Source organism: Dama dama, chromosome 19, assembly GCF_033118175.1.
Source record: "Dama dama isolate Ldn47 chromosome 19, ASM3311817v1, whole genome shotgun sequence".
Taxonomy (NCBI): Eukaryota; Metazoa; Chordata; class Mammalia; order Artiodactyla; family Cervidae; genus Dama; species Dama dama.
In genome coordinates this window covers 44,905,912-45,194,269 of record NC_083699.1, presented here as the reverse complement: position 1 = coordinate 45,194,269, position 288,358 = coordinate 44,905,912, and the positions used below count along the sequence as shown (strand labels likewise).

The 288,358-nt window shown below is 38.9% G+C and overlaps 2 protein-coding genes, 1 non-coding gene and 1 pseudogene across 7 annotated transcripts; 2 read left to right on the top strand and 2 right to left on the bottom strand.

Moving 5' to 3' along the window:
- Nucleotides 1-22,188: 22,188 nt before the first annotated feature.
- TRNAC-GCA (transfer RNA cysteine (anticodon GCA)) lies at nucleotides 22,189-22,260 on the bottom strand. Its single transcript has one exon. It is a non-coding gene; the product is annotated as a tRNA-Cys (tRNA).
- A 30,767-nt stretch (nucleotides 22,261-53,027) lies between these two features.
- Nucleotides 53,028-131,976, bottom strand: OPA1 (OPA1 mitochondrial dynamin like GTPase). Of its 5 annotated transcripts, none has more exons than XM_061166839.1 (31): nucleotides 131,777-131,976; nucleotides 127,653-127,971; nucleotides 126,918-127,014; nucleotides 125,179-125,286; nucleotides 124,502-124,555; nucleotides 123,754-123,821; nucleotides 114,064-114,174; nucleotides 109,145-109,198; nucleotides 106,223-106,327; nucleotides 104,118-104,204; nucleotides 103,396-103,509; nucleotides 102,602-102,682; nucleotides 102,403-102,477; nucleotides 102,023-102,094; nucleotides 101,841-101,940; nucleotides 101,144-101,274; nucleotides 98,088-98,160; nucleotides 97,927-97,999; nucleotides 96,720-96,835; nucleotides 95,770-95,834; nucleotides 94,933-95,009; nucleotides 88,826-88,991; nucleotides 86,688-86,840; nucleotides 85,324-85,432; nucleotides 84,784-84,863; nucleotides 81,426-81,566; nucleotides 79,554-79,670; nucleotides 76,949-77,042; nucleotides 76,356-76,466; nucleotides 55,424-55,498; nucleotides 53,028-53,158 (listed from the first exon to the last, which is right to left on the bottom strand). In XM_061166839.1, exons 1-30 carry the CDS (start codon nucleotides 131,806-131,808, stop codon nucleotides 55,434-55,436), a joined length of 3,048 nt encoding a protein of 1,015 aa, XP_061022822.1. In that variant the 5' UTR covers nucleotides 131,809-131,976; the 3' UTR covers nucleotides 53,028-53,158; nucleotides 55,424-55,433. The 5 variants fall into 5 exon arrangements, with proteins under 5 accessions (XP_061022822.1, XP_061022826.1, XP_061022824.1 ...); XM_061166843.1 differs by having other exon boundaries at nucleotides 131,692-131,825; XM_061166841.1 differs by lacking the exon at nucleotides 114,064-114,174.
- LOC133074076 (ribosome biogenesis protein NSA2 homolog) lies at nucleotides 131,892-152,849 on the top strand (annotated as a pseudogene).
- An 8,519-nt stretch (nucleotides 152,850-161,368) lies between these two features.
- On the top strand, nucleotides 161,369-283,430 carry ATP13A4 (ATPase 13A4). Its single transcript, XM_061168025.1, has 31 exons — nucleotides 161,369-161,467; nucleotides 168,047-168,196; nucleotides 207,161-207,334; nucleotides 217,663-217,809; nucleotides 220,424-220,494; nucleotides 220,586-220,666; nucleotides 222,876-222,945; nucleotides 224,690-224,824; nucleotides 229,027-229,096; nucleotides 232,082-232,216; nucleotides 234,876-235,046; nucleotides 235,895-236,052; nucleotides 236,659-236,847; nucleotides 239,760-239,821; nucleotides 243,302-243,452; nucleotides 245,210-245,296; nucleotides 245,526-245,679; nucleotides 246,843-246,954; nucleotides 254,036-254,160; nucleotides 255,585-255,748; nucleotides 256,565-256,687; nucleotides 258,135-258,214; nucleotides 260,136-260,178; nucleotides 260,575-260,684; nucleotides 262,537-262,633; nucleotides 263,957-264,029; nucleotides 271,885-272,056; nucleotides 272,742-272,935; nucleotides 274,243-274,331; nucleotides 277,836-277,916; nucleotides 282,843-283,430. Exons 1-31 carry the CDS (start codon nucleotides 161,369-161,371, stop codon nucleotides 283,053-283,055), a joined length of 3,780 nt encoding a protein of 1,259 aa, XP_061024008.1. The 3' UTR covers nucleotides 283,056-283,430.
- Nucleotides 283,431-288,358: the final 4,928 nt, after the last annotated feature.

Below are 288,358 nucleotides of genomic sequence, written 5' to 3'. Positions count from 1 at the left end.
CTATTTATAGGCACTTTCAGGAGTTTTATATATTGAGTGCTTTAGAGAGAAATCAGGCACCATCTCAGCAAAGAAGTTTTTCTAACTGTCGAAAAGAATAAGCCAAGGAAAAAATCCCGCTTTGTCTTGCTTCCTAATGAGTTGCTTCGTGTATCACAGAAAAGAACGGAGAAGAAACAAAGACCAAGGTCTAGAGGGTGGTCAGGGCAGACTGCTCTGTTTCCATTTTCCCCACTTACTTTCCCTGTGACCTTAGGCAAGTCATTAACCTTGCTTGCCTCTTGAGCTCCTTTCATAAAACAAGTACTTGCGGAGTATCAGATGAAATATTCCATTGTGCATGCAGAGTTTCTATCCAACACCCTTTCTACTCAACACGTGAAAGAAATTAGCTGTAATAGGTGAGGTGTCAGGTGGAGGGCATGTGAGGGTTGCCCCCTGTGACCCCAGTGTTTGGATTCCAGGACTTTGAACAACCTTATTTTAAGAAACCTTGTCAGTGGAGAGTGGATCATGGTTGACTCTTGCTTTTTCCTTTTCTTTCCTTTCTGCTCATTCTTTCCAAATACCTTAACTTCTTTTAGGCAGTGGCAAGAATTTGTACCATAATTGTTCTAATTTTCAGGAACCATAGTGTAAACTTTTTATGCCTTCTATTAAGTGAGATGCTCTTAAACACATACAAGTTAGATCATTAGAGTTTTTTCTTTTTCTAGGACCTATACTTCAAATATCTCTTATGGAATTTTAAAAATCTATTAACACAGTTAAAATGCATATTTTATACTCGTTTGAGACATAACAACTATTAATGTCACTAACATATCAATTTCTCTATTTATTTCATTAATATATAACCAATATATATTAGTTAGAATTTCTGCAAGGGTTACCAAAAAAAAGCCTGAAAAATGACTTAAAACAATTAATTAAATTTAAAAGAACAGCACTATTAAGTTCAAAACCAATGAATATAATTTTGCTTTCTCCATAAATTTTCATCTTAATTCCCTGTCCAACATTATCCCAATATAAATGCTTTAATAAACTATATTTGTTTTAAATGGCTGCTACTACATTTTACGAAATAATTATAAAATTTTGCTCTGATAATACTACTTTTTAAAACTAAATCAAACTTTTCTTCCTTTTCACTAGGTCAGGAGTCAGATTCAGCCCAGCTGAAAGAGATACTTGACCATGTGACTAAGGTCCATTCAGGATAAGCACATGTGGAAAGTTCTGTTTTTCGATCTTGGGTTTTGTTCACTGAAATGATGACAATTGTTTCCATGGGGTTTAGTGCTTTACAACCTCAGCTGTACGGGACTGAACTTGAAAAAATAATTGATTGAGCTCCTGCTTTTTTTTTTTTGCTTCTAAGGATATTTTGCATTAAGATTTAATTCATAGCACAAATGAGACTTGCTGTGTACACAGCATGCCCTCCCCTGTTTGCTGCCCTTGGAATAGGGCACCCCCAGAATTACTACTCTCCTAAGAAGCAGATGACCCAGAAAGCAGCAGACATCTACTGCTTATTCCTCAGGCCTACAAGTGAAGAGGGGGTTCTGAGTTCCGTTCCCGTCTCCCTCTGCTGCCAAGAGAAAACAGAGGGACCATCACTTTTTGAGGTCACGTCAAAGATGTCATGATGTATCTCCCACCCCCGCGATCTTCTTACAACACTTCTGAAGTTCCGGGAAATCCCTATGAACACAGAAACGATCCATTTAAAAGGAAAATCACACAGTGAAGTTAGGATCTAATGTTTAAGACATGCATTGCCACATTGCTTGCTGATTGGGTAATAACTGGGGACAAGTTCATGGATTGGTTGATTTCAACAGACATTTACCCCACTTCAGAGTGCGTAGGTGTATCTGTTGGGCATTCAACAATAGGTCTGTAATAAACCTATCTCTTAATATGTCCTTATCCAAATAACTAGGCAAGACCTTGCAGATCATACATCTCACTTTATAGATAGGAAAACTGAGGCCCAGAGGGGGTTGCGTGTTGCCCCAGTTCATTTGGCAAGTGAGGCCTGAAGCCAGGTGTGCTGGCTCTGCACCAGGTTACGTTTTGGTTTGGTGATTACCTCCATCATCTCTACCACAGGTTGTATTAGATTCCTACACCACAGTTTTCACACCGAGGGATTGTGTTAAGGATCACGGCCAATCTAAGTTCACTGAGATTTACAAAATCCATTCTTGCCCTGAGTAATAGCCTGCTGACCTAGGCAGAGAGCTGCAAGGCTCACATGAATAATGGATGAGGAAGTAACTTGTAAAGTGATAGGCAAATTACAGTTACGAGGCATTGTTCTTCCACTGCTTTTTTAGGGACCCTGGTCACAAGATTCGATAGCAGCCTCTCTCCACGCAGCTGGTGCTGCTGATTCAGCTCTACAGCCTCAGGAGCCAGACGCACAGGTCTGCTGCCTTTGAGGGGTGGGTGGGGCAAACCTATGTGGCCATTTGGAAAGCAGAGGCATTTTGATGCAGCCAAAAGAAAAAAAAAAAAGCACACATCTTTCTGTTTGTTTTCTTCTTAATTACTAAATAATATCTAGTTCAGTCATCCCCCTGACTCCCCGGGGGCCTGGGAATGGGCTGGGGGAGTTCCAGAAGTGGGTAGGGTCAGGACACGTGCTACACAAATGGCTGCAGAAGGGTGTTTGGACACTGCAACGCAGGAGCAGCTGGGCCCAGATGGCCACGAGAGCACAGGCTGTGGGCCAGGGCCCAGGGGACAAGGCAGCCCAGCTCTCTGAGCCCCTGTCTCATGGGGCCCCCAGGCACTAAGTGAGCATGTCTTCCATGTCATAAGCAGGGCGTGCTAGGATGGCTGGAGTGAGTCAGGAAATGAGGGCAGCTGCTGGGATAAAAGTGCTGTGGAGTCTTAGAGGACAGGCCAACCCCGTGGTAAGTGCCCTTGATGGAGACCTGCATCCATGGCCTGGCCTGCCACTTGAGGAAACTTGGACTCTGGTGAAAGTAGGGACAGCAGTCCTAGCTCTGCCTCGCTCAGGCAGGAGACCCCTGGGAAAGGCAATATCAGGAGCCATTAGGTGGGAGGGTATTTTTTAATTACATGCATTGACCGAGTTCTCTCTCTATGCCATGTACCTTGAGGGCACAGGGATTACCAAGATCAATAAGACACCCCCTGCCCCAGAAGAGCCCTAAGTCTGAGAAGTGACCAGCCTGGGACACGTCCTCAGAGGACAACACCTGCATGCTCTGGTATATAGGAGCTTACCTACAGAGGGGAAACTCTTTAGGGCAGAGGCTTGGGTTTCATGTTCACAGACACACAGATGGAGTGCTTGCAGAGAGAAGGGGAGCTGCTTAGACTGAATGGAGTCAAGGAGGCCTGGGGGTCGGGCGGATGGCAGGCTGGTTAATTCACCTGTGGTACTGATTTTATTTCACATCCATCTATCAGGTCATTCTAGATTTCACTCATTTGAGCCTTGAAAAGTTCGTGCTTGCTGTGTGCTAAGTCGCTTCAGTTGTGCCTGACTCTTTGCGACTCCATGGACTATAGCTTCCACGGGATTCTCCAGGCAAGAATATGAGAGTGGGTTGCCATGCCCTCCTCCAGGCAGTCTTTCCAACCCAGGGATCGAACCTGCCCAGGGATCTGAACCAGGTGTCAGAATTCAACTCAATTCTGACACCATCTACCCAGAGAGAGCATGAGAATCCATAGCTTAAGGGCTCAGTCCCACAAAGCTGCCCCCACAAGCCCAGGTTGTTACCCAGGCTTCTGACAACTTGTCAGAGGTCTATAACTCTATAAATCAGAGTCTCTCACTAACCCCCCTTCCTTGGATTCAGTTAACTTGGTAGAGTGGTTCACAGAACTCAGGAAGCCAGTTTACTCATTATATCACCAATTTGTTACAAAAAGATATGAAAATATGCAAATCAATAGCTAGAAAGGGATCCATAGATCAAGGTCACCACCAAAGCAGTATCTGTTCCGTAGAGTTGGAGGCTGGCACAGTGGCGTGGGGGAGCATTCTGGTTCACCACCCTAGAAGTTATCTGAACCCTATCCTTTCAGGTTTCATTCTATAGGCACAATTGATTGAATTGTTAGCCACTGGTGATGCAACTCAATCTCCAAATCCTCTCCCCTCTCCAGAAATCAGGAGGTGGGACTGAAAGTTCCAAGCCTCTAATCGTTTGGTTGGCTCCACTGGTGACCAGGCTTCCTTGATAGTTCAGTTGGTAAAGAAGCCGCCTGCAATGCAGGAGACCCCAATCTGATTCCTGGGTTGGGAAGATCCCCTGAAGAAGGGATAGGCTACCCACTCCAGTATTCTTGGGCTTTCCTTGTGGTTCAGCTGGTAAAGAATCTGCCTGCAATGTGGGAGAATTAGGTTCGATCCCTGGGTTGGGAAGATCCCCTGGAAAAGGGAAAGGCTACCCACTCCAGTATTCTGGCCTGGAGAATTCCAAGGACTGTTACAGTCCATCAGGTCGCAAAGAGTCAGACACAGCTGAGCGGCATTCACTTTCACTTCACTGGCAACCAGTCCCTATGTTCAGGTGCTTTCCAGATTCATCTTATTAACATAAAAAAGACACCTTTATCTCTCTCAGCACCGGGAATTCCAAGGGCTTTAGGAGCTCCAAGTATATATATTTTATAAAACACAATATCACAGCACATATGTCACCTCCAAAGACCATGAGCTACTTGAGGTCTAGGCTCAGAGCAGACTTTTGACAAACCCTGAATGATTAATAAAAGAACAGTTGCAGTAAATGCAATATTTCACGAATTTCCTTGACACCTATGTGGGAAAACCCTCTGCTCTCCATTCAACAAATCTATAAAAATGTCAAGCACTATTCTCAGTTTTAAAGGGAAACAAAGTAGGCAAAAATGCATGTCTTCATAGAACTTATAGTTTAGAAAAGAAGAACAAACAATATGAAGGAGGAAATCAACAAACAAAACAAGTAAGTATTAAAACTGAGAGATAGTAATAACTGGAGGAGAAATAAGTGATGGAGAAAAAGAAACCAGGAAAAGGAGACAGTGAGAGTTGGGATGGGGAAGGATTTGCACCAGGCTTTTCTCTGTGGAGCTCAGGGATGTTGTTATTGAGAATGTATTTACTTGAAAGATGTGAGAGAGTGAGCTATGTGGACCTCTGGAGAAGAGCCTCTGAGGCAGAGGCAACAGTAGATGCAAAGGTCCTGAGGTAGGAAGATGCTTGGCATTCTCAGGGCACATCCAGGAGTTCAGGGTAGCTGGAGCAGAATATGTGAAGGAGACAGCCGTGGAAGGTGAGCCCAGAGAGGTAATGAGGACATAGGTCACATAGGACCTGGTGGCCGTTATTTGTAAAATAGAAATTCATTGGAAAGTAGTGTTAAGAAGAACAGCATGATCCAGTTTTTGTTTTGGCAGACTACTGTGTGGAGAATAAACTGCAGTGGGTGGGAAAGTATAAAAAGCCAGGAGGCCAGTTAGGAGGGTGTTGCAATACTCTGGGTGAATATTAATGTTGAGCTGAAACAGGCTGATAGCATTGGAGATGGTATGAAGTGTGAGGATTCTGGTACAATCTAAAGACAGAGACAACTGGATGCTGAAATTAGATGAGGTACATGAGAGGAAAAAAAGAGGAATTAGGAGGGACTACAGAATTTTTCAACTAGGCAACTAGAAGGAAGGGGTTAGCATTAGCTGAGATGAGGAAGACTGTTGACCATCATGCTGGTGTTAAGAGGCCTATTATACATCCCAGCAGAGTTGCAAACTAGACAGTTGGGTAGCCCAGTGTGGAGTTAGACAGAAGTCTAGGCTGGTGTGGAACAATGGTCACATCCTAATCTCTGTAACCCATGAATGCTACTTTACAAGAGACAAGAGACATTTCTCACCTGCGATTAAGTTAAGGATCTTGAGATGGGGAGATTATCCTGGATAGTCTAGGTGTGATGTCAGTGCTTCTTATAAGAGGAACATAGAAGTAAGAGTCAGAGGAGAAGGTGGCGTGATGATGGAAGTGGAGATCAAAGTGATGTGGCCAGGGGCTTTCCTGGTGACTCAGTGGTAAAGAATCCACCTGTAGATGCAGGAGACATGGGTTGGATCCCCGATCCAGAAAGATCCCACATGACATGGAGCAACAAAGTCCATGTGCCACAACTATTGAGCCTGTACTCTAGAGCCCAGGGGCCACAATTATGGAAGCCCATGCACCTAGAACCTGTGCTCTGCTCTAAGAGAAGCCACTGCAATGAGAAGCCCATGCACCGCAACTAGAGAGTAGCCCCTGCTTGCTGTGGCTAGAGAAAAGCCTGCATAGCAATGAAGACCCAGCACAGCCAAAAGTAAATAAATAAAATTAAAAGCAAAAAAAACTTCTAATAAATAAAAATTTTTTTAAGTTTTTTTTTTTTTTTAAGTGACGTGGCCACAAAACAAGGGATACTGGCAGCATCTAGAAGTGGGAAGAAGCAAGGAACAGTTTTTTTCCAGCTGGTTTCTTTCAGAAGGAACCAGCTCAAACTGATACTTTGGTTTTAGCCCAGTAAGATTCATTTCAGGCTTCTGATGTCCAGAGGTACAAGATAACAGATTTGTGTTATTATAAGTCAAATTCTCCAAGCCAGGCTTCAACAGTACGTGAACCGAAAACTTTCAGATGTTCAAGATAGATTTAAAAAAGGCAGAGGAACCAGGTTCAAATTCCCAACATCTGTAGGATCATCAAAAAAAGCAAGAAAGTTTCAGAAAAACATCTTCTTTTGCCTTATTGACTATGCCAAAGCCTTTGACTGTGTGGATCACAACGAACTGTAGAAGATTCTTAAAGAGATGGGAATACCAGACCACCTTACCTGCCTCCTGAGAAATCTGTATGTAGGTCAAGAAGCAACAGTTAGAACTGGACATGGAACAACAGACTGGTTCCAAATTGGGACAGGAGTACATCAAGGCTGTATATTTAACTTCTATGCAGAGTACATCATGTGAAATGCTGGGCTGGATAAAGCACAAGCTGGAATCAAGATTGCCAGGAGAAACATCAATAACCTCAGATATGCAGATGAAATCACCCTTATGGCAGAAAGTGAAGAAGAACTAAAGAGCCTCTTGATGAAAGTGAAAGAGGAGAGCAAAAAAGTTGGCTTAAAACTCAACATTCAGAAAACTAAGGTCATGGTATCCAGTCCCATTGTTTCATGGCAAATAGATGGGGAAACAGTGGAAACAGTGTCAGACTTCATTTTTCGAGGCTCCAAAATCAGTGCGGATGGTGACTGCAGCCATGAAATTAAAAGATGCTTGCTCCTTGGAAGAAAAGCTATGACCAACCTAGACAGCATATTAAAAAGCAGAGACATTACTTTGCCGACAAAGGTCCGTCTAGTCAAAGCTATGGTTTTTCCAAGTAGTCGTATATGGATGTGAGAGTTGGACCATAAAGAAAGTTGAGCACCAAAGAATTGATGCTTTTGAATTGTGGTGTTGGAGAAGACTCTTGAGAGTCCCTTGGACTGCAAGGAGATCAAATCAGTCAATCCTAAAGGAAATCAGTCCTAAATATTCATTGGAAGGTCTGATGCTGAAGCTGAAACTCTGATACTTTGGCTACCTGATGTGAAGAACTGACTCATTCATTGGAAAAGACCTTGATGCTGGGAAATATTGAAGGCGGGAGGAGAAGGGGATGACAGAGGATGAGATGACTGGATGGCATCACTGACTCAATGGACATGAATTTGAGCAAGCTCAGGGAGCTGGTGATGGACAGGGAGGCCTGGCATGCTGTGGTCCATGGGGTCGCAAAGAGTCGGACACAACTGAGCGACTGAACTGAACTGAACAGTGGCAAAAGGAGACTAGTACAGTTGGATATATAAAATTGAAAGTGCATTATTTAAAGCTGTCAGAACAATGAGATTTCCAAGGGGCCAATTACAGAGAGAGAAAAGAGATCCAGACACAGAGACCTGGGCCGTGAGGAGGAAGGATCAGGAGACTCTGAGAAGAGGTCAGGGGTCCAATAGGCGGAAATCTAGAAGGTATGCTAGAGAAGAGAACCTGCTGGAAACAACTCCACCCCCTGACATGTTTTGAGAGTTAGCACACTTGGAAAAGCCCAGCTCCACCTAAGAATAACATTTCAACTTTATATACAAAAACACATCTTTTATGGTCAAGCATGACAAAAAGGCTGTCTTTTTCCATCCCCCACTCCGCACTTTTAATCACATCAAGTTGTTAGTTTCCAGTTTCCCTAATTACACCCAGAATGTTTCCCTTGCCTCTTTTCAATTCCTTCATGTCAGCCCTCTCCAGCAATCTTCTCTTCCTCTCACCCCATTTCAGGTGACATTTCATGAAGAGAGTTTCCTCTGTAAGAATGGACCATCCTTGAGGGTGCACATGGTCTTCTGTTTTTATAATTATATGCACTGTATATTTTAAGTTATGTATATTCAGCACCTCTGTGTCAGGGTTTGTTATTAAAAATGTGAGATGAATTAGGATAGTCACAGCTGACCATTTTGTGATGGTCACAACTACTTATCAGTTTCATCATGGCTCTATTGGCTATAACTGTTTCTACTTATGGGCGAGATGTTGCAAGCATCATTCTAGAACAGATTTGTGGAAATTTAAATAGACTTTATAGAAGACTATCTTTAATGGAATTTTTGAGCTGGTAACATTTTGTTCCTCTAAGCATTTTAAAGAACTTTTTTAGCTTCTTTCCTCCTCCAACACAAATCTCATTCTGGGATACACATGATAGTCATGAATGGTTTGTTTCTGTTTTTACTAAATTTGTAGATGATACCCTATCATGAAATAGAGCTGATTAGATTTTCCAGCAGGGTGGAGGAGAAACTAAAAGTAGAATCTTGATATTCTAAACCATGATGGAGTGGTTTACTCTTATCCACATTGGGATGGGGGACAGCTTTTGTGGTTATATCAGTTGTTGTAAATTTTATCCAAGATGTCCAGCATCACTTGACTTCTTGGGGCTGCAAGTTTAGGCTTCTGTATGCATAGTTTCCCAGAAGCAAGGAATCTTTTCTGTTTCTGAGAACATACAGAGAAATGGAGACTCTCTAAATATATGCAATAACAATATCCTTTTCCTTCAAGTGTACTATTTTATTGATAGAATAATATTTAAGTAAGATGGAATGGTAGAGATGATCTATTCCAGCTCCCTTATTCCACATGTGATGAAACTAAGAGGCAGAGAAGGGAAGGACTGCCCACAGCTCACGCAACAAGTCAGAAACAGCATGTGCCCAGACCTTTAAACTTCTGGGCTGTTTCCTTCTCCATCCTCCTCCATCACCACTACAACCTTTACTGATTCTAAAGTCATTGAACTTTTGACCAAGGTGTCATTGACCCGGGAGTGTGTTGCCAAAATAAAGAAGGCTTCTACTCTGACTTTCTCCAATCACTTCAGATTAGAAAGTATTGTGCTCTTACTTGGGAGCATAAATGACTCAAGCCGAAATGCAGCCTTGTATATTGGCAGGAGTGGGTGGGAAGGAGGACCGAGTTAGAATAAACGAACAGAAACAGCCTCAGCTAGAGGTTAATGTTGTCTAGAGGAGACCAGTCCTCGTGATGCTCTTTACTCACTGAGTGACCTTGGGTTCATTTTGTCCCATCTTGGTCCCTAGATCAAGTTTCAACACCCACAAGATGAGACCTTTTGATAAATAGTCCTTAGTGTTCTGTGTCTAGGGCTCCTTCAGTTAAAGAATGTTCTGCCTTTGTTCTTGGTTTCTTCTGCTACCGTAACCAAGAGAACATGTTCTCTTGGGTCACATATGGAAATTTCAGTGCCCTGGGAGTTATTAAAACCCATGCATGCTGACTCCTCCTCCCACAGAGAACAAGAAGTCTTACCCTGGCACATGCTTCTGTCAGGGAGGATCATTACATTGCGCAGCTAGGGACAAAATCCATTGTGTCTCAGAAGCCCCTGTGGAAAGAGCAGACACTCTCATGCCCACCTCTCAGTAGCAGCATCTTTTGATGGATTCTCCAGGAATGATTTCCATTTCAAATAAAACAATAGCTACTCGCAGTTATCTCTGGCTAAGAGGTCTTTGGGTCTTGAAGATTAAAAACTGCAGATATTTAGGTACTAGCCCTTTCTCTTTGAACCCTTTAAGCCTTTCTATTTGTATATTTTTTTGGTCTAATTACAAAGAGGTCTACTCAGTTGTAGAGTCATTCCTCTATTTATTCATTCAACAAACAATTCTCAGATCTTATATGCCAATAACTCTGAGACACTGGGGAGACAGGCAAAGTTTTTACCCCCATGGAGTTTATAACCTATTATATTAAATGCAAACAAAAAATTGGGAGAGGTTGAGAAGATGCATGTGTGATTACAAACTATTTTAAGGGCTCTGAAGCAAAAAAGGGAGCAAACATAATAGGTACAACTAATCACTGGACAAGAAGGAAGTGATATCTTACACTGAGATAGCTTTTTACAAGGATATTCAGTGCCTATTTTCTTCATATAGATCTCAATTTTCTATTAACCTGAAAAATGGGGATTCTAGCAGAGGGTGATAGGTATAAACAGAAACAATGGTTTCATGTGCTCTGACACCACATTTATTTCCTATGTGGAGGACAGAAAATTAGAGTAAGTCTGCTCAGAGCTGAACCTTTTCCTTTTGGGGAATTTGCAGTCAGAAAAGATTTTTTTAGCAATAAAGCAACCATTTATCTCTTTATAGTACATTTTGGCCAGTTTCTAGCTAGTGCTTATAAAACTTCTCAGTTAAATCATTCAGTCAGCCAAGCCTGAGTGACGCATGACTTCTTGCTTCGAATTAAGGGGCCTTATTCAGGAATATGTGATAATTTAAGAAGACTTGGGCCCTTTCACTCTGAAACATCAGGAGGGCTGATGCTGCAAAGAATTTAAATCCCACAGGGATTTCTGTTTCTGGCTGTGACAGAGTAACTGGTACATAACTTGTCTCCCTGCTTTAAACAGCTACAAACAGGGCCAAGACATGCAGGGCAGATATTCTCAGACACTAAACAAGAGGCAGCTGGAGACTGATTTTGAAGAGAAGTGAACTATATAAGGAGACTCGAGTGTTCTGCCCTCTGGAGGGTTCACCCCAGCGTTCTGCCCAGGGGGACTTCCCTGCAACAGTAAGGAGTGAGCCCAAGCTGAGAAGGACCCTCTCAGAGCTGAGGAGGCAGAGAACAGAGCTCCAGACTACAGGAGAGGCTGGAATTCATGAGGAAGATATCAAAGAAAGAGCTCCACAAAAAGGCAGGCCCCTGAAGTCCACACAGAGACTGACTGTGGGTCCATGGCTGAGAACTGAGCTACAAATACAAAGCAAAGAATCCACAAGGCCTAACAGAGGTCACACAGCTGGGCAGAGACACCAGAAGTCCTCTATCGCTGAGAGACTATGGGCTCCTGGCCCAAACAGAGTGGACGCCCCTTTTAAAGTACCTTGAGGACTGAGTGGAGGCCTCAAAAAGTGTATGCCTTAAGAGTAAAAGCCATGACCTAGAATTAGGGCCTAAAAGGAGGCTCAAAACAAAAACAGACTCCTGTTTCACAAAGAAGAAGAAACAGGCCTGACAGGACCAGACATATACAATCAATTGATGTTTGACAAAGGCACCAAGGCAAATTGCTGGTAAAAGTAAAGTCTTTTCAACAAATAATGTTGGAACCACTTGACATCCTTCAGGGAAAATGAACCTCAATTCCTACCTCCCACAGCTCACAAGGATTAATTACAGTTGTCCCTTTGTATCGCAGGGCATTGGTTTCAGGATGCCACCACTCCCATCAAATCTGAGGATGCTCAAGTCTATATATAAAATGGTATATTATTTCCATGGAACCTATGCATATCCTTCTGTATACTTTAAATCAGTGGTCCCCACCTTTTTGGCACTAGGGACCAGTTTAATGTAGATAATTTCTCCACTGTCAGGAGTGGTGGGGATGGGGGAGATGGTTTTGGGATGATTTAAGCTCATTACATTTATTGTGCACTTTATTTCTATTATAACATCAAATCTACCTCAGATCATCAGGCATTAGATTCCGGAGGTTGGGGACTCCTGTTTTAAATCAATTCTAGATTACTTATAATATCTAATATAGTGTAAATTTTCTGTATGTAGTTGTAAATACAGTGTAAATGATATGTAAATAGTTGCCAGCCCTTGGTAAATTCAAGATTTGCTCTTTGAAACTTTCTGGAATGTTTTTTTTCTGATATTTTTGATAGTTGTCTAAATTCATGGATTTGGAACCCACAAATAGGGAGTGCCAATTGTAATTCAAGATGGATCCTAGATCTAAACCTAAAGGCTAAAACTATAAAACTCCTAGAAAAAAGGAAAATATTTTTGAAGTTTGAGGTGTCCAAAGATTTCTTTAAGTTGACACTAAATGACTAATCATGAAATTTAAAAATCAATAAACTTGACTTTATCAAAATTAAATATTTCTACTCATTAAAAGAATTTTTTAAAAAAGGAAAACAAGTCACAGCCTGAGACAAAATATGTATAGTATAGATAGAATATGTGTAACCTGAGACAAAATACGTCTCACTAGGGGAGAAAATGGAAACCCGTGTATTGTTGGTGGGAATATAAATTGATACAGCCTCTACAAAAAACAGTATGGAGATTACTCAAAAAGATTAAACATAAAACTACCATTGTTATTCAGTTGCTAAGTCGTGTCCGACTCTTTGAGACCCCATGAACCACAGCACACCAGGCTTCCCTCTCCTAAACTGTCTCCCTGAGTTTGCTCAAGCTCATGTCCATTGAGTCAGTGATGCCATCCAACCATCTCATCCTCTGTCGCCCTCTTTTCATCTTGCCCTCTGTCTTTCCCAGCATTAGGGTCTTTTCCAATGAGTCAGCTCCTTGCATCAGGTGGCCAAGGTGATCCAGCAATTCCACCTTTACATGTTAATCCAAAGGAAACGTAAGCAGTAGCTTGAAAAGATACGTGCATCTTTGTGCAGCATTATTTATAATAGCTAAGGCTTGGAAACAATCTAAGTGTCTATTGGCAGATGAATGGATAAAGAAAAAAACATACATGTGTATAAATATATACAATGGATTATTGTTCAATCATAAATAAGAAGGAAATCCTGCTGTTTTCAACAACATGGATGAACCTTGAGGTCATTACCCTAAGTGAAATAAGACAGGTAAGTCAGGAAGAGAAAGACAAACATTGTATGATCATACTTATATATGGAATTTAAAAACAAAGGAAAAAATTAATGCACAGAGAACTGTTGGGTGGTTGCAATGGGTGAAAGGGGTCAAAAGACACAAACTTCCAGTTATAAAATGAGTAAGTTCTGGGGATGTAATGTACAGTTCTGTGAATGTAGTTAATAATAATGTATATTTCAAAATTGCTGAAAGAGTTGATCTTAAAAGTATTTGTCACAAGAAAAAAATATAACTATGTGTGGTGAGAGATGGTAACTAGACTTATTGTGGTGATTATTTCACAATATATACATATATGAAATCATTATGTTGTACAACTGAAACTAAAATGTTATATATCAATTATATTTCAATTTTTAAAAATGCCCCAAGAACTTGTATACAGAAAACATAAAGAACTTCTGCAAATCGGTATTAAAAGGCAATGGCCAACTGTCTTTTAAAATGGGCAAAAGACTTGAATAGACATTTCATAAAAAAAGATACATCAATGGCTAATGAGCACATGAAAGGAGGTTCAAAGTCTTCAGTCATCTCTGAAGTTCTCATAATTCCTCATAGTGCTTGAAGTTCTGTAAAGAAGAGAGACACTGAACAAAAAATTGAGTAAAATTTGATGAACAAAATAACATCAAAATAGCAGAAACATACGAAGGAGGTGGACATGGTGGGGACAGTCACCCCATAGTAACATAGATGGTGGGTTGTCTGTAGAAAATTTTAAAACAATAATAAAATTGACTAAAAGCTGTCTGCCTTCCATTATGTGATGACAATTTGAAACAGTATGAGTGAAAAAATATTCTTACCACTCCCACTTATCATCAGTGATAGTTAAGCCCTTGCAATATATTCATATATATTATATGTATATATAACTATTTGCATATATAATGTGTATATATATATTAGAGCCCATGTTTCCTCTTAACATTAATCTTAACATGTTTGTTTTTGTTGTTGTTTAGTCACTCAGTCATGTCAGACTCTTTTGTGACCCATGGACTGTAGCCCGCCAGGCGCCTCTGTCCAGGGGATTTCCCAAGTAAGAATACTGGAGCGGGTTGCCATTTCTTTCTCCAGGGGATCTTCCCCACCCATCATCTCCTGCGTCTGCTGCATAAGCAGGCAGATTCTTTACCACCAAGCCCACTGGCATATTCCCTCTTTAAAAGCTTCCCAAAATAGGACATTTTAATGGCTGTGTGATACTCCATGTTTTTTTAACCAATTTCCTCTTATCAAACACTAAACGTTCCCAATCTTTCACCTACAAGTAACATTGAGATAATATCTCTGTGTATAAATCTTTGATGTTTTTTCAGGTTATTTCCTTAGAAGAGAAACACCTCTTTTTGATGCTTGAAGTGTGAGGAAATTTGTGGACAGTGAATTAGCTGGAAGTGTAAAAATGAGACTGTGTGTGAGAGAACCATGGGGATGCCCCCTCCAGGGCTGAGAGAGGTGGGAAGGGCAGAGCAGCAAGTGGGAAGCAGCCTGGGAAGGACTTGTGGAGAAAGAGGTAAGCCTGGAGGACTCTACCTATTAGTAGATGGCAAGCAGAGGGAACTCCAGGCCATGCCTGCACCCAGAGCAGGGATTAGAAGCATATGGAGGTAACCACGTTTCTTGTGCCTGGCAGATTTTATCCTCTGGGACTCGGTTTCCTCATCTTTCTAAAGAACTTGGATATAGTACCTAACTCTGTGACTATCTCCCGTAGATTAAATAGGTTAACGCCTATACAGCTCCGAGAATATGATCTGGCACACGGTGAGCGCTATGTGTTTTGTAAACAAAATAAAAATAAATATGATTTCTGTGGGGAGCCTAAGTCAGTGCTCAAGAAAGAAATTTGCACATAAAACAAAGGGCACATAAAACAGACACCTTGTGTCCCTTCATGACAGAATGAGACTGGTAGCCTTGCCCCAAGTCAGCTTCCATCAGAGCAAGTGCTGTGGGGGGCCAGCCGACTTTCGTCTCTGACTCTGGCCAGTATCTCAAAGATAAGCTGTGAGAAAGAAAATACACTGAACTAGGAGATAGAAGGCACATCCTTTCCCTTCCATCAGCAGTTTGGGGGCACCGGTCACCGCTTATTAAGCAGTGTATGTCATTAAGCATCTCCCTGGGGAGCTGGAGAACTGCAGGACAGTGTAGATAATGAAGATCTATTGCATAAGCAGAAAAAGTTCAATGGATAAATACCTCCCTCTCTCACTGGGTGCCCCCACCCCAGCAGTTCTGTCTCCTTTTAACAGAGGATTCAACATGGGTTTTATTTTCTCTCTCCTTGTGGGAAAAGACATCAATTCTGGCTTAAAGGGCTTTTCTGCACCTGTTCCCTGAGGCGGAGAATTCGGTTCCCCCAGGCACAAGCTGAACTGCTCCACATGCCCGGCGAGACCTGACATGCTTCTGACCCACCTCACTTCCCTTTCTGGGCACATGAGATCACAGATTGTGTCTGCTCCCAGGCCTCCTCCAACCAAGGAGGAGGGCCCTCAAAAATATAAGTCTGCCTTGGAAAGGGAACCAGACACTTCTGTTCCCTTGTTTGGGGCTTCCCTGATGGCTCAAGCAGTAAAGAGTCAACCTGCAATGCAGGAGATCCAGGAGATATGGGTTAGATCCCTGGGTTGGGAAGATCCACTGGAGGAGGAAGTGGCAACCCACTCCAGTATTCTTGCCTGGAAAATCCCAAGGACAGAGAAGCCAGGAGGGCTGTAGTACTTGAGGTTGAAAAGAGTTGGGGTTTTGCCCTGGGGTTTGCCCTTCCTCTGTAAAACACAGGGCAAAACTGGAAAACATGAGGCGTCAGGGTCTCCTAATCTGGATGTTCTGTGCGCTGGAAAGTCACTGATGGGCCAGGCAGCCTGTGCAGACAGGCTGGGCTCAGACCTGGGTGAGGTCATGAGAGGGGAAAAGGGGTGGGACACACGGCCTGGCCCCAGGTCAGGGGAGTCTTATTTTACTCCATTCCTGGACCTCTCACTCTGATTGAGTCAGGTGTGTGTCATGTTTGAACAGAAACAGGTGAAAAGCTGCCTCTAATGTCTGGCACGCATTTCTCTGAGCCACCTTCAGGGAGCAGTTTGGAGCCTATATTTAATTTCTCCTGCCCTTTGGCCTTCTGCCTTACTTGTTTGCCTACACCCTGCATACCAGCTCATTCAAGCTCATCTGAGGTTCATGTATGCCATCTGAAACTCATATGCCCTCCAGTCCAAATATGAGACTTTTAAAATCTCTCCTCACTACATACACTCTGGTCGTGTTCACTCCATTCTTGTACTCCTTAGCCCATCTCACTCCATTCCACCTCTGGGCCCACAAAAACCAGGACCCTGTGACCATATGAGATATTGCATCATAGTCAACCCCACATTTCCTTTTACAGGAAAAGTAAGTACCTACAAGCCTCTGTGGTTTAGAACAATGGTGTGACCTGAATGATTGCCTTAAACAAAGCATTAGGAAAAGTGCCTTTATCTTAAACCTGGTAAGCTATGTAGTTCTAAGGCAGAGATCAAATTAGAAATACTTACAGCTGGAAGACAAGTCACACACCAAACCCACAAACTGTGTTAAAAATTGGAAGTGCAGAAATGAACAGCATATAGATTATTTGGTTGAAAGAAGCATACATCACCCAGTATATCAGAATCAGAGGACTGTGAAAGGCTAGTGATGTGGAATTATATTAAAACATTGGAATTGCCACTCTGGGGAATTTGTCTTTAACTCAGTGTTTCTTTCTTTTTTTTTTTTTTAACTCAGTGTTTCTTAATCTGAGCACTTTTACATTTTTGACAAATAAGTATTTGCTGTCAGAGGCTATCCTGTGCATTGTAGGGTATTTAGCAGGATTCCTGGCCTCCACCCACTGGATACCAGAAGTACCTTCTCCCAACTTTGACAACCAAAAATGTTTTCAGTGTTGGTACTGGTACCTGTGCCCCAGAGGGAAGGTGAGATTAGCCACTGGGATGAGGGAATAAAATATGAGTTTGTCTATATATCTTTATTTGATTATAACCTATAGCAGTTAAATTCCATTAACATTAATGATATCCTCATTGAAGATATGTCACTGAGATAACCAATAACTTGGACAGGTAGACAGAAAAATCCTCATTTGTTCTGACCCTCTAGTCTTATTACCAGCAGTTGCAGTTCATATGTGCATAATTAGGTGAATTTAGTAATTATTTTAAATAGCAGATGGTAACCATAAGACTCCACAGGTTATCTCATGGCAAGAGACTTAAAAATGAGGCAGTTTTTTTTTCTCTTACAAAAAGACAAATTATTCCAAATTTGCTGCCTTTTTCTGTGACAGACAGTATGCCAGCAGTATGCTACCTAGTAGATATTTTCCAGACACATACAACCCATCCTTTTAAAGAAAAGGTGATTTTTTTTTTCATTTATTTTTATTAGTTGGAGGCTAATTACTTTACAATATTGTAGTGGGTTTTGTCATACATTGACATGAATCAGCCATGGATTTACATGTGTTCCCCATCCCGATCCCTCCTCCCACCTCCCTCTCTAAACAATGAGTGAAAATATGAGTTCTTTTAGAAAGAAACTTGTGCTCTGACACTTCTGGCAATAGCTAGAGAGCTTGAAAATTTCCCCTGAAATAGAACATATTCTGTATAAAATATATATGCTTTTAGATTTAGAAGTGAGCTAACCTGAAAGTAAGGAAAATCACCAGATTTTCACTGTGGGATGCAGAACCCACAGATACTAATAGCTGAGCAGAGAACTTGAACATCTACAGATTTTGGCATCTGTAGTTGGTGCTGAAATCAATCCCCTGAGGATACTGAGATTTGACTGTACTCTAAAAAAGGCCCAGGCATTTGTGGAAGAAGACTAAATAGAATTCTAACCACAAGAAAATGTAATTATTATAATTAAAAACTAAATGGGATGAGAAAAAAAGTAGATGGACATTAAGCATGAAATTCGGCACACAGAAGAAAGAAATTAGTGAGCTGGAAGGTAGACTTAAAGGAATATGCAGAATACATGCTTTTTTGAATCAACAGGAAAATAAAGTGCCAAAAGAAAATTATTGTCAACCAAGAATTGTAAACCCAACTAAAATATTATTTAAGAAAAAGAACAAAACAAAGACATTTCCAAACAAATAAAAACTGAGAACTTTTGTTATAAACAGAATAGCTACTAAAGGAACTTCTCAAAATGAAGTAATTCAGAGGAAGAGGACAGTCTTTCCAGGAAGTGCTGAGCTTCAGGAAGAAATGATTTTCCATTTGGAACAAGAATTCCTTAATTAGTTCCTAGTTATGAAAGATTTATATACAAATTTGTGCTACCTTGACAATTTTAACTGTAGTTCAAGGATATGAAAATAAATGTTAGAAGTTTGAGATTTTATTTTGCCACTTATTCATAGTAAAATTTTAGATTTTTTTAAAAAGAGGAAAAGAAAAAAGAAAATAAAAAAGCAAGTGATATCATTTATAAGAAAATGTGTGTTTGAAAATACAAACATATAGATTGGGAAGGAAGGAAAAAATGTGTCTATTTAACAGCATTGAACAATCTGAAAATTCAATCACTTTTGCCTCAATTCAATCTCTCATCAGCCACGTGTGACTAGTGGCCATTCTCTGGGATATCCCAGACGTATAACATTCCTGTCATGTAGAAAGTGCTACTGGACAGCACCACCCTAACACAAAACAAGGGCTCTGTCTCCTCACCTCAAAAACTGGGATAGTTTCCATCTCACAGGTTGTTGGCGACTATTAAATACAATGATGTCTGGAACAGAATAGATGTTCGGTAAGTGATGGTATTGCTATGGTGGATAAAAAGGAGTCAGCAATCCTGGCTATTGGGATGCCCAGATGGTCCTCAGGCTCTCACTCACTCTCCATGTTACCTTGGCTAGTTACCTTGGACAGCTCACTTCCCCAGCCTTGGGCCTTAGCTCCCTTGTCTGGAAAACACAAGAGTTGGCCCAGATGCTGGTGATCAGTTCTGACATTCGAAGAGCCTATTAATCAAAGGATCTTTCAATGATAAATGATTAAACAATTTTTTTCACTTTATCTCCTGCAAAATAGGGCCAAATCATACAAAATGTAGAGAAAAGGAACCAGGGGATATACATTTTTTTTCTCTCATTTTTATGAAAGGTCCTAGATTTCTTGGTGAAATTTAACAATTAAAAATAAAAATGATTCGCTCTTTCAGCATAATGAAGAAGAAAGAAAGAAAAGTAAGGAGGTTGGGGGGAAGGGGAAAAGTATGTAAATTCACAGGTTGACTCAACCTGTTCCAGCTGGCAGCTGGCGTGGTGGGGCTGGGGGACATTTGACCTCCATACATGTTCTGAACAAAGTGGGAGGGAAGGGCTTCCTGCCATCCTTTGTCATCAAGCAGGCCAAGCCTGGCTAATGGGAACTGTCACCTGGGCCTTTCCAGGTCAGAAACGAAGAACAGCAATTAACTCCTCTTGGAGGCTGGCGGCCCTGAGCTGGCCCTGCCAGGCCAGGTAGCTAAATCATTAAAGACACAGTTCTTTTCAGTGATAAATTGTGCAGGCGCGTGAAACCCGCTGTTGGCCATTAATCTGGGCTAATCAGGTTGAAAGTTGGGTTGTTTTATTTAGTAATTAACGGGTTATGTGAAAAACATGATCCATGGCCTGGGGAGTGTCTATAGAGCACTGTCCTGGTGGAGAGAATGGAGGACCGCAGGGATTCTCCAGAGAGCCGCACAGCCTGATGCAATTACAGCCATTGGCAATCGCTGAAAAATGACCCTGGCTTCGTATTGACACCCAGGAAAGAAACATTTCTACCAATAGCACAGGGGAGTCCTGAAGGCCGATAATTGCCCTCGCTCCCCTGCCCCTCACTGCCACCAGCTAAGCCAGACCCCAGGTTTCACAGATGCGTGGTGATCTTTAGGCACGCGCCACTCCCTGTGACTGTGGACAGCCTGGGTTTAAAAGGGGCTGGATAGAAAGTGGGGCCCTTTGCAGAAATGCGGGTCCCAGAAGGAAGTGAGGAAGGGGAGGGTGGGAGAGATGAATAGTTCTGGCTTGACACGTTGGCCTCTGGTGCTCAGAGACGGCCAAGAAGGAAAGGCCACTTGGCGACTGGATGGGTGGGCCTGGAGCTTGGGGCTTGTGCAAGAGGTCTGGGCTGGGGCCGCGAGCCCACACGCTCACAGTCATCCGGAGTGGCTGTGTTGAGAGCAAAGCACAGAGTCCCAGCTCAGGGCCCAGGGTGTGGCCCAGTTGGGGATCCGTGCCCTCCTCCAGTCCAGTCCCCCTCACATTGTTCTGCTGCCACTCTGCCTCCTTGACTCCCTCCTCCATGTTTGCTGCACATCAAGTCTCCAGGGACCAAGCTCTACCACTTCTGCCTTCTAAATTCCCTCCCGTCTCGTGCTGCCCCACGGCCTGCCCTCTGGGGCAGGGCACCAGCGCCTCTGCTTCAGAGTCCAATGCAGTAGCTACTTTCAGGTCCATTTCCGTTCTTACCTCCTCTGACTCAGTCTCTCTCGTGCAATCAGGGTGATCTTTCTTAATTGCAGGTTGGCCTAAAACCTTTGGGAAGCTACTGAAGGATTTAAAGATAAAATTCTTAACCAGGTGGCCAAGGTCTGGCACAATATCAGGGCCTTGCTGCATATCCAGCCCCTCTGGCCAGCCTCTCTCCCCTCGCCCTCTGTGACCCAACTGCCCTATGCTTCACTTCTGCCACAAACCCACCTCCCAGATACCTTTTCCCCTCCCCACACCACGTTAGCTCCTACTGCACCTTTGCGTGTCAACTGGAACCTCTCTTCAGGGTGACCCCTCTCTCCCAGCCTGGCCCCTCAAGCTGGGTGTGGAGCTCTCCTGTGGTTCCAGCCTCGTGCTTTCATGGTGCCCACCGCTCTGCAGCCCTTGTCTGCTTCCCTCTATCTCCCTCCAAGCCCTGAGAAGGCAAGGCCCACACCCATAGTGCTGTTCGCTAGTGTACTTCCAGCAACTAAAATTTTCCTGACATAGGTGCTCAGTAAAATCTGTTGCATGAATTAGTACAAAAATTCTTTGAATCAGAAGGCTTCTTGGAAGGCTTAGCGTACAAACAAGGAAACTGACCTCGGAGAAGGCCAATGGCATACTGGGTCATGTGGCAAGTTAGTGGCAGATCTAAAAGGAACTGAGGGTCTCCTGACCACCCCAGGGGTCTCTCCAGCACTACCTTTCAATTCACATCTTCCACAGCTTTTTCTTTGGAAGATTTACTATTTCCATTCCTTGCAGAAGGCCCTTGACTTCATGATCAACTTCAGCAGTTCCTCCAGATGAGCAGCCTGTAAGTGGGAATGGCTGACATTTCCATGTAACATCAATGACCAGAAACATTTAAGGAACATTCCTGAAAGTTTATGCTAACCTCCTAGGATCTTCTGGAGGCAGTTCCATTGACAAGTAAAAGGGAGTGTTTTTGAGCCGGAAATTTAAATCTAGTTTAAGTTCTGGCCCTGCCTTCATGAGCTGTGTAATTGGGGGCAATTTATTGGAACTTTCTGTGCCTTATCCTTTTAATCTATAAAATTGGGATTTGGGAATTCCCTGATAGTCCAGTGTTAGGACTCAGTGCTCTCACTGCTGTGGCCTGGGGTTCAGTCCCTGGCTGAGGAACTAAAATCCTGCAAGTTGTAGGGTAAAGCCAAAAAACTAAACATTAACCTAATAAATTATTGCTAATATCAAGTGAAATGCTAAGAATAATGGAAAGTGAAAGTGAAGTCACTCAGTCATGTCCGACTCTTTGTGACCCCAGGCTCCTCCGTCCACGGGATTCTCCAGGTAAGAATACTGGAGTGGGTTGCCATTTCCTTCTCCAGGGGATCTTCCCTACCTAGGGATCGAACCCAGGTCTCCTGCATTGCAGGCAGACGCTTTAACCTCTGAGCCACCAGGGAAGATGGTGTTTATTAAGGGCTAGATGCTATACTAAGTGTTTTATGTGTCATATCAATCTCTAGTATATTAGTGTCTTGTATATCTTCTATCTTATCTCAACATCTATATAGAATGACATACTACTCTTATCCTCATTTCATAGATGAAAAAAAACACAGCACAGAAAGACTCTAACCACGTTTCCTGCTATGAGTAGAGGCAACACCAGAAGCAACAGTTGAAATTGCATTTTGTCAAGGACTTGGGTCATAGTAGGTGTTCAATAAATAGTAGCTGGTAGGATTGTTATTAGCCTGAAGAGTCTGTGTGTGGGAACGTGTTTCCTACTGTTTCTACCCTTTCTTTAAAAGGGACCTAGGAGCCCTTGTGAGGAAATCCCATTAGTGAAATAGGTCTCTGCAGAGCTATGGAAGGCATTCTGTCCATGAAAGGGTCAGTCCTCAAACGGTCAGGAATTCTGGCTTCCACTCAACTGCTAAGTCAAGATGTGCTAGACTCTGGCTTCATCTCCTTGCAGGTCTGAGGCTAAGTTTCATGCACACAGACCAATTGGAGTGCCCGCTCAAAATGCCCACGGCACAGCCAATGGAGCCCACACAGGACTGCAAATACCCACGGGTGTCAACTGCAGAACACACCCTGATGGCCCCCCTGCCCCTCCTGGGCCAGCCACACAACAAGGCAGACAATCCTACATTCCTACTGTCTCCTCCATCCAGAGGTAGCCTCTCACTCCTCAAAAACGGGCACCTCTTATTGGCCTTACTGCCTGGCTGAGCAAGGGAAGGGACCAGCCTTGTGGTTGGCCACTCAGTCGTGTCCAACTCTTTGTGACCCCATGGACTGTAGCTCACCAGGTGCCTCTGTTCATGGAATTTTCCAGGGAAGAATACTGGAGTGGGTTGCCATTCACTTCTCCAGGGCATCTTCCAGACCCAGGCATGGAACCTGGGTTGCCTGCATTGCTGGCAGATTCTTTACTGGCTGAGCCACCAGGGAAGCGAGTTAGGTCCAACTTCACAGGAACATCCCTGGTGCCATTCTTGGCAAAGTGGGGAGTCACTGAACCCCAGAGATAGAAGAATGCTTGCATGGAGATCTCCTGTAAAGGAAGATGTTACGGTATTAAGGTTAAGACCCTGGCCTCTGGAGGCATCCTGCCTGGGTTTGAGTCCGGGCTCTGCCGTACATCAGCTCTGTGACCTTAGGAATGTTTCCTCATTTCCCTGTGGCTCCCTGTTCTCATCTGTACTAACAGGAATAATAACAATACCTACTTCCTAGTGTTCTGTGAATACTCTGTGCAAGAACCCACCAAAAGTACAGCTGATCCTTGAACAACTGCAGGTTTGAACTGCCCAGGTCCACTTATATGTGAATATTTTTCAATTCATAAATACAATAGTACTACATGGTCCATGGCTGGTTGAATCCACAGATGCAGAGGAACTGTGTATGCAGAAGGCGACTGTAAATGACACACAGATTAACACCCACAATTGATTGTTCAAGGATCCATGGCACTTTGAATAGTGCTTGGAACATAGCAATTGCTCAGTATTCAAATTCTTTTCCCCGAATCCAGTGCAGGAATCCTCACTATGACTAATGTGCCGATTATGTCCACTTAATCACTTCTAATGATGAGAAGCTCATTGCTTTCCAAGGTACTTCTACTCTTGCTGGACATCTCTGATTATAAGGTGGCCCTTCCTTCTCTATGCAGCAATTTAAAAGTGCACATAGGAAACCTATATAAAGAAAGATATGCAAAATATATATATTCAGCTTCCCTGATAGCTCTGCTAGTAAAGAATCCACCTGCAATGCAGGAGACCCTGGTTCAATTCTTGGGTCAGGAAGATCCCCTGGAGAAGGGATAGGCTACCCACTCCTGTATTCTTGGGCTTCCCCTGTGGCTCAGCTGGTAAAGAATCCGCCTGCAATGTGGGAGACCTGGGTTCAATCCTTGGGTTGGGAAGGTTCCCTGGAGAAGGGAAATGCTACACACTCCAGTATTCTGGCCTGAAGAATTCCATGGATTGTATAGTCCATGGGGTCACAAAGAGTTGGACATTACTGAGCAACTAACTGCTAATAATACTGCTATATATATTCAATGAGAAAGATCAAGTTGCAGAGCAATACATGTATTGGAATAAAACTAGGATTTGCCCTGCTCAGCCCTAAGACAGTTCAGTGATTGACGAGAGACACTGGCCCCTCCCTCAGGGTGATTGCCCTGCCTCCCCTCATGGTTTTAGGTAGCCGGGCAGGCTGGTAGGTAATGGAGGAGAGTTTCTCTTAGGGAGATTCTGCTGATTAAATCTCCTAGCTGTCTGCTAATCCTGTCTCAAAGAGGGTCAGTCCCAGAGTTTGCCCAAACAAAACTCACAGGCCACAAGGGTGGTTTAGATCATTTTAAAAATGAAACTTGGGATCCAGACTGATGGGAGTTCTTGGATCTGTCATTTGAAAAATTCCCTGAACTCCTAAGGGTTGGCCAAACATCTCTTGTGGAAAAGCTTCATGCGTGTTGTTGGTTGTTGTTTAGTTGCTAAGTCATGTCTGACTGTTTTGCAACCCCATGGACTGTAGCCCTCCAAGCACCTCTGTCCATGGGATTTCCCAGGCAAGAATACTGGAATGAGCTGCCATTTCCTTCTCCAAGGGATCTTCCCAACCCAGGAATCGAACTTGGGTCTCTTGCATTGGCAGGCAGATTCTTTACCACTGAGCCACCAGGAAGCCCCTTAATGCATTTACATCAGGACAACCACAAGTCATCTTCTCTTTCAGGACCTTCCAGGGGTCCCACTGAGAGCCTTCTCTTATCCTCAGGTGATGGCCAAGGCCCATCCATTGCACCTGCTCCCTACCTAACCACAGAGGAATCAGATGACCTCTGTGCAACCACTACACCTGTGAAGGCTTGAAATGGTTTTATGTAACCACTTCACTGGGGCTTCCTTGGTGGCTCGGTGGGTAAAGAATCTGCCTTTGATGCAGGAGATGCAGGTTCGATCTCTGGGTCAGGAAGATCCCCTGGAGGAGGGCATGGCAAACCACTCCAGTATTCTTGCCTGGGGAATCCCAGGGACAGAGGAGCTTGGCGGGCTACAGTCCATAGGGTCGCAAAGAGTCGGACACGAATGAAGCGCCTGAGCACAGCCACTTCATTAGCAAGGAGAGATGCTCATCGTGTCTACTAGCTCCGCCTTGTAGGTCAGTGGAAGTTTGCAGGCCAGGGCCATGTGATTATGCAAACCTCCATCATATTCATCGTTGAATTCAGTTTTACAATAAACCCATACAGGAGGTCTACTTGATCCCCTTTACAGATGAAGACATTGAGGCAGAGACAGGGAAGATTAACAGAAGTGCACAGGGAGGCTTGCAACCAGGTCTCCCAGCTCCTCATTGCATGTTCTTTCTGGTCCCACTGGCCCCTTTGCAGCTTCATCCTTTCCTCCGATCCTTGTTCCTAAGCCAATTCCTCTGCCCTCTTCAATCTACCATCCTTTGCTATCATGGAAAAGAGAAGTCTTTTAGGAGAAAGGAGGTCAAAGGTCAGTATGACAGAACAGAAAACTATCGGAAGCTCAGGACACAATAACAGCAAATATAAACATGAGGCTTGTTCATCCCGTGACAGCACCAGGTTGTCAAGGCTGACGCTCAGGGTCTGATGGAGAGTAAAGACAAGGTCCCCCTGATGCTGTGAACTGGGCACTCTGCTCAAGGCTTAACAGAGGCCGGCTTTTCAGGAGGCTCCACAATGCAATTGAAGAAGAGGTTATGGAGATGGCCAGGGCCTGCCCTTGGCCCTCCATGCTCATCCCGAGGCCACACAGGAGATTTAGAACCCTTAAGCTGTACTTTGAAGACTGGCAGGAAAGCTGCCAGATAAAGGAGAAAAGCCATGGACCACCACTGCCACAGCAGCATCTCTCAGCAGCATCATTTATAATAGAGAGGGAGAGAACACCAGCCCCCAGGCAGACCCTCTGCTTGCACCTTCCTGCCCCCCTGCCCACTGCCTGACTCAGGTCCTCCGCATCTGTAGGAAAGTGAGATGAGGCTGGTCTGAGCATCCCCTCATGGCTAGCTGGGACTGTACTCTGCAGTCTCCACCTTGGGATTGCCCTGGAGGGTGCCTGCTGCCCAAGGTATACCAGATGACTTGCAGGGATTGACCTCAGCCAGCACCAATGGACCTGGGTAGGGAGGTACCCCAGAGGGTGCCATCTTACACTGTGGCTGACAGGGACTGCAAATGGGACCTGCATTTCCCCTGGAGCATTTAAGCAGCTGAAAGCACTGGACCAGCCTGAGAACAGGAAAAGTACCTGTCCAGCAGGCTAAACTTCCCAACTTAAAATATCAGCACACTGGACATCCTAAGGGTGTGAGGTGGGGCTGGAAGCTCCCCCAGGTAAACTCCTCCTGGCTGAGAAGATGAAGGAGGAGAGGTTTCCAGCCCATCTTCCTTTTCAGCAGATTTGCTCTCAGGCTTTCATTTTCACATCTGTGGAATGAGGGACTGAAGGAACTTTCCAGTCTCTCCAGCTCTGCTCATCTATGACTATAAACCCCACACCCGGACTTCCAAAAGGTTGTGTCCGTCCCCAGACCCAGTAACCCCAGGTGGACACGCATGAGATTTTATCCCAGGGAGAGGCCGCTGCTTTTCAAGGGTTTCCCAGCATCAAAAATGAGAACATACCCTGTTTTTCTGTGACAGCCTAGGATGTGTCCTTATGGCCCCCAATTCAACTGCACTCAGTTACTGTGTGATTTAATATAATAATTTAGATTAGAGTTCTTACCTCTTTCCTTTAATTCCACCAAAACTTTGTCTGGAACACCCCACAGATTCTTCCAGGTCTGAAAGCACCGATTTTAGGTTCTGGTGCCAGGTTTCTTACTGTTTCCCAGATTCCAGCAGCTGACGTATGTCTTTTTTTTTTTTAAGGGATGGTCATAAACTTTTTTCCCCTTTTTAAAAATTGAATTATAGTTAATTTGCAGTGTTATGTTTCAAGTATATGTCAAATGATTCTGTTATATACATGTAATTTAAATTACTTATATAAATATATATATAATTTTTCATATTCTTTTCCATTATAGTTTATTATAAAATATTGAGTACAGTTCCCTGTACTATACAGTAGGTTCTTGTTGGTTTTTTTTAAATCTATTTTATATATAGTAGTGTGTGTCTGTTAATTCCAAACTCCTAATTTATGAAGATAAATTAGAATCATCATAAACTTTAAAAGATACATGGGAAGATGCATATGTGAGCAAGTACACACAACCATACACATCTGTTCCGCTAATGTGCCCAGCTCCCTCAGGGCAGGCTCTGTGCTGGGTGCCAGGCCACAGCCTCATGAAGGATGTGGACAAAACCTGCAAACAGAAAACAGAAAGCGACGTCAGGACATGCCCGGTGCCTTGATCCTTGGTGCATTTGGAATCACGTTTGAACCCCAAAGACATAATGATGAAAGTAAAAAACTCATCTGCCGGTTCACAGGGCTTGGGGCAGGTCACAGAAACCTCGCTGGCAGCTGGCAGAGTCTCCCCTCCCACTGACCCGCCTGTCCCCTCGCTCACTGCTCTGATCACGTGCGGCTCCCTGGGGACCCCATTGTCTGCACGGGGTTCATTTGGGAAGCCCAGCTCTGGGAATGGAAAGGGAGACTTCAACCGTGGCGTTGGACTTTTGTGCTGATACAACTGTGTTTTGTTTGGGAGTTTTGTCTTTTTTCAAATAACACTACACAGAGAACCCTAAGAAAGTCCCCAGGCTGCAGCAGACAGACGCAGCAGTTCCTTTTATCCCATCAGTCAGGGGGAAAAAGTGAGAAAGAGGAAAGAAAGGGAAAAAAGGAGAGAGAAGCCCCCGAGAGCCCCTTCCATGTCCTTCCCATCAGCCACGTGGGTTTGCACAATTAAATCTCAATAGCTCCTTCCAGGGCTTTGTCCCCTAACTGCCCGTAGGACGGTCACTCTGGCACTCAATGACTCCCCAGCTTCTCCTTCCGGCTGCACCCAGCAGACTGACTCTGCTGGAGGAGTGTGGGGCACTCCCCACGGGAGGGGAGCCCACACCAGGCGCGGAGCAGCCCAGGTTCCAGCTGGGAGAAACTGCCAGTCCCTGGAGAATGCAGAAAGCAGGCCACTGGCGTCGCTGGCCTTTTATGTGGCTGCAAAGAGAGTTCATCCTGAGTGTAGGCTGGTTTATAGCAGAAGTAAGGAAATGGTTTGTTTGGGGATTTTTCCTATTAAGGACCCATCAGGAATCACGTGCATTCACAATCATCTAGCATTTTCTGTTTTAAAAACATCCTAAACTTTGAATTTATCTGATAATAAAATTTAAGTCATGAAACTTATTACAAGATGTATATTTTAAATCTGAAGCTATGGTTTCAAACAGGCCTTGGCCCTAGTTTGGAAAGAAAGAGAATTCAGAAGGAGTGCAGAGAGTTAGAAGGAGGAGATCAAGAGGCTTTTCCGGAATGGATTCCCCATGTCCCGCTCCACTTCCATCCATCCTCTTCCTTTCCTTTGTCCCTTCTCCTCCTTCCTTGACTCTGTGGGTCTCTCTCTCAGGTTCTCGTGAGTTCCACTGCCTGCACAGAGCATTTCGGGGTTCCGTCCCTACCCCTCCCACAGCACCTTCAGCATCACCACAGCCCTGGGTACGGTATCACGCTCCATACCCACCGATGCTGTATTATCCCTTCTCTTCTACCAGAGTGGATTTGCCTACATGGCTTAGCCATCGAGGACCAGAACTACTTGCTCCCTGAAGGCAGGGGTGGGGTCTGAAGTGCCCCTAAGGTCCCCCTATAACCAGTGGCCTGCTGCGTAATGGGTATCCGGTGTGTCTGAGTGGACCTGCAGGTGACAGAATGTGATGCTGAGTCTCTAATAGCTTGACTTGGCTGGTTGCCAGCCCAGCCTCCACAAGGATATTGGCCGAGCTGGCTGGAAGCTTCTTCTGCCAATTTGTTCAACAAACAGGTATTCATTGGTATTCATTACATAAATATCCCCAGTGAAAAATAACTCATTTAATCTTAAAGTTCACATGTGGAAGGAGGATGGACATGGAATGTGAGTTCACAGACCTTGAATTTGCTTTCAAACTCACCCATGCCACTGCGGATACTATTTGCTCATCTGTAAAATGGAGCTAGTAATAGTAACATCACCTACCCTGTTGTCTTCTCTGTTTGTGAAGAGAATGTCTGTGAAGAGCACTTTGTAAAGAACATTTACCATATAAATGGCTGCAAAGCAAGGCTCCCTGTGCTGGGAAATGTCATTCTGTAAGCCATTGTTCTCAGTATGTAGAAATAGATTTGAGAAATAACAAAATTAAAGACTTGTTTTTTAAAAAGAATCTATATATGAAATTATGATATCTCCGGTGCCAGGAGTGGGGTGGGAGGACATTAGGGAAGGGAAGTGGGTGGATATGAATGCGAAATGGTAACCAGTCTTCCTGGAGGCAAGATAATGAGCGAGGTAAATTTGGACCTGAAAGTTGGGGCCACAGGGGCTTGTGTGCATCTTAACGGAGCCCTCGAGGATCTCTGAGCACAGAAGTGGGGTGCTGTGAGCTCTGACGGGTCAGTGTGGCGGGACGTGTTGGATGGGGAACAGAGACCCTGGAGAGGGCTGACTCAGCCCCACACAGCAGGAAGGGGACTCTGATGGTCACTGCCTGGGCCAGGGGGAGGGGCAGCCCCAGGACACCAAGGCTGGGTTATCTGTCATCCCAGGGCACCCCCACCCATGCAGGGCACGGAAGCTGCCATGGCTTGTCTGTCTCCCACACTGAGCCGTACATTCCTTGAAACAGGTGTCAAGCAACATATGTGCCCAGCATCTGGCCAATGGAAGGTGCTAATAAATGATTCGTGACTTATATTTGAATGAGAGTGACTTATATTTAGTGAAGTGAGTGAAGTTGGGGTGTCTGCCTTGTGGGGGAGCTATATTTTCAATAATGTGGTCCCCTGGACCTCGCCGCCCCCTCCTCACCTTAGGATGGATAAGGCTCTGGGAAGTTTCCAATTGCCTCCCTTCAGACATTGCTTTGGCCCTTCCCATCTGACATAGGTCCCCTGGGAACACTAGACCAGGCTGAACCACAACCTGCTCTTCACTGAGAGCCATCAGGGCCAGATTTGTAGTGTCAGCTCTGTGCTAGACCCTGGGTGTATGACATACATCATCTCATTTAATTCCAGTTCATCTTTATGGCAACCTTTTAAAAGGGTTAGAACCCCATTTATTAAAGGTAGGAAGTGAGACTCAAAAAGGTCAGTAACTTGCCCAAGACCATACAATAGACCAGCGGACCCAAATTATCATGCTATGAACTCCTTAGGGTGGGATTGCCTTCTGTTCACTCTCTATCCCCCACAACTTTGCCCATACGATGCAAGTCTGAGTGTCCGTTGAATGAATGACTGAAACAAAGTTCTTCTGACTCCATAGCTCAAATGTGCTCTGAGCCTTCCTTGCCTCATTGGGAAATAACATGACACGGATGGGCTTGGTATGAGGTTAAAATGGGTCCTGGCAATATGTTTGGTAAACAGAGGGGGTATGGAAGCCATGTGCTTTCCAGAATTCCCCAGATCCCAGACTGCAGACAAGGCTCGCACATATCATTTTGAACAGGTTTGGCCTTCGGAGCCCAGCTCACTTCCCGTTAAGGCACATCTGTGGGTCCGATCTGATTCTCAAAACTGGTACCATCACCTGCCACCAGGCAAAACTTCCAGGAGAAGCTGAACAAACTCCCTTTATTTCCACAGCATCTGAAACCGGCTCCCCAGTCCAGTCCACCACCCCACCCTGACCACACCTCCCAGCTCCCCCATGGCCCTTTGTCAGGGAACTAAGAGGAAAGGTTAACCGAAAGGGGGCCGTCTTTGTTGCTAGAACAAACTGAAGGAGACTTTTGGGCCTAGAAAAGAGAACAACAGTCTCAAAGGCCCCTTGCTGAATCATCTAACTTCGGAGAAAACAAAATAGAACTTTAGTTCCACCCTGATGCTCCAGGCCGGTTGCATCTATCTGGGACTTAACAACCCCTGTCCAGAAACCTTCCACCCCCTACACCTGCCCAGAAGACTTATCGCCCCCTGTCTGGAAACTTTGCAACCCCTACACCTGCCCAGAAGACTTATCACCCCCTGCCCAACTACAAATGTCATCTCAACAAAAGAATACTCAAAATATCCCGCCTGATTAACGTGTCCCTTATCGCTTCCACAAACCTCCCTATAAGTGTGAAGCCTCCCTGATCCCTCTCAGCGCTCAGCCTGGTAGTTAGGCTGACTGTCGCCCCTCCTTGCCTGAATAAAGGTAACCTACTTCTGTTGAGGTCGTCTTTCCTTTTCTGCCTCGCCCGAACTATACCCTACACAAACTAGCAGGGGCATCACCATCTCCACCTCCCTGGCTGAAGTTTCAGCTGCTGCGGCCACACAGAGCAAGCCTTGTTCTTTCATCAAAGTTCTAGTCCCAGTTTTGCTCCAGCGTTGTGGAGACTTCAGCGGGGCCTTTGTGACCAAAGAATCCCCCTGGACAATAGGGACACCTCCTTCAAAGAGCCTGTTCCACCCTAGAGGGAGAGCCAAGGCTTCCAGGCTGCCTGGCTGCCCAGCAACGGTGGATGTGGAAAGTTCCCTGAGGCCTGGGAGAAAAGGAGGGCACGGCCTCCACGGTGTCGGGCCTTCTCTTAGGCCAAGTCACAACCCAGGGGGAATGCTGCCTCCAACCCTTGCCAACTGGGGCCAAAATCAACCGCATCCACATGGAGACAAGACAGGAGACCTAGACTCAACTGAACTGTCTCTTTAAGAAGCTGGCTTTTCCTGCCTGGTGTAGCTGGGTCCCCTCTTGATCTACAATCCCAAGAGCATTCATGACCAAACAGAGAGTTCAACAGGGAAGGTAAGGGAAGAGAAAACGTGAAACTTTATTGAGCATTTAATGAATGCCAGGTGCTATGGGAAGCACTAAAAAAAAAAAAAAAAAAAGAAAGAAAGACATAGGGACTTCCCTGTGGTTCAGTGGTTGGGAATTCGCCTTTCCACAACGAAGAGAAAAAGACGGTCAAGAATAGTTCTGCCATACAGTTTTATACACCAAGTCTTTTCTTCATCTTATTAAATTATCAACTCTATAAAAAAAGAATTCACCTTCCAATGCAGGGTATGCAGGTTCGATCCCTGGAAGGGGAACTAAGAGCCTGCATAACACAGCACAACTAAGACCAAGTGCTGCAACAAAGAACCATGCACGCTGCAATGAAGACCCAGCTTGGCCAGAAATAAATAAAGACACACCATGCCATTTATTGGAAGGTTGGAAGGCATAACATAGAAATGATGTCAAATGATCACAGATTGATAGGTATAATGCATTTTCTATCAAGACATACTAATTAATATTTATTAAGTACTTACTACATCCCAGGTATTCTGTTAAGTAATTTATCATTAAGCATTATTTATTCCGTGCTTATTACAATAAGCATTATTTCATTCCGTGTTCATCTTATAAGGAAGGGACTGTTATCATTCTTGTTTTGGAGATAGAATTTGAGGTTCAGAGAGGTTAAGCAACGTGCGTTAAGGTCCTGCAACCTGTAACTGGTGAGCTGGAATTTAAAGAATACACCTGTATTCTTTGTTTCTTTATTGAGGTATAACTGACATACAATACACTGCACATATTTTAAGTGTACAAGTGGTAAGTTTCTGCGTTTGTGAAACCATATCCAGGATGAATACAGTGAACTTACTCATGAGTCCAAAAGTCCCCTTGTGCCCTTTACTTTCATCCTGTCTCAACCACCCACTGATCTATCACTTTATGTTAGTTTGCAATTCCTAGAAGGTGGGGTTCCTAGCAATATACAGTATGTCCTCATTTATTTAAAAAATCTGGCTTCTTTCACTTAGCATCATCATTCTGAGATTCACCCATGTTGCATGTATGCCCATTCTTTTTACTTGCTGAGTAGTATTCCATTGCATGAACATACCAGAGTGTGCTTATCCATTTCTTGCTTGGTGGACATTTGGGTGATATTCCGTTTCTGGCTATTAGAAATAAAGCTGCAAAGAACATCTGTGTACAAATTTTTATTTAGACACAGGCTTTCATTTCTCTTGAGTAGACACCTAGGAATGGAATGGCTAGATCATATGGTAGGCTATGTATTTAACTTTCTAAGAAACTGCCAACTGTTTTCCAATGTAGGCTCAAGCAACTCTTCTTCCCTTTTGGGACCCAGTTTTCCTACCTGTGAAACCAAGCAGTCCTTTAGGGCCTTCCCAGGGACAGATACCCCATGTCCCCTGCCTCCTGTTTGTAAGAAAGCTTTAGCCTCCTAAGTCTGAGTTCCAAAGAATAAATTTAATCAGATGTAAAAAAAATGCCAAAACAAAGGAGAACAGTCAATCAAGACAAAATAATACTAGTTTAGTCATAAAACAAAATCAAGGGCCTTTAGTTTCGCCTCAATGACTATACAGAATATCCTTAGCCAGATCCTTGGGGTTTTCTTTGCAGATAGTAAAACCCCCAGCATGTGGGAGAAGTGAACTGTATGCTGACCACAAACATGCAGACTCTAGACCAGTTGGAACCAGAAGGTTGATGATATTGTTATTTTAATAACTTCCAGAATACCACACTGTTATCTCACCACCAACCAGTCAGAAGAAAGTCCCTGAGCTGATCATGCACCCTACAACCCTTTCCCCTACTGTTGCCTTTAAAAGCCCTTCCTGAGAGCCATCAGGGAGATCAGGTATTTCGAGCATGAGCTGCCTGTTCTCCTTGCTTGGTGTTTCGCAATAAACACTGCACTTGCCTTCACCACAACCCAGCGTCTGTAGGCTGGCTTTGCTGCACACTGGGCAGGCAGACTCAAGTTTGTTTCTTTACCTGAGAAGAAGCAGAACCCCTAGCTCTGGCACTAGCCTTTTCCACTGCCTGCCACCCCAGCCCACCACCACCACTACATACACACACAGAGGAAGGCTTTAGGAATGTAAAAGGAGTGAGATATCTGTCTCACAGCAGAGTGTATTTAAAGGCAAGTTTCCAGCCTCCCTTCTCAAGTCTCCCTGGGACAGTTTTCAGATAGGAGAATGGACCAGGTTCAGGACCAGAACACGTCAGGTGTATTCCAGTGGTGTGGAGAGAATCCTGAGCTGACCTGTCCCCTGATGTTTCTGGATGGTGGCATAGAAGGAGGAGATGTGGTTAGGCAGTGGGCAGGGCAGCCACCTCATTCTTAGAACATGTCTCCAAACCTGTGCATGGACCCGGGCTCACAGACAGTTCTCCGGTGCATAGCCCGTCTGCTTCCTTAGTGGAGCCACAGACCACACACTGGCACTGGAAGGGCCCCAAGAGACTCAGACCAACTCTATCCTTTAACAAGGCCAACCCAGATGCCAGCGTGCTGAGGGCCTTGCCCAAGCAAGGGTGGAGCTGAGATCTTTGCACGCTGCCTTGTAACCACACCCTGCTGGACAAATACATAGTACCTTGGCTTCAGATACCAAGGGAAAGTTTCAGAAGCATGAGGTTCAAAACAGGTGAAAGTAATTTGTGTTAGACTAGGATAGGTCTTCCCAGCTGTCTCCGTGGTAAAGAATCCATCTGCCAGTGCAGGAGCCGCAGGAGAAGCGGGTTCAATCCCTGGGTCGGGAAGATCCCCTAGAGGAGGAAATAGCAACCCACTCCAGGATTCTTGCCTGGGAAATCCCATGAACCGAGAAGCCTGGTGGGGTCTTCTGGGGTCGCAAGAGTCAGACATGACTTAGCAACGGAGCAAGCGAGGATAGGACAGGTTAGGTTAGAGGTCACCCTTGCAGGAGGCGATCCCGGGAGGGAGCCCAGGTGGGCTGTGGGATGCCAGAAATGTCCAGGCTCTTGACCTGCTGGGTATAGGATGTGGCAGTTCCCATCAAGCTGGACAGGTGACATGTGTCCACTACATTTCAATAAAAAAGTACTTTTAACAAACGAATGAAAAGAGACAGGAAAGGCAGTTTGTGGCCTGAACATGGTTGGGCTTCCCCATGGCACAGAGGGTAGTGTGTCTGGCCCCCCAGCTGAGCCCCTGGGAAGGGGCTGGAGGGCCGGTCGCCTGCGCTTGTTGGCAGAGCAAACACCCAGGCCTCTGAGCGCACTGTCTCCTCTGTGTACACAGGGTGTTAGGCCAGGCTCCGCTGAGCTGCACTTCAGGGCGACAAAGACAACAATGCCACCATCTCGTAACTGTCAACAGCATCTCCGTGCTCCAGGCTTTGTTCCAATATTTGTGGAGCCAGAAGGGCCAGGTCGCCTTTATGATATTGACTTAGATGCACCACTAACCAGCAAAAGAAGAGTGCCCGGGCCTGTGGGCTCACGGCTGGGGCCTTTGGGACGGGCGTGGCCTTAGGCAGATGGTGCAGGGTCCTGGAAACCCCACCCGCTGGCTGTTGTTACCATTGTTACTGTTACTATTATCTTCCTGGTGAAGCCATGAGTTTCCAGACTGTTGTGAAGACGCCCTCAAGTCCTTTGTAATCCGACCTGCCAGATTTGCAGGGAGAGCTGGAAAGATGAAGCATGAAGTTTACATCTGGAACTGAAGTTTTTGGAAAATGGCAGTGGAAAGTTTTTCATAAGGAAGTTTTCTTTTTTTATAGGAAAAAGAATTTTTCTTTTTCTCCTTAACTGGATCACACTCTATAAATGCCAAGCTTGTTAGCCTCTAGTCGAGTGTTTTACTGCCCCCAGCGATTTCTGAGTGAGACACTCTACCACTGACAAATACTGAGGCTACTTTCCAGAAACTCGTGTTGCCAGGGGAAGCCCCCGCTCCCCCTTGTGAGCCCCAGGCCTCGGGGCCGGCCGTGACCTGTGACCTCTGGCAAGGGGCCAGCCTGCGTCAGCTGGACAAGCCGGCCGGGACACACCGCCCTGGGGCTCTGCTCTCCAGGAGGGGCTGACCCCTCGCTGCAGGTGCCCTGTCCCCGGGGCGGCCTTGCTGTCCGTCAGGTGACCAGAGGCTCAGAGCCTCTCTGCGGTCTGAGAGGGTTTCTCTTCTTTCCGTCTCATCAGAAGAGCTCGCCCTCCGTGCCCTGCCCCTCCCTCGGCCTCCAGGCCCACACATTCAGTGAGGCCTTCAGTAACCATTAATTTAGCCAATTTCCTGGGCCCCACCGTTCCCCAGGGACCCCACTTTGGTGGGCAGCAGCGGAACAAGACCGCCTGCTGTTTCCCCTTCCCTTTTAATTACACGGGGACAAGCTTCCTTGGGCGGACTTTGGGAGGCAAGCCCCGGGCCAGGCTGGCTGCCCTCCATGAAACAAAGCACACATGTTCCAGAGAATTCCCTCCTCGCCTAATCCGGGCTGGGAAGAAAAGGGCTTTTCTTCTTGTTGTCAAAGGGGGTCTTCGATGCTAAGATACCATTTTGTGTCTCAAGTCATGTCACGGGACTTCTGCCTGGGCCTTGCGGCCTGCTCTTTAGAAATGAAAGACACAGTCCGTGCTTCACCTCAGGACAAGTACCACCCCCCCCAACACGCCCACCCCAAAATGCAGGGGCTCGGGGGCCAAGAGAAGCAGGGAAATCTCCCAACTCCCACTGTTCCTTTCTTATCCCAGCAATCTCGTCTTTCTGGACTATTTGCCCAAAGGATGAGTAGGGAGGGCTGGGCATCACCTGCTGATCTCAAGGGTCATGAATATTCTTATAATCCCCTGGAAAGAGGGACCCTTTCATTAACGAAGCAGATTCCTCCTGGTGGCTGGGGGGCTTGCCACTCCTTCCTACCGGCAGCCTGCCTCCTCTCTGCTCCATAGCCTCTGGGTCCCAGCTGGTTTCTCCAGATTTTCCAGAGGCCTGGCTCTGCCGCTTTCCCTCACCAATCTATGTCCCTATTTTACGAGTGAATTAAAGAAAGTAACAGCAAAGATATTACAGACATGCAACCTGATGCTTAGAAAGGAGTTGGATTCAGGCCCAGAGAAAAAGAAACTTCTTGCATCGCTGATAGTTGCACACACTTAAACGTTTACACTTTACCTCTTGCCAAACAAGGTAAAGTGTAAACGTTTAAGTGTGTGCAACTATCAGCGATGCAAGAAGCAAGAGGCTTGAAGGTAGCTTTTGGAAATACCCATGAAAATTCAGATGAAGAAATCAAAGATAACTGCAGGGGAAGTAGTAAAATGAAATCAAGGCAGAGTGAAGTCGGTTAAGACATGTAAATGTAAATTTCCATTTGTGAGCAAGGCTCAGCTGAGAATTTAGCTTCCGGCTTCCTAGCAGCCAAAGAAAAGGGAGAAGAATGGTTGACAGAAGGTCAGAGCACGCCAGGGGCTCAGGGGAAGCAGTTCTTGAAACTGAACCCTGACATGTATACACTGTTGATGCTATGTATCAAATAGATAACAAATGAGAACATGCTGTATCGCCGCACACCAAACTCTTCCAGATCCTCTGTGGTGACCTGGATGGGAAGGAGATCCACAAGGGACGGGATACACATATATGTCTGGCTAATTCATTTTGCTGGACAGTAGTAGAAACTACCAAAAATTGTAAAGCAACTACACTCAAGTAAAAAAGAATTCTAAATAAATAAAAACAATGTAATGCAAAAAGAAAAAAAAAAAAAATGAAAGAATCGAAGGCCTGAAGCTCTTTGCTCCCTACCCCATCCCCGTGAATGGTGAGATGGTGAGTCTTCAAACAAAAACACTATGTACTGCATTGAAAATGTCATCTCTGGTTTAAGTTTCCTTAAACTGTGCCTTAAAATGGTTGAATGTACAACTCACATAGCAATGATTACTTCACTCACTAGACTTCCTTCTACTCTTGCCATTGTATTTAAAATATATCCTGCATTCAGGCTAAGAAACAAACAAATAATTCTTATGGGGTCAGCATTGCTGCAGATATTTTAAACAAAGGCTCCGATCGTATCGCTAAGCCTTATAGTACAAAGCAATCATTTTCAAAGTTTTAATCTTTTAAAAAGTACTGTGCACACCAAAGTTTTTGCTGACATGGGTTTATGTCTATTGATATTTAATATTTGATATTGATATATTAGAAACTGAAACATAAAAAATTAAAATATTTACTCTAATAAATTTTTAAAAATAAAATGATTCCATGTTTTAACATAAATTATATTTCTTATGGAAAACAAAAGAATGTAGTGTCAAGAATAGCCTTCTAAAAGTTCTTTGCAATCCTTTTAAATATCCAGCTTGATAGGAGATAAATGGATTCTTCTATCTGCTTTTAGATTCAATCTGTTGCAATATGTTGTTTTGGTTGAAGGCGGTGAAGAAAACTTGGCCTCACACAGTAATGGGATGAAAAAAAAACAAGGAGAATGGGAATAGCCTTTCCAGGTAATCGTGCAGCTTCTTTGATGCGACACTAACCCTTGACAAATCAGTGAACCTAACCTCTGTGACATAAAATCCTTTGGTCCATTCCCTGCTTAGAGAGGAGCTTCCCCCCATGCCTGTTCTCGATCTGTCACACACTAGCTGATCAGAAAATACTGGTTTCCTTGGTTATGCAGATCTTCCAGCTGACACATTGCTCTTGACAATAACAAAAAAATCACATTCCTGGATACCATCCTTCATCTCATCAGAAAAATACTGAGAAGCTATCAGACTTGTAATGTTTCTCCAAATTCTCATGTTGGCTTAAATGTACAAGTTTTCCCATTAGTGACCAACACAGCAGAGGTGTTTTCCTGGAAGTGGCAGGTTTACTCTTCTTTTTGAGAAGATATCTGCTTTATGAGTCAGTTTGAATTACCACAGTCTATTAGTCATTCTTTTAAGCAAAATGATATTCTTTGAAAAAAATGACAGTTTCGGTCATAAGTCAAATAATCGCACAAGTACCTTTTGTCAATACAACCATCATATTCTGGATTGCAAACAGTTTTTTATGTGACGCTCCTAATTTTTCACAGACTATGTACTTAAGGGTTGAGATTAAATAAAGCTAAAAATCAATAAAATACATTGGTAACATAGCAATACAAATTAATAAAATGAATGATTTTTAATATTTCATCAAGTCACTCTTTAATTAAACTAGCTTGCTTATTTTTTTTTTTTTTTAAACCATGAGTGCATCTTAGTAAAGATGACACAGCACCCATTAGGACAGGTCATGCCATTGTCTTGATCATGCTAAGCAGTGTTACCCACACTGCTTTCACAGAGCCAGTGAATGTTGACATAGTGAAAAGAAGAACCAAAATACCAGTGCTATTATAACATCATGTTGACCATGTGATCACTGAAAGGGTCTTAAGGACCACACTTCTTAGCTGCTGATGTAGAAGACTTGGCATCTAAGACAGCAGTTACTCTAGAAGTGATTCCAGATACCAAAAAGGAAGAGGATTTCCCTCTGAAAGTGGTTTGTATCTTGAGCATAGCTTTGATAGCTAAAGGAATTAGCAATGTATCTTCTGTTGCAGCAATAAATACTTCAGAAATTTAGTGCTAGAATCAAGTTATTTGATTAAGGTCAGACAAATGCTTAAAATAAGCCAGTAACTGAAATGTACTCATTTCATCACAATGACTACCTTATATTTTAAAGATCAAGTGAGATAATAACTGTGAAAGCTATATCCCAATTCAGGGCAGTGTTATTTAGAAAAGGCAGTTTTATATCAAAATAGTATCACAGGTTTTTACAAATGTCAGCATTAGAAGGACCTTTAGTGAACAGCCAATCAAACCCTCATATTTTATCAATGAGGAAATTCATAAAGATGCAAAGGACATTCCAAATTATAGCAAATCCTGGTTTATGGGTGCATAAATGGTTTTTTTGCCAGCTGAAGTGAAAAGTTAATTATTTAACCAGATAGCAAATGAAAAAATAGAACACATGCATGTGCTCACAAACACATAAACTTGAGTAAACATACAGATAGCAGTAAATGTTACCATACCTTATACATAACTCAGTGTCTACATAATACATGTTTTATAGACATGAAAAAAAAAGTTCACTCATTTAAATAGTTTTTTAATATTTGTCTTGTGCCAGATGTTGTGCTAAATGCTAGGGATAAGGAGATCTGTAACACTCAACGTCTGCCCTTAAATATCTTCCAGTCCCATGAAGAAACATGTGGATGAAGCAGCAATCCCAGTGCACAATGCTATGTCAAGACAGACACACGCGTGGGGTGCTAATGGGAAAGCAGCCAATTCAGGTGGGAGTCAGGGAGGAAGGAAGGGGGCACAGAAGTCTCCCAGAGGAAGTGGTGCTGGATCAGGGTCCCCAAGGATGGGATGAGAGTTATCAGAGCAAGGAGGACATTCCATCCTGAGCAGTGTGTGTGCACCGGCGATAGCACACACTGCTGATAGAAGGCGGGCTGATGGCAGCAAAATCTGTGGTTCTCCATACAGATGTGGGCTGAGGGGGGTGACTGAACTGCTGTTAGAGAAATGGGCAGATCCCATCCCCTGAAGAACTCTGTGCTAAAGATTCTGAACTTTATTTGAAAATTATCTGGAGACAGTTTTAATCAAAAATGGTCATGTTTGCATTTTAGATTCTTCTTCCTCGCAAGAGTATAAAGGATGCTTAAGAGAATTGAGAATGAAGGCATGTGGTGGGAAGAGAGATGAGCCGTGGGGCCATCTGAGGTGTGCAGAGACAGGAGGAAAGATACTAAGGTCAAAACTGTAGACATTGATGACTAGGTCTGTTGTTTGTATCAGGAACAAGGGGAGTCCTGGGTGTCTGTCTTGGCAGCCATCACAGTGCCTGTCACCAAAACAGTGAAATCTGGAGAAGGAACAGGTTTAATGAAGAAAGGGGTGCTTGCACTTTGGACAAGTTGAGTGTAAGACGTCTAGGGTACATGCAAGTAGGGAGTTGGAGCTGGTGTTTGGTAAGGAGAGAGAGGAACAGGATGGAACTGGAGAGTTTAGAGTCACAAGCAATGTGGCTGGAAGTTGAGCAGGTAGGAGGAATGGAGACAGAAAAGGAGAGTTCCAAGGGGGCACTCCGAGAAAGGCCCACCCTTGGGAAGGTGGGTGGACAGTCCTGACAACCAGCAGCCATTTTGTCATAAGATGGAGGATGAGGATAAAGTGGGGTCACAAAAGGACAGAAGTCAAAGAAATGAGTTGACAGGGAGAGAGAGAGAACAGATGTCACAAAGTATTACCTGGCCTTAATGAGTCAAACAAAATAAGTATAGAAGCATTTGGGGGGATTAGCATGGAGGTCGCTGGGGGCCTCTGTGAGAAGCAGTGGTGGAGGCAGTGATGACATGGAGGAGGGAGGCCCAACTGGCAAAGAAAAATGCCAGCTTGGAGTGAGTTAAAGAATGAATGTGGCGGTGATCTCTCTTTCAAGGAGCTTGGCTGAGAATGAAAAGAAATATAGTGCATAGTTTACAGATATATAGGGATCACGGGAGATGATGATTTATTTCTAGATCCTGTGATTCAAGGACATTTTAAAAGTTAACTTGCTTTATTTCCAGATAACTCTACCCAAAGTATTCAGAAGACAGTAAGTTAAAGTGGTGGCATAAAATGGAGGATGAAGTGGAGGTATAAAGTGGTGGTATAAAAGTGGACGATGAAGGAAAACATGTTCAAATTAGAAAAATGTAAAAACAGCTAACTCAAGCAGGCATACTGAATACGATACCCTAAATCCAAGTTTCCTTACCCTCGCGTGATAAAGTGTGGCCTGTTAGCAGGGCCAGTAGGCAATACGGAGTCAGTCCCTTTGTGCCCCCGGGAACATGAGGATTCACACAGCTCACACTGCGCCCTCCCAGACAGCCAATTCACAGTCTTCAAAGACCTACTGGGTCCTACTTCCCTCCCATGTTCCGGTGCAAATTAAGCTCGTGCCCTTCCCTCTGGCAGGGAGGAGATCTGGGCGTGAACTGTCTCCTTGGCAGTCAGGAGATCCCAAGACTGGGCGGCCCAGTTCCCAAGGTCTCGGGTGTGGTGAGGTGCGGCAATGAGTCCTAGAAATAGAAAAATGTTCTATTTGCAAACATTCCCGAGGGAGCTGGAACTTTCTTATCTACAACTCTCAAAATGCCTGCCTTCTGAACTCACAACCTCTCAAACTTCTCTGACGCCCTTTGCCAAGAGTAGCTTCAGCCTCAGGCTTCCTGCTAAGCGATGCAGGCCATTTCTAGCGGAGAGGCAGTTTCCAGGGCAATGGTTAAGTGTACAGACACAAGAAGCCAGATATCCCAGGTGGAAATTCCCACTTTGCCACTGACGAGCTAAGCAAACTCGAACAACTTGAACAGCTCAGAGACTCCATTTCTTTTTCTTCCCCTCCTACCTATAAAAGGGGGAAAATACCAGAATCTAGCTCTCAGGGCTGTGGAAACCAACAGTGTTCATGAAGGTTAAGTGTTTACAGTAGGACCTGACACAAGATCAGCAAACGTTTCTATCATTATTTAGGAGGATTTAGGGAACACCTTGTACCCAGTTTGGAGGCAAATATGCTGCTTTCCACTGAAAAGAGAATGTAATCTGGAAAATGTCCTGTCCTGACTTAGCTGGACCAGGAGACATTTTCCTTTGGGTTTGGGAAAACATTTTTAGATGCAAAGTGTAATCAATGGCAGAAACTCATAGGCCATCTGGGCTGGAGGCCTTCGGGACCATCCCAGAGCAGAAAGGGGCTCTGATACGATCACCTATCACGTGAGCACAGAGCATAATTAGAAGCACAGCTCTCTGGCTGCATGGCCTGTTCTCTGCCTTGGCTCTCCTACAGAAAAACACACAGGTTCAAGACCTGAAAGTATGTGCTTGTCAGGGCCTTGCCCTTCTTAGTAGCTGCCTTCTTTCTGGTGGAATTTTTCCAAGTAGAATTCTTTTTCTGGAACCAGTGATGAATTCTTGATTACAAATCCAGGAAACACACACACACACACACACACACTCAGTATTCAATAGCCTTTCCTTTATGACAAAGCATGCTTTAGTGAGTGAGGTGGTTTTATTCCAGCTGTGCCACAAATTATCAATACAAAATAATTATTTAATACTAAGATTCTGGATTACCTCCTCCTCGTGCTCAGCTGTGTCCGACTCTTTTTGACCCGCCAGGCTCCTCTGTCCATGGGATTCTCCAGGCAGGAATACTGGAGTGGGTTGCCATTTCCTCCTCTAGGGGATCTTCCCGACCCAGGGATCGAATCCGAGTCTCCTGCAGTGACAGGCAGATTCTTTACCACTGGGCCACTGGGGAAGCCCAGTACCCCTTCCTCAATAAACCTTAAAATAATGTGCTCTGAATACTCAGAATTCACTGAAAATATGAAAAACTGGTATGACAAGTGCTGTTTTCCCTGACTGAAGTTCACCAGTGTGACTTTCAGAACTGAACAGTTTGATGTTTAGAACGAAACGCTTTTATGTAAGTCTGTGCATCTTGTTCAGTCGGGGTTTTCCCTGAGCGCTGACTCACCCAATCCAGGTCTCCCTTTATGAATATGCCTGCCTCTACCAGGCTGCTCACAACACGAAAAGGAACTGCCATTTCAGAAGAGTTGAGGAGGGGAGGCAAAGGGCTGTTTAGCACGTGGCCAGCCCATCTAATACCTGCACTTTGTTCAAGATTCTGTGCTGAAACCTACCTGGGATCCCAGAAAGACTTGGCCAACAAGCCGGTCTTGGGACTGCAGGTAGCTTCTCTGAGCCAGAGTTGACCTGCTGGTAACATGTTCCCTTTAGTCCAGCCTTATCATCAGAGAAGTTAGAGCTCTGTGTATCTAAATGAAGCTAAAAACCTATGCATCTCTAGGAATGACCAGAAATCATATTCTTTTCAGAAGCCCTGATAATACTGTCACTCAAATCCAGTGAGGCCAGAGGTGAGCATAAAGTTACAGTTTAAATCAGAGATTTCAAATGGTGACCCAGTAGTGTGGGTAGTGTGTTATAGAAGTTTTGGTCTGACTCACACACTAAGACTCTTAAAATCAGCTGCTAACATTTCAAAGGAAGGTTTCATAGGACTCTCAGGATCCCCAACTTCTACAAAATGATTGGCTTTGGAGGTATTACATCTGTGTCCCCTGACATAAATCATCATGGAACAGAAACGATACTTCCCTGGGGAGTCAGAAGGCAAGGGTTTCAGCTAGACCACTAATTGAACAAATTGCTTCTCTCTGGGCCTTTTTCTTCTACTTTTTTCCTTCTTTAAAACAAAACAAGAGTTATTGTTGTTCTAAAACTATAATTCATTTTCTAGATAAGCAAAGTAAATCTGAGGGTAGAAAAAAAAAAAAAAAGATACAATTCCTCTGGAAATCACACCATACTCTGTACAGTTAGCCAGGTGGTAGGAGGTTTTAAAAATGTTTCAGAATATATATAACTGTTAACACAAAAGATTATCCAAACTATAGGCGCCGGTATATAAGTCATGGTAACTCAGAAAGAAGAAACTATTTTTAAAGGATGAGGTGTTGGGTCTCATACGCTCGGGAAGATGGAAGCTGCCCGCCACCAGATGCTGAGCATGCAGACTTGCTACATATCCATCTGCCATGGAAATTTCCCTGCTTCCACATTCTCATCTTGTCGTTCTGAGGTTGAGCATGCCACGCCTCAGCCGTGGAGGCTTTCTGCTCTGGTGGCTTCAGACAAAGTTACCATTAACTCCCCAACCTGCAAGAAAATTATTTGATACAAAGGATTCCAAAATGTCCTCCTCTCCCCCTACAAGCCTGCAAACAAATGGTACAGGAATGAGGTCAGAAAGGAATCCCCCGCCTACCAGGCCCCTGAATTCATTTACCTACCTCAGAGCCCATTCAGGGGAAGGGGTGGGACTGGGAACAAGAGCCCCTTGGAGGCCAAGTGGAGTTTGGGGGTCGAGCGCTACATTACAAGATCTGACAGGCCTTTGCCAGCCTTCAGCTTCTTTGTGTCTCTCACATAATAGAGAAACACAAACTGAGCAGCACACGATCTGCAGTTACACCCTTGGACCCAGCACACTCTTTGCAAATGCTAATAGTATTGTAGCATCCTGTCACCCAGGAACACAAAAAAAGGATGTTGATTTTCACATGAACCAGAACACGCCCATTGTACACAAGTTGGTGACCAACTTGTAGTATCTGCACATCAAAAGCCCAGCCAATCACAGGGCACACAGCTGGTGAACTGCCCCGAACGGGGCTGCCTGGCCCAGAGAACAGATCCAAATGCCCTGTCCCCGCCACAGTGACAAAACACAGGACTTCTGAAGTGAATGGGCCCACAGTTTCAGGGTCCTGATTCAGTGAAGACCAGAGCAATTGGTATAACTAGCAAGAACGTCAGTGTCTCAGATATTTAAAAAGAGAAATCTGAATGTATGAAAATGGGAATGGCTTCATGCTTCTGCTGAGAGTCTTCAATACAGCAGAGGCTGCAGAGGGCAGGGATGTTCAACTAGGCATGCACACTAGTGGGTATCAGAGGAATACAGAAGCTCCCAAGAATGTTGGCAGGAAAGTATTTATTATCTATTTCTTATTCTAATAGTCCTGGGAAAGTAGAAACTTCAGGGCAAGACAATGAAAGAATATATAAGATATTCCTGAAAATAAACTTAATTAAAGATTGCAAAGGTTTCTGTTAATAGCTTTTGGAAAGTGTTTAAGGCAGTCAAAATTTGGAAAAATAAAATATTCAATCAAGGTTTTGAAAACAGGTAACATTAATTCTGTATCTTAATAGTTGGGCTAACTCAAAAAGAGAGGATCTGTAGAAGTAAAATAGGAAAATTAACATGATTAAGATGTTGAGGGAAAACTGCAGAGTATTCATTTCCACTCCTACAACTTAAGGTCTGGGGTAGCCCTGAGATTAGAACCCCCCCCCCCCTGAATCTCAGTATCACCTTGCCTTGCAGGGACCTGTAGGGAAACATACATCCCTGCAGGGCTTTCCATTCTCAAGATGCGGCAGAAACCTCATATAAGTTAGGGAAAGCCACCCTAGGGCATTTCTGTAAAGTTAGCTCTAATTGCAATTTCTAGGTATATCAGTGCCCTATATACTCAGAATTTATAAATACGTTCATTTTCCTAAAAGTATTTTTGACAGCGAGTGAGCATGCTTTGGACAGTGGCTTGTAACCAGATCTGTTTTCCAGTTTAGACTCTATTCACATGAATGACATTGGTTACTTAAAACTTTTCTGAGCCTATTTTCTCATTTATAAAATAGAAATAACCCTGCCTGCGATAATGGATGCGTAACACAAGACGTACTGGTTCCTTTGCTTTAAAGTTCTTTTCTTCAAAATTTAAAAGGAAAGTCAAAGAAGTTTCATGGGATTAATCCTTGGAAGAGACAGAAGAGTGGCCTAAAAGTGTTTCAGGGGGTTTCCAGATAGATCCCCAAAAGCTCATGGCTAATGACAGTCCACTTCCCTGCTGTCCTTTACATGGACACTAAGAGTCCTTCTGGGAGTCCTCCTCAGGGTGTGTGGCCACCCCTGCAATGCTGTAGACGGAGGTGGCTGCACACCTTCCCTCCCAAAATGCATCAAGCACCACCTCCTCCCATTAGTGTTGCCGCTGGCAGTGGGGAGGCACGTTCGCTGCGAGCTGGTATGTGCCTGTAGTCCCAGCTACGCGGGGTGCTGAGGCAGGAGAATCATCTGAGCCCAGTTCTGGGCCGTAGTGCACTATGCTGATTGTGTGTCTGCACGGAGTTTGGCATCAGTATGGTGACCTCTGGGAGTGGGGGACTACCGAGTTGCCTAAGGAGGGGTGAAATGGCGCAGCTCAGAACTCCTGTGCTGATGAGGAGTACTGGCTGCATTCCACCTGGAGCACCAAGGAGTGCAAGTGTGAGGCCTTCTGACTTAAGCCCTCTAGACAGATACAGTTCTTAATGGAGAAACAGTAAGGACGGCATTTTTGTTAATGACCCATGACTACTTCCATGTTAAGATGTATGGAAAAGAGATTAAAAATGGAACACAAACTAAGGAAGCAGAGAAATGAATAGGTTCATTCCTTAAGAGATATGTTAATTTCAATACTTCCTGGTAGCTGAGGCAAAAAGACGGGTGAAGTCTTGAGTTCTCTTTGACAGAAGGGAAGCACTGTATACAGGCTTCCCTGGTGGCTCAGGCAAAAAAGAGTCTGCCTGCAATGCAGGAGACCCGGGTTTGATCCCTGGGTCGAGAAGATGCCCTGGAGAAGGAAACAGCAACCTACTCCAGTATTCTTGCCTGAAGAAGTCCATGGATTCACAGAGAGATGGACATGACTGAGTGATAAACACTTTAGCACTATATGCCTTGGTCTGGAATGGAAAACTCGGCTGGTCCTGAACTGCCTCGTAATCCTTACTTTAAAGAACCTAACTGTTAACTGAGACATGTCATTTTACCTTTGCAAAAGGTGCTGTGCATTTTCTTCAAACAGGTGCATCATAAAATATTTGTCTGTGAAAGCAAAGGATATAATATTAGATAAATTAATAAGTGGGTAAAGATAAGTAGTTCAGGCAGTAATCCTTTCTGATTTGGCCTAATTCTTAGATAAACTTTAGCAAAACAAACAAGATGGAGTTAACCTATTCCCTACATACTTTCTCACAAATGTTAGAAGTCTCAAGCTTTTGGCAAGTATTAGATCATGTACACCATGACCATAATTTTTCACAAGTGGATAAAATTCTAATTCCTGTGTTGTTGCTATGATTTAGTTATTCCAAGAGACAGTTTCAAAATGGACATTCTTCTTTGAACTCTTAAGGAGTGAAACCTATATTCTTAACTCTACCATAAGACATACCTCTCTGGAGGCTTCCGGCAGTTTTCATTGGATCTTCAGTGGGGTCTCTGGCCTACAATTTTTTAAATGACTTTTTGCATTTTCTCAAATACTTGGATAGGAACCATGCTACACATAGGTTAATTAGTTAAAAACAAAACATACCACATAGAGTAAGGAACTGGTTTACAAAAACATTTAAAAGCTGTAGTTACTCCAGTCAATGACTTGACCCCAAATAAACCTTAACACTGATCCTGTAGAATGTGAACAAAACCCACATGAAGGCTTCACAGGGTGATCATATACACATTCTCTGTCAAGCTGGTAACTCAACTCTTATTTCAAGATACACACTTAACCCAATGCCTTATGATGTACATCTTTCCTCAGCTTATTTGATAAAAGTGCCTTTAGGCTAAGTATCACTCACGTTTAAACTCTGGACACTACTCTGCTTTTTAATCTTTGACAACTTTTATAGTGCCTGTCTTAAGTTTTCTACATCTATCAACTTAGTCTAATATGTGCAGAAATTATTTATACTTAGTTTATCGCAAGTTGAATATTGTTTAAATTTAAATAGTAATCATTATTTTAAATAACACACTTTGTAACATAATTAAATAATACATCTCTATTATTTACAGGCACATGGTAGCTGCTTCACTTTGACAAAGATGCTAATTCTTCAGCTGAAAGTATAGGCAGAAAACAGATAAATTACCCTACGAAATCTTCAGGAAGCAAACTCTTCAAACTTTCTTGATTTATGAAGTTCTTGAAGTGCACAAAGGATGAAATAATTTAAAACGCAACTACATTTGGGGTCTCACACTAGGAGTGGTCTGTTAGCACTGATAAGTGAAATAACTGTTAATATGATTGAAATATGTCCTTCCCTATAAATTTTCTCAAGGAATTTAAAGACTGTCTTAACATCTATTCACCAGAAAATATACCACACTCCAGCGACTGTGCACTACTTATGGAAGTAATCGTGACTTTACAGACGCTTCCTGGTTTTGGCTTTAGCTAACCATATGAATCAGGGAGAAGAAACACCCACACTCTGTCTTATTTTACATATCTAATGATCACCAAATCTTTAGCTCAGCTGGTAAAGAATCCACCTGCAAGGCAAGAGACCCCTGTTTGACTCCTGAGTGGGGAAGTTTCCCTGGAGAAGGGAAAGGCTACCCACTTCAGTATTCTTGGGCTTCCCTGGTGGCTCAGATGATAAATAATCCACCTGCAATGTGGGAGACCTGGGTTTGATCCCTGGGTTGGGAAGATCCCCTGGAGAAGGGCATGGCAACTCACTTCAGTATTCTTGCCTGGAGAATCCCCATGGACAGAGGAGCCTGGTGGGCCATAGCCCATATGGTTGCAAAGAGTTGGACACGACAGAGCAACTAAACACACACATGAGCAAAGTTCTGGGAAAAATTCTAAAATTAAAAAAAAAGGGAGTTCGTAATCGAGTGGTGGATGGAATGAAGTGATCTTTAAGGTTCCTTCTGGTTCTAATACTTAATGATGCCTTCTTAGCCTCATAAATGACTAAACAGGTTAGCATCATCAATGAAACTGATGGCCATGGTAGCAAAATACAATACATTTAAAAAATATATTTTACCAAATACCAAACTGTATTGACAAATATCAAGACATGAAAAAAAGCATGGTTAGATCATGCACAACTGTGCAATGTGAGGCATGTGAAAGTCAAGCATTCAAAGAAGAGCCACATATTAAGAGGCTTGTTAGACCATGAATTTGGTTATACTGGGGAGTCAATTATCATCCTGGGTGCATAAGTTTCTCTCTCTCCCCACCTCATTATAACAAAGACAACTTAAAAGATGCTCTCCAATAACATGATTTCAGTGTCTTTAATTACTCATCTACACCAATGATCTTAGATCAAGCACAGGCAAAATATAAATTGCAGTAACATCTACATATAGTGTGAACATTTTTAAAAATAATACAAAGTTCATTCATAGTGCACAAGTAAAAACAAGGCTAAGTTTTAAATATTTAAACATAAAGCCATGATTATTCAAAAGGTAAGCATATTTATAAGCACATTTCTATACTGCTGAAGTTCCTGAAACTATAGCATATACCAGCTTAGAGAACTAAAACTGAAAAAAAAACAACAAAACCCACAAAACTTTGATCCCCTTTATTGGAAAACTAAAACATATTTCTTTTAGCACATAAATACATCTAAAATAAATAAAAATAAAATTATTGACTGGTTAAGGGATTTACCTTTTAAACCTACACTCTGAATCTTAATATCATATGCAAAATTCCCAAATTATAAGGTCAGGAAATACCACTCTCTGCAACGTTCCCTACTCATTATTACACTATTCATTTGTATCTGGAGGCTCAATAATTTGTGGGAAGGAGTGTGTTGGAGTAAAGCCTGGAAAGAGGGGATAATACAGAGAAAAGAGGACATAATTAAGCAGCTAAGAAAGGCTGACTGCTCCGCTTCTAACTACAGCTCAGCTGAACTATGGTTCAACCGTGGAGCTGCAGGAACCGCTCATTTCCTATCATTCACTGCCTACATAGCTTGATTTCTTAAATTGATACCTGGATTGAGTAAATTTTAGATACAATCTATTTACAGTTGTTCAGTCTTCAGTACAGAGCTTTGTTCGTTCTATTCCTTGCAAATTCTGTGGTGAAAAACAAAATGACTCCTGGTCTCATTAGAATTTAACTTTTGTATACTGAATTTGTTTCTACTTGTTACATTTTTATACTTTTGTGTAGTGATTTGTTTGCATTTGAATAATTTGTGATTTCTGAACTACTGACACAACACAGTTTACTGCTGAGAATTTGAGAGGTTTTTTTTTTTCTTTTAAAACATCCAATTTTAAGAAATAGCTAGCTTTTGAGTGGGGAGGGAAGCATGCTTAGTGTGAGATCTACCATAAAGGAAAACAATATATAATCCATGAAAGAAGTCATATTACCAAGTAGGACAGGGAAATGTCTGGACTCTAAAAAGGGATTTTTAATAAAATTTTATTATTTATATATTTAAATCACAAATACCAATCTCAAAGAAATGGAGACATCTCCTTTAATCACCCCTTCTTAAATTTATAGAAAGAGATGCAATAAAAGCACTGACTTAACATCAGCCTTTTGCTTGGGGGAAATCTGTAGAAACACAGCTGAGCGCTTTTTTCCCTATCCATAGCTCACAGAAATAAACACGGTCCTTTTCCTTTTTTTTTTTAGAAATACATTTGTAGTTGTAAAGTTGCTGTGTTTTACAAGTGCAAAAATATTAATTACTAACTGAATGATGTCTGCTTCAGTGAGGGTATTCGCTCAATGGCCAGCAATAGTTAGAGGGAGTTAACCAGTAAGGTCACCTCTTAACTTTTGTACAGAACATCGGGGCACCCTATTCCCTCTCCATTCACCCACCCACCCACCCACCCACTGTCCCCAGGTCTGAAGGATACAGAAATGCTCTTGAAGACTCAGCTCCCAAATAAAATATATTGACACTCTCTGCTTAAAACTGCATCTACATCCTATCAAACAGTATATAACAAATAATTCCTGAATTTTCAATTTCTGAAATATTTTGTGGTATCCTTTAACCTTGCACATTGTGTCAGACCTTGATAGAGATCACAATAAAGAATGTACTGATGTTAAATTTAAAAAAATGTGGGAACTGTTACCAGAACATAATTCTAAGAAACTTAAAAATTAAGTAAACTGTAAAATAAAAACTGTCACAAAACTGGGCACTTTTATTAGAATACTAAAGGTGTAATGAAATGGCAGCAAGAAGCAGAGTTAAATGGCAAAGACATTGAAAGTAAAAAATGGCCTATTTCTTTGCTTTAAAGTCTTTTAGCCATTACAAAATATTAAAAAAAAAAAAAAAAAAAAACCACATGAAAATGGTGTGAGGATATTACCATAATTGAACTGCAATGAATTAAACTTTATATTTTTCTTTAAACATCCAGGGAAGAAGGGAATGGTCAACATAATTCTAACTGTTGAAATAATTTCCATTTAAAACACAGTTTTATGAAAGAAGGCTTTTCCTGAGGCCTCAATGAAATGTTTGACAATAGTCTAAATGAATTAGTCAACTGATTATTCTTAATCTTCCCCATCTTACGTCACAACCCAACAGCTCTGTCAACAGGTTAAAAAAAAAAACAAACCACTGTCAACAAGAAAGCCTAGCTCAAGTATAAAACATCCAAAATGAATGAATTCAAATGGATAGAGAAAGTACAAAAACATCAACTGAATCAAATAGGTAAGCTGTTACTGACTTAGCTTCTAAGGCAACTTCTAAGCTGTCAATGAAGGGTTGAAATCTTTCACTGAATGTACACAGAATTGTAATACAAATTAACCTATTTGAAGAGTTTTTCTGTTAACTCATTTTCTTTCAAGTAAATATAAACTGAGCTATCCTGGTCAAATAGCTTCTGTACACAGAACATTGCAGATACAGACAACAACTCAGCAGGTTACCATCATTTTATATACAATTGATAGCCTTTAGAAAATTGCCATAAGTTTTATTTCAAAACACCTAACATTCTTTCTCTGGAAAAGAAATTACATCAAGTAACGTTGGCTAATGAGTTAGTTGAACTCGTGCCACCAGAAATGAGACAACAAGCAGGAGTGCAAGTTTCTTATCTTCAAGGACAGCCTAATGGCCACACCACTTAAATTATCCCAGTTTCTCACTTTAATACAATAAAACAGAATGTTAATGGCATTTCCACTTTTCTTCCATTCAAAAGGCAGCTGACTGTTAAAGTGCCTCTAACACACATAAATCATTTTTATTCTGTGACTTTATTTTATGTTTAGAAAGGCAGAATAGCAGAAGAAAAAAAGGCAAGACAAAAGACTTTCGAGTTTTCTTTCTTCAGATGTATGCAGAGGTGATTATATGATGAGTAGGATGCTGTAAAAATAAACAGAATTTTCATTGGTAAATTTAGGTCTGGGGAGACAAACGTAAAATTTCTAAGTAAATTTTACTATTGTATGATCATAAAAATATTGAAGCTTAACTGCCTAAGTTGCTAGCTTCATTAAATTTAAAATATCCACTAGAACAATACAATATAGTTTTATCAAATATGATGTATGAATCAAAAAATATTGGAATTAATCTTCAGCAAGTATCAGTTATTCAAAATGATCAGGCTGAGTAACTACATGCATCTCAAAACTCACTGAGAAGAATACAAATTCCTTAAGATGCCTGGCAACTTTTATTAAATGGTCAAATGAAGCAAGGCTACAGTTTCACCAGATTTATTCTTTTACTTTTTTTCTCTAGCCTCACCTGTGGCATGTGAGATCAGTTCTCCAACCAGGGAACCTATCGAACCTAGGCTCCCTGCATTGGGAGCACAGTCTTAACCACTGGACCACCAGGGAAGTCCCAGATTTATTCTTTTAAGTGGATTTGCAGTATACAAAATAGATCATCTGTCCAACTCACAGATAAATGTAACAGTTCACAGAGCCATGAATCCCAAGGGGTGGGAAGTGCCCTAGAGAGCAGAGACAAGTAGGGAACAAAAAAAGCTGGGACTGTTTTCCGGTATACAGTCTGCCTCATAGGACTGTCTCGGCCTTCACCTGGGCCAGACACTTTGGCAGGAAAAGGCATGCTCCTGGCAGCAACAATCACTCCAGATGTCACACTGACCAGCTTAGGTAAGTGACACTGACCTGGTTGGCTCTGGGCTTCCTTATTTCATTAAAGAGATGGAAATGCACCTGATATTTTTAATTGGGCTTCTGTGAATTCCAACCCCCCAAAAAACTATATTTGTAAACAAAAGTATCAAGCAAACTCTGATGCACCTGATATTTTTAATTGGGTTTCTGTGAATTCCAACCCCCCAAAAAACTATATTTGTAAACAAAAGTATCAAGCAAACTCTGATCAAGAGAATTTCCAAATCCAGAAGATTCTCAAATGTTTCTAACATTAACTACTGATAGTAAGTAACTATGACAATGAGGAAGACATCATAACATTTCATGGTTTTAAAAGAAAATTTTCGTACACTGAAACTGTATAAAACGTTTACAAGTACAGACACTTAAAAATACTGAATTATTTTTGGCCTGTGTGAAAGACGGTTACTATTTAGTTTCTAGACACATTTTTGCATACATCCATACCTGTCTTAGCTTATGAAAGAGAAACAAACAAAGTAACAAAGAATCATTCTAAAGCTTTTTACTCCTTCCTCTCTCATGCATTGCTGGTGTACCTTTCTATGTGATATTGGTCTGAGTTGTGCTTCCTTTTTCTAGCTTGCTTTCTCAAATATATTGCCTCGACAGTACAAGAAAGTAGGCAATCTGATTTAAGGGCCTTTTCTGAACACAGTGCAGCTAGGGAGAAAAACTTTCACATTTCTACTCCGTTTACTTCTGTGTTGCAAGCTGTCTACAGAGCAAGGACTCACAAATAAAGTGAGTAATTAAATATTTTAAATAAGTGATAAGGTCTTAATTATGGCATTTTCCCTTTCTCGACTTTTTCAATAAAAGACTTCCTAATTATATTTTTTCAGCAATAATTAGCAATTAACTCTGCTATTAAGGGAAGTCTTCAAATATAATATTTTATTAGGCACTGCTTACAACGCCACACTACAGAATTAGACAAGAGCCCACACATTCAGAAGAGTCCTAAATTCTACAGCTGTCAAGTTATTTTAAATTGAAAAAGTTTATTTAAATGTTTTTAAATGCTGAAAATAAGATTAAGAACAATTATTAAAATTTTTAGTCAACCCAAAATAAAAAGCTTTGCAAGTGAACATATATGGTGATTATTCACTGAATACGGACAATGAGAAAATGAGTGCAACAGTTCAATTCTTTATAAACAGAAAACCTATGAGCCACCAGCATATCATGAAACATTTTAGCTTTGTTCATCTTTTTTCTGTTCAAAATGAGTTCTAGGGGAGATTTTTAGTTCAGCCACAAGGTGATCAAGTTATTCAAAAGAACATCATACATAAAAACTGTAGAATCTAGTTTTGGAAATTCCTACTTTTTAAATTATTTAATTACATTAAGATTATTATTAAGGAGTAAGTAGGATATAGTTAAGTAGAATGATAAACTACTAAGTTTTACATATAAATTTTGTGTTTAGTCAGTACCAATGCAGTAAAAGGTTTTTTTTACTCACTTATTGTAATTTATTTCTCCTGATGAAGAGCTTCAATAAATGCATCAAGTTTTTCTTGAATTTCTCTAACTTTTTCTGTAGATATAAAAAGATAACAAATTAATTAAAAACAAATTTATTTCTTGAAGACAATGGTTTGGGATACTTGAACTACTTAGGAAAAGGGGAAAAATCATCTTCACATGACACACCATCTGATATCCAAATGAAGTTCAAACAGATTATAGCAATAGCCCTTCTAATAATTTTTTGGAAAGGGGAAGAGTGTAGGGGACAGATCCTTTTGAGAATCTAATAAATGTTGCAGATTCTTACACAGAAAAAGGCAAATATAGATATAGGTACACATACAATTATGTGTAGAACTTTAAGGAGTTGTTAAGATTCTCTGGGGTCTAACCAAGGACTCACAGTTAGCATTATCTGGAACAGAGGAAAATATAAAATAATCAAACCAATTTTTTAACATTAGAAGAGAATACAAGTGAGTATATAACTGGCCTTCAACTAGGAAATGACTTTCTAGGTGTGAAGTAACAGGAAGAGTTACAAAGATCAACCAATATGACATTAAAATGTACACTTTATATGTCAAAATGTCCTAACACTGAAAGACAAAAAAGAAACTGTAGGAAGTACCTTCAACAAAAATGAAAAAGGCAGTAACACTTAAAAAAAAAAAAAAGTACTTTTCTTTTTGTGAATGAAGAAAGGAAAGTTTAAAAGCACCAGAGCCACTGAAGACAGATTTACATTATTTTATTTGATTTCAGGTTTTCACTTTAGGTGTTCAAATAAAATCTACAATTTCTCTCTGAAATATAAAAATTTCCTTCAAAATGTATTCACATGGCATGCCAATCCCCTAATATTAAAAGCAGAAAGAATCATGATTTATTCTACTTCACTGCTAACTTAATCATGTAGCTCCTATTTTAAAACACAGGTTAGGCATGCTATTGAACTGTGGTGCTGGAGAAGACTCCTGAGAGTCCCTTAAACAACAAGGAGATCAAACCAGTCAATCCTAAAGGAAATCAACCATGAATATTTATTAGAAGGACTGATGGCTGAAGCTGACGCTCCAATACTTTGGCCACCTAATGCGACTCATTAGCAAAGACCCTGATGCTAGGCAAGATTGAGGGCAAAAGGAGAAGGCGGTGACAAGAGGATGAGATGGTTGGATGGCATCACTGACTCAAAGGATGTCAGTTTGAGCAAACTCCAGGAGATAGTGAAGGACAGGGAAGCCTGGCGTGCTGCAGTCCATGGGGTCGCAAAGAGTCGGACATGGACATGACTTAGTGACCGAACAATAGTAAGCATAATAACAAGCACTTTTATCCTGTTAACGTAATATGTTTGTGAGAATTATCAATTAAAGTGAAATGACTGGTTCAAAGTTGGTGACCTAAAGGCAAAACTGCAAAGCCTTCTACTTTCTATTCTTACTCTTACGAAGTTTATATTTTTTCAGCTTTCCTTTTTTATTTTTTAAAAACTGAAATATAATTGATTTACAACATTTGCATCTTTTACATTTAAAAATAAATAATCTGCAATCAAAGATATAAGTATCCTTTTCTATCAATGAGACAGCATTTGTGATGAGTAGCCAATATAAAGAACTGTTCTTTTGGTAAATTCTTGTCAGCACTGTAGGAACTCAACATAGCCTACCAGAGTTGTATATAAAGAATGCAATGTCTTCATTTTCTTTTTCCAGTAATTTAGAACTTCTTAGTATTAGACTGAGATGAATACACACGAAAAAAAGCCAGGGCAGAGGGATCCCCTAATATTTTAAACAAATTATTTACTGAGAAAATATGTTAGTTAAATATAAACAAGAATTCCTTGCTTCTATCTAAAAAAATCAAACTCTTGGAAATTTAGTTTGTACTTTTTGTAGTCTGTTTTTTTTTTATGGGGGGTTTTGTTTTTTTAACTAGCAATCAAACCAGTAAACATCCTTCCTTCCACAAAATAAGGCTACATTTTTATTTTAAAAATTATTTCATATAGTTACTTAGGAACAGTTCACATATCTTCTTCACTGAACATTTACAGAGTTTCAGATACTATAGCTCAGTTGAAGACTTTCTTTAAAGGAGGTTGGGAAATAGGGGGAAAAAGTTTTCTAAATCATCTCATACAATTTTGGAATGGATGAGGTCTTTAAAAAATCATCCAGCTTAAATAGCACAAAACATGGAAATCTCAACCAAGTGTTCAGAGCCTTAACAGCTCTCTGAACACTGTACTGAGAACTACTTCTATGTGGGAAAACTGTATTAAATCACAATCTATCTGCTCCATTATCTGAGTACAATCAGGCAGCTGAAGGGCCAGCTCTATCTGTCCTTTGCCCTGTCAATGACCTCTATGCTCAGCTTGACAGTCTATCTGTGAGTGTGTGGGACAGTAGCATCACTCACAAGAGACTGTTCACAGCAAGATCTACTTGTATTGACACAGACCAAGAGCCACTCTGATGCATGTGCCTAACTGTGGAATCTGAATCAAATTCTTCTAAAATTCAAGATAAGTGATGTTTCTCATAAATTAAAGTTTTTAAAAAAACTAATTATATATAAAAACCACAGAATATAAAATTACTAATTTTCCCTTTGAAAAGTTGTTTTTTACAAAATATTTTACCACTGGAACATCAAGACACTGTACCTCTGTGCCCTGAAACCTCAAGAATAACACAAGGAACACTAGTAAGTAACTAAGAAGTTAATGGGAGGAAACGAGAGAGAAGAGGATGGAGGTAAAAGTTGAAAGAAAAAAGAATAACTGTGATAAATGTTTCTTTTTAATACTAAATTGGAAAACTCATTTCTTCATTTGTTCCTTCACTTACATAATGTACTTACTGAAGTGACATGGGGACATATGATACCCTGCCTTTAAGAATTCCTTGCTTACCTTCTACCTCTCTCTAAGTCTGTAAGTGTCTACTATGTTTTGTGTGATTTCAGATCCCACATTTCATTTGGTCCTCATATAACCCCACACATTTCACTGCCAAAGACGAGGCTATTAAGCCTGGAGAGTTAGCCTTGTCCACATTCCTCCATTTCAGAGACATATACTAGATCTACTACCATATGCAGACTCTATATGGTAACAAAACAAATGCTATTATTGCAAGTGTATTTGTCGCAAGTTTTGCCTTTTGTGAATGAAGATGTTTTGATAATAAAAATAGGGAATAAGATAGTTACTGAGCACCTCCTAAGTAATTCTGTGTCTAGGAATGTCTAAAAAATGTATATTATGCTATCATAATATGAATATTATGAATATGAATATTATGATGAGTATTATTACTTCTTCCTCTTGAGATTAAAAGGAGACCCTTGGAGAACAATATAAGAGCAGGAAACTGGACCAAAAAAGCTCAGCGTCTTCAGTGTCTATAACAATGTCTGACTTACTACACATGCTCAATAAATATTTGATAAATGAAGTTACCAAAAGTATGGCATGGAGAAATGATGGTTACAGGTTATCAAGAGGGGGGAAAGAAGCATTTAACGTGCTTCCAGGATGTTATGCCAGGATCACAAGAGCTAGAGCAAGTCTGGGAACAAGAGGCAGGGTAAACGTTGACAATGAAGAGCTGGTGGGCTCCCAACAACACAGAACAGAGAATACTCAGGTCTTAGAACACAAAAGCAATTGGTGGGGGAGGGGAGGGAGGACTTAATTATTACATCTTACTTAAGAAGGCTAAAATATGATGACTATACAAGCACACACAAGCATGATTTCAAGCTTTGCAAGAAAGTTATATTACAAATAATAAGCAACATTATTTTGCATGTTTGAATTAATTTTAAATTCTGATGTAAAGTTCCAGCAATGTCTTGTATCTGGCTGCACAGAAAACTGAGTTATGCATAAAAATCAAGTTGGAATGTTAGCAACTAACACTTACCACTTTCTGATCCTTCAAACTAATGTCTCACTATTACAGTGTTTTCAAATCCCCAAATCTGAACGGTATTTAATTTATCAACATTAGAACTTACTTTCCCATGGAAAAATGTGTATATATTAGCAAAGCTAATTATAGAGCAAACTCCTTTTTCTATTAAATATTTGCATTAAATATTTACATAGCTAGAGAATTCTTATAAATTTGTGATTTACTTGATAAACTAAACCAACTCAGGAAGGGATTAACAAACTGCTATTTCTGTACACTGAAACAGCCAATTCCACATGGAGTGAATACGGAGTCTACTTTCCATTTATCCAATATTTACTTAAAAGATGAACAATTTCAAACATCAATTCATTGTGCTTCTTGATTGAGTCATGAATATTCCCATAATCCCCAACTCATAAACCATCAGTCCCAGTGAATGAAGTTCCTTCTCTTTTTTCTTTTCTTCAGATGACTTGACACCCATTCATGTTTAGGGTCTCTTTATCTCTACATGAAATGATACCACTACTCTCATTTTCTTTTTGAGTCTTCTGATACTTGCTCTAAAAGTCTCAAAAACACACTAATCTGTAATTAGGTTTTGAATACACTGTGAATCCAAAAGGCCAAACCCGGGAGAAGGTTCACTTCAGTGGTTAATAACAGTTTAGAACAGGAACAAAGAATCACACACAAAACACTACCACATGAACCGAAATAAACCTTTTACAACTTTTGATGTTTTTAGAGAAAGCCTTAGAGAAATGAGCTGCAAACTTATGGATGCAGTGTATTTTATACAAGCACACATCCAAAGATCCAAATGTTTCTTAAGAGAACTGTTTCATAACACGCTGCGTGCACGTTTTCTACCAAGCTTGGGGACACCTTGTAGGTGAAATTTTGCTATGAAAAGCTATTCACTAAGGGACTGAAAATTAAAGGAACACTTCTTATTATGTTACATATGCTGTTCCTGAACAGGCTTGCTTTTTATTAGACAATTACACTGTAAGTGCTCTTTAGAAATTTAGTGTTTAAAGGAATCATCTAGGGAAACAAGGAAAGAAAACCAACCGAAAACAAGTGAATCGAGACCAGATTCAAGATTCTCAAAACTACAGTCAAAATCTTAGGCTTAGCACCAAAAAACATGTACACCTTTGACAGCTGAAAGGAAGAGCCAAAGAGATATAGAATCAAAGATACACATTTAAATCTAACACTTATCTTCTGAGTCTTGGCCCTCCAGTTTTTTTTTTTTTCTCTTCCCTACAAATAGGTATGACTATTTTGAAGCATACTCATTAATGAAGACAAACGGTAGACTACTGTTTGTTACAGAAGAGGGAGGCGTCATCTCCTATGTCCTGGGGAAAGCTGTTTGAGACTGGGACAGTAATTTCAAAGCTGGGTGGGGTCCAGACTTCCAGGGGTCTGTGAGGTAGAAATAGAGTTCTCTGAGTTATTTCTATTGCTTCAAAAGTTCAAATGGAAATCTTTGTTTGGGCTAGAATTACATCTACTCTTGTAACAATTATTTGTTTGGGCTGATTAAGAGATATAATTGCAATTCTATGTTTCAAATTAAAAATAAAAGTGTATTATAGACAAATCTTATAAAACATGGACTTCACAAAATGAAGTATACAAAAATAAAACGAGTGTCTGACAAAAAACAATGTTAGGGATCCCTGGTCGAATGCTCCTAATCAGCAATGGGATAGTTATTTCATATGATTTTTATAAAAATGAGACCATACTGTACTAACAGGCATATGATAATGTGATCAGGAGAACTACGTTTCTAGTCCTGGCTTTGCCTTTAACCTTACTATTGTGGACAAATCACAGTCCTAATTTCTTTATCAATAAAATGAGGGAATATGTCTTAAAAAATTCAAAGTCTATACTAATGTACTTTAAAACTTAGGACTGAAATGTACTATTCTGATGTTATTAATAACTGCACCTTTAAAACTTATTAGTGGTCTTTTGTTCTTTAGTATCTTTTTATCTGATATTAAGCTACTAGCAAAAACTGCAACCACAAATGATAATATTATTCTCATAGGATTGCAGAGTTCATTTTAGAAAAATTCATTTTATACTGTCACCCTCCCCCACCCTCTGCCCAGGAATAGGCCGGCTTATATGAATTGTTTACTTACAAAGAAGTCTGTCATTTAAAATCACTCAGCAAGTGCTACACTTGCTATGTAATAGATGCCCATGAATATTCATTCATTTGTTCATTCATTTATTGACAGGTGTGTTATCTGACTTAACCAATACTTAATCTAAACATTAAAGATGATTACTTTAGGGACTTTCCTGGTGGCCCGGTGGCTAAGACTCCATGCTCCCAATGCAGGGGACCCAGGTTCGATCCCTGGTCAGGGAACTAGATCCCATATGCTGCAACTAAGAGTTCACATGCCACAACTAGGACCCAGTGCCGCCAAATAAATAAATAAATATTAAAAAAAAAAAAAGAAGATGATTTTAAAAGTTTTAGAAGTTTATTTCAGACCCCAAAACAATACGATTTAGAAAGAAAGCTGCCATAAGAAAAGTCTGTGAAATAAATTATAATTTCTGTTCTGCTTCACTGACTACACTGAAGCCTTTGACTGTGTGGACCACAATAAACTGTGGAAAATTCTTAAAGAGATGGGAGTATCAGACCATCTCACCTGTCTCCCGAGAAACCTGTATGTGGGTCAAGAAGCAACAGTTAGAATCAGACAAGGAACAATTAACTAAGTGATTCAAAACTGGGAAAGGAGTCTGACAAGGCTGTATATTGTCCCCCTGCTTATTCAACTTACATGCAGAGTACATCATGTGAAATGCTGAGTTGGATGAAGCTCAAGCTGGAATCAATATTGCTGGGAGAAACATCAACAACTCAGATATGTAGATGATACCACTCTAATGGCAGAAAGTGAAGAGGAACTAAAGAGCCTCTTGATGAGGGTGAAAGAGAATGGAAAAAGCTGGCTTAAAACTCAACATTCAGAAAACTAAGATCATGGCATCTGGTCCCATCATTTCATGGCAAATAGAAGGGGAAAAAGTGGAAACAGTGGCAGATTTTATTTTTTTGGGCTCCAAAATCACTGTGGATGATGACCGCAGCCATGAAATTAAAAGACGCTTGTTCCTTGGAAGAAAAGCTATGACAGGCCTATACAGCGTATTAAAAAGCAGAGACATCACTTTGCCAACAGGTCTGTATAGTCAAAGCTATGGTTTTTCCAGTAGTCACGTATAGATGTGAGAGATGATCAATAAAGAAGATCGAGTAGTGAAGAATCAATGCTTTTGAATTATGGTGTTAGAGAAGACTCTTCTGAGTCTCCTGTACTGCCAGGAGATCAAACCACCAATCCTAAATGAAATCAACCCTGAATATTCATTGGGAGGACTAATGCTGAAGCTCCAATACTTTGGCCATTTGATGAGAAGAGCCAACTCACTGGAAAAGATACTGATGCCAGGAAACACAGAAGGCAGGAGGAGAAGGCAGTGGCAGAGAATGAGATGGTTAGATAGCATCAATGACTCAATGAACATGAACCTCAGCAAACTCCGGGAGACAGCTGAGGACAGAGGAGCAGGGTAAGACAGAGGAGCCTGGCGTGCTACAGTCATGGGGGTTGCAAAGAGTTGGATATGACTTAGTGATAGAACAACAACAACATTCCTTCACCACAACCCAGTGTCAGTTGATTGGCTTTGCTGTACCTAGGGCTAGGGGATCAGAGACTGGTTCAGCAACACCAGTAGGAAGCTCAAGACTAAATCAGCAGCTTGTTTATAGCAAAGTATGCAGAACCCTCGAGAGCACCAATCTCATCCTATGTTTCACATTATTTCACTTGCCTGGATTTTCTCTTCCCTTTCACCCTTTTTATTTAAGAATTCTTACCTTTTGCACAGGGTAGATCTTTATAAGCTGCATCAAATTGTTTCGGGAATAAGGTAGGAAATTAGTAAACTAACAAGCTAGTTTGTAGAAGATACACCACAGGCAGCTGATTCATACAATATACTATAATACTCTAAAAATGATCTTTTTATACCAGCAGTGCTTTTAAAATCAGTAATTTATGAACATTTTTGGGAAACAATATTATCACATTTAACCTTCCATGAACAATCTCGAAATGAGAGAAAATTATTTTCATTTCTGCTCAATTCTCAGAAAAGGCAAAGATACAAATATCTATATTTAAAGTCATTATTTTAAGCAATAGAAAAAAATCATACATTTCTATATGATTCATGATCATTTTTTAAAAAGTTAGATTCTACCATAAGATTATAAACATCTCCTGTGAGTTATTTCATTCTGTATCCAGTACATAAAATATTCCATATTCATACAACTATCAACTCAAAATTATGATGAAAAAATACTTATAAGTTATTTTATATGCTAACTCATTAACATATATTGATTTTTTTTTCTCAAAAAAGTTTAAATAAATACAGTATTTCAAAGTAAATAATTTCTTTTCTTTCCCCACAGGAAAGCCTGAAAATCAATACAATTTAACAACTATGATATAGGTAATTAACTGGGAAAGCTAAAAAAGCACTAGCCTTATGACCAGTAAAATATTCAGTCCCAAATAATTAAGAAAGCATACAAGTAATTTATCATTTCTTTCTTTCCTATTTTCTTCTTATTCTTAAAAGCGTATTTTACTCTGAATTTTGTTAGAAGAGACGTTGAAACATTTTAAGAAAAGGAAAACCACCCAGGCAGCTCTTAAAGAGACAGGACATCATTTATCACTTGCAAAGACAGATTTATAAGAAGAGGGCCCCTTCTGTTCCTTTAAGACTGCCAAACAGATGGGAAGTGAATGGACAGTCAATGGGACAAGAAAACACATGGGAGGTGCTGTTCTATGTAAGTTCCCAGCATAAGAAAGAGGTCAAGATTGTAACTGCATGACTGGATCCTGGAAAGGGTCTTTCTTCAAGCTGTTACAAAGACAAACGCTGTTCCTCATCCTGCTGTCAAACTGTTATAAATATTGGTTTGTCAAAAGACCTTCAGTTCTGAAGATTTAAAAGGGAGGAGTAACAGATGAATGAATCATGAGAATGATTCTTAAACAGTCAGCTCATTAATGTAATTTTAAAAGCAAAAGAAAATAATACAAGAAGGGAGAATGTAATTCTGATTTATGAACCAAACTAAAGATTATAGAAAGTAAAGTATGGAATTAAAAATTATAGACTTTAATAAAGTTATGAATTAAGTGAGATGAAAAACAAAAATGAAATATAATTTTATCTCTTAAATAAAACACTGCATTAGAACAAAGTATTATTAATTTTATCACAAGGAGAACTAATAGCATTTATTTTTTTTAGGCTGATTTCATAAGTTTTCAGTTACTTCTCACTATAACCCTATAAAGAGGTATCATTACTGATATTGGTTTCATAAGTCAGAATGAGGCTCAAAGACACAAAAATAACTTCAGAATTAATTTCATGCATTCACTAACTTAGAAAATCACCTTTAAATTATAATCATAATTTCTTCTACAGAAAAGGAATAATCGTAAAATTGAAAAGGCAATAAGCATGCATAGATTTATATGCTTGAGTTATCTTTTTTGAAGAATGAAATCATTACATGTCTTTAGGAGACAAACTTATTGTTCTAGAGTTAATGATTAGTTTAACTAGGAGAGCAGGGTCTGAAACCAACACATTGAAAAATAATATAAAAAACGAAGCCAAACTATATGAACTTGGTTATATACAGTCACTCACTAGCACAATCCCAGACTAAAGATGAAAAGAATCCCAAAACAAATCTAAAAAGATACTATCTCTAATACATGTTGTTAGTCCCAGCTTTGCCATAATGATTTTTGTGCTTGGCTAAACCATTTTCTAAATGAACATCAATTTTCCCATTTGAACAATGGGGATAATAACTTATAAGCCTCATATGCCTTTACAAGGCAATCCTAAGAAACTGTGTAAAGTGTAAAGCTCTGTACACATTTAAGGGATATATACAGAGTTCCAAGCAGGACTTGACTGGGATTCCAAAGTACCTAATGATGCAGCTACTCGAGAATACTTTCTTTTCCTAACGCTTGCGTGGCTCATTGCTTTCTTGATGATTGTCAGCAATCTCAGTGAGAATAAAGGTTACAAAGCCAGAAAGAGAGTGGATGGTTTAAAGTGGAGGTAGCAGCCAAACATTCAAACCGTTTCCTGTTTAAAAGAGAATCATGAATTGACCCAACAGTTTTAAGAAGCAAATGCTTCAAGCATCTTTGAAGGAAGGGGAGACATAGTGAAGGCACAAGTACGTATAGGAAGTGCCAGGGTCCTAAATACAGGTGGAGATTAACTTTAAAACAGTAATTTTTAGTACATGTTTTGTTACAAGATAGCCTCTGGAATACCTCATCTATTTAAAGTAATGAACACCATAGTTTTTATTTTTACTAATGCTCCTTATTCCTCTCAGTGAATCTTTTTGAAGTAAGTTTATATGAAGAAAAGGAAAAGAAATTTAGCCTACTGATAGATGAGAAACCAGAAATAGGAGCAATGACAACAAACTGAAGACTCAGAGTATAGGTGGAAGCTAATCCAAGATCTCTTCATGAAAAATGCATTCCAGATGTATGACACAAGTTATGGCCCTAAGATCACATTAAAAACTTTATTAAAATACAGAGCTACAGTGGTTATTTCTGGGCAGTGGCAATAGCTTAAAAAGTTTTGCCATCTATATTTTCTAATTTTACAAAATGCATGTGCACTAGTTCTGTGATTTAAAAAAAGATGAAAACAAAAACACCCAAAATTCTAACAGTTGTACTGGGTGAAAACAGGTACATATGACTCAGAACTGGCACCATGAAGTGGTGCCAATAAAAAGAGAGACTAAAAAAGACTTGAATTCCTTGACCCAGAAAAAAAGATCTAACTTAAAGCACTAAAACTAAAGGAATAGACTGAAAGAATTCTCTTCAGAGGAATTAAAATAGACCATTTCCATACACCAGCTAACGAAGAAGCAGACAAAATCTGTTCTTTAACAGGCTGCACAAGATTGAAAACTTCACTAGTTCAACAAGAAAGGTTTCAATTCATTCACAGATGACAGATCCATGAAGGAAATGAGATGAATTCAATGTGAATTCCCCACCACAAAGGATGATACATTGATGATCACTTATTATGCAGCCCCATGAAATGTCTCTTGGTGTCACAATCACCAAGAGGTTATTTGGGAAGATATTAGTCACTCTTAAGATTTATCATATCACAAACCAGCTTTATCATTTCTACGAACATGACAGTTAAGAATATGCAATTTCTAAGGTAATTCTGAATTGTGCTCATTTGGGCAAAGAGGCAGTTAAGGAATGTATAAAGTGGTAAAGAAATTAAAATTCCTTTTGCCCTTAACATCCTCCCCTAAAACTATTCTGAGAACCCTATTTCATAAAGATTACCAGTTCAGTATGCATCAATTTGTCCTTCAAGACAGTTTTTTAAAAAAATTATTCATTTCTGCTTAATTTTATTTTTTAATATACTGTTACACATGTTGATGGATTGTTTCACAGTTCGATTTAGCTTTCAATGACTAGATTCCATTTTTCTATCCATCTCAGAATGGAGAGAACAGTACAAAAGACATAATTAAAAAATAAAACAAATCAAAGTTTAATCCCAAATATAAAGATATTATTTCATTCTAAACTCTCACTGAGGGAGTGGTAACCATTAACAAGGGGGAAAACACAGCCTAATTTCTAGTTTCAAATATGAGCACTGGCTTTTAAATACATATTAATATACAAACAGATAACACAGTAATACATAAATAGAATCCACTTTAAAATGATAACCAAAATTCAATTCATAAATTACTGAAGAGTCCTTTCCTATCTTTATCCTGACTTTTATCAGTTAAAAATGTGGCTTTTAAGCAAAATGAACATACTTGCTGGTAAAGCATTGAGTACCAGTAGCCTGTACAAGATTTTAGAGAAGTAAATATCTTTTTAATCTTGTACCAATTTATCAATATCCTTCAATGTCGTCCTTAAAAGACAGACTTAGTGCATGAAAAATGTACTTGATTCTAAAAGCCCCATTTTGAGTCTAAATTTTCTCATCAATAACCTGGAAAGCACACAATTTGGACTCATCGTGTGGAATCATGCCTGTAAATAACTACTTCTCTAACACAGAGGACTCTCCCTGAGGATTACTTTATTCTTTGTGTCAACTCGCACACACACACACTCTCTTTTTTGGGCTACAATACAAAGGCAGACTCTACTTCATCTCTGCAGACTCAAGGTAAAAATAACTCTTCACTCTCTTTCTTAGCTGCTTTTCAATTTCGTTTTACTAGGAAAAATATTTCACAAAGGCAGAATTTAAAGACTCAACCACTTTTACCCTGAAAAGATGCCTGAAAGACCTCAAACACTGATAACATAACACAGGAAGCAGTTATTTATTCTGCAGTGAAGAAAAAAATTCCAATCTTTCCATTTTTCAAATATATTCACGTCTACTAACCATTCCAAAAAGTACTAAATATCAGAGAGAATAAAAATACTCCAATCGACTTAAGACTTCCTAATAAACACACACAAAAATGAAAATGCTTTGGTGAATTGGGTGGGCCAGTGATTAGGACATCACAGGTGACCTAGAAAGCAGGGTTTTTGTTAGGGATGAAAGCTAGATCATAAAATGTGAGCAAAGGAATGTGTGGATACAGAGCTGACTGCAGGAAATTTGAGCTGTTCCACAAGAGAAATGAAATGGCAGTTTCCTGGCAACACAGGGGAAAGCTTCCTTAGGATGAGAAAGTTTCCTTGGGATGAGAAAGCTTCCTTTTCCCTCTCTTTTAAGTTAAGAGAAGTGGGCTAATGAAGAGTGTGTATTAAAGCAACATGATTCAACATTCAGCAAACATATACAATGTATAATTTACAAAGGCGAATTTACGAAAGAAGCATATCACTTGGGCAGAAGAGATCATACATAACAGACATGAAAAGAACTCTTAAATTGGTTATTTTGGTTGATCTACAGTTGTCTATAGTGGGAAGCCTGCCTTATGCTCCATTAAACAACACTGGCAGTACCTCAGTAAGGTTTCCAACCACTGAAGGAAGGTAGAAAAGAAGAGAGGAGGAAAACACTAGCTCAGGACCAAGAGATAATAATGACATAGAAGAAGGAACAGTGAGAGATATTAGAAAAAGAGACAAAGGGAAAAAGACTGCTTAGAAATGTGCTAGAAGCCAGCAGAGATGAGAAACCAGTATTGAGATTCTATAATTTTGGCCAAAACTCACAATAACAGCATTTAGATATAAATGATGCCACAAGGATTGTCTAGGTACCTAGAATTCTACAACTCAATACTATCATCTTATCCTTTAAATCAAATCCCTTCAAAATTAATTTTCTTTGGTTATGTTTACAGAAACAAAATGGACATGCTACTACAAATGATAGTTCAAATAACAAATTTTCAGTAGCCACATGATTTATCACACTCTACTAAAAGAAGATACATGACATTTCACCCCAGTTACTAATTTGGCAGACTGTACTGCTGAAAACATGAAGAACTCTCCAGAGCACTGGTGTGAGGGCATGACATGAGCAGCTGCTGTGATGCATGGCAAGAATCACCTGCGGAGACTTGGCAAAATACGTGTGCCAGAGCCCTGGCTCTGGGAAAGGTAGTTTAAACATGACTTCCCTTTTCTACAGTGTTAAGTTTCAGATTCTGAGTATAATCTTTCAAGGATAATTTTTAGTCTCACACTGCCGTGTGGCTGCTATTTTCATCCACAAAGGCCCTCAAAGATTCTGTAGGTATGGCAGAAGTTTAGGAATGTGGAGGAACCAATGAAAATTAAATTCAACAGTTATCTATTTCTTTTTTCTAAATGAAGAACAACAAGATTATTCTTGCTGAAGATTTTCTCATCTTGATATTTTCTGACTACTTTTTACCCAAATTTTAACATGGTGTGAAGAAATTTAACTCTTATAAATTAGAATTATATTTCAGAGATAATGAAGGTACTTCTTAAACTGGAACAGCTAAGGAGCATTTCTCTTCCAAATTTGCTTTTAAATGTAGCACTGGATCCTTCTGCTGTTGCTCCCTTTTTATGTAATTTATAAAATTAAATTATAAAGCCACTAGTATACTAATCATGAAGAACAAAGTTTTCATTAAAAAAAATAATTTGTTACTATCTGATAGCTCAGAGAAAAAAAGAAATTTCCATCTGTCATCTATATTTCTAAGTTTTTAGCATCAAAACTGAATCTCCTGCACACTAAGATACAAAACTTGTATCTTGACTCCATTCTAATTACCAAGAGAAAGCACAGAAAGAAGGATAAGAGGAGACTGGGAAAGTGAGGAGATACAAAGACGAGCCCCACCAGCATTGTATACTCCCAAGAGAAACAAACTTTAGGATTCGAGAAACAATTGCTGGCTGTCTGGGAGATGCTCAGGCATCAAACAATAAAGAACAGTCAACAGAGGCAAGAGGCCGAGCACGCTGCTGCGACTGCTGCTCTAATCCCCAGAGCTCTGGTAAAAAGGCCAGCTGTTGCCACCTCGCGTAGGGAATCAGCAGAGCAAATTAACTAGGGAGAGAAAAGCTGCGGATATTGGAAAATTCTAATTTACCAGCCTCTTTAATCTACGCTGTTTTTAACATTAAGGGCATCAAAATTATCATTAAAATAAGCCTGTGCAATGGTAGCTCAAGTAAAAAGTTTATGACTGTTTTCATATTTCATTAGTAAATGAGATATAAATATGAAAAATTTGGCTTTGACTGAAGCCTATCTTCTCTTCATGTAAAATACAAGAAATATGAAGAAATATACTGAAGCTTATTATAAAACATCTCAACACTCCCAGATAAGCTCAACAAAAAAGTTCAATTAAGAATAACAGCCATTATGCTCAAGTAAAGATTCTGTATCTGTTACAGTTGGATCTTAAGTCTCTAAGTACAAACACACCAGACTGAAAAGCTGTGTCTAGATTTTGGGCAACTTACATACAACTTACCTACGGCGGAATCTGATCGAGTACACTTAGAGACACATCTACAAGTCATATAAAGAAAATTAACTTCCTTCAATATGTTTACTGGTGTTGTTCACACTTTAGTGTTCTCCTACCCAGATTTTCTATCAAAGGTTTCACATTGTTTGAAAGTTTAAGCTGCAATGCTTTTGTACTACAGGAAGTACATAGGATGATAGTGATCATGATCATAACTAGTATGTATATCTTTCTGACCCACTCCATAAGGAACACTGTCAACTATGGAAGTTTCCAAATATACAAGACTGTTTCATATAATTATATTGTCTAATGCCTTGGGGTTTTTTTCGTTCCTCAAAAAAAAGAGTTCAACACAGTAGTTAAAAAACCTGAGCTCAAACCTTGGCTTTACCACTATGTGGGTGTTTTTAGGACTCCATTTCTTTATTATATATAAATGAGAAAAAATGACTGTACCTATGAGAATACAAAAATGCGTTTTAAACATATAAGCTAGTATCTGGCATAGGAAATGTATTTAAATATTAATTCATTTTCACAAGCAGAATCAAATTCTGATACAAAAATGAAAAGGAATTTATTGTAAAATAAGGAGAGGAAAATCTAAATGACTGTTACTACCCCTTTAATTATTGGGTATCAGTGATTCTTTGATTATGTACACAGAAAATGAAAAGTATAACTCAGATTTTAGTGAATAACAGCTGAAAAAGAAACATAAGCTCTAAACTCCTCGCAACTGATATCAAGGTCCAAAAACTCACAATAATCTAGTCAACTGTTGATACAATATTCATAGAGCAAACAACAGAAGAATCCCATGCTGGACTGATGAAACCCAGTTCAGCAACACCACCAGCAGCTGTTACCAGTGCCCAGACACTCAGTTTCTGGGCTGGAGTGGAGAATAAACTCCGAAAAAAAACAAGGAGTTAGCAATATTATTTTATATAATGACAATCACAAAATAGATCTTATAAATCATAAACAGATTATAGAAAAATTTTGAATTGAGCTATATGTAACATGCTGATTTTTCCCTCTCCAAAGAAGGCGTTTTAAAATTGCAGTCTATTTCAATAAATAGATAGGACACACTATTAAAAATTATGCTGGGAATCCAAATGGATTTTATGTAAATTAATGCTGTAGTTAAATATCTATAAAAAAGAAATCCTAAAAAAAATTAAAAAAAAAAAAAAGAAATCCTGAGAAAATATTCACTAGAAAATCAAAAGAATTTCATCAATGTCATAGTGGATAACGGGTAGTTCTAAATATGAGCAGACATTGCAAAAAAGGGATTAAGGTGGAAAGATCAGTTATGTAAATTGTCCATGAGGTGACCCAATCTTTCAACATCTTCAGAGATGATGTTTCCAAAAGCCTCATTTTCTCTAAATTATTTTCATATGATCCCTGATCCTATATCAGGATATATCCTTTTTTATCCTTTTCTCAGACTTAGGAAACACTTTTAAGAATACCACAAAGAGCATAATTTTCCTGAATCATTTACTGTCATTATGCCTCACAAGCCCCAATTGCATTGTGTGTTAGCTACAAATAAGATTATTTCCCTAAATAATCTCAATCTAACAACCAAAGTTTAAAAATTGATAATGTTGACATATGACTACCATGTAACCCTCAGATCCCCACCAACTGTCCCATTAACATCCTTCAGAGCAAAAAGATTCAGCTCAGCATCACATACATTGTCTTTTGTTTTCCTGTTCTTGGTCTCCCTCAAGCTGGAACAGTTCCTCAGCCTTTCCTTGTCACCCATGATCTTGATACACTTAAAGAGATTACAGGCCAGCTATTTTGTAGACAGTGCTTTAACTTGGGTTTTTCTGATGTATCTTCATGATTGAATTTAAGTTATACATCTTTGGTAAGAAAATCACAGAAGTGACACTGGGTTCTTCTCACTGAATTCTCTAAGGTAGCACATAGTTCTGATCTGACCATTACTGATAATATAAATAATAACCACCTGATTAAGGTGGTTATTACCAGTCTTTTTCAACATACATTTACTCTTTTTTCCTTACACTATCCTTTTTTACTTTGATGCCCAAATTGTCCTAGTGTTGGCTAGCAGGAGCCTCTGCATGTTAGCTTCTGTATCTTGTTGACATGTCCTTATTATCCTTCAACTACTTCCTTACTTTCTACATCCTCAAGATGCCCCAGGGTCCTCCTGACCTTTCCCTGTTCCACCGATGGAATCCACTGTTTCTAGAGTCTGGGTTTCTTGTATGACTCCTCAACCGATGAGCCTCCTAGGACTAGAAGAGGAAAACTCTTCTTTCATCTTTCTAATTCTAGTTTTGTGGCTTCATTTCAATATTGAAAGTGGTACCTCTTCTTAAAATGAAAGAACATCACACTACTTTTTATGTAATCATCTTAAAGTATAATCAGTTGCTGAACCTCCAAAGTAAAGTGGTGAAATGATTTGAAAATGGGCAAGCTTAAGACTGGCAAAATACACAATGCATCAGACTTGTACCAATTTCTATAATATTTCATCCTGTATCCATTTCAAATTGTAAAAAACAAAACAAAAGCCCTATCTGCCTTCCTTTCTCTAAATTTCATTAACCAACTTAACATATTCTAATTAAATATGCTATACTAGGAACTTTGATCTGTGTAATACAGTAGTAACCATTAAACTTTGAAAGTTTTCTGGCTGAAAGTATCCATGACCATATTCCGAAGTGTTAGACTGAAGATAAACAGTAAGGAAAAGGTACTCTCAAGATTCTTTTTCAACTAATGGACAAAGTCATGTCTCATCTCCTTTAGTGTGACTGATGAGGCTGAGTCACTGGTCAAACACTTGCTTCCAAGGACATTATTTGGTACAGAAACATTATGATAATTATATATTTATACACACACACAAAAGTGGTAAGTCATTTGAAGGGAGTCATATGAGTACTTTTTCAGGAAAAACAGCAGGAAAACATAATAATTGGCTTGACAGTACACAAATTTGTGTTAGCAATACACTTTCTTTAAATAATCAAATTGGGAGTGAAAAGTGACGGGGTTACACAAGAGTCTATTAAAGGGACTTCCCTGGTGGTCCAGCAGCTAAGACTCCAAGCTCCCAATGCAGGGGCCTAGGTTACACTGGTCAGGTAACTAGATCCCACATGCACCAACTAAAAGTTTGCATGCCCCAACTAAAGAGCCCACATGCTGCAACTACGACGCAGCACAGCCAAGTAAATAAATTTTTTTTAAAAAGAAGACTATTCTAAAAGTTGAGAAAAGACACATTATTTTCTAATCACTTAAGAATGCATATTCAGGTAAACACATGGAAGTACTTCACTGTCTGAAAACTATTTCTTGAGAGACACAAAAGAAATAGATCTGTATACACTGTAAAACTGATACATCTCTTCCTGAACAGTACTAATTCAGCATAAAATTATGAACCAGGAACTTACAAATCTTTTTTGAACCAATTTTCCTAACAATCCTATAAAAAAAAAGAACTACTGTAGTACCACTCTTTCAAAGGAAGTTAAGGTTGTGGGAGATAGCCTGCCTAAGAAGGGGGAGACAGAGGATGAGACGGTTGGATGGCATCACCGACTCAATGGACATGAGTTTGAGCAAACTCCAGGAGATAGTAAAGGACAGGGAAGCCTGGCTTGCTGTAGTCCATAGGGTTGCAAAGAGTCAGATTACCACCGAGCAACTGAACAATGACAACAAAGTACATGGTAGTTCAGATTTAAGTACAGACCTGTGAGTTAGCACAAACTTAACTATTCTGCTAAAGTGGCATGAAAAACTGAAAGAAGAGCAACAGGAGATGGAAACCAAAGTTAAAGTGAGATATGTTTCAAAGAAAGATTACCTAAAGAAAAGGAAAAGGCAAGGAGAAAGAAAGAAGAAGCTGAGGTAAGCTGGGAGGAGAGAGGAGAGGACAAACAGTGGAGGACACACTGCTCCGGCACAGGGAGGAGACCGGAAAACTGCCTGGTTTTTCTTGGATGTTCTGGGGACTGTGTTGTAGTGCTACATATCAGCTCAGAAACTGTTTTCAGGTTTGAGTAACTGCTTTCTGTTGAGCATGTGCTATCTTCTGGACATCAGAAAATTCATAGATAGTAAAGCTAAGTATACATTGAAAGGAAAAACTACTGTTTCATGAAGCTGAAATAAGGGAAACTTGTTACAAGGTTAATGCAAACAGAAGCACTGATCACTAGCATTTTTATTTAATAATATAAATCTTTCACCGATTTCCTTGGATTCAGAAGTATCTAAGTAAATCTTAACATGAAATCCAAACAGCTTAAAGTGAGGAATTCACTAGCACCCAGGAAAGACCCCCGACCCCTATGCCCTGAAAACAAAGTGACAAAATGACGAATAAGGCCCAACGAGGTTGGGGGCTGAGGGTAGCGAGCCATATCGTCCTGGTGTATGTGTTAAAGCCAGACCAAGTTTAAGAGGGTATTCACGTGGGGGTGTGGTGACCTGCCCAGTAGTGAGGAAAGGATTCATGGAGGAGGGAAGGCAGGCAGTGCAAAGTGCCAAAGCACAGGCAGACAAAAATGGTATCTCTACAAAAGCATGTTCGGGATTTAGGTGAGGAAGAGTCCTTGTGTAGCTGGACAGGGAGCAGGAAGAATGAGGAGAGACGCCTGGCAGTGTCAGAGCATGACATCAGTAATAGGGACTCCATGAGGAAGGGCATCCTGGCACAGAATGTCACAGCCGAGATGAGGTGGAAAGGGTATTAACACAGGAGGAGGAACTGTGGTGATGGCCTGGACTCAGGTGAGGAGAACCTGAGCTGGGTGAGGACATTTGAGCAATGAAGGGGACAGTGACAAGTTTAGTTACATGTAAGAGGACTGATCAAAATAAGTAAATATATTGAGGACACTAAGAGCCAGAATTCTGTCAGAAAAAGGAATTATAAATATGGAAAAGGGGAGATTTCCCTGGGTGGTCCAGTGGTTAAGAATCTGCCTTCCAAGGCAGGGGATGGGGGTTTGTTCCCCGGTTGGGGAACTAAGACCTCATGTGCCGTGGGACAACTAAGCCTTCAAGGCACAACTGCTGAGCCCGCAAGCCAGAGCAAAAGGCCCTGCATGCCCGGGTGCCACAACTAAGACCTGATGCAGCCAAATAAATAAACATTTTAAACAATTATAGAAAAAGAGAAAATTAGAATGAGCTCAGTATTATTAGATTAAAATCCAAAGTACTGGTGTCAACTGATGGTTTTCAATATAGACACATATGATTAGAAATACAGATATAAATATGTGTATATGTGCACACAGACACACATGCATATTTGTTCCCTTGCTCCCCTGAGCGCGTCTGGGAAGTGTGATATTTCAGTAACAATGAATGTATCTAGTTCCCAGCTCTTGATTTCTAAAGGCTGTGCTGCGCTTAGTCGCTCAGTTGTGTCCAGCTCTTTGTGATTTCTAAATATCATTCTACAAAAAAGGGAAGCTGGGTCAGGGAAAACAAAAGATGCATATGGAGTATCTTGTGATATGGAAGGACAATATAAGGACCACAGGTGAAACTTGAATGGAGTCTAAAAATCAGATGTAGTAATTTATCCTTGTTGTTAAAATCTTGATTTTGATGGTTGCTAGGAGAAAACCCTTGTTTCTAAAAAGCACACATTAAAATATTTGGAACTGATGGAACTTTAAGACAGCAACTTTCAAGCAGTTCAAGGGAAAAAAGCTTTTTGCATACACTCTTCTGTAAGTTTAAAATGAAATGGAGAAATAAATGGACATGGGGAAGGTGAAAAGGCATTGAGATGGAGGGCAGGCAGGATTACTTACTGAGGTCTTCGGCCAGTTGAACTCGTTTGCCAGTAAGCAATTTTACCTTCTTCTCACTGTCTTCAGCAAAATCTTCCAATACCTCTTTAACATTTTTCTCTAATCGCCTGACTGTTTAAAGCAAATAAAGGAACACAAGAAGCACCATTTTTACGAACGTACAAGAATGACAAAGTCAACAATATATATGGAGAGCAAGTTCTTATTTTTCTCATCATGGTAAATCTATTATTAAGTTCAGACTTCTCAGTTATAGGGAGAATCTCTACCTGATATACAGTACTTTATATATTCTCAGAGACAGTCTTCTTCTTAAGCCCTAATACTTTCACAGAAGTACAGATTTCCCCAAATCCTAAGTGATGCCTAGCACACCTTTAATAACAGAGTTTTTGGGTAATAAAGACTCCTGGTATGTTTATTTTCCATATTTCTCAATTATGATTTTATTTTCATTAATATTTTAAAGGCAAATTATTTTTGGTTTTTTAATAAATCTAATTTTCAGGAAGTATTTTGGCATCCTTCTATTTAAAATGAATATTACTGTTATTTTTGATGTCACATTAGAAAGCGGTGCCTCTGTGGCTTACCTTCAGTGTTTGTAAGTTGCTGTCTTAAAGTATTTGCGGTGATAGCAAGCATACGCTGTATTCGCCAAAACAGGACAACATCATTGCATTCCAACTGAAATATGAGGTGATTAAGATTACCAGACGCAATTTAAAAATGAAAACCACACACACACAAAAAAAATGAAAACCACAATCACGAACCCATACAACTACTAAAGTCAGCACCTACATCTTATGATTCAATAAAAATATTCAGATTTACCTAATATACATATTCCTCTCATAGAGAGAACCTACTGATTTTTTTTCTGTATAGGATCCATGAAGTTCTGCATGATTTGGGTTTTATCTGCTGCACAGCTAAAAGTTTTGATATTAATGACAAAGCCAAGTAAACTTGGGAGGTAGAGAATGTCATTACATTCTATACAAGTAGAAGTCCACAAAATATATCCTTAATTAGCATTTTAGTTTCAACTAACAATCACATTATCTTAAATATGTCCTCAGGCTAACCTCTTTTCTTTGAATGTGCACGCAAGCCATTTTTGAAATTCACTTGCATATGAAAATAAATTAGTGATATTTTAAAAAAGAAGCTTATCCTCTGGGTGAGGAGTAAAAGAGGGATAGGGATTAAGAAGTACAAACAACTATGTATAAAATAAATAAACTACAGGAATATATTGTACAGCACAGGGAAACACAGCAGTATAACAACTTTAAACGGAACATAATCTATAAAAATACTGAATCCCTATAGTGTACCTGAAACTAATATAATCTTGTAAAATCAACTATACTTCAAAAAAAAGAGCATGCTGCTTCTCAAAAGAGGTAGAAATAAAGCTTGTTCTATACAGAGAGGTCTTTCCAACAATTGTTAGTTGTATGCGTGCTCAGTTGCTCAGTTGTATCTTGACTCTTTGTGGCCCCATGGACTGTAGCCCGCCAACCTCCTGTCCATGGATTTTCCAGGCAAGAATACTGGAGTGGGTTGTCATTTCCTCCTCTAGAGGATATTCCCAATGCAGGGATTGAACCCGCGTCTCCTAAGTCTCCTGCATTGTAGGCAGATTCTGTATCCACTAAGCCACTGGGGAAGCCACATTCCAACAATTAAAATGATGCAAAAAAAACTTGTCAATTTTTACATTGTCACATTTAAACAAAAATTTTCTTTTAAGCTGCTCAAAAGAAAAACATTTTATGGATCTCAAATAGGACTGCTGATTAACAGAGCTCTTTCAGTATACTTTGAAAAGCATTTCTGCTTGCATGAAAATGCTCAAATGCATTAGTCTACTGCCACCTAGGGGTTTTCCTAGGTCCATGGAGTTGCAGTCAGATAACTGAACAACTAACACGCTCACTGCCACCTAGGGGTTACTCTGTAAAATGTGACATTAAACTGTGCAATTGTCCATTTTAAGAACTTTATACAGTTCTTTAAAGAACTAGTTAAAGCAAAATTTTCATGATATAAAGAGAGAATTATAATATGGAGAAAAAGCATGATAAAAATGTATTACATTATTATTTCCACTATGAAATGGATGGTTATGTTATAAATCTACACACATACAACATGTGTAGAAAGAACTGACTAAAATTACTTCTAAGTAAGGGGATTATAGGCTTCCCTCATAGCTCAGTTGGTAAAGAAACTGCCTGCTATGTGGGAGACCTGGGTTTTATCCTTGGGTTGGGAAGATCCCCTGGAGAAGGGAAAGGCTACCCACTCTAATACTCTGGCCTGGAGAATTCCATGGACTGTATAGTCCATGGGGTCGCAAAGAGTGGGATACAACTGAGCAACTTTCACTTTCAAGAGGATTATAAATTACTGTTTACTTTTGCATGTTGTACATTTACTTATTCCATTTACTTTCCAAAATGGAAAAGTATATCTTTGTAACATAAAGTTAATCCTTAAAAAAAGTCTTTAAAAAGTAGCATAGTGCCTATTATATACACACAGTTTTATAAGCACTGGAATGATAGCATGTAAAATGCAATTACTACCAAAGTGGCAAATAATATGAGTTAGGCTATTCTTTCTAAGTAATGCATACATTTTTTCTCAGAAGATCAAAAGATTTTAATGCTAAACCTCAAGGTTACTTTTCCAGTGGTCATGTGTGGATGCGAGTTGGACTATAAGGAAGGCTGAGCGCCGAAGAATTGATGCTTTTGAACTGTAGTGTTGGAGAAGACTCTTGACAGTCCCTTAGACTGCGAGGAGATCCAACCAGTCCATCCTAAAGGAGATCAGTCCTGGGTGTTCACTGGAAGGACTGATGCTGAATCTGAAACTCCAATACTTTGGCCACCTGATGTGAAGAGCTGACTCATCTGAAACGACCCTGATGCAGGGGAAGATTGAGGGCAGGAGGAGAAGGGGACGACAGAGGATGAGATGGCTGGATGGCATCACCGACTTGATGGACATGGGTTTGGGTGAACTCCGGGAGCTGGTGATGGACAGGGAGGCCTGGTGTGCTGCGGTTCACGGGTCGCAAAGAGTCGGACACGACTGAGTGACTGAACTGAACAAGGTTACTTTTAAGCACTTAAACAACTATCACTAAAAAACATTTCTCCTTGCTTTTGGAAACCTTACCTCAGAATCAACAAAATGCCTCTGGTAGTAATAGAAGCCTCTTCGACAAAGGTTACAATGGTTTAGAGCTGTTTTTAAGAAATGTCTTCTATAAACTTGGTGCCAAGTATCCTTAATCTGAAATAAAAACAAAGAAAACCAAGACCAAAAAGTTACTGTATACTCTCCAGGTTGATAAAACACATTTTGAAAAGTCATATACAAAGTTTATTTATAAAAAATTAAAAACAACAGCAATGTTGTTATTCTGTCAACTGTTTATAACCATTAAAAAATTTGTTTCAAGATAAAGATTAGATTACTACTGACTCGTTAACAGTCTTTGTACTTCAAAATTTGCACTGTTTTTAACAAGCATTATTATTAATAATCTAGTAGACAGGGTGGGGGTTATCTTCCCCTAGCTAGAATCAAGGTGTCTGAGGCAAACGAGGCTGTGAGCCTTGACTGAGGTCAGGGCTAGACTAGGTAGCTGGTCTCAGACCATGGCCATCAACCCAACAAGATTTCCTTTCTCATTATTAAATTTCACTGTTACCTCAGCAATATGATCCCCATCATTTTATTACTACATAGTCTGTCAGTGTTCAAGGTTCTCTCACACCACTGTCTTCTCCTGAGCATGACAATGATAATGTGGAGAAAGTAAACAAGCGTAATCAACACCATGTGGCAGTTGAGAAGGGGCTGAGAGAGTTTATACCAACTGTTACAGGCAGTGTTACCAGGCAACGGAACGGAAATGCACCAGAACTCACATCTCCTGACATCCAGTCCATCTAGATTACAGTACTTTGTTCAGTGAACATACTTTCTCTTGGGGAGAAAACTGGTATTTTCTTACTCACAGAAAGTAATTAAGATATATAGCCAATGCATATCCTAAGATATGGACAAAGTCCCTCCTATTTATAAAGTTCAAAAGTATCCAACCAAACACAATTTATTGTTAGTGAGAGCTAGGACTAATGTGGATAAATTAAATCTATATTCAACTAATAACTGCATGTAATCACTAGCTTTAACTTCATTTTCAATTTATAAGCAATGAGATATATAACAGCTTTATCTGTTTCATCAGTTTTCTTTTCTTGTCCTGATCTCTGGTGAATTTTTTAAATAAGTATACTTTTTTCTCAAGTGCAGAAACATAAATAGCAAATACTCTTTAAAAGAATTTATGTGTGGCTCTGAAATTTCTTAAGTAATTGTTTTACCCACTAGAATTACTTTTCTAAATGGAATTCATTTAAGCTAATATTAAAATGAAGTTGATTCTTTACACCCTAACTAGGGAACATAGATCCAGAAACACAATTGCTTTTTAAAGACTTTCTCCAAATAAGCATCATGAAAGTAAGCAAAAAAGTACTTTAAACTATAATTATATAGCCTCATATTTATTTATAAAAAGGAAAAATAGATAGAACTCAAAGGCATTATCCAATTTACTCATACACATTAAGTATGATTAAGATACATATGACTGAAAAAACATACATATAAATGAACTATATTTAAGCAAAAATTTTATTTTGTTATCTGAGCCAGTGTAATGTGGTGCAGAGATCTGAATGTGTTTCATCCCCTTTTGCCAGAACTAACTGCTAAACTTGCCCAGATACTTCCCTTTTCTAGGTCTCAGGTTCCCCATTTACAAACTAAAGCATTACACTTAATAATACTGAGAATAAAATTTCAAATTTTTTCCACACTCAAAATCACTGAGTTCTTTCTGTCAGCAAAAGTACCCATGATCAAAATCAAATTAAGTACTTAAGTATCTAGGTAATATATTAGAAGTAATAACATTTTACTACAAGAAACAAAGACTCAGGAAGCAAACTCGTGCTTTTTAGAAATGTTTATTACCAAGCTTGGGTCTACTTCTACTCCTCGTGATTCAAGGTTCTTTCGGACTGTAGTTATCTCATCACTCGCAAGGTAAGCTGGGTGCTCCTCATTACACTTCAGCATCTTCTCCAGCTCATTCTTGGTTTCATTGTGAACACACTTTGAAATGTTTAAAAGAGGACTGTGTTTAGATAGTTCATGATTTGGCATAATTATAAAAACAGAGTCCCATTTTTAATAAATATATTACTTTGGCACAACTGGTGCCACATGCTCAATTACAGCAAACAAGGAAGACCAGAAGAGCATGGCTTATGAATGCAAAACAACCTGGACATGTGAAGGGCCACAGGGGTAAGGGGATTAGCCCTATTTGCTGTATTTTACCTTGGCTGAAATGTTTTACTGTCCAAATTACAGAACCAGACACCTTACTATGCACTTCCTTTCTTGACCTTGGGGTATGAGTTCAATCTAGGAAAAAGTACCCTGTATACATGGGAAGAGATAATGTTCTATGAATGCCTTAAATCTAAGAACTGGATGACTATAAGGCCCTGTGCCTATTCACACAGTCCTTTTTTGATAAATTAAATATGAAATTAATAGTTAAGTCTTTTCATTAAAAATCATTATTAGACTACTTCGGTGAGGTATCTATCATTCTTAAATTCACTTCCAGTCTCTTCTTAACAATTATATTGCTTATAATCTCTTCACCAAATGAGAAAAACACACACACTAGTGATAACTTTGAAAGCAAAACTAGCATATGGTGTCAAAGTAAATTTATATTTTCAGTTTTCCATCCTTTCCAAATTACATGGTACATGAAACTAGCTTCAAATTCACTGAATTACATGAAACAAGTTACTGCCATAGCACTTTGCCCATAAGAATAACACTTAAACACAAAGAAATGGCTTGTAAATGAAACTACTAAATAATATTCTCTGAAAACATGATACATTAAAAGACATTTAATAAAGAGAAATTTCACTGTTTTCTTAAACTTCTGCTATCTGGTCTGAGAGAGGAAGGAAATCTCTATAATCATGACATCCTCCCACTTTTCCTGCACTGTTTCACTTCCATTTGTCCACCTGTCCCCATCACACTGGGTGTCCAGGAGGCTACTACTCTCCCGTCTATCCTGACCAATTTTCCATTAGTTTAGCTCAAAGTGAGAATGCTTCCAAGGAATGGATTTTTTCCCTCCTGATTAAGGAAAAGTAACAATACAAAAGCAAAAAATAATTTTCAGAACATGGATTTCTCCTCTTCAACACAGGACAATCTTATTTCTTTTCCTAAGTCCTGCCAATTCAAAAAGAAATGAAACTGTTACAGAGCTATCTAAATTTGCAGCATGAGACTTTAGGAATATTCTCAATCTCTTCTAGAATCAGTTTCTCACTAAAACCTCCAGGTATGAAGCCTCCAGTGGTTTTCACCTGGGAGTGGGAGGGTTAGAGAGATTAGAGAAGGAGAACTTAATTCGGTGAGTCTGACATGAAGCTATGTTTTGAAAGAGAAAACAAAACATACATATACAAACACCTCCCCTGTGATTCTCCTGTCACTCCTCTCTCCAAACTATGGCCTCCATTCATCTACGGATCTTATGCATGCTGCCCTGAAACCCTAAAAGAAAGTTTCCTCTACAGATCCTTGCTTTGACCTTAAAACTTCTGGGTTGGCCAAAAGGTTTGTTCAGGTTTTTCCTGTTGTTGTTTTTTTATGGAAAAAACCTGAACGAACTTTTTGGTCAATCCAGTAATTCCCCTGCTTCTCTTTTAAGGGATTCCCTGTAAGTTCAAGTTCCTGAGAAAGTAACATACAACCAGGAACCATTCCTCTCTGAGAATGTTTGGCTAAAGCATATTTACAACTAGTTGCTGAAGTAAGTTCTGCCATCATTGGTTGTTCTAGACCTAATTAAGCCTAACTAAGCCTTAAGGGTCAGACACCATTTTCCTTGGAGTTTATCTGCCTTACACCAGTTCTTTCTAGTCAATGTCTCTTCCTGTCTCAAAGTCAGAAATCTCCGATGGATAGCCCTGAAATTCTTTTTTGAAGACTGCCTCCCCACAGCCCATCTGGAGAGCAGAGGTAACTGATGTACTCTGAACACAGGCAAGTGAGTGAAGCTGCTCAGTAGTGTTCATCTCTTTGCAACCCCATGGACTGTAGCCAGCTAGGATCCTCCATCTATGGGATATTCCAGGCAAGAATACTGGAGTGGGTTGCCATTTCCTTCTTCAGGGGAACACAGGCAAGACCCAACCCTTATTCTGTCAACTTCATCAGCTTCTCTTCAGTCTCTTCATGACTCATTTTCCCAAAAAAATCAAATTAGAAAGAAAAAGGAGGAAGACTATCCCCTCACTATTTTAAGACAACTGGGACTCAAGACAGTCAGCTTATGAAACAAGAAATGCCTAAAACCAGAAAAAATAATAGGATGCTGATCATATAATTAATATATATATATTTCTTTTAAAAATGAAAATAAAAAATAAAGAAAAAAATAGAAGTGCTATATCATTTGGTAACCTTTCATTCTCTTTATCTGCTCTTTTCAGTATTTCCACATTTGATGGTCTCATTTTGCTAATTATATGGATTCAAGAAAGGAAGAAAGGAAATGAATTGTATGCCACTTCCTTTTCTTACCCATTACTTTCTTCATCTATGTATTTTGATTCTATATTCTATTTACAATCTTTATTTAAGGAATTAACATAAGAGATAGTGGTGTAAGACTCAATGCTAATAGGAAAAGAAACCATAAAAAGGAAGGAACAAAAATGGGTAGAGGGAGGATTTTAATAACTACACATTTTCCTTCTATTTATTCACTTATAAAGTTACTTATATTTGCCTTACCATTTTGTTAAAGTGCTAATTAAATGTTTATAAAATGGATGAATTATATAATTCTACTTCCTGTCTGAGTTTTTATACTTATTTTATAAACACAGGAGCAAAAAATGCAAAAGAATAAAATAACTTGAATAAACAGAAAATTTCAGTGATAACTGAATAAAAAAGTTATCATATCTCTTATTCTAATCACATCTATTCTACATCCTCTGAAATCTTTATAATTTTTTTCTTCTGTTTAAACTTCAGTCTTTATTTTACCTCAAACAGGCACTTCAAATGAACAAAATAATCAATCACTCTTTTTAATAACACAGCTACCTCACTTTTCAAAAAATTTTCTTTTGTAGTTTATTGTTTATTCTAAAGATTTATTATATTTTAGAAAGGCTGATATAAAATATTTGAAATTATTAAGTTTGGTCTAGAGGCATTCAGAGATTATATTTTAATGCCTGAATTAAAATGCTAAAGATTTGTTTGTTTTTACCTGTTCTTGAGTTCGATTCTTCCAGTATAACCACCTCTTTTTCCAATCTGGACCTACCATATTTTCAATTGCATTTTCAGCTAGAAAAATTTTAAAAAAAATTTATCACTTACCAGGCACATAAAATATAACTATATTGCTTTCTTAACTACTTCAAAACACTGTGTCAATAAAGTCAGTTGAAATAAAGAAAAAAATTATATGATTGATATGGTGCATATAGAAGCTAAAGAATTTAATATTATATGTTTACAATCTATGAAAACTATAATTGCTTATGAAGTTTCCATAAGTATAGTAGCAAATACTAAAATGGTCTGAATTACAGCTTTTAAGAATATAATTACACATAAACATGTGTCCAATTTAACATTTTAGTAGTTACAAGCAGCTGACTGAAAAACTGCACAAATAATATTCAACTAGAGTAGTACTGACAAAGAACTTGCGATGTTAACGCTTTTTTAACCAATGTTCACTAAAGTTAGATGACTTTCTACTGAGAATACTAAGAACTTAATAATCCACATTCCTACTTACTATCCTTGAGACGAGCCTGAAGAGCCTCTTCCATAAAATAAATAGCTGCATCCCATTGCTGTTTATCAGATATGGATCGATCTTCTAAAGCATTGTGTTGAATAACCCTCTGAAATAACAAAGAAAAACAACCACTTTGATTTATGTCTTGTCATCTGAGTAACTTTTTTCTAACCAACAGCTCAGCAAATATCCAAGCTAAGAGATATATCTACAATAACATAAAAGTATGTCCCTCCCATGCAAATGCAGAGGGTCCCATTATCTGCCTGCGTCAGCATCCTGTATACTTCAAGTTACACCCTAGAATCCTGGTTCTCAGGAGCTAATGGTTCAGATTGTATCCACTGCTTCTTTTTTGCCGTATGACCTACATGTTAGCATTTTCAAAAAAAAGGAAAAGAAGAAAAAAAGCAATAAACATTATCTCACTGTTAACAGCAATGGAAAATGTAACGGAAGGAGGCTTAAAAGGCCTACACAATCCTAAGTAAATGTGAACTACTTATTTTCAAATCTTACACTTTTTAAATTAATGAATGAATGAAAATGGCACCATTCTCTCTCAGAAAACCAATCTTAGTAAGACGCTTAATAAAAATGAATATGGCTTTCAAATATGAAGACAAACATTTCTTTAAAAAAAAAAAACAACAAACCACCTTATAATTAGGATTAGCCCATAGTGAGATATGCATTTCCAGAAAACAGAGCATTCTTACCAACAGTTCCTCTCATAACTCAGCAGAACCCGTGCTTAATGAAGGTTTGACTATGGTGATGAGAATATTCTACATAATAAAAGATTTATCAGGTGATGAAGGTCAGGAGCCAGGCCTTTCTTTATAACTAAGACAGAGAGGGAGCGTGTATCCCAGCTTTGCCAGTGACAATAATAGATATGCTTAAGAATGAAATAAAGTTTATAAAATACATAGCCGAGCTTCTGGTACCATGTAAGCATCCAACATATTATGATTTTAGGAGTCTCTAAACATTTTGACTCAGTTCCACTGAAAACCAATGCATCTAATTCCTTTCGTTATCACTGAGGGTAAAATGAGAAGCATCTATAGCTCAGGCCCATGCAAATTTTGTGGAAGTTTACAGAAACCTGTTTACTGTAAGGTTTGATTTTTTTTTTTTCTGAAATGATAGCCAAGGAAGAAAGAGCAGAGGGTGATTTTAGAAGGGCAGAGAAACGTCAAAAGGCCGGTTGCATTCTATAAATCTATTTCTTCCCTTCATTATTTTCAACTCAGAACCTAATTTAAACTCATAAAAACAGTCTCCTATAAAAGAAGATCAATTTGAGAAATCATACAAAAATAGGAGACTGGCACCCTAACATACAAATGACATACCAAGCTGTCCTCTGCAAAGTCATTCCACTTGTGACGTTTAATACTTTCTTCCTTAACAGCCTCTTTGAGTTTATCAAATATGTCATCATGTTCTTTTCCTTTTGGTTCTGTCATGAAGCGGGAAAATTCTTCTTGTAAGGTCTCCCACGCTACCTAGAATGATTTAAAAGAAAAAAGCTGTATTTATATTCATACTTTCATTTAATGTGTAACAGGAACAATAAACACATGAATATAAGCCAAGTAGCTGTGATAAATCAGTGTATCAGAAATTACATTATGAAATCGCATTTTTAAAAACAGATAGCAAATATAAACTCTACCCTAAAGACCTCATACTAGTAGCTGGTGGGATAGAGTTGGCCTACTGATATGTTTTACTACAACACATATATGGCCTCCTAAATTTTAAAAAATTAGTAACCAACATTTAGAAACTGAGAGACTTCATATAAAATCTGTTGCCAATCTCACTTGAACTGTCTAGCAACACTGGGCCCACGTTCTACACACCTCTGCCCACTGGAGCAGAGAAAGCATGCAGCCCCCATCTGCCACCAGACTCAGTTCACTTACTTATTTACTTCACTCTGTACAACATCTGAGTTTGCCTGCCTCTTTCATACTGTAAAAAGTTTTAAATTTCTTAATGTTTTAGTCTTTTTCACATCTTTGCCCTTATGCAAACATATGAAGCAATGTGTCAACACTTTCAAACAAAGGTGAGTACTACTGAGTTTTGTACTATTGCCAATTCCCAATGATCTGAACAGTGAAACGACAGAACAGTGTCAAAAGCAATTAAGAACTAAACCTACTTAGGACTGCGTGGGCTAGTTACTGTTGTACTTAACATTCTGCCCTCTTCATTTTAAACATGAAGAAATTATGGCATAAAGAAGGTGATTGTCCAAGAATAGAGAGTGAGTTATTAAAATCTGTTTCCTGACCTTCAGCAGGTTCATGTCTTCCTACCACACCTAGGTGTGAAGGGAGAAAGTAGCAAAAGAGAGAGTCACTTGCCATTTTCATGACTGCTTCCACTGCTTGAACCTTAGGATATGAAAATATGCTATCATGGGACACAGCCCATGTCAGGGCCAGTTGTGAGAAGAGGCAGCAGCAGCTCTCTAATTACTTTAGGGGGAAATGTGTTGAGACCAGGGGTCAGGAACACCTGAAGGCAGAATGGCTGCAAGGGTTCTTAGAAAAAGAGACTTGAGGAAATTGAGAGCAGAGATAAAGAAGCAAAGACTGGCAGGATAGGCAAGGGTAAAATACACTTGAATAAGTAGACACTGACATTTTGTTTCTAGTAAGTATGAAAAACAAAATTATTTTTAACATGGATTCTAATTTTGTGAGCAACTTCACACAGAGGCAGAGAACACACTGACTCTGAGCTACAACAATCACTCTTCAAAGTAACGTGCATGGCAAGATCAATTTGGATGATGATGGTCATCATTGTAAAGCAGTTGGCATTTACCGAGTGGTTACCATGGACCACACATCGTCTACGTATTCTACATGTTAACTCTTGACTCCTTATAACAATGTTTTATGTAGGCCACATTTCCCCCTTATTTTAGAGATGAGAAAACAGAAACATTACTAAGCAAACAGCCCAAAGATCGCACAGTTGCTAAGTGGTAGAACCAAGGTAACACAGGTATTAGAAATGCATTCTCTAAGAGGAACATGTAACTTTCTTATATTCCTAGCCTAACCTTTTGGCAAGGTCTTAACTAAGGAAACTATTTAATTAAAATTGAACCCTGCAGAAAACAAATGAAATGTTTCATCTGTTAAACATTTTCCTTATGGCATATCTAACCACAGAAGAAGTTAAAGGTATTTCATATTCAAGCAAATTTTGCTTGTTTTGTTAAATGTCACCTTTGGAAGGAGAACCAATACCCTCACACCAACACCATAGCAATTAGCAAAATTTTTTAACAGTAGTAACGATAGCAGCATTAAAGTTAATCCCAACACAGAGATCAGGAATAAAGAATAAAAGGAGTTTAAGAACCAAAGGAACTATAGAGACTGTGATGGGAATAAATCATAAAATTCACAGCTCCTACTCTCTTCAGATAACGCTTCTTACCCATTTAATTAAATTATATCCTAACCTCGACTGCTTTATTAGGAAGCTGCTTATCAGTCCACTGTTTAAGCTTGATATCCACTGTCGTATTAAAAGTCCCAGAATTCATGGTCTGTGCAGCTGGAAGATAGATGTTTTCAATCACATGAGTTGATACTCTTTCCCACAAAGACTGCTGAAGGATTTCCTCCCTGAAATTAAAAAAAAAAAGTTCCAAGAACACCAAATTCAAACATAATATCAAGTTTTTTATAAACAGCTTCACTGAAGTATCATTAAAATTGTCATTAAGTTACAATAAGTTGCATATATTTAAAGTTTTGACATACATACACGTCTGTGCATCACAGTAATCGAGATTATGAACATATTCATCATCTGCAAAAGTTGTAACCACTAGATTTACTTTCTGTCACTACAGATTATATTTTCTACAGCTTAATGTAAATGTAATCATATACCATGTACTCTTATTTTGTCTTCTTGCATCAGCATAATTGAGATTTATCCATAACATTGTGGATAATTAGTATTTCACTTCCTTTTTTGCTGAGTAATAGATGGTTGGATGGCATCACTGACTCAATGGACATGGGTTTGGGTGGACTCCAGGAGTTGGTGATGGACAGTCGAGGCCTCGCGTGCTGCAGTTCATGGGGTTGCAAAGAGTCAGACATGATTGAGCGACTGAACTGAACTGAATATTCCATTACACGAATCTGTTTACTTATTCACCTTCTGATGAACATTTGGGTTGTTACCAGTTGTTGGCTATCACAAATGAAGCTGCTATGACCATTCATGTATCAATACAAGTTTCTGTATGACATAGGCTATTATTCCTCTCAGGCAAATAGCTAGGAGTGGAATGTCTGGATCATACAGTAATTATATACTTAACTTTATAAGATACTGTCAAACCATTTTCCAAATTGACTGAACCACTTTACATTCCCAGCAGAGGAGTATGAAAGTTCTAAATCCTCTACATCTTGCCAACATTTGGTATGATTAGTCATTTTCATTTTTGTCATTGTAATAATAGAAGTACAGTGGTATCTCAGTATGGTTTTAATTTGCATTTCCCTAATGACTAGTAATTCTAAGTATCTTTTTATGTACTCATTTACCTAATATTAACACACACTTTTATATGTGTTGACTGTGAAGCACAGTCCAAGGCTGTACACTTCTTGGTACAATTTTAATAATTTATCAGCATAGAGCACAGAGATGCTATGGTATGTTGCTAGGTAAAACTGCTCAACATTTCATGATAATATAAAGGATGAATAATCAAGCTGAAAATTGTACCTTAAAAGACATCTTACAAGAACACAGTTCTCTAAATAGAAAAAAATAAAATTATTTTAATCAAGAAAAAATTTATAATCTCTAGAAAATATCTATTCAAATTCTCCAAAATTAATCTCCACTGTAAAATAGTGCTACAACATACAAAAACACCCTGCTTATCAAGTGATCACTTTTAAAAGTAATCTCACCTTTTCGGATACAGTTACAAAGCTCAGGGTAACAGAAACAACCTCTTCTGTCCAAAAGCCAAACTGTATTTTTCTTGGTTGAGGAGAGTCAACACTCCCTACTGTGCAAGTTGACTCATATTCACTCAACATTTTGTGTAACATTAAGTCTATTGGGTCAATGAGCTTAACTGCAGGTTTTCCTTTGCTAATTTTCAGGTCTTTTTTCTATTACAACCAGAAAACAAAAGTATGCAAGGGAGGACCAAACAGTTGAAGAAGATGAAAAGGTATACACATCCAGCTGTAAAATAAATAAGTCACAGGGATATAATATACAGCATGGAGAATATGACCAATAATAATGTAATAACTTCGCATGGGGACAGATGGTTACTAGACTTAACAGTGATTGTTCCATTAGGTATGCAAATGTCAAATCACTGTGTGGTACACTGAAACTAACATAATACTCTACGTCAACTATATTTCAATAAAACAGAAGGGAGGGAGGGAGAAAGGAGACAGAAAGAGTGTGGGGAGAGGATGCACACTGAGGGTCAGAAGGACAAAGTCCATTTAGTCATGGCGACAATGACAGATAATGGGAGAATTTTAAGAGCAAGATGGAAGAAAAGAAGCTTATCAGCGTCATCTATTCCGGCAACTTTAAACACAAACTCAAGACTTCTGAAAGATGAACAAAAAATCAGGAGTCAGCCTCTGATCACGAAGGCCTTTTGCTGCTCCTGCTGCAGTCTGTGACAAGACTCTACAACCCATACACCTTTTCAAAGAGATCATAAAAAAATTCCAGACCATCAAAATCTGACAAACCTTAGGTAACTTTTTGCAAAGGACCCTGAATGATTATCTTCAAATTCTGCCTGGAAGTTCCTAATTAGCTGCATATGCTTCAGTGTTAGGAAGAGGAAGTTATGTTCTCCCAATCCCACAACTTCTCTTCCAAACCACTAGTCCTCAGCTTACAATTCCCTAGTCCTCAGCCAATTCCCCAGCGTATGTTCTAGGTAACTGAAGGCTTCTTCTCTACTCTAAGTTTTGCAATCATCCAGGGATTCAGTTCAGGTCAGTAGCTCAGTCGTGTTCAACCCTTTGCGACCCCATGTACCACTAAAACACAAAATACAGTTACCATTATAGTTCTATTTATTACCCTCTTTATCTCCCAAACTTTACCTATATATTCTTTCAATTAAAATTTTTTTTCTTTCTTCTTCTAAAGCATAGGACTTACTCCATAAAATCAATCAATACAAAAAAGAAGTCCTCCATAATTTCTCTTTCACTGAAAGGAAAAGTGTTAGTCACCCAATCATGTCTGACTCTTTGTGACCCCATGGACTGCAGCCCATCAGGCCCCACTGTCCATCGAATTCTCCAGGCAAGAATATTGGAGTGGGTTGCCATGTTCTTCTCCAGGGGCTCTTCCCAATCCAGGATTCAAACCCAGGTCTCCTGCATTGCAGGTGGATTCTTTACCATCTAAGCCACCAGATGATCACTATTCACAGCTTAATTTATCATTTAAAAAATTTAATGCCTACATTACTATTTGTGTGTTGACACAGGTGATATTACACATACTGTTTAATTAATACAATATAAAGCTATATAGTACATGGTTTTCCATGTTAAAATCCTACACTTTTCAACGGCTACAGAGCAATCCACTCTATGCATAAATCAAATATTATGTAATTCCAAATAAAAAGCTAGTTTTCAATTTTTTTACACTTATACTATCACTTCTATCCTCTAGGTAACCTCTCAAATATCTCAAAAATATACTCTCTTCTCCATCTGCACAACTACGATTCTAGTCACTAGTCTCTTTTCATCTAGACTATCTCAATAGCCAACTGTCTCCTTGCTCAGTTTTCTCCACCTGTATTCCACTACCCCTATTACAAAAATCTGTCTAAAATGCAAATCTGAAACTCTTCAGTGAAACCCTTCACTGGTTCTAACTGCTTGTAGGACAAATTCCAACCTTCTGAACATGGTATCTAAGGCCCTTAATCATCTATATTTTGTTTAAATTTACATTTATTTCATCTGCCTCTTGCTTCTTCTATGCTAAAACCATAAGTAACTGCCTTAAGTTACCCGTGTCATTTTTCTTGCTCTCATCTCTTGGCCTCTGAAATATTCTGGTCACTGGCTTACCTAGCACCTATATATTCTTTAAATCTCAGATTATAAGAATATTTTTTGATTCTTTACAACTGAGTTAGGGTGCTTAACTATGCATTCCTATTTTCCTTTCATTCTTTTAACTTCAACAAAATAAACTTAATACTTCTCACCAAAAAATGTATGCATACCATGATAACATTTTTTAAGTGTATTTCTAAAAATCCAGCCAGTTATCCTTCTAAATAAGGATAATTATCTACTGCTAGTGTCCATAATCGATTCCTAATGATCAAATAAGTATACTATGTGAAAATACTGAGAGTTTATTTCTCACTATAATGAATCATAAGTCAAATCTAAACCTCCAATAACTTTCTTAAAATATAACTGAGGTACAGTAGACAAGAAGCTTGTAAGAGTGCTTCTGGATCACCAAATACAGATCAAACAGTCCTCTGACTCAAATAATAATAAACATTATAGAGGTGTACCCTAAAATGTCACATAAGACATTAAGCAGCAAAAAGATACTACCTAATACAACATAAACTATGTCACAAAAATAAAACATTTTGGGTGCAATGCAGTTGATATCAATGTGGCACAAACAGCTAAGATTAGGACCTGCGATCAATGTTTGTGTTAATCTACAGAATCTGGGGAAAAAGAGGGGTGGTGATGAAAATATCCAGCAACTCAAAGAATAAATCTCTAGCAACCAGGTGTCCTAGTTCTCTCCTTGCTGGCTCAACAGGCAATCTGACAATATAGTTTTCTTGTCCCTTCACAACTCACTTCACCATCCAAGCGTTTATCTTCTAGGCTCACTTAAGTGTAGGTATACTTTGATTTCAAACTTCCTCTGTCCAAACAAAACTAACCATTCCATTTGATGATGCCAGAAATTTACAAAGGCACATTTCTCTCCATAAATAGCATTACAGTTATTATAGTTTTACAAATCACTTTTTTTGTACATTATCCTCAAACAATCTAGTAAGGTCAATAGTATTATTCATTCTGTATGTATGTATATGTTTACATGCAGACACACACATATCTATCTCTGGCAAACTTCAAAAGCTGGATGACTTACAGAAAAGCACTGCTGTTTAATTGCTAAGTTGTGTCTGACTCTTTTGCGACCCCATGGACCATAGCCTGCCAGGCTCTTCAGTCCATGGGATTTCCCAGGCAAGAATACTGGAGTGGGTTGCCATTTCTTCTCTAGGGGATCTTCCCAACCCAAGGATGGAACTTGCATCTCCAATAAAGATAACAAATTTGTTGTGTGTGTATATGTGTGTGTACACTTTCTTGATGGATCAGATTAATCAAAAAATATAGGTAAGATCAGAATTCTTTTTTGGACAAGGAGAAGAGATTAAAAATAGGCAAATTTTGATCAAGAGAGAAAAGAGATTTTACTTTAAAATCAAAATCAAATTTTGATTACTTTAAGAGATTACTGAGGAAGAAAGGGCATCAACATAAGGAAACCAGCACAGAATATAAACTTCAGGAATGGATACTACTGTCTGTGTTCAATTTTGATAATCTTCAACTGAGCATATAATAGTTAAAAAATATTTATAATAAACGGCAGTAAAGACAGTTCTACTCTGAGGTTAATAAATTCTTAAAATACTACTGATTTCATTATGAAGGTAATTTTTAAATGTTATTTATTAATTTTATAATACAGATTATAAAAACTTAAAGGATATTTATATATAGCTTGCTTAAGATACATGGACCCTAGTTTGGTTACAGTGCCATTACAACACATTGATATAAAACATAAATTGAAGATGACAGTTGGCCTTAAAAGCAATTTGCATGAGTATTTTTCAAGAGTACATTTACTTGCTATCTTAAAAAAACCTCAAATAGGATTCATTTTCAAATGTGATTTCCATAAAACATATTAGACACATATTATAAAAGCACCAGTGTTCTTATGTAGATGTGAGAATTTTAAAATATACTCTTCTCCTTCTACAAATCAACTTTCTCTGTAGTTTTGTTCTCTATGTGTGATCAAACAAGAACAACTTGTTTTGACAGACTGTTTGATACTTAGCTAAAGCACGATCTAACAAAACATTCATCTTAGGTTTTTCCTTACCTTATACTTAAAAAATACATGTTTTTATAGAAATCAAAATATGTATTTTTTAAGTATAAGGTAAGGAAAAACCTAAGATGAATTAAGATTTCAAAAGAGCATGGCGAAAGCTATCTTTCAGAATCTCTCTTCTCCGAGATACTTAAATAAATACCTAACTCATTATACTTAAAATATTTAATTGGTTAGACTAAAATAGTGGTTTTATTTTATAAAAAGACATTTTTATGTTCTTGTCTGTTTACTAAGTGCTTGGGGGATGAGCCAAGGCTACAATAAATCACTGCCTTATCAATCTAAATTTTAGTATTCCATTATAATTCACATAGTAAAGTCTTTGAGAAAAGGTCAAATACTCACCAATGTTTTGGGGTAACCTGGCTCAGACTGATAACTTCATCGAGGATTTCATTTTTAGCTTTTTCAAATAGTTCATTCTAGGCAACATAGATACAATTAAGTAAGATTTTCGTAAGACAGTCAATTTGCCCTGCTATGATTTTCAGAGATAACTAAAAGGAAAGCCTGTGACAGGCTACTGGCTGGGCTTAGGTTTGAAGCATCCATGACCTGCAAGTAATGCTCTTCTCTTCTAGACTCTTTTTAGGAATGCCAATAACCAGATAAGGACACAAAAACTGACACAAATGCCTACCTTATTCACTCAATTCTGAATGTAGCTTTTCATGTAACATTTGCTTAGGTAAGTTTTCCATGTAATGTTATGTGACAGCTGTCAACACATATTAATTTACTATAGTAATGACAGTATCTGATGCTATTTTACAACTGACGGCATTTTAAAATAAAGGAAAACCAATACTTAAGTCCTATTAACTTAAGAGTATAAATACTAAAAAGGTTAAAAAGCTGATGCATAATTTTTAAAAGTTTATATTATATAAACATGTTAATTTATAAGACCTTGAAAGAATAGTCTTCAACTTCTCAGAAAAAACTTTTTTAAATACTTGCTTGCATATGCTAGAATCCCTGATTTTTAGTATTATGTAATAAATGATTTAAATTATTGTAGAAGTGACAACTGTTCCTTCAAATGTATTCCTGTAACTCTAAAATTAGTAATCATGGTTAAAAACAATTTAGCTTACCAGATTTTATTCGTCAACTTAAATTTTGTTACAGGACAATATTAAATTAGATATACACAAAATTCAGAAGTCACACAAATATTACCCGGTCAAGTTCTCGCAGGCGAGGATAGTTATTCTTCCACTCAGTTTCAAGGTTAAAACGTGTTGCTGAGGAAGAAGGAAAGATGCTCAGGTTTGAGGATTCTCCTTCATTCCAGACACATTGGTTAAAGGCTATCTCACATATCTGGTATATTAACTGAATTTCTGAATGTGCACTGATAGCTCCTGAATACTCTGGGCTCTCGATATCTGCTGCTGCTGCTAAGTCGCTTCAGTCGTGTCCGACTCCGTGCGACCCCACAGATGGCAGCCCACCAGGCTCCTCTATCTCTGGGATTCTCCAGACAAGAATACTGGAGTAGTTTGCCATTTCCTTCTCCAATGCACGCATACATGCATACTAAGTTGCTTCAGTCATGTCCTACTCTGTAGGCAAGTTATAACTCTTAGGCAAGTTATTCTCTGCCTCAGTCTGCTCTTTGGTAAAATGAGAATAATACAAGATTGCTGAGGGACTAATGGGATAAATAGGTAGGATTTCCTAATGAGACAATGGAAGGAGAGTATACTCTGGCCAAATGAAACTATGGAAGCAAGCAAAGCCATGGAAAAGGAAGGCCTGGGATTGAGAAACCAGTACAATATATCTTAAAGTACACTGGCTGCTCTGCCGCCCAACACATTTCCTCTCATTCCTCTAACAAGGCGGAATCTGAGTTCTCTACAGTTTTCTAGGCTCTTTCTCCCAAACATTACTGCAAACTTTCTGTTTAAACTTTGTAATATGCTCCTAGCAATTGTTCCTCCAAAAGGAAAAATCTTGCTCTCATACAACTGAAGATTGGCATTTTTCCATTTCCCACATACTATCTTATAATAAATGAATGAAAAGCAACTGTTGAAGGAAGTCAAGAATCTGATGGATACCTAAGTCTGTCAGGTAATAAAATACATAAATTTGAGAGCTTATTTTAAAAAAACCCAACGTACCTTTGAAACTATCAGCCTGTTGTTCAACTGACTCTCGTACCATTTTCCAAAAGCAGTCTGATACAGCAAGGCTTAGATTTCTTGTAGTCACCTGGTGTGCCTTTAGCATGCTTGTCCTACAAAACAATAACCATAATTAAAGTATATTATGAGAACAGCCACTTAATTACTTTATACTAGGGCTGTCCAATGAACATTCCATGATAAATAAAGTAATCTGTATCTGTGCTGTCCGATACAGCAGCTACTAGTCACGTGGGGTTAATGACACCTTGAAATGTGTGGCTAGTGTGACTGAGAAACTCCAGTTTTCTTTAGTGTTAACTGATCTGAATTCAAACAAGCACACAGGGTTAGTGACTACTGTTAGTTAGTACCGAATAGCTTAGTTCTTGTCGCTGTTTAGTCGTTAAGTAGTGTCCAACTCTTTGAGACTTCATGTACTGGAGCCCACCAGGCTCCTCTGTCCATCGAATTCTCCAGGCAAGAATACTAGAGTGGGTTGCCATTTCCTTCTCCAGGGACTCTTCCTGACCCAGGGACTGAACCCATGTCTCCTGCTTGGCATGCAAGATTCCTTACCACCGAGCCACCAGGGAAGCCCTAGCATAGTTCTACCCCCATCCCAAAAGATAATTCTCAAGACAATGGGTGAAAAGACTACCTTGACTTACTATGCTAATGTAGAGGCAAACACATTCTTTCAGGTCAAGACTCTCTACATGTTACAATGTTTTAAAATTCAGTGGCTCTTTAGCGTCTCCTTTTTGCTTTTCTGTTATTATCTTATTTTCTGTTAATATTTGTCAGTATCTATTTAAGGATACCCCTTTGACACTGCCACCTCTCACCCCAACTTTCCCCAATACTCTAAGAGAAATCTGGACAAGTATTTAAAAATCTAAGTGTTGATTTTTTAAAAATCACCTTGTAAGTAAAACAACTTAAGAGGTGTCGGTGTTGTCTCCAGTGCCCATATGCCAAGGGGCAGTTGATTACGACACAGTTTTGTACTATGTGATAAACTGCTCCCAACTTTGTCACAGTAGTCTGAAGACTTTGCTTACTAGATACACATCACTATTTGAGAATTCATCTCTGGAAAGTCAATGTTAAACTGACAGTTATAAGACAAACTTTTAAACTGAAAACAGCTGAAGTTACTCCCTCACTATAAATTCTTTAAAGATTTCAACAAGATACTTACTTTAGGAGTTTTGAATTCTGAAAAAATTCTTCTTCATAGTCCCTTATAGCTTCAATGCTTTCAGAGCTGTTTCCTAGGGAAAGATGGTGGTAAAGTTCTCACTAAGTTCATTTTTATTACTTGAAAACAACAAAAAACTGTAATAATCCATCTTTGCATACCTTTTCCTGTTACAACAGCAAAATAACCTAGAGCTTTCATTGGGAAGAGTTTTCCTTCAATTATCTGCTGAATCTATTTTTAAAAGTGGGAAAGAAGAAACATGACATGTGAGTTTACATAATTTTAAAGCATAATATGCTATTTGGAAGGTAAATTTAACAATGCTGTATTTGTATATGTTTAGGTAAATGTATGTCTGTACAAGTGCTGAAATGTATTTCAAATGCTATTTGAGGAAAAAATAAAACACATTTAATTTTGTTATATCAAAAATGTATTATTAAAACATAAGTACCAAAATTAGAATTTGGAATGATGTACAGTGACTTAGAGTCAGGCCTTATTTTGAATTTCTGCTCTGTCACTTACTAGGTATGTGGCCTTAAGTAAGTTACTTAACTTTTCAAAATGGTAATTGAAAAGAGTATATTATATTTAACACAGTGTCAGGCATGCAGACGCAATCAGTAAACAGTAGCTACTATTATTATTTTCCCAATATCTAAATTCTAACAAAGCTGGATGATTTTTTTAAATTAACTCTGAAAAAATTTGGATGCACTGTTGTTAACTCTTTTGGGTCAAAACTCCTTTTCTAAAAGTAATAAAAACTAGACTCTGTCCCCAGAAAAATACACATTTGCAGAGATCTATCATTCACACACAATATAAAAGAATTCCTACTTCCAGCAGCTCATTCAGATAAATATTGAGGTAAGAATCCCTCCTCTAAGATAAGTAACATTCTTAAGCTAATGCTAAATCTTTAGTGTAAAAAGAAAAGTGATACAAGCTTCAACTGTATTTAAAGGAAATACAAGCTCAATACCCTAATGAAGAGAAGAAAATGAAAGAAAAGATGGGAAGTGGGAAGGAAGCACAGAAGTTTGCTTCCACCTCACTCTCCCCCTTCTCCGTATCAGGACCAATACTGCCATGGCAGGCCTTCCCCTTGAAAATAGGGCAAAGCTAAGGTCCTGGAGACTGCAGAGTTAACACAGCAGGCTTGAGACTGCTGTCCTCAGAAAGGCCTGCTTGTCCTTGGCTGGCATCTGTGAACTTAACTGGTAAACAATCCCCTACATTGATACAGAACTTTCCCTAAATAACAGTGGTTTATTGTGCAATCAATGTGGTTTATGCTGAACATCTGCTTTCCTTTGGGCGTCTGGAATGTTGGTACTTGTGGGTGCCTATGTGACCAGCCCCCAGTAAAAACCTTAGGTGCTGAGTCTCTAGTTAGTACCTCATTGCTGGCGGCTTGAGCATTTCCTGTGTGACTCTACTGGGAAAGGACTCTTGGACACTTGAGCGTGGTTTCCTTTAGACATCATCTCTTGCATCTTTTTCTTCGGTCTAAGTATGACTGTGCACTGAGTCCTATGAGTCCTTCCAGACAATCAGTGAACCTAGGGGTGGTCTCTCTTGGGAATCCTTACCACAGAGGCATAGTCCCACAAATTTTCAGATTTGTGAGAAAGAGAGAAATTCTAAACAGAAGCACAAGGGATGGCTACTTATATTTCAAGCTGTTGTTCTATGGGGGATGAAGTTATAACAATAACAATGGATGACAGCCACAATTTACGTAACACTTTCATGCTAAGCTCAACCACTTTACAACAAACATTTAACTCAATAAATCTTCATCACCTATGAGATGTGCTTGTGCTTAGCTGCACATGTGTGTCAGACTCTCTATGACCCCACGGACTGCAGCCTGCCAGGCTCCTCTGTTCATGGGATTCTCCAGGCAAGAATATTAGAGTGGGTTGCCATTCCCTTCTCCAGGGGATCATCCCAACCCAGGGATGGAACTCAGATCTGCTGTGCTGCAGAATTTTAGTACCATTAATATTTTCATTTCTAATAGCCTAAAGCACTGAAAAAGTGAAATAACTTACCCGATGTTACACAGCAACAGCAGAGCAGATGAGAAACTAAGCAATCTGGCTTAGTTTGCACAGTTTCACCCACTTTTACATTAAAGTGAAAGTGAAGTCGCTCAGTTGTGTCCGACTCTTTGCAACCCCATGGACTGTAGCCTACCAGGCTCCTCTGTCCATGGGATTTTCCAGGCAAGAATACTGGAGTGGGTTGCCATTTCCTTCACAATTAAGAGAGCATGCACTAGTAAAACTTGCACACAATGGTACCTTGAAACAAAATTCTTTCCTTGTTTAAGGGAGGAGGAGAAAATGGACACGGAACACCATGTAGAGATGTCATGTGTGTGTGTGTTTGTGTATATGCTCAGTGGCTAAGTTGTCTGACTCTTTGCAACCTCATGGACTGTAGCCCACCAGGCTCCTCTGACAATGGAATTTTCCAGGCAAGAATCCTTCTTCAGGGGATCTTCCCAACCCAGGAATTAAACCCGTGTCTCCTGCATTAGCAGGTGGATTCTTCATCACTGAGCCAACTGGGAAGCTGATATAGAAGCCACAAGGATATAAGAAATGACAGTGACCCTAGAGATAAACTAGCCTAACAGACTGGATTGTGCACTGTCTGGATGCAGAACAAATTAACAAGATTTGCCCAAGGACATGTAGCCATCTGTTGGTAGAGCATGGATAAGAATGCTGAGCTTGGACACCCCATCCAATGCCTTCTCTATTATGAAAATCTGCCACACGTTCTTTAATCAGTTAAGAAAGGTAATATTTATCTGAATAAAAAAATAAAAAAAATTAAAACAAAGAATAACATAAGTAATGTCCAAAAGGAATCTAAACTGTCACTAGTTTTACGCTAATTTATGAACACTAACTAATGTTAAAAAATACTGCAATGAGGTTCATGACTATGTCGGCCTGCAAAATTTAGAGTAAGCAACATTAGTTTTAAGAATTTGAATCAAACTATAGTTATAACTGTAGAATTAAACTTAAATCTCAATTCTGCACTTACATCATTTACTATAACTTTACAATACTTTGCTTTTTTTTAATGAAAACCAAAAAAAACCCCATCACTACTTGTACTTCACCAGGAGATGTCCCCAGTCAGTTTCTGTCAGAATTAACGCTTTGCTTAAAGAGCCTGCCCTCACCCTGCTGGGGCTGGTCACGTTCTTCTCCGCCAGGTCTACTTTGGTCAAGACGAAAATCGTCCTTCTTCCATGAGGGTCCATTTGACTGACCAAGTCTGTAACAATGCTGCGTTCAGCATCCACAGATCCATCTGAAAATACATTGAAAAATGACATAGTGATGGTTACAGAGTGGGTTTTTAAAACTTCAAGAAGCTACAACTGTGTCGTCTTGTGTCTACACTATAGTAAGATCATGTTTCCTTAATATTTTATCTTAGTTGTGAAAAGAAATTCTAGCCAATAAGAATTTCTATGATGCCTACACAGTGAAATTCATCAAACATATTACCAACTTTAATTCTACTTACTAATAAAATGAACAAGAGGACAAAATAAAACATTTATTTTATATGTTTATGTAAAGTGAAGTCACTCAGTTGCATCCGACTCTTTGTGACCCCATGGACTGTAGCCTACCAGGCTCCTCCATCCACAGGATTTTCCAGGCAAGAGAACTGGAGTGGGTTGCCATTTCCTTCTCCAGGGAATCTTCCCGACTCAGGGATCAAACCTGGGTCTTCCACATTGCAGGTAGACACTTTACCATCTAAGCCACCAGGGAAGCCCGTGTTTATGGAACACATATGTAAAACAAACCTTGATTGCTAAATAAGGAAGAATATTAGTGCAATTAAAATCTTTCAATAAGATTTACCTTGAATACATAGTATGATGGCATTAGGGTTCTGCATGTAAGCTTTGCTGATACTGAAAATAGTTTCCTTTGTGTCGGGAGCCATGCCTGATGTCACAGTCTTGAAGAAAAAGGTTTTAAAGGTCATTATAAATGTCTGCCACAACAGAATAAGATAAGATACGTGCTTTGTATACACTTACATTAATCACACCTGGTAGGTCAACAAGCACCATCCTCTGTAGTCCAGGACCTTTTACATTTAAGGATATGGTCTGTTCAGGGAAAAAAAAAAAAACCCAAAAGCCAAAAAACTTTGAGAGGCAGCTTGTTAGGAATTTTTTTGTTGACACATATCCTGAAAATTCTTTATCTCATTCATTTAGATATGTGGTTCAGAAAAAAGTTATGGGAGTAATTATTTCATAAAACTTTTTCACAAAATGATACATTCTTTGGAATATTAAAAAAAAAGACTGTGTATCTTTGAATTACTTCAATCTAAATATCAATGCTCTATGATTTCAAATCATAAAACACTGGATCTCCACAGAACACGGCTGACATGAACTGCAGCACTTACCTCTGGACTGACAGTACAGCCTTCTTTCACATTTTTCCGCATTCGGAGTTCTATTTCATGTCTTAATGCTGCAAGCTATCAATGGGAAAACAACAAAATCCTAAGAAAATTGTCAGTTAAATATACCATTTAGTTGTCTTTTATGTTTACACAGATTATAAAAAATTACACATACAAACCTCATATGAAATCTACTTACATCTTCCTCTTTAGTAAGATCAAACTCCCGAGAACTATCTTTAAATAAGGCCACATGATGAGGGCCTTCACTGAGAGTCACCTGAAATTAACAGAAAATTGAGAAGACTGTATTTACAATTTCTATTAATTCCCACAGTACTTACATGGTTCCAATTCCCAGTTAATGTTATAGAGAGTACCAAGTACAAAACCATCAATCTCAACCAAAACTTGAAAAACTAAAAGGAAATTTTGCATTTCACATCAATGGTAAAGTTAGGTAACAATTCATTTCTTTAACATCTACTTATTGAGAGTTAAATGTGTCAGAGGTTGTATGTCTTCTCCATCTCCATTCACTCCCTAGGCAATCTTAGCCATTAGGGTGTTAACTACCACTTTTAGATGTTTGATTATGACTCCTCCATTTCTGTCTCTAGTCCAGACCGCCCTCCAAACTTGCATATGCAGCTGCTGCTTTGTGAACATCCCACAGGCAAGCCCCAAACTCCTGATCTTTGTTCTTGTCTGAGGGGTGACTTCTACTAATTCCTACACTAGGAATAATTCCAAATGCTACATATCAGTTATTTTTTTGGTCAAAATTCTTCATTTCAACACAATGGACAAACTTTGTTAAAGTGATTACTTCCCTGAAGAACTTCATTTGGCCTATCTTTTTCTTTTAACCGAAGTACAGGTAACAAACAATATTATGTTAGTTTTGGTGTACCAAACAGTGATTCAACATTTAAACACATTAGAAAACGATCACCACAGTAAGTCTGTTGACCCAGAGAGCCTGTTTCTTACCTTAACTGGAGAACGTGTCATCATCTCCCCAGATCCTCGAGGGAATATTCGTGCCTGAGCAATCATTTCCAACACACTCGTTTTTCCAGCACTTTGATCTCCAACCACAACAACCTTACCACAAAATAAATACCACATATTCATATTTTTTTATATGAACTTAAATACATTTGGAATGCTGCTGAGAATTAGTCTTTAGAAACTGTCCAGTTAAATGATTTTAAAATATCCACAAAAAAAATGATAGTTTATACATGGATGTGTACTGAAAATAAACAGCAAAACATTAATTGGGTCCATTATTTATAGCCAAATTTTTATTACTAATTTAAACCACTAGTTAAAACCAAATTAACATTAATATTGCACAAATCTCTTCCACAGCTAATTTACTCTTTACAAAGACATTTTTAATTCTGTGAGGTTATATTTCTCCTATATACCTAATTTTATCTACCATTCAGGAATTTTAATATCATGGACATCATGAACATATAATGCCAAATATCTGAAAGCCCGCCTTCATTATGCATAAATATAAGTAAACTAATGGACCAAAATAGTCAAACAACATTCAATGCTTGAGACATCACCTAGAACACATGAATATTATAGAGAAAATTTTGTGTCTTTGCCTATGTATACACACACATAACTTTTTAAAAAACTAACATGCTTTTTTGCTAATGGGCAATTTCACTGTGTACTAATTTTTCACTTACCCTTGGCAGATGATCTTGTGTATTGTAACTGGCATCATAATCAGACAGAACATCAAGAACTTCAGAATACATATCAATCAAAGATTTCTATAAAATTCAAAAATCAATATTATAAAATACAGAAAACATTTTTAAAAACCCACAGATGTGTCAGGATAAAAAAGCTGATAAATTCAAGGAGTTCTCATAATTGTATTCTGAGTAAATGTAAAACAGTACAGAATAAAATTCCATACTTTCTTATCCAATCTATTTCAAAAGACACTGATTTAACACAATATGTTAATTCAGGATTTTCTAATCTTTCAATTAAACAGTAAAAGAGGGAGGTTATTGTTTAATATTGAAGACCTAGGGACTTCCCTGGTGGTCCAGTGGCTAAGACTCCCAGCTCCCAATGCTAGGTGCTCCGGTTCGATCGCTGAGCAGGGAACTAAGTCCCACATGCCCACAACTAAGAATTTGCACACTACAACTAAATATCCTTCATGTTGCAACTTAAGAGAAACTAAGGACCCCACATGCTAAAACTAAGGACCCAGAGCAGACAAATAAATAAATATTTAAAAAAAAAAAAATACTGATGAGCTAATATTAAGTGCCCAACAAAGAAAGACCATTAACACTAAAAAGGCCCAATAAGCCAGGTACCAACTGAAAGGAATGTTTGGTGTATGTGTCAGAGAGGGAGAGAGAGACTGAAGAAAGGGTAAAGTAGAGAAAGAATCACCAAAATTCCTGTTAAATCAGTAAGGAGGAGTAGTGTATACTGATAACTGGGCAGACTAAAATGTGAGAGCACCAGGAGCAGACATCCTGTACTGTTCTCTCAGTAAAACCAGGGTCAAACATGTTTTCTGGAAAATAACAAGCTTCAAGTATTTCAGGAATGACTGAACATATAAATAGGCCAGGCATTTAATAATTAAAGGTAAGTTTTAATACCAAAGTAGGAACAAAATGAGGGCCTGAAGTTCCTTTCATCTCTTTTAAAAGACACCTAAAATTAAAAGGAAAGCAACTATTATCCCTTTGACCTAAACAACAAACTTTTCAAATCTTCATTACTATTTCACTTAATGAGAGAAAATACAATTTCTCAGGTAAATTCTCCATATTTATCAACATTTGGATGTGACTTTTCCAACTGCCACATACTGGCTTATAAATAAAGTCATGCTAGTATTATGCAGTTGCAATTTGGAGTCAGAACTAGTAATACATGTTGGTTAAACCAGAACTGTATATCTTTGGACCGTGGCCACAAAATGCATGTGTCATGATTTATTGCAGTTTTTCTACATATACATTCTGTTTACTTATATGACATTTAAGTTAAAAAAAGAATTATTTCAATTTAATGTAGCACATACAGGTTGGTTTAGTGGGTAATAATAACATTGAATTTACTGATAATGGTAATTATCAATATGCCGATAACAATACCAGCATGTTTTTTCAAAAATTCTTTAAAATGCCCAAGGAACCTTCCAGAAGAAAATGTTAACTATTGTAAAACTGAAGAAAGTGGCCTCTTGATTCAGTGGCATTTACAAGTAAGGTAATAAAGATAGGACATATGTAATTTTCTATTAACTTACTGATTTTACAGTTGCAGAAATGAAGCAAACCTAGGAGTAAAGTGTTGGTCACTCAGTCCTGTCCAGTTCTTTGCGACCCCACGGACGGTAGCCTGCCAGGCTCCTCTCTCCATGGAGTTCTCCAGGCAAGAATACTGGAGTGGGTTGCCATTCCCTTCTCCAGGGGATCTTCCCCACCCAGGGATTGAACCCAGGTCTCCTGCATTGCAGGCAGATTCTTTACCATTTGAGCCACTGGGGAAGTTTCAATATTTCAGAAAAAAATAAATTGATTCATCGATTCACAAGCATGAAGAATTTATGGATCTAGTAAAAAAAACAAATGCTTGGAGACTATAATTTACGAAGTCTTAATAAAAGAGGAGACCTCCCTTTTCCCTAAGGACACAAGATTAGAAAGAAAAGGACAATAGAACCCTTTGCAGTTCCTTAAAAACTGATATTGATGAATACACAATGTGAAGTGGCAGAGTTTTGAGAAATAATAAGACACACTTAAAATACCTTAAGCTTTCTATGATGGATGCCTTTGTCATCTTTCTGTAATACTAATTTTCTCAATTCTTTGTTCTCCTTTTCTAGCCGTTCCAAGATTCTCTGGTACTTTAACTGCAACACAGTAATACAAATAACTTTTTAAGAAACCATCAGTTAAAAAATAACATTAAGTATAAATTAAAATATTCCTTGATCCTGAAGTACTTAAAATGAATTATTTCATTTAAAAGTCAACTATGAAAATGTTGAACAAAATAATGATGCATATTATCTCAAACAATGAACTTCATAGTTTTCTGTTATAATTGGCATCTTATTGGAAAATTCTTTGCTGTTTATGTTGAAGAAATTAATAAAAATACTAAAAATAAAAGGAGTTTAAAAGGCAAGCTCTTAAGTATCTCTACGAAGCACTATTTCCTGCACCAAAATTTTAAATCTTCAGTTAAGGCACATTTGACAAAAATTCAAATTTTCTTTATGCCTCTATATTATTTTATTAAAATGGTATAAAATAAAAATAGCTAACGGTACCTGACCATGAGTTACATGACAGGCCCTTTACTTAGTGCTTCACCTGTATTAGCTTCTTTAAGGCTTCACGTGAGGCAAAGGTTATACAGGTTAGGAATCAGAGGTTAGAGATGCTTAGGAGCTTATCCAAGGTCACAGAGTTTTGAATATAGGTCTGAGTTGAGGGCTCAAACTCCTCTAGGTTTTGGTAAGTTTCTATGGTCAGAGATTACACATTAATTTTTAAAATACTGACATAAGAACAATTTAAAAGACTAAAACGTTTATACAGGCTTTTTTGTCAAATTAGATGCTTGGCTACACACTATTCTCCAATAAATGTGATCCTTTTCTAACTGGTCTTCTCTGTTTATACACGATTATTTCTTCTATAAACATTAATCATGTTCAGAAAATTATTAAGAATTACTCTTTCTTACAACCAACTAGATTTTTTAAAATTTTATTTTCAATTGGAGGACAATTACTTTATAATATTGTGTTGGTTCCTGCCATTCATCAACATGAATCAGTCATGGGTATACATACATCCCCTCCCACCAACTGGATGTTTTTGTCTAATTTTACAGTAACATGTCTTTTGTTAATGGAAAGAGGGAGATGGAAAATATTTCTTGGAAAATATGTTAGGCTGTTACAATCTTCCAAGCACAAAGTAAATAACAAGAGATCATGGCTTTATCCTCAGAGAATGTCCAATTTAAGATAAATTTAAGAAATTATATAGTATGAGACAGGTAGAACTATAGGCTAGTTTATATTATAAACATATTTTTACAGAACTTGTTCATTTATATTCAGTAACAGTACATACAACAAACTTCTGGCAGTTATCTAAGAATTAGACCTATGCTGTCTAATACAGATGGCAGCCACCGGCCACATATGGATACTGAGCACTTGAAATGTGGCTAGTCTGCACTAAGGTGTGTGTTAAGAATAAAACATACATCAGATTTCTATAAAATACATAAATACCACATTAATATTTTTATACTAACTAGATATATAACTATTTTAGATCTACTTTGTTAAATATATTATTAACATGAAAATTCTACCTATTTCTTTTTACCCTTGTTTTAATGCAAAAATTTAAAAGTACACATGGCTTGCATTTTATTTCAACTGGACACTATTAATATACATAATGCCATTATTAGATCATGAATTCTCCATAAAGTACTTTCAACAATGCTTACCAGCTTCCAACAAATGGAAGGATTGATATCAACAGGTATATACAACAGTGGTAGGATTTCTACTGGTTCACTTGGTAAATACAGAATCAATTATGGGGTCTACATTTTCTGGTGCTGGAAACACTCTTTAGTATATGTCAGTCTGCAGGCTTCCTGCAGAGATGTGCTACTAGGCCATCCTGCAAAGTTCTAGGCCAGTAATTCTCAAACTTAAGAACTCAGCAGCATCACTTGAGGGTTTTTAAGAACAAAGACTGCTCAGTTCCATATCCAGAGTTTCTGATTCAGTGCATTTGGGATGGGACCAATAATCTGCATTTCCAACAAGTTCCCAAAGAGTATCACTGATGCTAATGCTCCAGAGATCACATTCTGAGGCCAGTGATTCTTAATTTCTAGCTGCAGACTGTAATCATAACAATGTTAGGGCTGCTCAGAGCACACTTGATTCTAACATACTGTTGAGTATCAGAATCAATACATAGATATGAAGAAAACCTGAGACAACATACACTGGTTCCTAATTTTATTTAAATTGCTTTGTTGTACTTTTCCCTAAAAAGAGACCCGATGAGTCTTTTTAAACTTAATTACCACATATCATTGTATCTATAGAGAATAATTAATGATAGAGTGAATAATGTGGCAATTTTTCACGAGAATGTTCCCTACTTGATTACATTGCACAGAACAATTCTTTAAAATAATAATTGTATCGTCAACTGTAAGAGAATAACTCTTTAAAGTAGTGTCAGAAATAGTAATACCTTTAGAAAGATTATTATCTGATTGGCTTTGGACATTAGAGAACTGTGAAAGAACTCCACTTCAATTTCTTTTAACTGTTACTCGAATTAGCCAATCAATGTAAAAAGGCAAGCACAGGTTTATACAAGGACAAGTCACTTTCCCCCATCTTTTCTGCCATAGTCTCCCTCTAAAATTAAAAGCATAAGATTCACTCAACAATAGGTTTTACACATAAATGAGTTAATTAAGCTTATCAAGTTCCTTCATTATTCCTTATTTCTCAATTAGCTTTTGCATTTGTGGGGACATCTATTGATGATAGTAATAAGGTTCTATCATTAAATCACTACAAACTCTGCTCAGATAAATTTCCACAGCACCAAATTTAGAGTACAAGACAAACTCTTTGGTTCTTTTTACCTAACAATTACATTAGTATTACCTGAGTATGCAGAAGCTCTTCTTGAAGCTGGTCAATTTTCTCTTTGTCTGACACCTAAATATTTAAAATAATTTTTTTTTTATTTGAGTAGAATTAGGTTTATATAGAATATACAGTAAGTTAACTTTTTAAAGAAACCATTTTTAAGAGTAAAAACTATAGACTTTATATGGATATTTAATCAAAGGAAATTTTAAATCAAATGCTTATTTAAGAAAGTAACCTTATTCATCAACAAAAACAGCTCTTGAAAAGTTTATATAAATGAAAACCTTAAAAAGAGATCATCTTCCTATTGCCGTTGTAGTCATTTCTTATGACTGGCTTGTTAGAAAAATAAGAGATCAACACATACATTTACTATGTTCTTGACAGGTTGTTTTGTACTCAAGCACAGGGACTTGGATGCCTGAGAAATAAAGCACTGAAATCCTTATAAAAATGTTTTCAAAGTCAGATGCGTTATAATGTACAGCTACTGAAAAAATTCATTGGTCATAGTGTATCTTTTAAGAAAACACTTATCCATTTCTATTCCATAAGTAGGAAAGTGTTTAATATGTGCAAAGAACAAGTGCATTTTCAGAGCTTTAAGTGGAGCCAGATGCTTGTTTTTAAATTTAGTTCCACTGCAAGACCTTCTAACCCATAATAAAGCGAATGCATCAGAGGCAATGAAGTTGAGTAAAGCAAACAAAACTGATTTGAAAATAAAACAAAAGTAGGATAAAATCCACAGGTATTGGGGAAATGACTCCTAATTATTACTAATGCTAATAGTTCTAAGATAAGATATTCAAAATAAAGAACTTTATTCTACACCAGGCTGTAAAGTAATCACAATTCTAAATATAAAACACAATAACCAATTGCAGTTAAATGATGTCACTTAGGACAAACCCACACAACTGCTGTGACTCCTTAGGGAGATGCCGAAGCTGCCATTCTCAATCTCAAAATAATTATCTAATTTCTGTACTCAAAATTTTTAAACATGATTTTATTCCACAGGAGACAAAAATCAAGTTAAAACTCATGTAAATCTTTATTCATCCTGATTTCACTGGCTACTTAAGCAGCCAAGACCTCATGGTAGCAAATACATATGAAAATATTCTAAATGATTTGCTTATTGAAGTGGACATTAATAACTCTTATCCATGCAATAAAACGTTACTTTTGAGATTTTAATTCCTATTTCCAAATGCTTTCTCAAAATTACCCCCCAAACTTCTTTTAAATAAAAATGACAATACTTGCTAGAAATAATAGGTACATAATCCATAACTGCTTTTTCCTAAAAAGCCTTTGTCTAAAAATTTCAAATTTTATTTTGTGAATTAGAAAAATGCAACATAAAACAAACTTTGTATTACTGCTTCCCACTCCTGTAGAGCAAGCAGCAGCTTCTGGACAGAAGCGTTTTTCATTTGACTGTGTTTGTGTAAAATGGAAAAGAATTATTAATCATCTCCTAAAATGTGAGAAAACAAGCGTGTTGAGGAGCCCACAACCCAAGGAACAAAATCCTGAAGGCCAATGAAGAAATAAATTCCATATTATGATCATATGGCATGATATCACACTCATAATGTGATCATACACATGATATCACACACCAATGTGATCATAAAAATTTTGTTATGTAGATTATATTCCCAATTCATCTGTAAAGTTACTCTGATTTACTCTGTTCCATTAAATATTCATCCAACTGAAGTTAAAGTAGTATGAAATGTATAAACAGTATTAGTATAGGATGTGAATATTTAATGATATCATGCAATATAATCTACGTTACAGTAGAAAATCCAACATATCTCTACAACTGCGGTAATAATTTAAAAAGCAATATAATTACATAAAACAGAATGTTTGCACAAGCCAAGGACTATAAAGGACTAACCTTGACAATGTGGTAAAATAAAACAGATACATAAAGAGTTAAAATGATATAAGGTTATTAGAATATTACAAACACAATTTTTATGCTAATATTAGTATTTAGCAACAATGACTTAGGATTTTTATAAATTTGTATTTTTTAAGTATTTAAATTTATCATGTGCCCTTCTGGTGTGACTGTTAGGAATAACTCATGCATAGTTTCACCAATACCATTCCTATCTCCTTAACGTTAAATTAAAAGATTAATACTATATTATATAAAAGACAGGTTGATGATAAGAGTCAAGAATTAAATCTAGGATTTTATAGGAAACAAGATTAAAACCTTTAGGTTCACAAAATAAATCTTAAAGATTAGTGATAAGACACTTTAACATATTTTAAGAGAATAATACATGCTATTGTTAGTCTATCATTTATCTGAGGTCTTAACTAGCAACCTGGGATATATTTTATTTTGATGCACTTTACTAGTAAAATTCAGCTACTTACAGTAAGTCCTTGTCTTGTTGTTTAATATAGTTTTAATTATGAAATTAGTTCAAAACTCACCCTGACAGAAATGGGTATCAATAGTCTTGAAACCAGAGCTTTCCTACAATTCCAGGGCTGTAAAACTGATGGAGAAAGAGTGGAACCCTCTGCAGAAATAAGCTAAAGCTGAAAGAGAAAAACCTTTACTAGCTCCTAACAAAAGCAAGCCTGATTTTTAAATTTTAAGTATTTCTTCCTACTAAGGAATTGTAAACATTCTGAAATATGGAAATGTATAAGACTTGCAAAAATTTCTATGTATGTGTACATACACATTTACAGGAGGCAAAACTACCAATGGCAGTTTTAATCTACTACCTCTGCATGAGCTCCTCTGCTTGAATAATACAGGGAAAATCTACTAGCTGCTACCAATAAGATAAAAATAGGGACTTCCCTGGAGGTCCAGTGGTTAAGATCCTTGGAGAGGGTGCGGGTTTGATCCCTGGTCAGGGAGCTAAGATCTCACATGCTGTGTAGTATTACAAAAAAAAAAAAAAAAAAAAAAACCCAGAAAGCACTAAAAAAAAAAAAAAAGAAGGCCTACTAATATTTTCAAAATGTAGTAGGAAAGAATCATCAAAAAATGACAAAAAGTAGCTGTGGTTTTGTACCTCAAGTAAACCTCAAATGCCTGGAAAGATAAAAGCCTCATCAAATTAGCACTTTGGTCATTATGACAATGTAAGGCTGAAGTCACCAGTGCATTAACTATAAGGGGAATGGAGGGAAGATACAGTAAGGAAATCATCTTTAAGGACAGTAAAAGAATGATACTATTATAGAGGTGCACAAATTGTTTTTCGTCTCATTTACTTTCACATAAGGTAAGTGGGCAGGAACAAGCCCCGTTCTATACCCTTCTAAGTACATCTTAATAAACAAAATAGACAGAGGTACAGCCCTGTCAGTAGCTCTTTCACAAATATGGAGAGTGAGGAATAAAAGGGTTATACATGGATAATCCAATAAATATTAGGAAAAGGAAGGATAACTCCAGGTCTGAAAAAAGGCCCTTGGCAGCGTAAAAATAAACAGTATTCACTATTGCTTTCATTTAAACTGTCAGATTCAATAGGATATTAATAATCTTAAACTGTATCTTAGAATCTTAAAATAGCAGATCTATGGGGCTCACTGTAAATTATTTTACCATTAATAAAAAAACAAGACCTAGTGGTCTTGAAAACAAGAGCTATATTCCTATTTCTAACTAACACACCAAAACATAACAGTTCCTTTCCCTCTTGTTCATAATGAAGCTAAGGACAGATGCTTAGCCTGAGCATCCAACTTGTTAGTATATGTAAGTGGTACTCTGAACAGCATGAGACTAGAAAATGCTAAACACCATTTATACTAAGTGCTCCTGTGATTTAACACAAGCAGGAAAATAATTTGTTTTCTATTTCCACCTATATTATTCATTTACTGAAAGCTAAATGACATATAGCAGTTGATTTCACAGCCATGGAATTGAGAAAAGCCAGAAAGCGACACTGAAAAAATAAACTACGATTAGAACTCTCAAGTACTAACCACCACCAAATGCGACAGGGTTAGCCAGCAGGATCATTTCACTAATTATCTGTAATACTGGTTGATTTCAATATCAGAATGTACAGGAAACTAATTATATGACTGGATCATTTTTTCTAAGATTTATACCTAACTGTAAAACTTTTCTAATATATGTAACTAGCCGATGTCAAGATCTTACAATAAAATTTTAAAAATCATTTTAAACACTTCATTTCACTCTAGTCTCTTTAGGACATTAACCTGGGGATCTACACTATAGGATCATCTAAAGCCAAAAGCATTATTTTTAAGGATTTTTTGGTGACACCTATAAGCAAATACTTGTACAGTGTTACACTGAGTTTTATTAGAATCTGTCCTTTAGTGACCAGAATTATATCAAATTTCCAATGTTCAATTTTTCAGTGGACAAGGTGAAAATCTGTGCTGACTTTGTTAATAAATGTCAAAAGTTTTATTACAAGTTTATCAAAGTATTTAAGAATAACTGTCCAAAAGTTAGGTCAAAATAGTTTTCTTTTGTAGGAAACAAGAATTCTCTGCTGAATCATTTTAACTAAAACAAAACCAACATGGTCATTCACAGTAACCCTTTTCATTTTAGAAGTGAAAACTTAGAGAATAGACAAGTTGGCCACAGATTTAGGGTGATTCAATAATTGGGCCAAGTAAACTGCAATTCACAATTATCTAAGTACAAGTCCATGAACCCTCACAGATCATCTAATTTTCAGAAAATAAATTACTATGTTTAATATTTTGGGTTTGTTTGCATACTCTAGCAAGTTGCATATCTGTATTATCTTTCATATTTTTATCTTATCAAAACTAATTTCTCATAACTGTAGTCCATGAATGGATTAAGGTGACATGATATTGGTAGAAACAGCTGATTAGTGTAAACAAATCAGTAGCCCCCTTAAACCATCCATCACCTTGCGCTTCTGTTGGGCATAGCTCGCGCTATACTGGCCAGCAGCTCTGCGTGCTTCCTCTTCATGCTCTTGAATTTGCTGTTGTAAGAGAATGAGCTCACCAAGCAGACCCTGCCATGAGTTTACAGCCAGGAGAAGAGGAAAATTGGGGAGGAGAACAATGTTAAACCAAAGGGCACAAGAAAGGAACAGATGTAAGTTAGGGAGGAATGGATAGCTTGTAACAAAAATGGAAACTCAGTTATGTACCTTTAGAGCCACTATATAACTGGGCTCTGTACCACATTTCCACTTTTCCCCTCAGTAAAATTATGTCTCAAATATAAAACACCATAGTCTAAAAAGTGAAAAGGAAAATGCAGTAAGTGACTGTTTGCTAAACAAAATGAGCCAGATATAATATCAACATACAGTAAAACCTAGACTAACTGGAATGCTCAAGGAAGGTGGAACTACAGTTAACTAAATGAGTAATAGGAACATTGAGAAACAAATACTTCCACTCGTATTTCTGAACTGCCAATACGAACCAGTGTATGTTCCTGACTTGATACATAGGGGGAAAAAAAAACAAAAGTGATATTTCAAGTGTTGATCTTACAGGCCTGAATCTAATTCTCAACCGTCAAGTTTCTTAAGACTAAATGGAGAATACACAATAGCTTAATTACTTATTAAATCATTATTTTTAAGTAAATTTTTTTCCTTAACATCTAATGTCTTCAATTAAAGATCCCTTAAGGGACTTAGCAGCAGCAGCAGCAAGGGACTTCCCTGTGTGGTCTAGTGGTTAAGACTCTGGCTGCTTCTATTGCAGGGGGCACGGGTTCAATCCCTAGTTTGGGAACTAAGATTCTGCATGCCATGTGGTATGGCCAAAAAGTAAATAAATCAATAAATATCCCTGAAAACTTAGTTTTGAGCATCAAGTTAATCAAAGTTTTACATTAATTCATAATTTTACATGCCTACACACATAATCTTATTTGATTAAAATTTAAGAGTTTTTTAATTAAAAAATGTTTGAGGTACTGTTTTAACTTTATACAACAACAAATAAGAAGTGTGACTGAATTTTCACTTTTTATGAGCTGTTCTGACATTCAGTAAAAATGGCCTCTGAGAATATAACCAAGGGTACATTAATTACTAAAGCACGACTTCCATTAAAGAACATAATTAAAATATGGAGATAATACAGTTGTTACAAAACAAAACAGAAACAAAACTCAGTTTGGACCTATGTACAAAGTAATCACCATTTTTATGCTTAAAATTCACTCCATTTAATAATAATGAAATGTTCATCTAAGGCAGTGCATTCACTTGTGGAATGAAACTAAAATACATGTCATTTTCTATACAGCGCTTTTAACTGATAGTCTATTAGATAATCAACCTCAAGAAATGTAGGAGAAGTAACAACTGGGAATTGACAATTCTATGAACCTTATATTTTCTCAACTAGAATCCCTAAAAAGGTAAAGTTGCGATGAAGTCACTCTTTAACCTTCATAAGAATAGTTTACCTGGGAGAACAATGGGCTCAATTTTTACCAAGTCATAAAAATAAAAAGTTAGGAAAATTAAAATTAAAAATGAAAATAAAACTTCATTAAAATAATCTAAGGAGTTTCAAATAGCCTCACAGGTTTATAACTAACTGCCAAAAATACTTTATTTTCTTTAATATAATCATAAAGCTTCTTAAAATGAAACACTAATGTTACATTTACATTATAATTAGCAGACTCACCCAGAAGCATAAGTTAGTTTATATAATCCAAAGATTTATATATATATAAAAAAGCTCACTAGAAAAGAAATAAATAAAAAAAGAAAAGCTGTGTTATAGTACAGCACTTTAAGGGAAATATTAACAATTAGGGGAATTTTCACCTTGATTCTTAGGTTTAATACATTAAGCTATACCAATATAATGAAACTGGTTGACTTACTATAAATCAAAGGATGAAACTAGTTGATATTTCTGCATGACAAGTAAGAGAACATCAAAGTGGCAAGTAACATAACTGAAATTTCGACATTTGTTTCCAGATTCAATAGTACAAAATATAAAAAACTGCAGTTATCTTTTAGATATATTCTTTAAATAAACATTTTTATGGTCATTGATAAATCTAAAAGAAATGCAATGTCAACTCACTAGCCTCATCATTCCCGTAACTTTTTATGTCCTTTTCTTTCATTTCATGTATCACTGCCTTTCATCAGGCAGAAAGAAATTACCCAGCTCATTTTTATTCAGTCATTTATCATAATAGCTTCTACTCATCCAAGTGTTTAGACTTCTCAAAATAGTTGTCTTTTAAAGAAGGCATCCCATGTTGGCTTACACATTAATGTGCCTGTGCTTTAATTAACATAATCCCCATTATTATAGTTTATAAAATGCCAAAGCAGTAAGAAAATATTCCACATTTCTAAACTGTGCTGGTCTCTTAGGCACAGGTTTCTTATTTATTGATAACTTAAACACCCCTCCCTAATCCATTCCTTACATGTATATACAAACTGTATGGTAAATACTCTAACATCTATTAAAGTACAAGAAAAACACCCTCTTTCTAGTGACACCTCACTTTCCTTCCAAGTCTGTTACTGAAGCACTGCTATGTGAAGGTAGTTGAAATTAACTGTTACCTCCTGAAAAAAGTAGGAAGAAAACAAGAATTAGACACAGAAAAAAACTATTTACACTATACTCTACAACTAAAAAAGGTTACTTTTATTTTAGGCAACACATCTCACTCTAAGCACTCCTAGGCTAGCTTTTAAAGCCAAGGCCATGCTGAATAAGGAAGAAGAAAAACGCATGTGCCTCCTGTGTAAGATACATCCTTATATAAACAAAACATTTAATAAATATTTTCCCAAGTTCAGACATTTTTCTCTCAAGAAACAGTACATTATTTTTAAATGATATATATTAAAAATGCAGTAACTGTGGTCTATAATAGTAGTTATTGTAAACAACCACATATGATACACTCTCAAAACAACTCTTGGTTACTGTCAATTTGACACTGCTGCTCTCATGGTCCCACATGGCATGTACAATGTTCTCGGATTTTTAAAAAAGCATAGTGTCAGACCAAGAAAATCAGTGATAACGCCAAAAACCAAGACATAAACTGAAAGTGCTGAAACCTCTAAGAGTTGATGGTTATTATTTTTAAAAACCTTAAAATTATGACTCATTTTTATGTGAATACATTTAAAATACTACATTTTGGTAAGTCCCTGGCTGTCCAGTAGTTAGGACTTGCAGCTGTCACTGCTATGGCCCTAGGTTTGATCCTTGGTGGTCAGAAAGCTAAGATTCTGTAAGCCAAAAGGCATGGCCAAAAAAATAAAATACTGTATTTTTAACAGTATTCTAAATATGAATAGCAGAGCAGGGTCTATACCTTGTTTGTTTTTATACCTAGCACATAGAATAAGGTCTTGACACTTAGGTATGTCATGGCCAGCACCTAGGTTAGGGCTTGGCACATGTTTGTTGCAAAAATACACAAAGTTTATAGCATAAAATCCAAATTGGGTTTCCTAAAAATTGCTTATTCTGTAAATAAGCTACACATCAACCCTACAATCCATTTTTCCCACTTATCACAATTCCCAGAACAGACTCAACAGGAAATAAGAAGAAATTCATCAAATAACATTAATATGCTGTTAACTCATGCAACAATTCAAAGTATTAGATGGTAATAATATCATTATATTAATATTTATTGAGTTTTATTATGTGCCAGATCTTCTGCTGAAGGGCTTTATGAAAAGCTCACACTAACCATTATCAGGTAGCATGCCCCCTATTACTGAAGAGGAAGCCAAAAACTTGGAGAAACTAAGGAACTTATCCAAGTTCATACACCTCAGAAAACCGGAAGGGCAGGGTCTGAATACAGGCAGTGTGACTCCAGTGTCTACACCTGATAGCATCCTGTGAGCTCTACAGTCACTATTTTCAGTGTCTTTGACCCTTCAGGCTCAACCTATACGTTAATAAGGAAAATGGTAAAACTACAACACTTCAGAGGACACATGTAAATTACTCTTTAGAGAAGGAACTGGCAAACTATCGTGGGCTGGCTGAGCCCATAGGGCTTGCAAACCTAAAATACTTCCAATCTGAACCTCTAAGAAAAAGCTTGCCAACCTCTGTTTTATTAGTTTGGGGTCCAGGAAACAACTTTGTGAAAGTAAAAACTTCTTTCCCGTTCCGCTTAAAAAATATTTCTAGGCACTAATCTACTTTTCAAAGTTTGAATAATTCTGCTATTAGCTATAAAGATCTATTTTCCTACTTTTCTCCCTCCTAGTAATATATAATTCTTCTCAAGATATTCAGAGCCAATCAAAATATGTTTAATATTAGATATCAAAAGGAAACAAGTCTTTCTACTTGAATTATTTAACTTGCCCCAATTCAGAAATACCATATCCTGTTTTACTATTTGGACAATTTCTACAAATGATAATTTTAAAAGATGAAGAAATCAGTCTATTACCAATAGTTTTTATCAAAATTACAATTTCTACCAAATCCCCTTTGTTCCAAATTATTACACCTAAAGACAGTGTTATGTACACAGTATATATTTAATGTAAAAAAACATAAAAATGCAATATGATTATTAAGGAATAAAATTTTAAGTATCTAATCACGTACAATTGCTAGTTGTTAGCTGCTCAGGAAACTTAAGCTTCCTGAATCTGTGGCTACTTGATGGTGCTGCTGTGAGAATTTCATTTTGCTATAGTTTACATCATTTGTTGCATGAGGATTTCCAGAAATGTAAATCCCACTTAAGCAATACTGCTTTGTTACAATTCAGAAATCCAAGCACATGTGCTCCTTCACATTCTTATTCTCCTCAGTAGTTGTCAAATATTGAAGGCCAAGAGAAATTCACAGGTAATCACAGCAAAATGACACATTACATAAAATATTTGGGCCCACTCTTGTTAGCATTAGTCAAATTTACTTACTTTAAATTAGCCTTTTACCGAGTTAAATCAATTGATGGATTTTTAAGAGTTCAGCAATATCCTAGGTGCTTTCAGAACAGAGATTTTGTGACAGAAGTAGCCCATTAAATACTAAGAATGGAAACCAAAGTAAACAGTGCTTCATCTGTCAATTGTCTTAAATGTTAAGAGTATAATTATTGGGACTAAAATGGTTATAGAAGGCTTCATGAAGGTAATGACTGAGCTGGACTTTGAGGATAAGGGAAAATTAGGCAGAGAAAGGGAAGAGAGAAGTGGGGAGGTACAAAATAAGTAAAGCCACACAAATAAGAATTATAGTAACATGTGGAAAGGAAGAACATTACTATTTTTAAAATGGTAACAACACTTTATGATTTGGACTTCAAATATTTTCTATTAATTATACATGTACTTATAACCTTCAGAATAATTATATTCCCTACTTCTGTGAGATGTTTATGACCAATCAGAAACATGATCGAACAAAAGCACAGATAATGTCTCATTTAACAAATTAATTTTCACTACAACACAACAATGTTACTGAATCTAAAAAGAGGAGATACACTATATGGTCCCATTTCCTAGACATACTATGACTGAATACAGAAATCTGGGGATTTACAAACCAGGTGAGTCCATAAATTCATTAAGAAGGCTTGCCACTCCAATTCTGAATTTGCCTTCAGGTCTCCAGATCTCAAAAATATTATTAAGTTCACACTAAGGGCTCTTTCCAGTATTTTTCTATAGTGGACACAAGTTTAAACTTTTCTGATTAAAAGCATTTACTAAAATGTAGTTTCAGTATTTTTCCATTTATTTATTTATCAAAAATACATACAAGAGCTTTTGATAGACATAACTACTGTCCACAAACTGAACAGATATAAATCCAGGCAAAATCAAAGAAATCTGATTGATGTTTAGTTAGCCTGTGCAGCATTATCCAGAAATATATGCTTTCTGACTTTCTGAAGACCTCAATTACAATTTTTCAGAACACCTAAAGAACACAACTCCAGACTGGGAACCACAGGTAATCTATTTTGTTTTCATTCTGTCGACTCAAGTCAATTGACTTCTATGTTCCTGGAACTCCCTGTAACTTTCACTTAAGTTGACTTACAAAGGTTCCTAACTGTTCTACTCACCAGTGTTTTCCCAGATGTTTTCTCTTATTAAAAAGAACACAATTTTCTTTTTAGTTCTATTCATAGGAATGCTTTTTATTACATTAAAAAAATCTGATTCACATTTACATTTCTAAGTAAGTCTACCTAGAAACTTTGATATAAACCAATCGATCATCAAGCTAAGCCATGACCATTATTTTAAATCTTGGGGCTCTCAGACACCACACTAAACCAATCAAAAAGCCACTACCTGAACTCTGTCTACTATGCTACCACCTCTGATGATTGCCCAATATTTTAAACTTGATGTTTTAATTTCAAAGAGGCTTCTGCTAAGGTCTCCCTTCCCATGCTGACAGTCAACCACCCATTTACAGAGAAGTCTTCTACAATCCATGTATCTGCATCTTGTCTGAGTTCATTATTTTCAAACATCACGAATACACAGTTAAGCCTTGAAATAATGCTGCATATTAATAAAATTCAAAACCACTAGTTGAGACTGACAATACTATCTCTGTATAGTAAATATTTATACTACATAAAATACTATCTGATTTAACCTATGAAAATGGCTTAATTAGAATTTGATGTAGTATTTACAACAAATAGTTGGAAATAACTGATGAGTTTTTAACGGAAAGGTAATCACCATAAATTATGGAAAAGTTAAAAAGAAATAGTCTACAGCAGTATTTATCTTCAAGCAAAGTGAATTATAAAATAAAGCAAAAAATTTGCCCTCATGTCTCATGTCTAAAACCATGTCAAGCTGGTTTTAGAAAAGGCAGAGGAGCCAGAGATCAAATTGCCAACATCCGCTGGATCATTGAAAAAGCAAGAGAGTTCCAGAAAAACATCTACTTCTGCTTTATTGACTATGCCAAAGGCTTTAATTGTGTGGATCACAATAAACTATAGAAAATTCTTTAAGAGATGGGAATACCAGACCACCTGACCTGCCTCTTGAGAAATCTGTATGCAGGTCAGGAAGCAACAGAACTGGACATGGAACAGACTGGCTCCAAATAGGAAAAGAAGTATGTCAAGGCCGTATACTGTCACCCTGCATATTTAACTCATATGCAGAGTACATCTTCAGAAACGCTGGGCTGGAGGAAGCACAAGATGGAATCAAGATTGCCAGGTGAAATATCAATAACCTCAGATAGGCAGATGACACCACCCTTATGGCAGAAAGTGAAGAAGAACTAAAGAGCCTCTTGATGAAAGTGAAAGAGGAGAGTGAAAAAGTTGGCTTAAAGTTCAACATTCAGAAAACGAAGATCATGGCATCTGGTCCCATCACTTCATGGCAAATAGATGGGGAAACAGTGGAAAACTTCATTTTTCTGGGCTCCAAAATCACTGCAGATGGTGACTGCAGCCATGAAATTAAAAGATACTTACTCCTTGGAAGGAAAGTTATGACCAACCTAGACAGCATATTAAAAAGCAGACATTACTTTGCCAACAAAGGTCCGTCTAGTCAAGGCTATGGTTTTTCCAGTGGTCATGTATGGATGTGAGAGTTGGATTATAAAGAAAGCTGAGCACAGAAGAATTGATGATTTTGAACTGTGGTGTTGGAGAAGACTCTCTTGAGAGTCCCTTGGACTGCAAGGAGATCCAACCAGTCCATCCTAAAGGAGACCAGTCCTGGGTGTTCATTGGAAGGACTGATGTTGAAGCTGAAACTCCAATACTTTGGCCACCTGATGCGAAGAGTAGACTCAGTGGAAAAGACCCTGATGCTGGGAAAGACTGAAGGCAGGAGGAGAAGGGGACGACAGAGGATGAGATGGTTGGATGGCATCACCGACTCAATGGACATGGGTTTGGGTGGACTCCGGGAGTTGGTGATGGACAGGGAGGCCTTGCGTGCTGCAGTACATGGGGTTGCAAAAAGTCAGACGTGACTGAGTGACTGAACTGAACTACTGTATAAAGTGAAATCTGTAAATATAAATAAATTTTCAGAGATTACTTCTCTTGTTTCTTCGATACTGCAAAGCTCCTGACCCCTTATCAATTACTACTACTCATTTATCACTTTAGCAGGATTATAAGGGAATTATCTGTCGTGAGATAATTATCTGTCATGAAATAATCCTGCCAAAACAGGCAGGATTCTCATGAACCAAAACAATCGTAGGCCATGTCAGAAAAGAACAGAGATGCAGGCCTCGCCTAACTGACCTAGGCAACAACAAATCTTGTCACTTCAAAATCATACTACCTCCTCTGTAACAGAGGTTCCTTCTCCTCAGATACATTCGTTTTCTCTCTGCACATTAAATCTACCTGCAGCAAGGGTCAAGTCTTTGGCTCAAAAAAAAAAGTTGATCATCATAGGCTAATTTCTATTCAGATTTTTCTTCCCAGTAGCATGCACAGTCAAGGGTGTCCCTGGTCAAAATAACGCCAAGGGTAAAGGAAAAGAAATGGAAAAGGTTATGAAAAATGATCAAGTTAAAAGACAAATACACATGCACACATACACACATCTTGAAAAATGTTTTCTCCAAAAGATCAGGTTAAAAGACAAAAGAAAAAAAAAGCTTTTGAATATAATTGACACGTGGAATATCACATAAAAAGTTCAAAGCTGAAGGATAGGAAACCAGATGGAAATCTACACAAAGCAATTATTTTCTTCCTGCTTCCCCCAAAAGCCATGAAATTATTTACCTCAATGCATTACAACCACAATAACCTTCATTATTTGTTAAATGATTGTACTTAATTTTTAAATGTTCATAGAGTATTTTCCAGATATCTATTTACCTAGGTATTATTTTGAAAAAAGCTTTCAAGGAATCACTTATATTACAATTTTGAAAAGATGAAAAAAGTGAAGACTAAGACAATATTGGGCTAACATGAATATAAATACGCAACAATGCATGTTATTCTACATCAGCAAATCTCCTAAAACTTTATATGGATTTTAAAGCATGTATGGAAATTAGCATATCCTAAATAACTCCATACATAATTTTGATGACTACCAATGTAATAGAAATCTATATCCCCCAGTAACAAACTTGCTATTTCCTTAAGATTTCCCCTAAGTGTATATCATGAAACACTGGTATCTAGAAGATATTTCATGGAAAAAAGGGTTTTGTTGGTAAATATATCTAGAAAACTCTGTACATTTTGACAAATCTCTTATAGCTTCACAATGCACATGCATACATCAAGGTCTGAGAAATCCTAGAGAAAAGAAGCCTGCTTGTTTTATTTACACCAGTTTTCTCCCACACATATTTAACAACAAAACCCTTTGTTGCCAAAACCCTGGAAACTAATATTTCTCAAACATATTTGAGGGAAACTGGCTTATCCAGTTCTATCTCCACAACTGTTGCACAAATCCCTCGCGTTTTGCACCAAGAACAATACCTCCACCGAGTAATGTTATGTTTGCTTCTCAGATGTTAACTATTTTAAAATCTTCCAGGGCAGGTAAAAACTTTAAAAAAATCTTTCAAGACTGTCTATGTGAAGAGTGCTCCTTTATACTTACCTTTCTATAACGCTTGTCACTTTCAGATCCGGGATCTGTCGCTCTAAAGGCCGTTTCTCCAGGTGAACCTTAAAGATAAATACGCAGTCTTATAAATTCTCCAGTGAAGCTCAAAGTCTAAACTAAATTCCATAATATATTTAGTCAGTTGAAAGGTAAGTGGATTTTTAGAGCAAAAATCATTTTGGAAAGCTATTCTTATTTTAAGGAACAAAGTGGTAAACTAAGAAAAAAATTTTTCAAAACCATTATAGGACCTGTTTAACTGATTTTTTAAAATGTCACTGAAAAGTACAATTAAAAAATAAGAATCTTTGATAAGGATTATTTTACAAGAGAGTACTTACAGTTCAGCCATACACTACTGCCATAACAGACCACATACAGTAAAAAAAGTAAAAATGTCAACTGTGACAGGACAGATGAAACAAACTAAAATGACTTTGTTTCAATTATGAGAAACAACCAGATCTGGTTCAAGAAAATAGTTTGGTTAAGCAAACTTTCTTTTTAACAGTTTTAATCTTATAATGTAGATACAGACTTAGGAATTTTAGTTTTATCACAAAATAATTATTTTACTATTTCCACCTAAATTTAGGATAATGAATTTGCCCAATATAATTCTGACATTTTAAAATTCAGCACAAGTAGCATTATAAATTTGGTCTGCAATTTTATTTGCAACTAGTTTATTAGAAGCATTTAAAAGACATGTTAAGATCAGCAAAAATATCTGTTTACACACCTAACAAGAGAAGTAGGTCAGAAGCTTCTATGACTTCACTAACCAATTTGTGACCTGTGAAAAATCAGCAAAAGGGGAAATAGAAATGTAAAATTTAATAGGAATGAGCAAACAAAGATGTCTGAGACCTCAGATTTATATCATGGTAGGGCAGAATTGGGCAAATACACCAGGATTGACCTTAGTAAATTCTACTCATAATGGTCCATTATAATTAAATGTTTTAAAAGTGGCTCTAATCAATTATGAAAAGCAAACACACAGGAAGTCTCATCTACTTGTCAAGAACAAGTGTCTTATTTTCCCCTCACTGACTAAAGCCAAGATGTTTAAGTTCTTGAAATTTTTCATTTTGCTGGGTCAGACAAAAATTAAAACCACGGGAACCTCCCTGGTGGTCCAGTGATAAGACTGTTTCCACTGCAGGGGGCGTGGGTTCAGTCCCTGGTTAGGGAACTAAGATCCCACATGCTGTGCAATGTGGCCAAAAAATAAATAAATTAAAAAAAATTAAAACTATGGAGCAACAAAATTTTGTTTTATCTAATAAAAAAACCTGGCTTTTATTTGTACTAAACATTTTCATTGAAAAGATGGAAAAAATGAATGTATCTTAAGTATCTTTCCTCTGTGTTTCCTGATATTTTAAATGAGATCAAACACAGGTCTTTCCTTACCTGTGGTGAAAAAGTCCTTTAGTAAGCTGAGGCTTTCAGCAATCTTGTCAAAGTCAGGTGCCAATTTTGCAAGGTCCTCTGAATTAGGAAGCGCTTTTCTAATTTTCTCTGAAGAAAAGAAAAGGTAGTCTCCATATTAAAATGTGACTACTGAACCATTCATACAATTTAAATAATCATATACAAACTTAGTTTTTCCATTTTTCTATTCCAACTATAATTGCTACATATATTAGAAACAATGTGTTATTCTGATGATATTCTATAAGCCACGAAAATTTTTTAAAAAGGCCCAAACATATGGCTTAGATATTTTTGATTCATAAGTTAAATGCCTTGAGACAGAAGCACAGTATAAATGTTAACACTGGATTGGAATCAGAAGTACTTTAAAAATCTTTCGTAGCACCTGGCCCAAATTCTAAAAAAGTAATGTCAGTTTAAACTCAAGAACAGAATTTCATTACTTCTCTTTCTCCTTTTATGTTACCATTTTGAAAAAACTGTCTATGAACCCAAGAAAAGCCTTTATTTTTGCTAGTTTTATTTGTAAAGTGACCAAGTATTTATTTTTGTTTACAAATACTCAACAACTTTGTCCAAGTTTGGTACAACTTTACAGTGTCTTTTGATTCAAGATGGGCTTTTCTAACTTTCTCTGGAGAAGACAGAACACAGAGTTTCTCAAAATAAAAATATGTATTAAGTCTTATTCTAAACGCAATAAAAGCATTAACTTGTTCCATCTTCGTGGAAACGCTACAAATCAGTTCTCATCAGCCCCATTTTACAGATCAGGAATGGAACACAGAGACATAGCAGGACCTGTGCGCCCAGCAAAGTGGGGCAGTCAGGTTTAAGACTAGGTAGCCTAGCTTCAGAACTGAGGCTCGTAGCCATTACAGTGTATTATTGGTGAATGTATCAGGTTAAAAAGCTCTCCTCATAAACGTTAGAAAAATAATTTGAAGGACTGCTTTCCTGTAAATATCTTTATCAATGCAACAATCTTTAAGAAAGTGTTGTGAACAGTGCATGCAGAGATTAAATCCATCCCTGTATACACCTAAGCTAAAGTCTAAAAAAACTCTACACAGTCTATAAAGAGAGACCTGAGGAAAATAACTTCATCAGACAATTTTTTTTTCTAAAGATCACCATGACTTACTGGCAATCACAACTGTCACATATACCTGTTTCTCACCTATCACTAGAAAAAGGAACAATGGCAGACTAATAGGAGAAATTACTCTGGCCACTAGCAGGCTTTTAAGGAATTTGGTAATAAAAAGTAGAGGTAACCAAGGTACTCAAAGAGAGCTAGTTAGGTGAAGCTGTTCTGAGTAACATACAACACTGAAAAGGATGTTCAAGAAGGCTGCTTGGCAGCGTAGAAAATGCTGACAAATGTGTTAGGTAACAAAAGACAAGATAGCAAAGTGTTTGTTCACTATGACTATACAATTTTTAAAAAGGAAAGTAAAATATTAACCACATATACAAAGAAACTACAATGGCAGCTTTAAATTAAAAGAAACTACAGTGGCAGCTGTATTTAAGTGATGGACCAGTGGATTATTTTTGTTTCTTACCAATTGTTCCTCTGCTAGTCTAATTACTTTCATTATGAAAATAAAACTGCTGCAACCTTAAATTTAGAGTTAAGGAGCTATCTCAATACAACTATTTTTCTTTCCTAAAGAGACAACCAAGAAAAGTATTCTAATGTTGATACAAACCCAAATCAATGTACTCATCAATCTCCCACACGATGTCAGGTACAATCCATTTATAGTCACTAAGGTCAGGTATCATGTCTTTCCACTGATCAAAAGTCTAAAAGATAAGAAAGTATGCCAATCAAATAATCTGAATGCCATATAAAATAAAAACTAGCTAAATTCATTTTGTTAAAACTTGCTAAGGTGGTAAGAGTAATGTATTATGTTCACAATTTTGAGAAACAAAGTGGCCTTTGCTCATCTAAAAATAAATTAACAGACAAGCATATAAAGCATGTAAATGTTTCTTTACTAAATATAGAAAATGGAAAAATTCAAAGTAAACTTTTTCAAATAGTTTTCATGATTTGACTTTAAACATGATTTGAGGAATAGAGGGAAGACAAACCAGGGATCGGGAGACCCTGCCTCTGGTCCCAGAGTTGTCACGAACTGGCTGTCACGAACTTCCCTTCCTGGGCTACTAAACGGCAGAGTTGCAAACCAAACCAAGGTAGTCTCACTCCCAGGTCACTCTCCTTCCATTAGGCCATTTTCACCTCTTATAATAACTAAGATTCTGAAAGCATTTTCCTATTAGCACCATTAAAACAGTTTAGCACATGACAGAGACACACAAATGTTTAAACAACTAATTATATTCTACTGCGCTAAAGAAAAAACGACATATGCTATGAAACCTTAAAATATTCGCTGGAGTAACTGGAAAAGCAGTAGCAAGGTGAAACTCACCTTTTTGGCTGTATAGCCACCCCCAACAGCAGATCCGAGTATGAGATACCGGAGTTTCAAGAGTCTTGCTGCTAATCTGGCTGGCCAAAAGTTCCTGTGGGGCTGGTAGCCATATTTAACCGGAGAAAGTTTCAGTTTACGTAAAGGAAGGCTAGTTAGAGAAGAGAACTGCTGCAGTGATGTCCTTAATTGGGGTCTTTGAAGCTTTAAGGTAGGATGATGTGTATGATAAATACTTCGTGAAACCAGATGTAGTTTTTGTAGTGGTAAACATCCTTTCGTTCCAGAGCTGCGTTTCACTAAAGATTGGCAGACCTCACTGAAAGAAAAGTAGGTATGGGAGAAAGATCAGACAGGAAAACAATGTAAAGAGATGATATTAAAAAAAGCAATATGCAAAAGGGAAGCCACACAGGGCACACCTGACCCATTACACTGTGTCTCAAGATAGCACCCAGGCATTAACCATTTACTGTGTGCCAGACACTGCTGCCGTGGGCGCTAACTCAGTTAACCCTGCTGACAATCCTATGACAGAAGTACCAGGATCACCCCCATTTTACCAACAAGGAAAAGGCAGACAGATATAAGTAAGTTACTGAGGTCCCCGCTGATGGGAGGAGTAATGGAGGGATTCACACCTAGACAGCGGGACTCCAGGGCCTGTCCCTTGATTTACGATATGTGTGTGGGTTATGATCATGGCCCAAAAAATCAAAACTAAAGGAAAACAGAGACTTATTTTATTAACTATTGACAACTACTTGCTGTCAGTAAATTTGAAAACAAAATATCTTTATTTAGTGACATATCTGACCTAGACTTTACCATGATGATCATTTTGAAACGGTATAGAAATACCAGATCACTATGCTGTGTAATAGGACCCAATGTAGTGTTGTAGGTCAATTATACTTCAAAACCAAACGTTCACACTTAGAAAAGAGATCAGATTTGTGGTTACTAGAGGCATGGAGGTAGAAGGGGGAATTGGATGAAGGTAGTCGAAAGGCACACATTTACAATTCTAAAATAAATACTAAGACTGTAGTGTACAACATGATAAATACAATTAGCACAGCTGTTATGCTATATATGAAAGTTAAGACAGTAAACCCTAAGAATTGTCATCACAAAAATGTTTTTTCTATTTCTTTAATTTTGAATCTATATGAGACTATAGCTGTTCACTAAATTTATTGTCATAATCACTTCATGATGTATTTAAGTTAAATCACTATACTGTTCACCTTAAACTTATACAGTGACCTGTGTCAATTATATCTCAATAAAACTGGAAAAAAAGATGTGTTATAATAGCAAAAAATAATGTTACCACTTAAATATATAATATTAAGAGCAAAAATTTATCAACTATGGCATATAAACAAAAGAGGATACTGTAGAGCCATTAAAGTGATAAATATGAAGACGATGTAGATATACCAAAAGACTTCATGTAATGTTGGGTTAAATAGTGACTTGAAAATAAATGTGGGCTTCCCTGGTGGCTCAGTGGTAAAGAACCCACCCACATATACAGGAGACACGTGTTTGATCCCTGGTCTGGAAAGATCACGCCTGCCAAGTCCAGCTCTACAACTATTGCGCCCATGTGCCCTAGAGCCCTCACTCTAGAGAGAGGCCTCACTCACTGCAGCTAGATAAAGCCCTGTGCAGCAACAAAGACCCAGCACAGACATAAATAAAATGACTAAAAATTGTTTTAAAAAGAAAGAAAATAAAAGTGAATTATGGATGCACCTATACAAAAAGGGGCACATAAACTTTTACTTTTAATCACAAAAGTTCCAGTAGCTTACAACATCTATTCTTTGCCTTCTCATGTCTCATAATCCAGAGATGGTTCAGGGATGGAAATTAAGGAAAAATAAACACCTCAGGTAACAGACTCCCCAGAAACAGAAAGAGACAAAAAAACACCCCAAAGAGAAGGATCTAAATGCACATGTTACTTTCTGAGCTCTTCTCTCTTGTTCTTCCTGGCAGCGAATGAAAGTCTCCTACCCACAAACACACACTTGATTATCTTATTCAACACACAGTCATAGTGCTTACTACTGGCCAGGCCCCATTCTAAAGAACTAAAATATTTCATTTAATTACATGGGATTAGAAATATCTTAAGAAAAAGGAATCGAGGAATACTGAAATTATGTTGTGAAGGAGGGCAGTGAGGGGCAAGGGGTATGTAACTGAAGGGCACTATGTCAGATGTTTGCACAAATGCTACTGTTAACTCGCAGAAAAACCTGGTAAGGATCCTTATTTTTCCAATTTGCTTTTTTAAACTGTGTCTCACCTAAGGTAGAATGATTAGTGAATGGTGGAAAAGAATTTGAATATATACTTCTGTATTTAGGCCAAACTAAAAATCAAATGCGATGCAAAACAAGGCTCCCCGACCCTCACTCCAGAAATCATCTATTCTCATTTATCCATCTTCTTTTAACCTACGCACTGTTTCCTAGCATGTAATTATTTTTTCAACAATTTTATGCAAATACTTATTGCACCTAAATAAATGTTTGTCAATAGTCTTCTTACATGTCTATGAGTATGTGCATATGAGTATGTACACGTCAAAGAATGTTTATTAAAGAGTAAGAATTTAAATGTACTCCTTCATAACATTCATAGGAACTACATCAAAAGACAAACTCCAGAACATGGGGCATCTGACCTTCCTCATCTCTAATTGGGCAGGCAGCTAAACTGTGCAGTCACCATAAGATATCTTAAACCGTGACTATGGAGTCAATAGTAACTTTACAAACAATTTAGCTGACAGAATCCAACTGAATAATTATCAGTTGATATCTAGTTTGTTTCTAAACTCAATTTTTAAAGTATTTCCTAAATATCTTAATCAATTCAACAAAGTACGCTATTTTCTGAAAAGTCTTTCCTCTTCTTATGTAAAGAAAACTAGATATATTTCCCCAGTAAATAGTGAGAAGTAGAAATAAAAAGGTTGTAAAGAACTTAGTTTAGTACCAAGGGCTTACTCAGAAATTAAAATTCCACGAGGTCAGAAATAACTTATTCAAGTATTCTAATTGACTAAAACTACAACTATTGTATACTTTTTTCAGTTCTAAATTTAGACTCAAGGTTAACCTACATAAAGCAAATGGATTCCATCCCTTACAAACACTATAAATTACACCACCTAAAACACTCTGAAAAAAAATACTCAAGACAGGTGTTTAGAGAGACTGAGTTAATTCAGGAAATCCAGGTTTTTCCAACTTTGCTTGATACATGTTACTTCTCATCGCATGCCTGCAACAATGAGTTAAACCTGAAGGTATTTAAGGACATCAGAACACAACTACGTGTAAAAATTAAAGCCAAATTTAATTTCATTAAAATGCACATAGCAACCCATAGACATATAAATACTTCTATCATTTTCGGTTTAGGATTAAGTCAGACCAGGTCAACAATAACACGGTGATTAGAAAAGTGGTGCTACATTCACCACCTCACATCCAAAAAGCAACTCTCCCTCCATGAACACTGAAAAGAAAGCTGCTATTAAGAGAATATCTCTAATCACCATCTCTGACACTATATGCGTCACTGCTCCAAATGTGACTCCAAATCATGTTCTTTAGCGGACTAAGGAAAGAGGCAGAGTCCTCTTTGCCCGAACAGAACAGCTCGGGTACCTGCAAAAGCAATGTAAACCTAGCGTGGAGGCATAAGAAAAAGACGCGGAAAAGGTGACACATGGATAGCACCATAGAGCCCGAAGAGAGAGGGAACAGAAACCAGAAGCCACCAGAGACAGAGATAACAGCGAGGACAGAAGGGTGAAGTGGCAGGTACAAAAGGACAACAGAGACAACAGGCCAAGACTGAAATGGGCCCAGAATCTTCCCGAGAGGAACAGAGACAGGGGCCAGTACTGGGGCCAGCATCTCAGGTAAACCCAGTCAGGGCTCCAGTCACTCTGGGACCTCAGAAATATCCCGGAACCATCCAACTGCCCTCCGCCTGGCCTGAGAGTTACCTGCACACTCTGGAGGTAGTGATGGGGCAGCCCCGTTTTCTGGACGCTCCAGAAATAACGGGGCCAGGTCGGAGCCCGGACTTACCAGGCCACGGCAGCCCGGCGAACTCGCCACATCCCGCCGGCGAGGAGGTCACACAGGCGCCGAGGCGGCCAGCGGGGAGCCCTGGTGTCAGCCCCAGTCCGGTCCTGCTCCGGGAATGACCCAGGAAGAGGCCCGCAGCAACAAGGGCACAGTGCAGCCTCTGCGGCCCTCCCAATGGCGAATGGACTTCCGTAAGAGCCTGCTCGGCACCCGTACTCGGTCCGTCGGCCAAACCTCCACCCCGCTCTTCCAGGAGGGCAGCAAAAACGGTCCGGCGGTGGACTCGCGCATGCACTCAAAGCCCCTGTAGGAACCACTTTATTTCCCCTTCCCCTCTCCCCACCCCGCCCTCTTTGTTTCCGGGGTGAAACTGGGAACTTGTGCCTCTTAAGTTAAATTCTTGAGGAGCGGAAAGGTGGAGATGCAGGGCAGGGACTGAAAGGCGTGAAATACAGGTGATAAATTCTCACTGGGTGGCTACCAATTTAAGAAAATTTAATATTGCTGGAGCATAGAGGAGGCTAGGAAATACAGAATGAGTTAATACAGGGATAGACCTATAGAATAGAGTAATGAAAACCCACTGCTGCCCTTTTGCCCTGCTTCTTTGTATGACGTCTTTGTTTAGGAAAAACTTTCATAAGCTTAGAGCAATCTCGGGAGCCTGAGAGGAGTATTGGACAGGTTAAATGCTTTAGAATCTGAAGGAGATCCAAGAGAAACTCATGAATTAGGCGAGCTTGAAACATGCATGTGCAGTTTATAAAGGCATCAAAGATAATTTTGTTCATTCACTGCTTAACTGGCAGTCATTTGGCTTTTAATTTCACTAATTTATTGATATTGCTGTTGTCAAAAGCCACCAACAATTCCATATTGCCAGTGGTTACTGGACTGCTCCATGTTCATCTCAGAATATTGGATACTCAGCACTCTCCTGGCTTTCAGAAGACCTTAAGGTCTTCTCCAGGACCTGCTACTCCTCAGTCTCCTTTGTTGTTTCCTCCTCCCAGCACTTCAATGAAGCCTTCCAGATCTTAAGAAATCCTGGACCCCATCTCTATCTATTATCTCTGCCAGTAGTCTAAGGCAGTTCTATAACTTTAAATATCTTTTTTCCCCTTACAACTCTTACCATTTTGTGTTTTATGTGGAAACGTGCCCATACGAAGGACATGGCCTGTGAAAGATAGTGAAGTCAATTAGCTGGTCAAGGCTATGGTTTTTCCAGTGGTCATGTATGGATGTGAGAGTTGGACTGTGAAGAAAGCTGAGTGCCGAAAAATTGATGCTTTTGAACTATGGTGTTGGAGAAGACTCTTGAGAGTCCCTTGGACTGCAAGGAGATCCAACCAGCCCATCCTGAAGGAGATAAGTCCTGGATATTCATTGGAAGGAGTGATGCTGAAGCTGAAATTCCAATACTTTGGCCACCTCATGCAAAGAGTTGACTCATTGGAAAAGACCCTGATGCTGGGAGGGATTGGGGGCAGGAGGAGAAGGGGACGACAGAGGATGAGATGGCTGGATGGTATCACCGACTCGATGGGCATGAGTTTGAGTAAACTCCGGGAACTGGTGATTGATAGGGAGGCCTGGCGTGCTATGGTTCATGGGGTCGCAAAGAATCAGACACGATTGAGCGACTGAACTGAAGTCAATATCTATTCCTTCAGAATGACACCAGATATAGACCCAGCCTTTGGTAGTAAACTTCCCACATGAAGGACCATGGGAATTTTCTTTATTATATTTAGTGTGGTGACTGTGTTAATGAAAACAGCAAATAGAAACTTGCTGTACTGATCTGTACAAACTATCTTTTTGTAGAACTCTGGAGTTATGCAAAAATTCCTCTGTTACTGTTAAGTCCCAGTTGTTTTAATGGGGGAAAAAATGGAAACCAAATAATGGCAACTCCTTTCCTGTATGGGTTATCTTTACATCTTACAAAACTCTTGTTTTGTGATTTTACTTCTAGGCATTTAGCCTGCTGAATCTGTTCCCCCAACAATTGGGTTCTCCTCTTGGTGAATGTTCAGCTGAAAGACACAACCAAACCAAAGCTGGGGAAAAGGGAGAGTTTATTACTTGCAGCATGTGATGAGACCACTGGGAATCTTTCCCAAAGCAGTGCATCCTTTCTTAAAAAGCTGGGGAAGTTTTTAAGCTAAGGGTACATGCATATTCATGAAGGGGCTCAGTCAGTTAACAGAGTCTAAGCTTTAGTTGATTGGAGTCACATGGGTCAGAAAAGGTCAACATCATCATCCTTTAGATTCCAGTTGATCTGATGGTTGAGGCTTCAGGCTAACCTTTACCAGTGAAGGAGATACTGGAAGTGTTTACAACTGATGCGTTGTTGCTTCTCCTGCCTGATAACAGTTTTATTTCTGCATTCTTTCATTTTGTTCCCTTTTGTTGTTATTGCTGCCTAGTTGCTCAGTCATATCTGACTCTTCAAGAGCACATGGACTGCTGCACGCCAGATCTCCCTGTCCTTCATTTTCTCCCAGAGATTGTTCAGGTTTATGTCTGTTGAATCAGTGATGCTATCTAACTATTTGCCTTCAGTCTTTTCCAACATCAGGGTCTTTTCCAGTGAGTTGGCTTTTCATATCAGGTGGCCAAAGTATTGGAGCTTCAGCTTCAGCATCAGCCCTTCCAATGAATATTCTGGATTGATTTCCTTTAGGATTGACTGGTTTGATTTCCTGGCAATCCAAGGGATTCTAAAGAGTCTTCTCCAGCATCACAATTTGAAAGCATCATTTCTTTGGCACTCAGCCTTCTTTATGGTCCAGTTCTCTGTTCCCTTAAGATCATTAATTCCTGAGACCTGAGGACAAGCTTTGTGGCCAGGCTTAGATCACAAAACAGCTTAGGCCAGAAATGACTTCTCGTGCCAAGAAAGCCATACCTGATTTTCTGTTTCCAGACCCTCTACCTTATTTGCTTACAAACTGTGCAAGATGTATGCTTGATGTTTCTTTCTGCACTGTATGAAATAGCAGAAGATTAGAATCAGCATGATTAAAGAATAAACCCTTTAAATTTTTAATGATTCAGTTTATCTTTTAATCCCGGAGATCTTCAGAAAGGGAGATGTTAATGGAAACTGAAATGTTTGCATTTATTTTTTTTAAGTTTTATATTAAAATTTTTATAATAGAAGTTTTTGTCAAGTTCTTCCTGGGAGATGCCCAAATTCCCTGACACCACACTCTTCCTCTGCAGTTTCCTGGAGAGAGAAACTAGCTAAGTCATGCATAACTGCACCATTACGGTTATCAAACTATTCCCACCCCTCAGAAAAGGATGTCATAATCCTCATCAACAAACAGTTATAAATTATTTTCTACAAATCCTCATTTGGGGATTTAAAAAAAATGATATATATTTTAAAAAAAGAGTAAAACCCAGCCCTGTTCTCAAGTGTCCATGGTCTGGCTAGGGAGACCCATACCTAAAAGGGTAGATAATATAAACAGTGTTTACAAAGATTGAGTTGAATAGACACTGAGGACCAAGTAAGGGATGGAAGTTCTACTACAGGCAGAACTGTAGCATAAGCAAGTGGGCTAAAGAAAGATAATTCTGGAGAAAACAGAAAAGGGTGAGTTTGTAAAGAGAGACAATTTTGGGAAGGCTGGATAAGAAGCTATGGAGCAATGTAAGTGTGAGAGGTCCAGCTTTAACAGTGGGATAGAAGTGAGAGATTATCTAAAGGAATATTGCTGAGTGTTTAAAGCAATGGAAAGCTGAATGCATAAATTCAGGACAGGAATCAAAGATGATTGGTATTTCAATCTGTAGTCAATGAACGGTGCTAGTGATAGTCGCAGATACTGAGAAGCTGATTTGGAGTAGAGACGATCATGCTGGTTTTGGATTGATGATTAATGCTGAGGCATTAATGAGTTATCTAGGTGGAAAAATCTATGAGACTCTTAGAAATCAAATCCTAGAATTCCAGAGGGAGGTAAAGCTTGCAATACAGATTTGAGAACTGTCTTTATAAATGTGAAACTGAATCACATTAACCTTTGTAAAACTGTGCAAGAACTTGAAATTGTTTATAAAATATTAAATCCACATTATTTTATAATTTTATATTTTATATTTAAGATATTAAAATATTTATATTTTAATATAAATATATTTATATTATTTATAAAATTTATCTTTTATATTTATATTTTAGGACTAATATTTTAGGGGTGGGAATAGTTTGATAACCGTAATGGTGCAGTTATGCATGACTTAGCTAGTTTCTCTCTCCAGGAAACTGCAGAGGAAGAGTGTGGTGTCAGGGAATTTGGGCATCTCCCAGGAAGAACTTGACAAAAACTTCTATTATAAAAATTTTAATATAAAACTTAAAAAAAATAAACGCAAACATTTCAGTTTCCATTTCAGTTTATATTTTAGGACTAAAAGTATTACATGCAGTGAAATAATGCAAGAAAAATAAATACAAGGCATAACATTTTCAATTGATTGTTTACATTGAAAACCTTAAGAAATAAAAAAAAAAAAAAAGCCAGTAGAAATATTCAATGGGTTGAGTCCCACAAAGGTAAATATAAAAAATGATTGTGTTTTTATATACTTACAAAGACACCTGTGTATATATCAGGTCTGAATTCTTGGAATTCATAAATGTTACCTTAATTGGGGAAAGGGTCTTTGCAGATGTTATAGTAAGGATCTTCATCTGAGGAGAGTATTTTAGATTATTCAGGTGGGCCCTAAATGCCATTACATGTATCCTGACAAGAGGAAGATTTCACACATACAAACAGAGGAGGAGGCAATGTGAAGAAGAAGCAGAGATCTGAGGATCTGATCAACTAGAAAGAGACCATGCTGGAACCATGATCTTGGACTTTCCAGCCTGCAGAACTGTGAAAAATGTTTCAGTTCTTTTTAAGCTACCCAGTGTATAGCATTTTATTATAGCAGCCCTAATTGATTAAGGCACAATGCAATTAAACATGGGCAAAAATTCAAACAAACACTACACAAAGGAATACACACACACACACACACACACACACACACATATACACACACACACCAAGGTGGTGGTGGTTTAGCTGCTAAGTCATGTCTGACTCTTGCAACCCCAAGGACTGTAGCCTGCCAGGCTCCTCTGTCCATGGGATTCTCCAGGCAAGAATACTGGAGTGGGTTGCCATTTCTTTCTTCAATTATTACCCTTATTTGATGTGAAATCAATGGCCATGGGTCTGGCCTTAAGTGAATGTGCTCAAAGAGTATTCCAACCAATAGCCCCGAAAGTATATGAACCAAAGGCTCAAACTGTATCTTACCGAAAGTATAAGATAAAGGATGAAGTCATTAATCCAAAAATCACAGCACACACCGCAGAATACATAAATGAAGTGCTCAGTGTTATTAGTCATCATGCTCAGTCACTTCAGTGGTGTCCAACTCTGTGAGACCCTGTGGACTGTAGCTCACCAGGCTCCTCTGTCCTTGGAATTCTCTAGGCAAGACTGCTGGAGTGGGTTGCCATGCCCTCCCCCAGTGGATCTTCCTGACCCTGGGATCAAACCCGCATCTGTTGTGTTTCCTCCACTGGAGGTGGATTCTTTGCCATTGAGCCACCAGGGAAGCCCTCTCAGTCATTGGGGTAATGCAAGTGAAAACCACAAGATACCGATTATGTTTCCACTAAAGCTGCTAAAATTAAAGACCTACAATACTGCGTTTGATGAAGATGTGCAGCAACCAGAACTCTCAGGCACTGCTGATGGGAATGTAAAGTGATATAGCTGAAATGGAGCAGGACGCTATGGTCTTTGCCCCCTCACCATGTCATCTGTCTGCCTTTTGTCTGTGGAAAACTTTAGTCAAAGAATAAGTTTAATCAGAGAAATGAGAAATGCGAAAACAAAGGACAACAGTCAAGGAGACTTAATAATAATATTGTAGTCATCAAGCATGGTCAAGGACCTTTAGTTCTTTCTCAAGGGATGTGGATAATATTCTGAGCTGTATCCTGTGAGCTGTCCTGTAGATACTGAAACGCCAGGTGGAGATGTTAACCACATGATGACTAGGCTGTACCTGGGACACGAGATGCCACAGTTATGAGAATTGGCCTCAGAGAAATGAATCAAATGGACCTTGGAACTGAAGAACAACTGTACCTAAAATAATCAAGATGACTCTGATCAGACCACCGATGATCAATTTGAAGATGACTGTCAGAGTTGCCTGTGCTGTTTCTGCATGTAGCCCCCTCCTTCTGCCTATGAAAGCTCTTGCCCCACTGGTTGCCAGTGGGATGAGTTGGCCTTTGGACAGATGGCCTCCGCCCACCGCCCTCAGTTGCCAGCATCTGAAATAAAGCAAACTTTCCTTTCCACCAACTGAGCCTGTTTATTGGCTTCTTGGACAGCGAGCCGCCGGACCCCACACGTTCTGTTGGTAACACTCTGATGCTAACTCTTCTCTCTCTTCCACATTTAGGGACCCTTGTGATTACACTGGTCCCACTCAGATAACCTACATTTATCTTCCTATTTTTAAATCAACTGATAACAACCTTAATTTCAACTGCATCCTTAATTCACCTTTCCATAGTCACAAATTCCAGGAATTAGGATGGACTTTGTGGGAGCCATTCTCCTGTCTTCTACAGAGCTCCATTTAAATTTTTTGACTGATCTCTCTCTGATACTATGGGATGTATGTGTGTATGTGTGTGTATGTGTGTGTGTCTGAAGTATCACGCTCCACCCGTTCCCCCAGCTACACCTGGGAATATCTGTAGTTTTAAATTTGTACTTCTAATCTTTGTTTACAAGTTTATCATTTTCTTATTTTTAATGTTTTTATACATTTGTCATCTTTTTTACTGCACTCCAGAAGGAAATCTCAAGTGTGTATTCCATGTCACAAATGTCATTTTCTGCAATAATACTGTTGCATTTCCTGCTTTCTAAGTCATTTTTAATATTCTTTTGCCTTGTAAATCTTGAGATATTGCCCTTACTTATCTTTATTGCTTTCTCTGCCTGTACCTTAGAGGTCAGGTTTTTTCATTATCTTAAATATGCAAAATTATGTCTAAATTTTTTTCCTTGTCCCTATAGTAAATAATCTCATAGATAATAGAATCATGGATATCATCTTCCTCTTCATTTATTATGACTGATGTGATTACTTCACCAATGGATGCTCTTTGAATGTGCTGGGCACCAAGCTCCCTCTTTACATATACTTCCTTCCATTCTTTTGTACAACATTTTTTTCACAGGCTTCACTTTTTCCTCCTTGCTTTTCTAGGCCAGCAGGTTTACTTTGTTTTCTATTGCAAAGTAGGTATTATTCAACATAGCCTTCCCTGGTGGCTTGGTGGTAAAGAATCTGCCTGCCAATGCAAGAGACGTGGGTTTGATCCCTGGGTTGGTTCAATCCCTGGAGAAGGAAATGGCAACCCATTCCAATATTCTTGCCTGGAAAATCCCATGGACAGAGGAGCCTGGTGGGCTAGAGACCATGGGGTCACAAAAGAGTCAGACATGACTTAGCGACTAAACAACAAAAACAATGAAAAAACATAATTGGAAACAGCAGATCCATCAGGTTCAAAGGCATGATGAAGATTAGGAAACTGTAGGACTCCATAAGTTATCTATGACCACTTATTGTAAAAAAAAGTTATTTTCTACACATATGGTTATTTATTATGTCTATTATTTATGTCTGATGGAAATACTATATAATAGTGTGCTACTGTGTATCTTTCCCCAACTCTTCTTTCAGTGACATCTTGCTGGTAGGTTGAAATTGGTTATATTAGTTATTATAAATCAATCAAGACTTGACTTATTGTTTTGTTGACTGCTTAGTCTTAAGTAGGTGATAGAGAAATGGCAATAATACAAGTTCAATTTAAAAGTGTGTTTTGTCTGTGACTGTTCCATTGTGAATAGCACAGAACATTGAGGAAATACCCTTCCAGTATTTAAAATCTGTTATCTGATTCAGGAAAGAAATCTTACACATCATTGTGGATGATCTAAATTCTGACATGCCTTTGTCATTTCACATTTCTCTTACTTGTTAAGGAATAGAAAATATCAGCTTATATTCATGTCGGATCTGAACTCATAGGCCAGTGATATAAGCAACTTATTTAATACCTTTAGTAATTGATAGTATGTTCTTCAGTATCAACAGTAATAAAAATAATCAAGCACTTATTCCTAGTAAAGTTTATAATGACCTTATGCATATGGATGCATGCTTTTTTGGAAGAGCTATTGCTAAACATTTCCTGGGACAACACTGGTGTACACATGTGTGCTTGGGTAACAGGCTACTCTTCTTCCACCTTTCCATCATTGAAAACTTGTGCCACTTATGGGACTTCCCCAGCTGTCCAGTGGTTAAGACTCCGTGCTTCCTCTGAAGGTGGGGCATGGGTTCAATCCCTGGTTGGGGAACTGGTATCCCACATGGTATGTGGTGTGACCAATCCCCCCTCCCCCACCCCCCACCAAACAAGCAAACAAAAAATTGTGCCATTTAGTTTTTTTTCTTTCTTTTGAGGTTTCCTGTACCTCTGGCCACTTATACAGCCATGTCCTCTTTTGGGCTAATGTCATGTCTAAAGCCTGCAGGATATTCCTTTCTCCATTCCCGGGGTTCTGAGATTTCTCCCTCCTGCTTAAAGATATTTTTTCTCTACGCTTTGAAACATTTCCTCCTTTCTTGTCTTTTAGATGAATAACATATCCCCTACCTCCCCCCGATTTCCAAGCTCAGCCGTTCAAGAAATATACTTGCCGTTAAGTAACATTGCATGGTAATCCAGGTTTTCCAGCTTTCTGGTGTCCTCAGCAGTAGTAGATTGAACTGTGTGCCTTGCAAAGGGATAAGCTCCCACATGCTTGCTATTGTCGACAGCCTCCTCATTCTCTCATGCTTTTGTTTGCCTTAACTTTCCTTCGTGGCAGGAAGGGCCAAAATGGGTGGTTGAGGCAGCAGCCTGCTACAATGCTGATCCAGTTTACAAACACCACTGGAAGAGTGAGATCCACCATCCCGTGGTCAGGAGACCCATCTTAGCAGCAATGGTGCTTGCATTTAGATAAGGCAAGCTGAATCTGTGGGCAGGTGGTTCGTTTATCAGCTTATACTGGTAGGAGAGATGATAGGAATGCAAAGCCTCCAAGAAGTTCTTAATAAGCAGAATTAGGTTTACCTGTTTGTATACACTGAACACAAATTAGAGCACTTTCTTCTTTTGTTTCCTTTACCTTACCCAGCTTGCCATTTTGTTCCCTCCTAGGGGATGGATGAGATGTAGACAAACAGAAAGGATGGGAGGAAGAAATACCATAAGGGTGTGTGTGGTGAATCTGGGAGTCAATGATCATTTTAGGTTTGTACTTCTGCACTGTTCTGAAATTCCAGTGCTTTGGCCACCTGATGCGAAGAGCTGACTCATTAGAAAAGACCTGGATGCTGGGAAAGACTGAAGGCAGGAGGAGAAGGGGATGACAGAGGATGAGATGGTTGGCATCACCGACTCAATGGACATGAGTTTGAGCAATCTCTGGGAGATGGTGAAGGACAGGAAAGCCTGGTGTGCTGCAGTCCATGGGGTCTCAAAGAGTCAGACATGACTGAGCAACTGAACAGCAACAAATCAGTCTGTTATGACATTATAGTACCTGCTGATGTGTCTATCTGAGTACAAAATGACTTAATACATATGAGGCATTTAAAGCAAAGCCTGGTACAGAGTGAGCACATAATAATTGTAGGTTGAGATGGGCTGCTCTAGAAGATAAACTTCCAAATCTCAAGAACTTAAGCCCAATAGAATTATTTCCTTGTTACATGATAGTCTGATGTGCCCTGGACAGGGAGGGTCTCCTGAAGGCGGGTAACTTGGATGCCCAAGTTGCTTCCTACTTGACCCTATACCATCTGAAACATGTGGCCTTCAAGGCCACTTTGGTGAGCATGGAGCATTGTCTGGTATCTTTAAGGGCTAGAAATGACTTCACAGTATGACCACTATGTGAGTGGTTAAGAGGGCAAAGGTCACTTCTGCTCACATTCTATTGGTCAGAACATAGTCCCTTGACCAACTTAACCACCAGGAAAGCTCAAAACTACTAAGGAGAACATGGACAGTTGTTCTGAGTGCCTATCTCTGCTAATGCTTCATGTTATAAGCATTAGCTATAATAATAACAATAATGTCATTCATTACTCTCTGAAAATGAGATATTTTCTTCTAAGTATTGCTATCTATATTTCCATTGAACCTATAGTTTTAGATTACTTTTTAACCCATGTCCTTCTGTTTCTAAAACCTACTTTTATTCTCCATAAAGAGAGAATAACCTAATTTTATTTAAAAAAAATTTTTGGTCACACTCTGCAGCATGTGGGTCCTTAGTTCCCTGAGCAGGGATTGAACCTGTGCTCCCTGCATTGAAAGGCAGAGTCTTAACCACTGACAACTGGGTAAGTCCCATAGTCTAGTTTTATTTTACTTTCTGTAACAGGACCATCATATTGAAAGTGACTGAATTTCTCAGGAACCAACTACATGAAGGCTCAGAAGTAAAATTCATTTGATTTAAATAAACACAATATTTATCACACACATGAGTTTACAGTCTGTGATTTATACCTGCTCCATTAAATACACACTTATGCAGAGAGATTTGAAAGAGACTGAAGTATTTTCAACTTTCAGAATTGTTAATAAATCCTAGTTCTTTAAAGAGCCCTAACAGAAAGGTTTTTGTGGGATGTAGATGTCTACATGCTGGGTTGCAATTTAGAGATCCATTTGATGAGAGATTGGACTTGAAAATGAATCCCACTGCATCAGCTGAAAAGACATGAGAAAGACTGTGCTCTGATGTTCACCTTCCTGTTATGTTGGACACTGGACTTAGGGCTACCAGTGAGACTGGTTAGGCCATATGATTTCCACATTCTAGTCTCCCAAGGAGCAGTGTAGACTATATGACTTCCATGTTCTATTTTTATGGGTTTAGAGAAATATGTTCATTTTCTCAAGCTCACACTTGAACTTTTTCAAGTATGGTATTAAAATATTTACAGCTCCATTTGCAAACTATTTGCCTAAAAGAGTAATGGAAGAGAAAACAGAAAAGCAGGTTCAGAGCAAAACACAACAGTGTTTTGAAGATGTCAAATTATGTTTGGGTATTTTTCTTTTGGCAAAAGGAACGTGTAATTTCTTTGTGGGGAAGCACCATGATCCGTATGATGCTCTGTGGAGGTTAATCTACCAGTGGCTGGTAATATTGGTTAAAGGTGGGAGACGAAAGCAGAGAGCCCATTTAAAAGGAAATTTTAATTATCCAATGTGTTCTGACTTGGATTAGGATTATGAGGTCAAAGGTGACAGTGAAGCTTTTAGCCTCAATGGCTGAGGGTTTTGTTTTTTTTTTAATGTTAAGGCTTAAAGATAGTTGTATGCTTTTTTTAAGTTTTTTTTTTTTTTGATGTGGACCATTGTTTAGTCTTTATTGAATTTGTTGCAATATTGCTTCTGTTTTATGTTTTGTTTTTTTGTTATGAGGCATGTGGGATCTTAGCTCCCTAACCACTCATGGAACCCACACCCCCTGCATTGGAAGGTGAAATCTTAACCACAGAAGTCCCAATATTTGTATGTTTTTGTCATAGACTTTTTTGACGTCAAGTTTCTTTTTCCTTTTCTCTTTTGAAGCATCCATTCTATCACAATTGCTAGTACATCCATACTTCCTCCTTTCATCCCAGCAGTGTCTGTGCTAGTGACGGGAGCACCACTGTCTCCATAGACCTGTTCTGCAGTATGCATTTATGACTGTTCTTTTCTGCATAGCCTCTAGGCCATATTCTCCACCTCTTCCAGAGACCCTATGAGCTACCCACTATTGCTTGATACATTCCTTTCTTGCTTAATTTTCCCAGAGTTAGTTTCAGTTACTTGCAAATTAGAACCATAACTAAATCAATTTTCTTTTTTGATGTCATAACCCAGATGTTTTTTGATGTCATAACCCAGATGTTTTTTGATGTCATAACCCAGATGTTTTTAACTAGACTAACCCTTCCCTGATAATTTAGATAAGATTGATTGCAATTCTACTCCATGGATTGCAGAGTCTAACACCTTCTCCAAGATTTCTATCAATTCTATAGGAGACTTGGATTCTCACAGACACATCTGACTCAGAAGTTTTGTATCCTCTAAATCAAGATTTCTCAACCTTGGGACTATTGATGTTTTGGACTGTACAATTCTTTATTGTGGGTGGCTGTCTAGTACACTGAAGGAATTTTTGGCAATATCCCCAGCATCTACCCACTTAATGCCAGTTTGAATGTCATGACTGCCATCTCCCCAGTTGTTACAAAAGTGTACCCAGACAATACTAAATGTTCCCTGTAGCTCATGGGGTGGTGGTGCAAAATCACCAGTATTTTAACTCAATACCGTGTAGGAACTGCCACCGGTTGTCTCTGCTCTCACCAAGTCTGTATACATGCGGCAATCAGACATTTTTCTCTATTTCCACCAAAATTTTTTAATGTAAATTTTGAAAATCTTTTTTTAATCTTTAATTTCATTTTTAATCTAATACTAATACCAAATTTTATGGAAGTTCTGGAGAAATAGATTTTCATCACAAATATGTAAACAAATCAAATTTGTTAGATGCTCATGTTTTCAAGAAATTTTTTGGTCATTTCTGCAACTCGCTTTCTAGCTTCTGGCCACATTATTTGCCCCTTTTCCCATTTATCTTCCTTTATCACTGCATTCTTCTCTCTCTCTCTCTCTCTCTTTTTTTTTTTTTTGCTTTTCCCTGTCTCCAAATTCCTGTCCATTTTCAATTCAAAGGGGTTTAGTTATATCTTTTTATTTCTCTGTACCAACTCATCCTTTTAGGGACTTATCTTGGCTTATCAAGGTAATTTCCTAAAAAGAAAAGCCCCCCATAGAAATTCTGGAACCTATTGTGAAGATAATTCTCACTACAGTTCCTCCTAGAGCTACTGTAGTATTAGGTCCCTTTTACTGAAAGGAATCTTCTAATTATCCATTGCAGCACAGATGCTACCCAAAATTTAGTGACTTAAAACAACCACCCTTTCATCCTCAGTCAGTCAGTCAGTTCAGTTGCTCATTCTTGTCTGAATCTTTGTGACCACATGGATGCCAGGCTTCCCTGTCCACCCCCAACTCCCAGAGCTTGCTCAAACTCATGTCCTTTGAATGGATGATGTCATCCAACCATCTCATCCTCTGTCATCCCCTTTTCTTCTTGCTTTGATCTTCCCTACCTCTCTCCAAATGGCATATCACATGGTTAGCTTGGGCTCCTTGCAGCAGATTATTTATTCTCAGACTAGTTCACCTTTCATGTTGTGGCTCAGGACTCCTAGAGAAAAGATTCCTTCTGACAGAGGTAGAAGCTGCCGTCTTTTAAAGTGTGACCCCTCGGTGTCATGTCTGGCATATTGGATGAAGTAGTCACAGAGCCTGTCTGCTTCAAGTAAATGTGCAGTCATCTTTATTACCATAGTACAACCTCTGGCCACAAATTTAGACAGTACTCCTTCATGCAGATTGCCCTGTTTCCCTCCAAGAACCTGCAAGTGTCTCATTTTATTACAGCAACAGACTCAGAATTGAGGTGGATAAAAGAACTAGGAAAAGAGCTAAGAGACCTTGGTGCTCTGAAAGCTGAGGAAAGGAGTGGGTTCAAGAAGAGAGTGGTCAAAGATCATGTAACACAGAGACTGAAGAGAAGGGGACTTTGGGTGAGGCCAACAGATGGCTTGGGTATCATCCTTTTCCTCCTCCACTGCGGGTGGTGATGCTGGGAGTCAGAGACTTTGTTCACTGATTTATTTTTATATACCATTTTATATACTATTTTATATACCATTTTCTTTTTCTGATGAGTTGAAACCTATTCCTTCTAGGAATTTAGGAAATGTGGGGATAAATGTATAGGTAACCATCAAAACCTTTTGTTGAATTGATTTTCCAATTTTTTATATAAATACATATGTTTAAGCATCTATATATGTTTGACTATGTGTACATATATCCACTTCTTTTTACTCCTATTCTTTCCCCATTTGCTTAATCACCAACGAGACTTTTCCATGGGCAGTCAGTGTAAGGTTACAATGGGAAAGCAAGAGAAAGAAATGAGACAATAATTAGTACTTAAGTTTTTGAAATAGACTTGAAATTTCCGAAAGATACTTTACTTAGAGAAAAAGGATTTCTGAGTCATTCCCCCCCCAATTTTTTTAAACTTTTTTTTTTTCCCTTTTTGGCCATGCTGCACAGCATACAGAATCTTAGTTCCCTGCCCTGGGATTGAACCCATGCCCCCTGCAGTGGAATCATTGAGTCTTAACCACTGGACCACCAGAGAAGTCCTTCTGTGTCTTAGAGTCTGATTTTTTTGTACAAAAGCTAAATTTTACTTTATAAATAGTAGACTTTGGAAGAACGAATGATGTAAGATCCAGTTTTGGGGTCACAGATTTGACAAACATTTCACAGCTGAGGAAGGAGAGATTTGGGAAGTCTGAGTTTCGTGCTGGTGTCAGTTCCAGAGACACACCGTACCTTGTGGGATGACAAATGACTCAGAGCAGTGGGGCTGGGCACCTCAAGCAGAGAACTGGATCCTGAGCCCTGGGGAAGTCTGAGAGGACAGTGACATTGACAGAAGTCCGGAGTTCACAGCAGAAGTGAAGACGCGAATGAGGCAGGAAAAGCCTAGCAGGGGCCCACCCCCTACATTAACGGTGGTCCAGGAGGCTTGGAAAGTGCCCTAGTGTTTCATTTGGCCTAAAGGTGTGGAGAAGGGCTGGGAGAAGGCTGAGGTACAACCCACAGTGGAGCCGCAGATGTCTCAAAAGATGCAAGCCTAGAAATGCAAATAACTGTGCACGCAAATGACGGCTCAACCTCTGGCAGTGAAGGACCAGTCTTCCCCGCCCGGGACACACACATCTGGGGAATGGAATCTGGTGGCAGCAAGCGGAAAGGGGGACATCCTTAACTGACTGTTTAAACACAAAGTGCTTGGGAGTATCCTGGGGTGACTTAGCTAACTCATAGTTGACTAGATTCATTTCCTGCCATCAGGCAAAATGAGGTAGTAAAAGAAAAAAATCAAGTTGAGATATAAAAACATAAAGTTATATTTCCTGCACACTGTGACCTAAGAAATACGTATCATTGTTTATATATGTATGTATGTGTAGGTGTGATCATCTGTGTTAGTCACTAAAGTTTTTATCACACTGTTTATGGAGTTTTACTAAACATTCTATCACAAGCAGTTTAAACATGCCATTAAATATTCTTGGGCATGTTTTTACTGACTGTGTAATAAAACTATCATGTGGGTATAGTTTCCTTTCCCCTTCCTACATTCCTTCCTTCCTTCCTCTCTTACCTCCTTCTTTACTTCCTTCCATACTTCCCTGATTGTTTGATATTTACTTTGTTTCTAATTTTTCACTGTTATATGAAGCATTTTTAAATATAGCTTAAACCTTTTACTATAACTTGTATTACTTTCTGAGGAACAATTTCCAAAAGTGAAATTATTGGGTAAAGGTATATAAATATTTTTGAAACTTTTCTATTCATATTGTCCAATGGTGTAAAGAAGGTAAAGAATCTGACTGCAATGCAGGAGACCTGGGTTCAGTCCCTGGGTCGGGAGATCCCCTGGAGAAGGGAATGACTACCCACTCCAGTATTATTGCCTGGAGATTTCCAAGGATAGAGGAGCCTGGCGGGCTATGGTCCATGGGATTGCAGAGTTGAACACCACTCTTGCCTATTCGTGCCATTTATGTTCCCATCAGCTGATTCCTTCATGTCCCTTTCTTCAGAGACCACTCAAAGGGCAAAGATCTATATATATGAATGAAGTGGAGATATGCAGCAGGAGGTCAAGGGCTCTGACTCTTGTCTAGGCTTTGAAACATCAAAATTGGAGCATGAAGGCAGTCCTTTGACACAAATTGCAGACATTATATGAAGCCACTAGAGGGCAGAGCTATCCCACTAAACTAAGGTATTATTTGTTTCTTAAACCAGTTCATACTATCACTTTAGATCTAAATCCTGACATTGCCACCAAGGTGGCTTCAATTATTTTAACAAGATGATAAAGGCTGGCTTGCTATATATTTAAAATAATCAGTTTCCAGTGACTGAAACTTTTATTCATACTACTTTTTAAAGAATGAGCTTTTAATTTTAGAATAGTTTTAGATTTACAGGAAAACTGTGAAACTTGTGTAGAGAGTTCCCATATGTTCCAAATCCAGTGTTCTCTACTTCTAACATCTGGCATTAGTATGGTACACTTATTACAATTAATGAACCAGTACTGACACATTATTACTAACCAAAGTCTGTAATTTATTGAAGTCTCCTTAATTTTAACCAAATGTTCTGTATTTGTTCCAGGATACTGCATTTCACATAATTGTCATGGCTCCTTAGGTTCCTCTTGGCTGTGACACTTTCTTGAAATTTCTTTGTTTTGATGATCTTGGAAGTTTTGAGGTATACTGGTCAAGTATTTTGTACATTGTCCCTCTGTGGGGATTTTGGCTAATTTTTTTTTCTCCTTATTAGACTTTTATTATGAATTTGAGAGAAGAATATCACAGAGGTAAAGTATCACTCTCATCTCATCTGATTAACAGTACATACCGTGAACATGATTTAGGACTTGATGTTGACCTTGATCACCTGGCTGGGCCAGTATTTGTCAAGCATCTCCACTGCTAAGTTACTCTTTGACTCCTTCCCTTACTTGCAGTTACTGTGAAAGGCAGTCACGGTGAGCGGCCCACAGTTAAGGAGCAGGAAGTTGTGTAACCCTCCTGAAGGAGGCAGTATCTACACATATTATATGAATTCTTCTGCTTCAGAGATTGGTCTCTTCTTCCCCATTTACTTATTTACTTTATCCTTTGTCTATATCAATGTGGACTCTTTGGTAGTTACTTTATACTTTGGGTTATAATCCAAATCCAATGTAAAATTTTTGTTTCTCAGATTGTTTTGGCCCTTGAACACTCTTTCACTTTCTCCAGTGCCCTTTCAATAAACCCATTGTTTTTCTTTTTGTCTTTGTTGTGTGTTTTTGTGTGAGTGCTTCATAACTTCCTGGCCGTAAATGAGGCTCCCACCTCACCTTGTATATTTGCTGCCTTAGTTCTGAAAGAGAAAGATTACGTGCTCAGTCGTGTCTGACTCTTTGCTAGAGACTGTATAACCTGCCAGGTTCCTCTGCCCACGGAATGTTCCAGGTGAGAATACTGGAGTGGGTTGCCTTTTCCTACTCTGGGGGATCTTCCCAACCCAGGGATGGAACCCATGTCTCTTGTATCTCCTGCATTGGCAGACAGATTCTTTACCACTAGAAACATCTGAGAAATCCTAGTTCTGGAATCAGCCATTTTTCTTCCCATGAAGCCCTGGTCCCTGTTGTTGGAGAACGGCATTCAAAACAAAAATCAGGGTGCTAGATTTATGTTCACTCAGCTATACATTTTGTATAATTCTATTCTGCCAACTGTGGCTTTCCTGGTGGCTCAGCTGTAAAGAATCTGCCTGCCAATGCAGGAGACACGAGTTCGATCCCTGGGTCAGGAAGTTCCCCTGGAGAAGGGTATGGAAACCCATTCCAGTATTCTTGCTTGGAAAATCCCATGGACAGAGGAGCCTGGCTGGCTACAGTCCACAGGGTTGCAAAAGAATCAGAATCAGACACAATTTAGTGACTAAACAACAACAACAACTTATAAAGTTATTAGTCTTATTTTATAGATGAGCATTGTTCACAGCCATGCAAAAGCTCCCCCTGTTTTTGTAGTAGAGCCTGGCCTCATGGCCAGATGTGAAGTGACTATAAACCCATGTTCCTTTCACTATGCCCAGAAATAATGGTTAAAGTGGAAGAGGAGTATGCATTATTCCCTGCAGTTGGATGAAAGATTTTCCCTTTACTTTTTATCCCCCCAGAGAAAGAATTTGTTTTGCAGTTAATTGTTCACTAATGCTTTCTCTGGTAGTTAAAGAAAAGTGGTATTTCTAGCACCCCCGATTTACTGAGGGCATCGTCATGGACCCAGAACCTCAGATAGGCTCTGCTGACCTGGTTTACAAGATTAGAGGGAGACGGTCTCTCTGGAAGATGCTTGTCAGGCTTTGAACAGGACCTGGGCCAGTCTGATTTGGAGAGTCAGGGGATGGCAGGAAGGAAAGAAACAAAGAATATCACTGAGAGGAAAAACCTGGAAGGAGGAAACATTCTGACTGAAAAGAGAAAGAGGTGGTAGCTAAATTTCCATTTCTCCGGGCAGTTAAGGAGATTCAGTGGCTTGTTAATGAGAATAAATTTCCAGCCAGCCACAGAGTGAGGCACACAGGTTCTTTATTTGAATATTTTCTGTGTAATTGGAATAAATTTGCATTACCTTTCCAACTCCTTATCTTTGATAATAATATTAACTTCTAGCAGATGGTCCCATCAAAGACATTGACATTGCAAAGTTCTCAATGAAGGCAAGTAAGAGACTTGCTCTAGTCTAGTAGAAGTTAAGTAGAACTTGAAGAAATTATGCTATAGCAAAAGATATTTTTAATAGCATTTACCTTTTTCTGATTATGACTTTAAGGCATGTTTGTTGTGGAAATTTAGAAGAATTTCACTTTCCCTTTTTCTCCAGAAGATGCAGACAAACAAACAAACAAACAAAAATTCTCCCATTAGAGGTATTTACTCTTAGAATTTTGCTGTGTTTCCTCTTCTTTTTTTCTTTGGCTATGCATCTGTGGATAAAAAACATGAACATGTGGTTCATGTTGCATGTAAAAATTTACATCTTGCATTTTTTAAATAGATTTTTTAATGGGGACAATTTTTAAAGTCTTTATTGAATTTGTACAATATTGCTCCTGCTTTATGGTTTAGTTTTTTGGCTGCAAGGCATGTGGGATCTTAGGTCCCTGACCAGGGATTGACCCCACGTCCTCTTCACTGGAAGGTGAAATCTTAACTAAGTTAATTCCTCAGTGAGGATGATCACTGAGGAATTCAAGTTCAGTAAAGGATACTGGGATTTAGGAAGATAGCAAAAAGAGTAGGTTAATACAACAAGGGTGGGGAGCATAGCCTCCAGGGACTCACAGTCTAAAATGCATCTGGGTTGGTGGACCGAGATTGTAAGGGTTGTGTAGGGTATTTAGGGGTGGAGTGTATGGTCAGGCCACCCAAGATGGCTGTTCTTTTGCTCTCTGTGCATCCTTTGCCCAATCAGGGCTTGCTTCACCTGCACCCTACTCACATGACTGACTTTCCTGCATACTTGACCCAGGCCCCAGCTACTGATGGCTTATAAATGCAGTGGTGAGGGGCATGCCCTTCTGCAGGTTTCCCTGGTAACTAATAAGCCTATCTGAATTCAGTTCCCCCTATAACTGGTCATCTCCCCTCTCCTCCACCCCCTTCCACCCGGGAACAAAGAGTGGTGCCATGTCCTGCCTGCCATGCCCCACACATGGTGGGGTGTTGATCCAGGACCTTGCTTCGGACGTGTAAACTGCCCCCACCCATTAAATCATTGTTGGCTCTGTTGCTGACTCTGGGCTCCTTCTTCAGTCTTGAAGCTGGGCAAGCGCAGGCCTTGAAGGTTTGTGCAGCTCAAACCCAACACGACCACTACTTACAAACTAGATAGCTAAAAAAGGACCTAATGTATAGCACAGAGAACTCTGCTCAATGCTCTGTGATGGCCTTTATGGGAAAAGAATCTAAAAAATAGTGGATATATGTATAACTGATTCACTTTGCTATACGCCTGAAACAAACACAACATTGTATTTCAACTGTACTCCAATAAAAATTAAGAAAAAAAAATAAAATGAGTCTGTGTTTCTTCTCCTGGGGGGGAAGAAAGTGCTTTGACTTGCTCCTTTCAGCAGCCACACAGGTTTGTGAACTGAGGACTTGGACACTCCCTTCTGCATGGATTTTACCTTTATTACTTCCCATGATGCTCATTCACTGTGGTCTTGTGATCTGCCCTTCATGGAGTACTTGATCCTATTCTGAGCAGTACTAAGTGCTTTACAAGATCACAAAGATGGGAAATTTGAGAACTTTGCACTGCAGAGACTGCACCTGGCGGCTTGGCAGCCGTCACCACGCCACAAAATGAATATATCCAGTTATACCACAAGCGCTATGGATATCGTTTGGATTACCATGAGAAAAAGAGAAAGAAGGAAGGTCGAGAAGCTCATGAACGTTCAAAGAAGGCAAAAAAGATGATTGGTCTGAAAGCTAAGCTCTACCATAAACAGCGCCATGCTGAGAAAATACAAATGAAAAAGACTATTAAGATGCATGAAAAGAGAAACACAAAACAGAAGAATGATGAAAAGACTCCACAAGGAGCAGTACCCGCATAGCTACTGGACCGAGAGGGACAGTCTCAAGATAAAGTACTTTCCAATATGGTTAAACAGAAACAAAAAGAGAAAGCGGGAAAATGGGAGGTCCCTCTGCCCAGAGTTCGTGCCCAGGGAGAAACAGAAGTATTAAAAGTTATTCGAACAGGAAAGAGAAAGAAGAAAGCCTGGAAGAGGATGATTACTAAAGCCTGCTTTGTTGGAGATGGCTTTACTCGAAAACCACCTAAGTATGAAAGATTCATTAGGCCAATGGGATTACGTTTCAAGAAGGCTCATGTAACACATCCTGAACTGAAATCCACCTTTTGCTTGCCAATGCTTGGTGTAAAGAAGAATCCCTCATCCCCACTGTATACAACTTTGGGTGTTATTACCAAAGGAACCGTCATTGAGGTGAACGTGAGCAAGATGGGCCTTGTAACACAAGGAGGCAGAGTTATCTGCGGAAAATATGCCCAGGTTACCAAGAATCCCGAAAGTGATGGAAGCATAAATGCAGTCTTACTGGATTGAGAGCAGTTACATACAAATAACTCCTTATAATTACTGAAAACCACACGCCAATCGGGAAACCATCACTCTGATATTTCTGAGTACTACCAATCAAGCTTACATGTTGTCTTCAGTCAAAGATAACTATTTATTCTGTTTTAAAAAAGAAAAAAGCCAACATTAAAATGATCTTGTTTTACAAAAAGAAAAAAAAAAGATCACAAGAATGAGGCAAATTGTAGCTTTCATCGAACGGATGAGGAAACTGAGGCTCACGGCAGTGAAGTGACTTGTCAAGATCAGGTAGCAAGAGAACAAGAGACAGGAAGTTAATGTGTTTCCCACCTCCTGTCCCAAATACTTAACTATTTATAGGCACTTAGTATGTGAGTTCCTGGTTGCCAGATGCCAGAAGAGTGCTGACCAAGGAAGGTGCCCTGTGCAGATGTACCAGAAATCAAGAGGAGGGGCAGGCTGGGATGCCTTATGCAGAGTGGGACGTCTAGATTGGAATTGCACCAGCCAATCCCTAGAGTTCCTTCTAATGACGAGATTATCTGACTCTGAATTCCTCTCATTTAAGAAGCTTCAAAAAGTCCCTGGAAATCCACCACTCCAAATCTGTCCCCCACTAGGCCTGGCAGGAGGCCTTCTGTGAAGTTCGAAGGAAGCTCCTAGGCAAATTTTTGCCACATTGACTCTGCACTAAGCACTTTATATGCATTATCTCACCTGTCTTCTTATCAAAATGCAAGAGGTTTATTAGAGGTTAAGGAATTTGTTTTAGATCACACTGAATCTAAGTGGCAAGGCAATAATTGGAGCCCAAGGCACTGGACATAAAAGCTCATATGCTTTTTGACTTTATTGATGTATAAATGGACTACAATACACTGAGAATATAAAAAGTATAAAATACATCAAGTGTACACCTGTGGGATGATCACCCCAATCAAGAGGACTGAAGCCCTTTCTCATCAACACTGGGTAGCAGCTTCTCTCTATTAATCCTAATTCTTCTCTTGGCTTCACTAGATCAGTGTCAGTTCCATCCTACATGACAAGCAGTCAGATGCCCAACCTGCGCTTCCTAAATCTTCTGTTCTTCTATTCCTCAAGTACCTTTGAGAGTTTTTGCAAATGCACTTCATGGGACATAACTGAGTTTCTCTTATCAGCTTGTTAACCCTCCCCAAACTGATTTTGCCCAGGTAATTGAATATTTGGATGATTCTTCAATCGCCAAAAGCCATGCAGCTGTTGTCACAGAGCAGACAGGTTGCAACCAGGCCTGTAAGTGGCAGGCTGCAGTGTCCAGAGCAAGGCCTAGTGAGGCAGGCTCAGTGGCCAGGGTTGGGATGTCTTTGACTTAACCTGGCTTGCTCCAAATGATGACATCTTTCAACCAATTGGTTTGTGTGTGTGTTTATTTTAGAAAGATTAATAAAATTATTTTATCTTATTTATTTTTATCAAAGTATGGTGGATTTACAATATTAATCTCAGATATACAGCATAGTGATTCAGTATTTTTATAGATTATACTGCCCTTAAAGTTATCACAGAATAATGGCTGAATTTTCCTATGCTGTGCAATATATCCTTGTTGCTTATCTATTTTATACACTGTAGTTTGTATCTCCTGATCACATACCCCTATCTTGCCCCTCCCTGCCAAAATAAAAGTGATTTGTCTTTTTTCCCCATTTTCTGTGTCTATGTAGAATAAATATACAAATAGTATTTATAATATGCTTTGTATTTATATGTGCTTTGTATATGTGTATATATATATATATCTGTTTCATATAAAAATATTTTTAGGGAAGAAAAAATTCCCAGGTATAGTTATCTTTAATTTCCACTAATTTTTCCTTTAAAAAATATTCTTATAATTTGTTTGACACTAGTCTGGGTATGTATACACTATCTTGCTCATCCTTACAACCACCTCATAGAGTAGAGCAGGAGTATTATTCCATTTCACAAATGAAAAAGTAAACTAATGCTCTGTAGGGTGAATGGGATATAAACAAACAGAGCAACAAAGCAGGCAGACGATAACAAGTGTCCTGGGACCAGAGGAAGACTAAAGGGGTAGTAAGCTGCTCAGGCCCCAGTGGAAGGAGAAGTTCAGGGACATTCCTGTGACAGACACGGAAAGAAAGCAATGTTTCATGGAGCCTTGCAGAGGAGGTCAGTGGCAAGACAGTGACGGCCCCCAAAAACCTCTATTAAAACAGAGATTGAGCTGGAAGCAGGCAGACTTGTTTTAAAGTTGTGTTTTCATGACAAACTCAGTTTTTCCTTAGATTATTAATCTAAGATGATTAAGTAGAGTTAGTGGAGGATCTGGGCAAGTCGAAGACCTCAGCAAGCCCCCTTTGATACCTCACAATGGAGGGACAGGTCTGAGTACTGGAAGTGCTTTAATTCCAATTTCCACTCAGTTTCTCATCAGGAAATAACACTTCCCTCACCCATTTGCTTAAGGCTTTGGAAGACAGCTGTAAGATGAACAAATACAAGCTCTGAACTTTATGAGGCTTTCATTGCAGTCTCTTCTCCCTTCCCAAATATCATTGGTTGATACACTCGAGAATCTCTTTCCTTCTGTGCAGTGTCACTTGCTGATGAATGATGAAAACCATAACTAGCAAAAGTCATCCTAAGGTGGACATAAGGGAGAATGGCAAACAAGGAGCCCCAGTAGTCACCCCCAGTTTTGCCTTTCTCTTTCCACCTCCATGGGGGAGAGCTCTGACAAAATGTGGTCTACTGGAGAAGGGAATGGCAAACCACTTTAGTATTCTTGCCTTGAGAACCCCATAAATGGTATGAAAGGGCAAAAAGATAGGACACTGAAAGAAGAACTCCCCAGGTCGGTAGGTGCCCAATATGCTACTGGAGATCAGTGGAGAAATAACTCCAGAAAGAATGAAGAGATGGAGCCAAAGCAAAAGCAACACCCAGTTGTGGATGTGACTGGTGTTGGAAGCAAGGTTTCATGCTGTAAAGATTAATACTGCATAGGAACCTGGAATGTTAGGTCTATGAATCAAGACAAATTGGAAGTGGTCCAACAGGAGATGGCAAGAGTGAACGTCAATGTTTTAGGAATCAGTGAACTAAAATGGACTGGAATGGGTGTATTTAACTCAGATGACCATTATATCTACGACTGTGGCAGGAATCCTTTAGAAGAAATAGAGTAGCCATCATAGTCAAGGAGAGTCCGAAATGCAGTACTTGGATACAATCTCAAAAACGACAGAATGATCTCTGTTCATTTCCAAGGCAAACCATTCAATATCACGGTAATCCAAGTCTATGCCCTGACCAGTAATGCTGAAGAAGCTGAAGTTGAATGAGTCTATGAAGACCTACAAGACCTTCTAGAAATAACACCCAAAAAAGATGTCCTTTTCATTATAGAGGACTGGAATGCAAAAGTAGGAAGTCAAGAAACACCTGGAGTAACAGGCAAATTTGGCCTTGGAGTACAGAATGAAGCAGGGAAAACACCAGCAAAGTTTTGCCAAGAGAATGCCCTGGTCATAGCAAACACCCTGTTCCAACAACACAAGAGAAGACTCTACACATTGACATCACCAAATGGTGAACACCAAAATCAGATTGATTATATTCTTTGCAACCAAAGGTGGAGAAGCTCTATATAGTCAGCAAAAGCAAGACCGGGAGCCGATTGTGGCTCAGATCATGAACTCTTTTTTGCCAAATTCAGACTTAAATTGAAGAAAGTAGGGAAAACCACTAGACCATTCAGGTATGACCCAAATCAAATCTCTTATGATTATACAGTGGAAGTGAGAAATAGATTTAAGGGACGAGATCTGATAGACAGAGAGCCTGAAGAACTATGGATGGAGGTTTGTGACATTGTATAGGATTCAGGGATCAAGACCATCACTGAGAAAAAGAAATGCAAAAAAAGCAAAATGACTGTCTGACAAGGCCTTACAAATAGCTGTGAAAAGAAGAGAAGCGAAAAGCAAAGGAGAAAAGGAAAGACATACCCATTTGAATGCAGAGTTCCAAAGAATAGCCAGGAGAGATAAGAATGCCTTCCTCAGTGATCAGTGCAAAAAAATAGAGGAGAACAATAGAATGGGACAGACAAGAGATCTCTTCAAGAAAATTAGAGATACCAAGGGAACATTTCATGCAAGGATGGGCACAATAAAGGGCAGAAATCGTATGGATCTAACAGAAGCAGATGATATTAAGAAGAGGTGGCAAGAATACACAGAAGATCTATACAAGAAAGATCTTCATGACCCAGATAATCACGATGGCGTGATCACTCACCTAGAGCCAGACATCCGGAATCTGAAGTCAAGTGGGCCTTAGGAAGCATCACTATGAACAAAGCTAGTTGAGGTGATGAAATTACAGGTAAGCTAACTCAAATCCTAAAAGACGATGCGTGAAAAAGCTGCACTCAATATGCCAGCAAATTTGGAAAGCTCAGCAGTGGCCACAGGACTGGAAAAGGTCAGTTTTCATTCCAATCCCAAAGAAAGGCAATGTCAAAGAATGCTCAAACTACTGCACAACTGCACTCATCTCATGTGCAAGTAACACTCAAAATTCATCAAGCCAGGCTTCAACAATATGAGAATCGTGAACTTCCAGATGTTCAATCTGGTTTTAGAAAAGTCAGAGGAACCAGAGATTAAATTACCAACATCTGTTGGATCATCAAAAAAGCAAGAGAATTTCAGAAAAATATCTATTTATGCTATATTGACTGTGTAAAATCCCTGGACTGTGCAGATCACCACAAACTGTGGAAAATTCTGAAAGAGATGGGATTACCAGACCACCTGACTTGCCTCCTGAGAAATCTGAATGCAGGTCAAGAAGCAACAGTTAAAACTGGACATGGAACAACAGACTGGTTCCAAATAGGGAAAGGAGTACACCAAGGCTGTATGTTGTCATCCTGTTTATTTAACTTATACACAGAGTACATCATAAGAAACACTGGGCTGGATGAAGCATAAGCTGGAATCAAGATTGCCAGGAGAAATATCAATAACCTCAGATATGCAGATGACAGCATCCTTATGGCAGAAAGTGAAGAAGAACTAAAGAGCCTCTTGATGAAAGTGAAAGAGGAGAGTGAAAAAGTTGGCTTAAAGCTCAACATTCAGAAAACTAAGATCATGGCATTCGGTCCCATCACTTCATGGCAAATAAATGGGATACAGTGGCTGACTTCATTTTTCTGGCCTCCAAAATCACTGCAGATGGTGACTGCAGCCATGAAATTAAAAGACTCTTGCTCCTTGGAAGAAAAGTTATGACCAACCTAGACAGTGTATTAAAAAGCAAAGACATTACTTTGCCAACAAATGTCTGTCTAGTCAAGGCTATGGTTTTTCCAGTGGTCATGTATGGATGTTAGAGTTGGACTATAAAGAAAGCAGAGGGCTGAAGAATTGATGCTTTTGAACTGTGGTATTGGAGAAGACTCTTGAGAGTCCCTTGGACAGCAAGGCGATCCAAGCAGTCCATCCTAAAGGAAATCAGTGCTGAATACTCACTGAAAGGAGTGATGTTGAAGCTGAAACTGCAATACTTTGGCCACCTGATGCAAAGAATTGACTCATTTGAAAAGATCCTGTTGTTGGGAAAGATTGAACTGTGAGGAGAAGGGGACAACAGAAAATGAGTTGGTTGGATGGCAATACCAGCTCAATGGACATGAGTTTGAGTCAACTCCAGGAGATGGTGATTGACAGGAAGGCCTGGCGTGCTGCAGTCCATGGGGTCGCAAAGAGTCAGGCATGAATGAGTGACTGAACTGAACGGAACTGAACTGAACTCCATCTCCAGCAGGGACCTGTTCTGAATTCCCACCAGGAGGCTCAGCCCTGTTCCTGGGTCATCCCACAGTGGGGGTACCAAACCCAGACCAGCCTCACTCTACACCAGGAGCTCCAAGTCACACTACCCACCAGTCTGACCAGAGGCAGTGTTCCTGATTGAGACAGAATAGGATGGTCAAATAGTTAGCTTAGAAACCCCATTAAGGAATTGTAGATAGGGAAATTTAGGGGATTGAGGAAACCACAGTAGGAATAATGATCACTCAAGAAAGTAATGAAAAAATTCTGAAACAATGTGGGCTTGCTTGACTCATAAGGCAAAACAAGTCACTTAGTATCACAGTCAGATTGGCTTGCTTAATGATAAAATCAAGGTAACTTGCTTAGAAAACAAAACCATGCAACAGAAGCAGGAGACAGAACCTAAAACAAACAAACAAACAAAAAAACTATGGTGGCATGAGACCTATATCCTCCTGTGAGCTCAGTGAGCTGGTAACACCCTAAACGTGTTTTTTGGCCCCAAGACATGTTCTTTGCACCATGCAACCAAAACAATAAAACAATAGTAGAAAATAAGGACTACGACCTGCCCTGTGGTGTCAAGTTAATGACCCCCAAAACAGGCTCTGTGTACACAAAAAATAATAACTTATGGGAAGGTGACTTTTCAAAATGAAAGACCCTCATTGCACTGAGACTTGAAAATATTTTTTCCAAAGTGCTATGACAAACCTAGCCTGACCATACAGGGAGGGACAAGCAAACTTTCCTTGCTCTACGTGGTGGAGGAACTGATGATGGAAATGTGATGTCTACTCAAAAGAGACCATGAAGACTTTCTCTTCCTTCCCTCTCTTCCTCTGATCATAAAAATGTAACTCACTGAGTACCCAGGGCAGCCAAACACTTGCCTGCCTACTTGTGAACCTTGCAAGAATCCTATTCTAATAAATCACTTCTTATCTATTACTTTGTCTCTTGCTGAATTCCTTTCTGCACTGAGACATACAGGACTGTGGGGCCAGAGCTCTTTGGAGCCCTGGAAATGACACCTAACAGTTTCATTCTGATTCTGCTAATTGGGCTTCTGTCTCATTCCCAAACGTAAGATCCCCTGTGGGTACTACTGTTCCACAGTTCCTGTTTGGCAGCCTGCCTCAAGCCCCAGATCCTTCTTAGGAGTAAGGACTAGGCTTTCTCTTGCCAGGCTCCTACCCAGAATTGGAACACTCCCTCAGGCTCAAAGTCTCTGGCTGGACTTGGCCACTAGAGAACAGACTCCTGGAGCCAGCTTCCTGTTTGGATTTCCAGGTATCACCTGCCCCATGTTCCTCACAGCTGGACTTAGCTGCTTTTTGGAAACATTTCCACTTCTGTCTTATGGCCTCCTTTCTATGGCCAACTGCTCTTCTGAGCTGTAGGCAAAGATTGCCATAAGACAATTGGCTAGATTGAGCTTCCTTTGTTAGCACCGGCAAATTCATCAGTTTGCCAAGTACAGATATCCAGTCCATTGGGTATGTTCACAATCCTTTCTATTCTGCCAAAATCAGTAATTGGATATATCCTGCAATTCTGTGATATGGTCATGGATCTATCCAGTTAGTGGATTCTGCAAATGTTCTATTTAAGTTGGACTTTCCAAATGAAATCCTCTTTTAAATATACTGGAGAGACTGTTCAAAGAATCTTATTCTGATTCCTTTGCAAAAAGTGGGTAGCATTATGGTGCAGTGTAAAGTACCTTATGGGCTTCCCTGGTGGCTCAGTGGTAAAGAACCCACCTGCAATGCAGGAGACACAGGTTAGGAGTATCTTCTGGAGAAGTGTCTTCTTGAGAAGATCATCTGGAGAAGGAAATGCCAACCCACTCCAGAATTCTTGCCTAGGAAATCCCACGGACACAGGAGCATGGCGGGCTACGGTCCCTGGGGTTGCAAAGAGTCAGACACGACTGAGTGACTGAACGATAATAACAATAACAAAGTACCTTATATAAGACTCAAGTTCTTTATTTGAGGCCCACCTCTCATAGATTGTGACCTCAGAAAATCATTATACAGTTTTCTTGGAACTTTTTCTTCATCTGAGAAAAAATGAAGGTAATTTAGTAATTTCTAAGGTCCAGTCTACTTGTAACAATCTATGGTTCTTAATAATTCTACCTTAGCATGCATGATTTTGCATATTCAAAATTTCTGGTTAGAAGTTCTCAAAAGTAAGTACACTGGCATGAAGTTTCTGCCTGGGAATTTACTCTTTTGGCTTCCATTTTTATAGACTGTCCTTAAGGACCCGGTATTGTCGTAATAGTTGCCAACTGAGATACACTTCACAGAAGAGGAGCTGCCTTACCTCCAGAGAAGAGTTTTTCATTTTTGAAAATAACAGAAAGCCAGGTGGTTGCTTCTGAAGATGGACCAATAGGCCAAGTCACCCTAAGGAAGGTCAGAACCTGATGCCAAGCAATGATATTTGAGAGCAATACTTCTGAGAAGTAGAGACAGTGGTAACCTGCTCTTTTCTACTGTAATTAATGGGGAGTCCCTGTATATTTGTATTAGACTCTTTCATCTTAGGGTTGCTAAGTGTTTCATAAATGAAATTAATTCAATTAAACTTCACAGCGCCACTTTGAGGTAGGTAATTCCTCTTTGGGACCTCATATCTTTGCTTGCTACAATGTCATGCGCAGATTATGCGGTAGTGCAGATTAGGACAACTAATAATAAGATGAGTTTAGATAAAGTTCTAGAGTTAAAGGTCTCAAGCGCTTTGCAAGTAAGCAGACTGGAGGAACGAAGACTGGAGACGAAGCTTGAGGCAGCTCATTGCCAATGATGACAAGCAGAGACATCACGCTCATTTTGAGTTCCACCTTACATTGAGGACACATGACCCTGAACTGGTCTTTGTGACCCCTTTGTGACTCAGCTCCTACAGCTCTCAAGTGGGGGCAGTAATATGACTCATCTCCTTACTTCATAGAGATGTTGCAAGGAATAATGTTCGTAATCTGCTGTGGAGTTCTCAGATGAAAGGTGGAGGTTAATACATGATGAAACATGATTACCACTTATCTTCACACCATCTAAATGGGTTAGGATGTGAAGAAGTCACAGGCCCAGAGTCCTGGCAGAAACTGGAAGTGTCATTATTTCTATTTTGCAAACATTATATACACCCAAAGAGGGTGAGAAATAGAGCAGTGGACATGTTCCTGAGATAAATGAGAGCAAACTGGGACGCCAGATCAGCAAAGAGGCAGCTATTTTTTGGTTTTCTTCTTTTTTTCTTTTCCATTCTTATTTGAAATGGAGAGGGACTGGCTGAAGCAACATCTTCTCTTGGGAATTCCTCTCAATTCTAAGTTATCAATATATAAATATATGTGTATTATTCAGATTCCTAAGAATGGGCTCACATGTATGTTTTTCAGTGGGCCTTTGCTTTCAGTCTTCTTTGTCAGTAATGATTTCTCTATCTCTCCATCTCCATTTGTCTAGGTTGGCATGGAGCTTCCTACCTCCATGAAGTCTTTTTGTTCTAACCCTACCTGAACTTTCTCTGCCACTGTTTTGTAATTAGCACTTGTTTTGGAATTCATATTTTGGTGTTTGTCTTGCTTCTTAATGACTTAGCTCTCAATGACTTAGCTCTTCCAAGGTATATTAACTCACATTCTTCATCTAGTACAAGTTGGCATAATGAAGTGAATCAAACAAGTGTTAAATAAATGAATGAATGGTCTCTGTTAGAAAAGTGTCAAGATTTGTATTCAGATCACGCCAAACCCACATCTGCTGCACTCACCATGTCACATTATGCTCTGTGAGGCACATGCAGTGGAGAAGATATTTCAAATGGGTGATATTAAGGAAAAGAGAGACTGATTTAAATAATAAAACTTTTAAATCCTTGGGTAAATTCTAGGGAGGGTAATAACTGAATTGTATGATAAGATGTTTAATTTTGTGAGAAATTCCCAAAATGTTTTCCAAAGCAACTGCACCATTTTGCATTCCCATCAGCAATGAAACCTTCTCCTGTTCCACATCCTTGCTGGTATCTGGTATTGGCAATATTCCAGATTTTGGCCATTTTAATAGGTGTATAGGGATATTTCATTGTTGCTTTAATTTACAATTCCCTGATGGCATAATCAAATGAGGTGATTTTGAAAACACAAAAGTTATTTACTTAAATTATTTCTTGGTTAATTAGTTCAGCCTTGATTATTAAATTCCTTGTTCCTAAACGTATGTCTCCACAAAAACCTGCACATGAATGTTTTTTTTTTTCCCCAAAAAGTTCCCAAAATTTTTTATTTTTTTATTTATTTTATTTTATTTTTTTTAATTTATTTTTTCAGTGGGTTTTGTCATACATTGACATGAATCAGCAATAGATTTACACGTATTCCCCATCCTGATCCCCCCTGCCATCTCCCTCTCCACCCGATTTCTCTGGGTCTTCCCAGTGCACCAGGCCCGAGCACTTGTCTCATGCATCCCACCTGGGCTGGTGACCTGTTTCACCATAGATAATATACATGCTGTTCTTTCGCAACATCCCACCCTCACCTTCTCCCACAGAGTTCAAAAGTCTGTTCTGTACTTCTGTGTCTCTTTTTCTGTTTTGCATATAGGGTTGTCGTTATCATCTTTCTAAATTCCATATATATGTGTTAGTATGCTGTAATGTTCTTTATCTTTCTGGCTTACTTCACTCTGTATAATGGGCTCCAGTTTCATCCATCTCATTAGAACTGGTTCAAATGAATTCTTTTTAACGGCTGAGTAATATTCCATGGTGTATATGTACCACAGCTTCCTTATCCGTTCATCTGCTGATGGGCATCTAGGTTGCTTCCATGTCCTGGCTATTATAAACAGTGCTGCAATGAACATTGGGGTGCACGTGTCTCTTTCAGATCTGGTTTCCTCAGTGTGTATGCCCAGAAGTGGGATTGCTGGGTCATATGGCAGTTCTATTTCCAGTTTTTTAAGGAATCTCCACACTGTTCTCCATAGCGGCTGTACTAGTTTGCATTCCCACCAACAGTGTAAGAGGGTTCCCTTTTCTCCACACCCTCTCCAGCATTTATTGCTTGTAGACTTTTAGATAGCAGCCATCCTGACTGGCGTGTAATGGTACCTCATTGTGGTTTTGATTTGCATTTCTCTGATAATGAGTGATGTTGAGCATCTTTTCATGTGTTTGTTAGCCATCTGTATGTCTTCTTTGGAGAAATGTCTGTTTAGTTCTTTGGCCCATTTTTTGATTGGGTCATTTATTTTTCTGGAATTGAGCTGCAGGAGTTGCTTGTATATTTTTGAGATTAATCCTTTGTCTGTTTCTTCATTTGCTATTATTTTCTCCCAATCTGAGGGCTGTCTTTTCACCTTACTTATAGTTTCCTTTGTTTGCACATGAATGTTGATAGCTGCCATTCTCATAGTCCAAACTTGGAAGCGACCAAGATGTCGTTTGGTAGGTGAATAGATAAATAAACTGTGGTACATCCAGACAATGGAATAATATTCAACTCTAAAAGAAATGAGCCATCAAGACAAGACCGGGAGAACTTACATATTACTAAGCAAAAGATATCAATTTGAAAAGGCAACATATTGTATGATTCCAACTATGTAACATTCTAAAAGCAACACTATGGAGACAGTAAGAAATCAGCCATTGCCTGAGGTCATTGGAAAGTTAGGGATGAATAGCGGGAGGAAGGAGAATTTTTAGGGCAATGAAACTATATGATACTATAGGGGTTAAAACTCACAGAATGGACAACGCCAAAAGTGAATTCTAGTGTAAACTGTGGACCTTGAGTAAAAATGACGTGTCAGTGCAGGTTTAATTGGTAACAAATGTACCATTCTGGTGGGGAATGCTAATGGGGTAGGTAGGATGTATATTTTCAAAAAGTATATGAAAAATCTCTGTACCTTCTGCTCAACTTTAGTACAAACCTAAAAATGCTCCAAAAAAGTTTATTGAAATTTATTTAATGTTAAAATTTATTTAATAAATAATAATTAATTTTCAAACAATGTTGTAAAAGGAAGTACATTTAACTTAGAGGGTTCAAAAAATCTTCCTATTATCTAGAAAGACTGAGTTATTTTAGAACTTGTTTCTTTAGTGATTCTTCTAATAGTCAAGTACAGGTTGATCAAGGAAAATACGCATATTTGTGATGCTAGTTTATTTTCACTGATATCATTACTTACTGTATTAAGCTCAGACTCAGGCCATTCAGGTAATGACCTTAATCTCTATTTCCTGCCCTCTCTCACGCCCTTTTTCTTTCACTCACACCTTGGTTGCAGCAAAGGTGATGGATTAATTCAGGACCAGCTTGTGTGTTTCTCCTGATGGCTCCCTTGCTTTAGATGCTCTTTCCTATGACACACTTCCAGTCTAAGCCCCAGCAACTCCATCTATTGAAGCTTTTCCTATCTGACTTCAAGGTCCTTCTCAAATACTTCCTTCCCGAAGAGGCTCTCCTGGTCATATAGATTTAATATCTTTCAGAAAGCACTTAGATTATGCCAAATGAACCTGTAGAAGTTGTATTAACCTGATAATGAGGATCGTGGATTGGGAGAGCTGCATTGCCATGTCCAAATACTTGCGCATCACTATTTATTTTCTGTGCTGGCATTTCCCAGTCTGCTAAGTGGGAAGGTCCAGAATAGTACTGACTACAGAGGTCGCTGTCAGGATTGTAAATATGTGTGTAAAATGCTCAGAATAGTGCCTGGTATGTGGAAATGTTCTGTAAATATTCTGTTTCCTTTTCATGGAATATAGCTCCGTTTCTAGGTACACTCATGCTTACAGACCAACAGTACTAGACAAGGAAGGAGGCTGCCCATGAGTCATGTGGGTTGTAGAGGCATTTGGATATTTTACCATTAGAACTTCTGGAGGGATGTGAGGAAACTCATTGGTTCAAAGTCCTCAGTTCTCCTGGACCATGTCATTGAAATGATTTTCCACAGATTCCTGGTTTTCAATAACATTTTTTTTTACATTCTTAAGGACTGATTTTGCTATTCAAGTTGGGCTTAAATATTGCTATGGCATAATCAGATCTGTTTAATGAGGTTAAGTTTGTGTGCAGTTTTTCCTGAAATTCTTAATTAATTACACACTCATCTTACACCCACAGTGGCACATGAATTGCCAAGTGTATTCAGGAACCCAGTCAGAAAGAAAAAGTGCAGGAATTGCCAATTCTAGACAACAGAATGAAACACTTGTTTCTCACTTGCCCACTAGCACTGGTATAGTTTTACCACTTCACGTACAAACATTTCTCAATCCTCATAAGTTGAGATAAAGTTTGAAGTCTCTTAAATATTTACATGACTCTTGCTAGAGCTCTAAAATATTCACTTACCCTTTTTTGAGATATAATTTTTTGTTGTTGTTGAGATATAATTCACATTTATAAAGTCTACCCTTTAAAAAGTGTACAATTTAGTGAGTTTAGTATTTTCACAAAGTTTTGATGCCATAACCACTATCTAATTCCAGAAGATTTTCATCCTCCTAAAAAGAAATCTCATACTCCTCATATTTTGATTTTGTGATAAAATGTTTTATTTATATGGTTAAGTTGCACTAATAATTTTTAGAAATTCAAAGAGCTACATGTATGTATAAATATAGTAATCAATATTATAATAGGCTATTTTTTAATGCTTAGTGATACTTTGCCATTTTTTCAATGTTTTACACACATGCACACACTTCAGTCTTTGACTTGCCAGGATTTTTCATATCAGGTTGGTGATATCAGTGCCAACATTTGTGGGTAGCTTGAAGGAGAGTGGGTGGACACATTGAAGGTAAAAACAACTCTCCTTTATTGAACACATTCTGTTTCCCAGGCATTACCCCTCACACAGGAGGTAAGTTCTATTGCTGTCATTTTTTATTCTACATGGGAGCAAATAGAGGCTTCTGGAGCTTATGAAACTTGTTATCTCCACATGGCATAACTAGGAAAGGCCAAATTTGAACCCAGGCCCTCCAAAGAGGGTGACAGAGAGTGAGACGGTTGGATGGCATCATCACTGACTCAATGGACATGAGTTTGAGCAAACTCTGGGAGATAGAGAAGGACAGGGAAACCTGGTGTGCTGCAGTTCATGGGGTCACAAAGAATCATAACTTAGTGACTGAACCTCCAAAGTCAGAACACTTGCCCTTAAACACTGCGCTCTAGTGATTGATGTTAAATTGAATGTCTAGCTTAATTATGATGACAGTCCTTGATCAGAGCTGTACAACACACTTCCCCAAGTCCCCATTCAATTCCTCCTGTTACTGGTTGAGAAGAGCCAGCTTCTGCAGGTTAAATGCTTACAGTGAGGCTAGCACAGATGAGCAGCTAGATTGCTTTTTTTTTTTCTCTTTCAGAGTAGACATGAATGTGTGTTCCTTCCACAGTACTGGGACTTCTGACAGTTATCTTAGACTTCTAGTACAGCTCTCAAAATAACTAAACATCTTTTTACCACATTTGCTTGTGTATTTGAATCCTTACATCAGTTGGAGGATAGCAAATATGACTTGATTTATATATGTCGTCTCTGTGCTCTAATAATGTGTGTTGAATGAATGTGTGAAAAAAATTAAAAAATGAGTCTAGACTCCTTATGAGTTCAACCACCAGTATTTTAGTGAGAGGAGACTGCATGGAATAGTTTGACTATATATATATATATATATATTTTTTTTTTTCCTGCAAGTTTCTCAAAAAAGTAAACTGAATTCCACATACTCATTGAGTGGAATATTTTTTTTACACACACAGAGAAATGCGATTTCAAATACCTTTTGAAGATGATTAGTCACAATTTTTACCTTTTGTGAGCAAAATGAATGAAGATCCTATTAAAAGTCGATGGATTAGGGCTTTCATGAATCAAATGAAATCTGCAGCTCTGTTAGCTTCCCTCCCACACAGCTCCTGAGCATCTGTGAAGGAATCTGCGAGTCCTTGTGCCTGTGCCCCACTCCGCGGAGAGGTCCTGCCAACTCTGCATTGTCCCGCCGGATTTGCAGTCAGATGTCTTGGGCTGGCAGGCACTGTGCAGGCAATGAGTTCTTTCCCTGTAAGTTGGGTACAAAAAGACCAGCATGGGAGCAGCCTCCTCTGGGACAGCGGCTTGGCGAGAATGCAGTTAGCCAGGAGCCGGCAGAAATTCCTCCAAGCAGAGGGTGGCTCGTGGGAGGAGTTCAGTTTGCTAAGTACTGTCATTTGCTGAGAGAAGGTGTGTGCTCCAGAGCGAGTTTTAACCTGGAGGATTGTTAACGCATTAACTCTTTCAGTCAGCTGGAGAGGGAGAGCGGCGGTGGCTGGGCTCAACCTGGACGCATCTGTTCCGGAAGGTCAGGGAGGAGTGGAATCGCTTTTCCATGGGGGACCACTTTGAGAAAGGCCAGCACGCTTTGCTCAATGAAGGAGAAGAAAATGAGATGGTAAGATTCCAGCCACATTCCACCTCTTTCCATTCCCACTGCCCAGCCTCCAACACTCACTCACACACACACACACACACACACACACACACACTCACACACACACACACACTCTCACATGATGACATGCTTATACACACTCATACACACAAACACATGTTCATACACATACTTCTCTGCGATTTGATTCTGGTACTATGTGAGAAAAGACAAGGTACAAGAAACCTTCCTTTCCCATAAATGTAACCTCTGACACCAGAAATCTGGTAGGCTTAAAAATATTGTATTCATTTTATCAAGAATGTTTTGAAGTAGAATTGAAAGGGAGCGAAGTACAATGCCACTTTATGATTTGTTTCAAGTCTCATCAGTATAGCCAGTTCTGGTCAAAACCTACTAATTTCAGCAAATCCCTGATGTTGGGAGCAGTGTATTTCCTGATAGGAGAAACTAGCACATCTTCAGTGAGGTAAGAGGGCAGTGGGGTCCTGACCTCCTTCTCTGCTCACATATCTGTGTTCACAAAGATGTCTGGGCAGAAAACACATAAAAACGTTAACAATTATCAGCCTACGTCCGTTTCTCTCTCTCTCTCTTTTTTTTTTGCTTCTCTTTACTTCTAGAATTTTACTTGTTGTTCCCTTTATACAGACTGGTTACAGAAAATTTTCTGGAGTTCAGTTTCTTTTATTTTAGGTATGTTCCCATCTGAGAAACTGTGGGAAAATCAAAGATGATTCTTATGCTCTTGCTGAAATTAAAGCTATATTTCTCAATTACAATCTAATCAGGAGAGAGTTAGAAATGTGTACTTCTGTTAAGAAGGCCGTTCTGCTAATTGTGTAAGCATAGTCTTTTATGCCAGTAATGGAGTAATTAAAATGTTAAAATGTGAAGTTCTCATTCTACAGTAGCATTTTTATTTTCCTGGAGTAAATATATAAGTAACAAACCCAAAAGATATTTACTTAAAATTGTTTTCTTGGTTAATTGCTTTAGCTCTGACTATTAAATTCTTTGTTCCTAAACTGGTCTTTCAAGTCTAATCTGCTTACCTGTTCCTATAGCAACAACATTTTTTGAAACTTCAGAAGTAGATCCCTTCTACTATCAAAGCTGAAACATTTATAAGGGAATCAAAGTCTCCCAAGTTTATGTGGCTTTCTTAATTGTCTCCTTACTTCTTTTGGATTTGACTACCAAATAACAATTGCCTTTAGGCCCTACACAAATGTCACCAGAAATGACCTTCTGATCCATGTTTTTGATCCATCCCTTTCCCTCCAAAGTGTTTTCTCTAAGTTAAGAAACTTAAGAAAATTCTATTTTTTTTTTGAAAATTCTCTATATTAAGTTGAAAATCTGATCCTCATCTTAAATATTCACAAGAAGGCAAAGTCTACTTCCCTCTAAGGGTTTTTTATTCTCCCTCAAATCCTCAGCTGGAAATATAGCTATTCTTTTCCTGTGCCCTCATTTCTTTTCTTCCACAGTTTGTCATTCCAGAGTCATGAAGAATCATCTACTTGCTGGCAGGACATTTCTAGTTCCAGGGAAACTACTCTCCCTTTTGTAGGCTACACATTCTACTGAAGCAATGCTGTCAATAGGTCACCTTCACAATGGCATCACTCAGTCAACACATTTGGGTGTCAGCTTAGTTTTGCATGCAACTGAAAGCCCGGTTAGGAGAGGGCCTTTGATGTGGAAAGCACACAGTGTTTTCTGGAGAGGAGTCATCTAGCCGCCAGTCTTGGAGGAGGTGCAGCAATTAGTATGCACTCTTGAGCTCTCTAGTCTGCTATGCCTGGAGAAACCTGGCCACCTGCCTTTTACTGTGTCTGACACTGTCCATTTTAAACACACCACCCCACTCCCTTCACCCAGAGCAGCAAGCATGAAAAATTAGCAAGATACCTTAAATATATGCCACATATTTTTAGAGTGATTTTTAGTTTACAAAATAGTTTTTTTGCCCTCTAAGTAACTTAGTTTTCACTACACCCTGTGATGCCTTCTTCAGCTGTTGCAGAGGATATAGCACTCCTTTTCTTTTTTAAGTTGTACTGCAAGGCATGTGGGGTCTTAGTTCTCTGACCAGGGATCAAATCTGCTCTCCCTACAGTGGAAACACAGAGTATTGGCTGGACCAATACCGTAGCCAGGAAAGTCCTGGATATGGTACTCTTAACAGGAGAACACACTTCCTCCCTTAACCGAACAAAGTCTAGAAGCATCTGATCTGCTTAGATTCCCCAGGATCTGTTTTTATATATGGTTTGTATTTCCTGAGTCAGTCTGTCTCCTTTGGCCTCAATGTTAGTTCCTTTTAGCAAATCAACATTGTCTAGAAATGTGTCACACCAAGTATTTATAGTTTCTGGCTTTCTAATTACTGCAAGTTCCAAGGGGAAATAACATTCTAGGGTATAGCCTTCATGTCAAATAAAGAAGAACGGAATATTTCCAGGCCTAATGATGCCTGGGACTATCTTCCACTCTAGAACTAATAAAATAAAAACTAAAGAGAGACTCTAGGTGACCTAAAATTAATATCCTCAAGTGTAAATTGAGACAGGAGCCCATGGAAGAAAGCACTTGTTAGGAGGAGAAGGCAGGAAAAGGGGAAAAGTGAACTTCAGAGATTTACCCAAACGACTGCCTCTGAGAGGCCTCAAAAAGGAGACCATCTCCCAGATAGCACCCGGGTGAGACCAGAGATCAGGCTTTCACTAGCCTTGGGCTAGCCACTTGCTTGCTCTAGCCTCAGTTATTGTGCCTGTAAAATGGGTGTAGTCCTTTTCTCACTTGTCTCACAGGGTTCTTATCTGGAAGTGTTTGAAGAAATATAAAGTTCTGGAGAATCATAAGCTGGTATCTATGTAAAGATAAAAGTCAGGGCTTCAGCAGTTAACCAGTTGAATGAATACTGCCACCTCCCTCCCTACCAAATGAGGTCGTTTCATCTCTTTAAATAACAACAAGTGAGGACTATATACTTTTATTCACAGGTTATAGAAACCATTTATAAATGGAGAGGTGCTGAGTTTCTTCATTAATAATCAGCTTTGTAGTGCTTACTTTAACCATTTATAAATGGAGAGGTGCTGAGTTTCTTCATTAATAATCAGCTTTGTAGTGCTTACTTTGGAAAAGAGCCACCAGTCTTAGGACTCAGTTTCCGTATTTGTAAAGGGAGAACATCAGATGGCCTGGGACCTCAAATTCAGATGTTACATATTTATATTTTGAAAGGTCTTAGAAACACTGAGTGCTCATTTCCTTATACCGTGACTGTACAAAGATATGATTTAATTGATTCAAAGTTTACTCACTATTATATTTAGTTACACTCTAGTGAAATCAGACTCCTTCATGGGGAAGTGCTTTATTCCAGTGAGACTTTTTTAAATAAATATTTTTGTTTGTTTATTTACTTATTTGGCTCTGCTAGGTAGGTCTTAGTTGAGGCATGTTGGATCTTCCATCTTCACTGCAGCATGTGAACTGTTTAGTTCTGATATGTGGGACCTAGTTCCCTGACCAGGAATCAAACCTGGGCCCCTTGGATTGGGAACTCAGAGTCTTAGCCACTGGATCACCAAGGAAGTCTCACACTTGTTTTAAAAATTGTGTTCCCTGATTTTTTTCTTTCCTGGATTTTAGCAATTAAGAAAGAAAAAAAAAGCCTTGAAAATTTTTTCTGATTATAAAGGCAACATACATTTATTGTAAAATATGTTGCAACGACATATAAAAGTGTAAAGAATGAAGTAAATATGATTCATGAACTTTCCAACCAGAGATGATCAATATTATTATATCGGTGACTCTCCTTCCAGACTTATAAAAAATGCATATACAAAGCTTATCACTTGCTAGCATTTCACTACATTTTATTTTTTATTTATTTTTATTTTTTTCCCAATTATTTTTATTAGTTGGAGGCTAATTACTTTATAATATTGTAGTGGTTTTTGCCATACATTGACATGAATCAGCCATGGATTTACATGTGTTCCCCATTCTGAACCCCCCTCCCACCTCCCTCCCCATCACATTTCACTACTTTTTAATGTTATCTATATTCTTGCAATTATTTTTATCTGTAGTATCTGTATCATGGAAATACTACATAATGGTATGCTACTGTGCGTCTCTTCTCAATTCTGCTTTCAGTGATGCCACATTAGTAGCTTGAAAGGAATAATGGTGGGAGTATTTATACCATAGAAATCAGTAGGTGCTGCAGAGAACTTCTGTCTGCCCCACCTGAAGGCTGGTTGTTAAATATATACCCATACACTACAGCACATATTATTTCCTCAAGACTTTTCTCCCTCCTCCATACATTCCTGAATAAAATAAGAATACTGAGATTCCCCTGGTGGTCCAGTAGCTAAGACTCCACACTTCTACAGCAGGGGCAGGGATTTAATCCCTGGTCAGGAAACTAGATCCCACATGCCACAGTGAATATTGAAGATCTTGCATGACACAACTAAGACCCGGCCCAGCCAAATAAATAAACATTTTTTAAAAATAAAATAAAATAAGTAAGAATATTGTATTTGGATATCATCCATTTATTTTCACTATTACATGCTGAATCAAAAGACAATCACAATCTACTCTTAAAAGAATATACACATATTATCATAAATACATTTTTTTAAACAAAAAAATGGAGTCATTCCACTTATACTCTTTTTTAACGCTGGCTTTTTCATTACACTTAAAATGTATTAGGGACATATTTTCCTTTTGATATTTATAGCTTCACATAACGATTTTATTGTTTAAATTATGTTTGAATGGACCACACTAAACCAAGTACATCTTTCATGTTGCACGCTTAGGTCATTTCTAAATATGTTTTGGTTGTGATGGACAATTTTGTGCATATATTTTTATATATTCACCAGAGCATTTCCTCAGGGAAAAGTCCTAGAAAAAGGCATGGCTGCTTTAAAGGGGATGTGTACTGTAAATTTTGATTAAGACATGATTTTAAAATGAAACTGCCCACCCTAACATTGTGATTGTACCAATTCATAGTCTGACTAGCAGTTTTTTTGAGAATGCTTACTTTCTCTACCATACTTGCTAATGTTGAGCACTATCAATCTTAAACTTTGTCTCATCTGGAATGTGAAAGTGATACTTTGTGACCGTATTATATTTGATTTGAAAGTTATCACACATCTATATGTTTGTCAGCATTTATTTCTACTAGATTATCATACTGTTATCACTGATGTTATATCAACCAGTAGACTGGGTAACTAAAATTTTCCAGTAGACTGATAGACTGGGTAACCCAGTAGACTGGGTAACTTCCCAGTGAATATGGAAAAGCAAGAGCAACTCTTTCTGAACTTCCAAGTCATTGGGAGCAGCAAGAAGCTAGTGCCACAGGCACATGATATGGAAGCAGGGTGGTGTATGGTCTTTGCCACATTGGAAGGCCTGTCGCGCCTTCAGCTTGAGTCAGGGGCATCTGTCCTCAGCAATTATTGGGCTCACTTTGATAGTTGATGTTGGCCTTTTCTTCCCTAACACCAGGGAGCAAAAGCACCTCCCCCACCTCAACAGCCACTTATTTATTATGCTCATTGAGCACCTCCGAGTTGGTTGCCAATGTTAACTAGCAAACCCACCGATCTCATAGTGGAGGAATTGTATTTAGACTGAGACATTTTGTCAGCTGAAATGTTAAGGAAGCCGGGCCACTGGCCAAGTCCAGTGTCTTTATTCTTGATTCATTGCTGTAGAACTCCCATGAAGTCAACTCATCTTTGATTGAAACACTCAAAGAGTAAGATTTAATGGCTTCTTAAGAATAGGGGACCTGCTTGGTTCACCTTTCTATGGCCTCCTTCTCCCCTTTCCCCAGGCCCCAGAATATAGTACAGTGCTTGGCACAAACACTCAGGGCATAGCTGATGGCACAATGCCAACTCCCTTAACCTGTAATTTTGTATTCTGAGAAGAACAGGGAGGCAGCGGGTGAGACGCTCAGTGGGTGAGACGGTTTGAATAAAGAGAAACCTAGGAAATTTATGTTGTTTATTGGGGATTGTCAGTCATCTTGTGAATTTATCAATTGACTGCTCTCTCCATCAATCATAAACAAAGCTTATTCTTCAGAGTTAATTAGCCATACTACACTATTTTCCTATGAGATACCTTATTCTACTCTTTTATCCGTTCATGTATAAATTCAACAAATATTTACCAAACCCTTCCTGTGTGCCAAGCATCCTCTGTGTTAACCAAAGAGGATTTCAAGTGAATAGCAAACAGTTTCTGTTTTCAAGGAGTTCAAAGATGAACGGGCAGGACCGAGTATGTAATTCGTGGGACCCAGTGCAAAATAAAAATGAGGTACCTTTGGCTTAACAATTATTATGAACTTCAGGATGACTCTAGCAGAGCATCCTCCCAAGAGCAGGGCCTTGTGTGACTGCACAAGCCACATGTTCGTGAAGCTGGTCCTACAATTGGGTCAAGTAGGGGTGAAATGTAATGAAATTATGTTGAAATAGGTCTTGTTAGGAGACTTATGCATACAGAGCCGTGGGAGCACAAAGAAGGAGCAACTCAGTCAAAGAGCAATCCAAGGGGAAAAGAGGGCATTCATTTTCTCTGGAGGGGTCGATTAAGGCCAGATTGCGAAGGACTTTATGAGACATCCTAATGAATGTGTATTTTGTCTTTTCCACAGATTCCCAAACATTGGTCCATGAAAAAAGTTTACCAGAATCAAGTTGGAGAGTGCATAAAAAAATAGATCCATAGGTCCCCATTCCAGACCTACTAAATTAGAATCTTTGATGATCAAGCTGGACTTACTGTGATATCAGCCTGATGGGCACAATGGGGAAGCCACTGGACAATTTGAAACAGGCAATTCGTATGGTAGGATTTTCCTTTCCAAAGGATGTTACATCAGGGGTGAGGAAGTTTGGTTGGAGGAGGAAAGTCAAGGAAGGAGTGTTTGAAACAGTCCAGGTAAGAGATTCAGGGTGGAACTACAGCTTGTTAAAGAGGATGCTGAGTGGAGAATGGATTTAAGAGATATTTAGAAATTAGAATTAAAAGGACTTCATGATCCATAGATCATGGGATAAGAGAGAAGGGGTGAGCAGGATGAGAAGTTATTAAGGAATACTTTAAAGCTCCTACTTTTCCAAAGGGAGAAAGATGGTGCTGTCAGTTAATCCCACAGGGAAAGATAGGAACAGGTTGGGAGTGAGGATGGCAATAGCTGTAGCAAATACTTACATGGTATTTGATCTGGACTGGGAACTTTACAAGGTAATGACTTCTTTAACCCTCTCAACACCCTTGGAGGAATGAGCATCTCTCTTCTACAAATGAAGAAACAGGCACAGAGAAATTAAATGACATGTCTAGGTTCATCTGGCTCAGGAACTAGTAGGCAATAGCCTGGGCTCCTGCTTTAAACATGTAGCTTACTGCCTCTGGTTTTGTTTTATTTTGGGCATACTACTTTAGTTGTTAATGGCTGCAAAACAGCAGGGCATAATTTAAAGAAACACCACATTAGGAATCTGGAGACCAGCACCGTGGTATTGGCTCAGTCATTATTAAAGTAGATCATGGTCACCTCTCTTTGATGTCACTTCATTTACAAGATGGAGATAATAATACCTTACTGATTTGAGCCAGGGACCAAAGCGGATGGTTTCTTGGGGTCCTTTCCAACACACATAAAAATATGGTTTAAAAAGTTTTAAAACAGGTGGATAAAATCTCTGTGAAGTGTCTTAAGAAATTTAAGTGATATTCTTGAGTTTTTGAAAGTACTGTGAATTGTTTTTAATCATGAAAAGAAGGACATATCTGGAGACGTTACAGTAAGTGGGAACTGGAAATTTATGGCGGCTGCTCTATGAATTACTCATGAATAAAGGAATCAAGAGTAAAACTATCAATAAATAATTAACCAAAGCTGAACTCTATAGCTTCCTCAGGCCCACAGAAGACTCATAGTGCAGGGACTTGGCCTTCCAAAGAGTCGGTGATTTGGCATTACGTCCAGAGGAAATTCACCCCTAGGCGCCAGTTTCAATACTTGGTGGCTATTTCAAAGCTTTATGAAGACTAGACAGAGTGAGACCACCTATCTAAATGGGCAGCAGGTATTTCTAGATGCCCATCATGTAAACCTTGGTGAATTGCCTGAAAATCACGGCTGGGTAGAATTGGACGGCCTGTCAGAACATCGTCTCCTCAAATCCGTCCTCAGCCTGAGGCTTTTCTTATGGACAATGAGCACAGTTATGCCCTAGCTATCCCTTCAGATAAAGAGCAGAAGGAGGCCCAAATGTGCTGGTGCTTTCCAGAGAAATGTTATGTCCCTCAGGCCAGGACACTTCATGATTTTAGTGGTTGGGCACACAGGGCTCTGGCTGAGACTATAATCACCTTAGTATTTCAATAATTTACTAGCTTCTTGGGGGGGAACCATGGCTGCAGGATTTTGAATTTCTGGATTTTTGAAACTTTGAGTCTCAAGATCAGGCTTGATCACCAAGCATGATAAGGATCTTTTAGCTTAGATGCCACATTACCCTATGCAGGTCTTTCCCTTAGTCACTTCTAAGAGACAGTTTTTTACTTTCCATTTTCTCTGATCACCTTAACATGGTCTTCTTGCTCTTCCCAGAATATTTTATATACTTTCTTTGCCAGGAAGGTGTCTTCACCCTAATATCTGGTCTTCAGAGTCCTGCCTATCCATCAGAACTCATCCCAAATCTGACTTCCTTCTTTAAGCCATCTGGGAGTCCTTGGGTCACAGTTGGTCCCTTCCTTGTCTGGAATGTGTTTGAACTCTTACTATAGCAATTTTCACTGGGTTTTGTAATAGAGTGTTTTATTATATTTTGTAATAATGTGTTTATCTTTCTTCTCCAACAGATTGTGAGTTAGTATGGGCAGGTACTGCATCTTATTTCATGTTTACATCTTACACAGAACACCAATGTTACTTAATATGTTTCTGATAAGATGAACTGAAGACTGTGCAAATATTACAAGTTTTTTTCTTCTTTCCTAACTGAATTAAGTTGTTACACCGAACTTTACAAAAGCAAGAACTGAGAATATATAATCTGTCCAAATCTGGAAGCTAAGAAGCAGTAAAAACAGATCTTAAAACTTGGCAGGTTGATTCCAAAACTCCTACTCTAACTCCAATAGTTTCCTGGATGCCGTTACTGTTACCAGCCCCACCAATACCACAGTCTCTGTTACCGCTGTCCCTAACCATGGTTATCACTACCACCGCCACAACCACTACAACTAGTAAATAAGCCCAAGGTAGTGCGTGTTAGTTTAGCTGCTATTTCACACTTAGGGTTCATTTTGAACTTGTGAGAAACAAAACCTCCAGGTCTCTTTTATAAAAGTCGTATCTTTATGATCTTTTGGGCATAGAAGTGAACAGAGGCACAGGCTCTGAAATCAGGTCACCCAGATTCCCCTGTAGTTTTCAGCCATCCGTGCCTGCCAGCATCACAGAAGTGGTGATGCTCTTGTCCCTCCACCAGTGTGGCCTCCTTGGCTTTTTACTACTTGGCTTGTTGCTAGGTTTCTAGTAGGGGCACAGAGGGTGATCCTAGCCAGTCCTTTTGTGTTTGGGCTTCAGGAAATGATGCTTTGTTAATATTCTTGTTCGTCCTTTCCATGAGAGCCACTTCTGTCTGTCATTGGCCTTAGGTGGGATTTTCTTGCTCCTCCCTTCGCAGTTGCTTGAGTGTGATTTTGTAGACCCATGCTTGGTAAGTGGTAGAGGATCTATCCAGCATCAGTGCATTTTTGCTTATGTCAGAGAGGATTTCCTACTTACAAGTAAGTGGCCTTTGTCCGTTTGGTCCTGATTGCTTTAATCTCAGACTTCGCATGGGGTTTTCTAACAACTCCAGTATTACATATCTCCAGGTACTAAGACAATGGAAAAAATAAAATTATTTCTCAATAATATGCAGAAATTTTTGCTTTTCTCAATAAAATAGAAGAGCAAAAAGACTCATATTTTCTCATTGGCTCTGATTGGATCATCTCCCTTTTTCAAACTTATTAGTGTGGACAGGAGAATATCATGGTTTTAATCACATTCCCAGTCCAGGAGTCAGGGTCAGAGGCAATTCTACATGAAGCACACTAGCAGAGGGTGGTAGGAGGAGGTTTGACAGAAGAAAATTGGAGTATTGGATGCTATTACCTGGAGTAAAATAAATGGGAATTGGGAGGTCTAGACAAAAAATGGACAAATAGAATTTCCCTTCTAGCCAATAAATAATAGTGTAGCTGAACTGAACAAATAAAGTTTAAAGTGGTTAGATCCCCTGTGATTTTTTTGCCTGAGTAAATATAAAATATAGAGCTTTTCTGAAGGTATTTTACATATCTAAGAAGAGGAGGAAAAGGACTTTAAAAATATATGTTTGTTTTTCCAATTTTATTTTTATTTTTAAAAGTTATTTAAATTGAAGAATAATTGATATGCAATATTGTATTAGCCTCAGGTGTACAGCAAAGTAATTATGTTCTCTCTCTCTGTATATGTATCTTTTCCCCAATTCTTTTCTTTATAGGCTGTTATATATGAATGTAGTTTCCTGTACTATACAGTAAATCCTTTTTATCTAACTATTTTATATATGGCCATGTGTATCTGTTAATCCTGTACTCCTAATTTATCCTCCCTTTCACATTTGGTAAGGATAAATTTGTTCTCTATGTCAGTGATTCTGTTTCTATTTTGTAAATAAGTTCATTTGTATTATTTTTTTAGATTCCATGTATAAGTGACATCATATAATATTTGTCTTTGAATTACTTCAGGTAGTATGACAATCCTTAGCTCCATCCTTATTGCTTTTTTTTTTTATTTTAAAAGTTTGTTTAATCATATTTTCCTATTTACAAAACAGAAACAGGTTCACGGACTTAGAGAATGAATTTATGGTTACCAGGGGGAAAGGTAGAGAGGAAGGGTAGAGTGGAAGTTTGGGATTGACATGCACACACTAGTATATTTAAAATAAATAACCAACAAGGACCTGCTGCATAGACCAGGGAACTCTGCTCAATATTCTCTAATAACCTAAATGGAAAAAAAATTGAAAAAGAAAAGGTATGTATATATATATGTATATATATGCATAACTGAATCACGTTGCTATACACCTGGAACTAACAACAGTGTTAGTTAACTATGTCCCAATATAAAATGAAAATTACAAATAAAATAATTTTCATTATCAAAAAGTTCATTCAATTGTATTCAATAATTAAAATGTGCACAGTATAAAAGTAAAAGAAGAATCACAATGATGCCATCACCCAAGGCAAATACCACTAGTATTTTATTTTATGCATTTATATTTCAGGCTTTTTTTGTTTGTGCTTCACCTTTTTTCAGTTAAATTTGAAACCATACTGCATAATTACGTTGTTTCTCTTCACTTAATATTATTACATGTATTTCTTCCATGTTATTAAAAATAGTTAAGCATTATTTTAATGACTACATAATATTATTTAATGATTATCTTATTCTTACATACATAGGTTACTTTCTACTGCTACTACTAATAATATTGTAGTGAATATCTCTGCATATAAATCTTCTCTGTGTTTTGTATGTTAGAGGAATATTTTTAAAGACGAGTCTTTCCTAGTTCCTAAAATTATATTTTTGGGGGGTATCTGCACATTTGGAAGGCCAGATTGGCTAACCCTTCTCAATAGTAGCGATTTAGACTCAAGTGGAGCTGCAGGAAGGGATGTGATTTTGACTCTCAGAAATGTCATTTTTGCCATTCTCCACCCCAGGAAACTATAAAGAGGAAGTGTGTGATAGAAAGTTGTGATGTTTCTATTTATCCAAAGGTTTTTCAGGCGAAAGACATCATGTGCATATGAAGGGTCAGTTCTGACCACAAGGAGTCCCATGTTGTAAGGGTGAACAGGGCTGGAGCAACAGGCTAGGGAACCTTCATATTTTATTTCAGAAAAGTTTTCTTATAGCTTCCCCCTGCTCTTTCTACCCTAGGAGGAATAAATAAAAGCTAGAATCCTTAATAACTTGGTAACAAATCCCAATCCCTTTGCCACAGCTATAGTATCTGTTCTTTAATAAATGCCTGATTATAGGGCTTTCAAACCATTGGGAGAAAAAGCCAATTATCTTCCTTCTGAAATTATACAAAGATCACAGAGCAGGGAAAAAAAATTATTTGAGTTAACATCATTGAAATAATTGCCTACAAAGGATCCGTATATAAATTAATTGGCAAATTGAAATAAAAGGATATGCAAATAAAATACTTTTTCATAATCCCAAGGAGGATATACTTTTCTGTTTAATTTCTCATAGCTTATTGATCAACTATTCACTACTGTATGTTCAATGCTTAGAAAAAACCCTGGTACATAATAACTAAACAATGTGTATTTTTGAAAGACATAAATGAATGAATGATGGATGAATGTAGCTTGTGACAGTTAAATTCCAAAATGATATAAAATAGTATACAAATTAAAAGATAAAAAATGATTAGAATTGAGAGAAATAGATGCCTGGTTTACTACATTTCACTTTACTTGTTCCACAGAATCTCAGGCCAAAATCTTCTTCAAAGTTTATCTAACCTTCTCCTGCCGCTTACTTCATTCATCCAACATTCTTTTAAGTGCCCTCAGAGAGAAGGAAACTTATAATAAGACAAATCATTTCCTTGTAAGACAGAGCTGACTATTAAAAAAACAAAAAACTCTTCCTTGTGTTGAACTGAAATATGGTTCTATTAATCTGAATTTATTAGTCTTACTTCTTATGGCTTTGGTGGCTTCCTGGAAAAAAAACAGTTTCCAGTTCTACAAGTCAGGTATTTAAAAATTGTTCTTATATTTCCCCTGCCCTACCCTTCCAGGTATCTCTTCTCCAGTCTATACAGTTTCTTCAATCATTCTTCATGTTCTTTGAAATCTACCTCAGAAAATCTTGGAATAATTAGAAGAAGCTACCTTCTCTTATGTAATTCTTTCTATGAAATCAACAGAGATTCTTGGGTAAAGGTGAATCTACCAGGAGGGACACAGAAGTGCCACTTACTGTGTCATGAAGGTTTGTTGATGGTAAGGAGTTCAGAGCAGCCTGTTCAGATCCAGACAGGTCTTAGAGCAGGCTTATTCTATTACTGAGTTCTGTTCCTCTGCTTGCCACTTGAAAAATCAATACTCAAGAGACAAGTTTGGTTGGAAAGGAAAGGTTGCTTTACTCAGGAAGTTGGCAGTTAGGGTGGAAGGTGGTTTTTGTGTCCCCAAATCAACTGAAGATTCTGCTTGTCCTGAGTAAAGGGAAAAGGGGGAAACAATCTCAGTTAATCACTAAGGGGGTCAGACTCTTTGTCATGTTTCCATTCCATGTGGATTCGCTGACTCCCCCTGAGCTTTCTTCTGATGCTATCTTACCTACAGATTAGCTAAGGGGATGAAATATATAACCAACTGAATGCCAAGTTCCAGAGACTAGCAAGGAGAGATAACAAGGTCTTCTTAAATGAACAATGCAAAGAAATAGAGAAAAACAACACAATGGGAAAGACTAGAGATCCCTTCAAGAAAACTGGAGATATCAAGGGAACATTTCATGGAAGGATGGGCACAATAAAGGACAGAAACAGTAGGGACTTATCAGAAGCAGAAGATATTAAGAAGAGGTGGAAAGAATACACCGAAAAACTCTACAAGAAAGGTCTTAATGACCCAGATAACCATGATGGTGTGATTGCTCACCAAGAGCCGGACCTCTGGACTGTGAAGTCAAGTGGGCCTTAGGAAGCATTACTAAGAGCAAAGCCAGTGGAGGGGATGGAATTTCAGCTGAACTATTTCAAATCCTAAAAGATGATGCTGTGAAAGTGCTGCACTCAATACGCCAGCAAATTTGGAAAACTCAGCAGTGGCCACCGGACTGGAAAAGGTCAGTTTCCATTTCAATCACAAAGAAAAGGCAATGCCAAAGAATATTCAAACTACCGTACAATTGCACTCATCTCACACACTAGCAAAGTAATGCTCAAAAGTCTCCAAGCTAGGCTTCAATTGTGCATGAACCGTGAACTTTCAGACGTACAAGCTGTGTTTCAAAAAGGCAGAGGAACCAGAGATCAAATTGCCAACATTCATTGGATCATAGAGAAAGAAAAGAATTCCAGAAAAACATCTACTTCTGCTTCATTGGCCACACTAAAGCCTTTGACTGTGTGGATCACAACAAACTGTGGAAAATTCTTAGAGATGGGAGTACCAGACCACCTTACCTGCCTCCTGAAAAACCTGTATGTAGGACAAGAAGCAACAGTTAGAATTGGACATGTAACAACTGACTGGTTCCAAACTGGGAAAGGAGTAAGACAAGGCTGTATATTGTCACCTTGCTTGTTTAACTTATATGCAGAGTATATCATGTGACATGCTGGGCTGGATGAATCACAAGCTGGAGTCAAGATTGCCAGGAGAAATATCAACAACCTCATATATGCCGATGATACCATTCTAACATCAGAAAGCAAAGGGGAACTAAAGAACCTCTCGATGAGGGTGAAAGAGGAGACTGAAAAAGCTGGCTTAAAACTCAGCATTCAAAAAACTAAGATCATGGCATCCAGTCCCATCTCTTCATGGCAAATAGGTGGGGAAAAAGTGGAAACAGTGACAGATTTTATATTCTTGGGATCTAAAAGCACTATGGACAGTTACTGCAGCCGTGTAATTAAAAGACACTTCCTCCTTGGAATGAAAACTCTCACAAACCTAGACAGCATATTAAAAAGCACAGATGTCACTTTGCCGACAAAGGTCCACGTAGTCAAAGCTGTGCTTTTTCCAGTAGTCACATACAGATGTGAGAGTTGGACCATAAAGAATTCTGAAAGTGTCAGTCACTCAGCCATGTCTAACTCTTTGCAACTTCATGGACTGTAGCCTCTGTCCATGAAATTCTCTAGTCAAGGATACTGGAGTGGGTAGCCATTCCCTTCTACAGGGGATCTTCCTGACCCAGGGATTGAAACCAGTTCTCCTGCACTGCAGGCAGTTCTTTACAGTCTGAACCACCAGGGAAGCTGAAGAATTGATGCTTTTGAATTGTGCTGGAGAAGACTCTTGAGAGTCTCTTGGGCTGCAAGGAGATCAAACCAATCAATTCTAAAGGAAATCAACCCTGAATATTCATTGGAAGCACTGATGCTGAAGCTGAAGCTCCAATACTTTGGCCACTTGATGGGAAGGGCTGACTCATTTGAAAAGACCCTGATGCTGGAAAACATTGAAGGTAAAAGGAGGAAGGGTCGGCAGAGGATGTGATGGTTAGATAGCATCACCTACTCAATGGACATGAATATGAGCAAATTCTGGGAAACAGTGGAGGACAGCTGAGCCTGGTGTCCATGGGGTGGCCAAGAACTGGACATGACTTAGCAACTGAACAACAACACCAATGCTGTGGTTAAAGTCACTCTTTTTTCTTTTATTTTAAACCTTTTATATTGTATTAGGTATAGCTTATTAACAAACAATGCTGTGATAGTTGCAGGTGAATAGCAAAGGAACTCAGCCATGCATTTTCATGTATCCATTCTCCCCCAAACTCCCCTCCCATTCAGACTGCCACATAGCACTGAGCAGAGTTCCACGTACTATACAAGAGGTCCTTGTTGGTTGTCCATTTTAAATATACCAGTGTGTCCATGTTCCTCCCAAGCTCCCTAATGATCCTTTACTCTCTCCTCCCCATCCTCATACCTGGCAGCTAGAAGCTCTTTCTTGAAATCTGTGAGTCTCTTTCTGTTTTGTAAGTTCACTTGTATTATTTCTTTTCAGATTCCACATGTAAATAATGTCACATGATATTTCTCCTTCTCGGTTTGAAGAATCAGTCATTCTTTAACTACTTAAGTCGCCATTCTTACTCCTTTTAATCCAGGAAAGAAATCAATAAGTTAGACAAGGCATTGTGTATATTCTGTAGAGCATAAAACATGTGTTAGGTTAAATGTTGTCTAGTGATCTCATTTTTATAATTAAAGTCTGAGGGAAATAGAAGTGGACAAATGAAAAAGGGGTAAAAAAAAAAGTACTTAAAATTCTTGCCTAATAATTGTAACAGTAGCATTTATTGACTACTTACTAGGACCTATGTCCTTTCATAAGCACTTTTTCAAGTGATACTTCATTTTGAATTTATAAAAACCCCGTTAGGTAGGTAGTGTCTCTACAGGTGCAACCATTAAGTGTTTCCGATGGTCTACTATGGCGGCTGTCTCCACACTATGGATTGTGGGTAAAATCTGGCCCACTGATTGTTTTAGAAATAGAGTTTTGTTGGAAAACAGATCCCTGCTTTTGTTTATAGATGGCCTTTAGCTGCTCTTGCCCTACTCAGCAGAACAGAGTAGTTTTGAGGGAGTTCGTATAGCCCATAAAGCTGGAAATATTTTCTGTCTGGTACTTTACAGAAGAGCTCTCTTCCTTTCTTTTCTTTTCTGGTCTTATTATTATTATTATTATTATTTTTAAGAACAACTCTTCCTTCATTGCCATAGTAAAATGTTACTTGTTAAGATTGCCCACATTTTCTTTATCCACCAATACTGGTTTCCACCAGTACTAGTTTAGTAGAGCTCTAAAAGGCCTGGGGTTGGGTGGGTTTGGACAGGCTGTCCATGTGAGCAGTAGATATTCACAAACTGTTGTAGTTGAAAGGACCTGTTTAGAAGTCCAGGATCTTTCCAATACAAATCCTTCCATTAATCATTCATTTTGTGTGAGAAATGTCCCTTGTCTGGCCTCTGCTTCTTCCATCTCTAGATAGATGTAGATGTGTAAGATCTGTCTGATTCAGTTTCATACCTGTCCTCATTGGAGGTTGCTTAGACTCTTACTAGCATGAACACAGGGCCCAGATCTATAAGATTTGCCTGCTGGATATAGTGTAGCCACTTATCGGCAAGAGCCAAATGGATCCTTAGACCCCTCAAATCATGGAATTTCAAGTGTAGAAAATTACTCAGAAATAGTGTAGTCTGACATAGTCATTTAAAGCAAATTTTTTTTTTTTTGTAAAGATAATTGTAGGTTCACATGCAGGTGTAAGAAATAATGCAGAGAGATTCTGTGTACCATTGATAATATCTTGTAAAACTTTAATACAGTCTCACAATCAGGACATTGATATGATCAAGGTACAGAACATTTCCATTACCCAAGAGATCCTTCATTTGCCTTTTTATAGCCGCAACCATTTCTTTTTTAACTGCACTCTCTCCTTATTTTCTGGCAACCACTAATCTGTTCCCTATTTCAATAATTTCATCATCTCAAGACTGTTATGTAAATGTAGTCATACAGTATATAAACGTTGAGACTGACTTTTTAATTCATTCTATTTCTCTGGAGATTGATCCAGGTTGTCCTTTGCATCAAGAGTTCATTCTTTCCTTATTGTTGATTAGTGTTCTCTAGTTTTCTGTGGTGCCATGTTTTATTTAACCATTCGTCCATTGAAGATCATCTCAGTCATTTCCAATAGTAGGCTCTTATGAATAAAGCTTTCTATAAATATTTGTGTATAGGCTTTTGTATGAAAGTAACTATTCATTTCTCAGGGATAAATGTTCAGGAGAACAATTACTGGGTTGTATATAAGTTACATGTTTCTTTTTTTTAAAACAAAAACAGCAAATTGTTTTTTAGAATGGCTGTACCACTTTACATTCCCATCAGCAATGTCTGAATGATCTAGATTCTTTACTTTCTCACCAGCATTTACTGTCGTCACTATCTTTTTTTTAACTATTCTGATAGGTATGTAGTGACACCTCACTCTGGTTTTAGTTTGCCGTTTCCCTAATGGCTATTGATTTTGAACATCTTTTTGTGTGCTTATTGTTGTTGCTCAGTCATGTCAGACTCTTTGTGACCCCATGGACTATTGCACGCCAGGCTTCCCTGTCCTTCACCATCTCCCAGAGCTTGCTCAAACTCATGTCCATTGAGTCAGTGATGCCATTCAACCATCTCATCCTCTGTTATCCCCTTCTGCCTTCAGTCTTTCTCAGCATCAGGGTCTTTTCCAATGAGCTGGATCTTGTGGCTGAAGTGGCCAAAGTATTCGAGTTTCAGCTTTAGCGTCAGTCCTTTCAATGAATAGTCAGGATTGATTTCCTTTAGGATTGACTGGTTTGATCTTGCAGTCCAAGGGATTCTCAAGAGTCTTCTCCAACACCACAGTTCAAAAACATCAGTTCTTTGGCATTCAGCCTTCTTTATGGTCCAACTCTCACATCCATACATGACTACTGGAAAAACCATAGCTTATTAGCCATCTACATCTTTAGGTCTTTTGGCTTATCTAACTGAATTGTTTGTTTTTACTGTTGAGTTTAGAGGGATCTTTATATATTCTAGCTACTAGTCCTTTGTCAGGCATGTGGCTTGCAAATATTTTCTCCAAGTCAATAGACTCTTATCCTCTTAACAGGCAAAAGTTTTCACAGAGCAAAAGTTTAAAGTTTTAATGGATTCCAATTTATCATTTTTTTTCCTTTGATGGATTGTGCTTTTGAAGTCAAGTCTAAGAATTCTTTGGGTAACTATAGGTCCTAAAATATTTTCCTACTTTTGTTCTTTAAGTTTTATGTTTTACATATAAGTGTGTAATCAATTGAGGGTTAATGTTTGTACAAGGTATGAGACTTACATTGAGGATCATTTTTGGCCTATGGATGTCCAATTTCTCCTCTTCCATTTGTTGAAAAGGCCATTTTTCTCCATTAAATCACTTTCACATACTTGTCAACAGTCAATTGGGCATATTTGTATAGGCCTATTTCTTGATTTCTATTCTGTTTCACTGAGCTATACGCCAATACCACATTCACTGTCTTGATTAAAGTAACTGTATAAGTCTTGAAATCCCACTTAATTCTTATTTTTCAAAATTGTTTTGGCTATTATAGTTTATTTGCATTTCCATATTCCAAATTTTAGAATAATTTTATTTATATCTACAAAAAATTCTTATTGAAATTTTGATAGAAATTGTATTAAATCTGTATATTAATTTGTAAAGAATTAAAATTTTCACTATTTTGAATTTTCCAAACCATCAACATGACATCTTTCAATTTATTTAGATCTTCTTTGGTTTATTTAATTACCATTTTGTAGTTTTCAGTATACGAGTCTTGTACTTATTTTGTTACACTCACACCTAAGTATTTCATTTTTTTTTGAAAGATTGCAAGTTGTCTTATATTTTTATTTTTGGTGTTCATATGTTTATTACTGGAATATAGAAATACAGGTGATTTTTGAATGTTTACCTTGTATCTTGTGAATGTGGTAAACTCATTTATCAATTCTAAGAGGTTATTTTCTTGTTGGTTTCTTGGAATTTTCTATATAGAAAATCATGCCAATTACACATAAAAATGATTTTTATTTCTGTACGCTGTTTATTTCTTTTTCTTGTCAAGTTGCAACTCTAGCACTGTGTTGAATAAGAGTGGAGATAATAGACACTTTGTCTTGTTCCTGATCTTATGGAGAAAACATTGTCTGTCATCATTAAATATATTACTGCCTATATGTTTTTAAGATGCTCTTTGTTAAATTGAGGAAATTCCCTTTCATTTTTATTTCTCTGAGAGTTTTTAATCATGAATGGGTGTGAACTTTTATCAAATATATTTTCTGCATTGATTGATCTGATTCTGTTTTTGCTTTTTTTTTCAGTCTCTTAACATGATGGATTACATTGATTGATTTATGAATGTTGAAGTAGTCTTGTAAGCCTGTAACACACCACTTGATAACATTGCATAATTCTTTTAGCATATTGCTGATTTTTCTTTGTTAATATTTCACTTAGAACCTCTATATTCCTGAGGGGTCTTGGTCTATAGTTTGATTGCTTTCCTTTTCCTTCCTTCCTCTCTTTTTAAAAATACTGTCTGTCTAGCTTTGTTATCAGGATAACATTTGCTTCATAAAATGCATTAGGGAATGTTTCATCTTTTTTTCATTTCCTGAAAGAAATTGTGAAGAATTGATGTTAATTGTTCTTTAAATGTTTAGTAAAATTTTTCAGGGAAACCACCTGGACTTAGATATTTTAGATATATATATATATATATATTTTTTATCTTCTCTCTCTTTTTATTTTTTTAAATTTATTTATTTATTTTTATTAGTTGGAGGCCAATCACTTCACAACATTTCAGTGGGTTTTGTCATACATTGATATGAATCAGCCATGGATTTACACGTATTCCCCATCCCGATCCCCGCTCCCACCTCCCTCTCCACCCGATTCCCCCGGGTCCTCCCAGTGCGCCAGGCCGGAGCACTTGTCTCATGCATCCCACCTGGGCTGGTGATCTGTTTCACCATAGTTAGTATACATGCTGTTCTTTTGAAATATCCCACCCTCACATTCTCCCACGGAGTTCAAAAGTCTGTTCTGTATTTCTGTGTCTCTTTTTCTGTTCTGCATATAGGGTTATCGTTACCATCTTTCTAAATTCCATATATATGTATTAGTATGCTGTAATGTTCTTTATCTTTCTGGCTTACTTCACTCTGTATAAGGGGCTCCAGCTTCATCCATCTCATTAGGACTGGTTCAAATGAATTCTTTTTAACGGCTGAGTAATATTCCATGGTGTATATGTACCACAGCTTCCTTATCCATTCATCAGCTGATGGGCATCTAGGTTGCTTCCATGTCCTGGCTATTATAAACAGTGCTGCGATGAACATTGGGGTGCACGTGTCTCTTTCAGATCTGGTTTACTCAGTGTGTATGCCCAGAAGTGGGATTGCTGGGTCATATGGCAATTCTATTTCCAGTTTTTTAAGAAATCTCCACACTGTTTTCCATAGCGGCTGTACTAGTTTGCATTCCCAATATTTTAGATATTTAAAAAGTATAAATTCAATTTTCTTGATAGTTCTAGGGTTATTCAGATTATCTATTATCCTTCTAATGATATGAATAATGAGATCTTTTGTCATAGTTTCACAGGTCTTATGGCTCTATTCAGCATTTTAAAGACTATTTTCTCTTTGCAGTTCAGTTTGGGGCACTTTTATTAATCTTTCATTTCACAAATTACTTCTTGTCCCTCCATTCTACTATTGAGCCCATCCTTTGAAATTTTCTGTTTTTTTAATTTCAGGCATTGTATTATTCAGTTCTAAAATTTCTATTTGGCTCTACTTTGATCTTCTACTTCTTGCTGAGATATTCTCTTTTTTCATTTGTCTTCTGTTTGACTGTAGTTGCTCCTCAAAGTATTCTTATGATGGCTTTAAAATCTTTATCAGATTATTTTAACGTCTCTGTTATCTTGGTTTGGCATCTATTAATTGTGTTTATTCATTCAGTTTGAGTTCTTATTCTTTTTGGCATGACTTTTAAAAAGTAAAACCTTAGGTATTATGTTACAAACTCTGAATCTTAATTAAAACTTATATGTTAGTCCGATTCTGTTGCCAAACTCCTCCAGCAGAGGAAGAGTAGGGCATTAACTCATTACTGCCAGTTAGTGGGAAAGTCAATAACCTACTCAACTGCCACTGACACTTGAGGAGGGGAACGCTTCTCATTATTGCTGGCTGAGAGCGAGAGTTTCAGTACCGCTAGGCTCCACTGATAACTGCCTGGCTTAGAGAATTAGAAGTGCCTCACTGCTCTTCTCCTCATGGCCTCCACTGATGCCATGGAAGGGCGTCTTACCACTGCTAGGTGATAGTAAAAAGTTTTGATTCTCATAGTCTTCATCTGACAGTACCCCAGCATGGAGGAGGAGAAGGTGAGCCTTGTTACCTGATCGGTGAGAGTGGTAGTCCAGGCTCCACATGGTTTCCGCTGATACCACAGGGAAAAGGGTGCTTGCTACTACTTGGTGGAAATGAAAGTCTTGGCTCCATTATTTAGCCTTATGTGACATCATTCCTGCTGGGGAGTTAAGGTTCCTTCTTTACACATGGAGAAGAACATTTTAGACTCAGAACTTGGCTTTTGCTGGTATAGGTGGAGTGGGGCCAGTTTTTTGTCTGTAGACTTTGGATTCTTTCCTTGCTATTTAGATAGATCAGGCTTTTGGTGTGTGTGTGTGTCTGTGTGTGTGTCTGTTTGTATGTCTTCTTCCACTGCCAGTCTCTTTTGCTCCAAGCCATAGATGAGGCAAAGAGAAAACCCAGGGAACTCACTACTGTGTCATTGGTTCTTTGGTTCCCAAGTTTTGTAGTCAGTCTGCCTTTTCTCCCTTATTCAGTCTTCTTATGTTTGTTTTCTATATAATGTTCACAGATTTTAGTTGAACTTATTGGGAAAAATAGGGAAAAGTAAGTCTACTCCATGTTTCCAGAAGTAAAAGTCTCAGTTACTTTTAAATAAAATATTATATTATGATTTTATTTTAAAATAGGCTTACCTCATAGCTCAGTTGGTAAAGAATCTGCCTGCAATGCAGCAGATCCCAGTTCAATTCCTGGTTCAGGAAGCTCTGCTGGAGAAGGGATAGGCTATTCATCCCAGTATTCTTGGGCTTCCCCTGTGGCTCAGCTGGTAAAGAATCCGCCTTCAAAGACCTTCATGTCACCCATCTTTTCTCAGACTTAGAGAATAGATAAGCAACATCAGTTGAATAAATGTAATGAATCTCAGCAGAGTGAGTGCTATCAGTTCAGTTCAGTCACTCAGTTGTGTCCGACTCTTTGCAACCCCATGGACTGCAGCATGCCAGGCCTCCCTGTTCATCACCAACTCCCAGAATTTACTCAAACTCATGTCCATTGAGTTGGTGATGCCATCCAACCATCTCATCTTCTGTCATCCCCTTCTCCTCTTGCCTTCAATCTTTCCCAGCATAAGGGTCTTTTCAAATAAGTCGGTTCTTCACATCAGGTGGCCAAAGAATTGGAGCTTTAGCTTCAGCATCAGTCCTTCCAATGAATATTCAGGATTGATTTCCTTTCGGATTGACTGTTTGGATCTCCCGGCAGTCCAAGGGACTCTCAAGAATCTTCTCCAACACCACAGTTCAAAAGCATCAATTCTTTGGTGCTCAGCTTTCCTTATAGTCCAACTCTCACATCTATACATCACTAGTGGAAAAACCATAGCCTTGACTACATTGACCATTGTTGGCAAAGTAATGTCTCTGCTTTTTAATACACTGTCTGGGTTGGTCATAACTTTTCTTCCAAGGAGTAAGTGTCTTTATTTCATGGCTGCAATCACCATCTGCAGTGATTTTGGAGCCCCCCAAAATAAAGTCTGCCACTGTTTTCACTGTTTCTCCATCTATTTGCCACGAAGTGATGGGACCGGATGCCATGATCTTTGTTTTCTGAATGTTGAGCTTTAAGCCAACTCTCCTCTTTCACTCTCCTCTTTCACTTTCATCAAGAGGCTCTTTAATTCTTCACTTTCTGCCATAAGGGTGGTGTCATCTGCATAGCTGAGGTTATTGATATTTCTCCTGGCAATCTTGATTCCAGCTTGTGCTTCATCCAGCCCAGTGTTTCTCATGATGTAATCTGCATATAAGTTAAATGAGCAGGGTGACAACATACAGCCTTGGCGTACTCCTTTCCCTATTTGGAACCAGTCTGTTGTTCCATATCCAGTTCTAACTGTTGCTTCCTGACCTGCATGCAGATTTCTCAAGAGGCAGGTCAGGTGGTCTGGTAATCCCATCTCTTGAAGAATTTGCCACAGTTTATTGTGATCCAAACAGTCAAAGGCTTTGGCATAGTCAATAAAGCAGAAATAGATATTTTTCTTGAACTCTCTTGCTTTTCTGATGATCCAGCAAATGTTAGCAATTTGATCTCTGGTTCCTTTACCTTTTCTAAAACCAGCTTGAACATCTGGAAATTCACAGACATCTGGAAGTTCATGCTATAGGGATAGATAAAGCCTTCAACAAGCTAACGCTTTAATGGAAGAGGCAAACATTTTATTCAGCTAATCCAAATATTAATTATACATAGAAGGTAAAGTGATCTAAGGAAATGCCTTTTCTTCCTTCCTTTCTTTCTTTCTTCATTCCTTCCTTCTTTACTGAGCACTTATTGTGTATGGGTCCCTGTGCTTTGTTGTCATTCAGTCGCTCAGTCATATCTGACTCTTCGCAACCGCATTGACTGCAGCATGACAGGCATCCCTGTCTGTCACCATCTTCTGGAGTTTGCTCAAACTCATGTCCATTGAGCTGGTAATGTCATCCAACCATCTCATCTTCTGTCGTCCCCTTCTCCTCTTGCCTTTAGTCTTTCCCAGCAGGAGGGTCTTTTTCAATGAGTCAGTTCTTTCATCAGGTGGTCAAAGTATTGGAGCTTCAGCTTCAGCATCAGTTCCTTCCAATGAATATTCAGGATTGATTTCCTTTTGGATTGACTGGTTGGATCTACTTGCAGTCCAAGGGACTCTCAAGAGTCTTCTCCAACACCACAGTTCAAAAGCATCAATTCTTCGGTGCTCAGCTTTCTTTATAGTCCGACTCTCACATCCATACATGACTAACGGGAAATCCATAGCTTTGACTAGATAGACCTTTGTTGGCAAAGTAATGTCTTTGCTTTTTAATATGCTGTCTAGGTTGGTCATAGTTTTTCTTCCAAGAGGCAAGAGTCTTTCAATTTCATGGCTGCAGTCACCATCTGTGGTGATTGGAACCCCAGAAAATGAAATATGTCACTGTTTCCATTGTTTCCCCATCTATTTGCCATGAAGTGATGGGACCAGATGCCATGATCTTAGTTTTTTGAATGCTGAGTTTTAAGCCAGCTTTTTCACTCTCCTTTTCTACTTTCATCAAGAAGCTCTTTAGTTCTTCTTTACTTTCTGCAATAAGGGTGGTGTCATCTGCATATCTGAGGTTATGGATATTTCTCCTGGTGATCTTGATTCCAACTTGTGCTTCATCTGGTCCAGCATTTCTCATGATGTACTCTGCATGTAAGTTAAATAAGCAGGGTGACCATACCCAGCCTTGATGTACTTCTTTCCCAATTTGGAACCAGTCTGTTGTTCCATGTCTGGTTCTAACTGTTGCTTCTTGTCCTGCATACAGATTTCTCAGGAGGCAGGTCTGGTATTCCCATCTCTTAAAGAATTTTCCACAGTTTGTTGTGATCCATGCAGTCAAAGGCTTTAGCATAATCAATAAGGCAGAAGTAGATGTTTTTCTGGAATTTTCTTGCCTTTTCTATGATCCAGTGGGTGTTGGCAAATTGCTATCTGGTTCTTCTGCCTTTTCTAAATCCAGCTTGAACATCTGGAAGCTCACAGTTCACGTACTGTTGAGTCCTAACTTGGAGAATGTTGAGCATTACTTTGCTAGTGTGTGAGATGCGTGCAATTGTATGGTAGTTTGAACATTCTTTTGCATTGCCTTTTCTTTGTGATTGGAATAAAAACTGATCTTTTCCAGTTCCGTGGCCACTGCTGAGTTTTCCAAATTTGCTGGCATATTGAGTGCAGCTCTTTCACAGCATCATCTTTTAGGATTTGAAATAGCTCAGCTGAAATTCCACCTCCACTAGCTTTGTTCGTAGGGATGTTTTCTAAGGCCCACTTGACTTCACATTCCAGGTTGTCTGGCTCTAGGTGAGTGATCACACCATTATGGTTATCTGGGTCATTAAGATCTTTTTTTGTAGAGTTCTTCTGTGTATTCTTGCCACCTCTTCTTAATATCTTCTGTTTTTGTTAGGTCTATACCATTTCTGTTGTTTTTTGTGCCCATCTTTTCATGAAATGTTCCTTTGGTTTCTCTGATTTTCTTGAAGATGTATCTAGTCTTTCCCATTCTATTGTTTTTCTCTATTCCTTTGCACTGTTCACTTAGGAAGGCTTCCTTATCTCTCCTTGCTATTCTCTGGAAGTCTGACTTCAGGTGGATATAACTTTTCCTTTTCCTTTGCCTTTCACTTCTCTTCTTTTCTCAGCTATTTGTAAGGCCTCCTCAGACAATAATTTTACCCTTTTGCATTTGTTTTTCTTGGGGATGGTTTTGATCACTGCCTCCTGTACAATGTCCTTGTGCTTGGTATTAGGGCTACAAAGAAAAGTCATAGGGCCTATGGATTTCAGTGGGCTAGTATTATTAGAGCAAGGTACTGTGGGAACATAGAGGAAGCAACAACCAACTCCTGGATGGTTTCAGTGAAAAAGTGTCAACTGAAAATAATCAAGATGGACAAAAAGGAGTTTACCAGTAAGCCCAGATAAGGTGAAGAACATTCTAAATCAAGGAGACACAATGTACAAAGGTACTGAGGTGTCAAGAGACAGAGCACATTCCATTTGGAGAACTGAATGTAGTTTGGCAAAGTTCGTGTGCCATGTATCTGCTGGAGTGGGACAGGAAGAACAGAGAGATGAGGCTGAGAAGATGGTGTGGGGAAGGTTAGGAAGGGCTTTGCTTGCCATTCTAAAAGAAATGAAGGGTTCTAAGAAGGTGACCAACCACAGTGGTTTGGCTGGACCTTCTGGTCACTAGCACTGAAAGCCCACATCCTGAAAAACCCCTCAGTCTTTGAAAAACTGGGATGGTTTGTTACTCTAGTAAGAAATTGAAAGCAGATGTCTGCTTTGGGAAGGTACAGTGTGGACAACGTTGTAGGTGCACGTTGAGCCTAAATGGGGACTCTTGTAGTGATTCTAGTGAGCATAGAGTTTGAACTAAGAGGAGAGATGTATCTGGGGTGGAGCAGAAGAAACCAATTTGAGAAAAATCTAGGAAACACAGTCCATGGTCTTTGAACTAGTTAGATGTTGAGGGAGGAGGGGGGAGAATATTCAAGGGAATCCCTAGATTTCTGAGTCATGTAACTGGTTGTGTGGTGGTGATGGTGATTCAGAAAGAGAAGAGGGTTTTAAATTTGTGATGAATTCTGATTGAAGAGACTTCATAGAGGAAGTTTTATTTGAATAAAATCTATTTATTTAAAGATTGGTAGGATTTTATTTTCCCTAGGAGAAGGAATAACAAGATAGGGGCAGACATTTGCAAAGTAAAAACAAAGAAAAATCCCGTTTGAATAAAGGCATACTGATAGGTAAGAGGGTGTTTCTAGGAATGATGTGTAGTTATAGGACATGCTCGTTTTAAATACAACTTTGCCTATTATGACTCTGATTAGACTGAGAGAAATGAGAAAAGAAGGTGTTGCTCTACTATGAATATAAGTTAAGGCAAGGCTACCAGTACTATGTCATGGATGGCACTGGGGTGCTAGAGATAGATTATAGGCATTCTTATGGGAAGGCTGAGATATTGATTCCTTCCAGCTTTAAGCAGCCTCACCTACTTATCTGATCTGCACTGTGAAAATATTTTCACTTTTCAATGGGTTTCACTATAGAAAAAAAGATTTAGAAGCACTGTGCTAAGGAAATGTCTTTTTTGGTTTGGTTTATAGTCAAATTGGAGAAGGAAGTGGCATACCACTCCAGTATCCTTGCCTGAAAAATCCCATGGACCGAGGAGCTTGGTGGACTGCAGTCCATGGGGTCACAAAGAGTCGGGCACGACTAAGCAGCTAACACACACATAGTCAAGCTAATTTAAAATCGTACCTCTATTTTTATTAAAATGCAAAATAACAAAACAAAAATTATGTTCTTTTTTTCTTTCTTGCTCATAGACAATTTTTTCCCCAGCTTTATAGATACATACTTACATATAACATTGTGTAAGTTTAAGGTGTATAATGTGATGATTTGGTATATGTATATATTGTGAAATGAGTAAGTTCTTTATAAACAAAACTTTTTTTTTTTTATCATTTCTTTGTGGGATAAATGTTATTTTTCTAAAAAAAAGTCTATTAAAATAAAATCAGCTGAAGATTAGGTCATTTTTCTGTTGTCTTTGTGTAACATCTGTTATCAGTGGAAACATAGCTGTTAACATTTGAACTCTTGCAGAAGCACTGTCTGTTTCATAAGTCATTATCATGAAATAGGGAAAGAACTAGATTAAATGAACCAGCAAAAGTACAATGGTGAACATATAAGAGTATATGACATTTTGCCTTTTCTTTTATTGTGAGATATTTTATAGTACCTACATAAAAGCACAAGAAATATTTTTATACAGCTTAATGGATAGTTGTAAGGGGTGTGTGTGTGTGTGTGTGTGTGTGTTAGTCACTCAGTTGTGTCTGACTCTTTGGCACCCCATGGACTGTAGCTTGCCAGGCTGCTTTGTCCTTGGAATTCTCCAGGCTAGAATTTTGGAGTGGGTTGCCATTTCCTTCTGCAGGGGATCTTCCTGACTCAGGGATCAAACCCAGGTCTCTTGCATTGCCGGCAGATTCTTTACCATCTGAACCACCAGGAAAGCTGAACTATAAGGTGAAAAATCTATTAATTATCATCAAGATTAAGAAATAGGATAATGCCACTCCAGTTTGGGGAAAAACCAGTTGTAGTGGACATTAGTGGAACCATTGAAAAATCTGAATATAATTTGCATTCTAGTTGAGATTAAAAACTCATAGACATGGAGAAATAGAGGCCAGTGATTGAAAAAGCAAATTATAAAAGAGTATTTATAGTACACTTTCATTTTGATAAAAGAAACATGTATGCAGTAAATTGTTAACTGTGACTCTGGGTTGTGGGGATTTAAAACTATATTTTTCTTTTCTGATTTAAAATGAACAAGTATTGCTTCTGTAATAGCAAAGGCATAAAACAAATACCTGCAATTATATCATAACTATCTGGCCCAGCTTAAGTGCACTGAATTACCCTTTAGTTGGGTGTGGCATTCCAGGATATTTCAACAAACTAGAAATTCTGGCCTCCTTTTTGTTCCACTATTCTTCTAAACTTTCCATTTTTATTGTGGTCATTCATTTCCCTATCACCCAGCCTAACTTCATCAACTGCCACTTTGGCCCATTAATTGCTTGAAATTCTCCAGCAGATTAGGAAGCCTCTTTTCTATCAGTCAAAACCAGAATCATGCCTCATGGATTGATGGTGCCATCTTACAGAATTGTGAGAAACCTTCCCTAAGGGAGTGGTCAAGTCTGAATACCAGTAATGGAAATGAATAATGTAGTTTTGTCACACTGGGGAATTACGATGTTCAGCTGATGAATAAGGCACAGTGGCCAGGAAGTCACACAATGTCACAATGGGAGTGGTGTGCCAGCTCCCATCCTTGGGGTCAGGCGTGGGGCTTCTTGCATGTGGCATGCTCCCTCTTTCAGAGAGCAGTCTGATGGTCTCAGGTAAGTGGTCTGCACAATATGTTGGCAGTAATTTGCACAAATGGTACTGTAGGAAGCACCCTCTATTTTTCCCTTAAAGGAATGTTGAAGCTTGAGTGAAGACCACATGGGCAGCTATGAAGTAGAGGCAGGCATCTCCATGGAAGGGATTTATAACCATGATGTGCATCTATGAGGGGACTGCAAGCTGGTCATATAAGTGATATTTTTGAGGTTCCTATTGTTATAAGTACTACAGACATCAAAATTTAGAGGAACTTGAGAGATCATTTAATTCCATCACCTCTGTGACAGAGTGAAAATGAGGCCCAGACTGGGGAAAGGAATTATTTAATAGAATCAAGGTTCAGACTAGAGCCCAGGATTCCCCATTTCCAAGCCAGTGCTTTCCCCCTCTGCACTGGTGTTTGCAAATCTATGACTCTCAAGTGTTATCACTATGGGTCCAAGGATTTGTATGTCCAACAAGCTTTCACAGCTTCCATAGGCAAAAGCAGAAACCAGTCATTTTAAAAGCTGTCAAATAAATGTGCAAAAAAAGTGTACAACCAATTTAATAGTAAATCAAAACTCATATGGCCATTGCATAGGTCAGAAGATAGAACACTGCTAGCATTCCAGATATTTTCCTGAGGCCCTCCCTAACCATAACTCATCTCTGTCACTCAATATAGAAATAACCTTTTGCTTTCTGTAATTCTTATTTTCTTACCTTTAAAATATTTTTTATAACCATTCCATGACAATATTTTTGAAACTTATACAATTAAATCACATTGATTATACTCTTTTGTGTTTTGCTTCTTCTGTTTATTTTTGAGATATATCCATATTATTGCATAAAATTAGAGTTTATTCATTTTCATTGTATCAGAACAGATCATTATAAGACTATACTTTAAAAATGTTGGTTTCATTGTTGATGGACATTTGGATTGCTTCCAGCTTTGATTTTTTTAATGTTCGTGTCTTCTGGTACACACATGCATACATTTCTGCAGAGAAGGTTCTTACCAGTGAAAGATATGCAGGCTGGATAGTACAGCAATGTTAAGAAAGAGCTGATTCTAAAATGATGGTAAGTAGTGATTATAGGCATGCTTTTCACCCACCTCCTCTGTATGGAAAAGATTTCAGGCCATCTCAACAAGAGAGCTTGGTAATTTTCAGGATGGTGATTTTCCAAATAATTTTTGTCTATAGAAGACCTTGTTGCAGCATGCACCTGAAACGGAAGATCAATATATTTATACTGATTTTATATTGTTTGAACAGATAGAAATGGAATTGTTCAGTTTGAGAGGAGTACCAGCTTCTGGGTTTCAGCCCACTTTCTGGTGCATGATGTAGTCATTAGTAAGGTTGTCTGAAAACAAAACAGGCTTACCCAGGAAGTAGGGTTTGCTTAATTGGAGGTCTGGATGTTTCATATTGTGAAAGTAATACAGGCTTATCTCTGATCTTTCCTTCTCTCAGAGTTCAGATACCATACTTCCCCCATCTTTCATTTATAATATCCTATGGTAAGTGGCAAACAATCATATCTGGGGATAGAGGCCAACAAGAATCCTTGGGGATACAATCTACTGTCAAGATAAATTCTCCACTGCTTGAGAGTGGAACTGTGACTTTGGAAGAAGATCATTGCTTTTTCCGATGCTTTCTGTGTGTGTGCCCTTGTTTGAGAATTCTCCTATGGTCTCAGATTTCTCCTCTTGAAAAATGATATTTGACTGGATGTTTGCTAAGATTCATCACTTGCTAACAGTCTGGCGTTGTCATTCTTGGCATCTCTGTTTAGCAGTCTGGTGATATTTAATAATGTCATCAGAGCCATTTGTTCACTCAAAAAACTATTAGAGGGCCTATTTTATTCCAGGACGTATTCTGCTGTGTACCAGGGATTCAGCAATGAACAAGACAGACAGACTCTCTGCTTCTGTGAAACTTACATCCTAGGAATCTATCATGAATAAAATAAACGAATAAAAATATATCAGATAAAAATAGGGGCTTGTAGAGATTTAAAAAGGATGATGGGAAGAGCATGATTGGATAGCTTCTTTAGACTGTGTGGTTGGGGAAGCTGAGATCTGAGTGATAATGGGGGGCGGGCAGCCACGTTAGGGCATCTCTGAGGGTTTATCAATTAACCTTAAGTCTAACTGCCCTTGTAATAAGAACAACTGCTATTTAAATTGTATGTTTGCTACTGTTATCCCATTTCTTTGTCAACAACAGTTTTGTGAGGCAGGCATTATTATTATTATTTAGGTTGGGGTAGTGACTTCCAGATGCTGACATTAGTAAGTAGCAGAAACAGGTCTTGAACTCAGAGTTTGGTCTTTACATGTGGTGTTTACCCCCTGCTCTGCTGTCTGAGTCTCTCTTCTGTGCACTGAGGAGGCTTCTCAGATGGGATGCTATCTCACATACTGATCTATCTGAGGCCTACCGGTCTTAACACTACTCAGACATCACCAGGAAGGAAAGTTTTCATTTCAGCATCGCGTGGAAATCTAGAAAACGCATCTTGCCCAATATTACCAGCCCAGAAAATGATGTTGATTGTAGAAACCACCGTCTGGTTGCTGGGTGGTGTCCCTCTGTCCTATTTCCTCTGTCTCTGCAGTTTGCAGCTTGTGAAAACCTGTTTAAGAGGAACCTAAGAACCTGTCTGGTTGGTGCATCCATTAGCTCAAATGTGAATAATTGGCAAGAATTCAAGCACTAACCCCCCCCAGATGAGACTATCAGAGGGCCGGGGCAGGAGTGTCTTCATGAGAGGTAACCCTATTGGTGGAAAGACTTTTTTCCATTGCCTACCAGCTGGGTGACTCTGAGGACTTTCCTTAACCTCCCTGAACCTTACCTTTCTTAATCTCTCCTCCAGATGATATTACCTTCTTTGTAGGGTTGTGAGGATTAAAGCAGAGTGTGAAAAAAATAGATATTTAGGGTGACTGGTACACAATGACGAGTTATTATTTATATAAACTGTATGTTTCATGAGCTTTAGCCAAGCTTGGGAGACAATTATCTACAGGGCAGGGTGTCACTAATGGGTGGAAGAAGTTGCTTTTCTGTCAACTAACTGGCCTGACACGGAGGTGTTTCCACAGCCCAGGCTGGCAGCCTCCTGGTCTGAGAAAAGGAAATCCTGATTAGGTTGAAGGACACTGAAGCCCCAAACTCGTTTGTTCTTCCTCCTTCCAGAACCAGACTGCTGCCCACCTGGAATGTCCAGCTAGGCAGAGGCCTCTGTCCCTGACTTTGTTCAAGGACCCCAGCTTTAGGATTGTCACGAGAGGCCTGCCTGCTATTTGTGAAAGGGTAGAGATGCAAGTGAGCTTTTTAGGGGTTTGGCAAACTCTCTTTGGGTCAGTGGCTTAGAGGACATATTCTAGAATCCCAAAGTCCCACCCAAAGTTGCATTCTCTGTCCATACAAGAGGTGGTTGATTGGAACACCACAATACATGGACCTGTACTACAGTAAACAGGCATTTTGTTCTTCAATGCACTCTGAGGTCCTGAGGCAGGATAGGGCTCTGTGAGTTTAAGGGAAATGTCCTGGTGGCTGGGGCAGAGTGACAGGGAGGGGGTGGTTCAGCTCTGGGAGGGATGCACGTGCAGTTCATAGGGGCATTTGACTTTCTCTCTTAACTCATATTTCCTCATCTGCTGAATGAATTGTTGTGACCACTGTTGAACTTAGTGGTCATTTGGCATTAAGTCCTTTTTGACAATAGATTTCAATGTCAAAATTTCTAATTCTCTTCTGGGTGCTGAGGATGACGTCTGAGGCACTAGGACATAGAGACCTGCTTAGATGGGGGAAGCTCAAATCCTAAAGCAGTCTTCTCAACCTCCTCACTACTTTGGGCCACATAATTTTTTGCTGTGGAGTTTTGGGGGTAGCTGTCCTCTGCATTGTAGGATGTTTAGCAGCCTTCCTTCCCTCTACCCATCAGATGTCTGTAGCACCTCTCACCCAGGTAAGAGTGACCCCAAATGTCTCCAGACATTGCCAAATGTCCCCTGAGGGTCAAGATCAGCCCTGGTTGAGAACCACTGGCCTACGGTGAGGGGTTGTATTTCCCGTGAGGAGGACCTGGATGAAATGAAAAATAGAAGCTGACATAGACCCTCAGTGCTGGGGAAAAGGGAAAGCCTGGCAGAGACCATGGGACACGAGGAGCACCTGCTCATTTCAAGGGGGGCATCTCCCACTCGCTCTGGCTGATTCTGCCTTCCTTTTTTCCTTAAGACTTCAGATCCTCACAATTAGTGGTCCATAATCTTTGGTTCATGACATACTCGTTCTCTGTCCATTCTGTATAGCATTAATTTAGTCATTTAATTAATTCCTTATAATAATATGATGACCCCACCACTCAAAATCTAGAATTTTGACAATAACCTACATCTGACAGAGTCGTCCCTCTTTCCCTATCTCACCCCAAAAGAAGTAACCCATTGTCCTGTATCTCGTGGTCATTACTCCCTTATCTTCCTTTCTATGTAGTTTTCTTTTCTCTAAGTGTATCTTAAAGGTAACCTTAAAATTTTAATTGTTTTTAACTTTATCAAAAGATGACCATGCTGATGTAAGCCTTTGCACTGACTGTTTTCATTTACTATTGTTTTACTAAAGTCATCCCTATACTTGGGTGTTGCTGGGAGCTGATTTATTTGAAGTGCCATAACAGGTCCTATTACGTCCATAACACCTCTCACCAGGTGACGGCCAGATGGTCCTATAGTGTGAACACACCGCAGAGTATCATCTTCTGTCTCACTGGGTGGTACTGGGTTAGTTCCTGGGCTATTTTGTACAAGTCTCTTTGTGCTCCTTAGTCGGTTCTTTTTAAAAAAAATATTTTTATTGAAGTAGTAGTTGATTTGCAATGTTGTATTAGTTTCAGGGTTACAGCAAAGTGATTCATATATATATGTGTCTATGTGTGTGTGTGTGTATATACATATATACACACACATATATACATATATACTTTTTCAGACTCTTTTCCCATATAGGTTATTACAAAATAGTGAGTAGAGTTCCCTGTGCTATACAATAGGTCCTTGTTGTTTATCTATTTTATATACAGTAATGTGTATATGTTAACCCCAAATTCCTCATTTATCGTTCCTCCTGCACCTTTCTCCTTTGATAACCATAAGTTTGTTCTCTGTGTCTGTGAGTCTGTTTCTGTTTTGTAAATAAGTTCATTTGTGTCATCTTTTTAGTCCCCAGTTGATTCTTACAGTGCAAGAATGTGAGTACAGGATGGTCACAATTTCTCATTTAATTTTAAAGAAAGAGTAGAACTTCTATGTGAAAATAACTGGGGCACCAATTTAAAGTTTTAAGAAATACTTACCAGGCCAACAAGAAACTTTTCTGCAGGCCATTCTTTTTGAGCCTCCAGTTTACGATTACATCATTCAGGTTGAGAATTTCTCACCTGAATGGAGAAGTTAAATTAACTTAGGGGACACTTATGAAATCATTCTTTAGCATTAAAGAATGACAAACTGGAAACAACCCAGGGAGAAATTTGTATAGAATGTGTGGTTAAAATCAGCAGGGAGTTAAACCGTGTTGTTTTAGCATAACTTATTGTACTGCTTGAAAAGGTAGCAAAACATCATCTTCGCGTGAAACATTTGAAAATAAGGGAAAAGAAATTATGTTTAGGGAAGTAAGCTTTTAAAAAATGAATCACTTTAACTTTCCAAATTTTAATGAAGCTAGAAGAGAAAAGCAAAATTGTCTTAAAGAGAATAAATGGCTCCCAGGCCAACAGGATCTGACTGTAATTGATCAAATATATTTAAAGAAAGCTTGTTAGTCAGGATGACAGAAGATTCCAGAGCCCAGGTTAAGCGCTGTGTTTGCATATGGCTCCACCGGCAGGATAATCACAATTGTGGAGGTTGGAAAGAGAGCAAACTCTTAACACCCACACATGTATTTATCTGGTCTGTGTGACAGGTACATACATCCCTCTCTCTCTCTCATGACACCCCTGTCTCTGGGATCTGTTTAACTGGAGACTTCTCTGGGAGGTGTTCTGTCAGTCTCTGGGTCTAGAAGGCTGACGGCCATTCTCAGGACTTAGTGGCCCCCAGGCAATCAGATCACCTCATGGAGCTTTTTGGAGTCAGTCAGTGCTCTGCTTTGCTGGTCACCCTTTCACCCTCCCCTGCATTTCCGTGAGGTCCTGTCCTCACACTTCTCCTTTCACTAAGTGCTTGCCTAGCATCAGGTCCCAAGTTCACATACAGAGTGTAAATTCTTTAAGATCAGCCTTGATTTAGACTTAGCCCTCTAGTGAAGGGTCTTTTCTAGACTCTGGGAACCCCCTGAATCTCTATGGAGAACTTTATGTATGTGTATTTCTGAGGAGAAGATCTGTAGACTCTCAAGGAGTTCTGTTGGCCAAGGTGATTTAGATCACTGCTTGGGGCTTCCTTGGTGGCACAGACAGTAAAGAATCTGCCTGCAATGCAGGAGACTCAGTTCGATCCCTGGGTCAGGAAGATCCCCTGGAGAAGGGAACGGCAACCCACTCCAGTCTTCTTGCCTGGAGAATTCCATGGGCAAAGGAGCCTGGCAGGCTATAGTTCATAGAGTTGTAAAGAGTCGGACACAACTGAGGAACTCACACCTTTCATTTTCAAGGAATATAGTTTGACTTCTTGAGTACATGGGAGAAGGGAGAAGGCCTATACACCTAGAAGTCTGACTTTTGGTCCTTAGGGGTACAAAGGATGTAGATGCGCTGGGACAGAGGGAGGAGGAGAATCTGTGGGTTGGAGGGGGATGAAGAAAGGGACAGCTTGCTGTTCTGTAATGCACGTAGACTGCCAAGAGAGTAGTATTTTGGGGACACTTGCCCAACTTTTTTTTTTTTTTTTGGTCTGATGGACTCTTTTTCTGTGGGACAGTGTGGGTGGAGTGCAGGGTAGTAGGAACTGTTCCCACAAGCATTTTCAGAGACATGGAATGCACTTTGCAATGCAGGAAAGAAATTGCTATGGGTTGATAAGAAACCACATTGTACACATTTTTACCATTTTAAACCCAGTATCTATGAATAGTCCCTGCAATGTCTGCAATTTGCTGTACACTTAAAATTTTTTTTCTTAAATTGAACTTAAAAGCAAAGTGAAGAAAGGCCTTAGAGTAGAAATGGTCAGCTCACATTACCTTCAGTGTGCTGCCTAGATCTGGACCTGAGGCTCAGTTCGGAGTCATTTATGAACACTGTGCATTGGAAAATTTATTTAGATCTTTTTCAGTGAGATCAAAGTGTGTGTAAAGTGCATGGTGAAAGGTTTTTCAGTGCTCCATCAATGTTAGCTACCATTATTGTTTCCAAATCATTAGTTGCTAATAAAAATTATTACTATACTCACTTAAAACTCTAGTTTTCTTAGCTGGAAATTGAAGGTCATCACTCTTGTGTTACTTTGATAATGAACATAAATACACTTGGGAAACTACAGAAAGCTCTCATTGAATAGCCTGTAAAAGAACGCACAGTGATAGGGAGATTTGTGCTTATGTTAGGGACAGAACTGGCATAACTTCAGCATAATTAACTAGAGGCTTAATTGAATGGCAAGATAAAGAAGCACTTAAATGTAATATTTTTAAAAAGGTGAAAAAATGACTGGGTGGGAAGGGTGGGTAGAGTTGATTTGTTCCACAGTGTAAGAGTGTAATAAAAGCACATGGAAAAAGATGGTGGGATGGACTCAGGACAGGTCTGGAGTTTAAAATTGGTACCCTGCTTGGTATAAAACCAACAAAGCATTGCTTCCAGTGTGGTGAGGGTACAGAAACATCCCAGGTTTGGAATCTGGGGAGCGACAACTGGAGTGTGGGACAGAAGAGTATTCATGTCAGGATAGACATTCTACTTTGCAAAGTCAGTCAAGAGCTTGTATTTCTGCCATGAGGTGAACAGTTTATCAAAGATGTGCCAGATGTGAACACTACCTAAGGAAGCTATCGGCACCTGTGTGTGCTGCTAATAAGAGAAAGGAACCCAGTAATTACACCTGCAAGCAGCTTTCAGCCAAGTATCACAGGAACTTTCCTGCTAATACATCTTTATCAAGTGAGACAGGAAAGTTGGAGGATTTAAAGTTGCATGTTCCAGATCCCCTTTTTTCCTACCAGGCAATTCTAACAAAAGTAGAACAGTTGATACTAAGAATTCTTAGATCTAAATGCCAGTAAGCTATGTCGAATTTCCAATCGAATTTTGGGTCTATGTTCCAGAAAATGGTAATGTAGCAGTAGCAGCAGCAGTAATTACTTATGTTAGCACTTGTACATACTAACTCATTTAAACTTCACAGCAACCCTGGGAAGTGGGTGTGGTCACCACCCTCATTTTATGGATGACAAGGCAAGAAATTAAAAGGTTAACTTACTTGTTCAACCTCACACCCAGTAAACCAAAGACTAGGTTTTGAACCCCAAGTATCTTGATTCAGAGAATGTGCTTTTAAATCAGACATGCTCCTTCCTCTCAACCTTAGTTATTACACTTAATGTGCAGTATATCTATGACTTTGTGGGATATAGCTGTGGGATAGAGACCATAAATTTCAGGGGTGGTTTTCTGTTCTGTCCCAGGCTTTCCTTGGAAGGAAAAAGTTTGTCCAGATTATAAATTTATTAGAGGTCAGACCTTGTTAATCTTTGCATTCTCTATGATCTTCTATTCCCCTCATGGCACATAGCAGCTGCTCAGTAAGCAAAAATTGAAATAAATCAAATAGTCTCTATGGTTTTTTCCCCCTTAATATAGAATTCTTTTTGCTACTAAACAAGACAGGAGGGTAGAAAGGCCTAATTGTCTTTACCCCAAATCCCCAAAGGCAAGCTGAGATTTAGTTGTTCATAGTCAAACAGTTTCACCAAATCCTGACTCCAAACTCAAGGCCTGGTTCCAGGACGCCTGGTCCCACCACGCCGCCCCCTTCCCTGCTCTTCCCACAAAGCTGCTGGTCCCAGCTAGGGGAATCTTCCATTGTTTCCGTCACCCAGTCCTTCTCACACGTGGCTCGTGGTCCCATCTGTAAAGGTTGTGGATCAAGTTCAAGACTTGAAAGCTGATGAATCTGGGTTTGAATCTTGACAGCAGAACTTGCTAGCTCTGTGACCTTGGACAAATCATTACAACAGCCTTTCTGAGCTCAGCCTCATCATTTATGAAGTGAGGGTCATATTATCCTATTCAGAGGATGCTTGGGAGACTTGAGCAAGGTGATGTATCATGTAGTAAAGTGTTTGGCTCAGGGTAGCCAGGTGCTGAAATTGCAGAAATCGAATTTCTCCAGTTGGAATACAACTTCTTGGAAGTCTGAAATCACAGCTTATGAAGAATTTTTGTCAGGGATCTTTCTCCACTTTCTCAACCCCTCACTCTGTTCTTCTGTTCTTCCTTCAACTTCTTCAGCTTCTTCATACTCTGCACGTCCCCACACCAGTTTCGTCAGCAAAATTCCAATTTGTTCATTTGTTGTTTATTGTGCTTAACCAATATTTGTATTCATTTTGGTTCTGCCTCAGGAGATATTTGGCTACCGGACTCAGAGTTGCCGGAAAACCCTCTGCCTTGCTGGATCCATCTTCTCCTTTGGGATCCTTTCCTTGGTGTTTTACTGGAAACCTGCTTGGCACGTGTGGGCAAATTGCATCCCATGCTCCTTGCAAGAGGCAGATGTTGTGTTGCTGAGGACAACGGTAAGTGTGTCCCTGGTTCTCTACCTGGCAGCCCTTTCTCCTGAACATCTTGATATGGGATGGCTTTAGGGAGGTGAGCACAAGGCAGGCAGCGGCTAGAGGTCCAGCCTCCAGATCCATCTTAGCCTTACAGTTATTTACCAAAAATTTAATAATTTGTATGTGATGTGATTTCCTTAAGAAGATCTAATTCATAGGGTATTCCTTCTAAAATTATGATTGTAGTGAATGTCAAAGTAGGGAGTGACACCTTATGTTTGTTACTTAACCTTTTGGGAACTTAGTCTCTCTATTAGTAAAATAGAACTAGTAAAAGCACATGTTCTCTCTTGGATTGGTGTGAGGATGAAGTGAGATTACATTTGTAAAAGCCATTAACAAAATGTAAATGGTTTGATCACTCTCATGTACAAATTGTAAATGATCTTTGATCATTGTCTAAGATCATTTTGTGTGTCTGTGTGTACATTTTTGTTTCCTCTTTCTCTTTTACTTTTTAAATTATGAAAATATGATAACACATTTACAGGAGACTTGGAAAATACAGAATAAAGTTATAGTACAAAATATACAGAATATACTTCCACTATATATTACAATTTTTTTAAAGTAGATAAATTTAGATTTTTAGTTAGAGTTTCAATATCAAACACTAAAAAATTAGTAGAATGATTATACAGAGATGTAGAAGGATATAGTCGACCTGAAAAGCTCTATGAATCAATCTCTGTGTGTATGTGTTTTTTTAGTCATCAACTTTACAGGCTTACTGAACAAAAGGGCTTGCTGTAGCCTAGATGCACCTACACCTAATGGCCTTGCTCATCTGGGTGCTATGTCCTTCCCTTACTGGCCATAGACATTTCCTTGTAGGACAGGACACATGGGGAAAGTACCCTTTAGCTAGGAATCCCCAACACTCATCTACACTCAATCAGGTTATGTCTCCTAGTTGCATGTTGGCTTTGCAACTGAACATACAGTGGAAAATCCAAAAAGGCATTGGTGTCTCAGGAAACTGCCTTCCACTACTCCACCCCTAACTCTTTGAAAGCCTTTCTCTCATTTCACTGTCCTCTTCAACTAATCAGAGCCATTGAAACCACCTTCAATCTTGCCTTTTTCATCTTGATTTCAACCGTAATTTTTAATTACCTGCTCTTGTGAGTCATTTTAAATGGATTTGCTATGCCAGAGGCTCTCCAAATAAATGAGGTGCTAAATTAGTCTTTATGTAATTAGAGAAGAACTCAATTATTTCAAACACTTCTACTATGTGAGTCTTAGATAAAAATAAGCTTTGGGAGCCAAAAGTTTAAAAGTCTGCTGTTGGGTTATTTGCATTAAAATGACACCTTAAGAAAGGTATTATTTGAATTATATTATAAAAGCTGAACAGTAAAGATTTCCCAGTAAGGAAACCTAGATGACTCCTACCTGAAACTGTGTTGTATATCTATTTTTTGTGTTATTAAAAAATCAGTACTTGGTATTTATCATCAGTCTCTCACTGGTAAGATTACAGATCATTATCCTGGATACTGATTAGGTAGTCATTTTTTAACTGAAAAAAAAAATAGTAATGTGATATACCGGCTGGAAGTCTTTAGCACCTAGTTTATTTTCTGTTCCCCTCCTCTTATTAAGCGCCTCGAAGAGTGAGATTTTTTCCAAATGATAAGAGTAATTACATTTCTATTTTATAATTTTAAAAGTGGCATTTTATTCATTATTCATCTACTCCTGAATTTTAACCAATATTTGTATCATGCCACATTTCTATGCAAATAACATGATTTACATTCATTGGTGTTTTGAATTCAGATGCTCCTGATGATTTCTGTAGTTTTTATCTTTATTATAATCACAACTACATTTTTTTCCTTTCATTGTCATTGTATGTCACATGTTGCCGAAGATGATGTGCAGAAAACTTTGTGATGATTGGCTATTAGGCCTGACTCTAGGCATTTCACGTCTATGTTTTCATAGGGAACATTTTGCCTTCAGTTTCACCTAAAGATGTCAAAGGTAGGGGCTTTAATTTGAAAACTTCAAAATCCCACAAATAAGCCATGCAAATGACACCTGACCACCCGGAAGCTCATTAGCCACCAGCATGTGTGATCATGTTTCCTGGATCCCTTATTTCCTCCCCTCCCTCTTCCTCTCCAGCCTTCTCTCTCCAAACCCAGGCTCCCCACATCAGCAACATTTTTTAAGGTAACCAGATAATTTGTCCATGATTTTACTCATACATTTCTTCTGATATTCCCTATTTCCTTCATTCATTCTTTCACTTATTTGTTCATCCATTATTTGTTGAGCAAGCACCAATCATCTACCAGGCATTGTTACAGACGCTGGGAATACAGCTATGAACAAAACAGATAGCAATCCCTCTTCTTACTGAGTGCCGTTCTGGAGAGGACTCAACTCATTTACACTTGCATGCACTCATCCAGACATTCTCTATACAGTAAATATAGAGAGTAGGTGTTCTATCTCTACTTATTAAACCTCATTCCTGGACCATAAATCACCTTGTTTCTTCAATCTTTGTTGATCCATTCTCTGTCCTAAGTCTGGGAGAAATTAACCACCTTTCCTTCATTCTCTTTTAGCTCTGTATTTTCAAGTCTCATTGCTATAATGCTTTCTGCAGTCTGCCTTCTATTAAAATGCTATTCGCTTTACATTTTACAAAAGAGCATCTCCTTGATTATATTATTTAATTCTCACAATAGCTGGGGGAAATGGCATTATCATTTTTATCTTAGAGATGAGGATACAGAGAGGACAATAACTTTGCCACCTGGTAAATGTCAGTCAGGATTTCCCTCTCCCTTCCTTTTTGTCTCTTTCTTTTCCTCCTCGCTTTATAAATTTGATGAGCACAGGTTGTATGTCAACCATAGTGCTAGCTCATGGGCAGGGCAGGAGGCAGGAAGTATTACAGTAAAATCAGGGTTCTTGACTTCACAGAGTTCATCGGATCACTATACAAATAAATGCAAAAACCCAACAGCTACAAATCTTACTGGGTTGGCCAAAAAGTTCATTGGAATTTTTCTGTTACATCTTATGGAAAAACTTGAATGAACTTACTGGCTAACACAATACTTATGAAAGTTTCATGGTTATCATAGGACTATAGGTAAGGAATTGACCAAGTCAAGAAAACCAGGAAAGACTTTTCTGAGCATCAGAGGATGATAAACATTAAAAGGTGATGGTGGATGATGGGGAGGAGCACATGGGGAATGGTCCAGGTAAAAGGGGTCACATGGATAAAGAAATTGAACCTGAGTTCCTAATCTCTAAGCCCAGAGCTTCCCCTACTATGTTATAGTTCTTTTTATAACTTTTTCTCCATTAGACTAGAAGGTTTTTGGAGACAGTGGCCGTGGCTTTTCATTGTGTGTAGCACCTAGCTCATGGCCACAGCAGGTGCTCAATAACTATTTAATTAAATTAAATAAATGAGTTGAGCCCACAACAAATGGTTTCACAGATTCTACCAAAACTTTATCACAAGAGTAAAGTGAAATACCATGATTGAGAAAGTAAGAGGACATAGTATTATGCTTCTTTTAGGTACTCATTCCTTTCTCTGAATTCTGTTTCCCCATCCCCCACTTTAAACTACTTTTTGGTTAAGAATTTAGCCAGAAATGCCTGAAATTTCATAAGCTGGCCTCTCTGAGATGATTTTCTGTTAAGGCAAATAGTCTTAAGCCTACTATCTTTTATAAGATAGGGCTATTAATATTGTGACTTATGATTTGCAAAGCGTTTGCATATATGTTGTCTTATTTGGTCCTTACTGGTAGAGATTATTTTTTCCTTATTTTAAAAATGGAGACATAGAGAAGTTAAAAGAAAGGCTCAGGGTTCCAGAGCTGTACGCAGTGAAAACAAAATTTATGGTGAGTTGTTAAGGACTTCTGTGGTTTTTTTTTTTTTTTTTTTTTTGCATATAAACATGGATACAGCCTATTTGAAGTCTCAAGAATTGCAATTCTGGAGACAGATTTGGGTACCCTGAAAGAGTGTTCTGGCAAAGAAAGAGTGAGGGGCTAATAAGAATAAAAAGTCACCACTGTTGCCTGGGGACAATTGTGATAGACTCTGACACAAGTCAGAACATGTCTGTCCTTAAGAAATCACAGTTGTTTCTGAGTAGAGGTCTGATAAATAGACTGATGTAAGTTATATTAGGGTAAGGGTCTGATAAGTATTTTGAATTTGTGGCAGGTGTTGTGGATGACTTCATCAGATCAAAAAGTCAGATTTCATCCAGGGTGAAAGGGGCGTAAGTCACACTTCCTTAATAGTCTCCTGGCTCCATTTAAGAGTGCTCTCTTAGCAATACTGGCTCCATTTTGGTTTTCCTTTCACAGTTCTCCACATTTCTCCCTTCTGATAGAGATGTTTCTTTAGAAAGCATTGATGATCAACCACTTGGTTATTTTACATTAGTATTAGCCCCCTTGGCACTGGGGAGACTCATTCCCAGAGAGCCATGTCCCACAGAGGAGAAAGAGAGCTGATCATGCAGAAGGTATATGATTTGAGAAAGTTTAGAGATCTCATAGCTTGAATTTTAAAACTTTAGTCATGAATCAGGTACAATAAAAAAACTCACTAGTTTATAAATAATAGGTGGAACAAATTATATCTGCTTGCTCAGATGGCTGAAGTCTTTTATTATGTGTGGGGAAGACTTACAAGATTTGCATTTGCCCTTGACAAGCAATTTTAAGGAGGCTGTTTGGGCCAGAGAGTCCTTTTAGCAGTTTGAGTTAAAAGGCCTCTTTTCCATTTTTTTCAGTATTATGAATTGGAGATGGTCTAGACAGGAGTTCCCTGAGAAGATGAGGTAGAACATTCACGTCTCGAAGAAACGGGGAGAGACACACAGCTCCTCTGGGGATTTTTGTTCCCTAAGGGTCAGAATTAGTGCCGTTAATTCAAAATGACCACAGTGGTCATAGACATTTTCATTAGGCCCTTACAATTATTGTTGTAATAATCAGTCAACAGTGCTATAAAAAGAAAGTTCAGAGAGATACAGATAGCAAGGAAAACATTGTGGTGGATAATCAGAGAAGCAGAGAGGAGCAGAGTGAGAGTGAGAGTCAGAGAAACAGAGCTCTCAGAAGCCTCAGAGGACTTTCCAGTTCTGAAATCCTTTGACAGAATTGTGAGTAGTTTCTCTGAGGGAAATGGATTAATTATTGTGTTTCCTGAGTCCTCAAAAATGCCTGTTGAGATACGCTTCCATTCTTGCCTTACATTTTTCTAATTGACTACATGGGTGAAAATGAAAGCGTTAGTCGCTCAGTCGTGTCGGGCTCTTTGTGACCCCAAGGACTGTAGTCCACCAGGGTCCTCTATCCATGGAATTCTCCAGGCAAGAATACTGGAGGGGGTAACCATTTCCTTCTCCAGAGTATCTTCCCTACCCAGTGATCTAACCCAGGTATCCTGCATCGCAGATGGATTCTTTACCATCTGTGTCACCAGGAAGCCCTGCATATGGAAACTAATTTAGGAATTTCAAAGAAGCCCCATGTTGGCCAATTTTATTATAAATCATCCCAAGTGATTGTAGTCCAGCAAGACAAATACTTGCAGAACTCAGGTCCATAGTTCTTATATGGAAGACCAGCAGATTCCAGAAGGAGACTGCCCTTAGAGAGTGAACCTCCCATATTTCAAGAGAAATTACTTACCAGAAAAAGAAAAAAGAGAAACAAAATCCTGAGAATAGAAGCTAACAAACCAAACAAAACAGAAAGTGAAATCTTAAAGGCCACTGGAACAAATAGAGAAGATAGGGAGAAAGATCCTAGAGGACAGTAACTGGTAATAAAGGACAGCCTGCCTCCTACCAAGACAGGAGGTTCCAATACAGAGGACTTACTGCCATGTCAGGACAATGGCCCTAGGTCTCCTTACGGCTACTGAGGAGACCACGGAGCACACTGGAATCTTGCAGTTACCTTACTCAGATCCAAGGTAATATATACAACCCCAAATTAAAATACTGATTTCCTACTACCTCTTTGGAATTTTGCAATGGGTAACATTTTTTTTTTTTAAAGGCCATCTTAGAGGTACTGCATTTTGTGAAGTGAACTTCTACACCAGAGGATAAGCCTGAACTTAAGTGACCATTGCTCTGTTCTTAAATTCCAAGAGATGAGGTGCTTACAGCAAAAGGTTGGAAAGAGATAAGCAAGGTCACTTACTTCATTCAATATAAAAGTTAGTCTGGTATTACCAGGTTCAGAAAGTGCAAGCCCACAGGAGATAAAAATTGTCCAGGTTTGCCTTCTCTATCTTTCTGTCCAGGTCAAACCTAAGTCTTCTGTGTACATTCCATTCTTTGAAATCCACTCAAGTTATTTTAAATCTTCTTTTAGAGTTCAAGGACTGGACTGGTCTGATTGATTCTCTTGGTGAAGAGGAGGTAAAGATGGTGCCTGAGTGTTAAAACATCTAGATTTGCCAGGCAAACAATTTGGATTATATGCATTACAATGCAATTATTTAAAGTGGTAGGTCTTCCAGTGTATTTAAGTATTTTATAGCTCAGTAAGTGCTTGGAAGAGCTGGGAAACAGACTGAAGAGGAAATAGCCATTTCTAGGTAAATATATTTCTTTTTCCAGATAGGAGAAATAGACTCTTAGAGATTCTAAATTGTTTTTAAGGGAAAGTAAGTTCCTAGTTATAGAAAATCTCAGGAACAACATACTATGGAAATGAGGTACAGCACTGCACCCAACCAACATTTGTCACATCAGCTATAGGCCAGACTCAGCCTGGGTCACATACATTATGCCTTTAATTCTGAAAACATCCATGAAATGTGTATTATCACCCCCACTTCCTGGATAATGAAAATTAAGTTCAGAGGGTGGTGATGATTTTTCAGTTTGTTTTGGAGCTGAGATTCGAACTCATTACCTTTCCATTCCACACTAGACGACACCAAGCTGAAAACGGAGAGAAGTTGATGAGCTCACCCAGGGTGACCATTCCACAGTGACATGCTTTCCTTCCTTTTCTTTGTCTTATTTTCTCCTTAAAAAGTTGGGTGTATTTCTTTTTTTTTTTTTAATTATCATTTTAAAAATTATGCAATTTTTGAAGGTTACTTTTCATTTATAGTCATTAAAAATATGCATGATTTTACAGTCTTTAACAGAGTAGTAAACAAGGGAAAAGTCACTGTGGCATCTTTATTTAGCATCTAGAGTTCTACTTTGCGTTATAGAGAATTTGAGTTAAAAGGCCCCAGGAGTAAAAGGGGATGACTGGAAAGGGATGAGCTTAGAGACAACTATATCCAAGCACCTCAATTTAGTGATACTTTAGACTGTAATAAGAAGAATTTCAGCCTTTAATACTTGCCTAGACTAAGATATGCAGTCAGTACATTGGATTAATACTGGTCCGTGAGAGCTTGGGAGTTCCAGTGTTCCAATTTGCCTTTTCCCTTTTAGGGATTACAGTCTAGAGGTCTGTTTGCTGTCACAAAGAACCAGAGGGTGACAGCTTGATTTTGGGAGTCAGATTCTCTGTTGCTAGGAGATTAGAGATTCTGGGCAACTGGATGCTATTTGATACACAGTCTAGAAATCAAGGTGATTTTTATACACGAATCACAAACACTGTTGGATGACTTGTTGAAATAAAGAGGAAGGAGCCAAGATTTAGCATGAGAAGACCTGGTCTCAGGTCTCTGTTCCCTCTTGCTCCCCATACCAGACTAGCTTGGACAATTTTTAGCCTTGTTGATGGAGAATTTTCTCATGTGCAAAATGGAGATTTTAATATTGACTTTGGAGATTTGTGAACCTAAAATAGGACAACTGGAGCAACAATTGTTTATAAACTACCAAGTAATCATTTGAAAATTAGTAGTTAATATCATTTTGCTTCATTTAAGAGGACCAAGAGGACCTTATCTTCCTAATTGTCCCCTTTTGGTGGCCTGAGGTCTCTGATCCTGATGCCATTTTTGTAATTTGTATTCCTATTTAGCTAAAAATTATATACTTTCTTACCAGGTTTTTCATTGATACTTCATTTGATACTTTGTCCTTTAGCAATCTTAGCTCAGGCTGGGTATAAAATGGCAGTTCAATCAAATTGTACTTTTAAACAAAATATAGACTAGAGCAGAGGCTAAGACAGGATCTAGAAGGCCTGGGGGATGAGGGTGTCAAATTCCTGCTCTAATGGTTACCAGCTGTGACTTAGCTTCCTCCCTGTAGAATGGGGATGGTAATGAACAGTAACTACCTCCTAGGGATTTTGAGTGTTATATGAAAGCATACGCATGTGGTGTTATATGTGCCTAAAACCCAATAAGTGCTCAATAAATATTAACTGTTGTATTACTTTTATTGGAAACACAAAGTTTTTCTCATAACAGAGCACTTGACTCTTTCATGTGGTCAAAGGCAAAGCTGGATGATGCTGAGCTGTGTCAAGTTGTGTTCTAGGGAGTTTGTGGCATATTCCACAGTATCTAGAACATGTCCCAGTTCAGTGGCTTAGTACTGGAAATGTAGCCACCTTCAGTCATTCTTAGGCTCTGAAGGTAACGCCATACAGTTGTGATTTGATTTAGTAATCTTTAAAAAATGAAGTATAGCCAACTTTACTGGTTTTTAATATTAACTCATTAACTTTCAAATTTCTACTAAGGCTTTTCCTTCCTCCCCTCCTGTCTCTTTAAATTTTCCTCTCCTTTTCTCTTCTTTCCTTGTCTTTCCTCTCCTTTCTTCCCTTCCTCTCCCCTCTTCTGTCCTCCCTCCTTCCTCTGCTTCGCCTTCCCTGATCATCTCCCTCCTCCCTCTGTCTTCAGTTGTCTCTCTCAGAATCTGTGCTAAGCCAGGCTGGAGCACAGACATCCATCAGACATGATCTCTACCCACAGTCTGAGGAAGTGATAAGGTGAGGGGACAAAGAATGATGCAGTGAGGTAGTATGTGGTGAGAATCTCAAGTACCCTGATGATTTAGAGGAAAGGTCAGAGAAATTAGGGATGTTCCCATGCATGAACCCTGAGTCAGACCCTGAAGGATGGTTAGGATCCGGCCCCAGGAAGACTTAAAGATACACACTCCAAGCTGAGGAAATGGTAAGAACCAAGGCATGGAGGTGGGTTTTGCCTGAGGAGAATCATTGTAAGAGACTTAGCTGCAATGATTACTAATGCTTCTCACTGCCTTTTGCAGTCAGCTCACTCTTCATGGTTGAAGTGTTGTGATGGAGACAATCTCTGGTTCTGACCTACATTCCTAGGCCTCAAATTGCTTCCCAGGCTTCACTCTCCTGGCCATTCTTCCTAGCTCCTGGGGTTTACCAGACATCCAAGTGGAATTTACATGTGTCATTTACCCATTCAGATAATAACCATTGCTATAATCAATCAGTCTCTGAGGGACCATTATGGTAGCTGTTACTCAGACCAGTGCTGCTGCCTCTAGTTTTATGCTGTGATGGAGTCATCAGTGAACTGAAATTGAAGCAGCTTCAGTTAGGGTCATGCACAAAGATACCTTCCTCAGCACTGCCTATGCTAACATCTTGACAATTACCCTTGGGCATGTTCAGCTCATACTTTCCATACTTTTCCCATCCATTCATCAGACTCTCATTGAGTGAATCAAAATTCCCCATGTGGGTGGAATGTAAGTGACAGTAAAATATGGCACCTATCTTCAAGATAGTCTAGAAGAATTAAGAGAATGTAAGGTAGAAGGTAATTGGGAGCACAAGGTGGGGACAGTGGCAATCTTTTGGAGTTGGTATAGTGACTGACCTCCCCACTCCCACCCCGACAAGAGGTGTTAAAGAGGTTGTTCTGGAAGAGGTGGAATTGAAGTTAAGCCTCAAAATAAGAGGATGGTTCAGTTCACCTGGTCTCTTAGCCCTTTAGAAACACTTTGGAATGCTTGCTTGTTTGGGATTTTTTTTTTTCCCTATGAAATTTGTGTGTGGTCGTAGCCCCATGGTTGGAGGGTAGTAGGGAAAACTAATTCTTACTGAAAATCTGCCTCATGACTCTTGAGTGCTGTCATATGCCACTGCATCATATTCACATTCTGACTCCTCAGTAAGTGATGACGAGACTTTGCCCTTTAAAGCTCTAAATCTACCAGCTTTCAAAGGCATATAGTGCCATCAAGAGGGTTTATTAACTCTGCAAACTTACACAATTATATAAAAACAATGCTTTTCAGGTTGAATTTTAGCCTGATGACTTCCTTAAATTCACAGGAGTTTTGGTGTTTATTTCCTCAGGATGAATTCCAAACTTACTCTCGGAAAAAGGTAATGTGGATCTGCCTATCAGCTTTGAACAGTGCATTTCGGCTCAATGCTGACAATCCTTTCATCACCGATGAGGAGAGTATCATAAATAGAGCCGTAAGAAAGCCAGACCTAAAGGTAAGTATGATTATGGTTCCTGCAGATGCTAGGGAAGTTGAATCTTTTTTTGTTCCAAATATAAAATTAAATTCATATATAGCCAATACTTTAAAGTAACTGTAAATGGAATATAACCTTTAAAAATTGTGAGTCACTGTATTGTACACATGTAACTTACAGAATATTGTACAGCTACTATATTTCAATAAAAACAGTTAAATTCAGATCCTCCACTGTGCCAATCTTTAATTGACAGTATAGAACATTATAAAGAATATGGATTTTGGAGCCAGAGCTCAGTTCAAATCTCAGCTTCATCCTTCAAAACTGCAATCTTGAGTCAATTACTAAACTCTGCTGTTAGTTTTTTCATGTATAAAATGATAATAATGCCTACTGCTAATATTAATTGATGAAATTCAATAAATGAAGAAATGCAAAGATCAATATAGTTGCAGGTATATAGTAGATGTTCAGTGCATAGTAACTCTTAGGAGTATCATGCCCTGTATTATAATCTATGCAATGGATTTGTCTTACAATAAAGGTTAATCCCCAAAGACTATCCTAGGAAGTTTGTGTCTCTATAAAATGATCTTATTTTGAATTTTGTCATTCAAATGTATTTGGGTTACTCTTTGCCCATCATATTAAATTAGTATTACTTGAATTATGACTAGTTAACATTCATATATAAAATGTATTTATAACAGACTTCTTTCTCTTGAATTTATATAGGTGTAGACAACTATTTAAGTTGGTTTTATGAGCTCAAGGTCGGTTTTTGAAAATAATAAAGTCAATTGCTGAGCAGTTTCTCTACTGTCAATTGTTACCACTCAATTGTCTTGATTGCCAAAACAAGCAAAAGCAAAAGAGGTCAAGCACCCAGCTAACAGATTGCTTAACCTGTTAGCTGGCCATGAACCTGGAGAAGTAGACGTCCCAAATCATCCCATGGACACAATCTTAGAATATTATTGACCTCTATGATCTTTAAATTTTTAAGAAAATATTTGTTTATTTATTTGGACTTCTCTAGTGGCTCATGGGTAAATAATTCACCTGCCAGTGCAGGAGATGTGGGTTCGATGCCTGGGTTGGGAAGATCCCTTGGAAAAGGAAATGGCAACCTACTCCAGTATTCTTGCCTGGGAAATTCCATGGACAGAGGAGCCTGGTGGGTTGCAGACCATGGGATCACAAAAGTTGGATTCGACTACAACAACAACAGCATAATTTATTTGTTTTGCTGCACCAGGTCTTAGTTACAGCACATGGGATCTTTAATCTTTGTTGGTGTCTTTAGTTACGGCATGTGGGATCTAATTCCTTGACCAGGGATCAAACCTGGGCTCCCTGCATTGGGATCTCAGAGTCTTAGCCACTGGACCGCCAGGGAAGTCTCTCCACCATCTTTAATTCCATCAAACAAATAAGTGAACTGAGAAATGAAGACATGATCAAATAAACAAACAAAATGTGAGGAAGGGGCAGAAGTCTTGAAAAGGAAAGTTCTGGGACCTAGGCTTAATATTTGCATTTACCAGTGTTTTTGAAAGTGCCTTAGTTGACTCCAACTATTGCTCCATGACAATATGACAGTCTTACCATTTCTCTTTGTGCTTAATTAGATCACCAGTTAAGGGAAGTTCAGATTCATAGGTAAAATTGCTTTAAAAATTAGAAACAAAAAGTCATAATGTCATAAGCATTAACCTTTCTTCTCCTTTCCATTGACAGTACCTTCAGATGCTCATTTCCTAGAGTTCATTCTCTTGCAATAATGTCCTCACAGACTTCTAGAACCTGTCAGTCTAATCTTTTTTTAAAATGTCTCTTCCATAGGTTACTCTGCAAATCTGTTGCTTACAAAATTAAGTTCTAAATACTTACCCAAGCATTTGAGAATTCATACTCTGATCTTTATTCATCCTTCCAACCTCCTTCTCCATTCAGCTGTCAAATAGGTCCCCTTACCTGCCCTACCTGACAACTAAATTGTACAAAACTTCTTTGAAATGTCATCTTCTCATCTGAACAAAATTCTTCCAATCCTTAAGAATGCAGCTCTGATTCTTCTTCTCCATAACACCTTCTGTCATCTACCCTCTATATTTCTACAGTATTTCAATCTTATAATTTTTGCTTTATTTTGCATTAATTTCTTTAACATGTACATAATTTGACTGATACAGTTTTCCCTTTTTATAACATATTTCCTTCCCTTGTTAGGTTATCAAGTAGTGGAATGTAGAGGCTGAGTTTTACTTATATAATAAGTCCATGGTACACATTGACTGAATGAAGACTTCAGATAAAGAATGCCATTTCTGTAGTAGCCAAGGACAGGATATGCTGCTGCTGCAGCTAAGTCACTTCAGTCATGCCTGACTCTTAGCGACCCCATGGACTGCAGCTTACCAGGCTCCTCCGTCCATGGGATTTTCCAGGCAAGAGTACTGGAGTGGGGTGCTATTGCCTTCTCCGATAGGATGTGCTAGGAAAGGATAAAATCTTAAGTATATTAGGGCTCTCCCTTTGCTTCTTCCACAAATGCTTCTTTAGTCTCTTGATTGTGTGTATCCACTCATCCTCAAACTGGAGATTTCTTAGTACTTTTCTTTTGCAGGTGAGATGCATAAAAGTACAGAAAATAAGATATGTTTGGGACAACTTGGAAGGACAGTTCCAGAAAATTGGGTAAGTTGTTTGAGCAATTGTATCCAAAAAGAAAAATACTATCTCAGAAATATTTTGCTAAATATATTTCTCAATATTATTATTATTTTAGCTGTTTGGAAGACTGGCTAAGTTCTGCCAAGATACACCTAAAGTTTGGATCTGGTCTGACAACGGAAGAACAAGAGATTAGGTATCAAGTTTATTGTTATCTATCTATGTACCTACAGATGCATAGATGCCTATACTGTTATCTATATTGTTATCAATTTTTTGATAGCTGGAAATGACTGTCACCAGGTAGTCTAAAAGAGGGCCCAGGAAATAGCTGCCTTAACTGGTCATTAATAATATCAGAATATGTTGTAGTGCTCTATTTAATATTATTAAAGCAAATGCTTTTATATACATTATCTCACTTCAACAGAGCAACTTCGTGGGGGAGTTAGAACAGACACCCTTATCATCTCAATAAAACAGATGAAAAATCTGAGACTCAGAGAAGTTAATGGCCTAAACAAGGTCACACAGAGAAGTGACAGAGGAAGAATTACATCCTTGACTATAGGTTTACTTATCTTTCTACTCTGCACAATGCTTCTCAAGGTTACTATAATAAGGTTGAACCAGTTTTGACTAATCAGGAAATATGTATTATAATATGATGATGTAGTGAAATAATAATTGTAGAGCAGTAGAAGAATACCACTCAAGACTTGTAGCTCTACAACTGTAAATCAGTTACTGGGCATAGAAGCGAGGTTTGGGAAGGGCATTGCATTGAATGTCAAGAGCCTGTTACTAATTTCCTGTGTGCTTTAAGCACATAGCTTCTCCTTTCTAGGTTTCAGTTTCCTAATTGTTAAAAGGGGGTCAGGGGGAGAACTCTATACACACCTTGCTAGTCCTCAGTTCAGTTCAGTTCAATTGCTCAGTCGTGTCCAACTCTTTGTGACCCCATGAATCGCAGCACGCCAGGCCTCCCTGTCCATCACCAACTCCCAGAGTTTACTCGAACCCATGCCCATCGAGTCAGTGATGCCATCCAGCCATCTCATCCTCTGTCGTCCCCTTCTCCTCCTGCCCCCAATCCCTCCCAGCATCAGGGTCTTTACCAATGAGTCAACTCTTCGCATGAGGTGGCCAAAGTATTGGAGTTTCAGCTTCAGCATCAGTCCTTCCAATGAACATCCAGGGCTGATCTCCTTTAGGATGGACTGGTTGGATCTCCTTGCAGTCCAAGGGACTCTCAAGAGAGTCTTCTCCAACACCATAGTTCAAAAGCATCAATTTTTCAGTGCTCAGCTTTCCTCACAGTACAACTCTCACATCCGTACATGACCACTGGGAAAACCATAGCCTTGACCAGATGGACCTTTATTGGCAAAGTAATGCCTCTGCTGTTTAATATGCTATCTAGATTGGTCATAACTTTCCTTCCAAGGAGTAAGCGTCTTTTAATTTCATGGCTGCAATCACCATCTGCAGTGATTTGGGAGCCCCAAAAAATAAAGTCTGACAATTGCTAGTCCTAAGTTTCTATGATTCCTGCATCCCTCTCCTCACCATTTTAGGGTGGAGCTTTGGTGGCACTTTGAATAGACCCACAGTCTACAGCATCAGCCTCAGTTGGATGCTTGTTAGAAATACAGAATCTCAGACCACACCTCACCCTTACTGAATCAGAACCTTGCCATTAACAAGACCACAAGGTTATCTATGTGAACATTACATTTGGGAAGCACTGCTGTAATACATTCTAAGTTCTTTGATCTGAGCATCTACATAGAAGCCACAGATAAAGTGTTTAGTGTTCTTAACAGCAAAATACTCACAGAGAGTCATTGTTCTGTAGAATCAAAGAAACACATCTCTGAGTTTTCAATTAAAGGACTGTGTATCTGTGCAACTATTTTTGAGAACTTGGCATCTTTTCACTCACATTAAAATAAATTCTGCAGCTTCCCAGAACTGAATAGGAGGAGGGAAGCAGGCATGGTGTTTCTTATCAGTAAAACTGTTCTCTTGTAATGAACCCCCATCCCACATCCATGGAGCCAGAGTTGGGGAGAGACAGAGTTGAGAGTGTGCCAATCCTGAAACTGCCTGAATGGAGCAATGACTAAAATTAAATATCCAAATTACCATCAGGGAAAAATTTAAACTTCATGAAGAGTCTAGTTCAATAAATGTAATAGGATCATGTTTATTGGTTTTCACCTGGAAACCCTCCCCTTCTCCAGTTATTTTGAGAAAGATGGAGATATTATGTTACAAGGGAGGCGTATATTGATCTGACAAGTGAGAAAGAATGGAACATGGAACAGACCTTTTTATCAATAGATGAGAAATCATTTATTTTTATTAGTAGTGACTGAGTGTTCTGTGATCTCTCCCCACAGGAGGTTAATATGTGGGCCAAATACTATCGATGTTGAAATCGCGCCCATTTGGAAGCTGCTCATTAAGGAGGTAATCAGTATTTTGTCTTGGTGCTGGCTAGAAAAGTTTGGTTCTAGTCAAATTATCAAGAATGTTATTTGTCAATGGTAACCATACTTTGGACTATTTTTAAAGAATGTTAAGCATATTCCCATCCCTACTCTTTCTTGGGGTCCATTTTTACATATACATTGACTGTTATAGCATAAGATAGGATGCTCATGTGTCTACTTACCCTTTAATGACTCAGTGAACATAGGATTTCCATTCTATGTTTCCTTTTTAATCCTATGCTTTTATCTCCTGTCTCATCTTTGTGACACTGTAATAATAATAAAAACTTAACCAACTCAATCCCTTTCTTACGGGCAGCATACACAATTTCCTCAGCACCTAAAATAGTAAGAGAAAAGCGTTTGTTTAGCCTTATTAGTTCTATTGATCTCAGTGTGTGTGTGGGAGGGAAAGAAAGATTTGACCATCATTTACTTCCTTGAATTTTTTCTCTTTGACTCTATCCCTGGGCTTATTTTTCATTTTACAGTGATTATTGACACTCTAACTATACAGCTATACCCTGGATCCCCTCCTGCACATGATCTCTGCCCCTCCTTGCCTTAAAACAGGCTTACTTCACCCCAGCTTCTTTCTCAATAATTTTTAGCAAGCTTTAAGGCATGAATGAAAGCAGAAGAAACTCATAAGAAAAGTTTCTGTGTGCTTATTTATTCCCTAAGCAGAGGCAAAGATTACGATTTCTGTTTTAGAAAGATGAAAATCAACTAGAAGGAATTTGAGTAATGGCACAAAATGTTTTTAACCCAAGCAGGATCACAACTGTTGGAATTAAATCCCTACTTTCTCCCATAGTGTTCTAGATGCTCAGCTACAGATTATCCCTTCAGCTTGGCTCTCTATTTATGATAAAATTTAGTCTTCAACTCACACAATAAAGTATTTGAAAGGCTTCAGATATGACAATGTTTGTCATAGAGAAGGACAGTAAACTGGAAAGAATTTAAACTCTGTAAACCTGACTACTACTTCACTCTTCTGAAGGCCAGTACATGTAAACTGGACATGATTCTACTACTACATACATATAATAGACATAGAATGTGTTAGTCACTCAGTCTTGTCTGACTCTGTGCAACCCCCATGGACCGTAGCTTGCAAGGCTCTTCTGTCCATGGAATTCTCCAGGCAAAAACACTGGAGTGGGTTGCCATTCCCTTCTCCAGGGGATCTTCCTGACCCAGGGATCAAACCCGGGTCTCCTGCATTGCAGGCAGATTCTTTACCATCTGAGCCACCAGGGAAGCCATGATATTATGTACTCCTCAAAGGACAGTTGTCATGGTCAACATGAGGAAACATGAGATGATACTTTGTAAATTAATAAGGTGCAGTGGTGATTAAAAGTAAGTTGCTCTGGGGCCAGATCATCTGGGTTCAGGTCCTGGTCTATGATACTTGCTGCTCTGTGACGTTGGGCAATTTCTCAGTATCTAAGGCTCTGTTTCTTCATCTTTACCATGGAGATAAGTAATGACTTCTGTTTTAATGAGATAATTATGGGAATTAAATGAGTAAATTCAGGTCAAGTTGCTTAGTGCAGTATCTGGCACATGGTAATTGCTGCATAAATAGAATAAGAATATTCTATGGGATGATTGGTGTTGTGGAAATGATTATGATAACAAAAAAGCCAATGAATAGCCAATGTAAAGCCTAAATATCTCCTTTGTCTTCCTGTTTTTATGTCTGCCAATAGGTTTTAAATCCATTTTATGTATTTCAACTCTTCAGTGTCTGTCTGTGGTTTAGTGAAGACTATAAGGAGTATGCTTTTGCCATCATAATCATGTCCATCATTTCCATCGCTTTGACTGTATATGATCTCAGAGAGGTGAGTTTAACCACTAACACTACGGTCTCAAAAAGGAAGAATTCTGACTTTGTTGAAATTTTGTTAGAAAAGAGTATAATGGGGAAATAGTCATTGCCCACCATGTGTGTGCTCAGTCGTGTCTGTTTTGTGACCCCATGGACTTTGTAGCTCACCAGGCTCCTGGTCCATGGGATTTTCTAGTCAAGAATACTGGAGTATGTTGCCATTCCTTTCTCCAGGGGATAGTCCCAACCCAGGGATCAAACCCAGGTGTCTTGCACTGCAGGCAGATACTTAACTGCTGAGCCACCTGGAAGAAGTCACTGCTCACCTCATAACAAATTAGACCACATGTGTAAATATCTAGCACATTTGCTGATGCTCAACAAGTACTAGTTCTTTCCATTCCTTCACATCTCAATCCCTAACCTTTCAAGTTATTTTTACCCTTTGTTTAGTTTATTAAGTTTTCCTAGAATATGTGTATATTTATGAATTAAAAATAAGTGAAAATATATATACAGAATACTGATGGATCTTAAAGATGGTGGAGGTAGAGGAGTCTTTAATGTTTAATAGGGATTTCTGTGGCTTAGTCAGTAAAGTATTTGCCTGCAATGCAGGAGACTGGGCTGGGTCAGGAAGATCCCCTGAAAAGGAAATGGCAACCATCTCCAGTATTCTTGCCTGGGAAATCCCGTGGGCAGAGCAGCCTGGTGGGCTACAGTCCATGGGGTCTCAAAGAGATGGACATGACTTGGTGACTAAACCATCGCCACCAAGGAATGTTTAGTATCTTTACTCTTTGTGTTGAGTTGGTACTCATTTGTCAACACCCCAATCCAACTCTTGGTTTTCCTTATACCTGTACCAGGGGATCCAGGTGCTGTTGGGGAAAATATCACACAGTACAGGTTGCTTGACTGTGTTATAAATCCATGAATATTGATCTCATCTGGGCAAGCTTTCTATATGTCTCTAGTCAACATGCTCTCCAATTCTCTGAAATTAAAGTTTCAGACCAAACCTTCATTCAAGTTCCTAAGATGCCTAACTATTCACATTCTACCTTTCCTCTAACTCAGCTAATATTCCGTCTCATTGCTTTTTTCACAAAGATGAAAACCATAAGACAGGAATTTCAAGACAGCATTTAAACAAGCTCATGTTTCTCCATCAGCACTTAAACATGCTCAAGTATTTCCCAACTTAAAAAAAGAAAAAGAAACAAATGAAAAAATCCCTTTTTTTGACCGTACCTCAGACTTAAGCCATGACTCCCCCTTTTCTCCCTTTGAAGCAAAACTAACTGAGCTCATTTTGCTTCTTTCATCATTTGCTCATCTTCTCTCAAGTCTCACCCATACTGAGCTGGCTTCCTCTCTTGTGATTCCATTCAAACAACTATTGTTGAGGTCACCACTATAACCCTAAAATAACTTTAAAATTAAAGAACAATACTTTTCTTTAAATTAGGTGGTGGTGTTGTTTCTTAACAGAAGGAATAACATGTGAATGTAATAAAAAAATTCATACAGAACAAAACTGTAAATGAGGAGCAAATACTCCTCCTACCTCAGTTCTTTCAGTGTTTGGGTCTCCTTTTAAGAGGCATTCACTGGGACCAGATGCTCTACATACTTCTAGCACTGTTAAACACATATGCATTAATTTGTTTTGCGCAAATGGAAGTGTATTATATATACTGTTATACCCTTGTAATTTTCACCTATTTTAAATATCTTTCACCTAATATGTCTTAAATATCTTTCCATATCTGCACAAATATACTTTCTCTAAACGTATCATAATTTTGAAGCCAGTCATATTGGTGGATAGTTAGATTACTCCTAGTTTTTTGCCGGTAAAACACTGATACATTGAGGATATTTGCACATATATGTTTTCACACATCAATGTATATGTGTGTTTACAAATATGTATAAATCACAAATATGTGTAATTTATATCACATATAAATGTGTGTATAATGTATCTGTTGATAAGGAGATATGGATTTTCTATATTTGAAACTAGAACTACTTAATCATAAGCTGTATATTATTTTAGTAGACATTGTTGCTGCTGCTACTGCTAAGTCACTTCAGTCATGTCTGACTCTGTGTGACCCCATCCCTGGGATTCTCCAGGCGAGAACACTGAAGTGGGTTGCCATTTCCTTCTCCAATGCATAAAAGTGAAAAGTTAAAGTGAAGTCACTCAGTCATATCTGACTCTTCGTGACCCCATGAACTGCAGCCTACCAGGCTCCTCCGTCCATGGGATTTTCCAGGCAAGAGTACTGGAGTGGGGTGCCATTGTCTACTCTGAGTAGACATTGTTAAATGTGTCTTAAACAAGTAATACTAATATTCCCCCAAGAGTAGATGAGTGTTTTCCTCATTTGTGCCACTATAAGTGAAAATAGAATTCTTCAACTTTAATAGCATGTTTTCCATTGAGAGTTGAGCTTTTTTTTTGTTTTAAGATGTTTGTTTTTCTTTTGCTGTGAACTGTATTCATGTCCCTCATTAATTTTTATTGGGTGGCTGGTCATTAGTTTGCAGATTTTATGATTCCCTTCCGACAGTGAATTCTTTTTCCAAAGTGTAGATTTCACTAAACCTTTCAGTTGCATTTGACTCTGTTAACTACTGACAACACACTCTCCACTTCTCTAGATGTTCTTCCATTCTCCCCCCACCCCTGACAGCCCCCCACCCCCACCTCTCTTTTTTTTTTATTTTTGGCTGCTCCTTTCAGTGTGAGGAACTTCCTTGACCAGGGATTGAACCTGTGCCTCCTGCAGTGAAAGTGAGGAGTCTGAATGACTAGACCACCAGGGAAGTCTCTTTTTATAGTTCATCCTCCTCTACCTGGCTTTTCAAAATACGGATGTCTCAAAACCAAAACAATATGAAAATGTTTACCACTTAAAGGCTTCCGCTTCCCCCATCCCTCCACTTGTGCAACCTCTTTTATTAGCTTCTTGTGTTTCTTCCAAAAATTTTTTTGGAATATACATATATTTTGTTTTTCTTTCCTAGGTAAGAGGGAGCATAATTACATTATTTTCTACCTAGCTTTATTGCTATTATTAATAATGGTGTCTTGATGGTCTTTTCATGAGAGTACAACTGGGTCTTCACTATTCTTATATTGTATACTAATGAATTCTGAAAGCATATGCTAATGACTTTCAAATTTATGTATATATTTCCAGTCCAAATATCTCTTTTGAATTTGAAACTCATAGTTCAACAACCTATTTGTTTCAATGTCACTAAGATTTCTATTGGTTCATTAGCTATAAATGCTTCAAAAATGCTTTACTTTTTCCATTTTATTGTTGATCATAGCGATATATTTATGTGTGTGATTATTTGATTAAATGTATTTGCCCAGTAGGTTGTAAATTTCTTGATGGTAAGAATCATTTCTCCTTTGTTGACCATTCTACTGCTATCTCTTAGCATAAAGATTATTCAATAAATGTGGAATGACTGTATAAATAAATAAAATAATAGATTAATAACAGAAAACTTATTCACCTTATATTATTCTGTTGACTATTCTTAGGACATATTAATCAAATCTGTACACGATTTGAAGCTAGGAGATTGAAGGAGTGTCTTAAATAACAAAATCAGAAAAAAAAATGAAAAGATCAAATGATTGGGACTTTTTAATCCCCAGAACCATGTGAAAGGTCTTTCACACAATAGTTTCTTAATAAATGTGCAATCAAATATAATTATATTACTATTTTTGTCTGCTCTTATTTATTCACTGTCAATGTCCCATATATCTTATATATTAAAGTATATAAAATATTATGAGGAAAGAACAGGAACCATTAAACTCCTTATGAAGTTAAATTAGGAACTCTGCTGTAGGATGACCCAAAGCTGAAATAATGCTTGGTTCTTGAAGCTATTTAGGTATAAACATAAATCTTGAATGATCAAAGTTCTTTTGAGTGGGCAGAGCATGCTGGGAAATTTCTTTCTACTAAGCAACACATGTTTCTTATCACTGGATGAAGACCACCGTAAGTTGGATGCTTTTTCAGTTGAGTAGCAGGCTACTTAGTCTTGTTTATAAAGAGTACATTCAGTTGGCTCCATCTTTAAAGAAGGCTGACACTTTACTGGCTATTATCTGGGCCCTATCCTAAAATAGAAAAGGCTTTTTTCCTATTGTCTGTTCTTCTTTTTCAGCAATCTGTAAAGCTCCACCGTTTAGTTGAAGCGCATAATAACATTACAGTCTCTATATATGGGAAAAATGGTAAGTCACTTCATTTTAGATCTATGTGTTGTCCATAAGAAATCAGAAAGGGATTTAAATTTTTATTTCTGATTGTTCCTACTACTCTCATTTTCATATGTCTGTTTGCTGTGCAATTACTTAAAGGGCTGAGGAACTTGACATTTTTTTTCACTTTAAAAAATGTGGAGTAAAATTGACATACCATAAACTAAACATATTAATATTTAAATTGTACAATTTGGTAGGTTTGGACATTGTACCTCCTCATGAACTATCACCACAGTAAAGACAATGACTGTCCATCACCTCTAAAAGTTGCCTCGTGCCTGTTTGTAATATTCCCTCTCAACTTCTTAGTGTGCATCCCCACCCTCAGGCAACCACTTTGCATGTTCAGGATATTTTATAAATGGTACTGCACAGTATGCAATTTTGTCTTGTAAAGTATCAGTTCAGTTTAGTTGTTCAGTCATGTCCAACTCTTTGTGACCCCATGAACTACAGCACTCCAGGCTTTCCTTTCCATCATCAACTTTTAAAGTATATCTTGGGTTGAATTTTGCAGAGAACCAAGTTCATAATAATTTTGAAGTTCATCCATTTTTTTAAACAACATCAATAGCTTATTCTTATTTATAAGTGAATTCCATTGTCCAGGTAGACCAGTTAGTGAATCCATTTAGTTGTTGATGGAAATTTGAGTTATTTCCACTTTGGGACTATTACAAATAATTCTGCTTGAATGTTTGGATTCAATTCTTTCTATGGACATGCACTTTCATTTCTTATGGGAAAATACCTGACTGTAGAATGATTGAATCATATGACAAATAAATATTTAACTTTTAAAGAAACTGCAGAACTGTTTTCAGAAGTGGTTGTGCCATTATGCATTCCCACCAGCAGTGTGTAAGAGTTCCAGTTGCTTCATTTTCTTGCCATTACTCAGTATGGTCAGTCTTTTTCATTTTAATCACTACAATAGGTGAGTGGTAGTATCTCATTGTTGTTTTAATTTGCATTTTCCTAATGACTAATGGCATTGAGCACATTTTCAAGTGCTTATTTGCTACTTTTATATCGTTGGTGAAGTGTCCATTCAAATCTTTTTATTAGACTGTTTTCTTATTATTAAATTGTGAGAGTTCTTTCTACATTCTGGATGCAAGTCTTTTTTCAGATATAATTTGCAAGTATTTAATCTCAGTATGTAACTTATCTTTTCATTCCCTTCATAGTGTCTTAAAAGGGTAGATGTTTTTTACTTTTGTTAAAGTCTAGTTTGTTGATCTTTTCTTTAGTGGATCATGTTTTTGTGTCATCTAAGACATCTTTGCCTAATTTAAGGTCATCAAGACTTTCCACGATGTCTTCTAGAGGTATAATAGTTTTAAGTTTTACATTTAGGTCTCTACTTTATTTTGAGGGTTGCTTTTGGATTGAAGTTCAGTTTTTGCAAACAGATATCCAAAATGTCCTCATACCATACATTGAAAAGGCAGTCCTTTCTTCACTAAATTGTCTTTGCACTTCTGTCAAAAATCAGTTTCCTGTACCTGAATGGATCTATCTGGACTCCTTATCCTATTCATCCTATTCTACTATTTACCTGTCTTTATATTAATTCCACATAATGTGACTGTATAAGTCTTAGAATAATATCAGTCCTCCAACTTTGTTCTCTTTCAGAATTGTTTTGGCAATATAGGGCTGTTTGCATTTCCATATGATTCTTAGAATCAGCTTGCCAATTTCTACCAAAAAAAAAAAAAAAAAAAAAACCATGCTAAAAGTTTGACTGAGATTGTGTTGAATCTTTAGGTCAATTGGTGAAAAATTGGTATGTTAACAAATCTGGGTCTTATGACCTATGGACATGCTATCTCTCCATTTAATCTTCTTTGATTTTTCTCAGTCATGTCTTATAGTTCTCAGTGTGGAGCCTTTTACATTCTTTTTCATTATTGGATTTTCACTGCTCACAACCCCTCTCAGAGAACAGAATTAGAGAAACTACAAATAGAAAAAGGCAAGCAAATATATTTGCATATATTCTTATATACACACACATGCACATCTGTGTTATTTTACCATCTATCTGTTGAAAATCATCCATTTACACTATCATTTCCAATTCCAGTCCAGTACCACAAAGTTCATTCTGATTTTATTTCTGTTTCTTATAACTTCCTTTCTTCAGTGAGAAACCTGTCTCTCTTCAGCCTCATTATATCAACTTATAGTATCAATCCTGCCTTTCTCACCCTGGCTGAACTCCAATATCTCAAACCAGACCACTGCCACTATGGGGATCTTGTCTCCCTCCTTGGGCTCTGACACTGCACCCAGCCACGTAAGCACCCACTCATCCAGTTAAGGCTTCACCATGTGGAATGGTCTACCACCCCTATCCCCCTTTACCAGCCCCCTGCATGGATGTCTGTCTTGCTTAATTGCTTGTAGCTTTGGGACTGAATAAGGAAAGTAAGAAATAAAGAAAGGTCAGAAAGAAGGACAGAAGGCAGAAAGGAAGGATATATTTTTCAATTTTATTACTATGAATAAGAGTAAATATCTTTTCAAACACCATGCCACTTGTAGTATGTATGTGTGTGTCTGTTTGCATGTGAATTATATGGTAACATATCCAGCAATTTTGCTATACAGTCATTTGCTTTACATCTCTTTTTTTCTCAAACTCTTTTTTTATTAGTAATATTAATCTTTTGTCTGCAATATAAGTTTCAAACATGTTCTCTGAATTTGTCATTAGTTTTTTCTCTGCCTATTTATTTTTTATTGCCACACAAAGGTCTTTATTTTATGTAATATAATGTATTAACTTTTTTCTTATTGTTTGCAGATTTAGAGTCAATGTTATGGAATTGCTTCCTTTTCATATATACTTTGGTTGCATTTTCATTGATTTCCAATTTAGATAGATGTTGGACTGTGTTTTTGTGGGAAAAAACCTGACTCAACTTTGTTTCCTCACACTTTCAGCTGGAGTCCAGGAGCTAGAATCACGTTTCCTGGTACCTGGAGATCTATTAATTCTGATGGGGAACAAAGTGCAAATGCCATGTGATGCCATTCTGATTGATGGCAGCTGTGTGGTGAATGAAGGCATGCTGACAGGTACAGTTCTATCTCCTCACATACAGCCTCTGCTGGTTCTCCCAGGTTTCTCCTCAATGATAATGCAGAGCATGCAGCTGCTATGGGGCCTTCCTTCCCTCACAAATCTTACTAATAGTCCTGCACTGGACAGACCTGAGAGTTCAAATTAAAGCTGATTTCTATATGCTAGGTTTGATAGCAGTCCTAACTTTTTGAGTGTTTAGCATTTCTTTCCTGCAAAAAGATTATTGCAATCCTATCATTTTAAAGATTTAAAGAAATTTAAAGGTCATTTGATGTTTCAGAATCACCTGTGGCTTTTATGTTTAGTGTTTTTCTATAAAATGTATCTTCAGATAAACACAGATGGTTTGAAACACCCTTTAAGGACATCCTGAAACACCCTTTAACGACATCCTGAAACACCCTTCCTGCCCCAGGTCAAGTTCAAACTCTTTCTAGCTTGGTTTGAAAATGTTGAAAAGTAGTTGATGCAGGATTTGCCAAAACTGCTACTTTGAAAATGCACACTGGATATTTTTGAATAATTGTGTTTCATTTTTACTTTTCATTGTTATTTATTATAATTTTAAATGAATAAATATTTATTTATTTGGCTTTACTGGGTCTTAGTTGTGGCACATGGGATGTTTTGTTGGGTCTTGCTGGATCTTTCTTTGTGGCACATGGTCTTAGTTGCCCCAGGCATGTAGGATCTTAATTCCCCAACCAGTGATTGTACCCACATCACCTGCATTATAAAGTGGATTCTTAACCACTGAACCACCAGGGAAGTCCCTGGATTTCATTTTTCAATTGCATGCTGGAGTTGGGAGAGATGTCATATCAGGGATATGGGAGCTGAGGTTCAGAGAGAAGGTCTTGCTCAAGGTCACAGTGCTTTGAGTTCTAACTCACATATGCACTTATGAGGAGATGTTACAGCCTTTCTGTAAGAATCACAAACGCTTTTTCAGAGATGGAATTGGAGGCTGTAAATATATTGATGTACTGTGATTCCCATTAAAGTCCAAATCAAACCATTTCTCCTGGCGGACCGGGAAGGCGTGAAATGCAGACAGCAGCACACAGTCCCCTCCTGTGTGAACTTACAAAAAAAACAAAAACAAAAACAATGTGACAGGTCAGGTTTCTTTTTCTAAGGAATCCATAGATTTGATAAAAACCCCTTTGTGCTGGGACATTTATAATACCGAATATCATTCTCCTAGTGAAAGCAGCTCTAGTATACTGGGACATACCCCTGACTTTATATTATCCTTTCTGTGAACGGAGGTAGAGGATTTTAACGAGCTTTCTCAGAACAGGCCCTATTATTTACTTTCACAATTCATTCACCACCTTGTATTAGCACTTCAATCCACTGAAATCTGCCCTGCCCAGTATACTGGTGAACGTCACTAAAGTTTCAATTGGTGAATCCAATGGATTCTTTAAATTTCTCATCTTTTTAGCCGATCTGCTGCATTTGACTATTCTGACCACCTCTTCCTTCTGAAAACCCTTCTCTCTAACCTTCCCAGATAGCACTGTCTCTTCCTGAATGATATTCTTCAGTGTCCCATGTGGCTGCATTTCCCCCACCTCTTCGATTTCTGAAGCTGTTCAGGATTCTTTGATTTTTTTCTGTTTTCATCTTTCACGTGATCCCTAAATAATCTTGTCTCTTCCCATAGCTGTAATTATTGTCTATAGGGTGATGTAATGTGACTAAATATCTCCAGTTGAGACCTCTCCCCTGAGCTCAGGACCCGAATAAATATCTAACTGCCTACAGAGCAACTCACTGTGGTCCTTCCACAAGTCATCTTTAACTCAGAGACCAAAAGACAATTCCTCCTTCTTTCTATAAGGATTCCAACAATCTTTATGTTAATATTTAATACCCACCCTCTGCTCATTCTTTCAAGTCAGAAACCAGGAAGCCACTTAAAATTCCTCTGTTGCTATGATCTACCAATATAAAAATCTCCCCAAGTTTTGTAGCTGCTCACTTTCTTATTTCTCAAAACCAGTGCTTCTTTCCTACTCCTACTGTCAGCTGCCATAGCTCAGACCTTGTCTTCTTGAACTGGGTCCCTTGCAATGGTTTCCCAACTGTATGAGTGTGCAACCTCATTAGTCTTCCAATTCATTCCCTGTGTTGAAGACAGAATACACTGTCTTGTACGTAAACGTGATGGTACGCTCCTGAATCAAACAACGAAATACCTCCCTATTTCTCTCCTGCCACCAGTGTCTATAGAAAAACATTTAAACACTCAAGTGTGTGTATGCAGGGGCCTCCGAGCTTTGGCTCCTACATAGCTCTCATGACCTCTTACTCCCCAGACCCTGCATTCTAGACTGCACAACTTGCTATTCCCTAAATGGTTGTTTCCAATCTATTTCAGCATCCCTGTCTGATTTTATAAGACTTAGAGTATTTCTAACACGACATTATACTTAATTTTTTTTTATGGCTGTCTCCCTCTCTGAACTACAAACTTCTTAAACACGAGAGCTATGTTTCTCCTTATATCGTCTATACCAAAGGTTGTTCCTGCTACGTGACAAGCTCACAAAAAATGCCTGGCATGTGATGGGTTGGTGAATGCATGATTCAAATGAATGAAGGTCTCCCATTTTCACAAACTGAGATGCTTGTTTTCTGTAGGAGAAAGCATTCCAGTCACTAAAACTCCATTACCTAAGATGGAAGGCTCGGTGCCCTGGAGAAGACAGGGTGAAGGAGAGTACAAGCGGCATGTCCTCTTCTGTGGGACGGAGGTTATCCAGGCCAAGGGCGCCCGCTCCAGCACCGCGAAAGCAGTGGTACTGCAGACAGGTTAGTTAGCATCGCCTGCATTTTATTATTCTCATGAAATATTTTCACTCTGTTTATCTAGTACTTTAAATGAATTAGGTAAGGATGAGTCTTTAGGTGACAAACCCCATATATGTAAATAAAGATATTTAAAATGTGAATTTAACTATGGCATATACCTTTTAGTAAGAACAATAACACTGGTGACAATAAGCATTATTCACGTGCTTTGTAATTTATAAACTATTTCCACATATCAAATTAGTGGTACAAAGATGCCTCACTTTGTACATGGATAGGCTGGAGCCCGCACAATTCAGGTAAAGTTTTTCTTAAAAAAATCAAACAGCCAGTCGCTGACAGAGCAGGACCTAGAGCTTAGGTTTTCAAACCCAAAGAACAAATCCCACGTTTTTTCCATGCAGGACTAGAAATTGAAAACTTGATGATAAAAAGTATTAGAAGTTGAATCCATCTGTATTTACTGGGCCATTTAAATTCAAGTGTTCTGTGTGTGTGTGTGCGCACATACACATGTGTATATGTGTGCACACTTACAGATCCTTTCCTTAAAAGGAAGCTATATTTGGAAAAGCTGTGCTCTGCCCCCATAGGGTGCTTTACTATCTCTGGGATGCACTGAAATTAGAAATATAAGGAAGGAAAGCCAGAGGGGAATAGGCTTTGAAAGAGCTAGGATATATTCATTCTAGCATTTAGGTATTTTGCCAATCATCCTTTAATTGTGTTTGGGCTTAAGCACTGTTTAAGTTTCTCTGGAGGAAGCAAAGGCCCTGTTGAGGATTAGAAGAGCAGGAGCAGAAGGATTTGTCATCCTGAGAGCGTGAGGTGTGTGTTTACTGCTTCAGGATTCAACACTGCAAAGGGAGACCTCGTGAGATCCATTCTCTACCCCAAGCCAATGAATTTTAAGCTCTACAGGGACGCCATCAGGTTCCTTCTGTGCCTCGTAGGGACAGCCACCATTGGGATGATCTACACTTTGTGCGTCTATGTGCTCAGTGGGGTAAGCAGCGTTTATTCTTTTCCTACAGTGCACGTACATTCACTTATATGGTGTCTCTTATTCGCCTGTTGACCTTAATCTAAGGGGTGGTTTTCAAATCTGGGAAAACAAAGCCAAATGCTGAAACCTGCCTATATGTTCCCAGATCCCCAATATAAGCATCTGATCACCAAGCTCCATAACAGCCATCGGATCTAGTGGGATAAAACACTGTGTTTATAGAAATAGTAACATGCCTTTACTCTTAGATTTTGCCTTACTCTCTTTTCATCTTCAATTTGAGAATATGTTTATTCCATTAATGCAGTATTTTATAGCTGTTAAATGAGGAATTTTAAATAAAAACCAGTGTTGATAAGATCATGGCAAACTGGTACATTGTTGTCTGCTGGTAGCAGTATGAATTGTTACAGACTTTTTCATTACATTTTGGCAAAATATAGAGAGAGCTAATAAATGTGTTCATTCTCTTTAAACCACATTTGGCCAGCTCATATAATTTCTAGAACTCTGACCCAAAATAGAAAATAAAGAGGAGGGAAAGAGTCATACGCATTAACATGTTCACAATTGATTTATCTGTAATAGCTAACTTTGTCCTCCCAGGAAACTCCCGGGGAGGTAGTGAAGAAAGCCCTTGATGTCATCACAATTGCAGTTCCTCCTGCTCTGCCTGCTGCTCTGACCACAGGCATTATGTATGCCCAGAGGAGGCTCAAGAAGAGAGGCATCTTCTGCATTAGCCCCCAGAGGATCAACGTATGTGGACAATTAAACCTGGTCTGCTTTGACAAGGTATGTGTGTTTCATCATCGCCCTCAGCGGTGTTTTTATCATCATTGTCATCATGCACAGGTGCTTTACATTCTTGTGAGGCAGGAAACTTTGGATGTGGGTACTGGGTACCTGATTTCATTTTATCTCTGATTGGATATGTCATCCAGGACAGATACATCTCTTGATCTCAGATTCTAGGGTTTAGAGAAGGGAGAGTAGGGACTGAGTAGGTGAAACTTTTAGGGTTCTTCCAGCTCCAATATCCTATGAATCACAATGAATTAAAGTAACATTCTGTCCCTCTATAGTCAAAACCGTCATACAAAATTTAAACCTTTTACTATGGTTACTACTGTACCCCTAATGCTAGGATTATTGCCTGGCGTATAGTCAGTGTTCAATAAATATTCATTCAATTAATGAATGAATAAAAAAGAAAACATTTATTTAGCTGTCTCTTACTATGAGACTGGGTTAAAATAAATCCCCAGGAAATCTTTCTTTTCTATAGTTTTCCATCTGCAGTAAATTGCTTAAAATAATCCTTGATCCCATACCAGTTACTCCCAACCAGCCTCTTATTCTGCCTTCTCCTGAATATGTTCTTTTCATCTGTATACACATGCTGGTATGAAGGTGGGAGCTATAGGAGGGTAAAATGGAAATGAAGGGCTGTTTTGTACCCGTGTCTTAATTTATAAAGGTGACTACGGGGCTGCTGGCAGAAAATGCCATTGAAAAATGCATTTAATGTACAGTTCCCCGACAGAAGAGGTGTGTCCTACAGGCAGGGCCAGAGATGGCATGCCAGATTTTGATCAGGAAGGAAAGGAGGTTTGAGGGGAGTGCTCAGGTTATGGCCTTTATGAAGGAGTTTCTGCAGGAAAGACAAGACAGGCAGGGTACATAGATGACAACTAGCTATTTGGAATGATTTTAATGGTTTTTGGCCTATAGTACTGATCTCTAGTTGTCTAGTAGCTGGCCCTGGGGTGAACTTTCCAGGGGAGTGTGGCCAGACAGAGCAGGTGTGACTCCTGACTGGTTAGTTTGCGTATCAAAGGCATGTCCTTGGCTGAGACCCTGGCTATCTCTAAGAACTGGCTAGCTCCAAGGAGGCAGTCTCTCCATCAGAAGGGTTTCCTAAATTAAAATTGTGGTGGTGAGCACACTGAAATAGAAGTATAATGTTGGCAAAACCTACATAATGTTATTTATAATGTAATGTAAACCACTGTCTTGGCAATTAAAAATAAATTGAAAAAGAGAAAGTCCTTTTGCATGTCAAATGTCCTAATACATACAAGAAATTTTTTAAAGATAAACAATTCGCAGACATTATAGTCATGTGAATGTGGGCATGGAGTCAGGAGAGAACAGAGTGACTTTGATCAGAGCAGAACCTTAGTGATGGGAAAGGGTGTTGTAGACCTGGAATATCTGGCTAAGAAATTTTTATATACATTTTAGATAGGGGGGAGCCATTCATTGAAGGTGTTTTCTTCTTCTGTTTTATTGTTTCCTTCCAGTTACTTATTTTTTATTGTGGCAAAAGATTTTATAACTAAAATTTACCATGCTGACCATTTTTAAGGGGCTGTAAGTGCTTTTGCGTTGCTATGCAGCCATCACCACTATCCATCTCCAGAACTTATTCTCTCTTCCCCAATTGAAACTCCATGCCCATTAAACAGTACTGGGAAGGTCTGGGATAGGAGAGACTTAATGGGATCAGAGCTGTATTTTATAATTACTGGAATATCAGAGAGATCTACAAGGAACAGAAGGTTAATATGGTTCATGCCACTTTGTCAATGTTATTTTGTGATCAAGCTAGCATCACACAGAAGGTCCTATTTCTAGGACCATATTATCCTTGAGCTTGGGAAGGGAAACAGGGGTGGGAAAGATAATTGTGATATGAATTTGAATAAAAAGTAATACTTGTGAACAATTTTCATTATTCTCAGCTCTTACTCTATGCAGACATTACATTCAACACTTTATATTATCTCATTTAATCTTCGCAACCACCCTATATGATTATGACCACATTACAGATAAGGACTCTGATGTTTAGGGGACTAAATAATTGACTCAGGTCACACAGCTGGTGTTTTAAGCCAGTCCAAACTCTTCATCACTATACTGTACTAAGAGAAATACTAGCAAACACCTTTTTAACAAGTATATGTCAAAATAGCAAACTATTTCTTTAGAACAGTGAAAAATTATACTTCTATTATTTCTGATGACATACTTTTAACTTTTGCTATAAATGCTGGGACTCACCCATTTTTTTTTAAGTTATTGAAGTATAGTTGATTTACAATGCTGTGTTTAATTTCTGCTGTATGGCAAAGTCACTGAGTTATAAAAATATAATCTTTTTCATATTCTTTTCCATTATGGTTTATCAGAGGGTACTGAATATAGTTCCCTGTGCTATACCGTAGGACCTTCTGTTTATCCATCCTATATATAATAGTTTGCATCTGCTGATCCCAAGCTGCCAATCCATCCCTCCTCACCTCACCTCCGCATTGGCAACCACAAGTGAGTTCTCTATGTCAGTGGACACACATTTTAGCTCTTAGAGCAGGCTTACCAACGACTCTCCCATCCATTCAGTCTTTCATTAAATTCTCAAAACAGGTCTCTGAAATATGTAGGCAGTAACTGTTTTCTTCCCTTTATCTCCGAGAACACTAAAGTTCAAAGAGATTAAGTGCCAGTTTGTCCCACAACTTGTGTGAGTTCGTCAAAGCTTCCACCCGGGACTCCAGATACCCATCTGACTGTGTCCCTCCTCGAAGTGCTGACCTTGACCATGGGCTTTTGACATACATTTTCCTGTTAAAGCATAACTCACTGGTGTCACTATGGGCTGCTGAATCTTCAGAGTAAAGTGAGCTCTTGTTTCTGTTTAGACAGGCACCTTAACAAGGGATGGCTTGGATCTCTGGGGAGTCATGCCCTGTGATGGGAATGGGTGAGTACTCGGGACCAAATGCATTATCATTTCCTTTTTCCCAGTTTTTTCCTGAACACTAATAAAGAAAAGATTCTGGCATTGGCTTTGGTGAGCAGTGATTGTCAGAGTGATTGCCAAACTTCATTTTTCTTCACTATTTCCAAACTCACTAAAATGTGCATCCTCCCTCCACCCCTGTCCCAGCCCCAGGATACTCACAGAACCCAGGAAATGAAGGGCAAGTTTCGACACTGCATTCGTCTTGCTAACATGTAATTGGCTATCAGCATATTAGTCAGGGGCCAGTGTACGTCATTTGGGCAATACCTGGACACTCTCCTTCAAGGAGTTAATGTTCATAGCACAAACTGAAGCCTTTCCATGTGCTGGGAGGACCATGGCCCTGACTTGTAGACACCAAATTTCAGCACGAGGAATATCTGCGGAACTACAGCTAGTGTACTTCATTTTCCTTTATATTCTAGTTCTGGCTTCTGGAAACTCCTCTTTTTCTGGCCAGAAAGGATTCCATTTTGACAATTTTCAACTCAAGGTAGTAAAGATTTATTGCTTGTGCCTCTCCTGGGGCTCTCTCATTTGAGTTTGTTTCACAGCCTCCTTTTTCTTCCCACTACAACTTTCAGTCTCATCTGAACATGAACATTTGACAAATTCAGGTTTTGAGTTTGTTTGCTTGTTTTTAAATGGAGGAATAGTTGATTTCTTGGTTCAAATGGTAAAGAATCTGCCTGCAATGCAGGAGACCCGGCTTCGATCCCTGGGTTAGGAAAATCCCCTGGAGAAGGAAATGGCAACCCACTCCAGTATTCTTGCCTGGGAAATCCCAAGGAGAGAGAAGCCTGGTAGACTATAGTGCATGGGGTCACAAAGAGTCAGACACGACTGAGCAACTCAACAGCAACAATAGTTGATTTCAGGTTTTGTTTTTTTAATGGGAGTGTTTCCCTCTCATATTTGCAATGTAAGCATTTTATACATAAAAGGTATATCATGATTCTTCTGCATTATGCAAATGCATGTGACTTATCCATAACTTATTTTAATTATATATATTTAATACATTTTCATATTAATATTCCATTAAGATAAAAGTCCATTTCCTGGGTTAAAAAGTTGATTCTGGTGCTTCTAGCCATTTTAGTCTATAGAAGAAGGCTGTTGTAAGTGTTAAAGTTTCTAGTTTTTTTTTTTTCCTCTCAAATATAGATTTGGATATATAGCCGGTCTTGTTTATTAGTATTTTTCTGTTCCAGCTTCTATAAAAAGTGTATGAATTTATCCAAATATGTGAGGATTTAGAGAGCACTTTTTCTTATTTATTAAATTTGTCCCTAGTGCCATATAGCTCTATAGCTGGCATACACAGTAGACGCACAATGAATGTTTATCTAAAATGTACTAAGTATGTTCTGTCTTTTGAATGCTCTTCTGCTTATTGAATTAGCATCATCTTATTCACAAAGCTTTTAAAACTTTCTGTTTCTAAAAGTGACTTGTCAATTTTAATAAAACTAATTGATATAATATTTAGATTATTGATGGATTAATTCAGTCTGTCACTCTCTTTCCCAGTCCCTTCCTTTCTCCAAATGGTCAAAGTTGGCTCCAAGTGACTAAAAGAGCAATTAATTTTTTAAAAAATGGCAAATTTAATTAGTAGAATAAGAGAAAACAGATTGAGTTCTAAGTAAGAAGTCGACACTTGATTTAAAGCTACTAAATATATTATTGTAAAATGTAAGGTCATTCTAATAATTCTTATCTTTTCCAAAGAGGGCCTTCCCAATGGGCCAGGTACTTCAAAACCATTGGAAATCTACCTGACTACCTGATCTTGATATATCATAAACATTCAAATAAAAATTCAAGGACAGGGATGACAGAGAATTCTACTTATTTGTTGTACAAATCAGAGTCTAGCCCAATCCTCAGAAATATAGAACTATGTATTCAGAATTACATATGGAAGACAGTTTTTGTGCTGTGTTAAAAATAAGATTATTTTTTCCTGATCTATTTGCTGCACAGTGTGAGCTTGAGAACCTGTTTTAATCCCTGATGGTGATTGCTTCCTTTTAGTTGTTTACTAAAATACCAGGGACACATTGTAACCACTGAGGTGCTTGAACTTTCAGGATATAATAATAGATACCATCATCTACAAGGTCAGTAATCAGTCAAGAGGTTTTTGAGCTCTTAAGGAAGCTTGAATGAGGAAGCCAGGAAGAAAAATGGCTTAGGTTATGAGTTAATATTCTGCCATACCTGCTTTCAGGAACAAAAGGCTAGTGAAACCAAGGGAAACACAGTGTCCATATCATGAGAAATAATAGTCTGATCCTGAAGACCAAATTTTAAGACAAACTATGGGGAAAAGCGAAAAATACAAACTCTTCCAAGAAAGAGTAACTAGGAAGTTCAGGGGTCTGGAAACTATATTGGAGGCACAGCTAGAGGTTCCTGTGTAACCCCAGAGGAAGGGAGTAATAAAGTGTGTACAACCAAGCTGGCCAACAAATCTGAGAGAAGTGGATATGTGGAGGAGGATGGGCAAGTGGATTCTGACTGGTTCCAAGAAACAGATTTGGCCTCGATCTGGGAAACACCTTCTGCTACTCAGGATTCTCCAAGTAGGACAGACTGCTTTATAAATCGCTTACTGTGCAACACGTGTAAGAAGGGCTTTACCAATAAGAGGATATCCTTTCATAGCACCAAGGCCAAATTTGGTAGCTTCAATTCTGAATTAGTGAAAGAACCCTGCATGTGACATTTGAGTTGTATCTCGGTAAATTTTTAAATGAGGCCACTTTCTATAGGAAGTGATGGACATGGTGCTTGCAATATAGACCCTAGATGCTGGGGTGGAAGAGGAAAATGCAGTGTCCTTTTCTAAATGTTTAAAAATTTTTTCATTTATTTAACATTATGGTCTCTCGGATCTCCAGTAACCAACTCATTCATTTATTTACATTTATATTTGTCAACTGTCTGCCGTCGACCAAACATCAGATATGTTGAAGAGAGATGTGGAAGAAACAACCCTGCCCTGAAGGATAGATTGAAGGCGATATATATATATATATACACACAAGAAGCTGTAGTATGAGCTAGCCTGTTCTGTCTCACAGCATAGGAAATAGTGGGTCCAGAAGTTCAGGTGGGAGTAGACGCAGTTAGAACTAAGGGTGGTGCTTCTAGCTCTTTCTATACCTCTGGATTTAAATCAGTGCCAGAGCGGGACATAGGGGAAAGAGGAAAGAAAGAGCTTGAAAGAGCCTCAGGACCTTTCTCATACTCACTGAACTCATGTAAGGATGATGGCTGAATGAAACACTATTCATTTGAGGGGATTAGAAAGTGAGTATGTAATGCAACAAAGCATATTGACTTGTATTTTTAAAAGATAGTTACCTCCAGAAGCTTCACTTTGGCCTGGAGGAATAGGACTAAAGTCCTTTCCCTTTTCTCTTTTAGTTTCCAGGAAGTCCACAGCTTTACCTCAGGCAGGACTTTGCCATGGGGCCCACTGTGTGCGGCTATGACCAGCTGCCACTCTCTGATCCTCCTTGACGGGACCATCCAGGGAGACCCACTGGACCTCAAAATGTTTGAGGCCACCACCTGGGTAAGCCTCTGCTTTTCAGAGATCTTCAGAAGCTTCTTGAAGGCCAGGCCAACCCAGGTTTTATCACAGCTCTTCAGTACTTGGAGGTCTCCAATATGGATTACGTGTGGCAGTGAGGGGCAGGCTCACTGTTTTCTAAACTGTTTTCTGCTCTGTACAATGTATTTCTGTATTGGGGTCATTGTGAAGATTAAATGGAACGATGCATTTAAGAAATCCCTGGTACTGTGCCTGGAATCTATTACCAGCTCAATAGTCTCAGTATAATTAATATATAATTATGTTCTAACTTCTTAACTACAATATGAGCCATGTCTGATTTCAAAGTTTTCTAGAACGTGGGGATTAGGAAGCATCACTTCCCCAGTGCTTAGGGTAATTCATTGTTACCAGGAGTTTTATTTCTATAACTTTAGTATAATTTTGTCTCTAAGACTAGGCACTAAAAAGAACACCATGAGAGCTTTTGTTGATACTCTGAAGTGGATTTCAGAGCAAATGGTCTTGTTCAGGACCAGGTATCTGACCCTCCCAGTTCTCGTCTTGGCTCTGCTCTGACTCCTTGACCTCATGAGGTCATCTGTACTGTTGGGGATTTCCATGACTTTAAAATGAGGAGATTGAACTAGACCAGCAGTGTTCCTGTGAAAGAAAACAAAAAAGCTGGAATCTTTTCTTAAAAGTAAACTTTATTCAAAAGCACCCTACCCAAAACAAATCATTGGAGTTACTCTAGTTGAGATAGAAGATGGGGAGTGAAGGTACAGCTTAGGGAACACGTGTCCCCACCTACTTAGCCACAGCCCACTCCACTCTCTGTAACCTGGTTCAGTTCCAGGTCTGTGTAATAACATGTGTAAGATCCTCACTGAAAGAGACGATCTTTAGGGTCCCTTCCAGCATTAATGGGGCCTCCCTGTGGCTCAGTCGGTAAAGAAGCTGCCTGCGATGCAGGAGACACGGGTTCAATCCGTGGGTCCGGAGATCCCCTGGAGAAGGAAATGGTAACCCATTCCAATGTTCTTGCCTGGGAGATCCCGTGGACAGAGGAGCCTGGTGGGCTATAGTCCATGGGATCACAAAGAGTCCGATATGACTTAGCAAATAAACCACCACATGCATGCATGTGTAGGGCATGCATCTGTAGCAGTCTGATGTAACTTTCTTCATCCTTCCTGGGTTACTCTCTAAGTAATAATTTCCTCTCTGAGATTTTTTTGTTTCTGCCACTCCAAGAGATGGTTATAAAGCATTATGGCATCTTTGGGTAAAAGGTTCCTTTGCCTATAATTTAGGATAATTATTATAGCAATTACTGTTTACCAAAAGTTAACCATGTACATCACAGTCCCTGCCCTCCTGTACCCTAAAGACCGTCCATTCAAATTAGACAGAGAGGAAAGAGCAGGAGCAACAGTGAACCAGGAGAAGAAAGACAATAAGGTACTGGCTATTCATGCTCAGTGTTTTCAAGTTAAGCCCTCTGAAATGGAGAAAGCCTTTATGCCACAAATTCCAGCAGAGAAAGCAGGAGAAATTGCGTGAATAATTCAGAAGTGTCTGACCTTCAAGTTCCATGGTATTTCCGATGCATTATTTTTTTGTGTGTGGCGAATTAAAGTCTGGTTCACCTCCATGTAGCTGAGGGAGAATACATTGAGATGGTCTGAGGATTTTCTCAAGGGGAGGGTTTGAGCACAGTATTAGTGGATGAATGGGAAAGAAATCTCTACAATGAAATATTCTGTATGAAATAGGAAATGGTGGTTTCCGGGGACGATTTCCACCTCAAGGGAGTGCCAGGATGTGCCGTGGTTGTTAAGCCCTGTGGAACATCCAGTCAGGTAAGCCTTGCCTGCTCTCTACCCCACAACACCCAACTCAGAGGGAAAGTCCTGTGAGACCCACAATTTTGAAAGTTCAGAAATGTGTCTTCTTTGATTTCTGTGTGTGAAAATTGGTGAGCCCTTGTTTCCCTTATTTGCTAAACTGAGGACTGGGGGAGGAGTAACTAATTCCCCATAGCTAGAAGCTATGTGGCATGTCCATCTCCATTCCCCATCCCTCAACCAGGTCCCAGTGGAAGGAATTGCAATCCTGCATCAGTTCCCATTCTCATCAGTGCTGCAGAGGATGACAGTCATTGTCCAAGAGATGGGGGGTGACCAGCTGGTATTCATGAAAGGTGCGCCAGAGAGGGTGGCCAGCTTTTGCCAACCTGAGACAGGTAAGTGCTCAGACTTACAACAGGAAAATCTGTATTTCCAACCCACATATGTCCCTTCAGCACTAGACTGGCGAATCTAATTGTCTACTGGCCATCACAATCTGATGAGGCATTGGTGTTCCAAACTCAGTACCAAAATCAAGCTTATCTTTCTCACTCTCTGTATTTTCTAATTTAGTGAATGAAAGCATTACTCCCCCACCCCAATATAGGATTCTTTCTAGATTCCTGTCTCTCCCTCAGCACGTCTATCTTGTCAATTGCTAATCCATGGCTCTGTCACTCCATCAGCTCAGGCCCTCATCATCCTTCTCCCAGATCACTTCAATAGTTAGTGAATTGGCTTCCTCCTCCCCAATATGCCCTTATCTGATTCATCCTTTACACTATGCGCAGATCTTTTTCTGTCACGTAGCATAATTATATTGTGATTTCCTATTTCCATTCTTTGGTTTCTTCTCATAGGCTCCAGGATAATCTCAAACTCCTTTAGAATCATATCTAAAGCCTTCATGATCTGACTTCTATCACATTTTCTAGATTTTCTTTACTACTCCTGTCTTCACAGGTCTTCACAGGCTCAGCTTCCCCTGAGCTGAACTGTCAAGGTTTACTGCCTCATGGCCCCATGTCTGAGTACATGATGCTCTCTCAGCCAAATGCCCTTTTCCTTCTCCATCTGACCACCATCTCCCAGTCTGGTAGATGATGCACTAATGCTCCCAAAGTGTGCTGCCCAGTTGCCTGGATTATAGCAAGTGTCTCATTCAATTGTACTCTTGGTCTACTGGCTGTTACCCTACTAGACAAAGACCCTCAGAGCAGGGATTACAGTTCAATCTCTGCATAAACAATGCCTGATCCATAATAGACTCTCAATAAATTTTTGTTGGTTAAACTGGAGAAAAAAGAATTATACACTTTCCTCATTCTTCTTCTTTTTTTTTTTCTTTTGAGTACTTCCTTTTCACTTCTGCTTAACTGGATCCCAAGAAGTCAACCATGACAAAGTAGTGATATTTAAAGTTCCCACTGACTTGTTTGCATACCTTTTGTAGAGGTGTGTTTTATTGGGCAAGTGTTGGTTCTGTTTGCAAGGAATTTCTCCTCCAGTACCAACTGAGTTCATATTGCACACTAATCTTGTGTTATTTTCTGAACAGTACCAACTAGTTTTGTTAGTGAACTTCAGATTTACACGACACAGGGCTTCCGGGTCATAGGACTGGCCTACAAAAAGCTGGAAATGGACCACCACATCTCTGCCTTGATGAGGTAAGAGGGTGGAGGGGAGAATTTTGGTAAAGCAGAATGGTTTCATGGGAAGATATACCAGACTCGGCAGTGGACTCAGCAACACAGCTTACTGAATTTGTATGTAAAAAATGTCCTTGAACTTAGTAAATCCGGATATAGTCATTCCTGCCCTGGCTAAATCACAAAGGTGATGTGAACTTGACTGGGAGAATTGACCAGAAATAGCTGTAAAAATTGTAAAATATGGTTGTACAGCTTTGTGAAACAAAATATATGAATATAACCTATGTTTCAGAGAGTTTGAAATTGTGGTCCTGCTCTCATTTTGAACCAAATATAAGTTTGATTTTAAATTGTTTTTTGTTTTTCATTACTTAGCTATTTGGGGGTTTTATTATTTTTATTTTGTGTCAAAGTTGGTGAATTTGTTGAAAGTTAGAAAACATAACACTTTCCTGAAAAAAAATCTTGATAAAAAGTACACAACTTAATAAAACAAATAAATATAGCTTGGACCCAACATATAATCTAGGTAATTCTTATAGAAAAACAAGAAAAATTTCAGAGAAGAGGGTTTCGTTATAGATAGATTAAAATCAGGATGCTCAAAAGTTAAAATGTACTGGAGTGATTAGTAGTTCAAATTTATTTGTTGTTTTATTTTCCCTTGTTTTCAGGCAATGGTATTTAGTTCATTTTCAAGTCATGTCCAATACTCTATGTCAGCTACTATTGGTGTCACTGCTATGGAGATAATCAAGGCTTAGTTTGTTATTTAGGATTTTAAATTTGGGAGGTCTAATGTAATTGTTTTCAACCGTGCCAGATTCAACACTCTCTTACTATAACTATTAGGTATCACTTCCCTTAATGTAAGAAAATAAAATTCATATGTAACTTGATCTGCACATAGTCTCTTTAAAAAAAGAAATATAATGCCCTCCTATATAGCAAAAATTATAATGCCTTACAAAAAGGAATAAATAGTTCAATAAATAATCAGTTGACTCCATTAAAACAAAATGAAACAATATGTTGCTTACACTGGGTATGTAGAATCACTGGGCATGTAACAGGAAGGAAAGCAGACTGATACAGGTGTTTTATTCATTGGAGACTCAGGTATCTCTGGCAGTGTTACTGTCAATGAGGTGACTCTGTGAAATGACTAAAAATTCTTACTAAAACTGAATATAATAGAACACTTTCCTCTCAATATATATTATATTCCTGGAAAACTCATTGCAATATTAAAAATATGTAAAAAATACTTTGTGTTTATATGTAAGACAGAACTTAGGGAAGTATAAACAATTTTATATTTGCTTATTGCAATATATCCATGAATGTTTTTAGTGTCCATGAATCCTGTAAAATATTCAAAAGGCAAGGTGGGAGGGGGGATCGGGATGGGGAATACATGTAACTCCATGGCTGATTCATGTCAATGTATGACAAAACCCACTTCAATATTGTAAAGTAATTAGCCTCCAACTAATAAAAAAAAAAAAAAGGCATGTGGGATGCAGGGTAACATTTTGCATGCCTAAAAAGTTTCCAAAATGTCCTCTAGAGGCAGTGTACAGTGGAAGTGACAAATAGATTCAAGGGATTAGATCTGATAGAGTACCTGAAGATCTATGGACAGAGGTTTGTGACATTGTACAGGAGGCAGGGATCAAGAACATCTGCAAGGAAAAGAAATGCAAAAAGGCAAAGTGGTTGTCTGAGGATGCCTTACAAATAGCTAAGAAAATAGAAGATGCAAAAGGCAAAGAAGAAAAGGAAAGATGTACCCATTTGAAAGCAGAGTTCCAGAGAATAGCAAGGAGAGATAAGAAAACCTTCGTCAGTAATCAATGCAAAGAAATAGACGAAAGCAGTAGAATGGGAAAGACTAGAGATTTCTTCAAGAAAATTACAGATACCAAGGGAACATTTCATGCAAAGATGGGCTCAATAAAGGACAGAAATTGTATGGACCTAACAGAAGCAGAAGATATCAAGAAGAGGTGGCAAGAATACACAGAAGAACTATGCGAAAAAGATCTTCATGACCCAGATAACCACAATGGTGTGGTCACTCACCTAGAGCCACACATCCTGGAATGCAAAGTCAAGTGGGCTTTAGGAAGCATCACTACGAACAAAGCTAGTGGAGGTGATGGAATTCCAGTTGAGCTATTTCAAATCCTAAAAGATGATGCTGTGAAAGAGCTGCACTCTATATGCCAGCAAATATGGAAAACTCAGCAGTGGCCACAAGACTGGAAAAGGTCCATTTTCATTCCAATCACAAAGAAAGGCAATGCCAAAGAATGTTCAAACTACCGTATAATTGCACTCAACTCACACACTATCTAAGTAATGCTCAAAATTCTCCAGGCCAGGCCTCAACAGTATGTGAACTGTGAGCTTCCAGATGTTCAAGGTGGATTTAGAAAAGTCAGAAGAACCAGAGATCAAATTGCCAACATCTGTTGGATCCTCAAAAAGCAAGAGTTCCAGAAAAACATTTACTTCTGCTTTATTGACTAGACCAAAGCCTTTGACTGTGTGGATCACAACAAACTGTGAAAAATTCTTCAAGAGATGGGAATACCAGACCACCTGATCTGCCTCTTGAGAAATCTGTATGCAGGTCAAGAAACAACAGTTAGAACTGGACATGGAACAACAGACTGGGTCCAAATTGGGAAAGGAGTACATCAAGGCTGTATATTGTCACCCTGCTTATTTAACTTATATGCAGAGTACCTCATGAGAAACGCTGGGCTGGATGAAGCACAAGCTGTAATCAAGATTGTCAGGAGGAATATCAGGAACCTCAGATATGCAGATGACACCACCCTTATGGCAGAAGGCAAAGAATAACTAAAGAGCCTCTTGATGAAAGTGAAAGAAGAGAGTGAAAAAGTTGGGTTAAAACCCAACATTCAGAAAACTAGGATCATGGCATCTGGTCCCATATTTCATGGCAAATAGACGGGGAAAAAATAGAAAACAGTGATAGACTTTTTTTTTTTTTTAGGCTCCAAAATCACTGCAGATGGTGACTGCAGCCTAGAAATTAAAAGACGCTTGCTCCTTGGAAGGAAAGTTATGACTAACTTAGACAGCAAAGACATTACTTTGCAATTATTAAAAATCAGAGACATTACTTTGCCAACAAAGTTCCGCCTAGTCAAAGTTATGGTTTTTCCAGTAGTCATGTCTGGATGTGAGAGTTGGACTATAAAGAAAGCTGAGTGCTGAAGAATTGATGCTTTTATCCAAGCAGTCCATCCTAAAGGAAATCAATCCTGAATATTCATTGGAAGGACTGATGTTGAAGCTGAAACTCCAATAATTTGGCCATCTGATGGGAAGGATTGATTTATTTGAAGTGACCCTGATGCTGGGAAAGATTGAAGGCGGGAGAAGAAGGGGATGACAGAAGATGAGATGGTTGGATGGCATCACCGACTTGATGGACATGAGTTTGAGTAAGCTCCAGGAGTTGGTGATGGACAGGGAAGCCTTGTGTGCTGCAGTCCATGGGGATGCAAAGAGTCAGACATGACTGAGTGACTAAACTGAACTGAACTGAGAGGCAGTATCGCCCCTGCTAAGAATCACTGATCAGTTTCAACCCCGCCTTTGTCAATGGTGGGTGAGGCCTGGAGGGGGAAGTGACTCATCCAAAGTCATTGAGTGTTGACTCCCTGGACTTATTGGCCCAAGAAGAGTGGGCCAGTGTACTGTGACCCTTAAAACTTTGGCTATTACAGTTCTGGATCTTTGCTGTATTTTAACCAACCCAGGTCACTCAAGTCAGAGAGCTAAAAGTGAACTTTGAGACTGAATCTCACAATTTAAAGAAGAGGATGCTTAGGTCAGGGATGTGGCAGAATTGGAAAGTCTCTTGTTTCCTGAGAGTCCTTTGACACATATATATCAAGATTCTGGCTGAGGCACTGTTGCTTCTGATTACTATGATGATATATTTGTGTATCAAGTTTCAGACTCATGACTTTAGAGCTTGTGAATATAACAAAGTGCTCACGATAGGGGCACATGTTTGGGAGGGGCGCTGTGGTGAGGGCAGCAGCAGACAGGAGAGTACATAGCCCACAGCATTCAAATTCCAACTTTCCAAAATGTGATAAGGTCTATATCCAAGTTTATTGGTAGAATCTGATCTTTTAGGTTGTCAATTGGCCCATCTTGTGTTAGAGCTGCATCACCACCATATCTACTTCTAGCTAAGTCAATTTTACTAAATAGAAATTTGCCTTTCTAATCCATGATTAAAGCAGAACATTCTTTCTGGTGTGTGTGTTTACTCAGAGTGCTTCCAGCACTAATATCATAATTTCTATGATGGTTCATGGCTCGCTTTATGCCTATTCCATCTTTTAAAAATCACATGGATTTTAAGAACATAAAGTGTAATCACTGGAGTGACAGTGCTCCTTTGTATTACACTCACCATTCTTCATTATTTTTAGGTGCTTCAGGAGGAGTATAATGTTTGTGCAGGAAACAGGAAAAGATAGCATGCTATTCCAAGTTACAGAGTGTGAACCCCTTCAAGGGACCGTGTCCTCCTCATTTCATTTTCTAGATTAGATTGAAAGAAGAGAATTATGTCACACTTGAGCTAGGAGAGACTTTGCAGGTTTGTTATTTTCATCACCTGCTTTTGAAAAAGTAGAGATAAATTGCCAGGCAAAGAAAGTGATTTGCCCATGGTTACACAGCAGGGTAGCCGCAGAGCTTGGATTAGAATACTGGGCTCCTGATTATTATGCACTGAATCCACATGCCAGAGGAACCAGAAAAACGAGTGCTGAAGTGGGTTGCAGACTTTGCCAGATCTTGACACTGCAGTCATTTTCTTCATGCCTGGTGCCTTGTGGTTGGACCGTGTCAGTGATCTCTGACAATATCTCAAACCTGATGCCTGTGTATGAAGACTACTAAAAAGGTTGGAGGACCTCAGTTAGGTATCAACTACATTATCCTTCAAAAAGTAGCTCAAATATCACCTCCTCTAGGAAGGCTTCTCCAGTCATTCCACCCAGAAATGATTACACCATCCTCTGTGACGCCAGAGGACTCTTATTTGTACACAATCACAATACTTTCCCCAGCTTTCCATGTAATCAAAGTGGTCAGGATTAATCTTGTCCTTCAAGTTGAATGTCAAGTTTCTGGAGTTAGAAACTGCTATAATCCCTGTATATTCTCTTCCTCTTTTCTGAGCCCTGTTCTTTGCATTTATTTTGTTGTTATTGTTGTTTAGTCACTAAATCATGTCTGATTCTTTTGTGACCCCATGGACTGTAGCCCACCAGGCTCTTTCATCTATGGGATTTTCCAGGCAAAAATACTGGAGTGGGATGCCATTTCCTTCTCCGGGGGATCTTCCTGACCCAGAAATAAAACCCGTGTCTCCTGCATTGGCAGGCAGACTCTACCACTGAGCCACAGAAAAGTTCTTCCATTTATTTAGATGTCCACTAACTGGTTACTGATCTGACAGATTTGCTGGCTTCATTTCCCATGAGAACCCTCTGGCAGTAGAATTTCTGAAAGAGAAAATGAATTTTCCAGGGCTGCCTGGGAAAAACAGTTACACTAGGCAGTAGAGCATTGCAACTGGCAAATATTTGCTGAGCACATCCTCTGTGCTGGGCACCACATGGGTGTTGTTGAACTTGTCATTGAACCAAGCAAGTTTCCTCTTAAGGATCAGAGACAGAGAGGTAGATCAAATAGTAAAGAATGACAAATAAAATACAAGCTGAACTGAGGTAGAAGTAATAGGTTGAGACTGAAAGTATTTCTATTTGGGGAAGTCTTCATGGGAAGTGCATGTGAGCTTGATTTCAAAATATAGGAAGGGTTTCCATGGCAGATCACAGGGAACTTATAACCTTTTCTATGAAGTAAGAAGAAATGTCCTCTGGCAGTCTAGAGCAAATGTTTAAGGATGGTTGTGTACAGAACATACCCATGGTCCAACTTGGCTGGAATTTGGGGTGTATGAAGAATTTAGTGATAGATAACGCTGGAAAGATCTTTTGGACTCAGATTATGGAGAGATTTAAATGCTAGGTTCAGAAGGATAGGGAGTGCTATCTTTCTGAGCCAGCTCTGAGGTGAATAGTTCAAGTTATATCTACTTCCTTGCCACTCTTGTGGAGATGTTAGCAGTGACCTGGGGAGTGTCCCTAATTCTAGTTTGGGCTGCTGGTTGAAGTGAGGCCCAGCATTGAGACACACACGGCAAGCAAGGCAGTTTAGTTCTTCTGCGTTCCTCTGTCCTTGGGCCAGACTTGAGAGGTGCTGGTGCCTTGCTCTTGTGTCTGCTAGACGTATCTGGGTCTCAGATAAATGAATCATGAAAGAATCACTGAAACCCCAACCCCAGAGGTACTCTCCTGCACTTAGTCCTGTGGAGTGTCTTGGAAATGTTCTTGTGATGGGCAGGAGCCTCAGAAAATTCATTTGTTTGCAGAAACAGTCACAGTTTATGTAGAAGAGCAACGCTATCCACTGAGATAGAGACACACACAGAGAAAGGCAGAGAGAGGGAGAAGCTTGGTTTCAAAAGAAGAGCTCTTTTTGAGACTATGGCCTCATGCCTCTTGGGACCAAAACAGTACTGATGATAGCTTTGATTTCTAGAGAAACCAGTGTTTTATTTTATTTTTCTGTGCTGCACTTACTTTTCATGATGTTTTGTATCAGAGCTAGAACTTCTTTCTGGTGGTTGCTAACAGATGAGGTGACAAAAATCACCCCATCTGATGGAAGACAATTTTGTGGCTATTTCATTCATTCTCTACCAAGATTAAAGTAAATCTTGTACTGAATAAGCACCCTCTCTTCCTCTCAATTCCATCAGAGCAAATGTCTCCATGTCCTTGTGCTCTCTCTTGTCTTTTTTCTGGAAAGTTCCTGCACATATTCAGGGCCCCAGCAATGGTGCATGAATGAGTGAGTAGGGACCACTCTGAGGGGAAGATGTCTGTCATTGTTTTTTTTTTTTTGCTTCCTGTAAGAAAGACTATAGTGGGTGATTTCTGTTCAATCATTCTTATACTTCCAGGGAGCAGGTAGAATCAGACCTGATATTTCTGGGACTGCTGATCTTGGAGAATCGACTGAAGGAAGAGACAAAACCTGTCCTTGAAGAGCTCATCTCAGCCCGGATAAGGACTGTGATGATCACAGGTATAGAACAAAATATGTGTGTGAAAACATAAAGAATTTGATGCAGAATTAGACACAGTTCCCTCAAAAAGTAGCAAGTCTTTTTGACTCCCTGATATGGGCCAGGCACCATTCTAGATGCTGGAGATGGGCAACAAAAAAGGCAAAGTTACTGTTATCACTGAGTTTTCATTCACATGGGTTAAGAAAGAAAATAAACAGCTAACAGTAAATATTATAAGCTACGTAAAACAAAACAGGCTGATGTGGTTAAGTGTGTCTGACCAGCTACTTTGGATGAGGTGTTCTTTCTGATAGGGGACTTTTGAAATAACACTTGAATAAGAAGACTTAAGCCATGCAGAGATGTTGATTTTATTGTTAAATATTCAGAGAAGAAGAATGCTTAGTCAGCGTGGTCTGTACACTACGCTGAAGGCCCATCAAATGAGATCTATGATTCTGGAAATTATGAAATGTCCCTGTAGTCTCACTCTCAAACCCCAAATCACAAATAAGGGAATGATGAGAAAGGATCACGCAAGAGAAATGTGTAAAATTTCCTAATGAATGCTTCTGAGTGGAGAGTCAATGAATTCCTTAAATATTCATGTTTTTTGAGTGTGTGTTGCCTTCCCTTTCTCTGCTCTCAAAGTCAGATGCATTTAGCTCTATGAATTGTGGAATCAAGATACAGTCTTTCCCACCAAAGAATTCTCTCTCCACCTTACTGCCCTTGAACTCAGTTCTATCCTGGGGACTCAAGTGTACATTCATTTCCCCTTTGGTACTTCTCTATTCCCCTCCACTACCCGTCCCTCCAAACCAAGAAATTTTTGGATCACTTTTACCCTCTCTTTTCTGAGCCCCTCAGTCCAACTTTTAGGTGTTTCTGAGTTAATTTACTACTTAACTAGAATTCCCCTTATATTATGACTCTTCTGTTTCAAAATTTTTATTTAGCAATTATTGTATACATTTTCAGAATCTATTTTTAACCAGTTAGATTTATGTAGAAGTAAGAACTCATGGCTCACAGCCTTCCCTCTTCACCGCTTTCCTCATATTGAAATTTCTGTTCTGCTTCTTTTCTTGCTTGGTTGTAATTTTTCTGAAGAATTGTCTTTGGATGAGGTGAAAGGGAGATATGCTTTCTGATTTATTATATACCCTAAAATATCTTTCTTGGCTTTGACAAGGGAATGGTGTCTTGTCTAGGTATAGGAAGTTTGGGTTAGAGTCTTTCTTTAAAAGTTTTTATTGGAGTATAGTTGACTTACAATGTTGTGTTACTGTCAGGTGTACACCAGTGATTCAGTTATATATTTTTATGTTTACACATCATTTTACACAGTTTATAAGTATTTATACATAGCTTTCCAGGCTCTGCATGAGTTGGTTCTGTCTCTTCAATCCCATTTTGGGGTACTCTTCCTTTCTTCTAGGTGACAATCTTCAGACTGCAATAACAGTGGGCAGAAAGTCTGGAATGGTTTCTGAAAGCCAGAAAGTCATTCTCATTGAAGCAAATGAAACAACTGGGTCCTCATCAGCATCTATTTCTTGGAAATTACTAGAAGAGAAGAAGCACATTGCATACAGGAATCAGGTATACCTAAAATCAGACCTTCTGCCATATTATCTAACTCATCACACACAGTTGGCTACTGAGCAGCTTTGACTGGCGGAGGTGTACAGGTGACCTGGGGTCAACATACTTCTTCAGATGTCTAACATGTATGCAGTTCAAAGCACTCAACTATATCACTTTACCATACCATTCATACTGAGTTTTAAAATATGGTGCTTTCCTGGATGCTGGAAATAATGCATTCTATTAAACTTAAAAAAGTCTTTAGAAAGAATATAGTAAGTGGGACTGCAAATCTAATTTCCCCTTTTCCCCTTGCTTGCCCGCTATCCCATTGAGTTCAAAGTGGATTTAGTCCCTAGGAGACAATTTCCTGTGTGCACTGGAAAATCAGACCATGTCTTCAAGATGGGGGGAAAAAGTTTATTCACTTATCCCCAATCTTGTCAGTATCCTATCTCTATTGTGTCCTTGTGAAACAATATTAATTCTGCTAGCAATAAAAAAAAAAGGAAAGTTTTCACTTCAGGGAGAGATTTATTAAGCTGCAATGCTTTCATATTTTACACTTAAAATGTGTGAAATGTGCTTTTCTCTGGGACTCACTGAGATCAAATCAGGATGCGGACAGGACGTGAGTGTTATCCTTCTGTTCACTAAGGGCTATTGATGTGCAAAGATTGATCCAGCAAAGAGAAAGTGCTTCTCTGAGGAATCAAGGCTGGAGTGTGACTTTTAAAGAGAGACCCCAGACTATCATAGTTGCCTTTGCTTAGATATGCTTGTGATCCTAACCACCTTATCAAGTCTAAAATAACGTGTCTTGCTTTGCAGGACAATTACATTAATATCAGGGAAGAAATCTCTGATAATAGCAAAGAAGGAAGTTACCATTTTGCTCTAAATGGAAAGTCCTTCCAGGTTATAACTCAACATTTCAGTAGCCTACTGCCAAAGGTAAGTTCTAAGATGGTACCTATCTCCTGGTAAAGATGCTAACAATGTCAGAGAGCATGATAGTAAGTAATTTCAAACTTTTAACTAGGTTAGATATACCTATAGAATGTATCATAAGGAAAGCAGATAGTTTTGCAGAGGTCACTGTTTAATTTCCTGCTAGATTTAAAATAAGTAAACTTGATTAGCCAATTATCCATCAACTGTAGGATTAAAGCATTAGTGACTTCTCAGGTGATAAGATTGCTTTTAGGTAGCTGTCACTATACTGCCACGATTGAGGGGGTCTCACAGGATAGTGGAATCCAGCAATTATGCAGGAAGGCAGGCCAAAGATGGGGCTTCCCAGGTGGTACTAGTGGTAAAGAACCCTCCTGCCAATGCAGGAGACTTAAGAGAGGTGAGTTCGATCCCAGGATCAGGAGGATCTCCTGGAGAAGGAAATGGCAACCCACTCCAGTGTTGTTGCCTGGCAAATCCCATGGACAGAGAAGCCTGATGGGCTATAGTCCATGGGGTTGCACAGAGTCGGACACAGCTGAAGCAACACAGCAAGGGCAGGCCAAGGGTAGAGGAATTCCACTAGGCTTTTGATAGACAATCTCTATACAAAAGAGTGTCAAACTTAAACCCATAGTGGGGGCTGGCAAGTTATATATATAAAACATCTAAACAAACTAGAGGAGGATTATGTTCATAGTAAAGCAAAATTATTTATTTGCATTCAATTGCTCATTAGCTTGGGTACTGTTGAAGAAAAAAAGAATGAAGACTTAAAGCTGAGTGAACTCTGAACTGAGTTTATTGCCAAGAAGAGCAGGGAGCATAGAGCTGTTAACAGAAGAACTTAGACTCTGTCGGATGGGGCTCAGGTTGATGGACCTGGTAGAGGTTTTTATACAACAATCAATTAATGTTTCATAGCCCAAATTAGGTTGGAGATATCAACTGAGTTTCACAATTGGTCAAGCCCAGATAGTACGGTTAAGTCAAAGGCTACAGATAATCACTCTGTCATCATTAGGTTGTTTTTCTGCTAGATTCAAACAATTTTTCCAAAAAGCAGTTGTTGCCTCCTTTCCTTCTTTTGGGATCCTGACCTCATTTTATCTTGCAGTTTCTCATACTCTACTGGTTTAAGGTTCTATTAAGCTCTAGATTTTTCAGGACCACAATCACCATGGCAGCTGAGCTAAATTCTTGTACGTCATTGTTTTCATCAACTCTGTCTATTAAGTAGTCATCTTTACTGATTTTAGTCTTCTTGATCACTAACCTGATGACCAAAGTCTCAATATCTGTCTTAAAATCCAAAGGAGGACTTCTTAAAAACACTGTTTTCTCACTCATGGATATCATTAACCAGTCAGTGTTCTGAATGCTATCAGTTATTTCAGGTATGACCAGCTGACATGATTACAAAATTTCCTGTTTGCATTTTTTACAGATACTGATGAATGGAACCATCTTTGCAAGAATGTCTCCAGGGCAGAAATCCAGTCTGGTGGAAGAATTTCAGAAACTAGAGTAGGTTCTTTATCAATTCAGGTAGTCTAAAGTGCCTACAGGCACAACAGGGGGAAAGTAAGAGGTATAGGAAGTCACTCCATTGTTTAAGGCAGTGTTTGTTTGTTTGTTTTATAATTTCTTCCTTTTCTTTTAAATTTTAAATTTACTACTATTTTTAATTGAAGGATAATTGCTTTACAGAATTGGCTTCCCTTGTGTCTTAGCTGGTAAAGAATCTGCCTGCAATGTGGGAGACCTGGGTTGGATCTCTGGGTTGGGAAGATGCCCTGGAGAAGGGAAAGGCTACCCACTCCAGTATTCTGGCCTGGAGTATTCCATGGGCTGAATAGTCCATAGGGTTGCAAAGAGTCGGACATGACTGAGCGACTTTGACTTTCACTGCCAAAAATCAACATGAATCAGCCATAGGTATACATCTGTCCCCTCCTCTTTTATTTTTATATTTTAAACATTTATATATTTGGCTGGGCCAGGTCTTAGCTGTAGCACACAGGATCTTAGATCTTCGTTGCAGCCTATGGGTTCTAGTTCCCTGACCATGGATCTAACCTAGGTCCCCTGCACTGGGAGTGCAGAGTCTTAGCTTTGGGCCACCAAGGAAGTCCAGGGCAGGGTTCTTAATGTGGCTGCACATGACAGTCACCTCAGGAACTGTGAAAAATTAGCAATACCAGGACACCACCATCTAGAGATTCTGATTCGGTTACTTGTGTGGGTGCTTGAACATCAGTACTTTGTAAAAGTTCCTTTCATAAGTCAATTTTGCATCTAGAGAATCCCACTGAACTAGAACATAAGGGGCACAAGAAATAACTCTAGAAAGGTCATTTGAACTTGACTTCTGAAGGTACAATGAAAATGTACATTTTATTTTTAAAAATTATTTTTACAGTTATGATATATGGGGGGGATCCTATGACAAGAGAGAGATTCACATAACCCTGAAATGTTAAAGCATTCTTATGCAAAGAATCCTGTCCATCCTAAATTAGAAAGATACTCTTAATACAAAGTGTCTCCATTAACAGAATCCCATCATTTGGGATCCTTTATGTCCTGTTAATGGAACTCCATGGAGTCTCTGAGGTTTTCTCTACCTCTGTTACTGGACCACACCCACACAACTCCAGCTCCTATTCACTTGATTCAGTCACCGAAAGGGCAAATAGTCCTCTCTTCTGAACATGGCTGAAAACCTCTGCAGTAAATTCATTGTCTTAGGTAGCAGTGTGGAAGAGAAGTACAGCAAATTATGCAAACATTGTCAGATTGCTCCTACCTTAAAAAGCAGACTGTCTTCATCAACAATTCAAGATAGCAGTATCCATTCAGCCTTGAAAATCTATCCTGAAATAGAGGTATATTTTGTTTCTTCAACTTTTGATCCTGGCAGCCCATTTTTGAGTCCCTCAAGTGACTGCTGACACAGTGGATTTCCTCTCCAGTGACTAAACATTACCTAAAATGAATTTTTATTTATCATTTTAGAATGCCCCACCTCACTGAATACTCATAATGCTTTGTAGGGGAGATGAATGATAGTCAAAATGGAAAGTGATCAGGTCAAAGATCTAGATCTCCTGGTTTCAAATCCCGTGCCCTTCCCACCATGCCATAGTGTCATGTAATGATGAACTTCCTATTTTACAGCTGACAGAGTTGCCTCCTAGATAGTGAAGGCAGGGTCTCCTTGAAGCACCTAGACTTAGGACAGCCATGTTGGTTTTCTTAACTCATTTCAGGAACTGCTGAGTCAAACTCTACTTTTGGTCAAACCAGACTGTTAGGGAAACTCCCTTAAAATAAATAATAAGCTTGAGTCTTAAGTAATAAAGCTTATTTTATCTTTTTAATTAGAGCAATTAGTAGGTAAGATTGCTTTGATCTCCTTTACAATTGACACTTTGTTCCCTTTTAGTTACTTTGTAGGTATGTGTGGTGATGGAGCCAATGACTGTGGGGTAAGTAGCTGCCAATGTGGGGCCATCATCTTGTCCTCAAGTGTATTTGCTCCAAGCCCAATAAGAGATAGCATCTCTGGGGTTATGTACCATCTCCATTCCTCTTGATGGAGAAACTGATGGGGAGGATTTGGGAAAGGTTTGGACCAGAGCCACACAATGACTCAATGACCAGTATGGACTGAATGGGGTAGAATTTGGCTCGGATTCTGAACTTCTTTGGCTAGGTGTCAGAGTGACAGCTCTTTCTTATGTAGTAGGCAGAACAAAGTATAATCATCTTCTGGCCAGAGCTTGGGCCTACAAACCACCTTGTAGCTGGATTAACTAGCCTTTCTTACGCAGCCTCAGGAAAGATGTATGTCAGTAGTCAATAAGCTGACTCTTTGCTTTCAGGCTTTGAAAATGGCTCATGTGGGCATCTCTTTATCAGAGCAGGAGGCGTCTGTGGCTTCACCTTTCACCTCTAAAACTCCAAACATTGAATGTGTACCTCACCTTATCAAGTAAGTAGGTACTTTCCTCCAGCATTGTTTTAACCTCTCTTGACTTTTAGGTGTAGATCCCTTTATTCTGCAAAAACCAGGGAAAATGTATGTCCCTGGGTGGAGAGGGTGCTTTGTGGGAGAAAGCAAAGATTCTACTTTGGAGTGGATTTACCTTCCGGGAAAGCAGTGGCATTTCTAGTGAAAAATCACTGAATAGATTATTTTTAGAAGATTGAAATCTGGAACTTGCTGCTGCTTTGAAAATGTTAATCATACTCTCAGTATTGTTCTGAATATACCTCCTTAGATACTTTCTTAATGGAGGATTTACAGAAACCCTCTCCTCCCTACCTGTCTTCCTTTCCTCTTGTGTCTTTAAAGTTCTTTGGAATATCCTTCCTATCTCTGGTTTCCAGAATATTTATTCATCTTTGCTGCTTCTACTACAGTTTCCCTTGGTGCTTCGTTCTCCTCCCCCATCCCAGAATATGTACTTCTGTTGCATTTTGTTTGAATAATAGAGATGGTGAGCATTGTGGCTGCTTTCGGTCATTATAACTAGTATGTGTTCACAGTTTATAAAGTGCCAGTCTGGAATTATAGGGATGGTCACTATTCCTTTTACAAAGAACCTGAGGCTCTGAGAACTTGAGGTAGCCAAACTCACTGCCATGTAAGATTGAAGATTGTATTAGAATTAATTTTGCTTCTGTGTGTTTTATGTACAAGCGTCATACTCTTTCCACCACATTAAAATAATGTTTTGACTAGCTCCTCCCCATTTAAAAAAATGTATTCATGCACTCAACAAATATTTATAAAGCAGGGACTCAGTTCCCAGAACTGTTGGGGGCACTGGGAATCCAGAAGCAAATAAACATTCCTTGATCTCACACAAAGCTTTCTTCTGGTGAAGAAGCCAGGCAATAACAGATAAATATACAGATAAATCAGGAGTAGTGTGAAAAGTCATGAGATAGCTCAGGTGGTGGAATCAATTTCTTCAGATGTGGTTGTGTCGGGGAGCCTTTCTCAGGAGGTGAGAGAGGAGGAGAAACCACCTTCTAGGTGGAGTTAACTACAGCAGCAAAGCCCCAATACAGGAAAATGTCTGATTTGAGGATCAGGTTTTGGAATCCCAGGAAACTAATCCAACCAGAAGTAAATTTAAATTCTTCTTTTTTTTTTTTCCCCAAAATGAAAGAGATAAAAGTGATATTTGATAAGTAATCTATTTTAAGCTTTAAATTTATACCATTTACTCAAAATCAATCAACAGTAACATAAATGAACATGCTCATTGATTCCAGTCTCTTTAAGTTGGATGCAAGCCTCATTTGAATGTACATATTATTTTAGCTCAGTTTTAGAAAAAGTTGGGACTGCCAAATGAAATTTGAATGAGATGTTTGCAAAACCCCTGAAGCACCTGGAGCATGAAAATAGCCCCCAAACCTGCAATCCTTATTTAAATTCCTTGGTTCATAGATGAAGAAACTGTGACCAAGAGAAGGAAAATCAACTTCCAAGTCACATTAGTGAATGATTATGAACTCTGGGACTATTTCTCAAGTCTCCTACTCGGAGCTGAAATAATGCCCACAGACAGGACAAAAGTAACTCCATATCTGGGCTTCAAAGCTTGACCAATGGCCTGTGGACCCTGGACTGAAATTAGTCTTCATTGAAAATCTAGCATACCGACCACTGATTCCCACTGACTCAAGACTGTCCAGTCTGTTAGACAAACAATCAAATTATCAGGCTTTGATTTTTTTCTTCTGAGCTCAGCTAAACAGCACAGGATAACTGACCTCATTTCCTCCTGTGATTTTCATTTCATTACTTTCTCATTTCTTTTCTCATGCAGGGAAGGCCGTGCAGCTCTCGTCACCTCATTTTGCATGTTTAAGTACATGGCTCTGTACAGCATGATTCAATATGTTGGTGTTCTGCTGCTCTACTGGGTATGATTGGGACCTAGTCTCTTGGTTAGTGAGAGCTGAAAGTAGTGGTCACTTTCAATCTGTAATGCCTTTTAAAGAAAGAGTGCAAATAGGATATTTCAAGCTTCCTTGGTAACTCAGATGGTAAAGAGTCAGCCTACAATGTGGGAGATCTGGGTTCGACTGGGAAGATCCCCTGGAGAAGGGACAGGCAACCCACTCCAGTATTCTTGCCTGGAGAATTCCATGAACAGAGGAGCCTGATGGACTGTGGTCCATAGGGTCGCAAAGAGTCGGACATGACTGAGCGACTAAACACACACAACTAGCTTACTAAATTCCTGAAAATTTAGCAATTGACTTTGATGAGTTAGTACAAAGCAGCATATCACTGATTCCTTGAATATAGGGATTTGAAAATAGGCATATCATATCCCCCAAAGTACATAGATCTTGTGATAGCTTTTATTATTTAGCAAAATATCAAAGAAGGAAAGACATACCTAGTATTAATGTTAGTGAACTCAACCTATAGGCTTCTTCTATTGACTAACACTGAGAAAGGGAATTCCACTTGTGCTGAAGGTATCCAGATTCATCTCTATGTCTTACCCTCTTGCTCCAGGGTTGAAGGTTTTACTTCTGTTAGTTTCAGATTGTATCAGTCCTTTTCCTTTCACTGATGAATGGGCTGAAAAAGAAGAGGCTCATTACAGAGATCTGGCTGTATTTTGGAATCCCAGTAACTCATTAGCCTCAAAAGTAGAGTTAAAAGTAGAGATAATGGGTAATCATTATTGCCTTTTCACGAAGGGGTTGGGGGGCAAGGAAGCAAGTTCCTTGAAATCAATAAGACCTGAATATTTTTTTCTTAAGAATATCAGCATGCTTTATCAGGACTTTCTAACAACACCCAAGAATGCAAATCATGGGTTTAGTTATTCTTATTTTCCATTGATGAAATTTAGGTAAGATCACCCCATTTCTCATTTACCATTTAGAAAGTCCTATTTTGTTGTGCTAGACCAAACTCCAATCTTTCTGATAACAAGTAGAAAAGAGAGAAAAGATGAATCTAGTAGGGTGAGGTGTTCCCCTCAACAAGGAGTGACAGAGATGCTCAAAGGACCAGCCCAGAAGGCACACAGCGGTGTCCCTACTGATTAGGGAGAAGTTCACAGGCTTGTCTTTGGTACTCTTGCTGACATGACCATGCCCCTGACCATATCGCCTTGGTCTTCTAATTGAAAATCCTATGTTGCTATGACAAAATGAGTGCAGTTTATATCACATTTCATCCAGAAGGTTCTAACTTTTTTGAGCGACTTTCATTTTTATTTTCAGGAGACAAACAACCTTTCAAATTACCAGTTTCTGTTCCAGGATCTGGCCATTACAACTATTATTGGTGTAACAAGTAAGACATCTTTTAAATTTTCTTCTCAGAGATGCTCCCCTGCACCTGTGTCCCGCTCTCCCTGCAGGGTTGTTTCACCATGAGAGGTAGTCGCTATAGCAGCAGTGATGCGTGACTTGTTCGAAAAGGGATATAGTCTGCAGGGAGAGAAAGAGGAAACAGAATCTTCAGTTTTAAGTGTTGAAACAAGGTGTTATCCAAGGAAAAGCTGGCTAGTTATTTTACTGTTTTTCACAAAATATAGAGCTTCTAGACAAAGGGTCGCTAAACATTTAAAATGAAAAAAAGCACTTTGAAAATCAGGAACACTGACTTCTATGTGCTTTTAAGTATAGTTATGGCCCAAATGTGCCCAATTTATAGAAGCTAAATGGCTTTCGTGGTTTCTATTTCCAATCCTAGCCTCTCAGGATTTAGAACAGAGATTAAATGTAATCTTGCCATTATGCTACTCTCACCCACCACCTCCAACTATCAATAATATATGAATTGTCTCCCCAGTTTCCCTGATGTGGGATTTTTTCCCTAACCTGAGCACTAACCATCATCTTGACCATATTCTTTGCTTTTCTCTGTTACATATAAATGCCACCAGTTCCACTTGTACTTTTAATCCTACCTGCCCCTACCTCCTAAAGGATTTTGTTTCTGTAAAAAATCTTTTTTTCCACCATCAACTTTTCTTTGGTCTACTTGATCATTCCAGTCAGTGTATACATGTATATTTTTTATCTTCTTTCTTTAAAGAGCTCTTGCATGACCCAAAATCCACCATAAGCTGCTGTCCCCTTTCTTGTCAAACTTCCCAAATTGTTGAGTAGACCAAATTTGTACACTGCCATCTCTAATTCTACAGTCATTTGTTTCAATCAGCCAGATTCTAACATTTGAGGGAATGGATTTGGATTCTGAACCTGTGCTGTTGCTTGGTAGGAGGAGTTGGTGTCCTGGCAAATATTTAACAACCAGCTCTTCAAAAATTGTATATATACATGTATATATTTGGGCTTCCCTTGTGGCTCAGCTGGTAAGGAATCTGCCTGCAATGAGGGAGACCTGGGTTGGATCCCTGGGTTGGGAAGATCCCCTGGAGAAGGGAAAGGCTATTCACTCCAGTATTCTGGCCTGGAGAACTCCATGGACTGTATAGACCATGGGGTCGCAAAGAGTCGGAATCGATTGAGTGACTTTCACTTCACTTCATGTACACACACACACACACACACACACACACACACACACACACACACACTTGTATATATATATATATGCATATGCATATAAGTTTGGGCTTCCCTGGAGGCTCAGGCAGTAAAGAATCCACCTGCAATAAAGGAGATGGAGGTTTGATCCCTGGTTCGGGAAGATCACCTGGAGAAGGGACTGGCTACCCACTCCAGTATTCTTGCTTAGAGAATTCCATGGACAGAGTAGCCTGGTGGGCTACAGTTCATGGGGTTGCAAAGAATCAGACACAACTGAGGGACTAGCACTTTCATGCATATAAGTTTACTATAAGCTTTCAAGAAGAAAAATAAGTAGTGAACAATTTACAAATAATAATAAAATATACATTACTCTTTCTTGCAAATTCCATTTAACCAGTTGATTCTCACAGAATGCTTTAACTGAGTTTCATCAAAATCTTGTATCCTTAGTCACTATACGGCTGTGATTGATGACTGAAATAGTTCCAATGTGAATGTTGGTTGATGTTTTTCTTTTCCTGGATGAGCAAAACCACAAAGCCTTATGCTGAAACTTTAATCATCATGTGATTAAACTTTAATCACAGCCCATCAGTCATGTGAGCTACTCGTTTGCTAATTTGACTAACAATTCCTGAAAACTGGAAGGTTATTTCCTGAGTTAAAAAACAATTGTTCATGATGTAACAGCTGCAGCTGTGACACACTTTTAAGTTCAATCTCCATTGTTAACTTCACGAACAGAGATAATGCTGAAAGGTAGTAAAATCATTAGGACATTATCAGTTTTGAGTATTCATTATCTTTGTTTTTAAGATATTTATTTAATTGCTCTTATATATAGTTTTCTTTTAATAATGGCTGTGTTTAATAACTGACTTTTGAACTTGGCAGCAGTTGGCTCTTGTGGTCTTGTACGAGTGTCTCCAGCCACCTCTGGCTGGGAGGGTCCACATTACTCATGCATTCAAAAATACCAGAATATACATACTACTGTATGTGAAGTAGGTAAACAACAGGGGCCTACTGTATAGCACAGGAAACTATACTCAATATCTTATAATGAAGTATAATGGAAAAGAATTTGAAAAGTGTGTGTGTGTGTGTGTGTGTGTGTGTGTGTGTGTGTGTAACTGAACCACTTTGCTGTACTAGCTAACACAACACTGTCAATCAACTATACTTCATTTAAAAAGGTGTGCCAGTCTTAGCTTGCCCCTTCCACATGGCTCCTGGTCTTGCTTTAACACTATTTCCACTATTTCTTCTAATACCATCTCATCATCATATTAACAGCTATCACACCAACTTATCATTAAAAAAATTTGCTCAAAAGCTCTGCTTTCAGAGAACAGACTCAAGGAGAGTAACTATTGTGTACTGTCCACACCTCTGAGGCACTTCCTCAACACTGCTCTTGTCAAGCCCACCAAGGACCTCCTTGCTGTCAACAGTACTGATCACTTCTCTTTCCTCACTGTACTTGAATCTCTCAACAGCACTCTCCTTCTTTAAAAGGTTTCTTCTCTTGGCTTTTGTGATGCCACGTACTCCTGAGTTATCTATTGCTTTAAAGAATACAGCGTGCCCATTTCTTTTGCTGGCCTCTGCTTCTTTGAGTATGTGTGTGTGTGTTTATGTGTGCTTAGTCGTGTCCGACTCTTTGCGACCCCATGGACTGTAGCCTGCCAGGCTCCTCTGTCCATGGAATTTCCCAGGCGAGAATACTAGAAGAGGTGGATGTTTCCTATTCCAGGATATCTTCCTGACCCAGGGATCAAACCTGCATCTCCTGCGTGCCCTGCATAGGCAGGCGGATTCTTTACCACTGTGCCACCTACCTGTGCTCTGACTTTCAGAATGTGCCAAGGCTTCCTTGTTCTTAGGTTCGCTTGTCTTTTCAATCTACACCATCTCCCAAAGTGATTTCAACCAACTCTATGAATTTAATGTCACCCATATGATGATGAATCCCAAATTTGTGTCTCTAGCCTTGATGTCTATCCCAAGCTCTGGAAATGCGGCTGCTAAGCATCTAATCTTAGCTATTTAACAGTATGGAGACTTCAGAGGCCCAAACAGAACATTTTATTTCATCAGATCTGAGAGTCAACAAATTATTAAATACTTACTGAGTATCTGGTTTTTACTACTTACTGTAGTAGGCAATTGAAATACTTCAGTGGAAAAGAAATAAAAGTTCTTTTCCCCATGAAATTTACATTCTATTAAAATAATGCCACAATCTAACAAGTTGTTCAAATTGAAGACCCAGAGTCATCCTTAATTTTCCTTTTTTCTCCACAGTTACATATAATATATCTGCAATTCCTATTGGCTCTGCCTCCAAAAAATACCCTGCATCCCTGCTCGCCATCCCGTGTAGCTACTGTCACAAAGCCATGTCACCTCACTTAAGGATTTCTGTGATAACCCTCACAATTGATCTTGCTTCCATTCTTGCTGCTTTCTCCTCACCCCAATTTACCTTTTACACAGTAGTGAAAGTGTTACTTTTTACATATAAATTTTGTTGTCATCCTTTCCATTTCCACTAAATCTGAAATCTTATGTGATCCGGCTCGTGCCTACTTCTCCAAATTCACCTCTAACCATATTGCAACTCACTTCCTTGTTCTAGACACCCTGGTTTTACTGTCTTGTGAACATTGCCAACTGTGGTCACCTCAGCATCTTTTTTTTGTGTGTGTGCTATTTTCTTTGCCTAAAATACTTTCCCAGTAGAACTGCCTATGGCTTTGGCTTTTTCTTAAGAGTCAGATCTTAGCTTAAATGTCACCATCTCAGAAAGGTCATTCAAATAGTGACCAAGCCAGTTATTCACCATCACTCATTCTGCTTTGTTGTTTTCATGCTACTTTCCGCAATCTGAAATTATGGCATTAATCTCTGTTTTTATTTGTTTTTGCCTGCTTTCCTTCTCTCAGGGTGTACACTGCCTGAGAACACCTTCTCTATCCTGATCACTGCTATATTCCCAGTACTTCTAACAGTGCCTGACACATCAAAGGAGCTCATTAAATACCTGTTAAATCTACCATAAGAACATTCCTGGACAGTCCTTACTGTTAACAGAGTAAATCCTTCCATCAAGCCAGCTCTGTCTCTCTGTAACTTTCACCCATCTCAGTTCTCAGTTCTGCCATTTGGGAAGACAGAGAATAATCTGATTTTTCTGCCGAAATAGTCCTTCAGATATTTGAAAACAGCTCTCATTTTCTTTTGTGATTCTTCTGTCTCCCATAACAAGCATTTCCAGATTTTTATCTATTTTTTGATAAATGTACTTGACTCTTTACTGTTCTTATGATTGATTAATGATTTCATTGTGAAAATAAAATGGAAAACATTACAAGATATAACAAAGAAGAAATCCACCTATATTCTACTATACAGAGCTAACCAATGAAGGCATTTTGACATATTTCCTTCCAATCATATATATGTATATACATATACATGTATTTGAATTATGTTTTCTATATTGTTTTGCATCCTGATGCTTTTTGTTTACCTTTATGCCCACTTTTTAATGTCATTAAATATTTTCAACCTTTTTGATTGTATTAATTATACAAATATAAAATTTGCCATTTTTACCATTTTAAGTATACAATTCAGGTACATTAATTACCTTCACAACAGTGTTCAACCATCACCACTATCTGTTACTCATTTTGTATCATCCCAAATAGAAGCTCTTTACCTAATAAGAAATAATTCATATTGCCCTTCCATCCAGTCTCTCATAACCTCTGCTCTACTCGCTGTCTCTATGAATTTGCCAATTCAAAATGTTTTGAATAAGTTGAGCCATTCAATACGTGTCCCTTTGTTTCTGGCTTATCTCAACATAATACTTTCATATCATCTATGTTGTAGCATGCATTAGAACTTCATTTTTTTTATGGCTGAATAGTATTCCATTATATATAGGTATATATCACATCTTGTTTATCCATTTATGTTGATGTGTTGAAACACAATTAATTTTTTTTTAATGTGTTGATCCTGCAACATAGCTGAATTCATTTTTTAACTTTAGTAGTTTTCATGTGGATTCTTTGGGATTTCCAAAATATAGGATCATATCACCTGTGAGTAGAGATTGTTTTACTTCTTTCATCCAATTTGAATGACTTTTATCTATTTTTCTTCTCTAATTGCTTTAGATAGAATTTCCAATGCAGTGTTGAATAGCAAAGGTAAACGTGGGCATCTTTGTTTTCTTCCTGATCTTAAGGGGAAAGCTCTCAATCTTTCACCCTTGGGTGTGATGCTAACTGTAGGTCTCTTATTATATAATATATAATTATAGGGATTACATGTAATGAGATAAATGTATGACAATCTAGTTGAATAGGTACATTAACATTAGTAGCAGGCAAAAACTCTGCTGCCTTATAGCTCTGTCTCCTTTTATATGGTTATCACAAATTAAATCTTTATCCATTTTGTGCTCAATAACATACATATATAATTATTTCTATGCATTTCTCTTTTAGATCATGTAGAAATAAAAAATTATGTTAAAAAATAAAATTGGAATAATATAGGATTTTATATTTGTCTCAATAATTACCTTTACTGCTGTCAAAAATGAGTATGTCAATAAAGAGAAGTTATTAAAAAGGGTTCTTTAAAAAGAATGTTGTTTTGCTTCATTTTAAAATTTTTATCTATTAATACCCTCCTTTTGCACATATTGGAGAAGGCAATGGCACCCCACTCCAGTACTCTTGCCTGGAAAATCCCATGGACAGAGGAGCCTGGTAGGTTGCAGTCCATGGGGTCGCGAAGAGTCAGACATGACTGAGCGACTTCACTTTCACTTTTCACTTTTATGCATTGGAGAAGGAAATGGCAACCCACTCCAGTGTTCTTGCCTGGAGAATCCCAGGGATGGGGTCGCACAGTCGGACACGACTGAAGTGACTTAGCAGCAGCAGTAGCAGTTTGCTCATGTATTATTTGCCTGACTTTGTTTAGTTTTTTAAGCATATTAAAGACAGTTGTTTTTGAGTCTTTTCCCAGTAAGGCCAATGTTTGGGCTTTCTCAGAAATAATTTCTGTCAGTTTATTTTATTTCATTAAATATTATAATGTTGTAACTCTGGAAATCATTCCTTCCCTTTCCTAGGTCTTGATGTTTTTTGTTTCGCTGCTTTTTGATGGCTGCAGTAGTCCATTTATTTAGTAACTTTTCTGAGCTATTTTTTCAAAGATTTGGATCAGTTGTCACATGTAGTCAATAAAATCTCTATTGCTTTAGCTTTTGTTCAACTAATATTTTGATGGAAATATCCATGAGTTGAATTCCATGACATGAACAAAGAAATACCTCTCCCAGTATTACAGACTGGTTCTGTACTGAGGCACTTCAACACATTACCAAGCTTGTGCTGAGCTGAGTGATTATTCAGTAAAAACTTAGGGTCTTTTCTGGTCTTTCCTGACCGTTCATTTTGGCATGCACATGACTTTCTACATTCTCCAAAGGCACGAGTACTTTTGAATACTATAATTTTCCAAATAAATGTTCCTTAACTTTTCTTTCTAAGCCACAAATGGTTATTTTATGTCTCAACTGCAATTTTTTGTTCCCTGTGACTGTGGGTAGCTTGTTAGCCTTACAGTACTTTCAAGGAGTGTATGCTGCTTTTCTGCCTTTACTAAGTTTTGTATTAGATGAAAGAGAGAGAAATACCTTGCACAGTCCTCAGGTAGTCCCCAGATAGGTTAGAACAGACATACGTAGTAACTTGTCTATAAAGTCTGCTTTTCCCTTCTATAACCAGGGGCCAGGATCCCCTGCTGGGAATGCAGACAACCTTGTTCACAGTTGCCAGTAAACTAAGGAGGGAGTGGGGCAAGGGCAGGTGAAAAATGGCACAAAGCTTTCCTCCCATTTTTAAGCTAGCTTTTTCTTGATTCAGTATCTGCTTGATTGCTAGAGACTTTTGTCTGTTTTTCAGAGTTCTGACAAGGTTGGTTCTGACAGCTTCCTTTTGTCTTTCAATGTTTCTGTGAAGGGATGAGATCTTGGAACCACCTAATCTGCCATTTTGCTAATGTCATGCCTTATTTTGCTATTAGTATTTGAAAGCATTACTACTTAGTGATTACATGTTGTTTCATTGTAGAGATGTACCATAATTTATTGTAAACAATGCTGTGATGAACATCTTCCTACATCTCTGTTTTTTTAGCTTAGGATAAATTTCCAGAAGTGGAATAGCTATGTCACAAGTTATGAACATTTTACAGTTTCTTCATATTTATTGCCAAATTGCCCTGCAGAAGGTATTTTTGTGTCAATTTATGTTTCCACAAGCAGTATATGAGAGTGCTCATTTCATCACTTCCTCATCTATAATTTAATAGTTAGCCTATTCATTAGGGGGAAAAAAGGTATCTCGTGGTTGTTCTATGTCTTCTCTTTCAAGAATTCCTCATGTGACTTAAGTTTGCATACATTCATTGTTTTATTCCTTCCGTTTGCGATATATTCCAATTTGTCAGTTTCTTCAAATATGTGGGACCAAGAAGTTATACTATACTTCTGATGAAGAATACAAAAATTGCCTCCTGTCATATACCATATAAAACCTGAATTTATTTTGTAGTGAACTTGAACGGTGCCTATCCCAAGCTGGTGCCTTTCAGACCAGCAGGACGGCTGATCTCCCCACCTCTGCTGCTCTCCGTGATTCTCAACATTCTTCTCAGCCTGGCCATGCAAATTGCGGGCTTCATTCTGGTTCAGAGGCAGCCTTGGTATTCCATGGGGATGCACAGGTATGATCACAGCCTTAGATTCTCACATTCCAATTTCTATCAAATGTCATCTGGCCCATACGTCGAGAGGCAAATGGATCTTCATTCTGCTAAAGGTTTTGGCTTCCTTGAGGCCCTTGGCACACAGAGTGTGCATCTCTATAACACTATTTGGTAGCTTCGATCATTGGTATTTCTCTTTACTCATTTTATATGATAGTGAACTATGACCATCTTTTATATCTAAGGTGAGCATACATTATAGTTTAGCTAGGCAACCCTATTTTAAGCTTGATAACCCAATGAAATGGTTAAATTTTTTCCTTTCCTATTGATATCTGTGCCTGTTGGACGATCAATTGTACAGTCACCCTTCTTGTACATGTTCAGAAATCTTAAGCAAGCAGAGGAAAGATTCATGACTTACATCTTTTTCTCCCACATAGGTTTAACACATGATTCATGCCCAATCAATTTATAGAATAAGTAACTTTTTGAACATGTTTATCTATCTATCTATCATCTATTCATCTACCCAAAATATAGACATACACATGCTGATTTCTTTCTCTTGTACTTTTCAGTATATTCTTTCCCAAAGTGTAGGCAGTTATAGAAGACTTGGGGGGCACAGAGTCGTGTAAATACATATGCTTCAGAAGGGCTTGTCATCTCACTTCATTAGCCTTTTTGGTTTCCTTTTTAGTGCCTGCACAGTGCAAAATGACACCATTTCAAAGTTAACCATTTCTCCAACTCCTCCAGTAAAGAATGGAACTAATGGTGTCTTCACAAGTTTTGAGAACACTACTATATGGTTCTTGGGAACAATCAACTGCATCATTGTGGCTCTTGTCTTCTCTAAAGGAAAACCATTTAGGCAGCCCACATACAAAAACTGTGAGTAGAATTGTGCCGAATCAGAGGAGAGAGGTCATTCTTTGGAGAGGAGAACAGACATGCCTCTGGCTCGCTCAAGGTGCAGTTGCAGAGTTGGTGCTCATCTAGGGTCTTCTGACTTCCACTCCAGGGCTCTGTAAACACATGCAGCTTCATCTCCTGGTCCTTTGCTACCTCCGTCAAAGCTGCATTAAATGCTAGAATTTCTTAATCCACCTCTTCCCCTCTCTAGAAATGTCTCTAGGCATGTTTTCATGGGATTACTCTAAATTGGGAACCTTGTGCATGTGTGTTCAGTCGTGTCTGACTCTGTAAAATCCCATGAACTGTAGCCCATCAGGCTCCCCTGTGCATGGGATATGCTCGGTAAGAATACTGGAGTGGGCTGCCATTTCCTTCTCCATGGGATCTTCCTGACCCAGGGATTGAAACTGCGTCTCTTGCATCTCCTGCATTGGCAGGCAGATTCTTTACCATCAGTTGGGAAGACACATTTAATTCTCTGCTTATCAGAATTCATCTCAGAGGAGGTGAGAGGAAGGATTACAGCCCTCAATTGGACATGTCTACTGACATGTACAGTACATAGTCAGGTGGTCTGTGTGATTGGCAGTTCTGGGAGCAGGTTCAGCCTGCGGGATCTTTACTATAGACCATTGAGGCTGATGACCAAAGTACCTCTCATCTCCTTACAGTCTGGGCTGGGGGTGAGGGAGCATGTTAGAAGATGTGAGTGATCTGGTAAGAGACATATATTTATATAGCATCACTCCCCCTCTAAGTGGGAAAATTTAGAAGCAGAATTTGGAGAATCAATATCCTCATATAAATCTGTTCAGAGAAAGTTATTTTGCTCTTCTTGGGGTGAGGAAGCCGTGGAATGCTGACCTCCACATGACTGCAATTTAAACATTTCCTGTTGCTGCTGTCCTATTTACAGCCCTCCCTTTTTCCAGAAAAGGATTTGTATTTGCAAATGATTTGCATTAAAGAGACTCGGATATTTGGGTATCCCCAAGGCATTTATTGAAAATGTATTTTGTCAATATTACCCTGTATGTTAATATTTCCCATTTTTATTAATTAAAACATATAGCAAGCATGCTAAAATTTCCACTTAACTCAAGGGCATGCAAAAAATTGTAGAAGTGAGACTCATTTCATAGAAATGAGTACTTTTCATCTATTATGCGTATTTGGATGTAGAAATCAAGTAAATCTAATCAGTGTTAATCAGCATATGTCTGTCAATGGATGTGAGACTCTCAGATTTCTCTAAATGATAACTTGTATTCTTATTTCCTCAGATATATTTGTCCTTGTGCTGGTCGTACAGCTGAGTGTGTGTCTATTCATTCTATTTGCTGATATTCCAGAATTATATAGGCGCCTGGATGTAAGTCTTATCTCTGGGATATGGTGATATTTTATAGTTATCTAAAACCTTGACTTCAAAAACTGGGCTGCAATTGCAATTGACATGGATTCTTGACACATTATTCTTTTGAGATGGGAGGGTTAAAAAGAATGCTGAATTTATTCATTTTTTAAATTTAAACTAGTCAGGAGATGAAATTTTATCTAGTCTTTACTTCAAGTATTTAAAAAACATTGAACACTTTACCTTTAAAAGATCCCTGTAAGATTGGAAATTCTATTTATACATTTCCTTTTTCAAATGTGAGAGAATTTTTCCTAAATAGTTTTGTTTTGAAGCTGTTTAAACAGTTTTGCCTATAACAATTTTGGGGTTAGTTCTCAAATCTGTATTTACATCTTTTTAAAACATCTTTAAAACATGTTTTTCTGTATGTACATACTTAATGTATTCAAAACTTTTCAAAGATCCATATCTTATCTCAAGAACTCTACATTTTGTAATTTTGAGACAACTTTGAAACTCTATAAGAGACAGAAATTTTACATAGTCAAGCAAGGGAAAATGTATATTTTGATTTATTCTAATTTTTTCTTCTTTTGAATTAGAAGTTAACTATTAATAAATATCTTTTAGACCAATAAATAGAATACAGAAGAGATGATAAAAAGGAACTGAGCTTTTAGTTCTTTGCAAAATTGCCAGTCTGTTTCTCCATCTCAAAGATAAGTTTCATGAGGGCCAAGATCCCATCTTATTCATTCTTGTATTTCCAGTGCCCCTGGCATAGTGAATGGTACATAATGGCAATGACAGATGACTGATCATTGTAGATCAGGTTCCTAAATGTAGACAAGCCTTTGAAGTACATAGTGCATTCAAAACCAGCAACACCTTCACAAGCCCACAGTGACATCTGACATATATGCTAATATCTACATTCAGTTTTTCATTTTTATAGTTGTATTACTATAGTTAACAGTACAATGGTATTCAGGCACTAGATTAGGTACTCATGGAGATAAATAGTCTTTGCCCACCGGCCTTCTAAGTGAGTTAAAATTCCTTAATCCTGCAGAAGTTATAGGTTGGGACATGTTGAATTTAGTTATACTCTTTAATAATAAAGGGGCTTCCCTGGTGGCTCAGCAGTAAAGAATTTGTCTGCCAATGTAGGAGACGCAGGTTTGATCCCTGGGTCAGGAAGATCCCCTGGAGAAGGAAATGGCAACCCATTCCAGTATTCTTGCCTGGGAAATCCCATGGACAGAGGAGCCTGGTAGGCTACAGTCCATGGGATCTCAAAGAGTCAGAAACAATTTAGTGGACTAAACAACAACAAAATAGTGAAAACTCTTTTGCATGACTTCAAAAGATTGTGCAAAGAATTATTCTTCACATTAAAAATAATTTTTTTATTATTTCATAAAATTATGGGTACATTTTAGAAAATAAAACTATGCAGGTAAGGAAAATTATAACATTATTGAGTGGATCCTTCCATCTTTGAAAAATCATATATTATAAATGTGTATTTGACTGAGTTATGAAGTTTATTTTAAGTGGAATCCTGCTGCTTTGCAACCTAGTTATTGCTCATTTTTTAAAAAATTCATAATTTTTTTAAAATAGAGAAAACATTCTCATAGTTTAAAATTCAAAAGTTAGAGAAATTGTGTAGTGAAAATCTCCCTTGTCATCCTTGTTCCCGGGTTACCATTCCCTCTCTCTGGAGACAACTTACAATACCAGTTTACTTTGCATACTTTTGGATGTGTATTATACATGTGTATATATACATTTCTTATAGGTATATTCTACCATATTTTTACACAAATAATAGCTAACTATTACATTTGTCCAAATCGTCTGATATGGAGATGCCCAGGTGAGATGAGATGTATAAGAAAGTTGGAGAAATTACCCATAGAGGAAAGAGATTAGGCAGACAGTGAAGGTGGGGAGGGTGCCACACTATGATATGGGTCTGATCCCTCTGAAGGACAGAGAGATGGAAGGTGAGCTGAATGGGTCAAGTTTCAGACTGCAGCACAATTCCAGGAAAGTCAAGCCAAAGGTGCCCATCAGAGGTGTCTCACAAGAATGAGTGTAGGTAGAAGCCCTGGTGTCCTCACTTATTAACTCTGAGCAGACCATGCATGCAGAGTGTGGTCACAGGGTGAACATGGTGTAGATTCTAAGCCTGGTGGAAGTTGGAGTGTTTGCCTTTTATCCTCCAAGCAGCAGGAGATCCAGGTGAAGCATTTTCATGGCTTCCACAACCACATACACAATCCTGCACTTTGCTCTTTCCTGTAAAAGTATATTTTGGTGATTGCTGCATATTAGCACATAATGTTTGCTTATTCTTTTTTATGCTAATGTAGTATTTCAATGTCTATTTACATACACCATAATATATATGAGTCCCCTATTAACAAACATTAAATTGCTTCTAATTTTTCACTATTACCAGCAAAGCTGAAATAAAATAACTTACACATATATTATTTCAGCCATGTATATCTGTAAGAGAAATTCCTAGAAATGGATTTGAACTGCGAATTTTAATATCACTGCCCTTCATAGAGTTGTGCAGCTTTTATCCTCACCAAATTATAAGGCAATGTATGAGGCAGTGCCAGGTCCATAAGAGTATACTTGGCTTCGATTCACTCATTCATTCATTTGTTCATCCATTCAACATGAATATGTAAATATTCTGTGCCTGGGGAGAGATTAGGGAAGATAGAGAGAAAGAGGGGCAAAAGATAAGATGATAGGTTTCATCCCTGATTTCTGTATTGGTGAGAAGCCTTGTCATGACACAGCCTGGGAAGCTGTACGCACAGTCCTGAGGGGGAAACCCTGACTGAGGGCTCAAACCAGGACTCAGCTGAAGCGAGATATGACACTACAGAGAAGAGGTTTGACAGGTGTACCCTCAGAATCTCCTGGGAGTAGAGCCACATTCCTGTAATCCTCGTAAAAACAAATCAAAGCAAGTAAACAAAAAACACTTTGGGGACTTCCCTGGTGGTCCAGTGGCTAAGACTGTACTCCCAGTACAGAGAGCCTGGGTTCAATCTCTGGACAAGGAACTAGATTCCACATACTACAACTAAGACTCAATGCAGCCAAATAAATATAAATTTTAATAAAACCCAAAAAACCACTTTTACTATTTTTTTTTTGCAAAATAACGAAATTTATTTTAGAAAATTTAGAAATTACAGAGAGGTAAAAAGAAGAAAGAAGGAAAATAAAAGAAAGAAACAATCAGTCCCCAAGTCATTGGAATCATTGAGTGTAATCCTTCCATATTTTCTGTGCATTGATGCATAGACATACTTATGTATATAAAATGTATATGTATGTATATAAATATAATACAATGTACATGTCTATGCATGGGTTTATTGCATATGTAATTTGCAACCTATGAAAAAGTACACTATGAACAGCATGAACTTTTTGCAGCATGATTTATCTCCAAACTGATTGTACTTTATCTCCCACCAGCTGCTCTGCACTCCTGTCCTGTGGAGGGTCTACATTGTCATTATGCTCAGCTCCAATTTCATTGTGTCCCTTGTCGTGGAGGTAAGTGCCCTCGAGTTACTGATACCTGGTTGGGTTGGTGGGGGCCATTCTCTGGGAGTCCGAAAAGGAACAGTGTTAGCCAAAAAAGTTCAGCAATGCAAGGGGCTCGCTTGCTTGGCAACGTGAGCAATGATGGTTTCCTGTGATGAATTCTAAACGGGGCATTAGTTTTCCTGTCTGTAAAGGGGACCTGGGGAGGATGGAATAAGGTCTTATCCATATATAAAATTCACATATAGAGAGCCAACTAAGTTTATTTTTTGAAATTGAGATATGAATCACATATATTAGATTCACTTATTTAAAGTGTACAGTTCAGTGGTTTTTTGGTATGTTCACTGAGTTGTGTAACCACCACCACTTTCTAATTCCAGAACATTCTCATTATCCCAAAAGAAATCCCATACCCATTAGTGGTTGCTTCTTATTTCCCCTTCTTCCTCCTTCACCCCCTGGTAACAATGTGTCTACTTTCTGTCTCTATGAATTTGCCTATCCTCGTCATTTCGTAGAAAGGAGATCATATGATGTGTGGCCTTTTGTGTCCAGCTTCTTTCCCTGAACAACTTGGATCATTTTCACTTTACAGATGGGAAATGAGATTCACAGTAAGCTTTTCCCGACTTTTACTCTTTATGCTCCATTTCCTCAGTAAAATGAGCTGGTGCTCCCCTCCCCTCTTGCCACGTGCTTTACTCACTCCTTCTTCAGTACCATCAGACAAAATCTCCAATTCTTAAGGCTTACTCTCAGGGAGAATTAAGGCATCCAGTTTGCACCCCAGAAAAGGCATCCAGTTTGAAGGAGGATGAGTTATAAGACTCCATCTGTCCCCATCCTGCTCTCGCAAACCCAGGATGGTTCCAGTGAGGGGGATTCATGGTGAGCTGGGGGCCCCAGGGCCTGACGTCCCTGCAGTGTCTCGTAAGCACAGAGCCTTCTTTACTGAGCAGAGTGAAGGCCGCACAGCAGCTGGTGGCAGAACAGGACATAGAATTAGGGTAGGGAGCCTCTCTCTATATGCTAAACCAGGGCCTCCCAAACTTGAGTGGGCATCAGAATTCCCTGGAGGGCTCGTTAGAACACAGATTGTCCAGCCCTGCCACCAGCATTTCTGATTTGGTAGGTCTGCAGTAAACACAAATTTTAGTTTTTCTAGTAGACTGCCAGGTCATTCTGATGCAGCTGACTCAGGAACCGCAGTAAGGAGCCCTATGCTAAACCATACGGTCCCCAAAGCCACCAGATTAATCAAAGAGCATCACCAGGAGAGTCCTCTTAAGGAGTTGCAAAAAGATAGTCCTTGCCCTTTAAGCGATAATCTTATGTATAGATCTTATTCCTGTCCATGATCACTTTATTTCCTCTGTTTCAAGTATCTTTCCCCATTTCTGCATACTGAAATACCATCCCATCCTCTGTGGCACAGCTGTGATATTATCCCGTCTATGAATTTTTCCTGATGCATGGATCAGTTGGACGAGTAGCAAAGCTCAGCTCACAGTGGTTTAAACAATAAAGATATTTACTGACTCACTTAGCAAGAAGATTGGAAACCAGTGGCTTCAGATCTAGTTTAGGGTCTCTATGGCATCATTGGGAATCTGCGTTCTTCCACCTTTCTGTCTCACCATCCTTAGAAGTTGACCTTTCATATTTGTGCTTGTTGCTTATGGTGCTCAGCTTAGCTCCCATGTAGCTGTGTCAGTTGGGTTTGAGGTCTGTTTTCAGTGCAGGTAAAAAAAAAAAAAAAAAATGGAAGAAGAGGTACCAGCAAGCTTTTTTTCTCACAAGTATGAACCTTTTATCAGGGAACAAAAATTTTTCCTGCGGCTTACCAGTGAGCTTCCTCTCATGCCTCATTGCTTAGAACTATGTCTCATTGTCAGCTTTAGTAGAAAAGGATTCTGGTAAAGTGGATCTATGCCAAAAACTTAGACAAATTGTCCTGGACTAGTTATAATTTTTTTAAGGTGGCAAGGAGGAGCCAGGAGGAAAGTATTGCAGGGTAATCAAGCAACAAAGCCGTAATTCCCCTACAGAAAACCATTCTTCTTCAGTATATTTGCTGTTAAGAATATACTTGCAGGGTAGACTACTTGACTTTGAATCCTGGCTCCACCCTTTCTTGCTGGCTGATTTTGGTCAAGTTGCTACACTTACTCTGAGTCTCTGTTTCCTCATCTGCAAAATGATGATAATAATAGTAACTCATCTCATAGAGTTGGGCTTCCCAGGTGGCTCAGTGGTAAAGAATCCACCTACCAATACAGGAGACATGGGTTCTATCTCTGGCTTGGGAAGATTTCCTGGAGAAGGAAATGGCAATCCACTCCAGTATTCTTGCCTGGCAAATTGCATGGACAGAGGAGTCTGGCAAAGGGCTTCCCTCATGGCTCAGTCAGTAAAGAGTCTGCCTGCAATGCAGGAGACCTGGGTTTGATTGATGGGTTGGGAAGATCTTCTGGAGAAGTTTGGAGAATCCCATAGACAGAGGAGGTTGGAAGGCTACAGGCCATGGAGTCACGAGAGTCGGACATGACTTAGAGACTAAACCACCACCAGGTAAGCCTGGCAGGATGAGGTCAATAGGGTCACAAGGAGTTGGACACTACTGAGCATAAAGGTTTATTCAATTCTTAAATTTAAGAAGTGAGCCTGTCCACCTCCACACCCACTCCTCCACCCCCACCCCCACATTTGGAGAGGGTAATTTGATATGCACGAAACAAGTCTGGATGAAACCTTATTATACTTGCTAATCTCACGATCTAACCTCCTTCTTATAGGCAGAGGAGCTAATTTGGACAGCTTTAACAGCCTTCCTTGTATTACTTATGTATTTGTGTGGATATGTAAGTGTATATATATATATATATATATATATATATATATATATATATATATATATATATACGTGTGTATATATAGATATATATGAATTATTTGAATTGTTTATCAAAAGAGTTCATGTGATAAAATTTTTGTTGTTTCTTGTTTGTTTTTTAGAGAAATTGTAGATTATCAAGGCTTTGCTTTTGTTTCTCCTTGTGTATCTAATTTACAATGTAGAATGACAGGACAAATATCTCAGTGCTTTCTTTGGTTTCCCCTTTCAGAGCAGCAAAGTAATATAGGTTATCACATTTCTAGAATTGTAACAAAGTTCCAGATATGGTGGAGAGCACTAAAGTCTTTCTGTGTGTGTGTGTCTGTGTTGATTTGTTTTGTCTGAAGCCTGCTAAGATTTCCTGGATGTAAGTTAGATTTTAAAACCTTTAATTAAATACCCATGATCCTACCTTATCCTGGCTTTAAAGAGACCTACTGTTCTCTAGTTAATTAAGGAGGACAAAAAAACTTTGCTGTGGGAATGTAGAAGAACAGGTCTGGCGAGGTGTTTCCTAAGGTTTCCAAGATGCTGATGAGATGGCTATGCGAGTGTTTAACTGATCAGCAGATGATCAGTTTTTAGAGGAATATTCAGACTAACTCCTCTCTTTGGTTTCCATAAGCAGTGGACTCAGATGTCAAAGATGGGTGGATTTTAGGAAACCACTATCTCTAGCAAAATTCCTTGTAGAATCCTACAGAATTAACTCTTTCTGTTTAGCAAAAATACCACTGACAGACACCAAAACTAGTTCTAATTCTAAGGAACCTCTTAGGCCCTCATATTTTCCTCTTTGTTTCTTTCATGATAACTTCTAAAATGGTCTATCTCTGTGACCACATGTGATAAAACAATGAAATTAACATGATAACCTCTTAGGCACTATGTGTTATAAGTTATAACTTGGGCTCTATTCAAGGTTCAGTTTAACTCATGACATAAAATACTTTTGAAGAGACATATCTTTTGCTATCTTAGGAAAAGGATTGCAATGAAACATTTGTAGGTGAAGTTTAGAGGTTTATATGAAAAAGGCTGCAATGCCAAACCCTTTGTTAAATGAATAGTTCAGAAGAATGGTAAAGGGAGGCAGCTATGCCATGCCATGCCCTGCATTGTAACAGGAGTCATACAATCCCAATGACAAATCTAAGAGGACAGAATTATTATTTCTAATCACTGAGGCTCAGATGGGGTAATTAATTTGCACACAGGAGTTAGGTGTCAGAGCTGGGACTTAGATCCAAATCTGTCCAATTCCAAAACTGTGGCCCACATTCCCAATTTTACCTGTGTTCATGGTTACACAATGATATGCTGGGATGCACTTGGTTTCTGTACGGTCAATACTATTTGGTATTTTAAGTGTCATTTGTATTAAATCAGCAGCAGCATATTAAATCATGTATAGATGTGATATGGAGTAAACTGCAGCATTTAGATGCTTTTACTGTTTCCCTAATAGCTCAGTTGGTAAAGAATCCACCTGCAATGCAGGAGACCCCGGTTCAATTACTGGGTCAGGAAGATCCGCTGGGGAAGGGATAGGCTACCCACTTCAGTATTCTTGGGCTTCACCTGTGGCTCAGCTGGTAAAGAATCTGCCTGCAATGCGGGAGACCTGAGTTGGATCCCTGGGTTGGGAAGATCCCCTGCAGAAGGGAAAGGCTACCCACTCTAATATTTTGGCCTGGAGAATTCCATGGACTGTAAAGACCATGGGATTGCAAAGAGTCCGATACAACTCATTGACTTTCACTTCACATTTAAGATACACATGAAATTCAAAAGAAATTTCATCCTTGAGGCAGACTACCTCAAGCTATGTTTCTGTTTCAGAAACTCTCTTCCAGAAGTGTTTCTTAAATGTAAAAGTTTTAGAGGCCTTGACCTCTCGTGTGAAAACACCTTGGGAGGCAGAGACTCAAGATCTTTGTCAAGCTAGATTGAAGCAGTCAGTGTGGTAGTGCCTCATGAGGACTATATCCTGGAAACAACCTCTGATTGTAAACAATAACTCTTTTATTTTGCAGGAGGCCATTATTGAAAATAGAGCCCTGTGGATGACAATCAAAAGATGTTTTGGCTATCAATCAAAAAGCCAGTATCGGATATGGCAGAGAGCGTTGGCAAATGACCCCAGTTGGCCCCCAATAAACCAGACCTCCTACTCTGATATGCCAGGATGTGGCAGGGGAGTGTCTTACAGCAACCCAGTGTTTGAGAGCAACGAGGATCAACTATGAAGACAATGTGATATCCGAGTTTATATAACATAGAAACAATGACAAAAGGGACCAATTTCAGTTATTTTATTTTATTTTTTAAGCAACAAGACTCTTATAATATCAGCTGGAGGTTCTGGAATCAAAAACCTATCCAATTATGGTGGCAAATTAAAGTCTTTTTGATAAGATACTTTCTACAGAGCTGAACACTGCCCTAAAGAGAGCACTTTTCTCCTGACTTCTGAAAGTATTAGAGGTGTTCAATGACTCAAGAATAGCCCAGGGATGTTAATGGGCCAAGAGATTGCCTAGCTGAAAGAGAAGGAGAATATGTAATCTTTCTTCTTAGATAGTATATTTTTTAATGAGTTGAGGGAAAGTAGCATAAACTATAAACATGTTAAAGATCATTTTTGAATTCTTATTTCATTGATGGAAAAAAAAAAAAAAAAAGCTTGAGAACCGTCACACTGCTCTTTACTGTCTGGTTTTCTTTCCTTTGTGGTACTTTTCAGATCTGAGATGTTTTCTTCTATTTCTGGCCTCTCCTGTGTATTAGTAAGGATAGCTAAGTCAATGCAGTAATAACAAGCAACTCCAGTATTTCAGTGTCTTTACAGTCAAGAACGTCTTTCTTGATCCAGGTGACTCTTTAGAATAGCCCCTCTCAGGATGGTGACTGAGGAGGAACCATCCAATCTGATGGTTCCACTGACTCAACGCAAGGACTCCATGTATACTGAGATAGGGAAGGAAGATGGAGGCTCTTCACTGTGCCAAGGTGGCACACATCTCTCCCATCATCCACAATTCATTAACCGGGAATTAGGCAAAGGAGCTTGGAAGTATAGTCTCCTTGGGGCTGGCTTCATGGGTGTGCAATCTGGTGGTCAAACCAGAGCTCAGAAATGTCCCATTCTTGGTTTAGTACTCACTGTTGCCATCTTGAAATTCTTAATTTTTTAACAAGCATACGCACAAATTGTCTAGTTGGTCTGGCTTATATTCCTGGGAAAGAAAGGGATGTATCCTACATCACAGAGCACTAGAACTGTCCACTAAACTGAAGCCTGACCCTGTGGTCTTCTTTGTTTTAGGAACCCCTCATCTTGCGTGCCCAATTCCAGAAATTTTTGCCCTTCTGTCCTATTATTTTTGAGAAAAGTTAATCTTGTGCTACAACATTATATTATCATTAACATAAGTCCTCGTACAACCTATGCATTTCTTAAGTTTGAGGCTTTAGTTTTTAGAAAGCAAAAATTTCCCTTAATTTATCACTCCTACAGTTTGGTTATATTGAATTCACTTGGCATAGAAAACACCCAGGTGTCTGTTAGCTCAGCAGACAACACTGAATTCTAGGAAAACATCCACAAATAGTATTTTTAAGGCAAAGGCAACATTTTCATGAAAAAAGCTAATTCTAAGTAAATATTTGGGGCAGAGAGTGAGTCCCTGACTGACTTGGCTACTTACCAAGAGTATCTGCAAGCATTCCCTTCCTCGGCTGAACTCCCGAGCATTGTCAGTGCCCTGTGACTGCAGATAATTCTGGAACATGGTGTTTCTCAGCCACAAAGGTACCTTTTTGCTTCTGGTTTTAAAACAGGGTGTGAAGAATCATTAAAACAAGCTGCAGGATCATTGTTTTCCTCAGTATAGAAAGGAATGTTTCCTTTTAAAAAGTCAGTCTTGGCAATGATACGACAGTTCTAAATGTCTTTTCTAAAACTAATAGTTGTTCTCATTTTTCAAAAGTTGTGGGCAAGCTGGAGACAGCCTACAGGCTAGTGATGAGCAAGCATGGGTGCACCATTCTTGAAGAGCCCCCTCTCACCAATTATGTCACCTCCACTAGCCATCTGAGTTACATAGTTCTCCCAGAACTCAGACAAGGAAAGGCTTACCATCCCCACTTTACAGATGAGAAAGCTGAGATTCAGGGGAAGGAGAGCACACCCAGACCTCGGACACACATCTTCTGAGCAAACCTTCTGTAACCTCCAAATGCCTCCTAATTGCTAAGCTCCAGCAGGCAGGGTGCAGGGTGTGATCTCATGGTCAAACAAAGAGTGAATTTCTTCTTTGTCAGGTGCAGAGAGGCAAGCCTTTGTAATACCAGCGCCTCCAGTTCAAAAGAATGTCAGGCAGCCTGCCAGCCTTGGACTAGAGGTGTATTAAAACAAAACCCCAAACCACAGGTGTGTGTTTGTTTTTCTGCACCCCAGTTGCTTTTGTCTTGCTCAGAAGTGATTCCATCCTCAGCAATTCACACGCAGCTGGCAGGGAACAGGGGTGGAAAACTCTGGTTCCTCACCCACCAAACAGCCCTAAAACCTTGGCCAAAAGGGACTTATTCTAAGCATGGTTCTTGAGACGAACTAGATCTTAGAGGCAGTGAGTAAAAGAGCAGGAAAAGTTTAACCTGGAAAAATGGAGATTCGAGAGATGCCAGAATGGCATTCAAATACTTGAAGGGGTTACCCTGAGAGAGAAAGTTCTGACTTGGATCTGGTGGCTCCACCAATGGGTGAAGACCACAGTGGGAATGGCTTCAGGCTGACACGGAGACTGCTGCCTTATTAGTCAGCGTGGACAGAGGTGGGAGCTGGTGACCTCACAGGGTGTGCACCCCCTGACACTGTGATTGCAAAGGGTATTCGAAGACCAATTAGCGAAGGAAGTATCAGATGAAGCTCAGTTACCTGCTGGATTCCTTTCAGACTTGATAGCTTGGATCTCAGCCTCCAACTGAGCTTTCATGACTTCTGCTCACACAAAACAGCAGCTGGACCCGTGGGGGGCTGGGCTGGGGAGGTCCTGTGGTGAGGACATACAGGCTGACTGCTCTGTAGCTTGGAAGGTGGCTTCTGATAGGGACAGGAATCTAGAAAAAAGATGCACAGTGAGGGGTCCTGACTGACAAATTGACAACTAGGGGATACCTCTGATGTATTTTCTCAGAAAGAAATGTTTGAAATATTTGAGAAAAAGAACATGAGAAAGTGCCCCAAACCCAAGGCCCGCACTACTTGTACCCAATGTGCTTTTCTGACCAGGACACAGAGGAGAAAAGGACATGGTCACCTGGTCTAAATCATTTGGGCAAGTCCCTGGTATCTTCTTTTACCATCTGAGCCACCAGGGAAGTCCCTAAAAGTAGCAGTGGTGTTTAAATTTTCTACTGGAGTGAGTAGCCATTCCTTTCTCCAGGGAATCTTCCTGACCCAGGGATCAAATCTGGGTCTCCCGCATTGCAGGCAGATTCTTTGACCACCACTTCCCTGGTAGTGGTCAGTAAAGAATCTGCCTGCAATGCGGGAGACCCAGGTTTGATCCCTGGGTCATGAAGATCCCCTGGAGAAGGGAATGGCTACCCATTCCAGTACTCTTGCCTGGGGAATTCCATGGACAGAGGAGCCTGGTGGGCTACAGTCCATGGGGTCGCAAAGAGTCAGACACAACTGAGTGAGTAACAGTTTCACGTCTATCTTCTCTCCAAGGTATACAGCTCTTACCCATGGAGAAGAACCCTGACTCTAGGGTCACCTTACTAAATACACAAGGGAGGAAATAGAGAATGGAAATACGGCTGTGCCATCTGTGTCCTTCTGTGTTCACAGAAGTGCGCATTGCACACTTGCAAATGTGATGACTGGACAAAGTGACTATTCAGAGCCTTGTACGTAGTTTATGCTATCATCAATTATCCTGTACAAAAGCGATGAGTAGCATCTATCATTCTGTTGTTCTAAAATCGATCTCTCTTTCTCTACAGTGAAGTCTTTCATTCTGGATAACAAAATGAGGTAGTCTCCTTCAGTTATGTGGCCACAAAGCCACTTCTTTACAAAGTCCCAGGCATTTCTAACACTGCAGATGTGATTATTCCCTGCTTTGTTACAGGGCATTATAGTCTCCAAAATACTTTCATTCTCGGTCTGTTATTTAAGCTTCATAATAATCCTAGGAGGAAGGCAGGGTGAGGACTACCCTCATCCTTCTTTTCATCAGATACTGAATCCTCCAAAGCCTCAGCAACCTGTCTGAGGGCACCCGACTCCTGAGTGGAGCCTGGAGCTGGATTCGGACATGGGACCCCTGCCGTGAAGTCCCTGCTCTGTCACTATCCGTGTTGTTCTCCCTGGGATGTTCACAGCATCAACAGACAAGAAGGCAAGCAAGGCAACTATCCAATGGATTGTCATCATGAATATGATTTCCTCCAGAAAGAGTTTTTAGTTTTCCTAGAAGTTCTCTTGAAGCTAACCATCAATCACAGAAAAGGTCAGCTCCCACAGCTGAGAGAGTAAAATAAAACCAGAGCTCTGAGAGCCGATGTCATGAGAGCAGATAGAGCTCTGGTTTCTGCCTTCTGTCTCCAGGAGCAGAAGCCTGTATCCCTGCTTGAACTTTGCTCAGCCTCTGCTTCGTACAGTTTCTTTAAAAGGGTCATATGAATTCTCTCTCAGCTTTGTACTATGCTAACTTTTTTATGTGAAAGAAAAAAAAAAAAAAAACCCTTGAAAATTGCTGCCACACACACATTGTCTGTCCTTTCATTTCTTTAGACTTGTTAATATGACCTTTTAAAGTTTATCAGCAAAATGACTTTTTTCAGAATTGAACAAACCTACAAATAAAAGCAACAATGACCAAACGTACCTCTCCTGGAGGTGTTGACCGAGCCACCCTGGCCCTCCCAAGCCTGTTGATCTTGTTCCTTCATCAGGAAGACCGCACTTGCCATCCTCTCTCGCTTGAATATTCCCCTCACTTCCACCAACGCCCCATCCTCATGGCTGTCTCCTTCTCCTCCAGATTTCAGCTCACTGGTCACTTCTTCCAAAAAGTCTAGCGTGATCTGAGCACTTTATCCAAGGGTTTCCCCGCCCTGCTAGCTCAGCTTGTTTTCTACATAATTACTTGAGCAAACTTTCAGGAGACCGAGGTAAAAAAAAGAAAATCCCAATTGTGCAAAATCATGCACTTAGGAAATGTGTGACCTGGGTCTAAAATCCAAGTCTAGGCTTCCAAGTGAAGATCCTTTATGGTCTTCACTTCTAGCCAGATTCGGCTAATCAAATCAGCTAACTCACTGGGGGAAAACATACAACGTGTTGTAGAGCAACTTCCATGTTTGAATGAAGCATGTTCAAGGGATTGTCCAGGCTCTCCCAGCTCCATTTCTTTGCTCTTGCATCCCCATTTGCTCTTCTCAGTGTTTCAACCCCATGAAAAATCTGCCTAAGTACTGGCCTGTGATAAATGCTGCACACACATCGACTGTGGAGACTGTTGAGTTTGAAGGTGTGGGT

What these genes read in the sequence shown, in the direction of transcription:
- OPA1 (XM_061166839.1), bottom strand. Translation starts at nt 131,808, where the DNA reads ATGTGGCGAGTTCGCCGGGCTGCCGTGGCCTG. An exon ending in CGCCGGGCTGCCGTGGCCTG is followed by an intron (nt 127,972 to 131,776) that starts GTAAGTCCGGGC and finishes CTTTTCTTTCAG; the next exon opens with TGAGGTCTGCCAATCTTTAG. An exon ending in ACAGGCTGATAGTTTCAAAG is followed by an intron (nt 95,835 to 96,719) that starts GTACGTTGGGTT and finishes CTTCTTCCTCAG; the next exon opens with CAACACGTTTTAACCTTGAA.
- ATP13A4 (XM_061168025.1), top strand. Translation starts at nt 161,369, where the DNA reads ATGTCATGCGCAGATTATGCGGTAGTGCAGATTAGGACAACTAATAAT. An exon ending in CCTGTGGAACATCCAGTCAG is followed by an intron (nt 245,297 to 245,525) that starts GTAAGCCTTGCC and finishes TCCCTCAACCAG; the next exon opens with GTCCCAGTGGAAGGAATTGC. An exon ending in AATTATATAGGCGCCTGGAT is followed by an intron (nt 274,332 to 277,835) that starts GTAAGTCTTATC and finishes ATCTCCCACCAG; the next exon opens with CTGCTCTGCACTCCTGTCCT.